We start from the raw sequence: 288,358 nt of genomic DNA, 5'->3' as shown, positions 1-288,358 counted from the left end.
AATAATTTTTATGTTGTCATTGATGTCAAAACCTTGTTAATGAGATAGTTTTATATTTGATCTGAGTGTCATATCTATATGATTTATGAAGAGGATTTAAGAAGTTGGTCATAACGAAAGCACCTAGAGGAAAGGTTGATTTGTGAAGAAGAATCTACAATGGACACTTGATTAGTCAGACTTTGAAAAGGTAGAGTGATTGTTTAATCATCTTACATGTAAAGAAGATAGTTTTACTAAATCCTTCAAGAAGAAATGAAATATTGACCAAGTTCATAGGCTTGACTGAGAAACAAAGAAGAGGATTAAGGAACTTGAAGTATATGTTGAGTGATGCTAGTTTCAACCATGCCACAATATGTTCTAAGAAGAAATAGCATTGACCAAGCATCAATACTGATCGAGTGACAATATATATGCCAAACCAAAAATTAGTAGCGATTTAGTAATTGAGTGATGATTGAGCATTAGAACACAATGTTGGCCAAGGGACAACATTTTAACAATTTATAAGAAATCATGACTTCAAGCCGACGGAGTTGATTTATTGGAATATGTAAAACATGTTAAAGATACATATGGATGACTTGGAACATTTAAATTCAAGGGAAACTATGTTTGCATATTTCTATGCAAGGATTCAAGGAGAAGTTTGGAGAATTTTCTAGAACATAAAAGAAGAAATGAAATGTTGGAAGGATTTGATGAATCTAACCAAAATCCAAGATCTATGGTGGTGTTTAAGTAGAAAAAGATCAAAATCACATATTTAAAGAGGTACAAGCATTAATCTAATGATGTTGGAGCAGTTGTTTATGCTATTGACTGATGAACTTAAGAAGAATGTTGAGAAGATTTAAGAAGAGGTGAAGTGTGATTTCTTGAAGGATTGCTAAGAAAATCAGAGATTGGGATGACAATGAAGGCCAGTCAATGGATTGACATTTGAGTTGAACTAAGATTTGTATTTACAAAGTGAATTGTATTTTCTAGATCAAAACCTATTGTTACTTTCTAACCATTGTATTAGTTTAAAATTCTTTAATTAAGGTTGACCTAATAGTTAGATATAAATCCTTTAATTAAGGTGGCATTCTAATGGAATTTTCTAAAGTCTTCTAACAAGGCCACTCCTAAATGGTGATTAAATCCTTTAATAAGGTCACATTTAACAATGTGTTTTTGTAACCTTTAACAAGGTTGGCTCCTAACAGAGCTCACTTCAAAAGATTGAAAATATATTTTACTAGTGGTTTTTTCCAAATTGGGTTTCCACATTAAATCCTAGTGTCAAACTTGTGTTGATGTTATTTGTGATGATTTATTATTAATGTTTACATTCTACAAGTTTTCTATGTTTAGGACAATGGAATACTAGTTGATGTTACTTAAGTTTACTATAGAGACTGAGGTAACAAAATGTTAAGATATGAATTTGTTTAAGTATTTGTTCATTAAATTGGTACATATGGACCTTGGATAATTGATTCATCTCCCTCTCAATTATTCTAATTTTTTAACAATTGGTATCAGAGCATTGGTTCTTGTAGAAAAATTTTTGAAGGTACTTGAAGCTAAAGTTCAGGATGTACAAAATGGAGATGTCAAGGTTGAACAAAGAAAACTTCTCTATGTGGAAAAGTTTGATGAGGCTACATATAGAAGGAATTGGTGATGTTGCAATATACTTTGTGGACAATGCATATATAGAGATAACAACATTCCCTCCGAAAACTCAAAAACTAAAAGAGAAGCAAGAACACAACCAAGCTATGTTGGAGATTTCATCATCCCTAAGATATGTTGAGTTTGATGACATAAAAGATTGCAAGACTGCCAAAAAATTGTGGGATACATTGAAGAACATCTATGGAGGAGACAAGAATGTCTTGAGAAAAAATTTAGAAAGTTTGAGAGGTAAGTTTGATGAAATGAGAACAAAAGGTGAGAATATATTCTAGTATTGTTCAAGAATGAAAGAGGCTGTTAGTTATATAAGAGGAAAAAATGGAAAGATTGATGATGAAAATGTGATCAAAAAGGTATTGAGAACTCTACTTCCCATTTATGCTATCAGAGTTTCTACAATACAAGAACAAAGATTTACTCCAGGTAATGACCTAACTCTAGAAGGTGTGATTGGTAGACTTACTACTTTTGAGATGTCAAATTTTGATAATATCATTCCTACCATTGTTGAATCTTCTTTTAAATCACCACTAGTTCTTAGCAAGAAAGGAAAAGGAAAATATGTGAAAAGTGATAGTGATACTTCTTATTAGTAAATAGACTTGTCCTTCTACAATGATGAAATAAAGTCTCTTAAATGCCTAGAATGAAGAACAAGAATGAGTTATCATTGGTTGAAAATTATCTTCTAAATTGAGAGGTACAACTCATTAAAATAATTAAAATGAATTGATTAATAGGATGTATATTTAACCTAGAGATACTAAGGTTTTTTTACATTCATTAATAGAGATGAAATGAATGTGATTGCTAGATTTATAAATTGAATGAAAGAAGAAAGATGAATAAGAAACCACAAGACTACCTAGCCAATCTTTTCTATTATAGAGAAAATAAAAGGAAGTATTTCTTTGTTTTATGGATAATGAATAACAATGAAAAAATTGCATTTAAAATGTGACATAAGTGACTACATAATTAAGATTAGCCCAAGAAATTCGTACTAGACTTCAAAATATGAAATATTAAATTCCTACATTTTAAGTACATAACAGGGTGACCAAAAGATTATCCTATCTTTGCAAATCTAATCAAAGTAAATAAAAACAAAATAAATTTCCCCTTTTCCTTATTACAAATAACATAAGAGATAGTATCCCCCTTTCCCTTGGCAGCCTCAAGAATGTCCATAGTAAAAGAACCCCCGTTTCATTAAAACTTATACCTTTAATAACTCTTTATTTTTTAAATTCTCGATTCCCTGATGAGCATTTTCAGTTATAATAATTAATTAATTATTTACTCTTTATAACTATCCCACTTAATCACTTTATGGGGTTTCAATGATTAATTAACATAATATTAAAAATATTTTTCAGGTTCAAGTCTATGCACTTTTGAATAGGTGGAATTCTAATCCTTATCAAGAACTCCAATTCACGAACTGAATTTGTTGATAAAATTGGCTTGAGAAATGAATTCCTCCATGCACATTGAGGCTACAAATGAGTCTATCTCCAAGCATATCCTTTCAACTTTAAGATTCAAAATGCTTCTATGTCCCTTGGTCCATTTAATTTATAATGGATCATCTCATGTGATGCTAGGTATCATTTCTAAAGATAGTGTTTATAACCAGCTCTAATGGATAAAATAGTTAGCCATGCAACTATCACCCAATTATCTCCCTCAAGCTTGAAACATGAACACTTCATGGTCTTTTTTCCTTCTAATTGTGTCTATTGGGACAAATATTAATTGGAAAGGGGCTCACGTATTTCAAGCCATTAGATGTAAGATCCCCAATGGGATGCACAACCCAACTGTGTATATGGGCTGGCATCTTACTTTACAGTTGGACTGTTTGATACTAAATATTCCAACTCATGCCCATACCAAACATTATGCCTCTAGATATTCAGGAATGTCTTCAAGCATTTTGTCAAACATTTGGTTCACACTTCCTCATGCTCATCGGGGGTGTGAAATTCAAATGGTGAATGTGGATTCCCAACTCTTCATACTTCCATTAGAGCTTGTATCACCACATTTCTATTGATGTCTTTCCCTCTTCCATTTGACTCAACCATTCACAGAAATGGGTTCATTGTGATGTTAGTGCTAGAGGGTACCAATCAATCTATTACCTTCATTGTATCCAAGGTGAATCTGTGTTTGAATGTTCTACTCCAATTGTTGTGGGCATTTTGTCAAATATTTTACACAGACACAGACACAGACACAAACACAGACACAGACACAGACACAGACACAGACACAGACACACACACACACACACACACACACACACACACACACACACACACACACACACACACACACACACACACACACACACACACACATAGAGTGTTTGTAGATGTTGGAGGTTTGTCTTAGATCTTGTTGCTGCAAAAGCATCTTTGATATTTTCATGGTGCACTTGGTTATCTTCATGGTGTGTGAAGATAGTGAGATCTTGAGGACTCATGGGGTTCTTGGTTATCTTCATGGTGTGTGGAGATGGTTCTTTATGGTATGTGGAGATGGTTTTCTTCATGGTGTGTGGAGATGATTGGCATGGATTGATTGTTTACAGGTGCTCATGGATACTTAGAGATGGTGGTGATGCTTATTTCTCTTGGATTAGAGATTTATTTGTTGGGATGGTTGATGGTTTCAACAGGAAGTCTGAGGGACACTCACTTGATATGGACTTGAGAGGAGATTTTTCTTAGATGATTCTTGGTTGGAGACTTAGACATCTTGATGATCATTCTCATTCTCCACTCTTGGTCTACTAGACAGTTTGCTACTTGATAGGTATAGCCCATTATTTCTCTCAGGTGCATTATGTTTATGCTTATCTTTCATTGATATGGATCTTGAGCTACGATATATGAATTAGTTCTAGAGGGTTCATTTGAGAGATGGTTTAGCATTGGTTATCTCCATTTTCATATGTTGTTATGCTAGTTGAGTTTAGGAGATGGTTTTATATTGGGTGTATTCTTTGGATTAGGAATGGTTTATGAGTTTGATCTTTTTGTGAGAGGTTTGCATTCATGTCTAGTTATATGGTATGGTTTTTGGTATTTTTGTGGCTTCTTGGTTGGGGTTTTATGAAGGAGATCATATTTGCATATTTTACATCTAGAGGTGTGTAGAAGGACATGATACAAGTTATGATTTGCATGGCTTCTCTTTGGTCTTGGTTATCTTTTTGGATGTTTGATTTTTCTTACATTGGATTTCATATTTGTTAGAGATTATGATCACTGGTTTGTGCTCATGCATGTCATGTGAGAGATGACATGGTTATTTATTTATCTCTTTTCTCTGTTGGTTGTGGAGAACTTGAGGAGCATTGGAGATTTTTTATGGGATTTTTTTCTTGTAGGTTATTGGTTTATGTGTTGTGGATGTCATTGAGACTACATGGACTCACTTCTTTGAGATGTTGTGAGTGAATTGGTTATATATTTGACATTATCTTTTGTAGTGAGAGCTTTTTGGTATATATTTGGCAGGTATTACTTTTGAGGCTGGTGATTGCAAGTTACAGATTGGATATGTTGATGATGTGAGACTCACTTGGTATACTTTTGGAGGGAAGGATAGTTGGATGGGTTTGGCACTTGCTATGTGTGATATTTTAGCTATGGATATTTTGACAACTACAAATAGATGTGTTACCTTTGGATTAGGTTTGTGTTCTTGATATTTTAGTTGGTACATGATTTTATGATCTTTTAATATGACAGGTTGGGTGGCTTTCTCTTTGGATGGCTTTTATGTATGTTTTGTGGTAGTGACATAATAGGAGGTGAGATCATTCATGTTTGAGATGCTAGATACTTTGATTTTGTTGCAGGTACTAAGATGGTGGATGATCTAGGAGGGATTGTTCCCTTGTTCGTTTATGTGGCTAAAAATTGACCCTATGCAATGTATACAATAAGTGGGAGATTATTGAGATAATGGGTGTTGCACACATTGCACTAGTACATTTGAGACCATTTTTTGACCATTATTGGTCGAAATTTTGACCCAATTTTCGACCAAACTTTGACCAAATTTGACCAAACCATTGGTCAAAATTTTTTCGGTCGAAATTTTGACCAACCTTCTGGTTGGTCAAAATTTTGACCAATACGTTGGTCGAAAAACCTCCATAGCCATGGTGCAAGTTCTGTCAGGAATTGGTCGAAATTTTGACCAATGAAGGTAGAAAATTTTGACCAATAAAGGTAGAAATTTTGACCAATGAAGGAAAAAAATTTCGACCAATAAAGGTAGAAATTTTGACCAATGAAAGTCAAAAATTTTGACCAATAAAGGTAGAAATTTCGACCAATGAAGGTGAAAAATTTTGACCAATGAAGGTAGAAATTTTGACCAATGAAGGTAAAAAATTTTGACCAATGAAGGTAGAAATTTCGACCAATGAAGGTCAAAAATTTTGACCAATGAAGGTAGAAATTTTGACCAATGAAGGTAGAAATTTCTACCAACAAGTAGGTGTAAATTTTTTTTCCAGGCATTCTATAAAATAGTCACATGCCTTGCGTATGATATGACATTTTGCATGCATCTTGCACTCTCATCCGGCTGATGATGGATTATGGAGAGTGATCTAAAACCATGATGCTAAAAAACACACAATCAAATCCAAAACAAACTTGCATTACAAATGGATTGTGGAAATCTGATATTGTTAATTTTGCATGCATGTCTACCAAGACAAATATATGTTTAAGTTGTGATTGTCTTGGTAGACATGCATGCAATTTTACCAATATCAGATTTCCACAATCCATTTGTAGTGCAAGTTCATTTTGGATTTGACTGTGTGTTTTTTAGCATCATGGTTTCAGATCACTCTACGTAATCCATCATTAGCTAGATGAGAGAGAGTGCAGGATGCATGCAAAATGTCATATCATACGTAAGGCATGTGAACTGTTTTATAGAATGCCTGAAAAACACTAACAGTAACTAATATGAAAAATATATAATTAGTTATATGATTGAGACAAATCATGTACCAGTGAGTTGGTCAAAATTTTGACCAAAAAAATTTTGACCAATGGGTTGGTCAAATTTGGTCAAAAATTTGATCAATGAAGGTCGAAAAATGAACCCAAATGCACTAGTGCAAGTATGCTCGCCAAGTTGACTCTTTGAGTTCGATCATCAAGTCACCCCACCAAAGTGCCTCATCAAGGTCAGTCTTTAGGTCCACTCATCGAGCTTGCTCACCAAGTCAGCTCGCCATCTCACATCTCTAAGTGGCCTCACTAAGTCGGCTTGCCAACATGCCCCACCAAGTTTCCACTTTAAGCCCACTCACCATGTTAGATCGCCAGGCCGACTCCCCAAGTTAGCTCGCCAAGCTGAAAATTGAAGTATGCTCACCAAATTGACTCTCTAAGTTCGCTCGCCAAGTCTGCCCCCTAGGCCAACTCTCCAGGTCAGCTCACCAAGTCACCCCCACCCAGTCACCTCAACAAGTTGACTCATTAAGTCAACTCATGAAGTTGACTCACCTAGTGGTTTTACCACCTTGCCCCAACAAGTGGGCTCACTCAGTGTGCTTACAAATTTTCCCCATAGAGTTGCTTCTCTAAGCTCACTCACCATGTAAACTCACTTGGTCGGCACGCCAAGTTGACACTTTAAGTTTTCTCATCAAGTCACCCATCCAAAGCGCCTCATCAAGGTTAGTATTTAAGTACACATAGTAGGTCAGCTCACCAAGGTTCTTCGCGAAGTCGCCTCACCAAGTGGCCTCGATAAGTTAGCTCACCAACTTGCACCACCAAGTTGCCACTTTAAGTCGACTCGCCATATCAGCTTGCCAGGCTGACTCCCATAGCCAGCTCGCCAAGCTGAAAATTCAAGTATGCTCACCAAGTCAACTCTTTAAGTTCGCTCACCAAGTCTACCCCTAGGTCAACTCTCCAGGTCAGCCCACCAAGTCACCCCCACCGATTCACCTCAATGAGTTAACTCTTTAAGTCAGCTCACCAAGTCTACTGTTCAAGTACACATGCCAGGTCGGCTCGCCAAGCCCACCAAGTCATGTCACCAAGTCAATTGTTTGAGTACACTCACAAAGTTGACTCTTTAAGGTCAGCTCGCCAAGCTAGCCCACCAATTCATGTCACCAAGTCACCTCACCAAGTCGGCTCGCCCACATGTCCCACCAAGTCCTCAAGTTTGCTCACCAAGCCGACAATTCAAGTGCGCTCACCAAGTCGACTCTAAGTTTTCTCACCAAGCCCATCCCCTAGGTCAACTCTCTAGGTCAGCTCGCCAAGTCACTCCCACCTAGTCACCTCAATGAGTTGACTCTTTTAGTTAGCTCACCAAGTCTACTGTTCAAGTACGCATGCTAGGTCGGCTCACCAAGCCAGCCCACCAAGTCATGTCACCAAATCAATTGTTCGAGTACGCTCACAAAGTTGACTCTTTAAGTTCGCTCATCAAGTCACCCTACCAAAGCACCTCATCAAGGTTAGTCTTTAAGTCTGCTCACCAAGTCAGCTCGCTAAGTCGCTGCACCAAGTTGACTCACCTCTTGCCTCACCAAGTGGACTCACTAAGTCAGCTCGCCAACTTGCCCCACCAAGTCGACTGTTCAAGTATGCTCGCCAAGTTGACTCTTTGAGTTCGGTCATCAAGTCACCCCACCAAAGTGCCTCATCAAGGTCAGTCTTTAGGTCCTCTCATCGAGATTTCTCACCAAGTCAGCTCGCTATGTCATGTCTCTAAGTGGCCTCGCTAAGTCGGCTCACCAACTTGCCCCACAAAGTTGCCACTTTAAGCCCACTCACCATGTTAGATTGCCAGGCCGGCTCCCCAAGTCAGCTCGCCAAGCTGACAATTGAAGTATGCTCACCAAGTCGACTCTCTAAGTTCACTCACCAAGTCCGCCCCCTAGGCCAACTCTCCAGGTCAGCTCACCAAGTCACCCCCACTTGTCCCACCAACTCACCACTTTAAGTCGACTCGCCATGTTAGCTCGCTAGGCTGACCGCCAGGTCGACTCCCCTAGTCAGCTCGCCAAGCCAATAATTCAAGTATGCTCACCAACTGGACTCTTTATGTTCCCTCACCAAGTCCACCCCCTAGGTCAGCTCACCAAGTCACCCCCACCCAGTGCTTATTGTGAACAAACCAATCTGTATCATAAGAGAAGTGATTATAGATTATTATGAAAGGGTGCGACTAAAAAGAGAGATAACTCACGTCATTTACGACATGACTAATCATTTCTAATGAAAGCTATAAAAAGGTAGTTCTATCATTCAACTCAGGATGATTGGAAGAACTTATTATATTTTGTATCTCACGATGATCGCTCTGTAAGAGAGCATATTGCCTTTGGCACCCATTCAGTGCAGGCATATAAAGTCTACCATCAGAAACGGCATCATCTTTGAGTATATTTATATTGTCATATCAGACAACTTATCACATTATTTAGAGCATAAATATAAAGTTATATCAGAGACGGCCTGCATATTTGCAAATTCTTACTTGTATATCAGACACAACGAACAGTACAAGGTACTGAGAATTTCCTCAGTCATTGCATGTAATTTCCTGTATATCAGAAATAGAAAATATATATCATCTTGATTGTTATGCAATCATAATTATTTTGATCTGAACCATACTGTATATGCATTTGGAATTAAGAATCATTCAAATATTACTTTAATACAAGAAGCTATTTCTATATTCATTGAATTGTGAAGAATTCAAGTAGTATCTCATAATCAGAAACATAAGGAAATTACAACCACCAAATTATGTGACTGAGAAGTGAGTCTGCAGAGTCTACAGTTGCTCATTTTACTATAGACAACATTTTCCTAAGAAGCTTTACCCCAGTCAGGAATTGATACTCCAATGACACATACTCACAACCACTAGTTTTCTGTCCACCAGGGTCCCTGCCAATATTTGAAGGTTGCATATGATGCATGACTTCTACTAGGATTTTCTCCACAAAAAGAAATTCATGTTTTCATAAAAGCTATTTTCAAGTAACATCCTGGCAAATATCATGCCTCTAAATTTCTAATGATGTCTGTATATGTCGGATCCCAATTGTGACAGTCGCAAATAAAACATTACATATCTTCCTAGAATGTTCTTGATAGGAAGAGATCCCTTGTTTTAAAATAAGACAAATCAGAGTCAGTCCATTTAAAAGTCAGATATACAAATATAGGTGGCACACAGTCTATTAGAAACTTAAGCTTCCACTCTACTTACCAAACATGAGAGTCACAGTTGTTGTTCCGGTTATTGCCCATCACAAAAACATAGCCATGAGGCACATGCTGCAAATGGATATAACATGAAATGTAGAGATTTTAGTTAACTTTATTGATCGTGTAATCAATGAATAGCAAAAGGATATGTGATGTGTGAAACCTCTATCTTTATGGATATTGTAACTTTAATTCCCATATGAGTATTGTTTCCAGTGTATCAAATTATGTTAATTTATCAGGATTCAACTGCGAGGAGGGTTTGAGTCAAAACTTATACATTTAGCATATTTTGCAGCGGGACCATTGTCTTCTACACCCAATACAAGATGTCAACAAGCTCTACACTATATGCAACAAGAACATAAAAATATAATTCTTGGATTCAATCAACACTAAAGAAAAATTGCATATTTAATTGAAACTACTTTGAAGCCTCTATGATAAACTTGTAAATCTTTAAATGGAACTACAATTTATTACTGAGAGACTTGGTCCAGAAAGATAAGATGGATGACTAAATAGATTTTCCCCAACTAACAATTTTCTTTTCTAAGACTTCAGGAAATGCTATCAAGATCCTTTACAAATCAAAATTGGGGAAATTATATTATTTGATGAGAACCTGACTTTGCCCTCAATAATTAGACATTTTTCCCTTCACAAACTCTTTACATTCTCAATTTTGACTCCTTAAACATAGACATAGCTCTGATTTTCATTGTTTACCACATCAAGGTAACATCAATGGCCATAAGCAGTGATGTTCAAATTAAATTTAAAAAGGACCAATAATTATGGCAAGGTAGTTAACTAAGTCCAACCCCAAGCCTTCCTCCAACAAAACCTAATATGACATCCATAACTTGATTTTGGAGTAAAAATAATGACTATTACAGCACTATATATTTCTTTCACAAAAAAATACCAACAAGATAGGTATCAAATGATAGTGGTCATGAATCAATTTGTCAAGATGCCAAATGCATCTAGTCACCATATACTCTAAAAGCTTAATTTCCCTGAGACAAGATTCGTGGGCAGGAAAATAGCTAGTATACAAATTGAGAAGAACTGAAATATTAGGCAAAATCTGCAAAATAACATATCTGAGTACCCCATGAAAAGTAAACTAGATTTCAAAAAGTTTGCTATCAATATGTATGGAATGTACCATATAGCAAGCAACGTAGCAGCATCCCCAACACAAGTGGTAATTTTGTGGGAAGGAACACTGATATCAAATATAAAATTTGATAAGAAAGAGACAAAACTCATTTTGATATTTGTTATGAAGGCTTGACCATGAAATCGTAATAGGGGAACCCATATCAATTGGACCATCAAATTGTGAGAATACTTGCTCAAATACCCAGCAAATCACAAACTTTCCAACAAACTCAAACTCTTTGCAAAAATAAGGTTGGGGACTTATCTAGGCATGTGTGCAATTGTGTTAACTAATCAAATATTGTTATACAAGAATACATTGCAATTTTGGCTTGTAGAAGAATATTAAATGGGTTGGTGGTAAGAAACTCTTTCAAGTTACTCCTGATTACATGTATGCTTGACTACCCTCTGCAGATTGGTGCAATTAATTGAACCTCCTATGAGGTCTTCATGATTCTAGGAATGTTTGGGCTAAGAGACAAGAATTTGGTCTAATTATCTACCTAAAAAGTTCTATCCAGATGGGGACTCCTATTCTTTATACTAAGTGTCAGAGAAGTCTTTCAAAAGGTGCAAGTAAATGTTAGAGGTATTATCTTTGAGACAAACTCTATTCAAACAATTTGATGCACCTTAGGCATATAGCTTGTGCCAGCCCTTGCAAATAAATGGTTATTTAAAAATTTTGAGCCAATGATACTATTGTAGGCTTAGAAAGTATATGTTGGTTTTCTTAGATCATATCTGTACAGAATATTCCTTTGCTTCAACTATTTTTAGTTGTAGAATGTAGCTAGGAGTAGAGAAAAATGACATCACTAACAAACAAAATAATCTCAATATATTTTTCTCTACATGGATGTTTCCTCAAATGTGATGATCCCTCTCAATATCTGCTATAATTTATCTTATCGTTTTGGTTTTGAGTTATTGTGATTGAATATTCATTAAAAACATATATTAAAATGCAAGTGCAATTCTGTTTGACAACAAAAATGAACATCATATATCTTCATAATAAAATACTATTATAAAGAACATTAAGAAAATATGAAGCTTCTAAATATAATGGAGGTTACAGATCTACTGTAACAATTCTCCCTTTATATGAAGCTGTATATAGATATAAACATTATAAGAAATTAAATATATTATTCAATTACTATGAAAAAAAACATTTCACTTAACAAAAACTAATATATCAAGTACCTCCATTTGAAGAAAAATTATCACTTGTTGCTCGAACATCATGGATACTTAATTGATGAGTAAGTCTTGACAATAAAGATGCCTATTTTTTGAATCTCTCACGTTTCCTTTTTGCATTCTGATCTTCTTGGAGAAGTTCTTCAATCCTTGCTATACTCTGAGAGCTGTTTGAAGTAGAATTGAAAAATAATATATGAGGAACATAGAAAAAAAATATAACTAGTACCATGGCCATATTAGCCACATGTAATTAACCTTCACCTGACAGAGCTATAAAGTTGAGTCAGCATTTCCTCTTTGGCTTTCTCAACTTGGCAGAGCACTACAACCTGTCAATCATTGAAGGACAAGTTAATACTCATGAGAACCATACAGAAGAATGCCTATTTCTGTAATGCTTTAATGCAAGGATGTTCTAAGGTTCTTACTTTGGGTACATTTGTAGCAAGACTATTCAGAACAACTTCCACATAACCACATACTTCCTGAGACATCAACCTCAACTCCTCCTCTGGATCAACTAGTCACCTGGCCATTGTATCCTAATTACAAAGAACATGGATAAATTGAACATTAGCTTTGCCTCAGTATTTAATTTGTGTCTTGTTAGATAAATTAAGATGCATCATGATCAATCAACCTTACAGAAGGAAAAAACCATTCGTAGCATTTTCATTAAATAATTAATAGAAAACCAGCACAAATGTTTTTTACCACATTACATAAGTTTGTTTTAAGAATGCAGACTGTAAAGCGTAGAGCTACTACAATTTTATTGTAAAGCAACTATGAGAAATAAATTGGCACATTGTTGAAAAGTCATCTGAGCTCCATATGAATGGATATTCCTAATAGTACATGAGTCTGTGTCTCATCTCACATTCAAACTTAGTGACCTTCATTACCTAAGTTGAATTCCTTCTAAAAGGTAGCAGCTAAGAGATAAAAAGATTTGTATGGTTGATAATTGACAATAGTTCCATAGGGCAGACTAAAGGGGAATCTGTTTGTCCATCTCACATTCAAACTAAGGTTTTTCATATCATCTCCACAGTTTTTGTTTATCACTTCAGCTAAGATATATTATAATATTAATTAAGTTGCACAGACCATAGTCAAGGTACCTGGTCCATTAAGAAATTTATCAAATTAAGTAAAACATTTACAAGGTAGTTATCTTGAACTAAGATACATGGCATGTACATAGGCAGAGATTTTTAATTTTTTACATTAAGCTTCTTAACTATAAAGGTCAAAACTCTGCATGGGCATCCTATACTGTATTTCAATATAGTTATGCTTATATTGAGCTATCTTATTATTTTAGTTAGATACCTAAGTTACTTGCGGCAAAAAAATGTCTTCCAGTTGATGTCAAAAGCATTGACAAAATATGCAAGCTCATCATCCTTTATCTGCAAGAGTCATTCGATGAAAATGTCTCAAGCTACCAACTAGTAGCTTGTATAATATTTCTGCACTTCGATTCTCATTCAGCCACCTCAAGCTACAAGAGCCTCTTCTCATATAAAAAGAATGTTGCCTTTAAAAAATTAAGTTATGCCTCTCAGAGCTTGATTCTATTCCAGGCTATGGCAGCCTCATGATCACATACCTGTATGCCATAGAGATGTGTTAAAGAGACATCATACTAAGACAGCTTTGTAGTCTACTACTCAAACCACAATAAGGTCTCACAAACAAAAGATTAGACTTTACTATTAGAGACTAAAATTTTACAGTAAAAAATCTGACAATTATACTTACAATTTAATAATAGGATGAGCCATGGCCACCTAAGTATCCACCACCCATGCCACAACTTGAATACAAAGATGAGTAAGAACCTCCACCAATCTGAATACAACAAGAACTAGTTAATATTGTTACAAAATTAAACAAATCAAAACAAAAAGATATCAAGTTACATACATTAGCACCGCTAGATGAAAAATAGTCAAACACATCACAACCTTTGTTTTCACGCTGAGAAGATGCAGCATAGGAGATGACAAAATAAAGGAATTAAGTCAGTATTTATCTTCATCAAGAAATATGCATACACATGATAGTTTCTAAACTGTAAATTGTGTTGTCTTCAATCAGAGGTTGATGTGGATTTTGTTTATGGATTCATAAAACTCATTACAACAACCAACAAGAGGAAAGGAGGAGCTCAAGTAGTTCATATATAGGCTTTCATTAGCATCAAACACTTTATGTTGTATGGGGAAACCATTCAAAGGGACAGTCAGCATGACATCTTCAAACTAGTCATCATGTAAATTGTAAAGCAATGACCATCACAAGATTATCCATGATCAAATGGTGAAGGATCCTCAACGTGACATCTAGTATTGAGCAATCATTCCTAGATGAAGGAAAGTACTCATATTAGAGAATCACAACTATGGATAAATCGTCATTTAGAACTATTTTCACTAGTAGCTAAGATATCAATTTGCATCATACATGGAAGAAGTTGAAGAGTAGTCAATACACATCAACATCATGAGAAGACGTGATTTGGTTAATGAACCAATTACTAAATCAATATGGAGTGATACATAATAGAAAATGAGGAATCCATAATGGGTATTCCAGTTCCCAAGTGCTGATAAGTATGATAGCTACTATGAAGACCAAAAACCAAGTGATAATTGATCAATGATCATATGTATATCCAATGATGGTCCATGATTACTATGTAACAGGATGATACACAAATCAGGAGAAGTTGTATCAATAAATATAAATAATCAAGATGACATCAATCAACATATGACTGAGCAATAATAAGCATGCAACACTCATAACCAATACCAATATGGAGGAACAATAATTATGTTATGATAATTATTAAGTGAAAAAATGACAAACTTTGAGATCTATTGAACCAATGAACCATATTATTATACTAGCTCATAGGAATTTCTAAGGCAATGCTCACTCTTCTCTTTTCTCCATGACTGATTCCTCTTAGGTGCCAAATTCCTATGGGAGTGTTGGCACATTCCTAAAGACCCATATAATATCAACCAATCAGAAAGCCCTTTGTAATGAAACACGTGGGCCTTATATGACCAAATCAAGCTTAAACTAGATATAATGATGCCTATAATTAGGCCTACGATGAAACATGAAGCTCAAAACTCGAGATTGGAGCCTAAAAATTATTTAAACAGCCTTTGGGTCTAATGAATGGACCTGATCTAATTAGACAAGTCCATAATTCAATGTAGAATGGGCTTGATTAGGCCCCAATAGCTGACATACAAGCCTAATTAGGCCTAGATCCAAGTGGCTAGGGCTTTAGCATATAGGGTGTGAATTTGGGAACATATACCAGGCTAAGTTTGAGACAGATCTAACCTCAAAAGGGTAACATGTGGGCCTCAGCCTAGAACATGAAACATATAGGCCTTAGCCACATGAAATAAGACCCAAATTTGGGCACAAAACTCGTAAACAAGGACCTAAACTAGATCCAATCCAAACATGTCACCTCAAATCTACAAGGCGGATCCTAATCGGCAAGGTGATGGAAAACTAAAAGTTTACCAAAAAAAAGAACATTTTTAAATAGAAGAGAGACAAGGGATGGAAAACTAAAAGTTTACCAAATTATGGTTCACTAACGTTTACAGCCATTGTCTTTTACCATTACTATGTCTCTGTTGTATAGAGTTGTGAGAAAAACTAGTTGAGTCATTGTCTTTACCTTCAAAATTCCCCTCACCCATGGACTTACTTGGAGTAATGTGCACGTTTTTTAGGCTGGAAATCCTACTTCCAATGCAAGAGGACTTCTCTGAAGGTAAGTTTAGCATTTTGGACATGGGCATTAGAGTTGAGATACTATGTTCCCAGCTTGACTTTTGACTGTATGAAATGATTCCTGAGACAATTTGGCTCAGAATCAGAGAGAAAATTGGGACTTGAATTAGAGTTGATAGTCTTGTTTCTGGCATGGGCATCCTTGAACCTGAGGAGGAGCATCTTGGCAGTCTCTTTGCCCCTCAAAAGGCAGGCTACTTCATCCTTTGTAGTGTCAAAGGTGCCCAACAAACTGATCTTTTGAATGTTGTCTTCTATCTCTGCAACCCATCTCCTTGATGGCCTTTGTCTAATAGTAAGACCATTAGTTCTGATAGACGAACCATTTCCTATAAGAAATATGTGTTGACACCAATAATATCATATCTGATTCTCATCACGCTGAATATACATGGTTTAATCTTCAAAACATTTGCGGAGTTCAAGGATTGCTTCTTCTGTCAGTTTACTATTTCCTTGTTTAGCTTCTTCTTAATCAGAATACCAGCAATCTGTTGAAGTCAGTTTCTTAGTGAGATATTAGATGATACACATTTTATTATCCTTTTCTTTTTGGCCCACTACCAAGAAATCTCTCTTCCAATTGTGCTAAAACTTCGTACATCCCGGGCAGGCTTGACAAAGCAAGGTTTCATAGACCAAAAAGCATGTAGAAGCCCAAAAACAATTCCATAAAGGAAAAAGCATTCTAGCCTAGCATGTATAGAAGATATAAAATATTAATTGTGAGCTATATTATTTGTTGAATTTCTAGAGGCCTGTATGATTTACTCTATGTTCTTCAGATTCGTATATTTGCACTTGTTTTTCTCATCAAACTCATTCTTTGAATATCGTGAATAACCTTCTTTTCTTTGCACTTAGTTAGAGCAGCATCTTATTGTTGGATTAATTGTCAACATTTTCTTTTGAAATTTGTGAGATGGCTTAACTCTTTAAGTTCGCTCACCAAGTCCGCTCGCCATGTCGGCTCGCCGAGTCAGCTCACCAAGTCACCCCTCCAAGTCGCTTGAAGCAAAGAAAAATTTGGTGTATTGTGCAAGTCTAAATAATGCTATCATTTTATATTTATAAAAACACTTAATTGGAAACATAACGAAGTGTTCTCCCCTTAGATTACTTCCCATTTAACAAACCAAGGAAAATGCAATAGATATATTTATCAACAAAGAAATAACATCAATGAGAGTAACCATGCCATCTACAACAACTACAAGATGATAGATGTCCTGCCATTCTCATGGCCCAAGGGGCCATATGACTTGGACACTCATTATGTGCCCTTGAGTTTAATTGAGGAGGATAGTCTCAACTCTCCCAGCATCCTATCAAGATTTTCCACCGAATTCCTAATATGGTCAGCTATTAGAAGTATGCAGTGAAATGGATACAAGTGAATTTAGGGTGTTCTTTTTTCAATATCATTTGTATAATGATCATAAATCCTTGATACAATTTTCTCTAAATTGAATTGCAATTACGTATTTTATATATAGAATACTATTTATAAATAACTTGTGTTGTGGGACTTGTTATTTTTGGGCAAAATCCAATATATCCCATAAAGAGATCATTATGCTGCTTGTGTAGGAGCCCCATCATTCTGAAGAATCATACCATTTTTGGTAGGTACCTAAAAGGCAATTTCCATAAGGAGTTGATGCCTTCCATTGGTTAAGATAAAAACTTAAAATAGATCCTTGAGGAGTGACTACAGAAGATACTTGAGCAATCGTAACACAATTATTGTTGTTTTCTAGAAAGCCTTAAAGCATCTACAAATGTAGCAAACTGAGGCAGGCAATCACATTTTAATATGCAATAACAAACAATTCATACACTCTCTCAGGTTACCATACTCAAGGCCCTAGAGCCACTGAGCTCTAAAATGACAAATAAAACTTCAAAATAAGAACATGCAGCATGAAATTAATTACTAACTAATGTCATTATGCCAACATCACTGCTGCACTGCATCCTGGAATAGTTTAACAATATACACTACTTCCAAATGGCATTTAAAGTATGCGAGATAGAAATCAAATCTAGGTAACAAAAATGAGGGTCAATCTCAAGGTCAATGTTTTACCCTGCCATTTGGCAGAGTCAGTCAAATATATTCAACTTGCCCTTGAAAAACATGAGATTTTTTGAACATCCTTAAGATTCATTTTATTTTTTTCCTTACCTGCAACTCGTGGTATGCAGAATAATATTGTGGATATCTTCCATTTGACCCCCCAAAAGCTTCCTGCCATGTATCTAGCAGGACCAAGATCTTTTCTCTAAAATTTAAATCAGGCTACAAAATAAAATACAAATAAAACCCACATAAAGGACTGCTGAAAATATGCACTAGGAGCACAAATCGAAAATTGTTTAAGCTACAACCCAGAAAAACATGTGCAAGTTACACAAAAGCTTTTTTTACAGACCTTTTTCTTTACTATCTTGACCATTTCATGTAGCACATCTCTCTCGGCAACTTGCAAGTGAATAGTATCACCACAATTTTTTGTAAGTGTCTCTAATAGCTGCAAAAATAACCAAGCAAATATTAAATCAAAGTTATCCATCAAAGTCAATCATAAATGAATTCTTACTATAGTAAATTTTTTGCACTCAGAATTCAACCAAATATCTCAGTAATGATAACTTAAAATAAATCAAAATGTATATAGAAATTTATAATATTATTCAATACTAACCGTCAGAGAAAGAATTTGGATCTTAGGATTCTTATTGGCAATGTGTTTCTTAATTGTTTTGATTACTTCCTTTGCTTGTCTGTTCCAACACAATCATATTGACCAATATAGACCCTTCATTACTATCACCATATCCAAATGTCCATTTATAAGAAAGAACTTAGAAGACAGAGCTGTTAACCTGGTTTATAAAAACCATACCAACATCTCTTATGCGAACTCTATTCATATGACAAAGATGGGATTACATTCTCCGAACATGGACTACCATTAATGCATAATACAGAGCAACTACCAATCAAATAATCTCAAATTGGATTTACAAAAGAGGATAACAGTGCATCAATATTTGCAAAGCACAATCAAGAAATCTGAACCTAAGGTGGATTAAAGCAATTTAGCATGATTCTATGCCTTGTAACTCAGAGATGAAGGTATTTCCAAATATTTTGTATAACTTCTCATGTTAGACAAAAGATTATACAGACACATCTTATAAATATAGCCAAGATAGAATATATGACAAAAGGAGTAAGATTTCTTTGTGCCATTCAAGGTTCTTGGATAGGCAGCATGAATAAAATGAAATGCTTTCATTTCCTTAAAAATTCTTGAAATCCATGTTTGATTGTGACTACCATACATGTTGATCTAAGCATGCCTGGCTCCCAGTTACTGCTATGATATAGTTTAAGATTACTGCTGTAACTGATAAGTGGTGATGTAGATGAGCAAATTTGGATAACAGTTTCTATATGTTAGGTGTCAAGAAGCTTCACTTTACAATTTAAAAAATGGTTCTACCATACATGCTGTTTTATTTTGTGTCATCTTGGAAAACATTGGATCATTCATGTAAACAAACCTAACAAGCTCTCTTGTGTGTTTATACTTAAGTTCTAACGTTTCTTTTCCAACCTGCACTAGAAGACTCTTCTGAAAAGTAATTCAACATTATAACATAATTATGAGCCGCGGAAGCATCAACTGTACCAAATCCTTACATAGCTGAAAACTATATAACCCATCACTGAAAAGTGATCAATATTACTCAAAAGATGCATTTGTTAAAACCATTGATTGATCAAAAGATGCACATCTTGTTTCTAGCTCGTACTGTTTCCATTTCTTAATCTATTAATTCTCTGAGCTTGATTGTTCTAACACCGTGCATAATGCTTTTATTGTTCCTTCCTAAATAGGCTCTTAAAGGTATCAGAGAGAAGGTGCATATTGTAACTAAGTTTGGATTGGCTTGGAGTAATGGAGAATTTGGTGTGAAGGGAGATCCTGCATATGTCATGGCTGCCTGTGAAGCAAGCCTCAAGAGGCTTGATATAGACTACATTGATCTTTATTACCAGCACAGGGTGGATATTACTGTACCCATAGAAGCTACTATAAGTCTTCAGATTCCAAACCCTTAACCTTGCACCAAAATACTATTTTGTCATGCTGCTGTAAGTTTTAAGATTCAAAATCTGTACTACTGGACAGGTTTTTTATTTTAATCTTATTTATAAAATTTTGGGCAATGGTTTTTCTCCAAAAACTACATATTTGAATCTTGAATTTGATTTGATGTGAGAAATATATTTTACATATCAATTCTTGAGATTGATAAGTATGAAATATTTTCTACAGCAAGTCAAATTGTGATTTTACTACAAGGATTCAACTATGTGGTTTTCTAGTGAAACGCATTGACACAAGTTATTTTAATAGTGGTTCACAAGAACTCATTTTTCATAATAATGAATGGAACATGTAGTACTCATTACATTTAGATGATGCTCATAAGGTGAAGCATTAAGCCTTTCCAGAAGGTCACTAAGTGCAATACTACTCCAACTTATTGTCATGAGAGATGAGTTCTTATGAAGCTAATGTAACATGAGTCAATGAATTTGTCTCAGAAACAAAAAAATCAAAATTTCAAACCTCTAATTTCACTAGAAAATATGTGTCTAATAATCAAGTTTGTATGGCTTTGGAGGGAAAGATTGTATCCCTCTGGCTCTTTACCGACGCGTAGCAAAACATAAGAAATCTAATAACAAGCAAATCAGTTTTCCTTTTATACAGATGGGTGAACTGAAGAAGTTGGTAGAAGAGGGAAATATAAAATATGTGGGTCTGTTTGAAGCCTTTGCTTCAACAATCCGTAGGGCCCATGCAATGCATCCAATCACTGTTGTGCAGCTTGAATGGTCTCTCTGGAGTAGGGATTCTGAGGCCCAAATTATTCCCACCTCTAGGTAAATGTTGTGATGATATAATACCTCAACAGTCAGTGATTCAATGTTTACTTTATAGATTGCAGAGAACTGAGAATAAATATTTGTGAATTGGGTTCACAGTATATACCAAAAGTTGAAGTTTTTAATAAGATTTTTTTTGAACTTTGTTCCATTTGAACTTAGATAAAGAATACAATCTTACTTATATTTATTTTATTTCATTTTATTCCATTCATAGGGAGTTGGGGATTGGGATTGTTCCATACAGTCCTTTAGGCATGGGTTTCTTCAGCACAAGAGGAAAACTTCTTCAAAGTGTGACAGATAATGACTTCGTAAGGTAAAGGATAGGATTTTTTTTTTCCATTTAATAATTGTACCATTTTAAAGATGATCTGATGTTGAGTTCAAACATTGAGACTGAACAACAAAGTAAAATCTAAACAAAAATCTACATGACAAGACTAACAATAAAGGTGAAAATTAATTTGATTTGATTTTGTCATTGTTGATTGTTTCATATCATAATAATTGATCTGTTAAACAGGGGAATCCAAGGTTTTAAGGTGAGAATCTTGAGCGGAACCAAGATCTATCACTAAAGCTAAGTAAGATTAGTTTAAGAAAAGGGTGCAGCCCAAGCCAGGTTGCTCTTGCATGCGTTCAAGACCAGGGAAATGATGTTGTGCCCATTCCTGGAACCACCAAGATGAAGAAACTGGATGATAATATCTTCTCTCTCGGTAAAATTGACAACAGATGACATGAATGAAATCAAAGCCATCTTTCTTGTAGATGCTGCAGCTGGAGATCGACACAGAGCTGTTGATTTGCAATTAACCTGAATAAATTCAAAAACGCTCCCATACAACACTCTTCATTGAATTAAAGCACATAAATGTTTGTGTTGCAGAGCAGAACATTTGCAATTGAGCTAGATGAATAAAGGGCTTTGAAGAGTTAGCAGCGTTTAAAAAAAAAAGAATCTAAATAAATGGATTTTTTAGCCTTGTACTATATTAGTTATAAATGCTTATTATTGAAAATGTAGTATTTTTAAAGTCTATTAATAGAGTATTTTCAGAGCCTATTAATAGAGAGCTTTTGGTAAATGACTCTATAAAGAGTTTTATAAACCCGGTGGAAATATATTTCGTTAATAGTAATGATACTGGCATTTTAACATTTATGCATGACAATATTTATGGACTAGTGATAAAACCAAACCCTTCCACATGGATCTTAAGTAGGAGTTAGTAATAAAGATCCAATAAATGAGTTGTAATGTCTCCAAGGTTCTCTCAGAGACTTCGATATTCAACCATTGTTACTCCACATAACTTGTGGGCTTGGACATCAGGATAACAATATGCCATTTATTATCAGTGCATGCCAAGGATACATTAGAGGTTTTCACCCCATATGTCAACAAATTCACGTTTCAAAGTAGATAATCTAGAATGTCCATCCGGTGCCAATTACATGTTTTATTATCAAGACAAAGCACAAGGACCTGTAGCTACAAATAAATCCAAATTTCCTTGAAACAATATGAAACACACTCAGAGAAGTGGTATAACATTGAATAAGACCCATATTACATTACAAAAACCATATAAAAATCTCAAAGTCTTTCTAATACAAATTTCAAACTCGTTTATGATCATATTAATTTAAACAAAAATAAGTATATAATGGTAAGAAGTTGCATGCAAAAATTATTTATAATATTGCATTCAAATTCATTGATATGCACAGAAGTAGTGCCATGTAGAGTGCAGGAAGGGTCTACGTTGTATGGGTATGTCTCTCTTGATACAAAGGTGTGACACCTGAGAAAGAAATGGTAGCCCTCGTTCACTATGTTGTGTACACAGATGTCACTTTTCTTGATACTTTAGAGTCTTAGACACTAATAAAATTATTGTAGGGAAAGTCAGTCAACTTACTAAATCTATTATTACACCTCCATTCTAAACGACATTATCATATTAGACTTTGTGATCCAACGTATTGAAGAAATTACCTTAATATTGAAGAATTAATACAAGTGATGTTGCAGGTGTAGTGGGATTGCTTCCAAATTCTGACTCTTCCACAATACCACTCTAAATATATAGTCCATGTCTAGTTCCTTTGTGCTCATTCCATTAGGAAGACTCCAGTCGAAGGAGTGAACCAGCGAAGCCAAAATTAAATGAAGCATCTTATCAGCCAAAGGAAGCCCTAGGCATATTCTTCTCCCTACTCCAAATGGTATAAGATCAATATCTTGTCCCTTAAAGTCCACAGTAGCTCCCTCTCCCTCCAAAAACCTCTCTCACATAAATTTGGAAGGCTCCTTCCAACACAACAGGATCCCTCGCAATCGCAAACCCCCTATTTCACAAGATCTTGATGCTTTATGAGGGATCAAAAGAGGACCAGGAGGATACAATCGAAGCACTTCTTTCACCATTGCATGAAGGTAAGGTAGATGATCAATATTAGATTCCTCCACTCTTCTACTATGACCTACAACCTCCTCTAACTCCCCTTGGACTTTTTCCATTTTATCTAGATTATGAATGAGTTTTACCATTGCCCATTCTATTGTTGCACTAGTGATGTCGAAACCAACAATTAACAGATCCTGCATTATCAAAACACCCCATCCTCATTAACCAACGCCGCCACTCTCATCTTCAGCCCTAACTTGGCCTCCTCATTAACAGACAACAACATTGATTGCAAGGATTTCATTAACACCGCCACTGCCACACCCATCTCCACGCACCCCCTATACATAGATGCCCCTTTCTCAAAAACCTTCGCCTTTGCCTCCTCCAGCCTGTGAAACCCTTCCTCCATTTTTGTCCTCAGCAACAATGAGTTTTTCCCACTTTAAAAAAAATTTTAACATATGAAGCCCGTGTTGGTCAAAAATTCGACCAACACGGGCATGGATTTTTTTTAAAAAGATATTTTTCCTTGCATATTTCGACCAATCTAAAACATTTTAATAGATGGTCGAAAATTTTGGTCGAAAATTGGGGTCAAATGTACTAGTGAATTGCATAATATTGTTTATATTGTATTATTTTATTTTATTATGTAACATCGTACCTAGATGGATGTGCAACATGTAAAGATTTCCATGGGATATGCTTGATGAGTTCTATTGTAACATTGTAATAATATTTCATATAATTATTTAGTATTTGGGAAAAGAATTAAAATTTCAATATTAAATATGGGGTCAATGGGTTAGGTAGCACATGGTTTTAGCACATGATTTATGTAATACCACTTGGTGGTTTTGTGGGACTTGCTACTATATAAGCAGCTACAAAGGTAGTTGTTGTGTGACAAGACTGAAGGCAAAAAGGGAAAGAGTCGAGTGGGACAAAGCTTGATAGGTTAACAAAGGGAGCATTTGTGAAGGTTGGAATCATGGCATAGAATGTGTGGATTCATGCTTGTTCACATGGATTTCTTAGTTATGGCTATGGATTTTAAGGCTTCCATAGTTGTATTGCAATGGCATTTTTACTAAATAATACATGGTGATGGATGCTTTTTGAGGCTAGATTTTTACCTCATTGAGGGTTTCCCAAGGTATATCTTGTGTCACATTTTTGTGGGTATGTTATATATTATCTTGCATGTGGATTTCAATTGCATATTTAATTTAGATCTATTATGGGTTATGTGGAAATGGTTGTATTCTTTGTTGCAAGTTTTCTTACATTTCTTATAGTTTTTTGTTGCTAACTATGTCTTTGTAAGGTTTGTTCTATGTAGAGGTGGCATCCTAATATTGTGTTGAACTCAAACTTGAACAACATGTTTCACGTTCAAGTTCAAGTTAAAAGGTTCACATGGTTTAGGATTCAAGCTTCAAGTTTGGAGTTCCACCTTGCCAGGTTTTGAAGTACGGGTTTAGATGTAAATCCACTAGTTCATAAGAATGCAAATTCTGAAGATCAATGGCTCAAAAGGAAAAAAATAAGTTCAGATTTAAGCATTGAGCTCAAAAGACTCAATCATCAATACAATTTGGGGTTTTTATTTTACCAAATTCCAAGGTTCAAGTTCACCTTTCAAGTTGTAGGTTTGTAAAAATTTAGATGCAAATCCATGATTCCAAGATTTAATTACAGAGAGGCTCATTTGATATCAAAGGTCTGTAGATTATAGAATCCAATATAGATGTCATTTTGGCTTATATAAATTCTCTTGAGCATTCCCTCTCATAAATTGCTAGCAAGCATACTTCTTAAAATGTGTCTTGAAAATAAGAAAGTGGAAGGCTTGTTTCTAAAAGTCCCAAGCCAAGGATCTAAAAAATTAACAATGTTGCAGCCCCAACATGCTAATAGATTTCATAAGCATCACAAATGATAATCCTTGGAGGTACCTTATGGGTATTGTGTTTGTCTACCATGTCAGTTTGAAATAATGGTTATAGATGGTTCCCATTGTAGTACTGTATTGGCAAGATTTAGGTATCTCAAAATTAATTAACAAAGCATGAGGTGTCAACTCCAAATGCTTAATGGAATACATGTGGTATGGATGGGTTTGCATTCATTTCCATGATATAATGGCCCAAGTATGCATTTTCTTCAAAGAAGACATGCTCACGATTAGATCTCAAGTCGCCATGTGTGACTACTTAGACAAAGTATATTTCACCTCTACTTCACCAGGTATCGAGTGGAGTTGTCTGACCATATCAATTGGCATAGACATCGAATTCAAGTAAAATGTAGAAGCATAAAAAGGAGCATACAAACTATTTGTCAAAATTCTCGAATAGACCATGATATTATATAATAGATGAAGGCTACAAACCAACACATTGCAATGACATCATGGCATAAAATCCATATGAAAATTAGACGTGATGAATTGTGGCTTTGATGGTCTTGAGAATGGGGATATTTCACAACTTGGTGCCATGTATTCCCGACATAAGTTTCTAAGTAAAGGATCTTGTGACACTTTGTGATTAGATAGCAACTAAAAAAGGATTTCCTCTCACCTTAATTGGAGTCTATGCTTGGAGTCTTTAGTAATCATTGAGCCAGATTGAAAGTGAGTGTCGTCACCTATATCTTTCCTTAAGTGGATTTAAAATGTCAAATATGGAAGAGAAACAACCATGAGATCAAGTTGGGTCACACATATGACATGGCTAAAAATCTACATTTACCACATCCAAATAGCAAGAAAAGCCAAAAAAATACAAAATTGTCTTCATCTGTCATATCCAAAAATGGAGATAGGTATTGGTTGCAAAGAATATGAAGACTATGATGCCAATATATATATATATATATATCAATGCCAAAAAAATCCCACTCAATTGTGGTACCAAGTCACCTATGGCATCATAAAGTTCCCTCTCCTACATGAAAATCATCCAAGTATACACTTACACAACCAAAGTGTCAATACCAAGTGAATCCAAGATCTCCAAACCCAAGAAGATATAAACCAAACTAGGAACTAATCATGGACTATCACATCATCACTATCATAAGCTCCCACTAAACTATGTATCTAAGCTATCCATGACATCATGATGAAAAACTATCCTCTAATCATGCAAATCAACTAAGGCATTGAACCATCAAAGAAATCAAAGTGCACATCATTAGCTCTTCAAAAAATCCAAATAACCATGATCCTCAACCAAAAAGATATACCACCATAACTAGATTAAGAATCCAAACCAATCAGCATCAAGGATGTACCTATATATCCAATCATGTCATGCCAAAATCCATGACACCATGATCACATCCATGAAGCAAGCACCTAACTCTCAATATGTCCAACTTGTCAGCATAAAATAGTCAACCACAATCCTCTACCATTACTGTACTTGGTAACAACATCTCATCCCTTCTACATGAAGAAAAATTAGAAAATTATTTGACTTGGGGCATAGACAACCCAAATCCAAGCCACCAATATAAATATGAATCAATAAGGAAAGATCAATGGGCAAAGATAACCCATAACCAAGCTACAAATACAACTCACAAGTATAGACTACTTACAACACTACACAACTTGTAGACCCAACATGTCATCATACATATCCAAACCAAACACTTATAACCATATCATCATGAGACTAATCTAAAATATAAATTAAGTATACAATGACATCAAATCTGATGGAGACACAACCCAAGAATAGAATGGACACAATAGAAAGGGAAATTGTATTAACTGAAAAAATAAGCTAGTACAAATAGTACAGAGAAAATAAACTTCAAAACATACCCTAAGGGCTTACAATAGCATAAATCTGGAGATAATTTCTCCTTTCAGTACCTCCTCTCAAACTCCACTCCGAACTGCCTTTTACAATGCCAAAAATCTCCTTAAATAGACCCCGGAGGGTTAAGGACTAGGAGTACATTCTATAAAGTGCTAGTAGGCATCCACCAACCAAATAGAAGGTTCCAGAAGCTGTGTTAGAAGTCAGTGCAAATCTAGAAGAATTCAAAAACGGTAACCGAACTTCTAGGAGGCATAACTTTTGAATCGTAGCTCCGATTGACGAACCATTTACATTTTCGAAAAGCTCTCGAAGTGCTCTATAGCCCTATGGACAAGATTCACTCATCCCCCATTTTTTGGCCCTTTTTGAGGTCATTTAATGCCCCTAACCTAACTTTGAAGCATTCTTAAGAGGTCTCCAAAACCCAAAAAACTGCAATAACTTTCAAACTATGGGGCCTTTTGACTTGATTCTTTTTCTGGAATGCTCTAAATCACAATTACATTCATCTGCCCAATTCAAACCTTCTAGTTCACCAAAATGATGGCCAAATTGCATGCTCCTATTTTTTCAGGATTTTCTAGCACACTGATAGTTGAATTGTGAGAGTTGGAACCTTTATTTGACCCAAATGGGTAACCAAAAATGAAAAGACATGAAACATAAACTAAGTCTAATTACATTTTTTTGGGTGACACAGGATTGCCCTTATACCTCTGGATGCTCCTGCATCAAAATCTTAAATCTCCAAAATATACAATGTCATTAAATCTCCAAAATTACCATAGTCAATATATATCATAAATTGTTGAGATTAATATATCACCAAATAAACCATGCCAAACCTGCACCAAATCTAAACCAATGTGTAGAGCTCTTCAGGAGTTTTTCATTGACTATTCAAAGTCTAAAATCTGATTCTGTATGCCAAAGTTATGCCCTAATTTGTGCTCAAAATAAATAACATTTGACTTTTAGGTTCTTAAACCATGATTAAATGTCAAAATCACAAAACCAAAGCTACACCAAATTGTAGTGCTATGAATTATCTTTTTAACACCTATAAGAAGTCTAATATCTGATATTCTAAGAGAAAGTTATGACCATTTTACTAAGACAATCTTTTTACCATTTTCACTACAATTTTTTTAATTTTTCATGACGAAAATTCTGACGGGATTAAATTTGATGACCATCATAGGTTGAAACTAAAAAACTCTTTCATTTCCTTTGAACATAGCCAAACTAGGGCATATTATATATCAAAATTTATGGAAACATCAACCTAGATCCAATGGCGAGGTCTATTTTTATCCAAGAGGTCATTTCTACAAGCTCCCCCTAAAACCCCCATTTAAATGAAACATCCAAAAAAAAATTGACCAATAATTTCACATGCCTAAAATCTACCAACATTTCATCATAAAAGAAAATCCAAAACCCTCTGCAATAAATAACTCATATATCTTGCCCTTTCTTTTATCCTCATGCATTCCCATGGATTCAATCTAGGGTTATAATAATACAACCATAGCTCTATATCACCTGTAAGGAAACTTGCAACAACAAATATAACTATTTTCACATAACCCATAATAGAGCTGAAATAAACATGCAAGAAAATAGATAACATACCCACAAAAATGTGACACACAATATACCTTGGGAAACTCTCATTGAGGGAAAAACCTAGCCTCTAAAAGCATCCATCACCATGTATTATTCTATAAAAATACTATTGCAATACAAGCATGGAAGCTTTCAAAGCCATAGCCACAACCAAGAAATCTATGTGAACAAGTATGAATTCACACATCCCATGTCATGCTTCCAACCTTCACAAATGCTCCCTTGACTAACCTGTCAAGCCTTGTTCCACTCAACTCTTTCCCTTTTTGTCTTCTCTCTTGTTACACAACAACTACCCTTGTGGCTACTTATATAGTAGCAAGTCCCAAAAAACTACCAAGTGGTAATAATAACCCATGTGCTACCTAACCTATTGATCTCACATTTAATACTAAAATTTTAATTCTTTTTTCAAATATTAAATAATTACATGAAATATTATCACAATGCTACAATAGAACTCATCAAGTATATCCCATGAGAATCTTTACATATTGCACGTCCATTTAGGCACAACACTACATAATAAAATAAAATAATACAATATAGATAATATTATGCAATGTGTGCAACACCCATTATCTCAACAAGAAATGGAGACAATTTCCCCATAGGATGAATTTACAAAGTTTAAAAACTCAAGTACGAAAGCATGTTAACACTTCTAATGATAAACTTGATGAGCTTGAAGCACTGATGGCTAGAAGGCTTATAAGAGGCAAAGAGAAATAAAAGGGTAAACTTCCTATAATCTATTTTTTATGCAACAAAGTTGGTCATATTGCTACAAGATGTCCTAATAGAGAAGATAAAGATAAAAGAAAGGAAAACAAGTACAAAGGAAGAAGAGATGACCAAGACAATGGGAGAAGCAAGGACTACAAAAACAAAGGCAAGAAATCTTATTATATTGTTGAAGAAGAAATTGTTAATGATTTTGAAAGAAATGAAGAAGAAGTCGTCTCTGTCGCTATGAAAGAAGATTTTGATGAAGATGAGAAAACTACATTAATCTCTTATGTGAACAAAAGTGATAGATGGATAATTGATAGTGGTTTTTCAAATCACATGAATGATGATAGAAGTAAGTTTGAGAACATTGGACCATACAAGGGTAGTTATGTTAAGTTTGGTAATGATGTACCATGTCTTGTGAAAGGTAAAGAATCAATATAATTAACTGTTAAGATCAAGTGTGATAATGTTTATTGGGTTGAAGGACTTAACTATAATTTATCGAGTGTTTCATAATTGAACAAATGAGGTTACGAAGTTGAATTTCATCATAGAAAGGCCAAGATATTTGATGATGATGGTGAACTAATTTGAAGTGGTGATAAAAAAAGAGGTAAATTATTCTATCTAGATTTATCTGATGAGACAGGTTTGTTTGCACAATATGAAGATATTTGGTTACAACACAAGAGGTTGTCATGTAAATTTTGACAAATTGGTTAGCATTAGTAAGATGAAAAAAGTAAGAGGATTGTCCAAACTAAAGAAGCTTGACAATGCTATGTGTAAACAATGTCAATTGAGAAAAATGACAAAGTCTAGTTTCAAGAGAAATACATCTTCATCTAATGATATTGGTTCATACTAACCTTTGTGGACCTATTGGTATTCAAACCTATTGTGTAGACAAATATTTCATTCTATTTGTTGATGACTATTTTAGAATGATAACTTTGATGTTTCTTAAAAAAAATTATGATTTTTTTGGTTATTTAAGTGGTATTTGGCCAGAGTTGAAAAGGAGATGAGAAATAGCTTGAAGTGTTTGAGATCTAATAGAGGTGGAGAATTCATTTCCAATGAATTCAATATATTCTACAATGAAAGAGGAATCAAAGGACATATTTCAGCAATTTGGACCCCTCCTCAAAATGGAATAGTTGAAAGGAGAAAAAGATCAATCATGGATTGTGCTCAAACACTAATGATGGAGAAGAATTTGTCATGAAAATATTGGAGAGAAGTTCTAAGTACAACTATTTATACTTTGAACATAGTGAAAGTTAATAAAGTTACACATGTTACACATTTTGAACTTTGGTATGGGTATGCACCTAATGTAAAGTATTTAAAATTTTTTGGAAGCAAATGTTATATACTAAAGGATAATATAAATGGAAAATTTGATGCTAAAAGTGATGAAGGCATATTCCTAAGTTATTCTGCTAAGAGTAAAGCTTATAAGTGTTTGAAATCTAACACTAACAAAATTGTGGAAAGTGCAAATATGAAAGGTGATGAATATGCAAAAAAGAATGAAGTTGAATGCAATATAGAACCTGAAGACTATAGTACATTTGTATATGTAAATAAAGGTGCTCCTAGCATCCCACCTAAACAAGAGAATAAAGCTTCAAATTAACAATAAATTGGGAATGCCAAGTTGCAAAAATAAGTTTCCAAGAAACATATTGTGGGTGCCAAGCAAAAAAGAAAAGAAAAGATGTCGAGTCACAAACATAAGGTGTCAAACATTAGGAAGACATTTTTGAGCAAGCATAACATGAACTAGAACTTGAACCTGAGAGGTAAAATGAGATTGAAATCATTTTTCAAGATGAAATTATAGAAGAAGAGAGAAGAAAAGAACCTGTACTAGCAAAATATGTGAGAAGACATCATGCACCTGAGAAAATAATTGGAGATAAATAATTTAGTCTTATGAAAAGTAAGAGACTTAGAATTGAGACCTTTTTACTTTGAGAGCTTGAGCCCAAATTAGTAAAAAAATAATTGGATAATGAGGATTGGATTTAGGAAATGAATGAAGAAATTGAGCATGAGATAGAAAAGAACAAAACATGAACATTGGTACATAGACCTAAGGACACAAATGTTATTGGAACAAAGTGGGTATTCAGGAACAAGCTAAATGCAAAGATGAAGTCACAAGGAACAAGGATAGATTGGTCTACAAAGGATATGTACAAGAAGAAGGAATTGACTATGGGGAAACATTTTCCCCTATTGCAAGATTATGAGTTACAACACTACTTACATATTATACTTATAAAGGATTTAAGGTAAACCAAATGGATATGAAATCTACATTTCTGAATGAGATACTTGAAGAAGTGTAGATAGACCAACTAGAAGGATTTGTTGACCTCAACAAGAAGAATATGGTATGCAAGCTAATAAGGATTTATATGGTTTGAAACAAGCCCTTAGAACATGGTATGAAATATTGCATTATTATTTGGTGAAGATTGATTTTAAAAGAACTAATGATAACAATAATCTATAGTTGAAGACCAGGAGTAACAATGAGGTATTGTTATTTGAATGCAATCATTTGTTGATGAGATGAAGAAGGAATTTGAAATGTCTATGTTTGGTGAGATCAAATTCTTTGTTGGTTTACAAGCATATCAAATGAAGCAAGGTATATTCATCAGCTAATCCAAATACATCAAGGAGATATTGAAAATATTTAGAATGGAAGATTCAAGACTAGTTAGTACACCCATGGACACATGACATAATTTATAAAAGAATGATGATTCTAATGATGTGAACCATAGATTTTATAGATCAATGATAAAAAAATTACAATATGTTGTTCACATTAGACCTAATATTGCATTAGCAATTAAAATAGTTGCAAGATTTTCTACAAGTCCTAAGGAGAATCATATGATTATGGTAAAAATGATATTGAGATATCTAAAAGGAACATACAACTATGGATTGTATTACAAGAAGAATGATAAATTTAAGTTGAAGGTGTTCACTAATTTTGATTCGAAAAAAATATCGATGATAGAAAGAGCACAAGTGGAGGTGCATTCTTTCCAAGAGAGACTAATTTCATGGCCAAGTAAGAAACAAAACTACATTTCTCAATCAACAATTGAATTTGAATAGGTGGTAGCAGCAGTGAATTGTTCAAATATCATATGGATACTAAAATTATTGAAAGGTATGAAGGAAGAGATTATCGATCCTGTTGCTATCTATACTAGTGCTATTAACATATCCAAGAATCTTGCAATGCACACAAAGATTAAGCATATTTCTGTGAAGTATCATTACTCAAGAGACTAGTTCAAGACAAAGAAGTGAGATTGGGGTATGTAAACTAAGGAGAAAATGATTGATATATTCACTAAATATTTACCTAAGGACTCATGAATATGTAAGAGTTAACTTAGGGGTGATTCCCCTAAACAAGGCTACTCAAGATGAAAATAGTGCTTTGCATCAAATGGATTGCTCTAAATATCTTACAAGTTGATGTAGAAAGTTCTAATTTAGGAGTTTCCTAAAGTAGTAGTGGAGGAAGAAGGAAAACATGTTGTATCAGTCATAAATAAATGATAAAGTATAAATTCAAAACTAACATAAAGATATATACATGAGATAAGTAAAATATATTTTGCATTGTTGTCAAAGAGGGAGAGATTGCCATGAAGAGAGAGATATTGTGAAGAAGTCACCATAAGATAGACAGAGAAAATGAAAGGGATAGATACAATAAGAAAGAGGGAGAACATGTAATTAGTAAGAGGGAGAGATTGAATAAGAAAGGAATTAATAGTACTAAAAGATTTGCATGGATGAGAATTTGAATGAAACTAAGGAAATTAATGAAGATGTGATACTGTACATAGAGAAATTTTTCTCTATGCAATACAAGTTTTGGATTTCATGGTAACTAGAGGTGTTTCCATAAATGCAAAAAAGGGAGATTGTTGGAAACTACAATTGGAAAAATTGTTATGTTTTCATTGGTGTCAAAACCTTATTGGTGAGATTGATGCAAGAGCATCCTGGGTGTAAGGGCAATCTTGCATCACCCAAAAATATTTTATTTTTAGTCTTTTCTATTTTAATAAGGACTAGCAAATAGGGTGGTTACTATTTCTAGGAGCTTTCTATTTTAAGTAAGTTTATCATATGAGAATAGAATGTTCTTATTTTCTACAAAAGGTTCATTTTAGAGTTCTAAGCCTATCATAAAAATCTCATTGCTCAAGTATAAGTATCAGAGAAGTTATTATGGATTTTCAGTGGAAAAATTTGCAGAAAAATCTTCAGACTCATCATTGGAGGCCTTAGAGTACCCAGATGAGGCCCAAAAAGTTGATGGAAGGATGCTAGCACAATTTAAAGCTTGTAGATTAGGAGATGGTATTTTCAAAAAGTGGTTATAATAGACAATTAGAGCAATGATTTGTGAGTTATGGCCTTTTGAAGTTGGGCTATCTGAAATTTCTAAAATAATTATCAAAGATGTATTTGGCTGATTCTATATGTTTTGTTAGGTCTTTTAGCCCTTCGTATTAAGTTTCATTGTCTAGAACCTTCTCGAGTGACATAAAATTGCCTATTTAAGAAAGGCTCGAACATTTTCTAGGACAACTCCGGGTGATAGCTTGCAACTTGTCTTACAAATTATTATACTAAAGGTGCCCGTGGGGGTTAGAATATTGTACTTGTGAATTCTGCAATACCACATTTGCAGTGCAAATAAGAAGTCCATATTTTATTCTCACATTTGTTGTTGTTTCTTTGTTTCTATTGTGAGTTTATAGTATTAAGAGGAGCATCCTTCATCGAGTGGTATCAGAGTAGGAGTTCTTGAGTGTGTGGATGGATCACTGATTGTGAGGCAGTTTGCACCAGGACCATGGTTTGGACTGAGTGTGTAGATAGATCACCAGTTGTGAGGCAGTTTGCACTAGGACCATGGTTTGGATTGAGTGTGTAGATAGATCACCAGTTGTGAGGCAGTTTGCACTAGGGTTTCAGCAAAAGTGCAAAAATGCCTTCACAAAGAGAGCATGGTGGAAGAGATGTAGGTGTTACACTTGAGGGTTTTTGAGCCCTCCAAAGGAAAATGCAAGCATTGGAAGAACAAATGAAAAGAGAATTAAATCTTCCTATAAGAGATGAAAGTGAGGATGAGGATGAAGTAAAAGAAAATGCTAGAGCAAAGGTAGTTCTAAACCAAGAGGAAGAGAGGCTTTTTAGTGCCATCTCCAAGATTGGAAAAAGAGCTAAGTTTGAAGTTCTAACATTTTCAAAAAATATTAATCCAGAGGAGTTGATTGATTGGATCAATTAACTAGAGGAGTACTTTGAATATGAAGATATTGAAGATCTTGATAGGGTCAAGTTTGCAAAGGAAAAATTGAAGGGACATGCAAAGACCTGGTGATAGGAGGTTCAGTTGGAGTGAAATAGAAAGAGAAAGGAAAAAATCATCAGATGGGAACAGATGGTAGCTAAATTGAAGGAAAAAATCATCAGATGGGAATAGATGGTAGCTAAATTGAAGTGAATATTCATTCCTATAGATTATGAGCTTAATCTATTGAAGAAAATGCAATGGTTGAAGCAAGCAGGAAAATCCATTCAAAAGTATACCAAAGAGTTCTACCGAGTTCTCATTAGAACCAACCATGCAAAAGATAATAAGGAGAAAGTTACCTATTATCTTAATGGGTTAAGGCCAAGCATTCAGGATGAGCTGAGTCTGGTTTGAATGAATAGTATTGAGGAGGCATACCAATTTTCCCTAAGAGTTGAGGAGAAACTGAGAACAAAGTTTGACAATAAGAATAGTGGAAGAGGTCATAGTGGAAGATCTGGTGGATGATCTTATGGTGGTCGTAATGATGATCAAAAGAATAAAGATGAAGTTGGAATTAGTAGTCAGACTAGAGGGGAAATAATTCCAATCATTTTCATGATCAAAACAATAGAGATTAGAGAGGAAGTGGTGAAGGACAAGAATCTAGAAGAGGAGGCTTCCATGGGAAATGGTTTCACTATGGAGAAGAAGGGCATAGAGAATTTGAATGTACCCAACACCAAGGAAGGACAGATCAAATAATAGAAGGCTAGGAAAGAGTTGCACATGTTGATGAAGATGTTAGATCCTCACATTCTAAAGATTCTGAAAGAGGAGAAGTCCTAGTTAATTGAAGAGTCTTGTTGAGTGGTGAGAATGAACATGAGCAAAGAAGGAGCTTGTTTTGCACAAAGTGCAAATGTGAAGATAAGTGTTATGATGTGATCATTGATGGTGGAAGTACTAAAAATCTAGTGTTAGAAATGATGGTCACCAATTTGAAACTAAAGAGGCAGAAACACCCACATCCATACCATATTGCTTGGGTGTAAGATGACCACAAGGTCATGGTTAATGAGCAATGCTCAGTGAAGTTCAAGATTGGAAGCTACCAGGATGAGATACTATGTGATATCATACCTATTGACATATGTCATATGTTGTTGGGTAGGCCATGGTAGTTTGATAGGTATGCTATACACGATAGGTGAGAAAATACCTACAATCTAACTAAGGATGGAGTAAAACATAAGTTGAAGCCATTGAAGGATAAAGAAGAAAAGGTATGTAGTGCTGCCAAAATATGTTTTGTTGATGGAAAATAGTTTCTCAAAGGTATGAAGCATGAGCATATGTGTTTTGCTATAATTCCTAAAGATAGTAAAGAATAAGAAAAGGAGGTACATGCAAAAGTTGCAGATATGTTGGGAGAGTTTTTTGATATTGTATCATATAATGTACCTAATGGATTTCCCCCAATGAGGAAGATCGGTCACTAGATGGATTTGGTTTCAGGAGCCAATTTTTCAAACAAGGTAGCACGTAGAATGACATAGTAGAAAGTGAAGATTTGAATAGGAAAGTTCATGAGTTGTTGCAGAAGAAGTTGATTCGAGAGAGTCTAAGTCCATGTGCTATACTAGCGATGTTAGCACCAAAGATTCTCACACTATCAACAAGATCACAATCAAGTGTATATTTCCTTTGCCAAGGATGGATGATGTTATGGATTGTTTGAGAAAAGTTGAGTATTTCATAAAGATAGATTTGAAGAGTGGGTACCATCAGATTCATATCAGAGAAGGTGATGAGTGGAGGACTACTTTTAAGACAAGGGAAGGACTATATGAGTGGTTAGTCATGCCTTTTGGGCTAACCAATGCATCGAGACTTTCCCGAGGCTCATGAATGAGGTACTGAAAGAGTTTTAAGGTAAGTCTATCATTGTTTACCTAGATGATATATTGATCTTTAGTAAGAAATTGGAGGAGCATTTGATTCATATTTGCAAGGTGTTTGATAAGTTGAGGGAAGAAAAGTTGTTGATAAACTTGAAGAAGTGTAGTTTTGTAAAGGAGTTGGTGTACATAGGAGTTGTAGTCTCAGTAGAAGGTCTGAAAATGGACCTAAAAAAAGTGAAGGCTATCCTTGGATGCCCTACTGCTAAGAAGTGCAACAGAGGTAAAGATCTTTTCATGGACTGGCTACATTTTACAAAAAGTTCATAAGAGGTTTTAGCAGTATTTGTGGACCCTTGACTAAAACAATGAGAGGGGATAGGAAAGAGTAAGTGGACTATAGGAGCAAATAAAATTTTTAATCTATTGAAACAAAATGTTACCGAGCAACCTGTTTTACACAATAGGTGCTGTTTTGATCCAAGATGGTAGAAATGTGGCTTATTTTAGTGAGAAGTTGAATGATGCAAAAAGAAAATATTCTATTTATAATCATAAATTTTATGCTATAGTTCAAGCATTGAAGAAGTGGAGACACTATCTTCTTCCTAAGGATTTTATTTTGTATACTAATCATTAGGCTTTGTAGTATTTGAATAGTCAAGGAAAATTGAACCAAAGGCATTTAAAGTGGGTTGGGTTTTTGCAGAGCTACAAATTTGTTTTGAAACACAAGACTAGGAAGTCTAACAAAGTTATAAATGCTCTTAGTAGAAGACAACTTTTATTGAAAAAAATGTAGGTAGAGGTGGTTGGGTTCAAGAAACTCAGTATGTTGTATCCAGATGATCCTGATTTTGGTGAAGCATGGAAGACTTGTACAGAACCTATTACACTTGATAGGACAAAGTAGTTGGATTTCATGGTCCAAGATAATATGTTGTTCAAAGGAAGCCAGTTGTGCATTCCCAAAATTTGAATAAGAGAGAATCTCATCAAGGAGAAGCATAGTGGATGATTGGCTAGACATTTTGGTAGAGATAAGACTATAGCTTTGGTTGCTAAAAATTATTACTGGCCACAATTGTAGCAAGATATGATGAAGTTTGTACAAAGTTGCCTTGTATGTTAGATGGCAAAAGGAGTGAAGCAAAATATAGGGTTGTATTAGCCATTACCTATACCGAAGAAGTCATGGGAGCATATTAGCATGGAATTTGTTCTTGGATTATGAAGGACACAACACAGGTATGATTCTTTTTTTGTGGTGGTTGACAAGTTTTCAAAGATGACATATTTTATTCCTTGCAAGAAGACTAGTGATTTTGTTCATGTAGAAGAGTTATTTTTCAGAGAAGTTGTGAGACTACATGGTTTGCCAAAGAGTATAGTTTCAGATTGAGATACCAAATTTTTTGGGTATTCTGGCATACATTGTTGAAGAAGTTGAAGATAGATTTGAAGTTTAGTTCATCACATCATCCACAGATTGATTGATAGACAGAAGCTGTGAATACAATTTGGGAAACTTGCTAAGATACTTGGTTGGAGATAAACCAAAAGGATGGGATATGATTTTTCCATAGGCAGAATTTTCATATAATAATTTTATCAACAAGAGTACTGGTAAATCATCATTCTGGATTGTATATGGGTGTAGTCCCAGAAATGGTTCTGAATTGAGGCAGTTGGATAAATGAGAGATAAGTAGTGTTGAAGCAAAAGATTTTACTGAACATTTGAAGAACATCCATGAGGAGTTTAGAAAGCACATCATAAAGATGAATACATAGTATAAGGCTAAGACAAATGTGAAAAGGAGATATAAGGAATTTCATATTGGAGATGAAGTCATGGTTCATTTGAGAAAGGAGCATTTTCCAGTGGATACATGTAATAAGCTAAAGATGAAGAAGTTTGGACCATGCAAGATAGTGAAAAGGCATGATTCTAGAAGTGCATATGAAGTGGAGTTGCCTGCTGAATTGAATATTTCACCAATATTTAATATTTCAAATTTGACAGAGTATTATGAAGGAGGTGATGGAGATGAAGTTGCAGAAGTGTAGTGGAATATTCTAGTAGCTAGTTCATCTATAAAGGAGATTGAGGAGATATTGGATAGTCAAGTTGGTAAAAGTACATGGAACAAAACTTATGCAGAATACCTAGTCAAATGGAAAGGGAGACTAGTAGAGGATTCATCATGGCTAGCAAGGGAGGAGGTTAGCCATCTTGGTTTTTCTTTGAACACCTGAGATGAGATAGGGTCACTTTTCAAATTACCTTGGGTGTCTAATGCAGGAGCATCCTAGGTGTAAGGGCAATCTTGCATCACCCAAAAATATTTTATTTTCAGTCTTTTTTATTTTAATAAGGACTACTAGATAGAGTGGTTACTATTTTTGAGATCTTGCTATTTTTATAAAGTTTTTCATATGAGCTTGGAATGTTCTCATTTTCTATAGGAAGGTTCATTTTAGAGTTGTAAGTGAACCATAAAAATCTCATTGCTCAAGCATAAGTATCAAGGAAGTTATTTCAGATTTTCGGTGGAAATATTTGTAGAAAAATATTTAGACTCATCGTTGGAGGCCTTAGAGTGCTCAAATGAGGCTCAAAACTTGACAAAAGGGCACTAATACAATTTTGAACTTATAGCTCAGGAGTTGACATTTCTGAAAAGTGGTTATAATGGCCAATCAGAGCAAGGGTTTGTGAGTTATGAACTTCCAAAGTTGGGCTACCAAAAATTTGTAAAATAATTGTCAAAGATGTATTTGGATGACTCTATATGTTTTGTTAGGGTTTGTCAACCCTACATTGTCTAGAACCTTCCCAAGTGGCATAAAATTGCCTATTCAAGAAAGGCCCAAACATTGTCGAGGATAGGTCTGGGTGATAGTTCGTAGCTTGTCGTGCAAATTATTGTACTAAAGGTGCCTATGTGTGTTATAATATTGTACTTGTGAATTATGTAGTACCAGATTTGTGGCACAAATAAGAAGCCCATATTTTGTTCTTGTATTTGCTATTGTTTCTTTGTTTTTGTTATGAGTTTATAGTATTAAGGGGAGCATCCTTCATGAGAGATAGTTTTTTATCTAATTTGAGTGTCATATCTATACGATTGATGAAGAAGATTTAAGAAGTTGCTCATAACAAAAGAACCTAAAGGAAAGGTTGATTTGTGAAGAAAAACTACAATGGACACTCTATTTGTTAGACTTTGACAAGATATAATGATTGTTGAATCATGTTACAAGTGAAGAAGATAGTTGTACTAAAGCCTTGAAGAAGCAATCAAGGATTGACCAAAAGCATATGCTTGACCAAAGAACAAAGAAGAAAATTAAGGAACTTGAAGTATATGTTGAGTGATGCTAGTGTCAACCATACCAAAATATGTGCTGAGAAGAAATAGTGTTGTCTAAGCATCAATATTCATCGAGTGACAGTATATGTACCAAACAAAAAATTATTAGCAATTGAGTAATCTAGTGATGACCAAGTGTTAGAACACAATGTTGGTCAAGGGACAACATTCTAAAATTTTATGAAAAATTATGATTTTGAATTGACCGAGTTGATTTCTAATTAGAATATGTGAAACATGTTAAAGATAAGAATGTATGAACTAGAACATTTAAATCAAGGGAAATTGTGTTTGCATGTTTCTATGCAAGGATTCAAGAAGAAATTAGGAGAATTTTCTAGAATAAAAAAGAAGAAATTAAATGTTGGAAGGATTTAATGAATTTGACAAAAAACCAAGATCTATGGTGGTGCTTAAGAGGAAAAAGATCAGAATCACCTATTTAAAAGGTACAAACATTAGCCTAATGAGGTTGGAGCATTTGTTGATGCTATTGATTGGGAACATTAAGTAGAAGGATGAGAAGAGTTAAGAAGAGGTGAAGTGTGATTTCTTAAACAATTTCCAAGCGAATCAAAGATTGGGATGACAATCAAGGGTAGTCGATGGATTAACATTTGAGTCGAATTGAGATCTGTATTTGCAAAGTGAGTTGTATTTGCCAGATCAAAACTTGTTGTTACTTTATAACAATTGTATCAGTTTGAAATCCTTTACTCAAGGTTGACCTAACACTCATATTCAAATCCTTTAATCAAGGTGGAATCATAATGGAACATTCTAAAGTCCTCTAATAAGGCCACTCCTAATAGGGTGATTACATTATTTAACAAGGTCACATTTAATAGTGTGTTTTTGTAACCTTTAATAGGGTTGACTCCTAAGAAAGTGCACTTCAGAAGAGTGAAAAGATTGGTGACATGTTACTAGTGATTTTTTCCAAATTGAGTTTCCACAGTAAATACTAGTATCAAGCTTGTGTAGATGTTATTTTTGATGATTTACTGTTAATGTTTACATTTTGCAATTCTATTATGTTTAGGATAGTGGACTACTAATTGATGTTATTGAAATTTTACTATAGAAGTAGAGCTAACAAATGTTAAGATCTAAAGTTGTTTAAGTGTTTATTTCTTCAATTTGGTACATTTGGACCTTGGATAACTTATTCATCCCCCTCTCAGTTATTCTAAATATTCTAACACATCATAGGTCATGGGTTTCTATCCTACTATATAAATATGTTTTAGATGTAGACCTAGTCAACCTTTTTAGATGTAGAAATCTCCTGTCTAGTTCAGGATTCAGAACTTTATTTTAGCTTGTAGAGAAATTATTAATAATAAACTCTCTTGATGTATTGGAGATAGGAGGGAAGCCCTATTTTGGGAAGAATCTATTGGAAATTTGGCTAGGTGATGTATCAAGGTTGTCATTTATGGAAACATATTGCCTAATTTAAGATGACATAACTTTTGGTGAAGTTGAAAGGAATAATATTTAGAAAATTGTTTAAGTACATATCAACAAAACAATGTACAGTTAACTTACTTTGTTTAGTGTAGTTCACTAGAGGCACATGGGAATGTGTGCAATTACTAGAAGGTAGTAAGGAATCTATACATCATGTTGTTAAAAGTACTTAATATTTATTTATGTATAGAAGGAGTTATTGTAGATTTACTAAGTAGGACTTATTGAGACAAAACAAAATTAAAGGAAGAATACTAATATTTTGATTAACGAATTATTTTGGTTTGCCAAAAAATTAATTAAAAATATCGAGATGACATCCTAAATATTAATCCAAATGTGTTAAAAGGTAATTCAAAATATTTAGGGTGAGGCTGCAATAATGGTTCCCACTTTCCATCATGAAGAAATTAGATGGAAAGTGCAGATTCTATTTTTGAGAGGCTTCAAATAAAGCATAACTTTCAAATGAAGGTCCTTAAATCAAAGTATCAAGCAACAAGGATGACATAACAAATTTTTGAGTGTAAAGGAAGACCATTATGTTTAGTAAAGTGTGGCATTGTACTGATATAATGTTTGAATGCAAACTTTATGAGATTAGTGTAGATAGAAAATTGATGCTAGTACAATGAAGTAAAATTGTATGATTAGTTTTGCAGAAGGGACTAAAAGGACATATTAGATATGAAGATATCAACACTGTATAAAGCTTTGTATTTACCTCTATTGATATCATTGTACAATTGTATATGCATATTTGATAAGTGTAATCATCTTGCACTCATTTGTATTGTAATACCAACTCCTAATATGATTGAGGTTTCTAATAAGGCCTAGTCCTCTAACAAGAACACTACACTATATAAATGTAATAGAATCCTAATAGGATCAATATCTTTCATAAGATACTTTTGATTAGTGGATCATTTTGTGGGTACCATGCCCACGAAGGTTTTCCCTTGGCTAGATTTTCTCTAGTTAATAATTAATGGTGTTATGAGTTGCATTGTGTTATGCTTATATTTACTTTTTATGTTGATCATATATGCAAGTTTAAAGATAGTATGGAAGTGCGAGCCTTGCACTAGTAAACCATTGGAAGAAAAAAATGTCATAAGAAATGCAGTTATGTGTTATAAATTCAACAATTTTGGGCATATTGCTAGAGATTAAAAACTACAAACTAATCAATTTGGACCTAGATATGGAAACATAGTTACAAAATGTCATATTTGCAACAGTTTGGGACATACAACAAGATTTTGTAGAATTAATAGTATGAGACCACCTAACATGAGGTCACATAATATGAATCCTAGAAAAGACATGATCAACAATGTAAGAAGGAATAAAAGTGTGAAAGAAAAATAAGTTGAAAGTCTTAATAAAATATTTTCTAGGGAAGGAACACCTTGGAGCACTAAGGTATGAGTAGAAAGACAAAAGACACATCAGAGAAGAAGATGAAATTAGTAATTGCAGTTGAGAACCCCTTATCAACTTAAGTTATCACTTTGCAAGACTGAAACAAGGATAATATACTAGATATTCATCAGGCCCCTTATTAGTAGAACTAATGTTGACACAATTACTAGTAGCTTGGAATCAATATGAGAATGTTATTTTTAAGAGTGCATAAAAAGGTTATGAAGATTTATAAGGTCATAGAAGATTTGAAGGTCTATTGGATTTAGTGACATCTTTTTGATTGTGTGTACTTGTACAATTAATGCAAATATAATTTTGTATGGATTTAAGGGTTGAAATCACTTAATTTGGACATCATTTGATCTATTGGAGCTTAGGGAAACTTGGAAAAGATATTGAAAGGATATTTGAAAGATTTTGGAACTAAATTTAGAAAACTTCTGTGAAGTCCCTAATTTTTGATTTCAAAGGTATTTATGTGTCTATAAGATCATTTCTTGAAGCAAATTTGAAGAAAATTGTGAAGAATGGAATATGGGAAAGTGTACCATGGAACTAATTACACATTGGTTTAGAAAGTATCCAATAGAGAAGATGAATGATATAATCACTTTGATGATGAGGTTACTTAAAACTGAGATGAGACAAATAATAAGGATTCAGAAGTCAGTTGCGGATAAATACAAAGATGAAATTTGTTTTATGGTAGAAGCTGACAATACTTGCATGGAGGCTAAAAAGAATAGGCTAATTTTTTTTTATCCACTTGGATATAAAGTAAAAAAGGATGAGAAGAGTTAGAGATGTGGCACCTACAAAGAAACATTGAGTAAAGCTCAACAAAAGATCACTAGAAAGGCGGCTAGAAAGAAAGTTGATAATTTGATGAAGAATATCATGAAGGATTCAAATATGACTAAAGAATATTTTTTTGAGTTAGTGTAGACAACCTTAGAAATTAAGGCTAGTGGACAAAGTAATACTCTGTTGGTTAAATGATTGGTTTTTGAAGCAACTCCTAGTACCCCTACATTAAAAAATGCACCTAAAAATCCTCCACCTTTGTACCAACATCTACACCTTCTACCCCTCCAACAAAAAGTACTCAAACTATAATAATTGATGATGTTCCAACTACACAAGTGCATACTACACCAACAATGACTACAAAAAGATCAACAAGAACTTCTCTATCTGGTGTGCAAGCAACACCAACACAGGTCAAAGAAGAAGAAACTCCTAAGAAAGAAAAAAGAGTAAAAGAAATGGTAGCAAGCCCTAGACCCAATGAGAAGCCTAAGATAGACACTATATAATTGGGAAGGAAGAAATTAGATGATTCCAAGAATGAGCCAGTCGAAAAAAGTATTAGAGGGTGCATTCCCTCAGCTATAGATCAATCTAAAGAAAATCAACTAGAACCAAGTAGTGGCAAGAAGAAGAAGAATTGGAAGATTGAGATTGGGAAAATGAGTGAAATGATAATGATAGATGGAAACTTGGAGAAATTGTATAAATTCTATGATAAGTATGATCCTAGTTAGAAAAGAAAATTTCAAATTCTAGTTAACAAATAAATAATAAAATTTAGAAGGTTGTTGATTAGTCTACATGGAACATTAGTTGAAAAAATATATGAAAGGTTAAATCAATCAAGGCATAGATCTTGACAAGAATAATTGGAAATGAGTGAACAAACAAATTTCAAGTGTTGTGTCATTGAGAGTGAAGAGCAGTTAGAGAAGATAAAGAAAAAGTTACACCCACTTTTGAGAGAAAATATGAGATCGATAAGGATTCTAGGAGGCTTATATGATGAAGTGAAAGATGAAACAAAACAACTAGTTTATTAAGTGTTAAGTGAACCAAGTATATTGGATACCATACCTAAAGTTACAATAGAAACAATAGAGGAACAATCACAATATGATACTCAAATGGATATAGCGGAAATTTATCTTGATGCACCTAAGAAAAATGATGATGGGACTATTGGAGGAATAAAGATCATTGTTGATACTTTAGAGGACCAATTTAAGGATCAATCTATTTTTTATGTCAGCAATTGGATGACAAAAAATGAAGAAACCAATGAAGAGGAGAAAAAGAACAATAGAGTGCTAACAAAATTGGTTTTCATAGTGAGGAATCATCATAGCCTATTATTTTGACTTGGTCACATGATAGTGCATAAGTTCTAGTGCTTAGCATAGATAACATAGATTCCAGTCTACAAAGAAAATGGGAAAAAATAGTTCACTAGATTACCATGGTGAAAGATACATTAGTGCAGACTAAGGCACAAGATGAATATAAAGAAGAGAAGAAGAAAATATATAAGACAAAGGTCATACCAAAGAACAAAGATCAACCATCACTACATTCACATGATAAGAAGAAAATAGAGAAAACTAGTGAAGACACTCAAATGCAAATGATAACTTCTACCAAAGGGGTTGGTCAGCCTAGTTCTACCACCTCTTAATAACCATTTGAGAGTTTATTAGCTATCATGAAGACATAAGAGGACATGAACATTGATAAATTATGTCAAGTTGTAGCATATTCCATGAGAGAAATTGTAGTGAAAACAAATAAGTTAAGAAAGAGTGTACAAGACACCTTAGAAAAGGTAACAAATAATCTCCAAACCCCCCTACCTAGACATATCACTGAAAAAGATTTGGAGAAAGCTGAGAAATAGTGGAAGTATTTGACAATTTTTTTTCTTACTTAGGATGAAACCTCAAACAATACATGATGCAAACCTGTTTAGTACAATCTGTGGAAATATTAGAAATGATCTAACAATGTTCAATGTTTACATTAAGAAGTTAAGGAGTTTTATATGTGAAGGAAAATACTTGTATGGAAAATTTTCCTTGGCACATAAATTTACTCAATAGATCTCCACATAAATAATTAATAAGTTGTTAGATAATTGGGGGTGGGGGGGTGTTAAGTTAGTTATAACCAGTTATCCTACATGCCTTAAAAAAACTTTTGTACCAATTTAGACTTCTTAAATTTTCAAATAAATAACTTAGTAACCACATCAAACATCATAATTCAAACCAATTTCATCTTTGCATCAAACTTGCTAACTTACAATTCCTTAATATACCGAGTATCAAATTAATTATCTAGCTTATAGTGAGTTACAACAATAAATAGTTAACATGAAATAAACGTGTAAAATAATAAAAATTCACACATTTGACACATGTATTTAACATGGAAATTGTGTAAAGAGAGAAACTACCTGGGAATTGAAAACCTAAATATTTTTTTCTCTTTTGAAGTGAGCTATGTTAGTAGCCAACCTTCTTAAAGGTTACATACACATTTTAGTGTAACCTAGTTAGAGAGTTTTTACCAAAGACCATCCAAACCTTATAACTCCTCAATATTTCTAAAGAGCGTTCTACTCTAAAGGACTTACAAAACATTCAAAATAATGTTACCATATAGGATTTCAAATACTTATTTTAAGTTCATAGTTTTTTTTCTTCTACAATGGTAAGAAAGTAATAGTGAAAAGATCTGTTAGGTTTTACAACTACCTTGCTTGTTAAGATCTTTGCTTCTCTCTATCTCTTCCTTTTGATCTTTTTGTAGCTGATTCACACACTCACACTTCAACTTAACACTTCCTTTACTTGATATTCATAGTATTATTCTACTCAGTTCACCTTTTGACTTCTTCTTCTTCAAGAACTTGATAAACACCTTCAACATTATAAACAAGAAACATCTTATTCATCCCTTTAAGTATAATTTTTTCTCCATTCTAGAAAATTGTAGATTTTTCACTTAATCATGATCATCAGATCTTCATCAATTTCAGATTCAATGAATCTAGTCACTTAGGAAATATAACTCTACCTTGAACTTTGTGATCCATTCAAATTGCTTACAATCCTTCATCAGATCTTCTTTGAATTTTTCCAACCATTGGTATCATAACTAACTTCATCCTTACCCTTGCAACTTCTTGAACATTCTTAATTTTCATCAAATGTTGGCCTCAGATTAAATATTCTCTTAACTTGTTCCTCATGTTCATGCTTGGTGAACACTAAAACTTTCTTAGTCAATACTTGACTCGGTTAACACTAAACTTCAACAATTATTTTCTAGGTTCTCACTGACAAGTGCAGTAGGTCGGTTAATATTACATTTCTTCATTCACAATGTAAATTATCTTGTATATGTTGGAAACTACAATTGGAATAATTGTTATGTTTTCATTGATGTCACACCTTACTAGGAAGACATTTGTTAACAATGAAGAGTTCCATATTATTTGATTGATTAAGAGGATTTAAAAAGAAAAAGATGAACTAGTAGAGTGTTAAGTAAAGAGGAGTAAGTATGATGGAACTAAAAAGGGCACTTGATCAGTTAGTATTTGACAAGATAATATGTTGTTTGATCATTTTATTAAGTGAAGAAGAAATATGAGTTGAAGTGTAGAAGAGATGATTGATAGAAGTCAAGAAGTTGAGTAAAACATGAGTTTGACTGATGACAAGTTACTAGGTCAATGAAGAAGTTTACCATTACTGAGAAGAAGATTAAGAAACTTAAGTATCATTCAAGAAAAATAGTATTAGCCAAGTGATGGTAATGACCAAAAAAGATGAAGGAAAATTGAAGTAATGACTGAGCACAATATTAGCTAAGCAAGCTAATGAAAGTCAAGTGAGACAAATCAATAGTGATTGAGCTACAAAGTGATGACTGAGATGAAGAACATAGTGATGACCAAGTGTCAGTGAATTAATAATTTTAGAAAGAATCAAGATTTGAGTATGATACAATTGAATTTATGGATTGGTCAAAACACATAAAGTATAACGATTGATGAGTTGAAGTATTTAATGCATGAATTGAGTTTGTTAAGTGATCTAAGACAAAGATTCAATGATAATTTTCTGGAATTTTCAAGAGAAGAAGATGAAGAAGAAGAAGAAGGACAAAATGATGAATAGATTCAATGAATTGATCAAATCCTAAGATCTATAATTAAGTTTTAGTGACAAGAGACTAAACCTATCTATTAATGAGACATAAGAGATGATTTTTAAGGTTTTTAGACTAGCAAATTTGTGAAGAACAAAGTTATAGAGGAAAATTCATAATTTAGTGAAAGATTAATTGCTTGAAGAGTTGCCAAGATGATTAGAGATTAGAGATGGAGGATGTGATGAAGTCTAGTCAATGAACCAGGAATGAGTTGAATGGAGATCTGAACATGCAAAGTGAGTTGTATTTTATTAGATCATCCTAGTTGTTACTTTCTAACCATTATCATAGTATAATCCTTTAATAAAGGTTGACATAATAGTCATATTGTAGATTCTTTAATCAAGGTGAAATTATGATGGAATATTCTAAAGACCTCTAACAAGACCACTCCTAACGGGGTGATTAAATCATTTAACATGGACACACCTAACAATATTTGTAACTTTTAACAGTGTTGGTTCTTAACAGAGATCACTTTAGAATAGTGAAAAAGTGGTAGCATTTTACTTGGTGGTTTTTCCAAAATTGCGTTGCCACAAATCCTGGTGGCATAATGTGTGAATGTTGTTTTTGTCTTTCATGTTATTTACTATTATATATTTTTATTATTCAACATATACTAAAAAAAAAGCTAAGTTATAATATAATAAGATGGATAACTAATGAATTGTTATTTTGGCTGAGTGGATTTATGAGTTTGACTAAGTTGTTTGAAGTTGTTAAAAGTTGAATTGGTACATTTGGACCTGAGGATAATTGATTCATCCCCCTTCTCAGTTATTATAATAATTCTAACAATTGGTATCAAAGCTATTAGTACTTGTAAGGAAAGTTTGAAGGGACTTAAGCTAAAAGATCAAGATGTATAAGAGAGAGGTACCCAAGCTGAACAGAGAGGACTTCGCATCATGGAAATGACTAATGAAATTGTATCTATCTGGAGTTGGATATTCTGCACTATACTACTTGGACAATGAATACATAGAAGTTCCTAGGACCATGGGAATTGAGCAAATAAAAGAGAAGTTGTATTGATGATAAATCTAGCATCTTCCCTAAGTCATGCTAAATTTGATGATGTAAAGGATTGCACTACTAGAAAGAAAATGTGGGATAAGCTAGCACAAATTCATGGATGATAGAAAAAAGTGTTAAGGGCTAAAGCTAAAAGTTTGAGAGGCAAGTTTGATGACATGATAAAAATAGAAAGAGAAACTATTGCACATTAGTATGGCCAAATCAAATAAGTGGTGAATACAATTAGAGGTGTTGGAGAAGACATATCTGAAGAGACTATGATAAGGAAGGTGTTAAGAACTCTACTTCCTATTTATTCTATTAGAGTACCTACATACAAGAACTAAGATGTACACCTAGTAATGATCTAACCTTGGATAGACTAATTGGTAGACTCATTGCATTTGGATTGTCAAATTTTGCTAATTACACACCTTCTAGAGTTGAATGTTCTTTCATGTCTCAACTAACCCTTGATGGATCTAAAAGAAATAAAAGTTCAAAAATTAAGCTTGTGGAAAATGATAGTAAATCATATGATGGACTTGGTGATTTAGAAGCATTATTAGCAAGAAGGATACCAAGAGGAAAAGGTAAATATAAAGGTAAACTTTCTATAATCTATTTTACATGCAATAAAGTGGGCTATATTTCTATAGGATGTCCTAACAGAGATGAAAATGAGGAAAGGAAAGACAACTGATACTCAGGAAGGAAAGACAATAGAGACAATCAAGGTAACAAAGACTATAAGGGAAAATGTAAGAAATCTTGTTACATTGTTAAAGAAGATGGTTTTGAAATTGATTCTGATAAACATGATAAAGAAGTTGTTTATGTTACAATAAAAGATGAATCTAATGAAGATAAAAAGTTTAAGAAAACTGCCCTTATTTCACATGTGAGTAAGAATGATAAATGGATAACTGATATTTCTAAAATCATATGAATGGTGATACAAGTAAGTTTGAAAATCTAGAACACCATAATGGAAGTTGCATTAAGCTTGGAAATGATGACCATCTTATGTGAAAATTAAAGGATATATTATATTGAATGACAAGATCAGGGGTAACAATGCATATTGGGTTGATTCCAGATTAAAATATAATCTATTGAGTGTGACACAATTGAATAGTTCAAGTTATCGATTTGAATTTTAAAACAAGAAGGCAAAGATCTATGATTCTACTAGTGAATTGATTGAAAGTGGAAAGAAAACAAAAGGTAATTTGTTCTATCTAGACATATATGAAAATACATGTTTATTTGCATAATTTGAAGATGTTTGGTTAAGGCATAAGAGGCTCTATCATGTGAACGTCAATAATTTGGTAAGCATTACTAAGATAGAAAGAGTAAGATGATTATCAAGATTGAGAAAACTTGATAAAGTGATGTGCAAATAATGTCAAATGGGAAAAATGAGAAAGTCTAGTGTCAAGAGAAAGACATATTCTTCTGATGATATTTTAGAGCCAGATCATACTGATTTATGTGGAGCTATTGGAGTGAAAACTTATTATGGTGACAAGTACTTTACCCTATTTGTCCATGATTTGTCTAGAATGATGAATGTTATATTTTTCAAAGAACAATTTGATGCTTTTGGAATGTTTAAGTGGTATTTGGATAGAGTTTAAAATGGAACAAGTAAAAGTATGAAATGTTGGCAATCAGATAGAAGAGGTGAATTCATATACGATGAGTTCAATACATTATGCAATGACAAAGGAATCAAAAGATAAATGTCAGCATTGAGTAATCCATCACAAAATGGGATAGCTTAAAGAAGAAACAAATCAATCATAAGTATTGCTCTTTATACACTAAATCGAGTTCAAGTCAAGAAAGGTACAAATAAAACCCCTTTTGAACTGTGTTATGACTATGCACCTAATGCCAATTATTTTAAAGTTTTTGGAAGAAAGTGTTATATATTCAAAGAGTCAAGGAAAGGAAAACTTGATGCAAAGAGTGATGAAGGTATATTCTTAGGATATTCCACTAAAAGAAAGGCATACACGTGTTTGAACACTAAAACTAACAAAATTGTGGAAAGTGCAAATGTTAGAGTTGAAAATTTTATAGAAAAGAATGAAGAAGAATGCAAGAATGAGCCTAGAGATAATAGAAACTTTGTCACTAGTTCATTTGGGGGTCATTTTTGACAGCAAGCCAATTTGGCTTGTCAAATTCATTATTAAAAAAAGGATCCTGATAATGCCAAAATTTCAACGACAGTTAAGTTTAGCATCAAAATTTTGACATTGTCAGGGATATAAACAAAAAATAAAAATAAAACAATTAACACTTCATTTTTTCATGTGGAAAAGTGTGGGCACATAGGAGGGAGGCTTGATAAACAATTTTACAATGCTATTGAAGGTAAGTCTTTTTTGAACAACTTGAGATAACCAATTTGTTGTGCATTCTCCTTAATCAGGGCTCTAAATTTATCATGCTATGATTTTTTTTTATTAGCAAATGTTGGTCAAGAGTTGCATCTTGTTGCTTTTCACAAATAGTGATGGTGTGTAGTCTATTATTGAACAATAAGTAGCTCACTCTACTCACTGTGTGCCCACCTAAAAATCAAATATTGTAACAAACAAAATCAATGTTAATTCCTATTGATAAGATAAAGGATAAAAAATATATACATGTTTACTTGAAAGGGCCATCAGATCTGTGAATGTTAAGTTTTTGAGAGACAAGATGCTCATAAGCCTAGTTGAGTTCAAACTAGGCACAGGTAAATTGTCAAGAATAGTTCTTAAATTTGTGAAGTTATGATGCAGGAGCATCCAGAGGTATAAGGGCAATCCTGTGTCACCCAAAAAAAAAAAGTACTTAGACTTAGTTTCTGTTTCATTTCTTTTCATTTTTGGATACCCATTTGGGTCAAATAAAGGTTCCAACTCTCACAGTTCAACTATCAGTGTGCTAGAAAATTCTAAAAAAATAGGAGCATGCAATTTGGCCATCATTTTGGTGACCTAGAAAGTGTGAATTGGCCAAATGAATGTAATTTTGATTTAGAGCATTCCAAGAAAAGAATCAGGTCAAAAGGCCCTATGGTTTGAAAGTTATTGCAATTTTTTGGGTTTTGGAGACCTCCTAAGAATGCTTCAAAGTCAAGTTAGGGGGATTAAATGACCTCAAAAAGGGTCAAAAAATGGGGGATGAATGAATTTTGTCCATAGGGCTATAGAGAGCTTCGAGAGCTTTCCGAAAATGTAAACGGTTCGTCAATCGGAGCTACGGTTCAAAAGTTATGCCTCCCGGAAGTTCAGTTACCGTTTCTGGATTCTTCTAGATTTGCACCGACTTCTAACACAGCTTTTGGAACCTTCTATTTGGTTGGTGGATGCCTACTAGCACTTTCTAGAATGTACTCCTAGTCCTTAACCCTCCGGGATCTATTTAAGGAGAGTTTTGGCATTGTAAAAGGCAGTTCGGAGTGGAGTTTGAGAGGAGGTACTGAAAGGAGAAATTATCTCCAGATTTATGCTATTGTAAGCCCTTAGGGCATGTTTTGAAGTTTATTTTCTTTGTACTGTTTGTACTAGATTACTTTCTCAATTAATAAAATTTCCCTTTTCTGTTGTGTCCATTCTGTTCTTGGGTTGTATCCCCGTCAAGTGGTATCAGAGCCGATTTTCCTGAGTGTGTAGATAGAACGCCGACTGTGAGGCAGTTTGCACCAGGACTGTGTGGTTGTGGGTTTGAGTTAAGAAGATGCCTCCATGAAGAGAGTGTGGTGGAATGGGTAGAGCTATTAATCCTGAGGAGGTTAGAGCCCTCCAAAGGCAGGTGCAGGCATTGCAAGAAGAGCTTCGTAGAGGAGCAAATGTTGTCGCGGGTGACAATAGTGAGGATGACAATGAAGAAGAAGTAATGGGACCAAAAGAGGAATTTGATGGGGAAGTTCTGAATCATGTAGAGGAAATGATTTTTAGTGCCATTACTAAGTTTGGGAAAAGACCCACAATTGAAGTGGGTGTATTTTCAGGAAATCTGAAACCAGATGAGTTGATCGATTGGATCAATGAACTGGAAGAATACTTTGAGTATGAGGATATCAGGGACCCAGATAGGGTTAAGTTTGCAAAGGCCATGCCAAAATCTGGTGGCAAGAGGTCCAATTAGAAAGAAACAGAAGAGGAAAGGAGAAGATCACAAGATGGGATCGCATGGTGGACAAATTGAAGAAACAATTCATTCCTGTGGACTATGAGCTTGATATGTTTAAGAAGATGCATGGGTTAAAGCAAGCAGGAAGATCAGTCCAAGAATATACAGAGGAATTTTACCGACTCTTGACTAGAGCTAGGCATGCAGAAGCAAATAAGGAGAAGGTTGCACGTTATATCAGTGGGTTGCGACCTAGCATCCAAGAGGAATTAAGTTTGGTAAGAATGACTAGCGTTGAAGAGGCATACCAGTTTGCCCTACGAGTTGAAGAGAAGCTGAATAAAAGGTTTGAAGGAAGACAAAGAGGGTGCGGTCAAGGAGGAAGGGGAAGCAGTAGATCATCTAGAGGCCGCAATGAAACCCAAAAGAAAAATGAAGATGTGGGTACTAGCAGGAACCAGAGGAATGAGGGTTTCAACCACTCCCATGATCAAGACTTTAGAAATTAGAGAGGAAGAGGTAGAGGATGTGGACAAGGAAGAGGAGGCTTCTGTGGTACCTATTTCCATTGTAATGAAGAAGGTCATCGTGCCTTTGAATGCCCTCAATGAAAAGGAAGGACAGATAGGAGAGCTGAGGGCCAAGCTAGGGTTGCTCATGTGGATGAGGATGCACAATCATCACATTTAGAGGATGCAGAAAGAGGAGAGACTTTGGTAAATGAAAGAGTCCTACTAAGTGGTGAGATTGAACCAAGACAATGGAGGAGTTTGTTCCGTACCAGATGCAAGTGTGAGGATAAATGTGTTGATGTGATCATTGATGGTGGTAGCACTGATAACTTGGTATCAGAAGAGATGGTCTCTAAGTTGAAGCTCAAGAGGGAGAAACATCCCCAGCCCTATCGGATTGCTTGGGTGAAAGATGATCATAAGGTCCTAGTAAGTGAACAATGTTTAGTAAAATTCAAAATTGGGAGTTACCATGATGAAGTTCTCTGTGATGTTATTTCGATGGATGTTTGCCATCTATTATTGGGTAGACCATGGCAGTTTGATAGACATGCAATGCATGATGGACATGCAAACACATACTCTCTGACAAAGGATGGAGTTTGCCACAAATTGAAGCCCATGAAAAAGGAAGGTAAAAAGGTATGTATCAGTGCTAGGATTTTCCTTGTTGATGGAAGGAAGTTTTTAGATGGCATGAAACATCAGCATATGTGCTATGCTTTGATTCCTAGGAAAGATAAAGAAGGTAGTAGTGAAATACCACTTGAAGTTTCAAATTTACTAGGGGAGTTTGGAGATATTATCTCTGATAATGTTCCAGATGGATTGCCACCAATAAGGCAAATCAGTCATCAGATAGATCTGATTCCAGGAGCTAGTTTTCCAAACAAGGCTACTCATAGGATGACCCCTACTGAAACAGAGGAGCTAAATAGACAGGTTCAAGAGCTATTGAGGAAGGGCTTGATTCGAGAGAGCCTGAGTCCATGTGCAGTACCTGCAGTACTTGCACCAAAGAAGGAAGGAGAGTGGAGGATGTGTACAGATTCTCGAGCTATAAATAGGATAACCATCAAGTACCGGTTTCCTTTTCCAAGGATGGATGACCTTATGGACTGCTTGAGTGGAGCTTAGTACTTCACAAAGATAGATCTGAAGAGTGGTTATCATTAGATACGGATTTGAGAAGGAGATGAGTGGAAAATAGCCTTCAAGACCAAGGAGGGTCTTTATGAGTGGTTAGTCATGCCCTTTGGATTGACGAATGCCCCAAGCACCTTCATGCGGCTCATGAATGAGGTACTTAAGAAGTTCTTGGGAAAATTTGTTATTGTCTATTTTGGATGATATTTTAATTTTCAATAAGATTTTGGAAGAACATTTACTGCATATTCATAGTGTCCTTGAAAGGCTAAGGGAAGAGAAACTGTTAATTAATTTGAAGAAGTGTATCTTTGCAAAAAGGGAGTTAGTCTATTTGGGGTTTGTTATATCACCCGAAGGTCTCAAAATGGATCCAGAGAAGGTAAAAGCCATCTTGGAATGGCCTACTCCAAGGTCTACTACTGAGGTAAGATCATTTCATGGTCTGGTTAGTTTTTACAGGAAGTTTATTAAGAATTTCAGTGGCATATGTGCACCCCTAATTGATACAATAAGAGGGGATAGAAAAGAGTTCAAATGGACTGTAGCAGCTGCAAGAAGTTTTGAATTGCTGAAGAAGAAGGTAACATAACAGCCTGTGTTGGCACTTCCAAATTTTAGAAAGGTTTTCTAGGTGGATTGTGATGCTAGTGGTAGCGCTATTGGGGCTGTATTAAGCCAAGAAGGTAAGCCTATTGCATATTTTAGTGAAAAATTGAATGATGCAAAGAAGAAGTATTCTGTTTATGATCAAGAATTCTATGCAATAGTTCAGGCCTTAAAGAAATGGAGGCATTATTTATTGCCAAAGGAATTTGTTTTGTATATTGATCATCAGGCATTACAGTACCTAAATAGCCAAGGTAAATTGAATTAGAGGCATATGAAGTGGGTAGAGTTCTTGTAGAGTTATACATTTGTGTTGAAGCATAGAAGTGGAAAATCTAACAGGGTTGCAGATGCACTAAGTAGGAGACAGTCATTGCTTACAGAAATGCAGGTTGAAGTAGTTGGGTTTGATGAACTCAAGAATTTGTACCTTGAGGATCCTGATTTTGCTGAAGCATGGAAAGCTTGTAAAGAACCTACTGCTATAGATAGAACCAAGTGGTTAGACTATTTGATTTAGGATGGCATGTTGTTCAAGGGTAGTCAATTGTGCATTCCAAGAAGTTCCATGAGAGAAAATCTGATTAAGGAGAAACACAGTGGAGGGATGGCAGGACATTTTGGTCGAGATAAGACCATTTCCATTCTTAAAGAACATTATTTTTGGCCTCAAATTTCACAGGATGTGAAGAAGTTTGTACAAAGTTGCCAGGTTTTTCAAGTTGCCAAGGGGTTTAGTCACAATACTGGCCTATATCAGCCATTGCCTATTCCATCAAGGCCATGGGAGGACATAAGTATGGATTTTGTTCTTGGATTGCCAAGGACACAAAGGGGTAATGACTCATTATTCATGGTGGTTGATAGGTTCTCGAAAATGGCACATTTCATTCCATGCCACAAAACTCATGATGTTGTCCATATTGCAGACTTGTTTTTCAAAGAGGTGGTAAGACTACATGGTCTTCCAAGGAGCATAGTTTCTGACAGAGATACTAAATTTGTGGGGTATTTCTGGAGGACATTGTGGAAAAAGTTAAGAACTGACTTGAAATTCAGTTCCACACATCACCCACAGACTGATGGCCAAACAGAAGTGGTAAACAGAAGTCTGGGCAATTTGCTGAGATGTTTAGTTGGGGATAAGCCCAAGGGATGGGATTTGATTCTACCACAGGTAGAGTTTGCTTATAATAACTCTATAAATAGGAGTACTAGAAAATCACCATTCCAAATTATATATGGGAGTAGCCCAAGGACTGCACCAGAGCTGAGGAAGATAGAGCAAGGGGAGAGGACAAGTGCTGAAGCGAAAGAATTTGCTGAACATATCAAGCGTCTACATGAGGAGGTTCAGGCACACATTACCAAGATGAATCAAGAGTATAAAGCTAGGGTTGATCAAAGGAGAAGACATAAGGAATTCCAAGTAGGGGATCTCGTCATGGTACACTTATGAAAAGAAAGATTTCCAGCCGGTACTTACAACAAGCTAAAAATGAAGAAATTTAGCCCCTGCAAAGTTTTGAAGAAACATGACTCAGGAAATGCATATGAGGTGGAGCTGTCAGATGGTATTCACATTTCTCCCATTTTCAACATTGCAGATTTAATAGAGTATCATGATGATGGTGCAAATGAGGTGTTAGAGCCATGTCTAATTCCTGCTTCTAAGAAGGAGGAGATAGAAGACATTCTAGATCATCGTGTGGGTAGTAGTACCAAAAACAGGCAGTATGAAGAGTATTTGGTCAAATGCAAAAGACGATCGATCGAGGACTCAACTTGGATTTTAGTAGCTGAGGTTTCCCATTTGGGATTTCCTCTACCATTCATAAAGTGACAGGGTCACTTTTCAATCTACCCTGGGTGTCTAATGCAGGAGCATCCAGAGGTATAAGGGCAATCCTGTGTCACCCAAAAAAAAAAAATGTACTTAGACTTAGTTTCTGTTTCATGTCTTTTCATTTTTGGATACCCATTTGGGTCAAATAAAGGTTCCAACTCTCACAGTTCAACTATCAGTGTGCTAGAAAATCCCAAAAAAATAGGAGCATGCAATTTGGCCATCATTTTGGTGACCTAGAAAGTGTGAATTGGCTAGATGAATGTAATTGTGATTTAGAGCAATCTAGAAAAAGAATCAGGTCAAAAGGCCCTATGGTTTGAAAGTTATTGCATTTTTTTGGGTTTTGGAGACCTCCTAAGAATGCTTCAAAGTCAAGTTAGGGGTATTAAATGACCTCAAAAAGGGTCAAAAAATGGGGGATGAGCGAAGCTTGTCCATAGGGCTATAGAGCGCTTCGAGAGCTTTCCAAAAATGTAAACGGTTCGTCAATCGGAGCTACGGTTCAAAAGTTATGCCTCCCGGAAGTTCGATTACCGTTTCTGGATTCTTCTAGATTTGCACTGACTTCTAACGTAGCTTTTGGAACCTTCTATTTGGTCGGTGGATGCCTACTAGAACTTTCTAGAATGTACTCCTAGTCCTTAACCCTCTGGGATCTATTTAAGGAGAGTTCTGGCATTGTAAAAGGTAGTTCGGAGTGGAGTTTGAGAGGAGGTACTGAAAGGAGAAATTATCTCCAGATTTATGCTATTGTAAGCCCTTAGGGCATGTTTTCAAGTTTATTTTCTCTGTACTGTTTGTACTAGCTTACTTTCTTAGTTAATACAATTTCCCTTTTCTGTTGTGTCCATTTTGTTCTTGGGTTGTATCCCCATCAAGTTAAGGATGTCTCTCCTTACCAGCGGTGATGGATAGAATGTTCCTCCAGCCTTCAAATAAAATAAACCTTAAAATTTTGGATAAAATAAACCTTAGCAGCGATGGATAAAATAAACCCTAAAATTATGTTACAAAAAAAACCTTCAAAAATCTAGAAAATTTAATCAATAAGATGAAAAATGTGGTTGGAATTAAAACTTTCAAGACGTTGTTGATAGAGTCATGAGCAGCTAAAGCCAAGATGTCTATGTAGGACACGATTCCACTACAAGCTGCTTCCACTCTTGCTTTTATGTCATTAAATATTGTGAGTGCCTTCATTCATAGTGATACATTTAGTAGAGTCACCCACTTATTTGATGTACCATTCAACAACACTGATACATCACATCCCTATCAAATTCATACCCAAAAAATTTGATTAACACACGAAATACCTAAAATATATTTTTATTGAGAACACATAGGTGCTCCTTTAGAATACTAAAAAATTCCTAAACATCTTGACAACTAGCATGAAAATTTAAGGTTCAGGGAAAAGAATTTTGAGTTCTTCCCCATGCTCCCTTTTTATCTCAATTCAACCAATTCCATGCTCTTTGTGTTTATAGTTTTGCAATGCAATGGGGCTATAAATTTCCATTAGAATAAACCACTAGATCCCATACACAATGACACACGATACATGAGTCACTTGTGCTTTTTTCTAGATGCTTTGCCTACAATCAATTTATTTTATCTCAACTACCACGTGTATCAGGTGAATGTGAATGAGAAGTTTGCCATTTTAAGATATATATTTTGGAATTTAAATATTTTTTTAGAATAGTTGGTTTTTACTATTCATAATTGAAAAGTAGAATAATAATATGATTGTTTTGAATTTATAGAGCTAATTCTTTATACAAAAGTGTGAATTTAAAATCCAATAAGATGAGCTTTACTAGAGATGATTGATAATTGTTAAAAATTCTATGTTTTTTCTTATTGTATTTCCTTTGATTATGTATGCCGTAAAAATGAATATTGACAGTCGGTTTACAAAAAATAAAAGTATAAATGAGAATTAAAGATTGCACAAAAAATAAATTTTAAATTTTCATTTCTCAAAGTCAACATTCAATAGCTAATGTTATGGCAAGCTATTGGGAATAGATGCCTATTTTGTGCAAAAATTAACATAAGTATGAGAGATAATTAATCTTCATTTTGTTAGCTTTATGAAAAAAAAAGATATTATTAAAGTAATAATAGAAATATTAAAAAATGAAAAACTTACGCTAATGATTAGTCTTCGTTAAGAAATAATACCAATTTATAGATGTATAACATATGAGAAAGATTCATTTCATACATTTTTCAAGATGGAGGAAAAATAATTATTTAGATTTTTTAATAGATCTAAAACTATTTTATATAGTTAGTTGAATTGATTAAAATAATTTATTTAATTGTGAAAAATATATTTAAAGTGAAAAATAATTAGATTATATTTAAGTAAGATGGAGTTGGATGCATCACATCACATCCAAGAGGGAAACAAAGTTTGTTAAAAGTAGTGAGAGTTTGAGTCATTATCATTTAATTTCTACACACATTTTTGAGAGATTTTTTGTGTTAAAGTTATTTTTAATTATCTTAATTATCTTAATTATTAGCTATGTCACTAGGATGTTGCATGGCATGTTTGGATATGTTAATCTAGATTATTGTTAGTTCTAAGCTAGACAATAGTAGATTCCTACACTCAATTTACTTGTCTAGATCAATAATGTCATCAAGAGGGATATACCTGCCAAGGTTGATTGTAATTGTCCCTTGAAACCTATTCGTATTAGGATGCACTATTTTCTGCACTAAGTAGACTAAAATAGTGAACCTGAATTGCAATGAATTTACTTCTCTTTAATTCAACATTCAAGGTGGCATGGAAACTTTATACTCATGAAATGTCTCTTGCATGTATGATGTTGAAAAAGATGTTTTTTCAATGTGTGTGATGCAAGTAGGAGGTGTTAACTATGTTTCACTGATCCAATTCTAATTACTAGGCTTCTTCCAAGCCTACCCAGAATATCAATGCCATCCCTTAGGATTCTCCAAGGTTAGAGACTAGGTGATTGACCTATTCATTATGTCACCTCATCTATTCCAAATGTCTCTACCTAACCCTTCACAAACTCAACTAACTACCTATTACAATACCCAAAACCTCCAACACCTTACACTGTCTAGGATCTTTATCAACACCATATTCCAATAATCTTCAAAATAACTTAACTCTTTTTCAACTAAGTGATTTCAAACATTCACAAGGTTCTATACACCTTGGTGGGCTTCAAATACCAATTTCCATAAACAGACCTAATGGAGGCTCTCCCTAATAGCCCTTTCTTGGGATTTAAAGCAAGAAACTAAAATCTTTCAAACATCTACCAAAACTAAATGCAGATTTAGACACCCATTATTGAGCTTGACTAAATTCCAAAATTATAGATTCCCAACTATTCAATAAGGTATATAACCCAGAGGCCCTACTCTAGGTTAATAGGCCTAAAGAACATACTCAAACTATATCTCTTCGGAACCCTCAAGAACTTGAACAAACACCATTCAATATACCATTACCTTGTCAAAAACTTTCCAATTGCTGAATTTCAGGCTCCTAGTCATTGAGGAGATCATCAAACCTTCAAACCCTTACCTAGTGAGAGTTTCATGGATATCTCAAGAAACTAACCACCAAATTCCATTATCTCATTTTCCAACTATTCTCATGGATCTTCTAGCATTCCAAAAGTGAATTCAAACCTTCCTTCTTGTGTTTAGACTCCAAAAAACCATTAACACACTCCTTGACTGCTACTTTGTTGCATAACAAATGCAACAATAGATGCCATATATAACCTTGATCAACTCTCCATAAGAAGTAGCTTTATAGTGTGAATCAATAGAATGGAATTATGAAACTCATAGAAACTCTTTCATCCTCCCTAACTTCTCATAATGAAATATGCAACCAAAAGAAATGGTACTGTACTCTGATAGTATACAACATTTACTATCTAAACAAGGAGCATGGTATTTTGTAAACAATCTAGTGATACTATGTGCATCAACATTCATCCTATATTTCATTCAATCATAAAAGAAACTTAATAGTCATCATAAACTTGATACAAAGGAGACGACAATCAGACTGTGATCCAAATACTATTTTATCAACAATATTACATAAATTGAATGATTTGTTCTACAAACTCATACACAAAACTCTTCATTTCTCTTCTCCACATATCCTCTTCTCTCCAAGTTTACATGAGAATTTCAGTTTTATATAATGACATGACCTTTTAACTCCCCTAATGGTTTGTTCAAGGTGGATGACTTCTCACCTTCCACAAAACTTGTCATTTTGCAAAAATTGTTGATAGCAACTTTTTGTTAATTTTACATTATTTTTTGCATATTTTACATTTTATGCTCTAATATACTTTCCTAGGCACCATAAATAGTTCCAACACCACATCGTGACATATTAACACTACATTATATTCCATTTATGCCCTTGCATGCGATTTTCCCAGATTTGACTCACTTTGACCCATAAAGCTTAAAACAAGAACTTGGTCAACATGACCTTAATTAAACATCTAAAAACACGAATTGAAACATTTAATTTCCTAATCTATCAAGACTCACAAACATAGTAACTTTGACTCAAAATTTCATGGGTATGGTCAAGGTGCTCCTACACCAGTGTGTATCACCTATTCAATTTAGGCTCTTTCAATTAGAAGTCATAGTGAGATAAATAGTATTCACCACATTTAATTATAACCTAATCTAAATGAACATTTATATTAGCATCATATGCATAATGTACATTTAGAATGACTAGGACATCAAGGAGGGAACACAGTGACTGTTAAGAATAGTGTACAAAATGATGATCCCTCCTCATTTTGCAAACAATTCCATTCTATCTTTGCCCATCATAATCCTCAAGTTTGAAGTGTTCCCTTCACCCATGGCATGTTTCAATTTTTTCTTAATTTCCATTTTGGGCTTGATATGCTTAACAATGCATCACCTAAAGGTATTTTCCTGTTGTTATGTTTTCATTTGATCAAATTAAATATGTTTTTGTTGAGCAGTTTCTAGGGACATAATTAGGTGATGTTTCTGGGCATTCTTCATTATCAACCTCCTATTGCTTTTTAGACTAAGTACATTATTTTCACATTCTTGTAGATTTGTTTAGATGCCATCATTACTAAAGAGATAGTAATATTTTATTATTTTATTATTATCAATTATATACAATATATTACTAATAATTGTGTGCTTATATTTGATATAATTTTATAGCTTGAATATTTGGTTGTGAAGAAAGTCCATGCCTAACAATATGAATCTAGAATAAAATAAGGCAACAATTGCTAGATTGTGGTCTCAATTCAAAAGAAATGGTGATGGAAAATTTTATGTTCCTTTCAAAAATGTAAGAGTTTAAAGAATTGAATAATTCTAATCACATCAACTCAGAGACATTGTAAGCAACATGATCACATTGAAGGGGGAAAGGATTTTCGTCCTTTGGTGAATGTGGATTTCAAACTGGTGGAACATGGAGGTCTGAATATTGAAGAAGAAGTTAATACTCCCATGGAAGAAGATGATCCAAAGGTAGAGAAAACAATTGAAGATGTTGGTATAGGTGCAACTGATAATGTGTCAAAGAACAGGGTTGAAGAACATTTTACTGGTGCAACTAATGAAGATGATGAAGACGATGATAGTTGTGCATCTAATGATGATGATGAAGAGAACCTTGATATATCTATAATTTAAAAGGCATATGAGCCCTTGTACCAAGGCTCCCAAACAAGACTTTTCTCCGTTGTATTGTTGTTGGTAAACTTCAAGGTTATGAATTGTATATCCAATGTAGCAATCTCACATATGCTAAGGTATAGTGTTATTTTTGTCATCTTCTATGTTAGTGTACCATTAATGTTCTTTATATTACTAAAAATATTTTTCCATAGGTTGATAGGTGAGTGTTTGATACTACAATCAAACATTCTACCTCGCTCTTACTAAGAATTATCGACCATTATGAAAGATATTGGAATGGAGTATCAAACAATACATGCATGTCCCAATTATCATATTATATATCATAAACAACATGAATTCACAACATAATACCTTGATTATCAAATTAGTAGATATTTATTAGATCAATTAATGAAAAAGGTGTCTCACAAGGTTCTTTGGTACATTCCCATTATTCCATGGTTGCAATGATTATTCAGGTGTACTAGCTTGGCACAATTTATGGATTACCATGCATGCAATAGAAATCAAGATGAAATTATGTGAATGCCTATGGATGGTTTTTCATTTAAGGACATAGAATATAGGTGACTAGTATTTAAAGAAGAACCTCATAATCTGAAGATTTCTTTGGTAGCAGATGGTGTCAATTCATTTGGAGAGATGAGATATATTTACTCAGTCTGGCCTATTTTTATTATTAACAATAACATTCCTCCTTGGATGTTCATAAAGAGGGAGCACATAATATTTGCAATGATTCTACTAAGTACTTTTCCATTTAATAATCATCTAAATTAATTTATAAACAATAATTTTAAAGATATGAATAATTACATCAAAATGACAATGATTGTATCAAAATAGCCGTAATAATTATGTTTTGTTTATGTTCATTCAATTAGGTAAGTACCAAGTGAAAGATATTTGTTGGAGTTATGGAATACGGTCACTAATGTATGGCATATCTAGACCAATTAGTGAAAGGAAATTTCAATTCTTTGTAAGCTCGTATGGAAAATACATGATGCCCCTCAACTAACATATTTTTATGGTATGTAAAACTATTAACGCATATTTTTCCTTGTATGTTTAAGTTGCATGTGATAATTTTAAATATGAATCTTATAGTACATGTCATCCAATTATACATGATCTTGTATGTCTTTAGACAAAGGGAAAATTTGCATGTCCAATTTGTGGTCCAAAGATGAAATCTTACCATTCAAAAAGTTTAGGAAAATAGGTGGTCAATGAGCATTAACACTTTCTCCACAAAAATAATAAGTATCAAATTGTTGAAAAACATCTTTTCAATGGGAAAGAAGAGACAACGTCGGATCCATGAAGAATGACACCTCACATGTGGAAGTTGGAATACAATAGAATGAATCATCAAGGAAATGTCATTCTATCTAATGCAGATTTTTGTATGAAATTTAAATTTGGATATTGTCTTTTGTTTATTAATGATATAATTGATGTTTGTGAAGGTCATCAAGGCATTGATGAGAAACTTCCAAAAGGACAGCTATCCTAGACAATTTAGTAGGTTGTCATACTACAAGCACCTCCCAATCACACATTTGTTTGATGTTATGCATATTGGAAAGAATGTAATAGAGACACAATGAAAAATATTGAATGGAAGGTGTGACAAAGAAAAAATGGTTAAATTTTAACATTGATGAATCCAATCATGCATTGAAGTTTTTTGTTGAATCATATAGCAATGGAAACTAGATTAATATGAGCGACATTCCTTGGTTATTAATGCAACAATAAATTGGTGCCATATATAAAGCCATAAAAGAAACTAAATTTTCCACAGGATTTGTTGCATACCAAAGATAACTTTAGTGGCTAATATTTTCCAATTGGCTAATCCCACTCATCGGGGACCCCGGATTTGGCTTCTTTTTTTGCACTTTTGGGGTATCCATGTTGCCTACACTTTACCAAAATTAGGTCCCATGGTTAGGCTAATCACCAATAATAATACATAAGTATTTATATTTTAGTGATGACTTCACCAATGGAATTTAAATTTTCTATGTAGTAATTTAAATAGATTTGCCTAAATTTTCAAGGCTTTTCTTAATTAATGGTTGTATTCACTAATATTTGGTAAAAAAATTAAGTTACAATACATATTAAGTATGTATATTTGACATGTGTCTCTTTTCTAAAGACCTTTCATGAAACTTTTCATCCTTTCTCACTTTGTTGTGAAATAGATTTGATTGGGGACACATGTCTTTACTTTGAGAACTTTCTTTGAAACTTGGTATCCTTCTAAAAGTTTGTCTTGAAATAAGATTTAGGCCATTGATTTAGGATCATCCAACGGTTAAAAATAATAGGGGTGCATCTCTCAAACCACCATTCAATAATTTGGAGGGAAATTGTAATGATAAAAGTGGGCTAAATTTAACCTAAAAGTTTGATAATTAATTAGGCTAAATATAATGAAAATTCATTGTTTCTAGGTATGTGTACTTTTTTCCACAATTTCAATCAATTTTCATATGATTGGAAAATAATCACCAATAAAATTAAAAATTTTCCTACTTAAAAATAAAAATTCACCAATAAAAATTAAAATTTTCCCCTTGAACTAATGTTCAATTCACCAATTTTTTTTCTAAAGGGGGTTTCTTAAAGTTATCAATGTTGCAAACATAAGTAGTCTCATACCAAAGAAAGGTGATTTTGGGTCAGGTTGAAAATGCATGATTGGCATACCTTCGTCAAGGTAAGTCTTGTTCTTCTCTATTTACAATAAATTTGTAAAACATTATGTAATTTTAATTATTTTATTTTATAATATTTTGAAAATATCATTTTATTATTACTGCAGTACGTTCTACCTCTATCTCTCCCACACAACTTTAATAACATGAGTGTCAATTACATTGTATATAATCTTGGGAAATACATGAGGTTAGAAGTGCTATTTGTTAGATTTTTTGTATAGAAGTGTTATTAATCTCATTAATATATTGTTGCATGATGAATATCTTCTAGGTGGTTGTCATCTAAAGAAATTAATAAAAAAGACATAAAGAAATGGAAGAGAAGAATTCCTTAGCTTTTTTGTGAGATGCAAAAGTGTCTACCTTCAACTTTTTTTAATGCACGAGAACACTACCTCATACATCTAGTTGAGGAGATCAAATTGTGTGGACCTATACCAATTAGGTCAATGTGGATGGTTGAGAGGCATTTGAAATTTTTGAAGGGTTTAGTTCGATAGAGAGCATGTCTTGAGGATTTCATGATCGAGGGATATATGGTCTACCAGACCATGGTTTACATTCATGAATATCTTCCCAAGTTTTTATCAAAGATCCATGTAAATCGCATTTGGGATCCCAACTCCATTAACATATTTGAGGGGAGTCCTTAATGGAGAAAGGTAGATTGAGGAAAGTGAGAGGTCATTATAAGATGTTATTGTAGTTAATTAATTTTCATCCATCGTCAATATAAGTTGTTTCTAACTGGTCTATTTATTTTATACAGTTTCTCATGAGTGGGATGCACTTCATTTGTATATTTCAAACAACCTTTGATTGGATGATGGTAAGGATTGAACAATCTCAAAAAAATAGTCACTCATTAACATGGGAAGGTGTTGCTTCATTGGTTAAAGAAGTTCATCGTAATGGAGATCCCAATGTTACACCAATGGTAATAGATCTAGCAAATGGTTTAAGAGGTGGAAAGGTACGTATAAGTTAATCTATCATGATCCATTTATTTAATATCAATTCAAGGATGGATGCATAATTTTGACACATTTGAAAAATAATAGGTCAAGCACCACAAAGCTATGTACTACAATGACCAAAAATTTTGCATAAAAAAGGTGGATGAGACTAAGAGAGCTTGTGATTCTGAGATAACTATAGTGTTCGAGGTCACCAATATTTCATCTAGAAACAACATGAATCCTCAATAATTTGAAAATAAATACTATGGTGTTTTGGATGATATAATCGAGTGCAAATTTAATTCCTTCAAACAAGTTCTATTCGGTGTACGATGGTATAGGCTATGAATGAATCAAAATGATCCTGATAGAAATATTATTGAACATGATAATGGATTTAAAATGATTAATACAAGGTCATTTGAGCCACTTGGAAATGATTCCTATGTTCTTCCAAGCCAATTCGAGCAAGTGTTTTACTTTGGTGTTCCATATAAACTGGGTTGGTCATTTATCGTTAGACACAATCCAAGAGGAAGACCAGTAAAGTATAATGTGATTGAAGAAGAAGATACCGAAGAAGTGGAAGACAAAGTAGATGATGGTGATGGTGAAGATGAAGGAGGAGATGATGATGTTGATGATGGTGAAGATAAAGGAGATGATGATGGCAAAGATGTTCATCATGATAATGATGATGACGACAACAATGATGATGGTGGTGGTGGCGGCGATGATGATGATGATGGTGATGATGATGACAATGACGACGATGCTAGTCATAGTGACAATCATGATGTTGACAATAGTATTTTTGACGATTTGGATGATGATGGCAATAATGATGATGTTCATAATGATGAGGTGGAAGAAGAAGATGATCAATGACATGATCAATGGAAATGTATTAGGTGTTGATTACTTATAATATTCTTTTTTGTAGAGTAACCAATTAAAAAATATACAATTTTATGTTTTTTGCGATGTATGCATGTTGTTCATGTTATGTTCTATGCATAATTTGTAGCATAATATCATGTAATTTGTAACTAACTTAAAATAAATGATTTACATATGTAGGAAAATATACCCCTTTAACGAGGATCATACAAAGTGACACAGACTAGGAGTATAAGTTTATTACATGCTTTCTTTCTTTTTACCTTTGACATTAACTTTAGGCAAAATTCATCAATATTAGCCTCATTTTATAGAAAAATATTTCACTCCTTCAACTATATCTCTCATTTGATGGGCTCTAGGTACCACCAAATAGGTATATGTCAGATTTCTCTTCCTCAAGTGAGGGAAATGCAAGAATAGAAGAGGACGGTGAGACATGTAGTAGGTCTACAAAAGAGAGACAAACTAGAGGGAAAAAGATTAGAAGAAAATTCAATAAACACATGCAATTTTTCCTTGCTCAAAAGGGGTCATGTTCTTATGACAATGAGACAAAAGATAACATCAATATTCTCTTGAGGTGCACACCTCTTGAGAAAGAATGGGTACCCAAGGAATTACCTCCTTTTAATACTAATTTTTGTGTTAACAAGAGGATATATCACATAGCTCCATCATCATTTCATGGTTTGGTCCTATTTCCCAAGGATAGCATAAAGGTCAATTATAAAAAAGTTTTTGAATTGATGGAGTATGTAGGAGCTTGTTACAATTACAAAACTTGGATGCAGATAGTTCAATATAGAAAAAGTATCTATAGGTATGCACTATCAACAAATTATCTACAATGGAAAGAAAATGATCAAAGTAAAAGACGATGTATACATTGATGGAAGGCCAAAAGCAACAGGGAACATTATAGGTTTTATAAATAGTATGCATCCTGGGTCAACTAATAAGTGACCTAATTGTATTTTTGAGGCACATTAAGTTTAGGGGAAGAGTTGCTAATAGATTACAATTTGAATCACGTAGATACAAAGAAAGTTACAATCATGGGACTTGTAAGTACTATATATGTAAAATTTAAACTAATTACTTCCAAATAGAACTCTAATATGCAATATACCATTTTAACAATAAGTTGTTTTGCTATGTGGACTATTCCATTGATTATGCTAATGTTTTTATATATATTCTTTGTCACAAGGTGACATGGTCGATCCATCAAATGATAGAGGCAGGGATGTTGCTCCCACCCCTTCTCTAATGCAGGTAAACCTTCTATATAAAATAAATACAATTGTAATTTTACAAAATGTCAGATTATTATGTTACTTTCATGAAGGTTTTGGACTTTTTTTGATTGTTTTACTAATATTTTTTGTCACAATTTGGTTCATAGGGAAAGGGAAAGAAACATATTGCACAACAACGATTACTTTTTGATATGGCGGCCACAGTATTATGCGATGATGATATTGTATATAGAAATGACCTTGTTAGCCTATGTAAAAATACCCTCAAGACTATCAATCCACAAACTCTTGGGCTTGTAATGGATCCACATCCAACATAAGAGAAAGAAGCCACAAGAAATGAATTGCATTGTAGAGCATGTTGTCTGGAAGTAAGTAACAATGAACCTTTTGCTAGAATAATAGTTCAATAAAGCTTTACGATTTATAATAATTTATGGATCATGAACCACAATATGTATGTTTTGTTATAGAATTTTTTGAGACCACACCAAGTTCTTCCACCTGACGAGGGTATTAGAGTATGTCCTACAGGTATGTAATTTTAATTTTCAATCATCAGAAGGGACATTATTTTCTTCATGATTATTATTAATAGTTTTATATTATTGTTGTCATGTTCACTCTTCTCATGTACTTAACCACTTGTATTTATTCTTTGATACTTAAAATTGATACAATCCATTATTCACACTATATAATTGATACTCATTCCTAATATGTTATCTTAGCTATATGTGAAAACTCATATATATTTTCTAATTATAATCATTGAACCTTTATGATGATATAGTCTTAAATGTATATCCTCTTGACCAATTCCATGTCCATGAGCTTGTGATGATATGATTTTGATATCTATGTTGTACATAACAGTCAGTCTGAAATTTTCTATTGTTGCCTTTGATATGATTCCATTATCATTGTCATAAAAGCTTACAAATCCATATAAATTCATTACAAATGTTCTTTTCATTACAAGATCCTCATTGATAATACCCTTGATGTAATGTCTCCTTTTATTAAAATGTGGGAATAGGTACAAATAACTTACAAAACTCAATTGCAGGAGACTTATTTCCTTAAAGTCTCAAATAATACTTAAAACTGATAATGATTGTTGTAATAAAAATAGTCTGCCATACCACTTTCAAATGATTGTTCTTATGTTATACAATTGATATGATATATGAGAACAATGCCACTGCTATCTCTAATACAACAATTAGGAACATGTAAGATGATTTTGGTCTATATATCTGCACTTAGTATAGTGCAACAATGTTAAGGTTATCTCTATTGTTTCTGATATGACTGATATTAATTATGCAAGGATGATCTTTAATTTGAATTGTGCAACTAATGAGATTGGTAGCTGTCTATGATATGATAGTGTAAGTAAGCTACAATCTATTCCTACTCTCACTATAATTATTATTGCTCATAGTGATGCATTTTCTATTCTTCTTTTTGTTGATGAAAACTTGCAAACGTTCTCAATGATGCTATCGCTATGTTTTATTTTATTCCTTAAACATATGTAATTATCTTTCAAATATTGCTTATTATGACATGATGATCTATTGCTCCTAATATATTGCTATAGGACTACTTCCAATTATAGTGGTATGATTCTTACCCTTGACTTGCTAATATTTATTTGGAATGACTCATGGGTGGAGAGTTTCTCTTGATAGCGATGCCATTGTTATTTATTAGTTATTATTAAATTCTATTAGGGGAAAATAGGGGACATGAAAAATACATTGTATATATTTATGATTTTTTTTAGGTGTTGATGATTTTCACATACCTACTTCCATGAGGCCTGCCAGCACTTTGAGATTGTTGACTACAGGATCGACAACAAGGAGCATGCAAACATCCACACCTGCTACAACTAGAGATGGTAAATTCTTGTTTTGCTACATTTTTTTATGTGTCAAATATGATAATATTTGTACTTTCTTGTTCATTTGAGTATATTATGAGATTGATTAATTTTTTGTAGGGATAGGTAAACCTTCTCATGGTGATAGAACTAATACTAGTACTACTGATAATTTATTAGTCTTTCCTAGAGCAACTCATGTTAATTCTACTGGATCGTTGGAGGCATCATCATTGATGCCCAAGACATATATGATTCCCTTAAAATTTCCTAAGCTTCCAGGTACTTTAAAATTGTAATTATTTAGATTGTAATTGTACTTATTAATAACTCATTTTTGACTAATGATGTTAATTCTATTGGATCGTTGGAGGCATCATCATTGATACCCAAGAAAGATATTATTCCCTTAAAATTGCCTAAGCTTCCAGGTACTTTAAAATTGTAATTATTTAGAGTTTAATTGTAGTTTACTTATTCATAACTCATTTTTGACTAATGATGTTATGATAATTTTGCAGGAAACAATTTTTTTTATGAAACTTTTTATGATTTAACATTGAGGATATTTGGGCCCACATAATGTAAAAGGTACGTAGCTTGATATAATTGGTTGCTACATTTTTTTGTTCATCCATTTGTTGTAATATATTCAATGTACATAGCTTGAATTAAATGTTTAATCTAAAAATTTGGTTTTTTGTCAAAAGCTAGACTAAACAAGCGCCTAAATTAAAAGGTCATCTCATAAACGCAATGGAGGAGTTTTTTGGTCAAAATATTTTGAACAAAGCTCAAGTTCTTAAAAAAGCTTGCAAACATCTAAAGACTATGAGAGACCAATATTGAAGGGCTCTAAAGCTCAAACCAAAGTATGAGCATCCTCCTATGGTGCCACAATTGGAGTGGAACAAAATAATTGAAGATGCAAAAGAGAAGAGACTAAGGGAAAAAGGTATTAACCCACCGCCCAAAAAAATAGGTATGTGTCTCATAAACTTCAATCTCTCATGTATTCCATCCTTCCAAGAGAATCTTCAACATCTAATGAATGCATACCAACCTTCAAGCACACATGCACACCATAACCAAGCCTCAATCATATTTTTTTTTCAAGAATGTTGGTTCACTATTTTGCTTGCAACAACAGTTAACATGTTGATTCATGGTCAAATCTTCACAAGGAGAAATGGTTATGATTCAAACCCATAAGATAACTATCAAGACAACCAAGAAATAATTAACACCTTCCCTAATACCCATATAATGAGAATCATACAATCAATGCATTCTTCATTCTTAATTTGCACAGTATTTATTGTCCAACAATGAGCAATGAGGCCTTTTGTCATAACCCAAAGATGCTATGAACACTTATAATATCAACAATAGCTCTAGATATTCATGTCTGCATATAAGAAACTTAATAATCACCATAACCTCGAGACAAAGGTGGAGATAATAAGATTGCAATCAAAATACCAATATATCAACAATATTTCACAAAAATGACTAATTTATTATACAAACTCTTACACCTTGCTCTTCATCTTTCTAACTCCACATCTCTTCTCCTCTCTTCTATATGAGATTACATTGTTTTATACAAAAAACATGACATTTCATCTCCTGTAAGAGCTCATCTGGGATGGATGACTTTCCATCTTCTGAAGTCATTTTTGCAAAAAAATGTTGACAACAACATTTTTTTTCACAATTTACATGTTTAATTCATTTGTGGATTTATATAATCTAACATATTTCTAGAAGTGTGATTGTGGATTTATATAATTTTACGTATTCCTAACATATTTCAAAGTTTACATATATAGGCTACATGACACATTGAAGGTGACACAAGCTAGGAAAGAGAAGGTTGGTCAATACCATCTTGGCTCTGGTGGATATATGAAAATTCACTCATGCCTTGTAAGTAGCAGTAAATGAAATTTCATATCAATTCTTTTATATAAAATTAAAAATAAGAAATACATTAATTATTGATGATATTATGCAAAAAAATGTAGGACATTGAATTTAATCTAGTGCACACAGAAGAGGACAAACAAATTGGCTTCAAGCAAGGCTATAAAGTAGTGGTTTCCCGCCATTGCACAGATTCTAGTGGCCAAATAGGTGTCTAGAATATTTTGGTGCAACAATTGACATAGGTAAATAGGCAAAATGAGTAATAATAGTAATTGAGAACTTCATGACAAATAATCTATTTGATGTCAATTTTTAACAATGATAACATTGTGGCAATGAAATTTCACTACAGCCTACTACTCTAGGCACAAATCTTATTCATGATGACGAAGGCATGAATCCTACACATGACAAAGACCTTAATGTGCATCACAATGATACAGACACATATTCAATTTCTATTGAAAATTAATCATGTAATTATTAATAAAATTTAACATCTTAAATTGCAATTGGTGTAACATTTATGTGATAATTTTTTAGTATAAAGAGCATGATGTTAGTGTTGAGCATGTTGAGGTTGGGGCTGAACAAAATGTGACAGTAGATGATGTGGCACTATCAGGTAGAGAACAATCCCTATTATGTTCTTTATATTAATGAAATACTTATAACATTAAAAAAAATTTAGAATTAAACCCATTTATTTCCTATTGTAGGGGTGCATTAGTCTTGTCCTTGACAAAAGAAGAGGAAGCCTCATGTTGTAAGATCAGAACCACAAGAGCCACAGGATGCCAAAGATAGTCACGATGTTCCTATTAGCCTTTATCTTCAAAAAAAGAAAAAAAGAAGAAGAAATGAATGTTAAAAACCTTGTTTGATGATGAATGTGTTGATGAATTTTTATGTTGTTTATTAATAGACTTTTACAAATGTTTCTTATTGATGGATTTTTATTAATGTTGATGAATTTTATGTCATGTTATTGAATATTGTTATGTGATTATAATGATTGATGTTTTCATGAATTATTGATGAATGTTTATAGAGATTAATGAATTATATGTCGTGTTAATGAATGTTATGTGAATATAATGATTGATGTGTTCACAAATTATTGATGAATGTTTATATGTATTAATTAATTGTATGTATGTTATGTGATTATAATGATTCAATGATATACTTCTAAAATGAATGAATGAAATATTTACTTAGTTGTTAATGAGGAATTTAGAGTGATTATGGGGGGGAGGCCAAATGAGCTTCCAACTTCATGTGGTTGGCCTTGTTAAGTAGAGAATATGAAAGGATTCTCAAAACCAAGTGAAGCTCAAAGTAAACTCATTAAAAGCATTTTAGTTACAACTTATTTTTGTATCATGTCATTATTGTCTTTCATGTGCATTATTGTCATTATTGTAGATGGGGATGCTCGAACTTTGAAGTCTCCAACATGCTACATACTTTTACTGGGTGAACATAACAAGTTCCAGGGGAATGCCTTAAAATGGCCTTAACATAAGCACTATGAATTGCAACATGTTTCTTTCTCTATAAGTTGTATGCAGATTATGATTTATTGTTGATTACCAATTGATTCTTTGGTAGAAATGGAGAAAATGTTGCTTTCTCTATATAAGTTTTATGCAGAAATGGAGCTACTCTTGCAAGAGATTATGTATCACACTTGTCCACCAAGGAGGAGAAAGTATTTGATTGCCAATATACATATATCATGAGAAGCTTTGTTTGACATTATTACTTTCTAGTTGTGTACAACAAGAGTTATGCAATCATACATTGAAGTTATATACGAAAGTTTGAACTATACACATTGAGAAGTAAGCCACATTCTATTTTATTCTATTTTTTATAGTATTTTATCAGACTATTTGGGGTTTCTTACTCTTTATTTCCAAGTATAGAATATTTAATTTATGCTTTTGTTGACTTGGATCAATACAACCTAGTTCGTGGTTCAATACCTCTTGAAGTATGCAAGCATGCCTTCTTTTCCCTTTAACGTTAATCAATGTTAATATATTCACATTGAATTTATTATAAGCAAAAGAATCCACTTTTAGTAGCTCTTGCACCATTTCTACATGTTCGTCTTCCCTAGATATTGCCTAGTACAATGGAGTGCTCCCAAGTTTGTTTGATAATTTAACTAATTTTGGTAGGTCTTGTAGAAACTAAGCTACTACATTTGCAAGGAATTAAAATACTATAAAACATGAAGGAGATCGAAGTTAAAATTTATATTAAGAGCCTTAGAATGCAGAAGCATGGAAAATGTTGAGAACTCTGATTGATTTGATATAGAGTTACTATGCATAAAAGAGTCCATATTCTGGAGAATATGTGCTAAAAAGGTATATTAATCTTCTAAGTTTATTGGCTTTAGGTTTCTTATACTATATTTGTTACTTGCAATATCTTATGAGACTCTCTACAAGTATGAGCTATGAGTCTATACAAGTCAAATGAAGGTGAATGAATGTAGTTCGTAGGATGAAAGATGACTCTGAGATTGGAGGGGTATGAGAGCATTAGACACCATAGACCATAGAGTTTATTTAGTTGATACCAAGAGTTTCTTCCAAGTTTTAATTTATTATCATCCTTATTTTGCCAACAATAAAAAAGAAACCTTGAGATCCCTATTCTCTCTAAGCTCCTTAAAGTCTATCATAGAAAAAGTTAAGTCTATACTGAGAGAAAAAAGATCAAGAATTCTACAGGTTGCAAAGGCAACAACATGCCTTTGTTAGTATGCAAAAGGTTTGCATCATTACTTTATTGTAGTTATTGTCATAACCAATGGCAATGATAAATAATTATGTTTATTTTTTGTTTTCCACAATGGTGTTGCATGTCATGAAAACATTTGATTATTTGTCATGGAATGAGCCTATGAAGTAAATTGCCACCATCATTTTTTTAAAGTGCTCTCATATTAAAATCCCTCCTTGATATGCTTTGACATAAATGGACTTATATTTTTGTAGGTCTCTAATTCAATATTTTTTATTTCTAGCATGTGCATTATTCACATATATTGATGATTGACATGCTACATTGAAAATGTGTTCAAAACTTGTCACTATTGGACTTGGAAAATGCAGTCATAAAATTGGCCCTTGAGCACAAAAGTATGACTTTGGTTTCTCATTCAAAGATATGACCAGGACAGTGTTTCAAGCACAAAATAAGTATCACAATAAATAGTTTAATATGGCTAACATAAGACAAAATATTTTTTAGAAAGATTGATAGGAAAATGTTGAGAACTCCCATTGATCTGGTATAGAGTTACTATGCATAAAAGAGTCCATATTTTGTAGAATATATGGTAAAAAGGTATATTGGGGGCTAGAAGTGATAGAAGTGAAGATGGAAGCATCTTCCAAACTAAAGATCACTGATGCAAATCAAAGGGTAAGATTTTTTTTTTTTTTAAAACTCTATGGGATAAGATTATTTTTTACACTACAAGATAAGATTGTGTGTCCTCTCAGCATCAATGAGGAGTATGAAAATTGATGCCAACTCCAATGTCACTATTTCACCACATTGATAACTCCAACACTTCACTGCTAATTCTCCAACTTATTTTAGTTTTAATAAAATGTGATTGTTATATGCAATAAGCTTTGTAGAATAATGAGTTTAAGACTTAGTTCCCCCATAACTTGAGCAGATATTAAAATTGGCTAAATTTCTATTCAAATAGTGTTCTTTTGTTCACTCTCACCATAGGTTGTTTTAGTTGTAGTTTCATCTGTGATCTTCAAGTTCCTTCAGTGTAGGTTATTCATTTACAACCTTTGACATGTGTTCAATCTGATGTCTATGATTGAAGTAGGTAGACTCAATAAAAGGCATGTATTTTGTTAAGTATCATATTAGTTGTTAATAAAAGAGCCTCCTTTGTTCATAATAGAGTTTTATTTGTTGTGCCTTCTATGCATTATTTATTATAATCCAATTTCTTTTTTGGTTGTTGCTTTTCTTTTCTTTTCAATTTTGTACAATAGTGTTGTCTATAATGTTATAAACCCCATATAAAACTTGTTATTGTTATAATTCCAATATATGAAAGTCTTCAAACAATATTAAAGTCAAAATATATCACCATTTACAAATAAATTCTTACCATATATGATTGTTTAATTACTTGAGAGCTACCATAAATTTTTAGTATTAGTTGGACTGCCCATACACACATAAGAAATAGTTAAAGATCGAGAGTAGAAAATTCTATAGGAAAATCCTTGAGCCTCAATGGCCTATCAATGACAATCAATTCGATTAGTGTTAAATAGTAAGATTATTATTAATTTTAAATCTCTGACTAGTGTCGATATTTTGATGCTCACTGTCATTGATGGTATAAGCAACCCACCGAATCATCTCTATGAGTCAACGCTATTTTGATGCATTTTTCCATCAAGAGTATGGCAGAGCCATCAAACCATCTCTTGTGGTCATTGATATTTTGACGCATCCTGTCATTGATGGTGTGCAATACCTGTCGAATCATCTCTCGTGATTGTTGATATTTTGACATTCTGAACTAGTTCTTTGACACCACCATGTGACAATGATGGAAATAAATTTTGATAGATATTACCATCGATACATCGATAGCCATCTTGTGCATCAAAATTGTGACTCCAATTTAGCAATAGTCATTTTCAACATTTTTGAGTAGCAATTTCAATAGACATGGGTCAAAAATAGGTCCAACTTTACTAGTGTGTATACATATATGAAGGAGAACTACTTACCTTACCTAAACAAGAGAAGGACACTATTGAGAATCAATAGAAAAACACTATCAACCAACAAAAGAGAAGCTATACTGAGTGTTAGCAAGCTTCTAAGCATCAGGCTATAAGAGACAAGTCATAGAGAGAGGAGATTAAACACCAAAAAAAGGAATACGAGTTACAAAAAGAAACACTTGGAGTAGATGAGCATGCTGGACCAAGTGAACTACAACAAGGAGAAAGAAGATTTAAACTCTTTTTAGCAAAATATGTGAGAAGACACCACACACTAGATCAAATCATTGAAGACAAAGATTTAGGATTCATGATAAGAAACAAATTGAATAGTGATACATGTTCACTATGTGATTTTGAGCCAATAATAGTTAAAGATGCACTAGAGAATGAAGATTGGGTTAGAGAAATGAATAAGGAGATTGATCAAAATGAGAAGAACAAAATATGGACATTGGTGCCAAGGCCAAAGGATAAGAATGTTCTTGGAACCAAGTGAATATTAAGAATCAAACTAAATGAGATAGGTGAAGTCACAAAGGAAAAAGGAAGATTGGTTTGTAATGGATATACACAAGAGGAAGGAATTGACTATAGAAGGACATTTTCCCCAATTGCAAGGTTGGAAGGAGTAATAAAATTACTTGCATATACTATTTACAAAGGTTTCAAGGTATATCAAATGGATGTCAAATCTACATTTTTGAAATGAATCTTGGAGGAAGAAGTCTACATTCAACAACCTAAGGCATTTGTTGAAACTAGCAAGAAGAACATGGTATGTAAGTTGCACAAAGCATTCTATGGTTTGAAACAAGCTCCTAGAGAATGATATAAAATGTTACAAAATATTTGGTAGAAATTGGTCTTGCAAGAACTAATGATAATAACAATATATACATGAAGAGTGAATTTGAGGATAGGATATTGTTAGTTGAAGTATTTTGTAATGCCCCACCAAGGGATCCAAAAGACTTAGCAATAAAACTTGGAATGCTTAATCATCCACTGTACATGTCATAGGGTATGAAAGGCTAAAAGAATATACATTTATAAACATAGATTACATCATCCCTTTTGGATCCATGAAACAAAGTACAATACAATAAGTGAAATCATCCATCATAAGGATATAACCATCCATCATAATACACAAAGATAGAATGAAAGGAAATGCAAACAAGAAACTCCAACTACGACATCAACAGACAGATCTCAAAGGTAAGAGTAAAAAGCACTACCACCCAACCATGTAGTAGCCCAAAAAGGTCTACTCCCACTGTGCTAAGGAGATAGTCTCAAGTCCCAAATAGGATATCAATCCCAAAATCAAAAGTAATATCTAAGTCAAGGAAACCCTAAAGGTAATCTAACTCAAAGGTTCCAAGATAAATTGACATCTAGATCCAAAGGCACACAAAGACACATAGGGAGTCTATTATGTAAGAAGGCAAGTGTCATCGCATGAATCAATGCTAGAGTTACCTTGACAATTTAGCTTGACCCTAACCCCCTAGTGACTCTATGCTACACTAGTATCCTCTCATACTAACAAGACATACTAACGATGCATGATCACAACCAAACATTCTCTCTACTCCCATCCTAGTCCATACTAGCACTCGAGACATGGGCGAGAACATACAAAGACTCTTATTAGGTTCATTTTACTCTGATTTAGTGTAGTGTTTTCACTTGTTAAACAACTTACAATGGGTTACCCTGGCAACCACTTTGGGCTTCAACCTCCATTGCAAGCCACTTTCTGACATTACATATAGATAACCTACCCTAAGCTCATAAAATCACAAATCAAAGAATCATAGTATTTCCCTTAGTCCTATACAAGTGACTAGAAAGAATCAAAAGATTAATCATAATAACCGATCAGTTCTTTACAAGAAACTAGAAAGTATTCCAAGAATACTGATTGAAGACTCAAAAAGGTTAAGTCAAGTATGTCATAACATTCATTCAATTATCCCACAAGAACACTTGATAACAATAACAAACAATATAGTCCAACTTATCATAGAGCATACCAAACACATTACCATGGTTGAGTTTAAAAGATTGAGATCAAATCATCATAATAACATAAACACAAAACTCCTAAGCCTCTAGTAGACGTCCTAAACTGGTCAACACTCTAGTCAACCCAAACCCAAAGCATAGACAACATACAGATAGCAGTGTAGGTTTCATAGTTTGGTTTGATTTTGAAAACACATAATTGAGTTAACAGTAAGGTTTCAGTTTCCGTTTTAATGTATGTTTCATGTAGAAGAGATTCACAGTTTACCCTTACAATATAACCCACTTCTTATATTTGAATAAAATGCACAATTACCCTTATTCAATTTTTTTAAGGTCAATTATTCCATAATAATTTAAGGGTAATAATTTATTTAAATTATTAAAATAATAATTATTAATTTTTAAATAAAATAAATACAATTTTATTAAAAAAGAAATATCATTAATTAATAACTAGCTTATATACATATTTTATATGTATAAAATAAGTCAAGAGATATCCTTTGAATATATATAAGCTAGTAGCACTCTCGATGCAATGTGTTTAGCACAATAGATTCATTTGACATTAAAACAATTTGTATCTTGTATATAGGATAAGTAATTTAGAAATATCATGCAATGGAAAAATTTAGAAATATCTTATTTTCCTATAAGATTTTTTAGATCTTCTATAAAAATTTTAAAAATAAGATATTGAAAAATAATAAGTTGCTTATTAGAATACATAAAGATAGTGACTTGTTACATCTCTTCCAACTTCATGATCTAATTTATGGTCTCTGCGATTTTGGCATGTGGTTATCATCTCAGTTTGTTAGTTGGGATTTTCCTTCGATTGCATGTGTTTCACTTTCTAGATAATTTTTTTTGCCACGTATAATTTTTTGACATCTTTCCTTTGTTTATTCGTATTGACTTTTGCAGAGTGGAATGCACTTATAATTATGGATTATTCGTGTTTGTTCTCATGATCATTCGATAATCTAGTTATAATTTACTCTCTAAATCTCGTGATCTTAAGATTATCAACTATATGATGGATTTTGCTTGCTTCGGATTCTGTGAAACACTAACACAAATTATTATATTAAATCATGGTTTACTAACTTTTAACACCACTTGTTTACTTTGTGATGTCTTATAAGAGATCAAGACTTTCTTTATGCAACATCCAGAGCCCAGATGGTTTAAAGATCAATTTTTAGCATACTATAATGTAATCACCTTGCCATAATGTCTGACTTTTATAAATTGAGGTATGCCCCTTTTATTGATGTATAATATAGGACTTCGATCTCGGGCTAGACTGGAGGTTTCCTTACTCCGTTCTTTCCTACTAGTGCATGTCAGAATGGAGAAACCCTTGTATTTCTTTAAATTTATTAATATAATACATTAGAAGGCTACGGCCATTTACCGATCAAAAAAGAAAAAAGTTGTTATGCATTTTTTATTTACGTATTTACTAAAAGATTTTTTTGCTAATATTTGCTTTAGAAAAAGAGAAATTTTTTCACTACTTTAGAAACATCTTCAATTTCAATTTAAAAAGTAAGAAGTTCCTTTATCTGTGTCTCTTTCTTTATTAGTTCTAGCAAGTGGCTCTTCAATATTTACAGTTACACAATTAAATGCAAGCAAACATCCTTCTTTATAGTTGTATGAACAGATGGACAGACTATAAGTTATTACTAATACTTAAAATATAAATATGTGTGATCTATCAACTCATCATTCTACCAACTCACCATTTTATAAAACATTCAAGTAATTGTAAAATTTTATTGAAATAACCAAATGTTTACATTGATGAATGATGAATGCTTTCACTGTAGAAAGCCTCTCGGCTTAATAAAATTAATTCAACACTTCATTAAATAATTTCCACTATTGTTTAAACTTAATTAAATACATTTAATTAAATTAATTAATAATTACATAAATTAACTATATTAATAATTTATTAGTTATTTATTAAATTTATAAATATTAATAAAATTAATAATAATAATTAATAAAAACTAACAATTTAAAATTTAAAATTATTAATTATTAATAAAACAACTTTTTAAAAAATTGCATAATACATAATGTGTTTATATTTAAAAGACCCGTTGGTCTTTGACCTGTGGCAATAGGTTTGACTGTTGCTTAGGCAATATTTATTGTTGCTGTGGTCGGTAGTCCGGCCTGTTGCCATGATTTTATATATCAAGCGAGTACTAGGGGGTGTGGGGATTTCCCCACCCCCTCCCAATAATAATTTTTTTATAAACAAAAACCCTCTTATATATATATGTATACATACATACATACATACATACATACATACATATATATATATATATATATATATATATATATATACACACACACATATATACATACATACATACATACATACATACATTATATATATATATATATATATATATAAGTTCTAACAATTTCCCTGATAGGGAAAATACGGCTAACTAGTCAAATTTTTAATTTTCAATTTATTTTTCAATTCAAAACCCTTTCTAGTTCAAATTCTTTTTTTTTAAAAAATTACTGAATGAGGGTTCTATGATATTTTAATCTTCACGCATATAGAAGAATCCCACAAGCATACTAGTAATTCCAAAATACAATAATTAAGAATTTTCCATAATGAATCTCAGGTAAACAATTCACAGTCACGACGAAGACATAGATATTTAAATAACGTAATTACTGAGTGAACAAAACACAAGATCTACCTAGTTCTAATGCTACAATTCACAAACACTCAAAAGATTGTGAGAGAAATCTTTTCTCTCAAAACCTTTTGTGTGAAAAAATCCTTCTCCAAAATTCTCAGTCCCCCAAAAATGAACCCTCAATTTCACATAAGGAGTTCACTCCTATATTCGGGGCACTAATTATGTGATCACTTGAGAGGACTCCTTGCTCACAACTTTTTATCTTTCTATTATCTTTTCTTTTATATTTTCATGCATGCTTATTGCAATATAAAATATCTTTACTTAAATTTACTTGTCTTCTCTTTTTAATTAATTTATTATATTTTAATTTCATGCATACTTTTTGCAATTTTCAAACTCTTTAATAAATTAATATCTTTTTCACTCTTTAATTTATTTTCGAAGCTTTTAATTGTTAAAATATTTATCAACCCAAGTAATAATAATATTTAGCATTTATTTAAAAATGATCTCCTAAATATATTATTACTAAATTAAATAAATATTATTACACTCTAAAATCAAACTATAATTTTATCCTTAAATTTAATTTTTTTTATTAAATTAAATTTTCAATTAATTAAATATAATTAAATATTAAAAATATCATAATAGTTTTCTATTAAATTAAATCATTAATTTAATATTTTAAGTTGATTTAATTAATAGAAAAATACCAAAGACCCATAAGACGAAATATGAAAAGCCATCATAAAATACCATATACAAGATCAAACTAAAGGGTTATAATCACAAATTTAAGTCATATGACGCATTCAGAAGGTAATCATCTCAAATACTTGTCTTAATTTTCTAGGACAAATAGGTTTAAAGGTTAGAATTTGGACTCAAGAATTTATCTCCCGTCTCTTACCAATGAGATAATGCGATAGGGTACGCTTATCTTGGCAATTCAAAGAAGTTGATACCTCGTATCTGTAATTTGTATAAAATCCACGCATGTACAAATACATATATTCTAAACTAAATAGGTAATGATAGGAAGTGGTGCATCGTGTAGATCTCAACTAGCAGGTGACTATGACTCCCTTCTTTAACCACATTAGAAATGTCATACATAAAGAAAATATACACACACACCATACACATGCAGCATGGGTTAAGTATCCATAAGAAAATACATATAATAATCGATCTAACTAAGCATCATCAAATAACTGAAATTGTTGTAATAATCATCATCAAGGTATAATCATGCATACAAGAAGTGAATAGTACCAAGTAGTCTCATCATAAAATCAACCAAGTGTGAAACAATATCTGATAATTTGAAAGATAATGCTAATAATAATCAAGCATAAACTAGTCTAAAAGAGTTTGGCAATGATAACAAAATGTAAACTAGGGGTAGGCACTACATATTTGTTGATGATATCATATTTGGAGGACATGATTTATCGTGCAAATCATTTGCTAATGAGATGAAGAAAGAATTTGAGATGTTAATGTTTGGAGAGATAAAATTCTTTATTGGTTTGGAAGTCTATCAAATGAAATGAGGTATACATATTACGCAATCAAAGTATATGAAGGAGATATTGAAAATTTTTGGAATAGAAGACTTAAGAATAGTTGGAACACCTATGGATATTGGACATAAACTTTCAAATAATGATGATTCCACCGAAGTAAATCAGACATTATATAGGTCAATGATTGGAAAAATTGTAATATGTTGTTCATAGCATACTCGACATTCTATTAGTTGTTAGTATTGTTGCAATATTTTCTACTAATCCTATGGAGAATCACTTGATGTCTATGAAAAGGATATTGAGATATATGAAAGAAGCATAAGACATATTGTTTGTGGTACAAGAAGAATGATAAGTTTGAGTTGAAAGTATACACAAATGCTAATTAGGCTGGAAACATTGATAATAGAAGTGTCATGTACCATTTTCAAATAATTAAAAAATAATAATCTTTGCTAAGGCAGGCCAGGCCCAAGAAAGTGAAGTTTCGGAAAAAGGGAGTTAATCTTTGGAAACCGTTGGACTAATAAATGAAAATTATTATTAAAATATGTTTCATTAACCTCTCTTGGACGTGAGTTACATTTATGCCCTCTTTTAAGGGGGTTTGGAGGCATTTTGGGCACACTCCAGAACTTGATTTTGCTCATTCTTTGTTATTCTTCAGAGGCTGCCAAACCTGTGGAGAAGGAGACCCAAGAACGGGAGTTTGCAGGTTTCCAGGGAGACCCAAGAACGGGAGTTTGCAGGTTTCCAGGAAGGCTAAGGATGGGAGTTTGAAGCCATTCCATGTGCATGCTCATGCAGAGTTTGCCTTTGTGCTAAACAGTGTAGATTTGTGAGTTTTCGGGTGTATTTTTTGTAAGAGTTTGGTGTTTCCGGTTGAGTATTTCATATCAGTTTGGGTTGCTGCTGTATATCAAACTCTTAAATGTTAAAATAGAGCTGAAAATGTGTATTTGGATATGATTATATTTCTGTGATAGATTATTAATTTTTTGTGGTGATTCCGGGCTATTTTGTGCTATTTTCTGGAGCCCGATGAGCATTGTTTTTGTCCTCCGTTTGGGAGCTATTGTGTGCATGTTATACAGATCTGGAAATGTCATTTTATAGGATGTTATGCTGCTCAAATTTCTGTAAAAATGTCTACTTTCAGATTTATTACTAACAGGTGAAGCTGTGAAGCTTTTTGGCACTATTTTCGGCATACCCGATTTGGGGTTTCTTGAGAAATTTGGTGGATCTTTGTGATATCAGTTGTTTGATTTTGAAAATCTGATTAGAGGCGTGAAATACCATATAAAATCAAAAAAGGGGACATTTCAGTGGTATCAGAGCCATGATCTTGCCAGCCTGAGGGTTTTAGAAGCTTGCATGTCAGTTTTGACAACTACCCAGATCTTGCATGTCATAATTTATGATTGCATGTTGCTTCTAATCAGCTGCATGTCAAAATTTATGGTTGCATGCTACTTCTAATCATTTTCATGTTAGTTCTTGGTGAATTTGGTGGTTGTAGAAGTTTGCATTTCAGTTTTGACAAGTACCCAGATCTTGCATGTCAGTTTTGACAACTACCCAGATCTTGCATGTCATAATTTGGTGGTTGCATGTTGCTTCTAATTAGTTTCATGTCAAAATATATGGTTTCATGCTACTTCTAATCATTTGCATGTTAGTTCTTGGTGAATTTGGTGGTTGTAGAAGTTTGCATATCAGTTTTGACAACTACCCAGATCTTGCATGTCAGTTTTGACAACTACCCAGATCTTGCATGTCATAATTTGGTGGTTGCATGTTGCTTCTAATCAGTTGCATGTCCAAATCTATGGTTGCATGCTACTTCTAATCATTTTCATGTTAGTTCTTGGTGTTTGAAGAAGTTATATCCTATTGGGGTTACACTCTACTTTATCCAGAATGGACAGGTATAGTACAGAGTCTCAGAGGAAACGATCTTGGACAATTGATAGCCAGAGTCAAAACAGTAGAAAGGATGGTTATTTAGACATTCGAGATAAACTTATGAAAATAAGCCATGACATGTCTAAACAGTTGGTTGAGCACCACCGTATAATGAATGACATGTTATCTGACCCAGCTAAGGTAGATAAGTTGACTGGATTTCTATTTCGCAAATTTTCTCACAGGACAGATGACACAATTCCCAAGAACTTGCATGAGGAGTTTGAGAAACTAGTTGATAGCCAGGTAGAGGTCTCAGATTCTACTCTACCACAGGAGGTGGTGGGAAAGGATATTACACAGAGTGATAGTAATGGTCAACTTGATACTCAAATTGAGACAATTGTTTACAGGTCATCAAAGGGTGATGCCACAGATATTCAGGATGGTATAGTTACAACAGGCAGTGACTACAGTGTAGTGGGTTCAGATGATGATTATGAGGATGTTGTTGTGCAGGATGGTGAGATACTTGGTAGAGATGAGCAGACATTGAGCATTCATGATTTTGCTGAGAAAGAGTACCAGGCACAGTTAGATGCTTCACCACATGAGGTTGAGGTTGGTAGTACTTCACATGACTTGTCCATCCAGCTGAAGGTGAACAAAGATAGTATTGTGACTTCATTATCTCATCATGACAGGTATGTGGAGTTAGTTGGTATTGGTCATATTACTCAGGTGAGGAGTTTGCTTGAGTTACCAGTTGATTCTAGTTTACAGATATGGACTCGAGATTGTTATATTGGCATTTGGGATTCAGTTGACTGGAGATCTTTAAAACTTTTTGGTAGCAGTGTTTGTTTGGGTGCTATCATGGATTTGATTAGCAGATTACATGGTGTTGTCTTTTCTTGTGCCAGTATCTTGTCTGATGTTGGTATTAGTTTTTATACACTGATGTTGGGCTTTGTTCATATATCCAGTCGACCATACTTGCTGGAATGTGTTGATGATCTTTCATATTTGGCAGTGTGTACAGATGAGTCCCAAGATCATATTGGCATTGATGACATCCAGGAGGATGTAGTGGGCAGTTTTGAAAACTTAGTTTCCTTGGGTTTAGAGGAGTTGGACAGCAGTGCTAATGTTTTTGATACTTCGTATGTTGATATGAGCTTTAGATTTGATTCACATGATATGGATTGTAATACTCTAGAGACTAGTGACTTTGATTATACTCCTTTAGACAGTGCATCAGAGGAGGTTTGTAGGAGACAGTCAAGCCAGTGCCATCATGTGTCTAATCAGTTGAGAGTTAGTGACCGAGACATTGCTATCACTTGCCAACATTTTGATGCTGCTCGTCAGTTGTTAGCAGTTTATGGATGGGGTTCTCCTACTAGTGATGAGCAGGAAGGAAGTTATCTTTCCTTGACAGAGATCCACTCTTTATGGGAGGCTATTCGGATTTTGAGACAGAATTATATGCAGTTGGTAGCCGATAGAGATTATCTTATGGAGTGGGGCAGTACAACATATGATGCATTGTTGGCCAAGGAAGATGAGGTGAGTGAGCTTACTGAGCAGCTTGAGGTGACTTCTGAGATTCTTGAGAGTACACAGTTGGCTCTCAAGGAGTCACAGTTTCATTTGGCTAAGGTGACCATGGAGTTAGAGTGACTACAGTCTTTACCTGATTCTATACAGTCACAAGCTATGATGTTTTGTGATCCGAGGATGTCCATGGCCGAGATTGTTAGAGACAGTAGAGATGGGGATGCATCCATCCTTGATACTAACATTGGCATATCAGGTTCATTCCCACTAGAGTCAGGTTTAGTTGAGTTGGGTGTTGTAGCAGATTGTTGTATGCCTGACAAGGTGGTGGCCTCTAGTATTGAAGGCATAGAGACTAGAGATGTATCAAAGATTGTGTGTGATGTTGGTGAGTCGACAGTTGGCATGGTTCCTGCTAGTAATACTACTCCCTTGGTGATATCTTTGGAGGTAGTAGTCAGTTCCAACATGATTAATGATCAATTGCAGTTAGTTTCATCTGGATTACAGTCTGAGCCACTGACTGAGATTGGCGCATTCTATCGGCATTACACTATGAGGTACGCTCATCAATTTACCTTTGATGACCATGTTGATGAGATTATGATACAGAGATGTACTTTGGTTCCTAGTGCTTATCATCAGTCATGGAATAGTTTGATGCCTCGGGATGAGAGTTGTGATTGTCATGACATGGCGATAGGTCCTGCAGTTGATAGCTTGATAATACATGACTTAGAGCAGGAGTTTTGGAGTGATGCTTCAGCAGGTGTTTTTATTGATTCTACTCCTTTGGCTATGACATCTCCTGACTTAGCTAGTGATCAGTCACAGTGGGTTATATCACTTGTTCATGGTGAACTGTTGAATGAGGTTGGTTTTTTCTAATAAACATTATATTGCAGGGTATGTACATCAGTTAGCAATTGATCCTTGTGTTGAGGAGTTGATGGTGGGAAAATTTGGTTTGGGTTCCATTTCTTGTTGTTTATCTTGTGATGGCTTTTCACCATCAGGGGTGCATGGGAGTTATGGTTATGAGATAGTGGCTGATGATCTACAGAGTTGTGTTGACTGCAGGAGTTGTACAGTGTGTGGATTCTCCATACTTGGTATAGTTTCATTTGAGAGCATTCACCATTGTTGCAGAGTTGGATTGTACATTCCGTATAGGCCAGTGGAATGCGTTGATGGTATTTACTGTGTTGGTAGTCCACTTTACTTGGGTTTTGATGTTCTAAGAGTTTGTGTCTTGTGGGTTTCTAACTGTGGAAGTTGTGATTTTGGAGTTTGGTTGAGCTATAATTGTCAGTTTGATTATGGATTCCTCTTGGTCATGTTGCAGAGGATATTGCAAGAGCCTGTGTTAATTGGTAGTAGTATAGTTCATGACTACATTTGGGATCTAGGTGGATTGATTGGTTTATTATTCAGCCATTGCTTGAGGACAAGCAATGTTTGGGAGGGGAGGACTTGTCATGTCCCCTTTTCAAATAATTAAAAAATAATAATCTTTGCTAAGGCAGGCCAGGCCCAAGAAAGTGAAGTTTCAGAAAAAGGGAGTTAATCTTTGGAAACCGTTGGACTAATAAATGAAAATTATTATTAAAATATGTTTCATTAACCTCTCTTGGACGTGAGTTACATTTATGCCCTCTTTTAAGGGGGTTTGGAGGCATTTTGGGCACACTCCAAAACTTGATTTTGCTCATTCTTTGTTATTCTTCAGAGGCTGCCAAACCTGTGGAGAAGGAGACCCAAGAACAGGAGTTTGCAAGTTTCTAGGGAGACCCAAGAACGGGAGTTTGCAGGTTTCCAGGAAGGCTAAGGACGGGAGTTTGAAGCCATTCCATGTGCATGCTCATGCAGAGTTTGCCTTTGTGCTAAACAGTGCAGATTTGTGAGTTTTCGAGTGTATTTTTTGTAAGAGTTTGGTGTTTCCGGTTGAGTATTTCATATCAGTTTGGGTTGCTGTTGTATATCAGACTCTTAAATGTTAAAATAGAGCTGAAAATATGTATTTGGATATGATTATATTTCTGTGATAGATTATTAATTTTTTGTGGTGATTCCGGGCTATTTTGTGCTATTTTCTGAAGCCCGATGAGCATTGTTTTTGTCCTCCGTTTGGGAGCTATTGTGTGCATGTTATACAGATCTGGAAATGTCATTTTATAGGATGTTATGCTGCTCAAATTTCTGTAAAAGTATCTACTTTCAAATTTATTACTAACAGGTGAAGCTGTGAAGCTTTTTGGCACTATTTTCGGCATACCCGATTTGGGGTTTCTTGAGAAATTTGGTGGATCTTTGTGATATCAGTTGTTTGATTTTGAAAATCTGATTAGAGGCGTGAAATACCATATCAAATCAGAAAAGGGGCCATTTCAAGAAGAAGTTCAAGTGGAGGCACTTTCTTTCTAGGCAAGAGATTGATTTCATGGACAAGTAAGAAGCAAAATTGTATTTCACAATCCATAGTATAAGTTGAATATGTTGCACTAGTAGTTAATTGCTCAAACATAGTGTACATCAAGCAATTTTTGGAAGGTATGAAGGAAGAAATTATTGAACCTATGGTGATATATTGTGATAACACAAGTGCTATAAACATATCTAATAATATTGTGATGCACACAAAGACCAAGCACATTGAAATTAAGTATCATTACTTAAGGGAATTAGTGTAAGAAAAAGTAAGACTGGAATATGTAAATACAAAGGAACAAATAGTTGATATATTCACTAAGGCATTACCCAAGGATTCATTTATGTATTGAAGGGGTAAGTTAGGGGTAATTCTCATATATGAAGAAACCTAAGAATAGATGTAGAATTACATCAATTGTTATGATTAGAATATCTTATTGATTGATGTAGGAGATCACACTTTAGGAGCTGCCTAAAGTTGTGAAAAGAATGACAAAAGTATGAGTTGATGAAGTTGCAAGAAGACACATGTTCGTACAATCAAAGGTAAACAAAGAAGAAAGAGGAAGAAATAATTTAAAGATCATTAAGTACATAAAGAGATAAAGAGGAAATGTGTACAAAGGATGTTGTCTTTGGCATTGTTGTCAAAAAAGGAGAAGATGAATGTCAAGTTACCATCTAATATAAAAGATGGAGCCAATGTAGTTGGTATCACAAAGAGGAGTGTAAAGAAGAAAAGAGGCAGTATATTTGAGATTGCAAATCAGAATGAAACGAAGGATATCAATGAAGATCTAATACATAACATAGAGGGAGTTGATAGTGAAAATTAAGTGAACACTTTTGGCATTGCATGGTAACTCAAGGTGTTGTCATCAATGCCAAAGAGGGAGATTGTTGGAAACTAAAATTGGAACAATTGTTATTTTGTCATTGAAACTTTACTATTAAGACATTTTCTAATAGTGTAGAGCGATATATTATTTGATTGATGAAGAGGATTTGAAAAGAGAAAGATGAAATAGTAAAGTATTGAATAAAGAGGAGTAAGTATGATTGAACTACAAAGTGCACTTGATCTTTTATTATTTTACAAGATAATATTTTGTTTGATCATTGTATTAAGTGAAGAAGAAAGATGAATTGAAGTGTAGAAGAGATGATTGATGGAAGTCAAGAAGTTGAGTAAAACATGAGTTTGATTGAGTGCCAGGTCACTAGGCCAATGAAGAAGTTTAACATTATGGAGCGGAAGATTAAGGAACTTAAGTTTCAACCGAGAAAAATAGTATCAACCGAGTGATGGTAATGATCAAGAAAGATGAAGGAAAATTGAAGTAATGACCAAGCATATTATTAGTCAGGCAAGCCAGTGTAAGTTGAGTGAGACAGATCAATAGTGACCGAGCTACCCAGTGATGACTAAGCTAAAGAACATAGTAATGACTGAGTGTCAACAAGTTAATAGTTTAAGAAATAATCAAGATTTCAGGTCGACATAGTTGAATTTATGGATTGGTCAAAATGCATAAAATATTGGCATTAATGAGCTAGAGTATTTAATGCACGAATTGAGTTTATTAAGTGATCTAAAGAGAATATTCAATGAGAAGTTTCTAGAAGTTTCAAGAGAAGAAGAAGAAGGAAAAAATGATGAACAAATTCAATAAATTTGATCAAACCCTAAAATCTATAATTATGTTTAAGTGACAAGAGCTTAAACTTGTCTATTTAAGGAGACATAAGAGATAATTTTAAGGTTGTTGGACTAGCCAATTTGTGAAGAAAAAAGTTACAAAGGAAAAGTGAGAAGTTGGTGAAAGAGTGATTACTTGAAGAGTTGAAAACAAAATTAGAGATCAAAGATGGAGAATGTGATGAAGTCCAGTCAATGAACCAAGATTGAGATGAATGGAGCTCTGAACATACAAAGTGAGTTGTATTTTATCAAATCAACCTAGTTGTTACTTTCTAACCATTGTGATAGTAAAATCCTTTAATCAAGGTTGACCTAACAATCACATTGTAAATCCTTTAATCAAGGTGACATTTTGATGGAATGTTCTAAATGCCTCTAACAAGGACACTCCTAACTAGGTGGTTATATCATTTGACAAAGTCACACCTAACAATGTGTTTTGTAACCTTTAACAAGGTTGGCTCTTAACTGAACTCACTTTAGAAGAGTGAAAAAGTGGTAGCATGTTACTTTGTGGTTTTTTCTCAAATTGGGTGCCCGTTTTAAATCCTATTGTCATACATGTGTGAATGTTATGTTCATGTTTCATTATATTTACTATTGTATGTTTCTGTTATTTGACATATAATAAATATAGAGTGAAGTGATAATATAATAAGTTGGACAACTAATGAATTGCTATTTTGGCCAAGTGGATTTATGAGTTTGATTAAGTTGTTTAAAGTTGTTAAAATTTGAAATGGTATATTTGGACTTGGAGATAATTGATTCATCCCCCCCTCTTAGTTATTCTAATCATTCTAACAGTATATACATCTTTCTAAAGATCATGTAAAGCAGTCAAACCAAAATTATATTGTTATAGTCTAACTCATTCAAGTGCCCCTTGAATACAATGCACTTATCAACAATCTTACTCATCATACTTTCTTCAAATCTTCTTCATCAATCAAATGATATAACACTCCTCTTAATTAGCACAATGTCTAACAAATTAAGACTTGACACCAATGAAAAAATAACATATGATATGACTCTTTCACATACATTAAGAACATTATCAGTTGAGGATAACATAAGTAAGATGAATTGGAGAACATGGTAAATGAGTTGAAGAATCCAAAGGCCAAAATTATAGAAATTGAGCAAAAAATCAATATAATTTATGATGATTTGAGGGATCTTGAGCTAACCAGAGAAATATTCTTAAAGAAATTCCCATTACGAAGAGAGAGACCTAAATTTGAAGATTAATATCATTCAAAGGAAATTCGACACATGTTTAGAGGAAAAGGAATCATATAAAGATTTTTCCTATTTTGATATCAATGCAGTAAAAGTTGCAGCCTATGGGTTATGTGCCTTAACTAGTGTGACAAATGCAGTAAAAGAATCTTGGGACAAAGAGTTTGGCAACCCGAGGAAACATTTTGATGACTACATGACACTCCTTAACATCCATCTATCTTGATGAAACAAAAGGTAGAACATCAATTTTGACTTGTATATACTTTTTTTTTCTCACAATTGTTATTGATGGCGAAGGGGGAGAGTAATAGTGTGAAAAAATATATAATTCCATATATATTGTAAAGGGAGATATAAGTTAGGGGGAGTACAATATATATACAAAGAAGATTATATGTAGAAGATGGTAAAGTAAATAGAGATGATCCACGAATTTTTAATTTTGATGGCCATGTGAAATACTTCATAAATTTTGAAGTTTTGTAATTTTGGACACAAGGCCATTTTTTCCCATATGTTTCCATCAATGCCAAAGGGGGAGATTGTTGGAAATTTGGCTAAGGTGATGTATCATGGTTTTTATTTATGGAAACATATAATCTACTTCAAGATATCTTAACTTTTGGTAAAGTTCAAAGACATAAATTCATAAATTGTCTGAGTACATACTAGTAAAACAATGCACAATCAACTTATTTTGTTTAGCATAGTTCACTAGAGGCACTTGGGAATGTGTGTACTTGCTGGAAGATAGTACAAACTCTATATAGCATGTGGGTAAAAGCTCTTAATATTTTTTAATGTATGGAAGGAGTTATTGCAGATTTACCGAGTATGGGATACCAGGACATAACATAATTAAAGAAAGAATAATAACATTTTGGTTAAGGAATTATTTTGATTTGCCAAAACAATTACTTGACAATGTTGGGATGACATCCTAGATGTTAACACATGTGGAAAAAGACAATTCAAAATATTTAGCAAAGTATTAAGAAACAAGGCTGACATAATATTTTTTTGGTATAAAGGTAGAACATTTTATTTAGCAAATTGTGACATTGTATTGTAATAATATAATGGTTGAATGCACACTTCATGAGATTAGCATAGATGTGAAATTGAATCCAGTAGACAGGTGTAGAACTATATGATCAGTTTTGAGGAAGGAACTAAAAGGACAAATCAAATATTGAAGATATCAACACTATATGAGGTTGTATATCTATCTCTATTGATAGAATTGTAGAGTTCTATATGCATGTTTGAGAAGTGGGCTCATCTTGCACTCTTTTGTATTGTAATACCAAATCTAACATGATTGAGACTTCCAACAAGGACAAATATATTATACATATGGAATAGACTCCTAACAGGGTCAGTATCTTTCACAACATACTTTTGATTAGTGGATCATTTTATGAGTACCATCCCCACTGGGGTTTTCCCTTGGCCAAGGTTTTCCTAGTTAATAAATAATGGTGTTATGTGTTGCATAATATAGTTGGGCAAAAGTTTGTGGACTCCCCACGCCCCCCCTTCCCAAACCCCCTGCCCCCCATTTCTAAGAGACTCATGGAGAGGATAAACCCCTCTAAATTTAACAAGGTTGACTCTTATGTTTAGAACACTTTAAAACTAGTTTGGGGCAATAAATTAAGAAACTACATTGTAATGAATGACAAATCTCCAACTTTGGGATGGAAGCAAAGAACATTAGGTGGCATAAAGCTTTCAAATGAACAAAATAAAAGCTACTGTGAGTCTCTAAAAAATAGAACCTTCACCTTAAAACGAAAAAAAAAAAGATAAAATTATTTGGTGTGGTTGTAACTATGATAAATATAAGGTAAAAGATTAATATAATCAAGCTATCGGTCAGGTCAATCAACATAATTTTGAATACCTGCTATAATTATGCGAGCACAAATCATGTCTACATAAAGCAAGAAACTTCTTATGAGTAGCTTTCCAAGAGCATATACTAACTCCATAGTGGTTTCAAAAAATGGGGTTCAAAGATCCATCTAGATGTGTATCATGTAAACAAGATTTAGAAATAGCCAATCACATTCCCCTTAATTCTCCCTATGTTGTCATGTGTTGGGAAAACATTTGTAACAAACTAAAATGGTCCATATTATTTCCTACTAACCTGAAAAAAATTCACAACAATGGCCTTCTAGAATGCCTAATAGTCTAGGTACAAGGATATTTTGGCAATTTCCCCATTGATAAATATGGGAATTATGGAAAGAGACGAATAGAAGGTTATTCCAAGATAAATTGATGACTGTAGAATCCCTTGGGAACAAAATAGAAGTTATTATGGTTGAAATATTGAACAATAGATTGAGGAACACAAACCATGTCGAAGGAATTTTTTTCAATTTGGGATGGATTCATTCGTCAAAATTGGACAAGACTATTAATACCCCACCCCCAGTTTGGTAAAGGGGGGAATAGTAGAAATTAGGCTAGACAAAATTGCAATTGGGAACTCCCAAGAATAGGATGGTAGAAACATTTTTTTTGATAGGGCATCAAGAGGCAACCTTGGAGCAACATTTGTAGGTTGCATTATTCACAATAGTAAAGGCCAAAATATAGGTAAACTAGAAAAACCACTTAGCGACACCACTAATAATATGACGGAGATACAAAAATATGAGAGAGACTCCAACTTAATAAAGAGTTAGGTATCAAATAGTTAATAGTAGAAGGCGATTCAAAAATAATTATCAATGCAGTTAGGATAGGTCATATGAAAAAATAGAAATTGAATTCAACACTAGAACACGCTCTATAATTGCTAAAGTACTTTACAATGATAGAATTCAAACATATATACATGGATGGTAACAAACACGTAGATGAATCAACTATTCAAGGAACCAATGACCTATAAATTAGATAATCTTTCATTAAATTAATAAGAAATGAATAATTTAAAAGGATCTCTTCTCTGCCTTACAACCCTAATATATTAAAGAGATAACATAGTAATTAAATAGCGTCACATTCTTAATATGTTCTAATTCCTCTTCTATACCTCTATTGACCTTCTATCTAGATCAAGGTAGCCCTATAGTTATCCTTCACTTGATTTTACTATCAAGCTCTTCTTTCAACAAGTCTAATGGAATTATTATGATCTCCAACTTATGTCCTTTCTTTATTAGCTGTCTTTGTTAGAATCTGATAAGATTAATAACCCAGAAAACTATTGAAAATAATAAATATCTAAACTATGAATGCAAATGATACAAAATCAAAATAGCATCATAGAATTAGTCTCCAAGAGAGTAATGCAAATGCTGGAAGCAAAATAGCATTAAGAGGATGCGAAAACAAGATATGCAAATACAAACCAGGTAGCATGCTTATATAGGCTAGGAAGAGAGAGGAGGTGGCAACAACAACCAATATGGAGCAACCATCTATCGGACTAAAGATAGCAAAGTACCTTCCCAAAATAGCTAATGGATGCTCACATGTAGGAAGGTGACACCTCACAACCATTCACCTAATAAGACATGCTTTATTAACCTAAGCGAGATTATTAAAAGTGTAGGAAAAACCTAGCAAAATAGGAAAAATGAAAAACTACACTAACAGTCTTAATCCTAGAAATTTAAAGTTTTCCTTTATTGTCCCTCAGCGTTTAATTTTAATGATTATAGAAACTAAAATTCACATATTAGGATTTTATGAGTGACAACTCTAATCTCTCCATTTTAGATGGGAGAAAGTGTGCGTTGTTCGAGTAAGTTCGGTCTCATCATAGCAAAGATTTGTATCTCACTTTCACGAGATGTAGTGATTCGGAGGTAAGAACAACACCTTTACAATTATAAATTTGAAGCTATCACTTCTTAATCTCATGCATAAATGACTCAATTGGTCACATTTTTATACAAGTGGGATTGATTATAATGATTTAGGTAGTTATTCATGCTTATTGTAGCAATAACCGCAAGCAAAATCTAGGCACTAAGTGGTGGAATGCCCTACTTTACTCTAGGAGACTCTCAAACTTTCTAGATCTCCCCTAAAGCTCCTCGTTTATATAATATTTTTCAAATTAAATGTAATTGGTGCTAGCTTCTTGAACCAGGTCTTTGTCTATTATCTGCTATTGCAATGTGCCATATATCCTCTTCTAGATTACCCTTTATACCCACCATGGATATTGCAATCATCCCATTTCACTCATCTGAAGAATGACCAATGTACTTCCGAAGGTCTGTTAAAATAGAATGTTGGAGTAGAGTACTTAAAGAGTGCGGATAATATGACCTTGGTGGATGTTAGGAGAGAAGAATTTCAACTATAGTTTTACCTAGAGATCGAACAATGAAGTGATAGGTTGTTTTATAGCTTTCCATTTGCATGCAAAGATTAACCAATGCAACACGGTGCGATTGTGTGAAGCCAGCTTTGATCAAACATGGTTGAAAGGGCTCTACAACACAGTCACATGTTAGAAATCCCATTTCATGGAGATTATATGACTTGGCCAGTCAGTAGTCTCAAGCATGCAAAACTTCCTAAACGCTCGATCCTCTCAATTAGGAATGTTCATGTATTTGAGCAAGTTTGGCCGGAGATAGAAGCAAATATCCACTTTACAATATTATTGAAGAATATAACATTCATTGGATTGATTCCTATCTTAAATTGCTAAACTAAATATCTCGCCAACCCTAGATCTCTAAGATTCTCCCCTGAAAGAAGATTTAGCGGATGAACTTATCATTGTCAGCCGCTTGGTAGTATAAGTTTTGCACAATTTTTGGTGTATGCAGATCAGATTGTAGTACTTATGTACAGTATCATGGATATGTCTAATCTTTAGTCGGTCTTTTTGTATGATGGCTAAATATGTTGAATTTCTTTTTTTTTTAAGGAAAAAAGTATATGCTCTTAATGTACATAAAGATACTACAAGTAGTATTCATACTCCTTTCAGCATTGTTCAAAAGAAATCTGGATAAATCATTGTACAAAGTTCCTGAATTGTAATATAAATATATAGTTATGATGTTTACAGATTCTTTTACATTGGTTACTTTATCTCTAAATATTTTGTAATGATTTTTCATGTCTCTTATGTTTATCCTGGGATGATAATAGTGACTTTGTTATTAAAATCATTCTAAAATATTAACTTGCTTACATTGGTCTAAAATGCTTTGCAGTTTTTACATTATTTGTTTAAATAGGAAATTCAATAAAATCACATCAATTTAATTTATCCTCATAAAGTTAAGTATATCAATCAATAGTTAATGCGATCAATCCTATTCATAACTAGTTTCTAGACCTGCTTGGAATTACAAACACATTTCAGTTTGATATATGGATGCCTAGGTAAACAATTTTCCTTTAGGATCTACAAAGACCTGAAGAATTTAGTAATACATGTGGTTAAAAATAGAATAATATCTAGATAACAACACAAATATTTCAAGGCCTTAAACGAAGACCTTCAAGCATTACGATTATGGTTCCTTAAGCCAAATGATTATCTAGTTCAAAGCATAAATGAATGAAGTGACAGAAAGAGGTAAGTTATAAAACAACAACAAACGATAAAAAGGATTCACAAAAAGAAAAAAGGGATAGGACTTATTACCATAATTGTGAGAGTACAAACACAAGTGGTCAAATCATAAGCTAAAACCCAAATTCAATCTTTAATTTTTCAAATTAAAAAAAGGATCTTAACTTTTAACGAACCTAACTCTTGCCAAACCATAGCTAATTCACAATTCATTTTCTGAAATAGAGACTGAACCATTAAAATAAATGTAGTACCATATAGTTAGCATATACTTTGAATGACAAAATGAACATTCATAATCAACCCACACTAACACATATATAATCATAAAGTATGCTTCAACTGTGAGACACCCTTAAAAGATGTTAGGCTACTGACTAGAGCATTCATCTGCATCTAAAAATCTAGCCATTTAGTAATTAGAATTTTGTTTAAGAAGCCCAGAGTGATGCTATAAAGTAAAATTTTGACTTTGAATATCAAAGTGTTAAGTAAAGCTTGACATGGAACTACTTTGGTATGTTATATTCAAATGGACTCTAAATTGAAGTGGAAATAGATTGATAATATTTAATAAAGTATCAATGTTTAATAATAACACACCTAAATAGAAGATGTTTGTACACTTGGTTTAGCAAGAACTTTAATAAAGCAAAAACCACTACGACAAACCTAACCTTTAGAAGTAAAATTGGAGCTCCCACTAATATTAACTCAAGCAATTGTGGCTAACCATGTATCTTAACTAGGTTGTTAGTATTTTAACAACTATTGAAGAGTTATGCCTGTCCCGGACAACATATGCTCCCATCCTGGTGGAGATGGATACCTCCAAGGGGCTTCCAGAAATGTTGAAGTTGGCTTCTACAACTGGTTCTTGGATTCAGTTGCTTGATTATGAGGGTATTCCTTTCAGATGTAGGAAATACCATAAGACCGGCCATCTTGCTGCGAGTTGCTCCTTTGACAAGGCTAGATGGAAGAAATCACCTTCTTGGTGGTCAAAGGTTTCAGATGATCACCATATGATTCATAAGGTTTCTACGAAGGTGGACGGTTTGGATAGCTCTTCGCATATTGATCTCTCTTTGGCCAAGGATTCTGTTGTTGTTTCTGGTGATACGAAGGTTGTGTCTATGATGGTTTTGAATCATAATGTTGTTGTTGACTCGTTGCTTGCTGTTGTCTCTATGATGGTTTTGAATCAGAATATTGTTTCTGATTCATCGCCTACTGTTGTCTCTTTTGATTCGACTACTGTCCCTTTGATGGCTTTGGATCATAATGTTGTTGTTGTCCCTTTTTCTGTTGTTGACTCTATCGATGAGGGGTTTTTGGGGGCCAGTTGGGGACTGACAGAAGGCTATTGGGAAGGTAGACGAGGGTTGGACATCAGTGAAAAGAAAAGAAAAAGCAAATCTTTCATTCCTTCTTTTGATATGTCTTTACGTTCTCAAAACACTGGAACAAAATGTAAATCTTGATGGTCTATTACTTCTTGGGTTGTTTGCCCTCTTGTTGGGAACATGGGTGTGTCCCTCTGTTTTGTCAGGTGGTTTCCCACAGCTATATTTTGATCCTCATTGTTATATCTTTCTTGCCCTTTGTTAAAAAGTTTCGGGTCCTTTCAAAACCTATTTTACTTAAATCAAAACTATCGAAGAGTTATGTATTCTTGTTACTACTAATAATCATTATATTATAATAAATATGAAATACGCTATCTTTTTCCAATTTTTTTTACTTTAGGACTTTATATATCTTAAGAAGGACTGACAATGATCTTAGCCATAAGGTAATTCCAAGATTTAAAATGTCAACATCAAAGTCGATTGAAGAAAAATAAAACACTATGGCCTCAAAGCTGATTCTGAGTATATAGAGGGAAAATGACACTCTCTTACAAAAAAAAATGGATAACTTTGATAAAACTTTCATTTACTGCAAGGGATGAAATGTATTCCCAATTTTATGAGGTAACTGATGATAGCGTCCGAAGCTATATAGGCAATAGCATTTTACCAATAATTATTTTCTTTTTACTTCATATTAAATGAAATTTATAACATTGAAATGAAAAGATTAAAAAGTGATCATCATATTAATTAATATAATACAATACTAATATGTATTTAATATAATATAAATACTAATGTATTAATTTTAATGTCATATTTATTATAAATATAATACCGAGTTACTAAATATCATTAAAAAAAATCAGATATTTAATTGGGTTTACTCAAATCCAAAAATAAAATATTATTCTCTTGGTCCCTAAATTCGAGAACCACACTTTTTGTATAGAATTTAAATTGTATACAAAATAATTTTCTCATTTGGGTATTCCTTAGAAGAAACATATATACCAAATGATTTTGGAAAAATACCTACAAATCCTCTTGAAAATACCTTGCACAAGATTTATCTCTAGACTCCTTGTAATGTCAGTGATCTGACTATATAAGTAGATTTTATTGGATTTCCCCTCTATTGAATAGAATCACTTTTTTTTTTTTAACTCTCCCAAACAAATCTGAAAGGGACGTAGAATCGTTGTACAATATTCATCTATCCCAAGAAGTGATAGTAACAAAGATTGATGTAAGCACATTTAAGGTACTACACTTTTTTTTAATATAAATATTGATCTAATAACAATAAGGTGTAAATTTAATCTTCCATCAATGAAGAATACTTTCCTAAACCTTATTAATTTGTAATATTTTAAAAATTCAAATGATTAATTTAGTATTAAAATTTATAATATTGTGTGCCCAAGAAAAAGCCCATATATGAACACCATGTATCCAAATTCTTATTTAAGGCCTGACTACTCAAATTCCTATTTATGTGCACACCGAAGTATATATGAGATAAAACAAAGGAAAAACTTAATTTCACATCATTCTCTATAGCAGACACCATCTTTAGCTGAATATGATCACTAGATAGGTTTGTATGTCTACTGCTTTTAAGGTGGGTTGTTTGTTTTCCTGTATTATAAAGTTGGGTGATAATTTCATTAGACATTTACCCTTTAGCTTCAAATGAAAAATGTCGAGTATTTGTCATTTTCTTGACTTCTAAACCCTCTTTTACAAAAACAATGCTTGTATAGAATTTTAAATATAAGTTGAGGTGGAATTGCTACTAAGGGATTCAAATGGACAATTGTTAATGTGTCATGGCTTACCCCTACACTGTATCTCTAGACAAACAATGCAGATTTAAAAAGGAAGACTTAAAATGACTATAAAATAAACCTAGGAATATAGAAATGATGTTTAGGTCTTCCAAGTAAGTATATTTTTTCTTCTTCATAAAATCTAGGTCATATTAGTCTGAAGAACAAGAGGTGGAGGGAGCACACAAGATAGTAATTGTAAGGGAATATTTTTGTTAACAAACCTAGTTGAATTAATATCATTTTATTTTAGATTTGTGTGTGAATTATTCCTTCCCATGTTGATAATAAGGGAAGCCTCTATGCAATCAAATATTTGCACTTGAATGGACCATTTTTCAATCATTCATTAACAACCATTTCAAGTGCAGATATTTGGTTGTTTGTTGCATTTACTCACAACTATCAAATTTTAGATGATAATTGGATATTTGATAACTGAATTAGTAATAAGTTTGGATATGAGTAGTAAAGATAACTTAAATCGAATAAGATGGAAAACAAACTCTATCCGGGAATATTACAATCCAAACCCTAATTGAGAAATATAAGAAAAATTAAATAAGGTCCCAACATGAAACATTACATGAGGTATCAAAGCTATGATTTTTCCATCCTACAAGGTAAATAGAAATAAATAAACCATTCTAATTGATTAAAAAAAAATGTGTTTTATTTGTGTATGTTGTCTTCATGCATTAAAGTGTTTGCTTTGTGTCTACTTCATGTCTTCATATATTAATGCTTGTACTTCACACTTTTAAATGTATAATCTTAATTTTGATTGATCTTAAATAATTTAGAGAAACACTTGTTATCTTGCAAGTGATAAGTTTTACAACATTGTGAATAGTTTAAATAGATCATAATTTACTTTCTATCTAAAGAAAAAATTATGATAAATGCATATGATAATAATTGCTTGAGAACAAGCAATTTTGGGAGGGACGGTGTATATACATATAAGGCCACACACACACACACACATATTCTTATTTAAGAATGTAAATAATACACCACTCAGCATTAAATTAAATAATTGACTTGAACATGTTTTAATCAGGTAAATAAATAATATGTGAGCATATTTGAAAATGAATAATATATATTAATTAATAACCGTAAATAAGATACTCATTTAACAAATACATAAATAAGAGGTTGTTTCTGTAGATGTGTGTAACCCTATCCACATGGATCTTGGTCCTGAACTTTTTGATGAGATATCCACTTATGTGGATGACTACTCCACGACTGCTATCTTCCAGTTCAAGGGTTTATGGCCCTCTTTGGCGGACCTGCATGCCTGGATCCCCTGTGAATGGGAGCCACTTCTTTCTGATGAGGCCCAGATCTACCTTGTAGCTCAGGGTTTTTTCATTTTGAAGTTCGGCTCTACTGATGATAGAAATGCCATATTGCATCATGGTTTCTCATGGGGGGAGAAGTTCCCCTTAATGTCCAAACCTTGGTTTATGGACTTTGACCCATTGACTGAGTCCTTCAATAAATTCCCGTTGTGGGTTAGGCTTTTGAATCTTCCCCTTCACCTTTGGTTGGATTCTATCCTAGAGGCGGTGGGGATGGCCCTTGGGGAATTCTTACTGGTTGATACAGCATCATCCAATTTGTTTCGTTCGACGTATGCTCGCATTCTTGTGGAGATTGACATCTCCAAAGGACTCCCCGAAAAGATTTAGCCGGTTACCTCTCTTGGCTCTTGGATTCAAAAGCTTGATTACAAGGGCATCCCCTTCCGATGCCGGAAATGCCACAAAATTGGACACCTTGCAGCTCGTTGTTCAATTCTATCCAGACCGAAGAAGTCTCCCTCTTGGTGGAAAGGGGTTTCTAATGATCACTACACGGTTGAGAAGCCCCCCCCTGTTGGGGATGTTTACTCGCCTCTGACGACAGACCCAACTAGTGTTGTTGCTGCCCCTTCAGTGGTGCCTCCTGCCCCCCCTTCGGCAGCAAAGACCTCTCCTTCGGTTCCTGCCCCTGTTGTTGCCTCTTCTCCTATGATTCCTTTTGCTACTATTGTTTCTGCCCCGTTTCAGGGTCCTCGGGTTGCAAGGGTTTTGGGGGATGGTTGCGTTCGTGACGTCTTTGCTTGACAGAAGGTTGTTGGTTTGGTGGAGGATGGTTGGACAATTGTCAAGAAGAAAAAGGTCAAGTTCTCCACCCCAGCTTTTGATATGTCTTTGCGTTCTCAAAAGGTGGGTCCGATTGGGAAATCTTAAGCCCCTGTCAACTTTTGTTCTCCTGGCTCTTTTGGCCTGATGTCCGTTGTTGTGGTTCATGGTTAGGGTCTTAATGCTTATCTTTTTAACCATGGGGTTCCTGGTGCCCGTTCAAAACCTATTGTTGTGATTGAGTTGTATTGTGGTATCTTTGTTGTCACCATGGTCACCTTTTACAGGTTGGTGACCTGTTTCTCCTTTGGATTGTTGTTCTATTGTACTTTGGTTTCAGGGCCCTTTAAATCTTGTTTTCCTTAATAAAAAACAAATACATAAATAAAGAAGATGATACTGAAACTAAACTATTTACTAAGTAGTCTAAAGAAAATAAACTCCTAAATATTTATATGGGGTTGTTTTAATGATGAAATTCACATTAAGGAACTAAACTATGTCACTTAGACCAACATGATTGGTAAAATCTAATAATGACGCCCATCGTTGATGATTAAACAATAGGTAAATAATAACAACCATCGACATACAAGAAAATGTGATAACGATAGGATAGAGATGAATGTTCTTTGGGACTAATCATAGGAAAGAAGTTGAGACTAGTATTTAAATGTTTGGTTACAAGAAGCAACAAGGAACAATATCAACTAAGACAAAATACATCATGTATGATATTAAATATTAAATATTAAATATTAGATGACAATATGGATTATTGATGATCTATAAGGAGAGATATTGAATCAAAACTAACTTAGAATAAAATAATCAAGGTTATACCAACCTCTTAGTTTGGGTTATAAAAGAGTTGTGTCAATTTAAGTCATGTAGATGAGACTTAACTTATATGAAGAGATGTGTATTTTAAGTGCCAAAAGGTCACCATTGAATCATATAAAATATAGTATGAAACGAATCCTATAATCAACAACTAGGTTAATTTTACCTATGTTACCTATAAGGCAAGAAATGTATGTTCCTAGTTTCTCGTAGTCATTAATTCTAGGAAATGAAAAAGTCTAAGACCGTAAAGTTTGGGGGTCTATATATATATATATATATCTATTGCAAAAATTCCAATTTTTTTATTTTACATGGATAATTTTTCTGAGGTTTGGGCATTTTAATAAATGAAGCTAAAAAGGAAAAAAAAAGGGGAAATGAACAACCAAATATATAGACAAATTAAATGCATTTAGTACCAAGGATAGAGAAGGGATAAGTTACATACATTTACTATTTGTTCATAGGAACATGTCATGGTAACTTCATATGGTGCCTACGACAAAAGGTTGCGGCAGATTATATACTCTATTATGTGTTAGCAAACTCCGAGGAATGTCATTGAGAGACTTGAGAGGCATGTAGTTCAGTCTCTTTAGTGTGAGTGTCATGCCAATAGTATTATCCATGCCCATGAGAAGCTTATGGACATGACCCATTCGGTGGTTGAAAAATTCTTGATGGGTTTGCAGAGAATTGAGGGATTCGAGGGTTTAGGAGGCATTTCCATTATTTGAGCATTGAAGTATTGTCTTACCAACTTGACCTTCCCTCGACTTCCTTTAGGAAGGCAAAATGGGAAATAATAGTTGTTGATTTGATTCATTCAAAGATTGAGGTGCATATAAAATGAAAGGTTTTTAATGACGTCCATGAGACCAAGAACCTAAGGGACCACCATAAGACCCCTTAATCCCCCTGTTGAGATTTCTCCAGGCTGCCCCTTTTCTTGTGGATCTAGGTAAGTAAGATGGCTCCATTGAGAAGTCTTGGCCCTTCGAAAAGCTCTTTTATTTTGTTCACCTTTACAGTGTCAATGTGTTGGTTGTGCATATCCTCATATGCAGTGCAATATTTCACATATTGCCACTCTGTTTCCACCACTCCCTCGATGCAAAACCTACAAATTCTATCCTCCCACTCTTCCTTAGGGACCTTCCATCTGTCATTTTCACATCTCAAACAGTGTGATCCAGACCTCAATTGGGTGATTAAGATTTTTACCTTCCCTTTGATCTCGACTCCTAAATACTATGTCGCCATGCTTGCATGTGGGGTTAAATTCTTTGACATAGTATGTTTTTTTCTACCTAAATGATTTGTCCACATTGCAGATTTGATTTTTTCTACCACCCATTTTTTATTTCAAAGTTGTTTTCTAAGCACTCTTGGTAATCAATGTTCCATTTGTTGAACTACTTATCATTTTGTTTCTTCCATGTTCTCTTTTGACGTTCAAGCTCTCCGTCAACCATCATACTAGGTCAGCAATGTGCATCCATTTCACCCACCTTTTTTAGATAGCTCAATAATCAAACAGCCTCCACTGAGAACATGTCTGCCTCCGCCAAAATAATCTCGTAAGGAATTGTTGATTTGATTTTGAGATAAGTTGTAATGAAGTGCTTTTGAATTCTCTCAATTTGTCGCCATTTGTGGTTTGATACGCTACTCCCCCATACCTCGCTACCATATAGAATAACCAGAATCACCAACATCCCAAAGAGGATTTTCCTAGTCTTCCAATCTCATACTCTACTATCCTACACATGTTTTGAAGAAGATAAGATGCCTTCCATCCCCCCATATCCTTTTTTATATGCATGTCTCCCAAATTAGCCGATAATGGAAATCGATCTCTAGATACTTGTATTCTTCAACAATCTTTAAAGCTTTGCCCTTAAATATGAAAGCAAGTTGTTTTCTTTTGCTCAAGGAAGGAAAAGACCATGATCTTGGTCTCAGTCATGTTGACCTCCATCTCTACCTCTATGTAAAAGGTTTCTAAGTTACTCAAATGTTCCTTTAGCCCATTTGTTTAATTAGCAATGAGAATAAGATCATTAGCATAAAGAAGTAATTTAATCACATAACCATCCAACTAAATTCCCTCTCCATTGGCATTGTTTAGCCATTCCTCTAGCTTGTCAGTATAGAGGCCAAACAAGGTAGGAGATAACAAGCACCCATGTTTGACCCCTACGTTGCTGCCAAAACATTTTGACATACCCTATTTGGTTTTGATTTTCATTTTAACATGTTCATAAAGCTTATAAACAACAACCTTGTCCTCTATTGGGACCTCCAATTCTTCCATTATATTCCTAGTTTATCCCTAGGGACATTGTTGAAAGCTTTCTTAAAGTCAACAAAGCAGCAAAAAGACTCTTCTCCCTGTGTCTCCCACAATTTCTCAATGAGATATCTTAGGGTAATGCAGTGATCAATGGTGGAGTGCTTTGGTCTAAAACTCGCCTAACCTATGGCTCTTTTTCCTGCTTTCCCTATCCATTCGTTGATTCTACACTCTACCATACTCCCGTAGAGCTTGCCTAATAGGGAGTTCACCATGATGGTGCAGTAGTTGGATGGATTGTTGAAATCTCCGCTTTTATGAAGAGGGATAACCACGTTGGTGGTCCATTTGTGCGGAGCCAACAAACCTATCCCCCATTTTAGAAAGTCAACCTAGAGCCCATCAATGTCCTGAGCTTTTCTGCTAGTTCAACTAAGCTCCTAATTATGGGAAGTGAAACTTCGCCCTCCGATCTCTCATAGAGAATTTTTGCACATTTTAGCCATTGGGAATTTGTAATTTTATTTTCAACATGTTTTCTAGCTTGTTGTAACTTCTTCCAAAATCCTTTAGGATTATGCTTTCCTAACATAATTAACTTCTTTCTTCGATTAATCACATATTATTCTTTTTTGGATTTGATCAGTTGTTTCTATTCTCTTATGATTGTTTTGTCCTTTTTTCTCCCCTTAAAGTTTCTTTTTGTTGCCTTGCATTCTTCATCATACCATGTGTTAGCCGGAATGGTGTTTGAGATGCTCTTCTTTATTCTTGTTCTCTTACAACCCTTTAATGCTCTCTGAATTAGTGGGATCAATGAGTTGTTGCTGATGTGGTCTTTCTTATCATTGTTTACATTGATATTCATGATGTCATGGTGCATTTGGATATGTTGTTCAAGAGCGGTGCAAAATACCTCTTTATTTTCCTTGTTTATAAGAATCTTGCCCTCTTTATGTCCTTTTCTACTATCATCTTGGACCTAATCACTTTTCAGCCTTTTGACTTTCATTTTGTATTTAATATAGAGGGGCATATGGTCTGAATTTAGCTCCATAAGACATCATTCAATTCTGAAATCATCTACCTTGGTGATGGTTGAGTGAGAACATATCATATAGTCCACCAGGCTTTGTCCGTTATATGTTGTACAAGTGATTTTGCTTGATTTTGGCCACATCTTCATGCCATTGCACACAACAAACCCATGGAGGCTACAAAGCCCTAAAAGTTCAACCCAAAAGTGAGACACACCACCTTTTTCGTCCTGTAAAGTCCTTTTATTGATATTATCATCTTCTTCTTTTAGCCACAAAGGGTTGGTGTCCTCTGTTAAGTCATTACCTAGATGAATAGATTGGTTACTCGCAGTCCTAGCATTAAAATCTCCTATAGGAACCTGTTTTCATGTTCACAATTGATAACCTTTGCTCTGCTCGAGTACATTCACACTAGTTTTCCCATGGCCCTACTATTGTAAGGGCCCAACGACTCTATTCTCTCAATTAAGAGGCTAAGCCAAGCAAATTGAACCCATTGTTTCACCATTAAAATATCTACCTAGATCTTCTCTACAACATGGATTGAAATTTTCAGGATGCCCCATCTTATTTCATGTTACTTCTTAAAGTTTAAAAGGTTTCCCTCTCCAAAATTTTCCATTAGAAAACAAGATGTCGCGTTCATCATTTCCTTGCAAGAATTGATTTCATGTGATTTTGTGGTAATATGCTCCAAATATACTCTTCATTTCATTGAAGAAGCACAGGAAAGGAATGATAGGCAGTGCCATGCATCTTCTCAAGGTGTGCTCAATCTGATAACGATCCGCCTACAATAGAATGCTAGGAGACTTTCTCAAGTAGACCTGGTCTAGAAGAATTAGGAGTGTAGTTTCCTGTGCAATTTGCTTTGCGATCAAACTGAGTTTGATTTCTAAACACAAATTGACAGATACCATGGACGACATTGCAAAGGAGATATCTTTCTAGGCATTCGAGGATGACTGTCGTTTGCTTAAAACTCTCCAATGACATTCTCCAACAAAATCCAAGTTTTAGGGTATTTGATGTTTGTTATTTATTGAACAATGATGCTCTGGCTCCATAATTTTGTCAATTATTTGCCAAAATTTTATGGGAAATTTAGAGAAAAAGGGATGTTGATGTGTTTTTTTACTTTTCTTGGAAATATAAGTAGCTAAAATACCATTGAACAGATTCTGGAGTCTGGAGGTACGCAATATGTTTGGGGAACCAAGTGATACAGATCATTATCCTATTTTGTCTAGAAAAATTTAAAATTCTAAGGATTGATTTCAATTTTAATTTACAAGAAAAAAAATTGAGGGGTGACATTTGTTTCAAGGAATTGTGTCAAACAACTTTGGTGCCTGGTATGTTTCACATCTCTATCGCTGCTCAGCTTGAATTTTCATTAGCCAATTGTATTTGCTTGAATGACCAAAAGGGCTTCTCAATAAACTCAGTCAAGTGCTTATCCTGCAATCGTATAATACTACACAATGCGAATAATATTACATACATACATCTGACTAAGCATATCTGACCAGTAAATATCTTTAAATCTGATCATGGTTATTTGAATGCAAAATATGTCTAGTTTCCAGAACAGCGACAGGCCTGCAAACTGATAGGTGGAGGTTAATAAAAAAAAATGTACATGGTTGCCTGGGAGCCCGATAGCTATGGATAATATTTGTTTTTCGGCAAAATAATGAAATCACATTGTCTTCCTTATTTATGGTGCTTATAAAGAACAGAATCGTTTGTCGGAAAAGTCAGGTGTCTGCTTGCATGGGAGCCCATTATGGGCTGCGTATGATATCAATAATTTTTGTTATGAAAACCAATTGGCCAACTTTGTTTCTGTACAGGTGTCATTGATTTGGAAAATGGAAGAGCAATAGAAATTAAATCATCAGTATTCTTAGCACCGCGATTCATCATAGTGTCTATGTCCGTCGGGTTGTAATTTGGTTATTCCACCACCATAAGTACTGATTCAGCGTTACAAATCGGTTTGAATTCAGTTTGACTGTTTTGTGATTAACAGTTATTTTGGAGGACACGACATCAACAGAGTTCATGTGAATAGTTTGTTCATGTTCATGAGAACCAAATCAACAGTCGTCAGCATTTCTAAACAAATATTATATCATTCAGTCTGTGATTCCCACAAAACCAAAATTAAAACTGGAAAAGTTGCATAAGTTAGCAGTTGAAAGGACATGTTAGGAATGGTGGCAGTTGTAACCAACCACAACTGCTCAGTCTTCGTTTAAGCAAACTTTGGAGCTTTATAAGTATCTATCCTTTCATTTGACCAAGTAATGATTATGCATGCTGAGAAGTAGTAAATGACAAAAAGGTTTTGTGTGCACAGTGAAAAGAAAGTTATAAAAAATAAGATGTTGTTATAGATTTGTGCTGCTGTCCTATTGTCTGAGTGCTGAAGACTTTGTATTGTTGTTGAATGGAGTGGAAGGTTTTGAACATCTTAGTCATTGGGATTTGATCTACATGTATGTGTGATACAAAGGAAAGTTCAGGTATACAATTCTGGTGATCAGCATTATGATTTTATGTTATTTGAGCCTTGTATTAACAAAAGGAACATGCAGTTAATTTGCTAATACTCTAGATTTGTTTCAGAGTTTACTGGTATAAGAGAATTGTTAAAAGGCATACTTACAGATATAATCTACATGATAACACACATATAATAGAAGAGACTGGTTTTATCTTTCAGATTGAATATAATATTGCAGCAGTTATTCAGGGTTTTGTTAACTGATCTATTTGCAGCATTGAGTATATTTCAGAGACCTGGTCAATATTGTATTGGTATCAGAATCTCAGATCATTTTATTTGGACATAGTTTGTAAGAAATTTTTTTAATGTGAATTGAGACATAATCTAATTCTTAAATATATTGTAATGTAACTGAGTTGATGCTCAGATTGTAATGTGGTTGGTGCTCAAATACAGATTGTTAAGTTGCTTTGGGTTGGTGCTCAGATAAGGTTGAGGAGTTAATGCTAAGTTTGTGTAAGTGGTGGCTTACATTGTGAAAGAGTTGATGCTGTTAAGAGGAGAGCGTCTTGATGATTCCTTAGGGTTGAAACCCTTAAAGCTGTATTGGTTTCAGATTTGTGAGGCTGGATTAGGACGGTAGATCCTAGCAGCATTACTCACTGTGGTTTTTCCTGTTGAATTTCCATGTCAAATCCTTGTGTACTGTTTCTTGATTGTATGGTGCTGTTCTTAAATCTTTCATTTAATGCTCTAGCCACACAATACAATCAAAGGTAACTATATAAAGTTTAAATATGGAAGAAATCTTTTTGAGTTATATTTACTACTAATTCACTCCCCCACCCACCACCCCCTCTGCCCACCTTAGTAGTAAATCTGTGTTCTACAGCTCCAACCTTTAAAACCATAAATTTTGCAAACTAGTACTGCTGCTAATGCAATAAGCTATGCCACGAACCGATGAATGTTTCTTTTTTCATCGTATGTGTTGAATGGAAGATAATAATTAATTAACAATAGATATAATTTATAACTCCAAAAGACCATCTAAATATTACACGACCTTGCCTTCTATAAAACATAGCCATAGACCAAATCTTATATTTACAAACTTGACATGAAAAATAATTGCCATTTAATTTAGTTCTCAGCATCTTTACACACATCTCCTCAGCTCCAATACCTGAAACTTGTTTTGGTATGATTTTTTTTTCATATGCTCAGGCACGTGTTAGGATACCTTTTGAGCTGCAAAAATAGAAAAATACAATCTTTAAGATGATAAAGCCATAATCTTAGGTCCATCAAATGCTATAAAACAAATCCTAACATGTTAATATGTTTGAAGAATACACAGATATAATGGAATTCCAACAAGATTTTAGTTAGAAACTGATATTGCAGACAGTATCAAGTTGACAAAATACAAACTTTGACTAGAAAAGCTCCACTAGTGTGTAAAAATAAATGGCTAATCACTATGTTTCTAACATGATATTTTAAGTTGTTCTTTTGACAAATGGTTGTATTAATAATTAACCACCGATATTAAAGACAATTGTTGTGGGCATCTTCTCACTGTTTCAAGATAGGAATACTTTGTGAGGTAGTCTAAAAATCATGGACAAGCATTGGAAAAGTAAATAAGATTTTGAGTTGCTACAAAAATATCTGTATATCTATATTTAAATATTCAAGGAAAAACAGCTATCATTTTCAAGGGTGCAAGAGTTCATCGAAGTTAAAATCAAATACGTCCACCACAGTCCTGTCACATGGATATCTGACAAATCCACACCTTGCATTATGTGAGATGTCCCTTTTTCAATCCACAGCTATTTAGTGAATGGATTGTTAGTGTGGGATTAACAATTATATAAGTTTTAAGAATTATATAAGCTGGTAGTTATTGTTGTTTCATTTAGAAATAAATGTTACAATTAAGAATAAGGTAGGTGAGATATCAATTCCTATCAGTCAACCTTGCTAATAGAAGGGTAGACCGACCTCTTAACTGCCACCAAATTAGGAGCAACTCCCAATGATTTTGGATTGATAGTTTTAAGGGATCGTTGTTCAGGTAGCTGCCGACATTTGAGAGAATACATAGTCAGTTAAATGGCATTGTTTGTGGACTAATGTCCCATGATTGAAGATGATGAAGGGTACTCCCCTTACCCAAACAAACACAACACAAGGAAAAAAAAATACTTCCTTTGTATTACCTTCAATGAAATGACATTACAATATTCAAAAAGATAAACATGCTATAGCCACATGGACATTTTCATTACAATAATCTGCAAGACAAAGTCACAAACCACCCTTCTATAACTGAGCTTGAAACCCACCTTCATCTCTGTATATGTAGCAGCAATAACTACCTTAGAGTATTCTCGAAAGTGAAGCTTTCCCATTATGGCACCCAGGGTTCAATTTCCCACCTAGTGATTTTTCTCTCTTCCTTTTTGTATTGGAACTTGAGACTGTTAATTCTATGCAACTATGATAACATACGAATCTGAACAGCAGATTAGACAAGATTAGGGAAAGCATGGATATCCTTATGTAGGATTTGCCTCTTTATAATCCTATATAAATAACCTTATCGGCGTCTCATTTAGGAGCATTTAAATAATGTTTAGTTTGCATAGTTGTTAGGTATGTTTACTATCTAATTATACTTTCTAAATAGACGCCGATCTTGGAAGATTAAAATCTATATTATAAAATGGATAAAGATAATAAGTAATTTTCATACTCTGTTGATTTATTACTAATAACAGGTGATGATCATCTTATAAATCAATGCAAGAAAGATCTAATCAGAGAATTTGAAATGAAAAATTTAGGACTCCTTCATTACTTCCTAGGATTGGAAGTATGGTAGAATTCTGACAGCATCATACTTAATCAAAGAAACTATATATTAGACATCTTGAAGAGATTTGGAATGTGGAACTACAAACCTATGTCTTCTCTAATGGAGACTAATCTACACAAACTTAACGAAGCAGCTACAGAATCACACTCCATCGATTCTACTCTTTACAGATAAATGATTGGGTCTCTTATGTACTTGGTAAATACAAGGCCTGAAATTTGTTACGCTATTAATGCCTTAAGTCAGTTTATGTGTGAGCCAAAGGAGATTTACCTAATTGCAATCAAACACATCATGAGATACTTACAAGGCACTCTTAATCTTGGGCTCAAGTATGAGAAAGTTGACTTGGACTTACATGGGTACATAGACTCGGATTGGGTTAGAAGTGTTACTAATAGGAAAAGCACTTCAAGATGTTGTTTCAGCTTAGGCTCAACAATGATTTCTTGGATATGTAGAAAACAAGCATCAGTAGCATAGAGTTCCACATAAGTTGAATACATTGTCGCAACAATGGCCTCTTGGGAATCGGTTTGGCTTATAAAGTTACTTGTGGGATTATTTGATCAACTCATGAATCCTACTATTACTCATTGTGATAATCAGAGTTCCATTAAGCTTTCCGTGAATCCAGTTTTTCATGACAGGTCCAAGCATATTAAAATTCCTTACCATTATGTAAGAGATATAGTAGACAGGAATACTACAAAATTAAAATACATTTGCACTGTAGATCAAATAGCAGATATTCTTACGAAACCTCTCTCTTGAGTGAAAATAGATCACTTCAGGAAAAGACTTGGTATGGTTGAATTATAATACATTTGTATTCTTAATATTATTAATAAAATATTTTTTGTCAGGCTATTGATTGTTATGGGCTTCACCATTTGTATTCATTATCTAAGAGGTGACGATCTCTAAGATAATGAATACTTGTATAAAAGGCATTATGAGAGATGACAATCTCTTAGATAATTTGTTGAACAACAAAGAACTATTGTCAAATTTAGATGAGTTCAAGATCATATTGTGATGTAGACATTTCTATGCCTATGAGTCACAACTTGGATAAAGGAAGAATTTAATCATTCTCCGAATTTTATCCTACGTTCTGGTAGATCTTAACTTAGGATCATGTTGTGATATAAGACTGCCAGTACCTATGAGTCACAACTTGGATAAATGAAGAATTTAATTATTCTTCAGATTTTATCCTGTATGTTGCATTCCATGCAATACTGTTATCACTAGTATAAGTCATATCACAGGATAGTAATACGACATAGTAGCATGTGTTCTATGATACAACATACTTAGAAGATTCAAATAGATATAGAGTATCAATCTATGCTTATTTATCATAATTGATGATGCTAGATATGTTATCTCTCAGTATGATTATCAAGTTAAGAGGGAGCGTTAATTCTATGTAACTACGATAACATACTGATCTGAACAGGAGATCGTACAAGATCAGGTAAAGCATAGATATCCTTATGTAGGATTTGCCTCTTTATAACCCTATATAAATAACCTTATCGGCATCTCATTTAGGAGCATTTAAATAATGTTAAGTTTGCATAGTTTTTAAGTATGTTAACTATCTAATTATACTTTCTAAATAGATGCCGATCTTGGAGGATGTAATGTCCCCTCTAGGATATCTCAAGAATTTGGAAATAATTTATTCCAATTCTTTACTTTGCTATGAATTTTAATATATGATGCTTCTCTTCTTATGTAGCTAATATCAATGGTGGTGCTATTCTTCATTGGCCAATTAGAAATATGCTAAGTGCATTGATCTTCTGTATTTACACTTAGTGTTGCAAAATTCAGTTGTGTTTGATATGATTGTTTGAATGTATAATACAGTCTCGATACTGTCCTCTGATTTGACAATTAGACATGTGTGACAATATTATTTTATAATCACTTATAGCTACTGGATTGTTATCCTTAATGACAAACTTCTCAATTACAAAAATACTTTCTACAGCAATACTTCTCATGCCTATATGTCAGCCTGCTTCTCAAATCTCGAATAAGATGCCAAATATAATATGATAGATTACTCCCTACAGCTGTCATTGATTTTCTTTAATATGTATGCAACCAATTAATAACTGATGCGAATACTCCATGAACAGGTTTTAAATAAAATAAAGAGAAAAGGTAAATAATCCTCCTATCTCTGTTGTCTACTGAAAATGCAAAGAATAGATATAGAAGAGTCGATAACTTATTTTCCTTTCAATAATACCCCGTATTTGTTGTACTGCTGTTTGAATGTCGTTCCTATTGCTTCTGTTGAATGCTGCATTTGATGTCTTGAACCTGATATCATGGGTGTTACCATGGCAAGGATATTTCCGCTATGATGTTTGTCTTGGTATGATGTATAATGTGGAACTGGACTGTTCATCGACTGTTGGAGCTCTTACAGTCTTGGTCTAATGAGTTCACGAATATGCTCTGGGAATTTTATTGGATTCCATATCTGAATCGTCTTCTTGGATGTCACTATTTTTGTCTGTATCTCCAATATATATCTGCGATAGGAGTGAATTTGAAGGGACACGACTTATCGAAACCTACCAAATGCTTTGAATAGTTCAATCATTGCTTTCCCAAGCAATAGACGGCAGGGAGAAGATGTGGGCATGTCCTCCTTGAATTTATGATTGAGAATCTTCATTATTTTCTTTGAGTGGTCTCTGACGTGAAGATTCAACTAGGAAGCGATGTCAGTATTCACATTTCTTGATCGATGTCTAGAGTTATAATGTTTCAATATGTGATAATCCTTTAGATATGGTAATCTTAGGTTTTCCTTTTATTAATTTTTTATTCTATTATTAATGATTTTAGTATAAGTATTTATTCATCTATAATGTATATAATGAATTAATGCTAGACATTATCATTGTTATATGCTAATTTTCTCTTAGCAACATATTAATAGTTGGTCACAAAAAAATATATTTTATTTGTTATTTAGTTATTAAGATATAAATATTATTGTTACACTAATAATATATTATTATATTATATTATATCATATTATTACTATTTATTAATCATTCAGATATTATATTTATTCTTTAAATATTGTGTCATTTAATTAATTTGACCTTTGAGATTGGGGATATCATAGTCCATCCCACCCAAAATTGTTTGTCCTTAAAATTTAAAAAAAAACTCTCAATACATAGTTTTGAATCTTGATATTCAATCCTGTGATCCTGAAACAAAAAATTCCATCTTGAAGTTAGAACAACAATATAAATTGAAAATCGTAATATTTCATTGAAAATATCAAGAATAAAGAAACAACTTATCTTAGCATTCCCATGCTCCTTGTTATGTGTTTCCTTGTATCAATTGTTTTTAAGTGTGCATTTCATTTCTTTTTTTCCTTAAGGAAGACTTTATCTAGCCCTTAGGCCTCAATGGGTATCCCTTTAGGATTACCCCTCTTTATAATACTTAGGTGAGACTTTGTCTCATCCCAAGATCTCTATAATAATTTCTTTATAGTGGGGTGCCCTAGCAATTCTCCCATAATCACAATGTAGTAGGGTGCCCTGCTAGCAATTCTCCCTTTACTATCACTATGATAGAGTGCTCTCAGTGGTTCTCCCTCAACTAATTCTACAATAGGGTGCTCTAACGGTTCTCCCTTAATTACAGAGCAATAGGGTCTCCTTGGCACAGTTCTCCCTAACATACTACTACAATAGGGTGCCCTAGCTATTCTCCCTTAATTGCACTCTTAGGAAGGTGCTAACAACAGGGTGTCATTAGTAGTTCTCCTTTAATTGTCACTCTTTCCCTTTTATTTAAATTGAATGTTAAAGTTCTATTATTAATCATAAAATATGTACATATATGTATTATTTGATATTTACATTTCCTGATTAGAGTATGACTAAATTTGAACTTCCTTGAAGCTTCAATGATTCTCTATTCCCATATCCTCTCTTGATCACCATTTGCACTCCTGTTTGAAGTCTCTTCATTATTTATTTCATGTGTTGCTTCTATTTTATGGAATTGACTTTTGTTATCACACTTATGTCCAGGTTCCCAAGGGCTTCTGCATCTGAAACATATGCCCTTCTTCAATGTATCATCTTTTTGCTTTTGGGCTTCCTTGCTATGGCATTGGTGCCCTCTACTCCATTTCCCTTTGCAGAAAAACCTTTCTTTCTGTCTCTGGTCTTTGTGCGAGTCTTCATTTCTATGCCTTGTCTTTGTCAAAAAATTCTTAAATCTTTCTTTTGATGAATTTGATTCTACCATTTTTTCTTTTCTAATGGCCTCTTCCAAGTTTTGTGGTTCATGCAGTTTAACAAAGTGCCTGGTGGAGTCTTTTAATCCTTCTATAAATATATGAATGAGTCTCGTTTTGGAAAGGTCTGGAACCATAACTGACAACAGTTGAAATTTTAAGATCTACCAGAATACAGGATAAACTCGAAGAATACTAAGATTCTTCCTTTATCCAATCTGCGACCCATGAACATAGTAATGTCAACATCACAATATGATCTTGAACTCATCTAGATCTTATAGTAGAAATCTATTGTTTAGCACATTGTCTAAGAGATCGTCACCTCTCATAATGTTTTATACAAGTGTTCACTATTTTTCGAGATCGTCACCTCTTAAATAATGAATACAAATGGTGGAGCCCATAATAGTCAATAGCCTCACAAAATAAAATTATTTTATTAATAATCAAGAGAGTACAAATGGATTACAACTCAACCATACCAAGTCTCCTCTTGAAGTATTCTATCTTCACTCTAGATAGAGGTTTGGTGAGTATATATGTTGTCTGATCTGCAGTGCAAATGTATTCAAATTTTAAAGAATTCCTGTCTACCATATCTCTTACATAATGGTAAGGAATTTCAATATGCTTGGACCTGTCATGGAAAACTGGATTCACTGAGAGCTTGATGGAACTCTGATTATCACAATGAATAATCATGGGATTCATAGCTTGCCCAAATAATCCCACAAGTAACTTCCTTAGCCATACTATTTCTCAAAAGGCCATCACTCCTGCAATGTATTCGGCTTCTGTGAAACTCTGTGCTTCTGAAGACTGCTTTCTACATATCCAAGATATCATTGCTGATCCCAAACTGAAACAACAACCTGAAGTACTTTTCTTCCACCCCAATCTGAATCAATGAATCCATGTAAGTTTATGCAACTTTCTCATATTTGAGTTCGGGATTAAGAGTGCCTTGTAAATATCTCATACTGTGTTTAACTGTGACTAGGTGAATCTCCTTTGGTTCACACATAAACTAACTTAAGGCATTAACTGCATAGCAAATATCTGGTTTTGTATTTACTAAGTACATAAGAGACCCAATCATCTGTCTAGAGAGAGTAGAATCTATGGATAGTGATTTTGCAGCTGCTTCCTTAAGTTTATGTAGATTAGTCTCCATTGGAAAAGACATAGGTTTGCAATTCCACATTCCAAATTTCTTTAAAATATCTTATGTATACTTCCCTTGATTTAGTATGATATTGTCAGAATTCTGCCGTACTTCTAGTCCTAGGAAGTAATGAAGGAGTCCCAAATCTTTCATCTCAAATTCTCTAGTTAGATCTATCTTGCACTAATCTATGAGATGATCATCACCTGTTATTAGTAGATCATCAACATACAGTATCAAAATTACCACATCATCTTTATCTCTTTTATAATATAAATTTGGATCAGCTTCATTCTTGGAGAATCCTAAGCTAGTGAGATACTTATACACTCTTTCGTACCAAAACCTGGGAGCCTATTTAAGCCCATAGAGAGATTTCTTCAGCCTGCAAACAAAAGTGTTAGGGTCATGAGTTTCAAATCCTTCAAGTTGCTCTAGATGTACTTCTTCTGAAATTTTTCCATTTAGGAATGTTGTTTTCACATCCATTTGATGTACCTTTCATCCCTTTGATGCGACAATTGCTAAGACTGCTCTTACAGAGGTATATCTGGCAACAGGAGCAAAGATTTCTTCATAACCAATCCCTTCTTTCTAAGAAAATTCTCTAGCTACAAACCTGGCTTTATACTTCTCAATACTATCGTCAGCAGCATGCTTTATTTTAAATATCCACTTGGAAAAAACAACAGATTTTCCTTTAGGTCTTGGAACAATTTCTCAAACATCATTTTTCATGATAGATTGGTATTCTTCTATCATAGCTTCTTTCCAAGCTGTATGTTTAATAGCATCAAAGGGATTGGTTGGCTCTGTTTTGGATAAATCACTTATGTTAGCTATATAACCAGAGAATCTTTTAGGTCTTTTGCTTTCTTTGACTGTTCCAGAAGGTGCAACAAAGTCTTTAGCTGCTTCAACTGTTTTAATGGCCCAAAGTGGTCTTTTCTTTGAATTTTTTTCAAGGTTCATATTTTGAATTTCATCTTTGATTTCTTCTAAGTTCTCCCTCTGGGACCCAGATTCACTATTTCTTTCAGATCTAGATAAAGGAGAAGGTTCATCAAAACTTATGGCTCTTTTAAATGCAAGATCTTCTTCAAAGATTACATCTCTGCTAAGTTCACTAGTTTTCTGTCCAGGTATGAAAATCCTATATGCTTTAGAAGTTTCACTATACCCTACAAAAATACCTTTCCTCCCAGAGGGTTTTAACTTGGTTCTCTTTTCTTTTGGTACATGGATATATACAAGACATCCAAAAATTCTAAGATGACTTATATTGGGTTTTACTTTAGTAAATACTTCTTCAAGTCTTTTATCTTTAAGATAGGAGTGAGGACTTATGTTTTGAATATATACAGTAGTACAAGAGGCTTCTGTCCAAAGATAATATTTTAGATTTTGGTCAAAAATCATAGCCCTAGCAGCTTTTATAATTGTCCTATTCTTTCTTTCTACTACCCCGTTTTGCTCTGGGTTATAAGGAATAGTGTACTTCCTCTTAATCCCTGATTCTTTACAAAACCTTTTAAATAAGTCTGAGGTATATTCTCCTCCGTTATCAGTTCTAAGGGCTTTAATTTTATGTCCTGAAAAATTTTCAGTTAATGCTTTGAATTCTTTAAATCTTTGTAAGATTTCTTCTGATTCCTTGCAATTTAAAAAGTAAATCCATGTTTTCCTAGAGAAGTCATCTATGAACAAGATATAATACCAGAATCCTCCAAGAGAAGGAACAAACATAGGTCCACAAAAATCTGAATTAATTAATTCTAGTACATTATTTGTTTTCCTAGTACTCTCATGAAAGGGACTTTTGGTGCTTTTACCCAGAGCACACCCTTTGCAAATACTAGGGTGGTCTTTATTTAATTTGTTTAATCTAGTAACCATCTTTTCCATAGTTGATAAAGTTTTAAAATTTAGATACCCTAATCTTTTGCGCCATATTTCATTTGAATCTTCAGCTTCGTGGACTAGGGCTTGAATAGATCAACTAGATTCTGTATTCAATTCATACAAATATCCCTTTCTTTGACCAATTATCTTTGTTTTCTTGATGAAAGAGTTCTTAGCCCAAGTTAATACTTTGCCATCCACAAATGCAACATTGTCTCCATCCTCTTCAAGTGTTGTAATTGAGATTAGGTTTCTTTTAATCCCTGGTACATAGAGTACACCTTTAAGAAGAGTATTTCCTGATTTTAGTTTCAAAGTACAATTTCCAATTCCTTCAATGGAGTGTGCTGAGTTATCACCAATGGTAACTTCACCGTTAACCTTCTCTGATAAAGAATCCAGAGTTTCTTTGTATCCCGTTATATGTCTAGAAGATCCACTATCAATTACCCATGCTTTATTTGAAATTTCATTTGATAGAAAGGAATACAAAACACGGTACTCAAGATCATAAGTATCTTCTTCTCTAATGACATTTGTATAATTTTCCTGTTGTTTGGAATTTCCAGGACAATTAGACCTATAGTGTCCAAATTTTGCACATTTGAAACACTTTATTTTAGATAGATCTTTCTTGGGCTTTCCATTCTTTTGATTTCCCTTTTTCTTTTTGAAATGCTTCTTCCTGCTTTTATAGGAATTTGTATTAAGAACATTAAGTTCTTCATCCTCTACTTTTGGTTTCCCTCCTTTCTTTAGTTTTTTGGATTCCTCTTGAAGACAATCATTCTTGAATCTATTAAAGTCCAGGAGCTGATCTCTGGCACTTATTCCTTGTGCGAATGTCTCCCATGAATCTGGCAATCCATCTATAGCCATAAGTGTTAATTCTATGTCACTAATAATGGTACCTATGCTTGATAGTTCATCTCTAATGCCGGCAACTCTTAAGAAGTAAGAACTTATCGATTCTCCTTTCTTTATCTGAATGTGATTCAGTTATCTTTTTAGTGCAAGAACCCTGGTTGCATTGTTTACTTCATAGACATTTCGTAATGCATTCATCATATCAAAGGCAGTTTGATGTTTTGTAAGCATAGGTACAATATCATTTTTAACTCCATCCAAGATGATTTGAATAGCTTTTCTATTTCCTCTGCTACAGATAGATTTGTGAGGTTCAACTAAGGGTTGTTTGGATGCTCCATCAATGAATTGTTTTACATTGTTCTCTTTAAGAATCATCATGATTCTAAACTTCCAGGCTTCAAAGTGCTCTTTCCCATCAAACCTGTCTTCGTGTCTGATTGTGTAAGCCATGGAAGATAGAAGATTGTTGCTTGATGTGTACAAAGTCTAATTACCGAAATTTAGCAGAGCCTAGGTTCAATTACCAGAGCTCTAATACCATGTAAAGTTTATGCTAAATCCTTATCTCTTAATCAGACTTTTAATCCAGTCTTATATGCTAAGAATGATCTTCTAAGTAGTATGAATATTGATGAAATTAGTGCTTATTACAATGCAGATACAATACTGAATATTTAACCTTTTATTGTGATAGAGAATTGCAAGATATAAAATGCTTATAAGAGCAGACTGCTATAACTGTGTGTCCTATAATTTGCATTTACAACCTACTTATATATCCTTTCTAAAGGGTATGTCCCTCAAGGGACATAACCCTTCCTAACTTGGCACCTATAGGAGAGATATAAAAATCATTAAATGCCAACATTAGAGATAAATTTCTATTAAGAGGAAGTATGGTCTGTACTGTCAGACCTGTAGGTTTATCTTGGTTAATATTCTTAACAATGCCCAAGGCAATGTACGACCTGCTTGTATAATGAATGCACTAGCAGCTCTATCAAAAATGCCACTATATACTAGTGAACATATGCACATAAACCCAAAATGGGAAGTATTGATTGCAAATAAGAAGCAACAAATGAACTTAGACATAGAAACAAACAAAAAAACAGCTAACGACATCACTGAAACTGACAAAGAACCAACACTTGAATCACTTATACATTGGTTTAATGACTCCCACTTAATCAAAGACTTGGAGACAAGTGTAATTGAAATTGCACCTTCTGAGGGGATAAGGCCTCTTGGTATTTTCCAACACAAATACGCAGAAGAGATGAACTTCCCTACACTATTCTTTGGTTTACCACGTCCAACTGAAATTACAAAAAAACTATCATATCAAAAAATTGCTAAATGTGAGCTAATGCATTAGGACAATGACTTTGCAACACATATCACAGATATATTTTTCAAAGCCATTAAGGTTATAATACAACAAATATCATCGCTTGCTTGGGTATGCATAAGAAACAGTGAATTGAAAGGTAGAAAACTTGTAGCAAAGGATGTGCGCAGCACAACAAAGTTGGACAAGATATTAAGATCACCCTGGGATTTAGCTCATTCAAAAGCATACGCACATCTCCTGATTACTTGATCAACACAAGGAAAAATATATTTGCAATGATAAGGCAACTGGGACCTCCTTCCTTTTTTGTCACGTTGACTAGTGCTGAACATTATTGATAACCATTATGCAAAGCTTTAGAACATGTATCTCCTATAGAAGAGACTAAACACAATGAAACAATTGAAGACAGAGATTTAGATTTCAAAACTAAGAAAAATCTAGTTCTTTGCAGCCGATATTTCTATCATAGAGTGAATGCATTCCGCAAAATGATGATGAAAAATGACAGGCTATTTGACAAAGTCCAAGACTACTATTTCGTAACAGAATTTTAAAACCTTGGAAATGAACACGTTCACTTTATGCTATGGATAAAAGATGCTCCAATATATGGAACTTGCACAAATAGCAAGATAGAAGAATTCGTTGACAAGTATATCTCATCTGACTCATCATTGCTTGATGAAAACTTGATAAAGATGCAAACACACCGCCACACAAGAACCTACAAGAAATATCGAACATCAAGTTGTCGATTCAACTTCCCACTCCCTCCAGTGAGGAGAACAACAATCCTAGAGCCCGTTACAATAGTTGACAATGCAATTAAAGACAAAGCAAAGATCTTCTTCAAAGAACTAGAGAATAAGCACTTTGCAAAGGAAACTACATTTGACAACTTCCTAGATGAATTCAATTTTAATGAACATGATTACATTGCAATGTTGCAATCTGCACTAACAAAGAAAGCGCTATTGTTAAAAAGGCAACCAATTGACATTTGGACAAATGCATTTGCAAAAGATGTTCCAGCATTATGGTATGCAAACACAGACACATAATTTATATTGGACGCATATGCCGCTGCCTCTTACTGTTGCTCATACATGACAATGCAAGACAAAACAATGTCCACAACATTTTCTTGACAGGGAAAAGAATCTACATATGCTTATGATGACAAAGTCCAATTTATACGGAAACTAGGAAATGCACTGCTCAACTACCAACAAATGTCAAGTCGACAAGTTGTCCATATCACCCTACCATTGCCCCTGTGCAAATCATCAAGGAAAACTATCTTCATTAACACTACACTATTCGAGAGTAGAGTTTTCATGTTAAACAGCCCAAAGTTACTAGCAAAAGAAGACAACTCAAAAAACATAATGTGTATCTGTAATAGACAAATACAAAAAGCGACCAAAAGCATTAGAAAACCTATCCTTGGCAGAGTATTCTGCATTCTACTATTTCAAAGGAACAAAGCTCCAAAAAAGACAGACCACAGATCATACGCTACGTGAGGTACAATCCACATGTTGATCAAGAGAACTCTTGTAGAGAAAAGATGATGTTGTACCTACCTTTCAGGATAAATGAAGGAGCACTTCTAGCTGGTCACAGCTCATGGAGTGAAGCATTCAATGCACATAAAATAGAATTAGACAACATAGAGAAAATGTTCACTGCACAAGTTGACTACAGGTAGGGAAACATAGACAGAGTTGCTACAGAAGTAGAAACTCATAACCAGCCACAAACAATCTTTGACCATGAACCCACCGAGGTTGAACAACAAGCTCATTACAAAAACTATGACATTGTAAATGATATCATGCAAGCAAAGAGGCAAAAATGCATAGACATTACTCCAAAGCCACCTTACTCAAAAGTAGCACATCCATTTCTGCTTAATAGCAATGAATACTTCAACTTGCGACAACAATTGAACAAAGAACAAGAAGTGATAGTAAAAGATATGGTTATGAGCAAGAGACTTGCACCACATACACCTCTACTTATTCTTGACATGTGGAGCTAGTACGGGAAAGACATTTGCAGCAAAAGTTCTCTACCAAGCCATGATTCGTCTATATGACAAACAACTAAATAATGACCCACTTAAACCCAAAGGTATCATAGTCGCCTCAACAAGAAAAGTTGCATTTAACATAGGAGGTAGTACTGCACACTTGGTTTTCCATCTACCTTGCAATTCTTCTAAATTGTCACCCCTTGACTCAAACACACTCGATAGCTTAAGTAAAAAGTTCGAACAGGTACAAATCCTACTCATTGATGAAATCTCCCTACTGGGTTCCACAATGTTATATAACATTGACCAACAACTGCGCCAAATAAAGTCCACACCAACAAAAACACTCGGAAATGTGGACATCATATTCTGTGGTGACTTCTACCAAGCGCAACCTATTTGTGACAATTGGATATTTGAATCACAACCAATAAATAATGATCACATTGCATACACATTTTGGACTGAATCAATCAAATACTTTGCGCTTCAAGCAATTGTAAGACAAACAAATCAACACTTTATCTCAATACTTAACTAAGCTAGAATCTCTGCACAAACAGATGAAGACAATTCGTACATGAATACAATGTGCCACAAGAACCCTCCCAATGATCCAAGCTTGCCACATTTGTTTCAAAGAAACTCATCTGTTCACCAACACAACCAAACAATGTTGAACTTTTTACATACCATACTATATGTCCTACAAGCAATTGACAAAAAAGACATGCTACTTGAATTCAACAAATACCAAAATGAAAAGACATCACTTCCTGCCACAATCTTTGCCAAACTAGATACAAAAGATGGTCTTGTAAATGGTGTTGATGGCATCTTCCAGACATACACAACTGCCAAACAAGACATTGTTTGGATACAATATAACGGTCCTACAATAGGCAAATTCCATCGACAACAAATGCAAACCCTATACAATGACTCTATTCCCCTCAACTGAACACCAATATTAAGAATTGCCAAAAGAGTCAAAACAATTACAAGAGTAGTAACACGGTCAGAGTTTCTTATATAGCTAGCATGTGCAAGAACCATACACTGAGCACAAGGACTCATGATGGATGTAGTTGCCTACGACCCAAGTAGAGTGTACCAACATGGACTTGCATATACAGCGCTCTCATGTGTTTGCCAAATTGAATCACTGTACCTAATACAAAAAATACATCACACCAACTTCAAAGTCTCAGAAAAAGTAAGAACTGAAATGCACTGCCTTCAAACAACAGCCCAATGGACATTACAATACACCCTTCTGACTATGCTACCAGGTCAACACACTATATGCTCCTTGAATACATGCAGCTTACTGTCACATCAATAAGATATAGGTCATGACCATGCATTATCTGCCGCCACTGTACTCTGCCTTCAAGAAACAAGGACTGGAAACATTGACAACATCAAATTCCTAATCAAGAACTTTAACTGCCACCCTTTCTTTCATGTCCATGGTCTGCGTCATCGGTAAACATTTGTAAATCAGCCAACGGGTAAATTAGCATGAATTAATTGTTATGTAGCCAACATGTAGCTGATGGGCCCCTTCGAGAACCTTTGGGAAGGCCCTTCAGGAGGTATATGTACACCATCCGAGATGGATTGTAATCATCATTGGAAGCATTATGTAATCTCTTCAGCATATATGTGAATAATAAAAGAAGTATTGTTGTTCTTGTCTATTGTCTGTGTGCATTAATTCATTTACCACATGTAGTAAACAGTCTGCTTACATGTTGGGCAAAAGATATCGCACTGAATAAATTAGAAACCTTTGCAACAAACCACCTGGAATCAATGGCAATCGACATCATGCATTTCCAAACCACCTTGCGGATCACAAATCTCTATATGAGACTGAATGCACCTATTTTGTACAACTATTCAAGCTTGTTGAAAACATTAGCGGTTCACTACCACAAAATTCAAAACTCGTTATTACAGGAGACTTCAACATTGACATGCTCAACTCAACAAAACGGAAAACAATGCTCACTCACTTTATGCAACAACACAACCTCCACTTCCTTGTCAATATGCCAACAACACACACGTCAACCATGCTTGACCACTTTTGGATAGGCAACGTTGACAATGCAAGCCCTGTATTCATTCCACTCGATACTTATTGGATAGACCATTTTGCAATAGCACTATGCATTTAGCTATAAAAAACAAATATGCAATATGCCATTGAATCTTACAATCTTCCAAAACTTGATTTTTGACTACTCTACACATCTCTCGCGCAAACTGTCCCCTAGCCACAAATTCATTTACACGACAATCCCTCAAATGAATATGCCTTCACAAACTCCAACTAACAATATTGCCTTCAACTTATTCCTCTCCCCAAATAATGTTACCGCTTTATTTTACCCACTTCCATTTTCAGAAATGGCTGCTACAAATGCCAATATAGAAGACAAAGTGCATGCCGAGGACAGCACCTCAATAAACAATGAACATGCTCCAAAAAGGTATTGTACACTTGACAACTCAATTGCTATTATCACTACTTACAATACAACACATTTATGAAATTTTCTCTAAACTAAGTCACTTGCATTCATTGCAGACCAAAGATCAAAACACCTCAGCCATCCACCATAATGGCGATTTTAAAAACACAGTCAGCAGATGCTTTTGAAGGTGAAGTTCTAGTGACATATGGACCAGCATGCAAGAACAACTCGACCACTGATCAAAAAAATTCAATTGCACACGTTGACCTCATGGATAGCCAAGGGAAGATGACCATAACAGCAAATATAACAAATACACTAATAGAAAAACTACTACCATTGCTCCAACCTGGCACAAGTGTTCGCTTGGAAAAAATCAGAATTAGGAAGAAAGGCCAATTTGAGAGGGGCGATGCTAAATGCTACTTGCAGCTGACATCGGAAACAAAAATCCAAACAATTACAACAGTTTGCAAACAACAAAGGCTAACTCTTGATACAAGAATATCACAGCTGCTCAACTCACAAAACACATATCCAATCAGAAGCTTGGGTGTTCTTGTAGCATCCCACAGTCAACAGGCATCTGAATTTCGACTACAGATTAGAGATGGACTAACTCTGCTCAAACACAAACACAAATTGTTTTAACCTTACAACAAACAATCTTAAAATGCATAGTACTTCTAACATGCATATTCTTGCTTCCTACAGCTCATAGTTGTAAAGGCACATACTGGTCCCTACAACACTCTCCAGAAAATCTTTGCAACCTCCACACTCCCTGACCCATTGCTACTATTGCTGAAGAATGTCATCCACCAAGGTCCAAAGGGATCAATAATAATTCAATCAGCCTTATCTACTTTCATTGACATTTTGCACGACAAGTCAACAGCAAAATCACTACATGCATTGTACTCAACGAATCTGCAGGTAACAAAATCATAGACTTCTCTAACTAGTACTACAATCAATACTATTAAAAATCTTCTCAAACTAACTTACATTTGTATTATGTTTCCAACAAAAGGTGATAGGAATACTAAGGGCAAAAAATGTACACCTCTCACCATATCAAGCCATATGCAACATCTGCCAACAAACTATTTCTCCAACACATGCTACGAACAAAAATAGCAGTCACTGCACCAAATGTGGACAGACCACAATGTTCACTTACAAACCTTACTTCCAATGCATACTTGAAACAGAAGACAAGCTACTTGAATGCAATATCTATGGAACACTTCTACAGCAATACTTTCCAGAGCTTGCAGCAATACCATTTGAAGATTATACACACGACATGTCATGCACAATCTATCTCATGCGACAGTTTGAGCTCCAAGGAACCTTCATCATCAACATGAACAATGCATTGTGTCTGTCATATACGAGCCCACCACTGTAAGCTACGACAACTTGCATTTTTCCAATTGTAATTTGACTAAGTCTCATTATCAAAACCTACTACTAATACCAAACTACCTGTTGCATTGACACTACAGAGCACATAAAAAAAACCATATTCTATGCCACAGTTTTGTACCACTCGACATTACTTCCAAAGGTAGAATCTTTTTTGTCTTTTACTTCTCTTTCTATACTTCTTTTCATCCATTCCACTTAACAGAAATCATTAATTCGAAATTTCTCTGATTTTGCAGGCTTCACATACTACAGATTACAATAATTTTGCACTCGCAGCAACACAATCAGGAAACAAGACAATAACCTTTCACTCAAAATATCGAAACTGCTGTTTATTTTTGACATCTCAGAATTCACAAACACCTCTTTCTATGCCACAGTTTTGTACCACTTGACATTACTTCCAAAGGTACAATTTTTTTTCCTCTTTTCTTTCTCTTTCTATACTTCTTTTCATCCATTGCACTTAACACAAATCACTAATTTCAAATTTCTCTGATTTTGCAAGCTTCACATACTACAGATTAAGATAATTTTGCACTGGCAGCAATATCATCAGCAAAGAAGACAATAATCTTTCACTGAAGATATCCAAATTGCTGTTTATTTTTGACATTTCAGAATTTACAGACTCAAAAAATATGTCGGCAGAGAAAACATGGAACTTCTATGTATTTATGTTAGACTTTATTTGCAGTCTGAACCTAGTATTCAAAACATTAACATATTCAAAACCTGTAACAAGATAAGGTATTTTCATGATTGTTCTTCGTCTCTCTCAATTAAGATCTAGCTCTTTTACTTTGATACAAAAAATCTGTGTTTTTAATTTACTCATATATTTTGGTTAAGAAAACACGGAGTTGGTCTCCTCCCAGGTCTTTCATATTGCTAATATGTGAGCCCATTACCCTTTAAATTGTAGGCTTGTAGTGTAACATGATCTGAATGTTCTTATTTGCATATGATGAAGTTAAACAGGGCCCTCTACAATGGCCCATACGGCCCATACATAGTAGGCAACATTTAGAAATTTAAAATTCTTTAAAATCTGAAAACTTTATTATTGTTACCAAATTTCAAACTGCAAATATCGTCTATATAATATTCCATCTATTGATTGAATAGAAAATCAAAAAAATCTGCACACTTCAATGTGGTATTTACTAGCTCATTGGAGAGGAATACATATATTCATTGTTTCAAAACTAGATGTTGGTCATTAACAATACCATGTCCATTTCATGACAACTGTATCATTAAGGAACTACAATTTTTAGAAAGAAAATAATAAACTCGTCTAATCAAATACTCCTATGTGGCACACTGAGCAAAAATTTTATTGGTCATGGATTAAATAATTGTTCATGTCAATTGTACAACTGTAATGCTAAAAAGAACTTAAAATATAAGCACATGATTTAATGCTTCTTACGATCCCGAATCTGATAAATAATTTAAAAAATAAAAATAAAAATGTATCTGTTAATGTAGATTTCTTTTTATAAAAATAAAGAAAACTTATTTATGGTAAGAGCATAGATTATGGTATATTTATTCAGTTGCAGATAAAATAATGCTCAACAAACTGGGATCTACATTAACCACATTATGCATGTGCTTCAGCACATACATACTCAAAAACTTCGACATCAATCTCCGACAAGCAAAAGGCAGGGACTCTTGCTCCTTTGGAGCTCGTCTTTTATTAAGTTTTTCAATTAGGTAGATAGCATGTCTTAGCTTTTATATATATATATATATATATGGTGCTTCTTGTCTTTATTGCGTTATTTTATATTGTGGGCGATTAGTATCTTTAGTATTTTTTAGGATTCCTTTGTATATCTATTTGTAGATATTAATTTTTATTGTGTTTTTGTTTTTACTCATTTTATTGGCAACTAGGTCCTTTTAATTTCTTTGTTTTCCTTTTTAGTATATATATATATATATAAAATTTCCACGTTCACTTCCTTTCAGTTACTGGTTGTCCTTTCTACATTTATACACGTATGTATTTATTTATACACACACACACACACACATATATATATATTTATATATACATACATATGGTTTGTATTATTGGTATCTATTTATATATGTTGCATTATACATTGCTTTGTATCAATTTTTTAAATCCCTTTGCTTCTCTCTCTCCTTCTGTGTCTTCTTAAGTTTCCTCCATCTCTGCAACCTGCGTACTTCTCATCTCCTTACTGCTCTCCTGCCCTGATGATGGTTCACAGAGTGTAACCCAAAACGTTGGCTCAACAAGATTCACACAATTAAAATTCAGAAGCACAAAATTATTACTATGATGGATTGCGAAAATGCATTTAGAATTAGTTACGTATCTTTTATTTATATTTAATTGTTTACTTAGAGAGGGGAAAAATAACTTGTTACACCAAGAGGCATGGTAGGGGAAGGGTAATTGAAGTATGGTATTTTGAACCGAACTGAACAGACAATCTGCAATTTCAGTGGCTGCTTTGCAATTATTATGTATTCCTTTTAGTATTTTAATAAAATTACTCATTACCGATCAAAAAAAAAATTTAAGTCATTAGGATAGACTTTCGAAATCTTCTTTTTTTCTTTTAGTTAAGTTCTTATCTGCTGCTTTTTTTAGTTGTTGATCGCATCCCTTACGATTAATTTGTTTTCCACTATTATAATTCAGTAAAATCCAAGGACGCGCACTCCCCAAACCATAAAGCCCCCGATGCCCAACTTCCCCCACCTCTGCCATTCCGCAACCTAACGATCATCAAGATGCATCCAAAACACAAGGATGCCTAGAATGTTCTATTTACTGATAATTTGAATTTTGGATTTTGAATGTTACTATTGGGTATTTGATATGTTATTATGTTGAATGTTCAATTGTTTTGGTTCATGTTGCAATCTTTCTATGAGCAAGTATTTCAATTCGGCAGGTTATATTCAAGTATCATTTCATAACTAGCATTTCAAGTTCTATATGTATAGCATAGAGGAAACCCACCCCCATTCCCGCCACCATCCTGAAATTGAGACTCTTTGTTCCCCCGTCCTGGAAACTCATGCCGACATCCCCCAGTGCTGATAATAGTATAATACACTGCTATTATTTAAGGAGACTTCCTCTCCTTTACTAATATTGAATGTCTTGGTAATCATTCTCCATCATTTCTTTCTATAACATTTATTCCTAATTTTCTATCTTGTTAATCATTTTCTGTGTCATCAATTTCCATAATATTTCCTCCTATTGGCTCTTTCATTGTTTCAATTGTTTTTAGAATAAAGTAGTGTTTTGGGGGCTTGTGTTTTCACTTAGTAAACTATGTCAGTTAGCACATTTTGCGTATGCATCTCAGGACAAGTTAACAGCCACTTTACAGAACATGATATTTTGATTCCTCTGGAGCTTGTGAATCAGAGGTCTGGATGATGCAACAAAACTAATTGCACAACACATGAAATAAACAGAATACACACAAAAACACAAATGTATAGTTGTGCGTGTATAGCTGTTGGTACATGCAGAGCAGCTGTTGAATCAAAAAACATCTCCACATAGGAAAGAAAAGCATAGTCCTTCCAAAGAATTCAATGTGTTGTATTATGAACAAATGTGTTCAATGAAAATGAAACTTGCAATGCTCCTAAACTCAATGCATATAAACTTAATAGATAATTCAAAATTTTAACAAAATAACAGCTACAAGTGTAACTTCTTAATCAAGTATTTCAGACTAGATCACAAACCTTGGAATACTTCCACTTCGACGACTATCATATTCAGTTGCCTGTCGAAGAGCCCTTGCAAATGCTTTGAAAGTTGCCTCAATTATATGGTGGGAGTTCTTTCCTGCAAGCTGATTGAATCAAATGAATCAGAATAATTTTTTATTTTACTTTATATCTGTCCAGATCCTTGAGAAAATTCAACGAGTCCATTATCTATATATCAAACAAGCTACAAGAGAAACCAAAACAGAAGAAGAAAGCATGGTCATGAAGATACAATATGAATGCTTGTTCTATTTCTCTAATTGATACTAGAAACTTTATTCTGAACATTAGCACCCAACAACAACAAATCCCAAGGTGCCAAAGAATTATTTTGAAATATGGAAATTTCTTCATTCATGGCTGTGAGAGGCTACCCCAGAACTAACACAAAAAATTTGTCCCTTTTCTGGACTAACTAATAAGCAATTTTATCTGAAAATCTGTTCACTCTTTCTGTGGCAGTGTTCTCAGTCTTCCAAATGATTGATTTCTTTAATGTGTAACAGATAATATGGGAACAAGAAAATGAGAAAAACAATGATTACAGACAGTAATGTTATACAGTTGCAATGCGATTTCTAAGAAGTAATGTGTCTCCGTTCCCCACTAGGGTTGGCAAGACTAGGCAATAATTTCCAGACTCATACTGAACATATAGTGACATGGACTAAATCCATAATGATTGCATTATATTCAGGATTGAAATTACAAAGAAAGAGCATTAACAACAGTCTAGCCTCTTAAGTTGTAACTTGTAGGAGAAAACAATGCATTACAATATGCTCCAACGACAATACTGCTCAGGTCATCACGTACGCATGCCCAGCATAGTATGATGTTGAAGATGAATGCTCTAAACTTCCGGCAAAATGAACCAAACTCCTCCAGTAACCTGTTGTTTGTGGAAACAAATTCGAACAGAAACTTTTTCTAATATTATATAACTTCTCACTAGTGTTCAAAATCAACTCTGCCTAATGTTCATGGATGCTAAACATATATCTCTGCCCATGATGGTCGTTTCTTAATTGTCTTTGTATTTCCTTTGCTGTCTCTGCCAAGAACTCGCACCGACTTTTCAGAAGTGATTTCTATTACAAGTTCCAAGGTGTCCTGTTTTTTCCCTCCTCCCGGCACACAAACTTAGCAAAAATTATTTGTAGAGACAAAACCGTTGGTAAAAATAAAGTTCAATTACTCAGAATAACATTTCAAAACTGGAACATCTCAGTTCCTGTGTCATTCTCAAAAAGAGAATGAATCTCATACCTCGTACACAGTTCAGTTCTAGATTAGACAGATTTTACTAAGAAAACTCCCCTTTTAGCAACTGTAAGTCAAAACAACCCAGTCAGTTCTAAAAACAGCATGAATCCATTATGGTGTGACTCAAGCTAATTCTCTTTAGACACATAACAGTTCACATGGCTCAATCGATGGTTCCAATGACACAAAATCACCACTGACTCTATATGTTTCATCAACTTGTTTTGCAACACAAATTCATTCCATGGCATCAAAGGTTGGTTCCAGATTTCAAACTCCAATTTCCTGTTGTATTAAATTACCCTAAAGTTGTTTTTCAAACTCGAAGAGAATGCTCTCCTAAAAAATGAATGTTCTTCAGAAGCTAAGGAATTCTCTACACTCTGCAAAAAGCCTGTCTGAAGAGTTCTCAAAATTTTCCCACTTCAGTTTGAGCAATTCCTTTTCTTTTACCTTTACAGTGTAACTGCCCAATCATTTCTTTATTTTTTTTATTATTTGAAAATTCCCTCACATAGGACAAAGAAATAATATTTCACCTTTAATGGCTTTTCTAATTCTATCAATATTAGTGAAATATTAATTAATCTAATTAAATACTAATGAGGGCCTCAGCATTTAATTAGAGTTCATATTCTAATTTCATGAACTTGGAGGAAACACTACAATCCTCTCTCCTCAAAATTGCCTGTCTTCAAGCAATTTCAGTTCCAGATTTAAGAATATCTAGTCATTTTTGCAAGTTGAGTCTTCTACCGATAAGTCCTTCAGCTTCAGTAGGTATTCTTTGATCACGCGCTTCCTAAGATTATGTTGCCCAGTATCAATGATGACTTCCAGAATTAAAATCAACTTCCCCTCTTCATCGTATGGCTGCAACACAGTTGAGGGAGTAACAATTTGGGAAGTGCCATAAAATCTCAGCTTGAGCTTTTCTAAACCACTCCTAAGTGAGGACTGTTTGTAGGGATGCAGTCTCAAATAAACCAAATTGCCAACCTCAAAATGTCTTTCAATCCTAGGGTGGTATACATATTGCTTCTGATGTTTGGGCTTGTTGGAGAATTTCATTCGATTTCATTATGTCTTGACTTTGCGGCAACAAATCCTAAGCTTTAGGTACCCTACTATCCCCAAACAATAAATCCATGAAACTTAAGAGGTTCACACCCATAGAGAGCCATAAATGGAGACTTTTGATCAACACATGGTACGTGGACTCATACTAATTCTCTGTCAAATGTAACCATTTCACCCATGCAATCTGCTGCCCTCAAATGTAGTTCCTCAAATAGCTTGTTAACTATTTTTGTTTGACCATAAGTTTATGGATGGTAAGCGGTGCTAGGAGTTATCTCTGTTACACTCAACCTAAACAATTCCTACCAAATCAAGCTTAAAAACTTACTATCCCTACAACCAATGTAATTGGAAACTTCCTTGAAGAATAAATCTGCCTCTTCTGTTGCTGTAAACACTTGTGAAATATCAAAGAAATGGGCAAATTTAGTTAACCTGTCAACTACAGCATAAATGCTATGCTTCCCTTGAATACTGGGAAGCCCAGTAATAAAATCCATCAAAATACTTTCTCATTTTTTTTGGGACTTTGCAGGGGCTGCAATAGACTAAAAGTGTATTTGTTCTCATGTTTATATTGTTAACATGCTGGAGACTCCTGAACAAACTTCTAAACTTCATTTTTAAGCCGTTTCCAACTAAACCTCTCCTTGACTTGATTGTAAGTTTTGAAAAAAAACTAGGATGTCCAGTAATAGGAGTGTCACAAAAAGATTTTATGACTACCAATTTAAACTTGGAAGCAGGTACTAAAATTATTTTACTTTTATAGAAGATGAACTCATTCTGAACTGTGTACCTGTTATCATGCATAGCACCCTCCAAAATGCTTGAAGCAGATGAATCTTTTGAAAATTTAGCTGTTATTGTTTCCTTCCAATCTGCTGTGATTTCAACTAGAGAACATGCATGCTCTGATATTATGCTTCTGGTCAAGAGTTCCTGGATTGTGGAAATTTGCTATCTTTAACGTAAATGTGATTTTATAGAGACTGCATCAGCCACTACATTCTTTTTCCCTTCAACATAAACTATGTCAAAATCGTAAGTTTGCAACTTGTTTACCCACTTATGTTTTCTTTCACTCAAACCTTGCTGATTCATAAAATATTTGAGACTGCTATGATCAGTTTTAATTGTGACCTACCTCCCACAGGATAAAGTCTAAATTTGATTAATTTGTGCATATATGCAATATTTTTTTGTCATTAATTTAATAACTTTTTTCCACCCCTCTCAATTTCCTGCTTTCATAAGCAATAGGATGTTAGTTTTGCATGAAAACAATGCCAACTTCTTCACTAGATGCAACACACTCAAGCTCAAAAGGCTTAGAAAAATTAGGAATCAAGGTCACCAGAAGACGGGGAGACTTTGAGGTCTCGGGTACTGGTACTGGTACTGGTACAAGAATTTTTCAAAAATAGGAGACCGGGGACTGGAAGACTGCAATTTTTTTTAATAGTTTAAAGAGTCTAATACTAACTACAAAATAGTAATACTGTAAAACTAAAAAACTAAAGTAGATAATAATAGTAATGTCACATTAATAAAGAGTCACATATTTCAAAACTCATATTATCACATTATTGTATCTCATAGTCATACTTGTTCTCCGAATTTTGCATATGATCATCATGATATCAGATTGATAATTGCTGAGATTACCATTACATATACAAATTTTAAACTCAAAAAAGGTATAGTTTGATGCTAAATTCCCAATATGCAAACAAAAATGAACAAACTTAGTACAGTAAACAAAAACCAAAAATCTATCTAGTACTAGTATCTTGATGGTACTATCATCTACTCCACAAGGTTGTGATCATCCATCTCAAGGTCTTCAGCTATAATGCTCTCCAAAAAATTGTAATAACCCCAACCGGTTATAACTTCAACAAACACCAAATTCTTTTATAATTCAGTTGTTTTACATTTCACACTTTGCAAGCAAGCTTTGATACCAATGTAAAAAACCCAACCTGACTATAACCTCAACAACCCCAAATTCTGGATCAATTCAGCAGTTCCGTATTTTGACAAACACTTTGCAAGCCACTTCAAATTGTGAGACATTTCTTGTAATTGTATTCAGAATACCCATATATGAAACTCTAAACATTTTGAAGACAAAAGGTCATAACTCATATTGCAACCAACTATAGCAAGCTTCAATGCTGAAGTCTAACTTTATTGAATTCAAAAGTTTTGTAATATATATCTCTTATTATGATTAGATTGTTTCAATCAAATACTGAATACACCCAATTCAAATAGCCAAATCAAACGCTTTATTTCTTTTGAGTGCTTACGCAAAGAAATCTACAGAGAATTAATTAGAACCTGATATGTAATGGACCAATACTCCAGCTGGCTGCTAAATGTGCATAGAATTCCTTCACCAGGAATTACAATGCTGCCACCTTATGCATTTATAATGAACCAACGTTGAAAAAACAGATCTGAATTGTATTTGGCTGTCCACCAAAAACGCCCAGCTTTCTACCAACACAACACACTCAGGATCAGACACGAGCCTTAGGAGTTTGGCCACTGGTCACTAACACAAATCACAGGGCTGGGAATCATCAAACGCTGGCCTCAAAGATACATCTGCCGGCCCCTATGCTGAAAGCTGCTCATTAAAAATGAATCGCAAGTCCTGCAGCAAGATGTCCAATCTCCAAATAAAAGTCTCAGCAAATGGATTAGTTGCAGGTATCTAATCTATAGTCTCCAGTTAGGAAATCGGATTCCAAACTAAATTCAATTCCCTCCACTTTCGATACCACAGGAAATTGAAATTAATTTCACAATGATTTCCCCTCAACAATCAGCTAGTGACAACCAATTTCGAATCTCCTTGACACAGTAAGAAACAATAGGAGAATCTGCAATCTACTATACTTTAGCGGTAAAAAAACACTTCTCAGCAACAATGATGAACAGTAAAGAAGTTAGGCAATTGTAGGTATACCTCAGCAGCTAAATTGCAAGTGCAACTCTCAGAATTTCCAACCCTTATACAACAGAAAGGGCATACAATTAAGAACCCAGCAAAAAGTCACAAAGGCACAACAAGCAAATATATTTTCAAGCGTGTTTTTTCCCGATGAAAAGACCTCTCATTTATAAGCTTTTCGTTGGCAAAAGTTTCCATAAAATTCCACTTCAGAAAATGTGGAAGTTTCCCAAAAGAGCTCAACACTAGAAACTTTCCAACTTGCTTTTCAGAAATATCTCTTTAAGTCATTATTATAATAATGCAACTCAATGAATAAATAAATAAGAGCTCATGTAATTATTAACCTGCTCAACTATAGGTGACAACCAACTGCCAAGCCATCCACTGCATTGCTAAAAATAGTAATTGCCCATAATAGACTTACTAAAAATAGTAAGTAATCAACTGAGACCCTCAAAACACCTTGTCAGCTCACAAGGGTTGCTATAATGAGCTAACTCAATCAACTACACAAACTACCCAAAAACGGGGACATTAAAAAAATTATCTCTCCAACTCAGGTTCCTCTGATGGTAGTACAACTGGGGGCAATTCATTAAAGCCATTTTGGTGTAACTACTTCTTTCACCATGGTTGTAACATCTCCATCATGTGCGATTTGATAAGGAGACTTCGGGGAGACTTCACTTTTTGGATTAGGAGACTGGGAGACTTCACGAGACTTTGCCATGAAATCTTCAACCTTTTTTTAGGTCTCTAGAGATGCAAAAAGTCTCCAAGCCGCATCTTCGTCTCTGAGACGTGTCTTTTGGGGGGGAGATGGGTCTCCTCGTAACCATGTCAAGAATTGCTAACACATAGTGTGCTCATTAATTGCTTAAACTGATCAAAACCATGGTTACCTGGAGACCCGTCTCCCCCCTAAAAGACACATCTCAGAGACTTTTTGCGTCTCTAGAGACCTCAAAAAAGGTTGGAGACTTCATGACAAAGTCTCCTAAAGTCTCCTAGTCTCCTAATCCAACAAGTGAAGTCTCCTTGAAGTCTACTGATAAAAAAAAAACTGCAAAATATGATATTAAATTATTTTATGTATTTAGCCCTCATTTTAATGTTTTTTAATGCAAAAATTAAAACCAATGACAATTCAAATGATTTTGAGAGCATGATAGCTAAAGACCTTGAGATGGATGATCACAACCTTGTGGAGTACATGATAGTACCATCAACATACTAGTACTAGATAGATTTCTGGTTTATTTACTATACTAAGTTTGTTCATTTTTGTTTGCATATCAGCAAATTAGTATCAAACTATACTTTTTTCAATTTAAAATTTGAATATGTAATGATAATCTCAGTGATTATCAATTTGATATGATGATGATCATATGCAATATTCAGAAAACAAGTATCACTATGAGATATAGTAATGTGATTATGTGAGTTTAGAAATGTTTGACTCTATATTAATGTGACATTACTATTATTATTTACTTTAGTCTTTTGGTTTTACAGTATTGCTATTTTGTATTTAGTATTAGACTCTTAAAACTATTAAAAAAATATTTGCCGTCTCCAAGTACCCTCGTCTCCTTTTTTTTTAAATGGCCATACCGGAGACCTCCAAGTCTCCCCGTCTCTCGTTGACCTTGATCAAAACATGTTTGCACTTTTTTAAACCATACAAAAGCTCCATTTTTGGTTAAATCAGTCAATGGGGCAGCAAACTATGAAAATCCTTTTATAAATCTCCTATAGAATCCACACAACCCAAAGAAACCCTTAAGCTGTAATAAATTTGTAGGTGGAGGCCAATCAATGATTACTTTGATTTTTTCAGGATCAACACAAACACCATTAGAGCTGGTTATATGACCAAGATATAGAAGTTTTGTTAATCCAAGTTTACTTTTGATTCTTTTGCAAATAGAGATTCCCCCTCAAGAATAATAGGTACTTCTTCCAAAGGCTTCAAATGCTCATCCCATGTCCTACTATAATTCAAAATGTCATCAATAAATATAAGCACAAACTTACAAAGCTACTTGTTGAAAACTGTGTTCCTACAAGAAAAAAAATGACCTTGAACATTAGTCAACCCAAATGGCATCACTAAAAACTCATAATGTCCAAAATAGCACATAAAAGTTGTTATGGTAAATTGATGTTTTTGTAGTTGTATTAAATAGAGAAGAAAACTCCTTATATAGATTTACAAAGACGATGTTTCTAAAAGAAACAATCGTGAACTAAAGATGAAAATAGAAACTACCTAATAAACTAAAGACTAATTAAGATGGCTATTAAAAAAAGATTATAATATTCTAATAACCTCCCTTAATGGTCATCCTCTAATTGTTGTCTTCTGGTCACAAATTCTGCAAAACATTTTGCTACTAGGACCTCCTTGGATCTGCAAAGTGTTAATGACCAAGAAGCCAAAATCCATCCAGAAAAGAACAAAGAAGAGTGCCCCCTTCTCAGAAAATTTTGCCAAAAAAGACAAGAGCCTGCCACTAAGACCTATCTGCCACTAACCCTCCCAAAATCAGCAAAACATCTAACTAGAAACCATCACAAAACATCCAACTTGATGTTGGATAACAGAGTTGCTCTTCTGTGGAGACAAAGACAAACACTAAGAACAAACTAGCACAATTTTGAGGAAAAATCGACAAACCCTCCAAACTTTACAAATGAGTGTGATGCCCCAAAAACAACCATAATTTTTACAGAGAAATGTTGGAAAAACCAAACATGATTTTCAAGGTGAAAAATCAATAAAAACCAGAGAATAGAATCTGAGACATTGATCAAAAAATACAAAGTTTTGTTTATGAGGAAAAAAAGTAAAACCCGACATATAATTTCTTAGGAAAAAATTATAAACGTACTAGATAATTTTTGAGGAAAAAAGAACAAACCCTTAAAGGAATCCCACGCAACATTATGAACTATAGAACCAAAAAACAATTATAAACCTACCAGATAATTTTTGAGAAAAAGATTACAAACCCTCAAAGGAATCCCACGCAACTTTGCGAACTACAAAACCAAATTTTTTTAGAGAGAAATATGAAAACCCATCAGATAAATTTTTCAAGGGAATAATTGATGAAAACCTATAAGAGAAACCTTCATGTGGAAAAACATAAGACCTTGTGAGGTAAAACAACACATGCAAGGACATGCAACCTTCGAAAATCAGAGATATTTGACCAAACCAAGAAATCATGCAATCAAAACATTGTCTAGGCTCGCAATTTTCAACAAAAATCTTTGATGACGAACTACAATATTTTCAAAAAATACCTATGACAAATTTTGTTTCAAACAATCAACAAACAAATAACTGGAGAAAATTCTAAATCAAAAGAGGCTCAAATTTTTCCAAAAAAATTGCCAACTTTTATGAAATCCCATCAACCAACTTTGATATTATGTTATGGTAAATCGACATAATAGTTGTATTAAATAGAGGGGATGAAAACTCCTTGTATAGATCTACAACGACAATGTTTCTAAGACAAACAATCGTGAACTAAAAAGGGAAATAGAGACTACTTAATAAACTAAAGACTGACTCGGCAATTGCGAAACTAAAGACAGAAATAGAAACTACCTAATAGACTAAAGACTAACTAAGATGACCATTAAAAAAACATTATAATACTCTGATAAAAGCATTCTTCTCAACATTTTCTCTCGAACTCTAATCTGATGATAGTGTGATCTTGGATTAGGCTTTGAAAAATAACAGGCACCATGAGGTTCTGACGCAGTGCAAGGCAGGAGAATCCCCAAAGGAGATGTCCTAGCCCCCAACAAATAAACCGCACAGCAGAAACACAATAACAATGCAAGATCTAGTATGAATCCACAACTCTTTATTCACAAAATAATTGTTTACATGCAATGTGTCGGGTTGTAAGGCCTTCTCCGTTACTACCAAATACAATAGCAATTACAAAAATAGTTCTACAAGATCCCTCAAGATCTAGTCTAGTCCAAATCCACACTCTGGAAACCTCCAAGGAAGATCTAAACTTGTGCTCGCAAGCCCACCAAGCAATCTCCCTGTTTCCCAAGCCGCAACTACTAACTCCTCTCAAACTTCACTCCCCTTCCACATTCTCTTCTCCAAGTTGGCTGATTATGACTTAAGACTCCACAAGACCCCTTACTTATATGCAACTAAGCCACAAGTCGGCCTAGCAAGCTACAAATTAAATTAACCCTTACATTAAATGCCACAAATCGGCCTCCAATAGATATTAAATACCAAATGCCTTAAAAGGCTTACAACACTCATTAGTACACATAGAACAAATAACCAAAATAGACCAAAATAGGTCTACACAAACTCCCACAATCACTTCACATCACGATCCCACGCAACATGCATTAAATGCTCCAACGTGATTGAGAAAATCTGCAAGAACTCCATCACATAAGTCACACTGTCGAGCATCAGCAACCACCATAAGCATTGTTGAGCTCCTACAAGCATTGTTGAGCAACAGTATATGGCGAGCACCTTCAATGACCAAGCACCCTGGCCAACACCACACCCAATAATGACCAAGCACCACTCCTTTGGTCACTAAGTCCACAACTCAAAGCCAAAATCCATTCAACATACAGGATTGCCAACTACCCTAGGATGGGTCCTGCATAAGGTTCATCCATCAATTCATCAATGTGTGGAATTGCGTATCTATTTTAAATGGTCTTCTTATTTAAAGCCATAAAATTAATTGCATCGTCCCATCTTTCTTCTTAACCAAAACAACTAAAGAGGCAAAAACACTCTTACCTGGCCATATGTGTCCCATCTCCAACAATTCTTTAAAAGCCTTTTCAATTTCATACTTGTGTCTCTTAGATTGTCTATAGGGACTAGTATGACTGGTTTACCACCTTCCTCAAATTCTATAATATACTCAATACCCCTGTTTGGTGGAACTCCATGTAGAATGTCACTAAACACCTTGTACCTTTTATCAACACCTCAACATTTGGATGATAAGTTCTCATTTGCTATCCTGAATAATTAGGCACCATAGTACAATCCATTGTGCACTGTACCTAGTCAAGTCTAATCAATCTTTCCATCATTTTGAAGGATACCACCCTTGCTACACCATTTGTCATGCCTCTAAAATGAATTTTCTTACCATGAGCACTAAGCGAACAACCACTCATGAGCACCACCTTCCAAAGGCAATGTTGCATATTTAATGGGTTCATCTTCATCCATGGCGTTAAGCTGAAAAGAAGTATATAGATTTTGGACCAAGGTTCTAGCTATGACTTTCCCTAAACCATCAAAATATATGGTCTAGTTACCTTACCAACCTTCTTGTGCAACTTGTGATTTTGAAACCTATCACCACCTCTGTGTGTTCTATTTCTTTATTTGAAAGTTATATACTCTGAAAAAGGCATTTCCTGTTGAAAGTCATTACCTAAGCCTTGCCAAGCAGTCCAAACTTGTCTATGAAACTCTTGTTCAGTTAATTCATTTTCAGCTGGTGTATTGTTTGCTTGGATAGATGTTGGCATTAATGGTTCAGAATTAACTATAAAACCAGGAACTCTTGGTTTTTCATTCCCATTGTTTGTTGAACCCTGCTCATGATTCCCATTATTTCCATTGTTAATATTTTTTCCCACATTACCACGATTGCCATCATGTTGCACCGAGTAATCATCTGTGTCTTTTTCTGGTGGAACTGAGTCATTACATTCAAAATTTCTCTTTGAGCTCTAGCCAATTCTCCTAACATGTTTTCAATGCCACTGGTATCAGTTCTTTTTTCACCACAACCAAACCGTTCTCTGCTGTTATGTGCATCTCTGTACCCCACTGTTCCTGCAGAATTTTCAATCTCTTCAAGCACTGGTTTTTGTTCAAAAATTGGAATCGAGCTGTTTCTCTGGAGATAATAATGATAGGTAATTGGATGCATAACTTATCCAAACAGGCTGCAAGAAACAAATATGTGCTCTAATACCATTGTAAGAGGCTACCCCAGAGCTGACCCAAACTTTTTGCTCCTTTTGTAGATGAACTAATAAGCAATTTTATCTGACAATTTGCTCACTATTTTTGTGATAATGTTTGCAGACTTTCAGATGATTGATTTGTTTAATGTATAGCACGCGTATGGCAACAAGTAAACAAGAGAAAGAACAATTGAAAGAGAGTTATATCATACAGTTGCAATGCAATGTCTAAAACGTTATGTCTTAGATCCCCACTGGGGTTGGCGATTCTAAGCAATAGCTTCAAAACTCATACTGAACAAATAGTGACAAGGACAAATACCAAAATGATTGCATTATATTAAGATCGAGATTACAAAAAAAGAGTGCTGACAGCAGTCTAACCTCTTAATGTTGTAGCATAAGTCAATCTATTAGAAAATATTCCAATGACAATCCTGCTCAGGTCATCACATACAAATGCCCAGCAACTGCATAATATTGAAGATGAACACCCTAAACTTCCTAAAAAACAGACCAAACTCCTCCAGTAACCTGTCATTTCTGCAAACAGAATCGAACAGAAATTTTTTCTAACATTAAATAACTTTTGATGAGTGTGATATGTTCAAAATCAACTCTGTCTGATGTTCATGGATGCTAGACCTTCATCTTTTGACGTAGTTGCCAAAGGACTTAACGGAATTTTCAGAAGTGACTTCTGTTAGTAGTTCCAAGGTGTCGTGTTTTTTACCTCCTCACAGCAAACAAACTTAGCAAAAACCGATTGTAAAGACAGCACCGTTGGTAAAAATAGAGTTCATCTCCACATAATTAATGTTTCAAAACTACAAATACCCAGCTCCAGTGCTATCCTCAAAAAGAAAATGGATTCCATACCTTGTACACAGCTCAGTTCTAGATTAAAGACATTTTTTACTAAGTAAACTCCTGTTTTTGAAACTGTCTGCCAAAAAAACCTGGTCAGTTCTAAAAACTACATGAATCTGTTCTTATGTGAATTAAGTTACTTCTCTTCAGTCGCATAGCAGTTCATGCACTCAATCAATGGTTCCAATGACACATCATTGCTGAATCTATATGTTTTGTCAACTCTTTCTGCAACTCAAATTCATTCCATGACATCAAAGGTTGGTTTCAGATTTCAAACCCTAATTTCCTGTCTTATCTAATTGCGTTGGACCTGTCTATCAAACTCAAAGACAATACTCTCCTGAAAAAAGAATGTTCTTCAAAGGCTAAGAAACTCTCTGCATTCTGCAGAAGGCCTGTCTAAAACATTCTCAAAATTTCCACCCTTTAGTCTGAGCAATTCTTTTTCATTTTACCTTCTCCTTAGCATTGTTGCCTACTCATTTATTGATTTATTTTATCATTATTTTAAAGATTCCTTCACACAAGACAACGGCATAATATTCCACCTTTTATGGCTTTTTAATTCTATTAATATTGGTGAAATTAAAAATATTAATTAATCTAAATAAATACCAATGAGTGCCTTAGAACTTAATTAGAGTTAATAATGTAATTTCGTGAACTTGGAGGGCACATTACAATGGGAATTTGCACCCAAGCAAAGGAAGAGAAGAATAAATGTTAAATTCTTCCCAAGTACTTCATTTGCCCCCATAGAGAAATTATGAGAAGTGATTTTCTTTTGGATAAATGTTAAAATCCTTCTTAGTGTCAAATGTGCACTCATAGTCAAGATTAAGTTAAACAATTAATATTGAAAAGTTCAAGATTAAATTGTGTGGAAATATTTTAATCACCTAAGTATTAAAATTCCAAACTCTTTCTAATGTGCTTATGAGATGAGTGTGAGTGTTGACAAAGACAAATACCCAAAATGTAATCTTTTGAAGAGAAAAGAAAAACATGAGATATGTCAATAAGTATATGGGACTTGATGGCAACTAGGAAACGATAGAAGCGAATCTATCCCAAAATGGGAAAATGCAACGAATTTAAGGAGGCAATTATTTCAATTTCCCAAATAAACTTGATACCTGTTGGGTAGATATTTTTGAGTAAATTTTGTGGGGTTGATCCTTAATTTAACTAAAACAAATTGAATGACAACAACCGGCTCTAACTCCGGAATGTCTCTTGTCCGTCCTTGGAAACAACGAGAGATGTCAAATCTAATTCTATAAGTGCCTTTTTCCATTCCATTGGACTAGAGAGTCCAGCAAAAAAAAATGACAAAAAGAGACCGGGGATGATGTGATTGACTAAAATCAAGACTTGGCAAAACAAAACTTAAAATTGTGAAAATGCACTTACTAAGAAGGGAAGACTAACCTAACCTAGATTATCCAACAATGGAAATCTTCTCAAATGAAACCAATCACTAGCTTACCAAAATAGCTGCCCTTCTTCAACAACTTAAGATGCTTGACGTGATCCTCAACAACATAACCAAGTACAGATGTAGCACGAACAATTGGGCCATGACTTGATGCACAAACTCATTTACCTCTTCAAATGAAACATATGTACTATTATTCCAAAGTGGATCAACAAATTCGAACTGCCCTTGCTCAATTGCAAACGAAACTTTGGGTTCATTCTCGAGTCCTTGACTATCTTCTCATGCTCAAAAACAAGTGGAATTTCTATGTTCCCATTGGCTTCCAGCCCAGCAAGATGTCATATTAGACATCCTCTTGACAAGACAATCTGATCAAAATGGGCTAACCCATATAATTCAAGTAAAAACACGACAATGCTTGCTTCTGCCTCATGTTGTTTACAAACTTCAAATTTGAAAGAATAATCACTAAGACTTGAACAAAATTCCTCTACGATGTGTGTGAAATGGTCATCATCAATTTCTGGGTTAGTTCTCTCATGAGTGATATGTTCATGTGCTTGACCTTGAAACATAAATGCATTTTTTCAGCATGACTTGTACCTTTCTGCATGTCCATTGCTTCACAACTGAAAACAAGATTGTCTTCATTAACCAACATCTTGGCAAGTTGATATTTTTTACCTAAGGATTTACTCCCCATGGAATCTTGCAACAAGTCTTTCATAACGTATTGACCAAATATGAGATTTCCCAACTATGTCTACTTCCTTTTCCTTAAAGACTATACCAATATCACTTTCTTCAGATTCAGAATCTTCCATTGTTCAATTCACTGATGGTGCCTCCAGAGAAAGCTTTTTCACAGGTGAAAGAAGCTTTCTCTAATTGCCTACAATAGGACTATGAGAAGCATTTGGCTCTAGCCTCCAAGAACCCAATTACAGGGGATTCAAGAACTTGGGATTAAGTAATATCCACTTCATAGGGAAAGCCTCAAATAATGCTCAATGCCCCAGTCCCAACAATATGGTTGATGACCACATTCAAAGGGAAACGACTATGGCATACAAAAGTCTCGCTCCAGGAGGTCATGGACAAGCTTACTCCTTTGCACAAGGCCAAGAAAGAAAAATCATTGTTCACCACCAACAAGAACACCCAAGGCAACACGATGGAAGTTGCCATTTCACCTTCTAACAATGACCAAGTAGAGGTAACCCCCAGCAATTACAGGTCTACAAAAATAGCTTCAAGAAAATGGACTAAGTGCGGTGAACTCAATAACCTTGACAATACCACTAGTATGTTATGTGAGAGGGTCAAGAAAGAATATAAAATAGAATAGGAGCTACGAGCTAAGCTAGACCAGTATGACGGATTTTTCCAAGAGTTTGTAGCTCTCGTCTCCTTGCACAACCCCAACACATCTGCCCTGGCATTTATATCGGGAGGAGATAATTTTTTTGCAAACAATGACGAGAAAAGTCGTCATCATGGATAAATGGATCTCTAAGATAGTGGAGGTTTCGAGCTTCCACTCAGAGTCTAGTACATTATTTTGAGGCAACAAGATCCAAGGTGACATTTGTGAAGATGCAAGTTTGTGGAATGCCATTGTAGAGAAATATCGAGTACAGATAGAAGGCGTAAAGCTAGCATCAACCTCAATAAGGATGAACTAATTGTCGTTGATGCACTCAAAGACAAGGATCAAGATTTTGTGGATACCAATTGTCGAAAGCTCAAATTCAAAGTCTTAATGTTATGGAGCTTGTCTGTAAGACCAACATAAAGAACCCTTCATTGGCGTAGAGATAGGTCGCAGTATTCAAATTGTTTACAAAAACTGTGACAGATTCCAACCCAAATATAGTAGAGTGAAGTAAATCATTGGATTCTTTATTAGAAGGTTCTGACGAGTAGATGGAGGAACTATTTGTTCCTTCCCGCAAATTTGACAAAAATGTTATGGATGATTGTTTGGACTTGATTTTCTCCATATACCAAGCCCAAAACTTTACTACAAAGATGAAAAGTCACACAGATCAAGCCATACAGGCGTTGTGAGAGGCAACTCTAGAACCCTAGGTTACTCTAGATTCTAGCACTTTTTCAAAGAGTTCCAGATGTCATATTGGGGTGAACCTACCATTGAAGACATCATCCCATCACCCAAATTAAAACATTCCTCTGCCACAAGGTATATCGCCATTGCAAGGTGAAACGATAGGTAACAAGGACATTCTACAAGTTTCATTATGGGACCTTGTTTGTACATTAAAGATGATTTACAATTATCAGACATGATCAATGGATCAATTAATCATCTAGCATTGGAGGTGCAGATATGAAACCCAGGAAAGGTTCAAGATACAGAAGAAGATTTGCACACCAACATCCTCCTCGGGATCCCGACTTTTGAGTTCCCTCTCTCACCTTCTATTTTTTCTCCTCGAGATTTGTATTGTAAGGGATAAGTGCCCTATAAATGTAACATTTTGGGCTTTTCTTATGGTCCACAAAGTTGATGATCTCGAGGCACCATAAGCATAGTAGAATATTTTCCTTAAGCTCTTGTTTATTTTCTTAGTGTTAACTTGTGTTTTTCACTCTCTTGGAGCTATATGTGATGAACTAGTGATTGTTGGAAAAGTTATAACTTATTGATGATCAATGCAAGAACACAACTAATTTTCTATTATGAGTGTGATTGTTGATTCATGCATGTTATCTTCTACATTTCATATTGTCCTTTACCCAAGACTGTTATAAGTTCTTTGTGTTCGAAGTGTAGTTCATAAATGTAATGCGGAATGACCCTCTTTTCCTTGATAGATAGTGATTGATGACCATGTATGTTAATAATAATCATATTGCCTTATTCTTGGGTTTACTTGATGATTTATTGTAGTGCAAAGCTTATAGTATAATTTTGGTTGTTTTCTAACTTTGAACTATCTTTTGGTGTTTATTTTGATCTGTTGTAAGTCTTGCTCTTAGGATTCACAAAATCAGACCTTGCTACCAGAAAGCCCCTTGAACAAATACTCGTGTGTACAGCTTAGCTATCCTAAACCATTATAATCCAACATCCAAGTGCTTGGGAGGTTAGGAACCCTAGTTCCTCCCCTCTTTTAGGTGAAGTTGGTTGGTAACACCCAACTCATCTCCCTGTTGGCCTATACATAAAAGCCTTATCAATGCTACCCTTTATAGCACTTGCACAATATTGCTAAATCAAGAGGATCTACTGATATATTTTCGATGTATATTGTGTGGAGTCTTTGAGGAAATATGCATGTTGAGATATCTTTAAACGCTAAGAAGCTGATAGAAGAGCATGACTCCTAGTTATCTAGTTATTGAGATTCACCTACATCAAGCTTCAAGGATTTGCTGGCTACCCATCCAAGATTCCCGAATACCCAATGGATAAAATAGTAATGCTAGAGATGACAAGGAAAATGACAGCCTTTGATAAGATTCAGAAAAAGAAGAAAGGTGAACTTGACTTCCCAATTCTCATAGGAGACTTTGATGAAATGTGTTTGTCCCTACCATGGCAGAGAAGTCAACAACTAAATCACAGTTCTACCATCTCCCCTCTTCTGCACCGAGGATGGATTATGATCCTTACAACATAAGAGTGGTAGCTGGTACAAGATTTAATCACAAGATGCATCGAGAGGGCTACTAGGTAAATGTTGTAGATGAATTTGGGGTAAGAAAATGAATGTATTCCAGGCAAGGTTACCAGGAGACTTCCCACCTGGAGGTCTTTGAGCCTAGTACCGGTACGGCTGTCTTTTAAAAATAGATGACGTGAGAGTTTGGAGACAGCAATTGTTTTTAATAGTTTAAAGAGACTAATGCTAAGTACAATATAGTAAAAATGTAAAACTAAAAGACTAAAGTAAATACTAATAGTAATGCCACATTAATATAGAGTCAAATAGTTCAAAACTCACATAATCACATTATAGTATCTGATAGTCATATCTGATTTATGAATATCGCATATGATCATTCATCATATCAGATTGATAATCGCTGAGATTACCATTAGATATTCAAATTTTAAATTCAAAAAAATATAGTTTGATGCTAAATTGTTGATTTGCAAACAAAATGAAAAAGTTTAATAATGTATACAGAAATTAGAGATCTATCTAGTATCTAGTATGATGATGATACTATCATCTACTCCACAAGGTTGTGAATCCATCTCAAGGTCTTCAGCTATTATGCTCTCCAAGAAAATCATCACTCTCCATGTTGGATTCGATGTTATTAGCTAAAGAAATGTTTAAATATTTCTAATTATTGCTGGTCGGGTTAGATTCTGAAAAAAAGAAATGAAAATTAAAAGTGTTTCCAATGTTTTTTGAGTTATTATTAAAAAGCATTAAAATGATTAAAATGATTACATCATTTAAATTGTCATTGGTTTTAAATTTTGCATTAAAAAATATTAAAGGAGGGCCAAAATATATAAAATAATTTACTCTTATATTTTGTATTTTTTTTTTATCAAGACTCCAGGGAGACTTCACTTTTTGGATTTGGCGACTCCGCAAGACTTTGTCATGAACTCTCCAATCTATTTTGAGGTCTCTGAAAACACAAAAAAAGTCTCTAACATGCATCTCCTGGGGGGGAGATGAGTCTCCTCATAACACTAATTCTAGGTTTCCATTTAATATGATCCAAGCCACGAAAATCCATCCTATGCAGATCAGGTGAAAGACAATACAAATATTATTCATATTGACAATAAGAAGATAAGGAGTAAGCCTATCCAAAAGCCCAACTGGTTGGGAATAGAGATAGTGGATCTAGATGTGCTCTATCAAGCCAGTTATAAAATTCACCAAGTGGTGGATCGAGCACTATGTCAGCAAATTGAGAGATGCCAAAATCCTCTTGATCCATAGTTTGATGTGCATTCAGGAAGTTCGTAACAATGCAACTCATGGATCACAAAGATTGAAGTGTCTGAGAAAGCGGGAAATCTACAAAAAGACAAAAAAGAAAAGAAATTTGGTAAGGAACTAGAGCCGCAGTTAAGGAAAAGACCAGATATCACATTGGAACAACCGCTACTAAAGAAGCAAAGGAAGGAAGCATCATCAACAAGTTTGGAATAAGTTAGTGACTTTGCTAAAGAAAGGATTGAATCGAATGGGAGAGTCACTACAAAGTGAACATATCACTTCAAAAACCCAAGATAGGCAAAGTACTATTACCTTCGAAGAGGTAGTCCAGCAAAGAAATGAAGAGCCTCTCGACACTAATCTAAGTGCCAAGGAAGCCCTTGACACAATATTGAGTAATGAACTTGAAAATCCATAAGTCACACTCTTGATACGGAAGTCCACGAGAAAGATGTGTAATGTCTCCATTTTTAGTAGGGTCCTACAATTGGCTTGGCCAGTTCACCATTGCGATCCTCATGAGCTAAAAGTGGGATTTGAGGGTCTCAGTTGTGGGGTTATAGGCTTTTCAGCAACCTATGGTGTGTTTTGCTCCATTTGAGGGACAACTATTTATAATAAGTCAAGTTGTTGGTTCCAATGAACTCAATTGAGTTAGAGGAGTTGAGTGATGCTCTCAGTTTTTATTTTGGACTTTCGGTTTGGGCTCCAAGATTTTTGGAGGAAGTGTTTATTTATAGTAAGTCACCCCGTAAGGCTCATTCATCATCTTTCCTCATCTAGGTCACTCTGGTGTTGTCACATTTCAATTCCAATACTTCTTCAATTGTTTTTGCAAGACGGGTGAACTATTATTATTATTCATCTAAATATGTTGAGGTTGTTACTTTTATTGGTGTTGTATGTTGATCACCTTAGTATTATAGCTCGTTAGAACCGGGATGAAAACTTTCAAATCATGGGCACAAGAAACAATGGTCTTTCCTGTCAGAATAATATGTTATGGTGGAAAATGTCATATTTGTAGCCAAAAGCAATTATTAAATTATATTATAATGGCACTTTATTATATTTTAATGTTGTGTGGAGGAAGCTTCTTACGTAAAGTTCATTTGTGAAACTTGTGCCATTTTGAGATTATAAATATGAGGCCATTTGATGGGAAAGGCATTTGATTATTATTTATCGTATTTGCTCTTGTTTTCTTTGTGACATTTTCTGAATTTAATGATTGTTGTGCCCTTGCTGAGGTAAAAGGGTTTGAGTTTGAGGAGTGTATTAAATCTACTGCTGAGGTATAGTAGATCAGCGTGAGTTTTGACAATCTAAATTTTATTGTCTTCCCTCTATTCTTGCTGTGGCTAGGAAGACAATTATTGAAGTTGGGAAATTAATTGCAATTCTTTCTTGCAATCTGTGGAATTCAAATCTGTATTGAAGTGATCTGAATTTGGGATTTGTGTGGATACTGGACATCTGATTCAATTGTAAATCTGGAGCGATTTATTTCATGCATGTTGGAGTAATTCAGTGACTATAAGTAGCACCTAATTTCCCCACTGCTAGGCATCTATTATTTCTGCATATTGGTGGACTGTGTGGTTGCTTCAAGATGTGGTTCAGCCTGCAAAACCTAAGCGCATTTCTCGTTGACATGGCCACTCATGGACAACATTCCATACATCATATATGTTGCTTCTGGGCACACAGCAGTCCACATAGAGTCTGCTAGGAAAATTCTGGGCAACGTCATTAATCTTGTAACAAATACATTGGTCTGGTGTAGAGCAAAATCATTAGCCAACGTGGGATATCTATTGGCAGCAAAAACTACTGCAGGCCTGCAATTAAATTGAAGAAAGATATTGGAACTTTCAGCATATACCAGGTGCATCAAATTCTATTGCAATAAATTATATATGCAAGCCAATTTTAATTACAGATCAGTCAGTGTTTTCCATTTTGTTGTAGATATTTTCTTTGCATTTAATATTCATATATCTGTTCAAGAAAAGATACTATAAGTCAAAAGATACAAAGAAGATGAAAACACCAAACAGAAAATCACCACCATCAATTGAAATTGAGCAAAGTGGGTAAGTTGAATTTGTTATAGTTGAATCTCCAGCTCGCTTGCAAAGTGTTTGAAGAAATGTCAAACAAATGAATTGTGAAGGTATTTGATGTCTATTAAGCTATAACCGGTCAGGGTTATTACAGTGGTATGTGCCTTCCTGTGGGGTAGGAAATTATTTCTTACTTCAGATTTGTTGTTGTTTTGGGAGTGACCAGCACTGTGGCTTTTTCCAGCTTCATCAGCAGCAAAGATTGGCTGAAAGACTATCAGATCCAAAGACGGTTGATGGGGCAGTGAGGTATATGGTTTCTGTTTTTAGGAGACCAACCCCTAGGATACAGAGAAGAAGGCTTGAGTTCTCCCCGGTTGGCATCCAGAAGGCAAATGTCCTTGTGTTCAGTACGGCACCCACTAGTCCTATTTGTAATTCTGATGATGGACTTTCCACACAAAGACATCTGGATGTGCCAATGCCATTGGTGGATAGCAACACTGAGCTTCAGCGGGTTGATGATTTCAGAGTTGTTGTTGTGGATAATGCAAGTGCTATTGAGGCAGTAGTTATTGTTGATTGTTTAGACTCTCTCGAGGAGGGAATTGTTATTGGAGATTTATATGTCAATAGCAGTAGTTATTGTTGATTGTTTAGACTCTCTCGAGGAGAGAATTGATATTGGAGATTTATATGTCAATTGTCGTAGTGTTGCTCCAATGCAGGAGGCAGCTGCTTCCTCAAGCGAGACCGATGCATGTATGGAGTCACCCAACTATGATGTTGGTGGTTTGGGTTCATACTCTATCATTATTAATTCACAGCCTGACGTTGAGTCATGTATGCAGAGTCGGTTAATGACAGTTGAGCATTTGTTAGGAGATGTGGATACAAAGAGTATGAAAACCTCTGATGATTTGTTGGATGATGCTATGAGCTGCACCGAGTATGACATTCCTTGTCAGATAGTGGGTGATGACTCCGAGAAGGTTTTGGAGGGGTCTCAGGATTAGGATTTATAGGGACTTTCTGTTGAGGAGGAAGTAGTCATGCGAGGAGATTGATATAGATAGAGCTTCCACTTCTTTAGATGAGGAGTTGGATGAGGTATTGAGTAGTTGTACCTCGGTTGCAAATGTGTGCAAGGACGATAGCACACATGTGAGCAATCATGTAGTGAGTAGCTCTGATTCAATTTTTTATCACAGTGCATTTAGTGACATAGAGAACTTGCATAGGAGTCAAGGGTTACAGAGGCATCATGTGGCTAGTCAGTTGAAGGTGAGTAATAGTGACATTTCTTCACCTCTTGAGCATTATGATGCTATCTGTCACATGGTAGCTACATCTGGTTGGGGTGTTCCTATGTTAGATGAGCAAGGCGAAAGTAGACTTTTTGTAGCAAAGGTTCATGCACTTCAAGAGGTTGTTAATATCTTGAAGCAAAGTTACTCTCAGTTAGTTGCTGACAGGGATTACCTCCTAGAGCGGGGTAGCACATGTTATGAGAAGTTGTTAGGGAAAGAGGAGCTAGCTAAGCTCACCCAGGAGCTTCAAATGATTGTGGACTCTCTTCATTGTACTCAATTGGCTCTTTAGGAGTTGCAATCACAATTGGATGAGGTTACGATGGAGTTAGAGCCAATTAACACCAGCCCCAAACCCTATTCAGTTGCATATTGTGGTAGGTGGCGAGTTTGCTTCTACTGTTGGGGATGATGGACGTGATGATGTGGTTGACGCATTCGTCCAGGATATGGGTGCAGTAGGTAAGAAGGAAGTGAAAGTATCAGTGGAGACGAGCTCTCATGATGATTTGCTTCCTTTTGCTAGAAGCAATTCTATATCTTCATCTCATACAGCTGGTATCCAAATCTATCATACAGCTGGTAGCATCGGACAGTTGGCAGTGTCGCAGTTTCAGAGGCTAAATTGTGGGTTGCGGGGGAGCAGGTTGATGCTTCCACATATAATTTCTACTACATTGAGTCATTTATGGAGTATCTTTTGGAGAATCTGGATGTGCAGGATGAGTCATATAGAGTGTTCAAGGGTACTTTCATCCGAGGCTCTCGTGCTATTTGGGAACTGGTGGAAAAGATTGTAGAGACGCTATCTACCATGCTTCCCATAGGGATTTTGTGGTTGGGTTTGCTGAGAGGATTGACCAAGATCCTGCCCGACTAGTACTTTGGAGTCAGAGATTAGAGTTGACTCCTGATTCCTAGTTTGATATTATTGAGCCCTTTATAGAGATTGGGGCTTTCTACTGGCATTATATAGTGGGGTGTGCTCATCATTTTGCTTTGGACCCATAGGTAGAGGATTTGGTTTCATGTATATAATGGACACCCCTAAAATCTGCTTACAAGTATTCACAACTATATGGTAAATTTTATCAAACACTTCGCTTGCAGTCTCCGTTATATGCTACAATCCTTATGGCTCTAAAAGGTTGTTTGTGTCGTGTTGTGTTTGGCATGTAACATAAATATACGAATTGACAAAGCATATCATATATTGCAGAAATAACCAGCACACACTATATTTATATTGATTTCCAAAATTTAATAACAAGTGCAAAGTTGACTCACTGAATACTCCAACAATAAATCGAAACAAACATTGTTTACATCAAATAGTTGAGGGCGTGGCCCTTGCATTGACCTGCTGCAAACAATATGCAACTGCTATAGTAACTTGCTACAGTAACTCGGCTGCAACAATGAAACTGCTACAGTAACTCAATTGCTACAATGACGCGGCTGCTACAGTGGCGCACTACTATAGTGACGTGGCTGCTATAGTGATACGGCTGCTACATTAACTCAACAGCTATAGTAACTTGCTACAGGAACTTGGTTGTAGCTGGAAATGCACCCAATCTGCCAGATATAAAGCTGATAACAATGAATTCCAAAGGCCAAACCCCAAGGGAATGATGTCTAGAATGTCACACGAGAGGATAGACGTCCTCTAATGCCAAGAACCGATCTGCAACTCACATCCATTTTCTTCTCATATTCAACCTGCCAAACAAGGGCCACAAGCTCTCCTTTTTATTTCTACTTCATAGGGTTGACCCGCTTTTCACAAGCAATGTGGGATAGTGTTCTAAAATAAAATAAAATAACACCTTATGTCTCCCTTGGGTTTCACTTTTCCAACACACAACCCATCATGAATAATATTAAAGTAACACTTTATTATTTTCATATTTAATTTAAATGTTACTTTAATAAACTTTAAGTATTAAAATAAAATAGTAATTGGACTCGGAATAATATGAGTGATAGGTCGTCGGAAAGCTCTCGTCAAGTAGCATCAAACCCAATCACTAATTTTGACATTGCCCATGCCCTGCTGACTTACTAAACATAGTAAGTTTATCCTACACCATGTAAATCAACTCCATTTTGGCGTGAACTGGAAATGACTATGCCAAAACATCTCAGGATCCCACTGACCTCTTCGTTAGCCTTTGGGACCACGTAGAAATAGGCTAACGGTCACACAATTGGACAACTGCTAAGGTGGGGACATTACAATGTCAATGTTGGTTGGCTCCAGTTTCATACCATCCACTATGGGATGGGTTACCACCATCTTTTGCAGATGGGATCAGCAGCTACAAGTTAGACCACTTGCAGTTTCTACATACCCAGAAAAGTTTATCATAGGTTGGAGTTGGTGGTTGTGATTCAGGTGCTTATGGTTATTATCATCTCCATAGTGAAGTTACCATCCACTATGGGATGGGTTACAATGTCAATGTGGGTTGGCTCCAGTTTCATACCATCCATTATGGGATGGGTTACCACCATCTTTTGCAGATAGGATCAGCAGCTACAAGTTAGACCACTTGCAGTTTCTACATACCTAGAAAAGTTTATCATAGGTTGGAGTTGGTGGTTGTGATTCAGGTGCTTATGGTTATTATCATCTCCATAGTGAAGTTGGGTGTAAGTGTCAATTTGATAGGGACTCAGATGTGACAAAGTTGGTATTTCTGTTGGATTGAGTTCCGATATATTGTTGCCTTCATCAGTGCCTAGAGTCAGTTTTTAGATGATTTTGATGTTGATGTCCATTATTTGGGTGTTGGTGCTACAAGAGTTGCTTGTACACAATAAGGATAGTACGTAGTTCTACCTTTGGGATCCAGGTGAACTGTGATGTTCATTTTGCTTCAAGATTGTTTGGAAAAAAACATCTTAGGGAAGGAGGATTATAATGTCCCCATTTTTAGCAGGATCCTATAGTTGGCTTGGTCAGTTCACCGTTGCCTCGTGAGTTGACAGTGGGATTTGAGGGTCTCATTTGTGGGGTTACAAGTTTTTCAGCAGCCTATGCTGTGTTTTGGCTCCATTTGAGTCAAGTTGTTGGTTTCGATAAACTCAGTTTAGTTAGAGGACTTGAGATGCTCTCAATTTTTCTTTTGGGCCACCAATTTGGGCTCCAAGATTCTTGGAGGAAGCGTTTACTTATAGTAAGCCACCCTGTCAGCTTCATCCATCCCATTTCTTCATCAAGATCACTCTGGTGTTTTCAGATTTTGATTATGAGGATTCTTCGGCTGTTTTCGCAAAACAAGTGAAATACTATTATTATTCATCTAAATATGTTGAGGTTGTTATTTCCGTTGGTGTTGTATGTTGCTCACCCCAGTATCATAGCTTGTTGGAATTGGGACTAAAGTATTAAATTGTGGGCACAAAAAACAATGGCCCTCTATGTCAAAATAATATGTTATGGTGCAAAAGATCATTTTTTGAGCCAAAAGCAATTAATAAATTATTTAATAATGACACTTTATTATATTTTAATGTTGTGTGGAGGAAGCTTCTTAAGTGAAATTCATTTGGGAAACTTGTGCCGTTTGGAGATTATAAATATGAGGCCATTTGATGGGAAAGGCATCCAATTATTATTTATCCAATTTGCTCTTGTTGTCTTTGTAACATTTTCTTAGTTTGATGATTTTTGTGCCCTTGCTAAGGTATAAGGGTTTGAGTCTGAGGAGTGCATTAAATCTACTGCTGAGCTATACTAGATCAGCTTGGGTTTTGGCAATCTGAATTTTATTGTCTTCCCTCTGTTCTTGCTGTGGCTAGGAAGACAATTATTGGAGTTGGGAAATTGCAATTCTTTCTTGCAATCTGTGGAATTCAAATTTGTATTGAACTGATCTGAATTTGGCGTCTGTGTGTGTACTGGACATCTTATTCAATTGTAAATCTGGAGTGATTTATTTCATGCATATTGGAGTAATTCAGTGACTGTAAGTAGCACCTAATTTCCCTGCTGCTAGGCATCTATTTTCTGCATATTGGTGAACAGTATGGTTGCTTCAAGACGTGGTTCAGCCTGCAAAACCTAAGAGCCTTTCTGCTTGTCATGGCCACTGTTGGACAACATTTCATCCATCATATATGCTGCTTCTGGGTACATAGTTGTCCACGTGGAGTCTGCTAGGAAAACTCGAACGAGGCTATCCTTCCTACAAATTGCACCATTGACTAAATTTTAAAAAAAAACACAATGAGATTTTTTGAAATTTTCACCATTTGATCTTCATGATCTATATATATTGTGATCGAAAAGAACAAATTTTTTGAGAAAATTTCGTTGTGTTTTCTTAAATTTGGAAAAGAATCATGTTTGACTTTTCTTTTCTTTTTTGTCTTTGGTGCATTTTCTATGGAGATTAGTTGTTTACCGTATAAGGTAAAAGAATATATATCGCATGTAGTACAGTAGGATATAACATAGAACAAATACTTTATTCATATACACAATATGGTCATTACAATGATTATGATTGATTACAATTATTCTAAAGTCCCTTCCGAACGGTGTACATATACTTTCCCAAAGGGGTGACTCAACCGTCACATGCCCTTTCGAATACTATTCTACCCGTCGGCTACAATATAGATTTTACCGACAACATCATCCCCCCAAAAAGTAAAGTCGTCTCTGGGTGACAATTACAAAATTACTGAGACAGATTAACAAAATGGAATACATTAACTAACTAGCTATAAAAAGATAGATCTATTTCGGTCACATCACTTTCACATTCCTCCCGTGCCTGCACCAAACTAGTCTCCAAAAACACATTGCATTTGTAGCCTCTGCTAACACAATACTGTCACCTTAGCCAATCTGACCTTAATAACCACCTTTGACACATTCTCTGCTTCCAATTCCTGGGTACACTGAGCCAAGTGTCGCTCTACTACCTCCAACTAGATGATCAGCTCCTCCTAATCTCTCTATGAATCCACCAAGATAGCCGCACGTCCAACACCTTACTCCGAGTGCCTCAAAGCATATCAACCCTCTCAAAAGGCTCGCTACAGTACTCTCTACACCTCTGGCACACAAACACTCCATTCCTATAGCAGCTCCAAGTCTCATCAATTGGTCACACTTCCCATGACTGATAACTGAACTGATTGGGGGTCTAGAAGGCAACGCCCCCAGCGGGATCCAAGACCAAATTAGCACCCTCAAACCCACACAAAAGTCCATGGAACACACTATTTTTGTGATTTTCTTCCAATCCCATGCTCTTTCTACCAACCACTTATGTTTTACTCCCTGTTTATGTCTTTCCCATCCCTTCAGTATCATATGTTATTCATTGTAAAGTGTTTTGATTTTTCGTCCCTTTTTTTTTTTTTACCCTCTTATCACCCTTCTTCTGTGTTCGTACGGTGATCTATTCCATCTACTTTCCTTGCTTGCATTCGATTTCTCCTAGACCGTAGGATGGTGTTTTATAGCTATCTATACTCCCAAGCCGTACGGTGATCTCTTTTTTTTTATGCTTTCATGTTACTGTACAGTGCTTTTCTTTGTGACCTTCCTGGTGTTGTCCATACGGCTGACGATGCTTGAAGGGTCTCTTCTGCGTATGACTTTGTCCTCCAAATACTAGCGTACGATGTCCTTTGTACCAGCCGTATGGTTTCCCCCCCTTCTACTTGGTTGTACGGTGGATCATCTATGATCTCCTAGTGGCCTCATACAAGGCCGTACAGTCCACTATATTCCCTTTTGCACTCCTCAAGTCCATACATTTGTACGGCACATATGCATGTGTTTTCCTTGTCCATATGATTGTATGGTCTGCTTTTGTAATGCCTTTTTATACCGTACAATTCTCTCCTTTCACCATTGCCATACACTGGTCATTCGTAGTTGCCTCCCTTTGTCAAGTGCTTTCTTAATGCTTTCTTTCTTCCATATGGTTGTATGGTCGTACGGCTTCGCATGTTGCACATTTGCCTTCCATCAGTACGGTGCACAATTTTTTTCGTTCTAGCTAGTGATCGTACCGTACGGTGTGCTTATTCATGCCTTCTCCGTACAGTATCTCTCCTTTTCTTTTGCTTTTTATAATGCTTCCTCTGTGTCATACGGCTATATGGTTGACTATGTCTTCCTATTGCCATACAATGAACTCCTCCTTTCTACTGAATGATTGTATGCTGAGTTCTCTTTTCCACGTTCTCAACTAGCCATACAATACTTCTTCACAATCTCAGTTGATCGCACGGTGAGCTTATATGCCTTCTTTGCTTCCTTGTAGCCGTACGGTATTCCACTTGAAATGTTCTCACGTTTCCTATCCAAGACCATACGCTTTGAATGCATACTTTGTTTTGGTTTTTTAATATTGTATGGTATGCTTGTCCTACTACCATATTTCCTTATTACACATATTAGTATTTACCTCATTTCTTCAGCTTACTCTAAAAATTTTAATATTTGATTTTACACATTTTTACATATATATTACTATTTATTATTTATACTGTCTCTCAGTTACTCGTCCACGCAGGTGCGTTATTTCTTTCACGGAAGATTTTCAGTTTCAATCCATTCACTGCCTCGGCTACTCCCTTCTTGTCAAACTCCATAATTTTATTGCTCTATTATTGCCCACTTCACGGATTTTATATGGCCCAACCCAATTTATTTTAAATTTGCCTAGTCTGATCTCGTTGCACCCATTATACTTCAGCACTAGTTGTCCCGATTGAAATATGTTCAACTTCAAGTGCTTGTTGTGTCATGCCTTATGCCTGTTCTATATAACCTTCATGACACATTGTGCCTGCAATTGTCGCTCATCAAGTTTATTTAAATTATACCATCCCTCCCTTAGACTTTCCATATCTCCAAGCTTGTTTTCGGTCGCAATCCTCAAACTTGGTACCATGAATTTCGTCAGCTGCCACTCCTTGCCGTCAATAACTGTATTCTTGATTTTAGAACCTTCACTCCATACTGTTGAATTTTTTATTAAGCCCTTCCTCTTTGTTTCCTATGCAAACCGTATGATGTGTTTTCCTTGCTGTCGGCACCTTTCTACTATATCTGTGGTGTGGCGTAACATTTTCTTTCTACACAGTCCGTTCACCATGTACCCTACGGTGGAATCTTTCCTTTTTTTGGGTTAGTACGGTATGTTCTTCCCTTCAGCTTCAGCCATAACCGCCTTTCCTTCTTCTCCTTCTTTGTATTCCTTCGGACATCCATTTTCCTCTCTTTTCTCACCTTTATCGACCCTTAACATATTACAGCTCGAAAAGAATTCCTAATCCTCCATCTGCTAGTGGAGTAGTCCATTCACAGAGTCTAGGTCGTCATCATTCAACCCTCCTAATCTCAATACTCCTTCATCTGGTTCCATTCTCTTCTTTCCTTCATCGTCACTCTTGCCTTCACCTTTTGAGTTTGACGACGCTGCCTCCTTACCTACCATTTGTGTGTGTAGGTCAATTATGAATCTTCTGCTTCCACATTTCATGGATAGGGTATTTCGTTTCCAGTCATGTTTCACTTTTACTTGTACCAGCCAACCCCGTCCAAGGATAGCGTCATACCCTTTTCTTTTCAATGGAATGACCACAAAATCTAATAAAAATGATTGCGTTCGAACAGTTACTAGTTGTGTCATCAAGGTTCACAACGATTTAATTCCGTGTTGATCCGCAATAACTGAAATGTAGGTGACCATAATGTAGGTTGTCCCAACTTATCCATATATCCTCTGGTAACACGTTTACGCCTGACCCTCCGTCCACAATTGTGTCTATAAGTAAAACTCTCAGAATGCCCATCTCAACTACTATCGGATGTCTTCCCATCATGAGTGCCAGTACCATTAGGTTTGTTGTCATTGTTCCACTAGCGTCCTTTCCTGTTTCCTTCGTCGCTTTCAGAAGCGGTGTCATATTTAGAATGATCGTCCGTAACTGGAGCATTGTAAGGTCATTTAATTTTATAGGAACTGCTATTTGCATTACTTGCCTTATCACGTTTTGTTCAACTAGGTTTTGCTTCAAGGTGTCGGTAGTTTGCAACTTTATTGTTTCCATCTGTTTTTCCAACTCCATTCGTGCTTACTGTAACCTCTTCTTTTCTTCCTCTGCATCAGGGTATTTTGCCTTCTTAGCTTAGTCACATGTAATAGCTAGTATCTTCTCATCACATGCTTCGATGCTTAACAAATTTACCCCTTGCTTTGAACATTTTGAATCTTCGTGGTCTGCTGGACCACACCATCTACATAACAATTGCAGTGTCTCCTTTGTGGTACAATCTCTGGCGAAGTGTCCCAGAGATTGCATGCACGACACTGTATCATTGGTCATCCATTCACGTCATATTGTATCTGACTCTAGCCTCCATTGCTATTATTGTTATTATTGTTACCACCCCTTCCACGTTGGTTATAGTTGCGATATCTTCTTGAGGTTACATCGTTGTTTGTGATTGCTCCAGCGGACACTTCCTGGGTCAATAATACTTGTTGGTGTCCTTTTGACTTCATATTAAATAGGCACTCCTTTGTGGAATGTTTGGCAACTTGGCAAATATCACAGAATTGCTTTTTCGAGCACGAGCCCTTTGTGTGGCCTTCCTCCTTACAGTCCATACACCACAATTCTCCCTTCACCAAGTCAAGATTCTTTTTCAAATTTTTAAATTCATTCATCATCCATAGCATATCCTTATGTAACACTCGAACTTTCTTGCTTGATTCTTCATCACAGCTACTACTTTCGAACGATGAATCATCTGAATCCAACGATTTGTGCTTCTTCTTACTTGTTTTTTGTTCGCTTTCCAGATCCATCGCTCTATTATACACATTTGCGTACATTGCTAGAGGCACAATCTTCATTTTTTTTTTCAAAGATGGTCGTAGCAACTCAAAAACCATCATTTCTTTAATCCGTCAACCGTTGGGCTCTCCATCTTCCCCACCAACTCTTTTAGCCTTCTTGCATAGACACGAATCATTTCATTCTTTCCTTGCTTGGTACTGTATATTTCTGCTACAATTTCATTATTGTCCCTTAGTAGCCAGAACTCTGCTATGAACTCCTTCCTAACATCCGCCCATGTAGTTAATTGCTAAGGATCAACATCCACAACCAATCAATTGCTACACCCTGTAGGATCGTTGGAAACTGCAGGACCCAATCATCCTCGTCTGTTACACCATTTGTCGTCCATATTGTTTCACACATCTTGCAATGTCTGATTGGATCTGTTGTTCCGTCATCATTAAACTTCGACAATTTCTCCTTTGGTCCTGCCATTGCTACTTTCTTTTGATTTTGTGGTACATGTGTACCCGCGTTGTTCTGAGCACCCACATTGTTCTTGTAAAGTTTCAGCAAATTCTTCTTTAATCAGACTGATATAATGTCTTTCTATGTGCTTAAGAGAGTCTTGTATATACAGACCTGTATATGGAAGTAATACTTATAGTATAATATCTATTCTGAAATGTTCTTACCCTTCTACAGAAAATCGTACAAGGCAGTAATATAGAGAAGAAGACTTTAATATATCTTGTGTGTTCTCTATCCTCACACTTACCTTATGCTTATACTGCATCCAAGAGGCATGTCCTTACAAAGGACACGACTCTTCTAGGTTGGCCCTTAATTGCTCTCTTATAATCAGCGTCTAATCAAGGAGACATATGTTAATATCTAAACTAACCAAAAATGATTAGTTAGCCTTTAAACTATGTTGCCCAAAGGAGACGCCGATAACTCCAAAGGAGAAGACAATTATTTATAGGCCTTATTTCTAAGGGATTTCATGTATCCTCAGATCTATATAATCTGTAGAATCAAATAAGAATGATTTCATAGTTATAGAATTAACACTCCCTCATAACTTGATAATCATATTGAGAGATAACATCTCTAGCATCATCAATTAAGATGAATAAGCATAGATTGATACTCTATATCTATTTGAATCTTCTAAGCATGTGGTATCGTTGAACACATGAGACTATGTCATATTAGTATACCTGTGATATGACTTATCACTTATACTTGTGGTAACAGTATTGCATGGAATGCAATATACAGGATAAAATCTGGATAATGACTAAATTCTTCCTTCATCCAAGTTGTGACTTATAGGTATTGGCAAGCTTATATCACAACATGATCCTGAGTTAAGATCTACCAAAACACAGGATAAGATCCGGAGAATGATTAAATTCTTCATTTATCCAAGTTGTAACTCATAGACATAGAAATGTCTACATCACAATATGATCTTAAACACATCTAGATCTAACAGTAGTTCTCTACTGTTCACCACATTATCTAAGAGATCGTCATCTCTCATAATGTCTTTTATACAAGTGTTCATTATCTCGGAAATTGTCACCTCTTAACTAATGAATACAAATGGTGAAGACCATAATAGTCAATAGCTTGACAATTATTAATTTAATTCAAAATTATTAATAATTAAATAATACAAATGTATTACAATTCAACCATACCAAGTCTTTTCCTGAAGTGATCTATCTTCACTCAAGAGAGAGGTTTGGTAAGAATATCTGATCTCTAATTTGTAGTACAAATGTATTTTAATTTTACAGTATTCCTATCTACCATATCTCTTACATAATAGGAAGGAATTTCAATATGCTTCGAACTGTCATGTAAAACTGGATTCACAGAAAGCTTGATGGAACTCTGATTATAACAATGAATAATAGTAGGATTCATGAGTTAACCAAATAATCCCACAAGTAACTTTCTGAGCCAAAATTCTTCCCATTGCGGCAATGTATTCAGCTTCTATGGAACTTTGTGCTACTGATGTCTGCTTTCTACATATCCACGACATCATTGCTGAGTCTAAACTAAAACAACATCCTAAAGTGCTTTTCCTATCAGTAACACTTCCAGCCCAATCTGAGTATGTGTACCCATGTAAGTCCAAGTCAACTTTCTCATACTCGAGCAAAAGATTAAGAGTGCCTTGTAAGTATCTCATGATGTATTTTGACTGCAACTAGGTGAATTTCCTTTGGCTCACACATAACCTGACTTAAGGCATTAACAACATAGCAAAAATCAGGTCTTGTATTTACCAAGTACATAAGAGACCCAATCATCTGTCTGTAAAGAGTAGAAACTATGGAGGGCAATTCAAATGTTGCTTCCTTAACTTTGTCTAGATTAGTCTCCATTGGATAAGACATAGGTCTATAGTTCCACATTCCAAATCTCTTCAAGATGTCTAATGTATACTTTCTTTAATTATGTATGTTGCTATCAGAATTCAACCATACTTCCAGTCCTAAGAAGTAATAAAAGAGTCCTAAATCTTTCATTACAAATTCTTTGATTAGATCTTTCTTACATTGATCTATAAGATGATCATCACCTGTTATTAGTAAATCATTAACATATAATATCAAAATTATCATATCATCTTTATCCTTTTTATAAAAGAGATTTGGATCAGCTTCATTCTTGGAGAATCTTAAACTGGAAAGATACTTATCAATTCTTTCATACCATGCCCTTGGAGCCTGTTTAATCTCGTAGAGAGCTTTCTTTAGCCTGCAAACAAAGACTTCAGGGTTATGAGTTTCAAATCCTTCAAGTTGTTCCAAATATACCTCTTTTGTAATCTTTCCATTCAGAAATGTTGTTTTTACATCCATCTGATGTACTTTCCATCCATTCGATGTTGCAATAGCTAAGACTGCTCTTACAAAGGTGTATCTGGCAACGGAAACAAAGGTCTCTTCATAATCAATTCCCTCCTTCTGAGAGAAACCTCTGGCTATATAATTTTCAATGCTATTGTCAGCAGCATGCTTAATTTTAAATATCTACTTAGAAGAAACAATTGATTTTCCTTCAAGCCTTGGAACAATTTCTCAAACATCATTCTTAATAATGGATTGGTATTCTTCCGTCATAGCATCCTTTCAAGTTATATGTTTAATAGCCTCTGAAATGTTGGTTGGTTCTGATTTAAATAAATCACTCATGTTTGTTACATAACTAGAAAATCTTTTGGGTATTTTTCTTTCTCTGAAGGTTACAAAATGGTGCAGCGAAGTCTTGTGCTTCCTCTACAGTCTTAATGGCCCAAAGTGGTCTTTTCTTTGGATTTTGAGTTTCCTCAAGATTAAGATTTTGAATTTCATCTTCAATTTCTTCAATGTTCTCCCTCTAAAAATCAAATTTATTATTTTCTTCAAAACTAGGTAAGAAAGGGATCTTCAAAACTTAGGGCTCTTTTAAATGCTAAATCTTCTTCAAATATTACATCCCTACTAAGTTCAATGCTCTCTTGACCAGGTATGAAAATCCTATATGCTTTAGATGTTTCACTATACCCGACAAAAATACCTTTCCTTTCGGAGAGTTCTAATTTAGTTCTCTTTCCTTTTGGGACATGTATATATACTAGGCACCCAAATATCCTAAGATGGCTTATATTAGGTTTAACCTTAGTAAAGACTTCTTTAGAAGTTTTATCTCTAAGGTGCGAGTGAGGACTTTTGTTTTGAATATAGACAGTAGTGCAAGAGGCTTCTGACCAAAGATAATATTCTAAATTTTGATCAAATATCATAGCTCTTGTTGCTTCTATAATTGTTCTATTCTTCCTCTCTGCTACCCCGTTTTGTTGTGGGTTATAAGGAACAGTACACTCCCTCTTAATTCCTGTGTCTTTACAAAACTCTTTAAACAAATCTAAAGTATATTCCCCTCCATTATTAGTCCTAAGAGTTCTAATTTTGTGTCTTGATAAGTTTTCAGTTAAGGTTTTGAATTCTTTAAATTTCTTAAGGATTTTCTCTGGTTCTTTACATTTTAAAAAAGAGATCCAAGTTTTCTTAGAGAAGTTATCTATAAAAATTATATAGTACCAGAATCCTCCAAGAGAAGGAATAGACATAGGTCCACATAAATCTAAGTGGACTAATTCCAAAACATTGTTAGTTTTTCTAGTGCTATCATGAAATGGACTTTTGGTGTTATTACCCAGAGCACATCCTTTGCACAAGCTTGAATGATCTTTATTCAACTTAGGTAAACCAGTAACAATCTTCTCCATAGTCGATAAGGTTTTGAAATTTAGATGTCCTAACCTTCTGTGCCATTTTTCGTTTATATCAGCAGCTTCATGAATTAAGGCTTGAATAGGTAGTCTAAGTTCTATATTTAATTCATACAAGAATCCCTTTCTTTGACCAATCAACTTTGATTTCTTAAATGAAGAGTTCTTAGACCGGGTCATTACTTTACCATCCATGAATGCAACATTATGTCCATCATCTTCAAGTGTTGTAACAGAGATTATATTCCTCTTTATTCCTGGTACATAGAGTATTCTTTTGAGATGTAGAGAAATACCTAACTTCAGTTTCAAGGTGCAATTCCCAATTCCTTTCACTCAATGAGAGGAATTATAATCACCGATAGTAACTTTGCCATCAACTTCTTCTGATATTGAATCTAATACTTCTTTGTATCATGTAATGTGTCGAGATGATCCACTATCAATTACCCATGCTTTGCTTGATACTTCATTTGATAACGCAGAATACAATACACGATTCTCAGGATCATAGTTTTCTTCTTTCTTGGTAACATTTGTATAGTTTACTTGTTAGTTTGTATTCTCAAGGCAATTAGATCTATAGTGTCCAAATTTTTCACATTTGAGGCATTTTATTTTGGATAAATCTTTCTTAAGTTTGTCATTTCTTTGATTTCCCTTCTTCTTGAAGTGCTTCTTCTTACCTTTATAGAAATTTGTGTTAACAACATGAAGTTCTTCATCTTCAATTCTCAATTTTCCTCCTTTCTTAAGTTTCTTAGATTCTTCTTGCAGGCAATCTCCTATAAGTCTATTAAAGTCTAGAAGATTGTCTTTAGCACTTACTCCTTGTGAGAATGTTTCTCATGCATCTAGTAACCCATCTATAACCATAAGTGTTAGTTCCTTGTCTTCAATTATGGTCCCTATACTTGTAAGTTCGTCTCTCAGACTAGCCATCTTTAGGAATAAGAGTTCATAGATTCTCCCTTCTTTATCTATATATGATTTAGTTGCATTTTTAGTGCAAGGGTTCTAGTTGCATTGTTAGCCTCATATGCATTTAATAATACATTCATCATACTAAATGTTGTTTGATGTTTCATTAGCATAGGTACTATTTCATTTTTCACTCCATCTAATATAATTCGCATGGCTTTTCTGTTTACTCCAGATAGTTTTATAAGGTTCAACATCAGGTTGCTTGGATGCTTTATCAACAAATTGTTTCACATCATTGTGTTCAAAAATCATCATAGTTCTAAACTTCCAAGCAACAAAGTGTTCCTTTCCATCAAACCTATCTTCGGGTCTGATTGTGCTAGCCATTGAATGTAGAAGGATGTTTGCTAGATATTTAAATCTGATTGTCAATTTACAGAGCCTAGGTCTGACTACCAGAGCTCTGATACCATGTAAAGTTTCAGCAAATTCTTCTTTAATCAGACTAATATAATGCCTTTCTCTATGCTTAAGAGAGTCTTGTATATACGGACCTACATATGGAAGTAATATTTATAATATAATATCTATTCTGAAATGTTCTTACCCCTCTACAGAAAATCGTACGAGGCAGTAATAAAGAGAAGAAGACTTTAATGTATCTTGTGTATTCTCTATCCTCACACTTACCCTATGCTTATACTGCACCCAAGAGGCATGTCCTTACAAAGGACATGACTCTTCTAGGTCGGCCCTTAATTGCTCTCTTATAATCAGCGTCTCATCAAGGAGACATGTTAATATCTAAACTAACCAAAAATGATTAGTTAGCCTTTAAACTATGTTGCCCAAAGGAGAAGACAATTATTTATAGGCCTTATTTCTAAGGGATTTCATGCATTCTCAGATCTGCATGATCTGTAGAATCAGATCAGAATGATTTCATAGTTACAAAATTAACAATTTTGAGCACCTGCCCTGTTCTGTACAACCGCGCTACTTCGGACAACCACCCTACTTCCAACAACCGCATTACCCGTTGAAAGAAGATCTTCCTCAAGCAAAGTTGTTTGATTCTCTGCCTGTATCCGTTTGTGGGGTGTACTAGGAATGAAGAGTTCACTCTCATGCTCCTTCGGCACTTCAAGCCGTGCGAGTTACTTCCCTTCTATTCAGATGCTCTACCCTCAGCGTATACAAGTTAAGGAACCCCTCATTTCTTCCACCAAATTCAATCATTGTCGAGTCTCTTCTAGTAATTTCTCAACACTCCTCGGCCTACTAGGTGAATGCACTCCTCAGTCTGTGCCCCTTCACACCCTCAATGTTTGTCGACAATCTGTTGAAGCTTGTTGTCGGTAAAGTTATAGAATAGCCAATGGGTAGATTAGCATGTTGTTGGTAATTATTATGTAGCCAACGAATAGAATTATCTATATCCAAATGGGCGCGATAGTTGAGTCACCCCTTCGGGTTAGTATATGTACACCGTCTGAAATGGACTTTAATCATGATTGGAAGCACTATGTAATCTCTTTAGCATATATGCGAATAATAAAAAGAGTACTGCTTGTTAAATGTTCTTGTCTATTGTCGGTATGCATTAAACTATTTACCCTATATGGTAAACATTTGGCGCCATTGCCCCATGGACCTGGAACGAAAGCAAAGGAATGAAGAGTAATGCCGAATCAGCTGAACAAAAATAAGAATAAGCTAAAGGAAAAAGATGAAATACGCACCGCACAAGGGAATTTAAATTTGGCACAACAGGTCGAACGCAGACGAAGGTTTCAGCAGATTGCCAACGGACACCAAAGCACCGAGAAATTGTTGGAAAAGACTCGACATCGATTAGATTTGGTGGAAGAAACAAGGGAGGAATTTTTTAACCTGTATACGCCGAGGGAAGAGAATCCAGACAGAAGGGAATTAACTTGCATGGCTCGGAGTGCCGAGGGAGCATAAGCGCGAAGTGAACTCTTCGTCCGCAATACACTTCCAGAATGGACAACTTCGCTTAACGAAGACCCTTCTTCACCAAATAACATGGTTGTGAGAAATAAAACGACTGTTTGAAATAGCACAGGTGTTCAGAACAGCGCAGGTGTTCAGAACAACACAGGTGTGCAGAACAACGCGGGAGTGCAAAATAGTGCGGGTACACAACAAGTACCTCATACTTGAATATTAATGGCTGGACCAAAGGGAAAATAGCCAAAGTTTGATGGTGATGGAACAGCCAATCCAATCAGACACTGTAAGACATGCGAAACAATTTAGACGGCGAATGGCGTAACCGACACAGATGAATGGGTCCGACAATTTTCAGCAACCCTAAGAGGTGTAGTAATTGATTGGTTTGCCGACATCGATCCCCAAAAATTAACTTATTGGGCAGCAGTTAAAAAGGAGTTTATCACCGAGTTTCAATTGCTGCGAAATGACAATGAGATTGTAGCAGAAATATACACCACAAAGCAAGGGAAAAATGAAATACTCTATGTATATGCCAGAAAACTAAAAGAATTAATTAAAAAAATTGAAAGTAAGCCAGTAGATAGGCTAAAAAAGCGATGATTCGTTGAAGGACTATGCCCAGAGTTAAGGAAGAAAATAAAAATTGTGCCACCATCATCATACACCGAAATGTACAATCGGGCAATGGACTTAGAGAGTGAACAAAAAACAAAAAAGAAGAAGAAAAGTACCTCATCCGACTCAAATGACTCATCTTCGGAAGGAGATAGCAGTGGTGACGAAAAGGACAGTAAAAAGGTCTAAGTGCTCCAAAAGGATATGATCAAAATGATGAAAGAATTTAAGAATATGCAAAAAGAGACAAAGGGAAACGAGCTATGGTGCACAGAATGCAAAACAAAAGGTCCACGAAGGAATCCTACCCGAAAAACCAATTCTGTGATATCTATCAAATTATGGGACATTCCACAAAAGAATGCCCCTTCAATATGAAAACAAGAGGGCATCAACAAGTGCTTCTAACACAAGAGGTTTCCACGTCAGGAAGGAGTGGAAACACAAGCAATGATGGTGCCACTTCGGGTGGGTACAGAAATAATAGAAGAGGGCAAAACAACAATACCAACAATAATAATGGGGGTCGCAGCCGAATTCAATACGATGCGAACGGCCGCCCGATGGTTCAATGCCGAGCATGCAATTTGTGGGGCCACTTTGCATGGAACTGTACATCATCAAACACGCCAAAGTTGTTATGCAGATGATGCGGTCCTAGAGATCATAAAGATGCCCAGTGCCCGAAAACAAGTGCTCCTAACACAGGAGGTTTCCGCGTCAGGAGGGAGTGAAAACACAAGCAATGATGGTGCCACTTCGGGTGGGTACAGAAATAATAGAAGAGGGCAAAACAACAATACCAACAATAATAATGGGGGTCGCAGCCGAATTCAGTACGATGCGAACGGCCACCCGATGGTTCAATGCCGAGCATGCAATTTGTGGGGCCACTTTGCATGGAACTGTACATCAACAAACACACCAAAGTTGTTATGCAGATGGTGCGGTCCGAGAGATCATAAAGATGCCCAGTGCCTGAAATCAAAATCTAGAGTAAATCTGATCAGCATCAGCACGCATGAAGAAGTCTTAGCAATCACCCGTAAACAAGCAAAATTGTACCCCGACCCAACGGAAGAAAAGAAGAGATTGAAAGAAGCGTGGGCAAAAATTGAGAAATCAACGCAGGCAGAGAAATCACAATTGAAGGACACTATCGGTACCTCAACGAGGAACTGCACAAAACAAAACATCATAAGACAGATATTACAAACTGAAATACCAGTCAAGTTAAATGATCTGATCCTCACAATGCCTCAACTATGAACAGCACTCACGAACATAGCCCCGACTGCTAAACTACCAGGAGAACATGGAAGGGAAAAGGAAAGCAGAGCAAGTGCAGCGGACCCAATGCTGCTAGCCCTCACATCCGAACGACATCCAGCGGTCGTAGAGATGGGTATATTAGGAACGGTCCTTTCAGACACAATTGTGGACGAAGGTTCAAGAGTAAACGTCCTACCAAAAGATACCTGGAAGAAGTTGGGACAACCGACATTGTGGCCACCTACGTTCCAATTACTAACAGCAACAAGGCATTAAACCTCTCGGGGTCCTAATGGCACAACCAGTGACTATTGGAACACAGTCGTTCCTACTCGATTTCGTCGTCATCCCGCTGAAGAGGAGAGGATATGACGCCATTCTAGACCGAGGATGGCTCGTACAAGCAAAAGTTAAGCATGAGTGGAAGAAGAATACACTAATAATGCAAAGCAAAGGACAAAAATTCATTATTGATTTACACACAAATGATGGGCGAAGAAGCTCTATCCTCTAATTTCAAAGAAGAGGATGAAGGAAAGCAGCAAATGGAACCGGATGAGGAAGGAGTCCTATGGTTGGAAGGCGGATCGACGAATAATGATTTGGATTCGATGAATGGATTATTTCACTGGCAAATGGAGGATTATGAGCTATTCCACAACTGCAACATACTAACGATAGAGGAAGGGCACAACAAAGACAGATTTCCAAAAGAATTCAGGGAAATAAAAGAAAGGGACGCACTGCTGGATGAAACACCTATACATGTATTCGATGAGGGAAAGCCGATAAAATATGACAAAGCCAATGTACAAACCATGAATTTGGGAGATGAGGCCAAACCAAAAAACATACTGGTGGGGGATAATTGGAATCCAATACTAAAAGCAACGGCATTTAAAATATTTCTAGAATATAAAGATGTATTTGCTTGGACATACAAGGATTTGAAAGGAGTACTACCGGATCTATGCGTTCACCGCATTCCGTTGGTCAAAGGTGTAGTGCCTGTACGGAAACGACCTTACAAGATGAATGAAAATTACACGGCACTAATTACAGAAGAAATTAACCGAATGTTGGAGGCCGGTATTATTTTTAAGGTTCAAACAAGTGAATGGGTGTCACTCATAATAATATCCCTGAAGAAGGATACCACCCAAATCAGGATGACGGGTTCTCAAGATATAATCAAATTTGCATAGCAAAAGAGGATAAACTTAAAACAACATTTGTGGTAGCAGGGGTATATGCGTACAACCGAATGTCATGCGGCCTGTGCAATGCACCGGCTATATTCCAAAGAATCATATTGCACATATTCGACAAAATATATGTCAGAAATTTCAAAGCATTCTTGGATGATTGGTTTGTATTCAGCACCAAAGACAAACCTCTAGCGACGTTGGGCGAATGCATGGAAAGATGTCAAAGGGCGCGACTCACCTTAAATCCAAAGAAATGCAAATTCATGGTTTCTCAGGCAAAATTACTCGAACATATAGTCTGTAAGGAGGGATTGAAAACAGATTCAGACAAACTCAGAGTAATAATGGAAATGCAACCATCTACAAATGTAACGGAGGTGAAGTCATTCATAGGACACATAAGATATTATAGAAGATTCATCAAGAACTTCGCCAAAGTATCATCCCTGTTGGACAAATTGACATGCAATGGGGAACCGTTCAAATGGGAGAAAGAACAGGATCAGTCATTTGAAGGGTTGAAGGTACAATTGGCCACAGCACCTATATTGGCGTACCCAGATTGGAACAAGGAATTTCATGTTCACGTCAATGCATCCAATTATGCAATAGGAGCAACTTTGGCACAGACAGGTAACCACGGATTAGATCACCCGATGTATTTTGCCAGCCAACTACTGTCAAAAGCAGAACAAAATTATAGTACAACAGAACAGGAAGCCTTAGGAATGGTCTACGCAGTGCAGAAGTTCTGACATTACTTGCTGGCAACACTGTTCGTATTTTATGTAGACCATCACGCTCTGTTGTACCTGGTGAATAAACCTATCATCCAAGGAAAAATCAGCCGGTGGCTACTTTTGTTGCAGGAATTCACCTTCAAGGTCATTGTACGGCCCGAGAAGAATCATGTCAGCGCAAAACATCTGTTGTGAATTAAAACAGGTGAACCGGCGGACGGAGTGAATGATGATTTTCCTGATGCACAGTTATTTCAAATTGCAATACTACCAAAATGGTACATGAGTATTGGGGAGTACCTTTCCACAGGACAGCCACCAAAGGAGATGCCACAAAATGAAAGGTGGAAATTAGTAATAAGTATCCGTACATTTCAATTGATTAATGGATTACTGTACAAAATGGCGCCTAATCACATCCTGCGACGGTGTGTGTTGAGGAGGAAATACCTAGAGTATTAAGAGAAGCACATGAGGGTCCAGCAGGAGGACATATGAGACCTAATACCACGGTGAAAAAAATATTCCTAGCAGGACTGTGGTGGCCAACGGTGTACAACGACGCACAGGAATGGTTTGTCGGGTGTGACAATTGCCAATGGGCTGGAAAGCCACTCAAGAGAGACTTTATGCCGCTTAACCCCTCGCATGCACAGGAATTATTCGAACAATGGGGATTGGATTTCGTGGGACCCCTGAAAGTAAGCCGAATGCACCGCTGTCGATACAGTCGTAGCCACGGAGTACTTAACGAAGTGGGTAGAAGCACGAGCACTACCAAATAACTCAGCAATTAGTACAGCGAAATTCATATATGAACAAATAATCACCCGATATGGGATTCCACTTCAGATAACAAGTGATCATGGAGGGCATTTTATCAATCACATCATTAAACTGTTAACCACGAAATTCAAAATATATCACTCTTTATCAAGCCCATACTACCCAAGAGCAAACGGACAAGCTGAGGCTACAAACAAGATCTTGGTAGCAATCATTTACAAGTCCTATGCGATCGAAGGCGAAGACTAGGAGGAAAAACTACTGTTTGCCCTCTGGGCATACCACACAGCATACAAGGTGACAACAGGACACACACCGTTCCAATTGATGTTTGAACAAGAGGCAGTGGTACCAGCAAAATTTATGATACCGAGTCTAAGGATCACGTTGGAAATTAAGTTAGGCGACATGAAGAGCCTGAGGGAAAGATTGCATAATCTAAACAAACTCGAGGAAAAGTGACTATTGGCACAATGGGCCACAGAGGTGACACAGAATAGGTGCAAAGCGTGGCATCATAAACACCTAAAACTAAACAAATTCCAACCAGGACAGTTCTTAAAGTATGGCAGACAGAATGAAATCAGACCGACGACTAAACACATCCTTTAATCTCTGAACCTTGTTAAATGTATTCAAGAAATGAACAAGAGCGACTCCGTTTTGTCACCAAAAATGTAAAATCTACACACCTCGCCCACGAGTGATAACATGGACCCCCCTTTGCACCTGCAAAGACCCAAAACCAAAACGCCCTCTAAGGGAAGCTAAAAGATCTCAAGTTAATGACTCGATGCAAATCAAACTCGAGCTTCCTTAGAACACCTAAACTAAACAACGGAAAGAAAACTACCCTAACCAAAACTAAACAACTAAAAGAAAACTACTCTAACCCACTAAAAGGGAAACCTTAATCTACCCAACTGAAAGGAAACTAAACTACTCTCTTGAACCAAATGGTCCAAGACAAACCTACCCTAACTATGTACAAGGCTCTAAAGGGACAACACTAACCAATCTAATATATACACGAGATCTAACATGGTTTCTCAAGATGTTCAAAAGTAACAAGGTTTGGGTGATAGTTCTCAATCTTGCAAACTCATCCTTATACTCTGAAAAAAAATTGGTCACCTCAAACTCAAACTCTAGAAAATTATCATGCAAGACTAACAACTGAGGCAACTCGTCGGGTCCATGATTAATCCAAATACAAGTTGTTTCTCTAGAATTTCCATAATCAAAAGTTTCAAACCTTTCATCTTTAAGAGCAGGGAAAGAAACAACCTGGCATGACTCAAATTCGAATGGAACCTGAAAATTCTCCACAGCCTTAGGAGGTCGAAGTTGGTGGTGAACTATCCCAATAGCATCTGCATCGAACTCATTGGTAGTCCAGGTAGGATCAATCTTGGAATCAGGCTCATGAAATATCGCCTTTGGGGGGCTTGTCCCTATGAACAATGAACCATGAATCCTTGCGAATCTCTTCAAGTGTATCCTCAAAAATCGAGGATTCCTTGATATTCTCCCCATCAAACACCTCTCCAAGTTACTCAAGCACAATATCCAACTGTAGCATCAACCCAAACTGTTCTTTATTTTCCTTTTCCATGGGAGCTACTTGATCACCACTCAACAATCCTTGCATATCCTCGTCAATAGGAGCTTTATCATCTAGCATGTAATTTCCCTTTGAACTCTCTTTAGGAACATCTTGCCATTCTTTATGTAGACTCTCACCAAACATAGCACCTTTAAGACTGATAGGAGAACCATCATACATCTTTGTGAATTGTTCATCAACTTCCATTTCAAGTGGCAAAAGTTCTGGAGGTCGAAGTTGATGGTGAATCATGCCACTTGCAACAACTTGATCACCTTGAAAGGCTTTGGTCAATGACTCCTTTTGTATTTCTTTAGTAGGATCTTCAAGCATCCCCCCAAAGAATGTAGTGGAGATAGCATCGTGTATTGGTTTATCAATATTTTCCTCATATTTGAACTCTCTTGCAATATTTTGTATTTCACTATTCAACTCGTCCACTTGATTATCTTCCTCTCTAAGGATATTTGAAACTTTTCATCCTCATGAGTCACCTCTTGAATTATACATGAAGGCTCACCAAAGATTTCCTCTTCGTCCACCTTTTGATGTTCCATTTGTAGTTCTTCGTGTGTCTTTACTTGTTGATTTTTTGCTTCATCAACTTGTTGAATCTCAACCTTATGTCTGCCATGTTGATCTTCTCGTTTTAGAGCCCTTGGGATTTTCTTTTCTACTTGTTCTAAGGCCACTGTACACAAGGAGCAAGATAACTCCGAGTGGAATGCGTTGTGAATTCTGCACCAATTGGGTAATAATAAGTTCTCTACTGATATTCAGTTACCCGACTTCATTCCTTGCTATACAGTTCTAGTCACAAAGTTCTTGAAGCTCTCAAACATGCCTTCACCCTTGCCAGATGAAGCATCTAGATCTGACTCAATCAGGATCTCGATGGAATCTTTTCCTTTGCTTACCGTCTCTTCTCTCTCTTGGATGAATTCAATTGTTTCCTCAATTTTCTTGTCAACGTCTCCACCTCGTGATATAATGTGTGAAGGTTCATCCACTTGGTTATCTTGAATATTAGAATCAACCACATCATCTTGATATATCTCACCCTCTTCATTCTTTGGTGTCCAACTTGGAAGCTGAAAGAAATTCTTACCACCTCCAACTGATATTTCCTCATACCAACCCAATTGAAACTTGACCAAGTCAATGGTGTCTTGGCAAGATGGGCAAGTAGGCTCTGAATGAGAGTAACCGTGTATCACGCACCAAGATCTTCTTCCATATGTGTTTTTTGGTTCCCTATTGATATTTTCTTTGAAAACAAGAAAATCTTCCTCTAAATTGACAAAGACCGCAGGCTCATGTATTTGTGAAAAGGAAAATTTTCCTCTTAATGCCAAGTCCACTCTCAAGAGAAACACAAAACAATCCAACTCCTCATGATCTGTAGTACCATGTATCCTACACCTCCCTGATGCTACAAGTTGAGACAAATTCCATGGATGTAACCTTTTGTTCAAATCAAACCAAATGGGCAGAATGTCCACTTGCCTATCCATTGAGAAGCCTTTCTTATTCCCTTTTGAATTTTTTGATTTTTATTTTTATTTTTTATTTTTTTCAATTTAAAAGAGATCTCTCATCTCAAATCTAACTTTGAAAGCTCAATCCTCAATCTCTACTTCAATTCAACCTTCCAATGAACTTCGATCAGGCCCTCCTTCTAGCGCCAGATAATGTTGATGCGAGTTTTGTATCACTTACATAACATATTAGGATTTGAATATTCAATATGGGATATCAAACACACAACTCCTCTCTTGAAAAGTTATTACTCATGAAGACATAAGCAATAGCTCCAATGTTCCTTACACCGTTGGATACTCGCTCAGTTTTGTCGATGTGATTTGTTGGTTATCACGTAGGCGGCCTTTCGCTATTCATTCGAGGATGACTTGGACTTTGGTGGAATGATGGAGATGATGATGGGTTTGTGAAATATGTGAGTGGCAGATAATGTTGATGGTGGTGGTGATGAAGGATGTGTCTGCCAGGGATGATGTTGATGGGAAAGCAATGGTTATGGGAGCTGAATGGATGTGCTCTAATACTTAACTTACTCTTCTAACTTGCTTCTCTAAGCTTCGACTACCCAGCTACTTACTATTCTACTCCTACTCCTATGAATGGAAGGTTAGCAAATGGACAGGGATCGAACCTAATGAGAGCTGACCAACGGCCTCACTTCCACAGGTGCAATGATTCAAAGAAATAATAAACTAGTTTACCACACAAAGCTTCCCAACCAGCCGCTAGGATGCTAGTGATCTAGTATTGATCCCTATCAAACATTTACCAATGCTACCATACAACTATTCATCTACTTCACTCATACTTAGCAACTTGAAATGAAACCAACTTTAACAACTTGAAAGGAAATCTAACTAAGTGGGAGTAGAAAACATGCAATAACACCCAATGTTCTTAATCAACATGCAAATCGCAACAATGAAAAAGAGAGCAATTTTGATATTATCTTTGCAACAATTTCTCCAACCCTTTACAAATGAGAGCAAATGGCCATTTATAAGGGCCAGAAATATAATGGACGGTGGAGATCAAAACAAGATCAACGATCCAGATTGGATCCTAAAAACCCTAATTAGGGTTGCCACCCCATCGGCCAATGAAAAGCTGCCACTTCATCAATGGACCAATGAAAAAAGTGCAAAAAGTGGCAACCAATGAGAAGGCACCAAAATGGTGGCTAATTAAAAATAGACACTTGTCCTATTCTAGAAGAAAGGGAAATTGCCACTTGGGCTTACATCAAATGATCTTCTAATATAAATCTTCCATTTTCTTTCATCTTCTTAGCTAAGGCAATGAACTTAGCTAGCCTTTCGTTAACTTCTTCCATAGGAGGACAAGGTGTGTGCTTCGCCCTAAGTTCTGCTGACTTCGCCACGTTGCTTGTTGCTCGTAGTATCTTTTCATGATCCTTCTCATATTCTTTCTCAAATCCAATAAAAGCATTGAGAGAGAAAAAGGGTGCCCAAATGCTTCTTCTTGATAGCAACCTTCCCCAACTCATCCAACCTCGATCCAAAATCTGTTTCATTGACATCCTCTTCTCTGATATCCTCAAAATCAAGTGCCACCTCAACGTTGCTCATCATGGTTGAAATAGAAGTGTTGACGCTTAGGCCATGATGTGCAACTGCCTTTTGTATATCCTTTTATGGTACCGCCATTGGTATTGGTTATTCGCCTCATTTTTGAGGAGGGAGTTTTGGGCATCATATCCTCTTTGTCTTTCTCAGTGTTTGCCCGCTTGGGATTCTTACTTGCACTATCATCCTCCATGCTCGTCACCCTATTACAAGATGGTAGAGTGGTGGACCAAAAGGCAAGAAGAACCAAGCGGAGCAATCCCTAGACTAGAAGGAAAGATGGATGTCAGCTTAAGCACTCTTGCAACTCTAGAGGATGAAAATTCACCTTAACCAATAAACTTACAGCGACTTTTCGGAACCTAGGATATGACTTTCAAGAATTTCAATTCCCTTGCAAATCAGAAATTTACCATGCAATTCACCTCCAAATAAAATTACCCAACCTAGGGCAAAAATCACAGCCTCTTCAAAAAATTAGAATTTTATCTTCCACAAATTTCGGCCCCACAAATTTCGCCTTCCACAAATTTCGCAAAGCAAGAAGAGTGCAGATCTGCTCTTGCAAAATCACCAACACCTTGAGAAGGAGAAGTGAGAAGTGAGGAAGAAATGGGAGAGAGGCCTCCTCTTATACCCAACTTTCTTCTTGGACCCTGGGAGAAAGAAAAACAAATAATTAATGCAAAATTATGGCCCAGAATTTAATACTTAACCAAAATTAATTTTGCCATGATAAAAATTAACTTTCTAAATTGCCAATTAGTTCTAAATTGCAAAAAGAAATTAAATAATGCCTTGAGGGTGTTAAATATTTCCATTTAATGGGGGTTTAGTAATTAATACGTCATTAAATTTGGATTTTGGCTAACCAAAAGCCATTTTTTCAATATTAAATTACCAATTTCATTAAAGGCAAAAAGTTTTCAAGGCAACTTTAATCTATTAAAACCAATTTTTTTGCAATTTCTCTCCAAATCGATTTAGCTAAGCAATTTTAGCTTCTTCTTTTTTGACAAAAATAAAATAAAATTTCTTCTAGAGCCAAAATCGATTTTGCAATTTTATTTCACCATCACAAAAATTAATTTTCTTCACCAAAAAAAAAAAAATTAAGATTTTCCAACAGACCAAATTTAACAAAAATTTCATTTTTTGAAAATTATCCAAATTTATACAATTATATCCAAATTTTCAAAAGAAGATGTCTAAGAACAAAATTTACAATTTTATCCCGCCAAGTTGGAATTAACTTTGAAATTTGTTCAGCCTAAGGATAGAATTGGTGGCTCTGGAAAATCAAGTTAAGAAAACCGGGTGAAAATAAGCTAAGTCTCCCCCATTGGCCTGAAAGGTGTCCAAGGCGTGAAATCTTCAAATTTGAAACCTCTGGACCCAAAAATTACTAAGGCAATCGAAAAAAAAAGGGGGGTCTCCAAAATTTTGGGGCGATGGTGTGAAAACCTCACAACAACTTGGAGGTAGTGGGTTCAGATGCAGTAGTTTCAGTGGATTCAACACTCTTAGCATCACCTGAGCGAGATAGGGAGTGTCGAACTCAGAGGCTGAGTACCTACTTAAGTACATGGTTCCACCGTACTCTAGTACCTCGGGTGGCCCACATGCAGTCACCTACGCGAGACGAAATTCCGGAAGAAAACACTTTGCAGGCACAAGTAGCGGAGCCAATACAGGATGTGGGAGGATTCAGCACTCTTAGCATCTCCTAAGCGAGATAGGGAGAGTCGAACTCAGAGGTTGAGTACCTACTTAAGTACGTGGTTCCACCATACTCCAGTACCTCAAGTGGCCCACATGCAAACACCTGCACAGGACGAAATTCCGGAGGAAAACACCCTGCAGGCACAGGTAGTGGAGCCAGTATAGGATGTGGGACCGTCACATAGCGCTATTGAGCATATGGCGGAACTAGTAGAAAAGGTTGTGGGGGTACAACAGGAACACCCAATGGCATCAAAAGCAGTGGAAACATTCTTTGCTAATATAGCCGCTCTAGCAACTCGAGCTCAACAGGTGGCGGCATCTGCGGAGGTGCAGGCTTTAGACTCAGTGGTGAAGGAGCTAGAGGGAGTGGTATCTTTTATGAGATCAGGGTGCCCAGCTGCCTTTACAATTTGCTTTGAGGAAAGAGGTTGGCCAAGCGTGGAAACTATAGAAATGCGTCAAGATTGGACCACCACGAGTGGTCCGGGCTTGGAAAGCCGAATAGAGACATTGACTCAGAAGATTGTGCAGATATACACAAAGGCATATTACACCCTTCGAAGGAGCCAGGCAAATCAGGCAGCAGTTGAGAGGGCTTAGGAGGAGTTAGTTGCCAGGTTAGTCGCGGAAAGGGCAGCCTTGCTAGAAAAACAGAGTCAGTTATAGCAATTGGCAGCAGAGAAAGAGAAGCTAGCAGACGAGAAAGAAAAGAAATTGGGAGAGATTGTTGGGATGATGCAATCAACTCTAGAGCTTCAGATGGAAGCAGAAGCCGAATTGAAAGTTCGAAAGGAGCAAGTCTACAAGCTACAGGCTGAGCTGAGTGAACTGAGAACACGAACAACTACCACGCCAGGGACCCATCCCCTTGCCTAGTATCTGTATATTGTTTAGCTGTGCAATTTTCAAATTTGAGTTTTGTTACATTGTCGTCCGGAGATGACTTTTTCTTTTTGGGGGGGATGATGTTGTCGGTAAAGTTATAGAATAGTCGATGGGTAGATTAACATGTTGTCGGTAATTATTATGTAGCCAACGAATAGAATTTGATCATATCCGAATGGGAGCAACGGTTGAGTCACCCCTTTGAGTAGGTATATGTACACCATCCGAAATGGACTTTAATCATGATTGGAAGCACTATGTAATCTCTTCAGTATATATGCGAATAATAAAAAGAGTACTATTGTGTTACATGTTCTTGTCTATTGTCTGTATGCATTAAATTATTTACCCCATACGGTAAACAAAGTTTTTGTCTACGCTCCGCCTGTTGTGCTAAAATTAAAACTTCTTGTGCTATACGTATTTCATCCTTATCTTTTATCTTATTCCTATCCTTGTTCAGTAAATTCGGCATTAATCTTCATAACATTTCCTTCGTTCCAGGTTCGACTGGCAACGGCACTAAATGTTTACCGTACAGGGTAAAAGGATACTTATCGCATGTAGTCCAATAGGATATAACACAATTCAGATACTGTATTCATATATGCAATATGCTCATTACAATGATTCTGATTGATTACAATTATTCTAGAGTCCCTTCCGGATGGTGTACATATACTTTCCCGAAGGGGTGACTCACGCCCTTTCGGATACAATTCTACCGGTCAGCTACAATATAGATTTTACCGACAACATTAGCCAGTGCCAGAAAACTCTGATAAACGTCAATAATCTTGCAGCAAATACATTGGTCTGGTGTGGAGCAAAGACATCAGTCAACATGGCATATCTACTGGCAGCAAAAACTACTGCAGGCCTGTGATTTAATTAAAGGAATATATTGTAACTTTCAGCATATACCAGGTGCATCAAATTCTATTGTAATAAATGATATATGCAAGCCGATTTTAATTACAGTTCATTCAGTGTTTGCCATTTTGTTGTAGATATTTTCTTTGCATTTGATATCAATATATATGTTCAAGAAAAAATACTACAAGTCAAAAGATACAAAGAAGATGAAAACACCAAACAGAAAATCACTACTATCAATTGAATTTGAACAAAGAGAGCCCAATCAGATTTGGTACAGTTGAATCTCCAGCTTGCTTGCAAAGTGTTTGATGAAATGTCCAACAACTGAATTGTGAAGGTATTTGATGTCTATTAAGCTATAACCGGTTAGGGTTATTAAAATATACATGAACAAGAGCAGTCACATTAGGACTAGGCACAATGACTAGTGCACAAAGAAAGAAAAGAAGAATAGGAGCAGCTACATGTACATGATCAACATACAACTGCTCCAGCATGGCTAAGGAGAGAAATGGAGAAGAAACTGATTCGGCTATGGAATTACCAGATTTCTTGAGACAAATAAGAAAGTCAACAAAGGACAAAAGAGCAAAGAAATTCTCCAAGATCACAAAAGATGAGGTTAGTGTCTCGAACATTGCATTTCACAGCACCCAAGACTAACACAGCTAAAGATATAATCACTCCAAAGGAATACAATGTGACAGCATTTCACCTGGACGTGCAAGTAGGAAACAAGTTATAGAAGGATTTGATGATTATGTCCAAGCATTGGAGGAGCAATTCAAGAAAGTGAAAGGTAAGTATTAAGAATAGGAAACTGAAAAGTGAGAACAGAGCCTTGCACGAATACCTACAATTCTTAAAGGTATCCAGTTAGGGACAAAGACCGTTTGCTCCTCCCATAGCTCTTCCAAAAGATGAAGTAGAAGGCTTAGAAAAAAGGGAAAAAAACCATCCCAAGGCACTAAAGAACAGGTGAACAATGTCAGTATTGTTGCATGTGAGTTTGTTGAAGATTTGGTCCAGATGTATGAAAGAACTGTCTTACCTTGGTAAAATTCGGAGTACAGATCAGCTTGGGATGATGCTCATATCTATCAGAACAAACCGTTTGACAACTGAGGAAGCTAATGGTGATTCCAAAGCAAACCTTGATAAATGATAAAATTGTAATAGAAAATGAACCATATGACTTCCATCGATGGTTCTGTGTTGTAAGACGGGAAAAAGTTATTTGAGAAATCAAATGAGGACTTTGCTTGACTAAGGAGAGCAATCAAGGTTATTCGAGAAAGTATCTTTAACACAACAGAGGCTTTGTCTTCAGAAAGGACAACAGAAGAAATGGTAGTTGAATATTTGAAGCGCATTGTGGAAGAACTATTTTCCGCAGTCTTTTTTAGCACTGGGTCTGGAGATTATTTCATTGTTCCCAAATTTCATGGTCAAAGTATGGGAAGTGGTACCAGAATCGGAAAAGAAGTTCTCCATATGTGAACAGGACATAGCAATCATGGAGTTCAGATAGGAGAATGTGTCAAGTGTCTCCCTAAATGAAATTGAGATAGTCTTTTCCTAGTTCACTACATTCAATGAGGGGAATCCTTGACTAACCATTTTGGGGGGTGACGGGATTTAATGCATAATGGGCATTCACCCCTCCTGTGAAGTGGATTTACATAGTGAGCATTTACTACCACACCTTACTGGACATGTGCATCTCTGTTGATCTAAGTGGACCTGCTGATTTATGAGATTCTCCCCCCATACCCTAACCCTAATTAGAGCTAAGGAGCCCACATCCAAGCTATTGGTTTTGTTTCAATCCTAGCCAACCATTGTAATCTGAGGCCTATAAAAAGGAGTCACTTCTCATTTGTAACAGATGGAGTGTTAGAGATTGTTGCTTAAGAGCTACCAAGCTAATCACAGTATCATTGAAGTTTGGTGATTTCTTGAACTATTTTGGTGCTTGCATGTTCTCTTGTTCCTTCACTTTGAATAGATTTACTTTCAAGTAGCTAGTAATTGAATGAGATTGATTGTATTGTTGTAGTGAAATCAATTTGCTCACATCTTTTGCTAGTAGATGATTTCTCTGTGCAGTGTAAGGTTGGTCTCAAACTCTTATGCGGATGCTTAACATCTATCACTAAATTTGCATTCTTCCATGATGGAGCCTATTACTGATATGAAAATTGTTTGCACAGGCCTTGAAGATTGCACCCTTTGTGGAGTTGTTGAATTTGAAAAAGAAGAGTGGTAGATTTTACTTTGACAACCATTGTCTTTCAAATTCCTAGGACTAGAATAGAATTCCTAAGCCCTTATCCTATTTGCTTTCTGCATATTTCATGAAAATCCCCAAAAAAGTAGTTTCATTGCCATATCATTTGAAAGCTTCCACAAACCAATATTGGTCAAAGTCGACTTGAGGAAATAACATAAGTCCCCTTGTGATACCAGCATATCACATTCACCATTGTGCTTATCCACACCAAAAAGGAACCTTGGAAATTGCTTGTGTGATCTTACTTCAATCTTACCGTACACAGAATTTTGATCAAGAGAGGATAAGATACCTTGGGATTTTATTTTGTGTTGGTGTTGTCATTAAACACCCATCAACAATACCCATGTGTGCCCAAAAAACCTTGATTTTCCAGCCATGCAAAATACTATGTGATTTGATTTATTTTTCAAATTTGACATAAATTTTCCCAAATTTAATTTTAAAAAACTTCATTCATGCATTTTTTTTTGGGGGTATTGTAAAATGTTAATTTAACTTCTAATTATTTATGTAGCATTTATGCATTTATATTGCTTTTGAAGTAATTAAAATATTATCTAGAAATAAGAAAATTGTGTCAAATATGTGGGTATGTGTTTACAACTTCTGTATCCCAACAATATCCATGTTGGGGGTCTTCAAAAATGGCTGTATCCATGTCCATGCAACTTTGCCTTGTCACGGTCTTCCATGGATTTTTTAGCACTGTTCCATATAGAATTGAGGACACTTTCAGCTTGGAACCCTACAACTTTAACCTCTTGTAGGTAAAGGTCTATGAAGATTTGATTCTGCGATAGGCTCTACCCATATAGTTTCTTTCTATGGACTTTAAAACCCCAACATTACAGCTACAGATTTCAAATTCGTCGCAGTTAAGAGGAAGATTCTCGTAGATCTTATACATGCTGTCAAAATAATTCAGAATTCTGTCTTCCTTCCATTTTTTAGTCATTTTTCTCTCTGAGCTAGAGTCATAGGTTTTAGTCTTGTCATTAAGTTTTCTCCTTTTCAGTATCCTCTTTCACCAATTTAGGCTTCTACAAGGGGGTAGATGTGTCAAGATTTGTAACAAGATAACACCGATGTTTACCGTACAAGGTAAATGGATACTTATCGCATTCAGTAGACTAAGATGTAACACCAAACATAGACTTTATTCATATATGCAATATGCAACTCCAAGTACAATGCTTACAATGATAATGATGATCCAATAGTCCCTTCAGACAGTGTACATATACTTTCTTGAAGGGGTGACTCAACCGTCACATGCACTTTCGGATACAATTCTACCCATCGGCTAACTATAGATTTTACTGACAACATCATCCCCCCCAAAAGTAAAGTCATCTCTGGACGACAAAATAGAGAAAAAAAAACATGACAACAACTTAATCCCTTAATTACATCAAAGTTCACAACTAGGAAGAAGACGCGTCCCTACTGTACTCGATGTTCATGCTCTAAGCTCGTCCAGCTCTGCTCATAGCTCTCCCACTTCAGCCTCCATCTGAATCTCCAAGGCTGATTGTATCATTTCAGCAATCTCTCCAAGCTCCCTCTCCTTCTCTGTTGCTACCTGCTCCTTCTCTGCTGCCACCCACTGTAGCTAACTCTGCTGGGCCAAAATTGTTGTCCTCTTAGGATGCTCTCTCCGACTCCCAAACTACCTTCTTTGCAGCCAGTTCTGCCTTAATCGTTGCTACCCTAGCAGCTGACTCCTCCCGAGCCCTCTCTGTGGCTATCTGGTTTGCCTGGATCCTCCCAAGGATATAATAAGCCAACCTATGTATCTGAACTATCTCTTTAGTTAGAGCCTCTATGCGACTCTCCATGCCCGTCCCTCTCGTAGTGGCCCAATCCTGGCACATCTCCATAGTCTCTACATTCAGCCATCCGCACTCCTCAAAACAAATTGTAAAGGCTGCTGGACATGCTACCCTCATGAAGGATACGACGTGCTCCAACTCCTTTACCATTGAATCTAAGGCAATTGTCTGTGCAGAGGCCACTACTTGGCAAGCCCGAGGCGCTACATCGGTGAGGAATGTCTCCATGACCTCTCCCATCGTTGCCTCCAACCCTACTATAGGCTACTGTCGGGCACCCATGGTTGTCTCCACTGCTTCCGACATCCGCTCAACGGTGCCAGGTGGTAACTCATCGGTCTGTATCGGGTGACTCTCCTCCACCTGAGTCTGCGTGCCTACAGGATCTTCTTCCAGGGCTAATACTCGCACAGGTGTGATAATGTCTGTGCCTCGTGGTGTTGGGATATGGTTAAACCTCATACTCAAGTACGTGATCAACTTTTGAGCTCTACTCTCTCTCTCTGACTCCTCAGGCGCTACTAGCAATGCTACATCTACCATAACCACTGCATCTAGGCCCACTACATCCAAATGAACACCAGGCATCCTCAAACCATCGCCTACCAGTATCTCCATCACTCCCTCCTGAGTGTACATCTCCTCATCCGGTATAGTTATCTCAACCCCTACCTCTAGTACAGCTGGCAAAGTCTCTCAGACAACCCCTTCAAGTGACCCCATGGCTACCTCAAGTACAGGTGTATCAGCTACTACTATATTGACTGAAAGCTTGATACTCCCTAAAGATGCTAATATTGTTGGTCGTGCTACTTGTCTAGCTGCTATAGTGACCGACATCATGACAACAAGTTGCCTAAATTGTCTAAAACCAAGAATCTGCACACCTGCAGGAATTAAATGCGAGTGGAGGGTAACTATGAGGGTCCTCGGAAATAGTAATGGCGGTGTTGTAATAACTTCAACCTCCTCATCATCCTCGACCTCTACTTCCTCTTCTGAGTCATCAGTGTCCTCGAAAGATGTGTCTTGTCTCCCACTATCTGTGTTCCTGTGCTCAAAACTTTCTACCTCCTATCACATCCTTTTATGTCTAATGGCCTTTTGCCCTCCGAGAGTATCAAGATGCCTCCACTGCATAATTGGTGGCTCCCCTAATTCTGTCAGACCTGGCTTGATTTCCAAAATATCATTTGGTATCATTCGTGCGATGGCATCAAGAAATAGGTTGATGGCATAGTGTGGCATGTAAATGGTTTTGTGTTGCAGTGACATGAACTCCTGCATGCGCTCAACAAGCAAGGATGCTCAATCATAAACTATGGCATTCATGATACCGTTCACCATGGTCCCCTACAAAAATGAAATGTCCGATGCCCTACTAGAACCGATGAGTCTACTCTTTACTAAATCCATCAAATAGCGCCAATGTCCTTCCAACACATCAAACTTCTTTAGTACTCTTGCCTTCGAAGAATCCATCAATGCTTTGCTTTCTGCCTCCGGTCGTTTGCCACATACTAATTCTACCAACTCCTCCTTGGTTTTCCGGTTGAGTTTCTTTGGTTTATTATTGATTTTCCTTCCTCCCTATGCATGACCTGGTATGTCGAATACCATGGTGAAGTTTGCAGCACTAAAAGATATCACCAAATTCTGTCCCAGGTAAGGAGATGAGCATGTTCATGAGAACCTACCATACGATTCTAGCATTGTGCAAAGAAACCCCTTGAAGTCACAAATGCAAAATACTAGCATCCGCAACGCCCATTCCACCTATGCCCTCTATATGTTGTCCTTTGCAAAGTGATCATTTGGAGCCTCCTACCACCATTTTCTACACTCCAATCCTTTCAAACCCTCAAATGCCACATTCTGAGGTGTGAGATGTGTTGTTACAGCCGGTTGTGCCCTTGCTTTCTTTTTGCCTGTATTGCCTGCAATACGTACACCTAATGGTAAAGACTGCACATTCTTGTTCATGGCTATAGTTGTTGTTGTATCTTCCTCCAACTTCTTTTTCCAAGCCCTCTTCCCGGTTGAATGCATAACTCTCACCTCTTTTGTCCTTTTGCAAAGGGAGCAAAGACAGTTAGGTTAGTTACTGGATACCTCCATACAACTTATCTCGAGCGTTCTTTTGTTGTCGAAGTTTACTGTTGTCGTGCTATGTACGACCTTTCTTGCTATTTTCTTGCTTCTACTTTGTATATTGTCTCCAGCACAAGGATTGCTTTCTCCTTATGATTCCATCATACAGCTTCCTTTTATGCTTTTTCAGGCTGCACAGATTAGTTGTTGCTTGTCGTACAAAGTACAACCTCCACACTATTCCCAGACTTCCTATCCATCTCCTAACCGTACAGTATAGCTTTCTTTCTTTTTTACTATGTGCTTTTCTAGTGTCGTACGGTCGTACGGTAATCTCTTTTCATTCCCTTTCAACCATGTCTAATCTTTTGGTTGCTCGTCCAGTGCCTTCTCCCTGTTGTGTATGATGTCCTCCAAGACCGTACAATAACCTTTGATTTTGTTCAAAAACTTCGTTGGTCGTACAGTATTTTCTTTTGTTCCCTGCAGGTTGTACTATATGATGGTATATTGGTTGATGGCACGAAGTGTCTAGCATGCAACCTTTTACCACTCTCCTTAATGTACGGATCGTACGGTCAATGTCATTTGCCCTTGTTTTGCCTTGTCGTGTGGTGCCTTGTTTTTTGCTGATGGCCAATAGCCCTATGGTACTTACTCTTCACTTAATGTCAATTTATGGTCGTACGGTGTTTTAAGACTAATGCCCTTCATGTCGTATGAAATCTTATGTCTGACTACCCTTCAAACCGTACGGTATTCTATGCTTACTATCCTTCAGCCCGTATGGTACCAGTATCTATGATTACTATACTCCTAGTCGTACGGTATCAATATCTATGTTTGCTATTCTCCACATAGTACAGGTATGTTAATATATAACCTACCTATATAATCGTATGGTATATGGTACATAACATATATATTATGGACTTCTCTCTTCTTCACTATAAAATTCTATGTGGTGTAAGGTCATACGGTATCCCATTTTGGCTTGTTTCTAAATGACTGTACGACACATGGAAATTTTACTGCTTTACTTATGCATTCTTCCTTATTATTTACATTTATTTATTTACATATATACATTTCTTATTATTATTTTTATACTCTCTAAGTTGTTCGCCCACAGAGGCCCGTTATTTCTTTCATGGTAGACTTTCAATTTCGACCCATTCACTACATCCAACACTTCCTTCCCATCGAGCATCCATAGTTTTATTGCTCCATTGTCGCCAACTTCACGGATCTTGTATGGTCCTATCTATTTCACCTTGAATTTTCCTAGTTTGATCTCGTTATGCCCATTATACTTCAAAATTAATTGGCTCCGTTGAAACTTGTTCAAGTGCTTGTCATGCCATGCCTTACGCCTATTCTGTGTAACTTCCGTGGCCCATTGTGCCTACTATTGTCGCTCGTCAAGTTTATTTAAATTATATAATCTTTCCCTCAGGCTTTCCATATCTCCTAGTTTGTTTTCAATCACAATTCTTAAACTTGGTACCATGAATTCCGTCAATACCATTGCCTCCTATCCATACATCAACTGAAACGGAGTGTGTCCCGCGGTTACCTTGGATGAAGTACAGAATGCCCATAACGCTAATGGTAGCCTTTCTTCCCAATCTTCTCCTTCGACTATGCATGATTTATAAATTACTCCAACTAAGATTTTATTCATAGCTTCTACTTGTCTATTGGCTCTCAGATAGTACGGGCTCGATAGGGAGTGGTATACCTTGAACTCTATTATGAGTAGTCAGATGACATGATTGATGAAGTGTCCCCATGGTCGCCTAGCAACTGTAGCAAGATGTTGTACCTTGTGATGATTTGCTTGTAAATAAATTTTGTCATGCTTACCAGAGTTGTTTAGAAGGGCCCGCGCTTCCACCCACTTGGTAGGTATTCTATCGCCACCACAATGTACTTGCATCTTCTAGTTTTACTTACCACGAGGGGTCCGACAAAGTCCAACCCCCATCTTTTAAATAACTCCAGTGCATGTGAAGGATTCAAAGGCATGAAGTCCCTCTTCAGTGATTTTCCAGCTCTGACATGTATCACATGCAACAACCCACTCCCTAGCGTCAACACCGTTGGCCAACATAACCCTGCCAGAAGTATCTTCCGCCCAGTTGTATCTATCCCCATGTGTCTTCCTACAGGTCCTTCGTGTGCTTCCTTCAACACCTTTGGTTTTTCCTCTTCTAGAATGCACCGTTTTAAAATCTGGTCGGGTCCCATCTTATATAGCAATCAGTTGATCAACTGAAATGTCTAATTCCTCAGCACCAATTTCCTCCTTTCATTCGATGGCATTTCCCTAGGAAATCGTCCCGTCGAAAGATATTCAACAATGTGTGTACCAGGATGGCAGTATGACAATCTGAAATAGCTGCGCATCAGGAAAATCACCGTTCACCCCCTCTGGTGGCTCTCCTAACTTTATCCTTGATAAGTGATGTATGCTTACATGACTCCTTCCCGGCCATACCACGATCTTGGATCTTGCAACAATAAGTCATCTGCTTATCCTTCCTTGAATGATCGGCTTATTTACAAGATATAACAATGCTTGATGATCTACAAAAAATACAAATGGCGTCGCCAGTAGATAATGTCTAAATTTTTGTACTGTGTACACCATTTCGAGTGTCTCTCACTCTATTGTACTGTAATTTTCCTCTGCTTTAAATAACAGTCTACTTTCAAAGTATATTAGATGATCCCGTTCTTGATCACCTGTTTGTGCCAATGTTGCTCCAATCACGTAGTTTGATGCATCAACATGACAATGAAACTCCTTATCCCAGTTCGGATAAGCCATGATAGGCATTGTAGCTAGTCTTGTTTTCAGTCCTTCAAAGGCTTCATTTTGCTCTGTATCTCATTTGTACGGTTCTCCTTTGCAGGTTAGCTTGTCCAGTGGGTAGGATATTTTCGCAAAGCCTTTAATGAACCTTCAGTAATATCCAATATGTCTGAGGAACAATTTTACCTCTGTTACATCTGTCGACAATGGCATTTCCAAGATTACCAAAACTTTGTCAAGATTCATCTTTAATCCTACTTTGCATACTATGTGCCCTAATAGCTTCCCTTGCGGAACCATGAATCTGCACTTCTTTGGATTCAATGCCAATCTCACACATCTACATCTTTCCATTCATTCTCTGAGTGCAGTTATATGCTTGTCCTTCGCGTTAAAAATTGACCAATCGTCCAGAAATGCCTTAAAATTCTCAACTGACATTTTATCAAATATGTGCAAGGTAATTCTCTGGAATATTGTTGAACCATTACACAGTCTAAACAGCATGCTATTGTAGGCATATACTCCATCTTCAACGATGAACATTGTTTTAAGCCTATCTTCTTCAGCAATGGATATATGGTTGTATCCAGAGAATCCATCCATAAATGCATAGATTGTGTGCCCCGCAACTTCTTCCAAAATGCTATCGATGAATGTTATCAAGAACGGATCTTTAATCATTACTGCATTTAGGCATCGAAAGTCCATGCATATTCTTATCTGAGTGGTGTCCTTCTTCAGAGATATCACAATCAATGTTACCCACTCTCTTGTCTGAACCCTAAAAATAATTCCTACTTCCAACATTTGGTCGATATCATTAGTGACCCACGCGGCAAAATTTTTGTTCATCTGGTACGACTGCTTCGTACAAGTACTGCACCTTCTATCAGTGGCATCCGATGAACACATAACTCCGACAGTACCCCTTTCAAATCCTTATACGTCCACACGAATTCGTCCTTATATTCCATGAATATTTTGAACGGTGTTGCCTTCAAGACTGGATTCCAATCATCTCCAACAAATATATTTTTCAAATTCACTTCATCTCCTATGTTCATTGTTTTTACCGTAGGCTCTTCGTACTTAATAGGTTTGTCTTCACTAAATGTATGTGCACACATTTCATCTATATGTGCTTCTCCCTCCTTCACTTCTTTGTACTCCTTCGGGAATTCATTCTCTTCTTTTTCATTTTCAACCCCTAAAATGTTACAGCTCGGGAAGAGCTCGTAGTCCTCCATCTGCCAATGGAGTAAGCCATTCACCGAGTCCAAGTCATCATCATTAGACCCTCATTGCAATCTCAATATTCCCTCTTCGTCAAGTGCCATTCTTTTATTCCCCTCGTCATCACCTTTTCCTCGGCCTTCCGAATTCGACGATGTTGCCTCCTCTCCTACCATCCGTGTGTGTAGGTCGATCACAAATCTCCAGCCTCCACCTTCCATGAACAGAGTATTTCGTTTCCAATCATGTTTTGCCTTTGCCTGTACAAGCCTGTAATATCCTCCCCTAATTTGAACTTTGACTTGTAGAAATTTAACTTAAGGAATATTGTCAAACACTTTGTATGCAAACTCATAAAGCTGATTTCCTCAATAAATTGCTTTCCAATGAGTAGATTTACGAACAACTATGAAGTGACATTAAAATGCATAATACACATCATAACATTTTCACAAACACTTGGCACACATTCAACAGTATATGAAAAATCTGGAAACTCTTTCAATCTGCTGATAAAGGATGATTTTTAAATGTAGATGTGCACTTACAGCTGCCTTAAAGGCTGCAACAACTATTCAAACTTGTATTCAACAATTATTATGCAAAGTATCAAAATTTGACAGAAGAAACCTGGAATTAGTTGCCATAGTATTTTGCAGATGTAGTCGGCAGCCCTCCAAACTTCTAATCAGCCGGAAAAACAAGTAAACTTGATACCAACACTGTTCACGCCGTACTGTAGCAAAATACTATTCATGCGGCACTATAGCAATAACTAACTTCAGATCTGCATCTCAAACCCTTGTAAATTTCTTTATGCGAACGCCCCAAATGAAACCCAGTGTGTTTCCTGAAGTGAAAACACCCTTGATCCTCCTGACTGTGTCTTCCAACAGCGAAGAGAATGCTAGCAAAGAGGGATTCTGTCCTCCAAGCCCGATAATCAGATATCCAACAACATAACATTAATCTTCATCCAAGCATACAAAAAAAAAGCTCTTCCATTTCTTTTATAGTGTTCTCACAAGAGCTCAATCCTTCGTTTTCTCAATGTGGGATAAAACATAACTCCCTTTATGTACCTTATGTCTCCAATGTGTTATAAAAATAAAGGGAACTCTTTTAATTTAAATATTTCCCACAAACTATAGTCTATGCATTAATAAAGTTAAATATTTAAATTTAACTTTATAAAATGGCTTTATCAATGCATAACAAATCTTATCAATGATAAATAAGATTTCCTGTCAATTTTAAACAATTACCATCGACATACCACTGTGACTGAATGTCCGGCCATGTCCAAGATGACTTACTATAAATAGTAAGTATGCCCAAAGTTGCCCCAGAACCCCTCAGAAAGACCTGCAACTGAAACTGTCTAGGCCAAATGGCCTCTAAGCCCCTTTAATGTCCTAGTTAGCCTACGGGACTGTGGGGAAATAGGCTAATGACAACATCATGCTATGAATGCTAGAAAGGGGACATTACAGTCTGCCCTTCCCAAAATTGCTTGTCCTCAAGCAATTTCAGCTCTGGATGCTGCAATATCTGCTCATTTTCCCAAGTAGCATCCTCGACAGGTAGGTTCCTCCACTTCACTAGATACTCCCTGATAGTCCTCCTGCGAAGCACCCTCTCCCTGGAGTCAAGTATGGCCTCGGGAACCAAGATAAGCTTTCCCTCATCATCAAGAGGTGGCAATACTACTGAAGGCACCACGTTATGAACCAATGCCTTCTTAAGGCGTGACACATGGAACACATTATGCACTTTACTGTCTGCAGGCAACTCCAACTCATAAGCTACTTCGCCCACTCTCCTGATTACTTTGAACGGTCCATAGTAGCGTGGTTTCAATTTCTCTGCTCCACTCTTCTTGAGAGAGGACTGTCTATATGGCTGTAACATGAGGTACACCATATCTCCCACCTCAAAAGACCTCTCAACCCTGTGCTGATCAGCATATTGCTTTTGCTGATTTTGTGCTTTTTGCAAATTTTCCTTCAAGGATCGCATAATGTCCTGGCACTCCTGCAAAGTATCCTTGGCCTTAGGCACCCTGCTGTCCCCAAATAACAAATTCAAAAAATTAGGAGCATCATACCCATACAGTGCCATAAAAGGGGACATTTGAATAGACATATGGAAAGAGGTATTATAGCAGTACTCCCCTAGATGTAGCCACTTCACCCAAGCCTTCTGCTCTCCTGCAATGTAGTTTCGAAGGTACCCCTCAACCCATTTGTTCACTATCTCTGTCTGCCCATCAGTTTGGGGGTGGTAGCTGGTACTCAGAGTGAGCTCTGTTCCACATAACCTGAACAACTCCTGCCAAAAGTGGCTCATAAATCTGCTGTCTTTGTCACTGACTATGCTCCGTGTTATCCCATGTAGTTTGAATACCTCTCGAAAAAATAGTTCTGTTGTTTGTGCTGCTGAATATGTAGACGAAATTGCAAAGAAATGTGCAAATTTCGTCAATCTGTCTACCACAACAAAGATACAATCCCGACCCTGTGCCTTGGGGAGGCCTGTGATAAAATCCATGGAAATGCTATCCCACTTCTTCTCTGGTATGGGTAGGGGCTGTAGTAAACCACCCGGAAAAGAATGTTCCTGTTTGTTCTGCTGACACACAGGGCATTCCCTCACAAACTGAAGCACCTCTAATTTGAGTCCTTTCCAAGTGAAGCGCTCTCTCACCTGCCGATATGTCTTAAAGAATCCGGGATGTCCTGCCATTGGTGAATCATGAAATGCCCTCAAAATCTTCTGCTTCATAGCAGACCCGGGTACTAAATAAATCCTTTCCTTGTAGATGATCAGATCATTTACGACAGTGTATCGACTATCTTGAATAGCTCCCTCAATAATGCTAGATGCCCAACTATCCTTAGCATATTCTGCCAAGATCATCTCTCTCCAATCATCCATGACTATCCCAACAGCAAGCAAATGAGGCCTTCTAGATAAGGCATCTGCAACAATATTTTTCTTCCCTTTGACATAGGCTATGTCGAAATCATAGGCCTGTAATTTACTCACCCATTTCTGTTGCCTGTCATTAAGGTCCTTCTGTCCAAGGAAATGTTTCAAGCTATTATGATATGTTTTTACTGTGAACCGGCTTCCCACTAAGTACTGCCTGAACTTAGCTAGCGCGTGCATGATTGCTAGCATCTCTTTGTCGTAGATGCTGTAGGTTCTCTCCACACCTCATAATTTTCTACTCTCATATGCGATGGGATGTTTGTCTCGCATGAGAACAGCTCCTATGCCCTCTCCCGAGGCATCACACTGCAGCTCAAAGGGCCTGGTGAAATCTGGAATGGCTAAAACAGGACATGTACTCATCAGCTTCTTAAACCTGTCAAAACAATCCTGAGCCCTCTCTGACCACTTGAAACTATCTTTACGTGTCAAATCTATAAGTGGTGCTGCTATCTGTGAAAATCCCTTCCCAAATCTGCAGTAGAACCCACAAAGCCCGAGAAATCCCTTGAGTTGTGAAGTGTTCCTCGATGGTGGCCAATTCAGAATGGCCCTGATCTTGTCTGGGTCAACCCGAACACTTCCTGCACTAATAATATGCCCTAGATAGAGCAACTCTGTCATCCCAAACTCACATTTACTCATCTTGGCATATAATGACTCCCTCTCTAGAATACTGAGCACTATATCAATATGCTTCAAATGTTCCTCCCAAGTACGGCTGTATATCAGTATATCATCAAAAAATATCAACACAAACTTCCTCAACTGATCTCTGAACACTCTATTCATACAGGACTGGAAAGTGGCAGGGGCATTTGTCAACCCAAAGGGCATGACTAAGAACTCAAAATGTCCATAGTGGCATCTAAAAGCTGTCTTCTCCACATCCACCTCTCTAACCCGTATCTGATGGTAGCCGGATCTCAAGTCAATCTTGGACAAGTAGCATGCACCATGCAATTCATCAATAAGCTCATCGATGCGCGGAATAGGGTATCGGTTCTTGATTGTCTTCTTGTTTAGCTCCCTATAATCAATGCACATCCTCATTGTACCATCCTTCTTCTTCACCAATACTACTGAAGAAGCGAAATGACTTTTGCTTGGCCGTATGTGCCCCATGTCAATCAACTCCTTAATTGCCTTTTCTATTTCATCCTTACATCTCTTCGGATGGCGGTAAGGTGTGATGATAATTGGCTTAGCCCCTTCCTCTAATTCAATAACATGCTCGATTCCCCTATCCAGGGGTCTCCCTGGAGGTATCTCACCAAACACCTTAGTATGTTTGGTTATTATTTTTTGTACATCAGGTGGATACTCTTGTTTATGCTGCTCTGTCATCTCAGGCATTACTCTAAACTCTGCTGCCCACTGCACCTGATCATGTCTAAAGAAACTCTGCATCCACTTGAGTGACACCACTCGAAGTCTCCCATCTGACAAACCTCTGAGCACTATCTTCTTACCATTTGCCTCAAACCTCATTTCCATTTTCTCAAGGTTAAATGTAAACTCTACTAGAGACTTCATCCAGTTCATCCCAAGCACCATATCCTGATCACCAATGTTGACCACAAAGAAATCTCCTGTCATGTCATAATCTCCCAAACGAAGCTGCAAGTTGGAGATTTTCTTGGTACATTCAATTTTGAAGCCATCGGCAACCATCACCTTAAATCCCCTATGCTCCTCTGTATGTAGCCCTCTGCGTGTCACAAACTTCTCATCAATGAAGTTATGTGTCGCCCCTGTATCAATGAGTGCCACAACTCTCTGTCCATCCAAGGTTCTCCTAACTCTGAAAGTGACGACCTCCTGTATACTTGACAACTGAGCTATCGTGCTATCACCGCGTGCTTCCTCCTGTGAAGAACTATCATCATCTCCATTTGATTCGGATGACTGCTCTGAATCTCCATCTACTGACTCTTTGGCTGAAAAGTACTCCATCTGCTTAGCTTTTGCTTTCAATGGACACTTATGTGACAAATCCCAAGGCTCCCTGCAATGAAAACAAAGCTTCTTCTTCCTGAGATCATTAAGTGTCTCATTGTCCAACCTCTTACTTTCCTCCTTAGCTGGCTGAACCTCTTTATGAAAAGGTTTCCTGTCCTTATCTTTCCTTGAAGGGAAACTCTTTGCCTGGAATTTATTTTTTGAAAATGAAGAGGAATCCATGTCACGAGCTTTCTTAATGGCTTCCTTCAAAGTGGGAGGGTTGAGAGCTTTAATCCACCCTCTCACGGATCAACTAACCCATCCATAAATAGAACTAGTATCCTCCGTTCAGATACATCTGTTACTAACACTGCGAGTTTCTGAAACTCTGAAATGTATGTTTCCAATGATCCCCACTGTTTAAGCTGAGCTAACTCCTTGAAATGGAGTTCTGGATCCTTCCTATCAAAACGTTCAATCAGCCTCTCTGTAAACTCCACATATGAGGTAATGTGTGCATGTCCCATAGTGACCATACCATGATGCCACCACTCGTATGCTAACCCATCCAGATGAATTGTTGCGTACTTAATAGCTTCTTCCTCGGGCATAGGGTTCAATTGAAAGTATGTGTCAAGCTTTTGAACCCAAGCTCTTGCTGTAGACTTTCCTGAGCCATCATAATATGGTAACTCAAGTCTCCCTACTTTCTTCCGTAGCTCATAGCTCTGGTTCCTGTCATGTCCACGTGGCATATGTTTCATCCGCACATCCATATACTCCCTAAAGGTAATTGCAGCAGTAAAATCTGGCCCTCCGGTTTCCCAATCTCTCCTCAACTGGTCCTGTATATCAGTAATCTGGGGCTCTGGTACGAGCTGCTCTGGAGCTCTAGGAGGAAATGTAGGAATCATGGGCCTTGAACTCACTGTCCTAGCTCGCTGGGGTGCATGACCGAAATTGTTCCCAACTTGTTCATTTCCATTATGTGTCCCATCCTGATCATTTCCATTCTGATTGTTACCATTCTGATTATTTCCTCCACCCATGTTAGCATTCAACCCCATTTGACGAGCCATCATCTGCATCATAAGATCCAATCTCTGATTCTGTTCCTATGCCCTTTGTTCTGCTACTCGCTGACCCTGTACCAAGGTCTCTAATAACTGTAAGAATCTTTCCTCTCCAAGCTCTGGACTGGCATTCCCGCCTCCACCTAATCTTGTATTCCTGTCATCTCGGTCACCCATATTGCTGTCTTGATCAAAGAATACCTCCGGTGTGTCTGTATGACTGGATTCTATACCCCCCTGTACGGATGAACTAGACTGTTTGCTTTGCAAGTCTGAACTCCTACTTTGTCTTGCTCTGGTATTGCGGAAATTATAAGGCCCCTGTCGCATGCTCAAACATAAATGCTCTGATTTTAGTGTTTTGACATTTCATCAAACACTTTCCCCTCTATCTGCCAGTTCCAAATTTCCTATGATACCTCCACAGGATGGCAGGACTTATAGCTCTGATACCACTGTAATATCCTCCCCTGATTTGAACTTTGACTTGTAGAAATTTAACTTAAGGAATACTGTCAAACACTTTGTATGCAAACTCATAAAGCTGATTTCCTCAATAAATTGCTTTCCAATGAGTAGATTTACGAACAACTATGAAGTGACATTAAAATGCATAATACACATCATAACATTTTCACAAACACTTGGCACACATTCACCAGTATATGAAAAATCTGGAAACTCTTTCAATCTGCTGATAAAGGGTGATTTTTAAATGTAGATGTGCACTTACAGCTGCCTTAAAGGCTGCAACAACTATTCAGACTTGTATTCAACAATTATTATGCAAAGTATCAAAATTTGACAGAAGAAACCTGGAATTAGTTGCCGTAGTATTTTGCAGATGTAGTCGGCAGCCCTCCAAACTTCTAATCAGCCGGAAAAACAAGTAAGCTTGATACCAACACTGTTCACGCCGCACTGTAGCAAAATATTGTTCATGCGAACTGTAGCAAAATACTGTTCATGCGGCACTATAGCAATAACTAACTTCAGATCTGCATCTCAAACCCTTGTAAATTTCTTTATGCGAACGCCCTAGATGAAACCCAGTGTGTTTCCTGAAGTGAAAACACCCTTGATCCTCCTGACTGTGTCTTCCAACAGCGAAGAGAATGCTAGCAAAGAGGGATTCCGTCCTCCAAGCCCGATAATCAGATATCCAACAACATAACATTAATCTTCATCCAAGCATACAAAAAAAAAGCTCTTCCATTTCTTTTATAGTGTTCTCACAAGAGCTCAATCCTTCGTTTTCTCAATGTGGGATAAAACATAACTCCCTTTATGTACCTTATGTCTCCAATGTGTTATAAAAATAAAGAGAACTCTTTTAATTTAAATATTTCCCACAAACTATAGTCTATGCATTAATAAAGTTAAATATTTAAATTTAACTTTATAAAATGGCTTTATCAATGCATAACAAATCTTATCAATGATAAATAAATTTTCCTGTTGATTTTAAACAATTACCATCGACATACCACTGTGACTGAATGTCCGGCCATGTCCAAGATGACTTACTATAAATAGTAAGTATGCCCAAAGTTGCCCCAGAACCCCTCAGAAAGACCTGCAACTGAAACTGTCTCGGCCAAATGGCCTCTAAGCCCTTTTAATGTCCTAGTTAGCCTACGGGACTGTGGGGAAATAGGCTAACGACAACATCATGCTATGAATGCTAGAAAGGGGACATTACAAAGCCAACCCCATCCCAAGATGGTGTCATACCCTTTTCTTTTTAAGAGTATGACCACAAAATCCAATAAGAATGGTTGGGTCCCGATGGTTACAGGTTGTGCCATCAAGGTCCCTAAGGGTTTGATCCCGTGTTGATCGGCAATGAGTAATTGAAATGTAGGTGGCCACAACATACGTTGTCCCAACTTATTTCATACATCTTCCGGTAGTACATTCACTCCTGACCCTCCATTGATGATTGTGTCCATGAGTATGCTTCCGAGGATACCCATCTCTACTACTATAGGATGTCTTCCCGTAGTGAGTGCCAGTAGCATTGGGCATGTCATAGTCGCTCCGCTGCCATCTTTTCCTATCTCTTATGTTGCTTTCGAGAGTGATGTCATGTTCAGTATCGCAATTCGTAGCTGAGGCATTGTAAAAAGGTCATTCAATTTCATAAGAACTTCCATTTGCATTACCTACCATATAATATTTTGTTCTACCAAGTTCCTCCTTGAGGTGCTGGCAATGTCTTTTGTTTCTGATTTCTCGGCTTTCATTTGTTTTCCCAATTCTACTCGTGCTTGTTGCAACCTTTTCTTTTCCTCTTCTGCATCTGGATACGTTGCATTCTTTGCTTGCTCACAAGTGATGGCTAATGTCTCCTCACGCGTTTCAATGCTTAACAAGTTCACCCCTTGCTTAGGGCATTTCGAATCCTCATGGTCTCCTGGATCACACCATCTGCACAACAGCTGTGGTGTTTCCTTTATGTTACAGTCTCTATCGAAGTGTCCCCAAAGGTTGCATGCACGGCATTGTATCATCGGTCGTCCACTCAAGTCGTACTGTATAAGCCTTCGGCCTCCATTATTGTTATTATTATTATTGTTACCGCCTCATCCACACCTGGTATTGTTACGATACCCTCCTAAGGTTGCGTCATTGATCGTGTTTGTCCCTGCTCTTGTAGTGGACACTTCCTACATCAATAACACTTGTTGACGTCCCTTCGTCTTCATATTGAACGGGCATTCCTTGGTAGAATGCCCCGCAGTTTGGCAAATATTGGAAAACTGTTTCTTCGGCCAGAAGCCCTTTGTGTGGCCTTCCTCCTTACAGTCCGTACCAGAAAGTTCCCCATCCACTAAGTCAAGATTCCTTTTCAGATTTCTGAACTTCTCCATCATCCGTAACATATCCTTCTGCAATGCTCGAACCTTCTTACTCGACTCTTTGTCATTGCTGCTGATTTCGAAAGATGAATTGTCTGAGTCTGACAATTTGTTTTTCTTCTTTTTGCTCATTTTCTGCTCAATCTCTAGATCCATCGCCCGATTATATGCATCTATGTACGATGCTGGAGGTACAATTTTTATCTTTTTCTTTAATGTCAATCGTAGCCCTTCAATAAACCATCTTTATTTTAATCCGTCAGCTGGTTGGCTTTCCATTTTCCCCACCAGCTCCTTCAGCATTCTTCCATATACACAAATTGTTTCGTTCTTTCCCTATTTCGTACTGTATATTTTCGCTACCATTTCATTATCATCCCTTAGTAGTCGAAACTCTGCTATGAATTCGTTTCTGACTTCTGTCCATGTAGTTAATTTCTACAGATCAGCATCCGAAAACCAATCAATCGCTACACCTTGTAGGGTCACCGGAAATTGTCGGACCCAATCATCCTAGTTCGTTACACTGTTTGTTGTCCAGATTGTTTCGCATGTTTTATAGTGTTTGATTGGATTGGTCGCCTCATCACCATTGAACTTCGACAATTTTTCCTTTGCACCTGCAATTGCTACTTTCTTCTGAATGTGTGGTGCTTGTTGTGTACCCACGTTGATCTGAGTACCCACGCTATTCTGAGTTACCGCATTGTTCTGCACAACTGTGCTACTTCGGACAACCGCCCTACTTTAGACAATCGCATTACCTGGTGTAAAGAGATCTTCATCAAGCGAAGTTGTTCTACACTCATGCTCCTTCAACACTTACAAGCCATGCGAATTACTTCCCATTCGTTCGGATTCTCTACCCTCGGCATATACAAGGAACTCCTTTCTTGTCTCTTCCACCAAATTCAATTGTTGTCGCATTTTTTCGAGCAATTCCTCGGCACTCCTTGGTCTGCTAGGTGAATGCAATCCCTCCATCTATGCTCCTTCACCACCTTGATGCCCGTCGAAAAGTTGTTGAAACTACTGCTTTCGCTCCACCTGTTGTGTTAGGATTAGTGCTTCCCATGTTGTACATATGTCATCTTTATCCTTTACTTTATTCCTATCTTTAATAAGAAGATTCAGCATTAATCTTAACCTCTTGTATACCAAGTTCGACTTGCAACGGCATCAAATGTTTACCATACAGGGTAAATGGATACTTATCGCATTCAATAGATTAAGATGTAACACCGAACACAAACTTTATTCATATATGCAATGTGCAACTCCAAATACAACACTTACAATGATAATGATGATCCAATAGTCCCTTCAAACGGTGTACATATACTTTCCCAAAGGGGTGACTCAACCGTCATGCAGCCTTTCGGATACAATTCTACCTGTCAGCTAAACTATAGATTTTACCAACAACAACCAATTCCTTACCAAAAATTTCATCACCCATTTTAAGATTAGAACTATTGACAAAAGCTCCATCTAACACTCCTTGGTCGAAGGAGATCGAATTTTTTCTGCTTTTTCAGAACTCTAGCATTAAGATAGGGGACCTCATTCTCAATTCACACAACATTACAAGTTTTAGAAAGTCGGGAATGAACTCAGTGACAGGAAACCATTTAACCTCCTCAGAGCACTGCACTAACCTTTCTCTAATCAATTATAACATTTTGAGATACACCTCTCTTTTTTAATATTTTATCCTAAGTTACAATGGTACCTCCCCCCCCCCCCCACCGCACCAGGAAAAGTTTGAACCGGTTTGCGGTTCTGGTCCGGTTCGGACTTGGTTCAGGCAGGGTACAATTTTTTCCCTACGAGTTCAATCATGTTCGAAACTGGGTGAACCAACACCAAAAATTTCAAACCCACAGCGAACTGGACCCACGGACAGCAAAAAAGTGTTTTTTTGGGGCAAAAATAAAATGTCTTTTGGTGTCGACAACCCTAAAAGTTGTTATAAATTGATTTTGGTGGCTTCTCATTTTCGTTTTATGTTTCCAAACAGATTATTTTGTCTTAAGGAAGAAGACAACATAAGTTTTTGAGCAAGCATCCGGTTGTGCAACGAGTTTGAATATTAATAGTTTTTCTGATTTTCATTCCATTAGTTGAACAATGAATGTGAAACAATGATACTTGAAATTGATATTGATAATGTTTTGAATCTTTGATGTTGAAGTTGATTGAACTGTATGATCATATGATCACTATGATTACAAGTTTAACTGTTTATGGTGTTTTTGTCGTTTAAATGTGTTTATGCTACTATGCTACATTCTAATTTTAACTCATGCTTCAGATATATATATATATATATATTTTTTTTTTTTTTTTTTTTTTTACATGTTTTTGTGCTAACGAACCCAAACCCCTTACCAAAATTTTGACAAACTTGTGAACCGGTTCTCTAACTTCAAACTTGGAACCAAACCCGAACTAGCAACTTAGTATTTTATTCAAATACACACATCTAAGGTCAATGGTTTGTATGTTTCCCACATGTAATGTTACTCTAATGAGAGTCAATCTACAACTCAAAAAGAGCTGCCTTGATGTATATGTAATTTTTACAAAATGCGTATTATCTTTAATTCTAGAGGAGGAAAAATATAACTCAACCCAAAAATGATTACATCCTTCTACAGTAGAACAGTCATGGTGGTGACAGAAGTGATTGTCAGATATCATCTCTTATTTGGACAATTGATTAACATAATTCATTCTAGGATAAAATCTGGTATTAAAAGCACAGCATGACACTTGGATTTCCTGTATCATTAAGAGAATGCCCAATAGGTCAATGTAAGGAGTGTTTTCTTGCTTAAAACATTTGAACTATTCAGTAGTAATCAGAAGCTGGAGTCTTCAACTTAAAGCATGATGTGGCTGCTCAAATTTCATTTCCAACAAAAAAGGAAAACTAGAAAGAGTAAAAATCGGCATGCCTTTTTATTAAAGTAGTCATAATAAAGACTAAGATGGATTGAGACATCAAACCAACCTGCCGAACATGCAGAGTCATCCCAGATGTATTGACCAAAGATTGGAAAAAGTGCTCCACTAACTGAAAAAGAAAAAACATTAATCACTGTAAAAGCATAGTCATCTTATATTTCAAGCTTTGTATGTATACCAAAGAACACACAAAAAGTTAGAATCACAGTATAAACCATGGATGCATGTCCATTTGGTGAACAATAAGCTCTAACACATTTGTCCTGCAGTTTGGAATAATAATATTAGCAACAACAACTGGTTATTCCTGCAAGATCCTTGGAAGCAATAGAAAAGCATGTGGCTTGATACATAGACCAGTGCCACAATACATATCAGACCCAATGATCTAAGTCACAGATGTTCCTAACTACAATGTAACATGACTCAGATTATTTATAGCCACACATAATCTACACCATAGCATCCATATATATAACTACATAGAATATGCAAATTGTCTTATTTTGATTCTAATTTGAATCTCTAATAAAATGATGTGATATTCTAGCAGCCCTGCTAATATACTGCATGTAGAAATTCACACACAACCTTGTAAATATGTGGCAAAGTTTTGAAGCTCAAATTTTGTTCTTATTTATGTATCATGATTTATGAGGGATGATTACATTCTAAAAAAAAAAAAAATATGCATGTTCATGTATTATACATATTAAGCCAGGTCTGATGACGAAATACAAGGAAAATAAGGTAATCTCTCGATGGCTTTGATTCACTAAACACCCTTATTTAACAGTCTTTAGGTAAACAATAACCAACAATCTTTTTCTTTTAAAATGAGAAAGAATGGAAAGTAACTGGTGAAATAATAAATGAAAGTTGTATTAAACAAAGAAGAGAATACTCCTTATATAAGCAATTACAGAAGATTTTTCTACAACAGAAATGATCAAGAACTAAAGACAAAACAGAAAGTTACTAAAAATAACTAACCAACAAAATAGTAAGTTACTAATTAAAATACTTAAATGATCATTAAAAGCTAAATAATACAATATCACGTTAATACCCTCCTGTAATGGTCATTCTACTAACTACAAAATTTGTCCCAAAATTGTACAACCAATAGATACAACCCAAGATCTCCAATGTCAACTGCAATGGTTTTCTTCTAGCCATTGAATCTCTAGATGCCTTCCAACATGATGTTGGGTAACATAGCCATCCCTCTGGTTTGCTAATTAAAATACTTAAATGATCATTATAAGTTAAATAATATAATATCACTAACATTTGTCCAAAAGTTGTACAGCCAGTCAATACAACCCAAGAAAGAATGCCAAATGCAATGTTTTTCTTCTGGTTGTTTAATCTTTAGATGCCTTCCAGCATGATGTTGGGTAATAAAGCCATCCCTGTGGTTATTCAATGACATGGAAACCGAGATAAAAACCAGCCTCTAAAAAACTTCATTTTTTGTTGCTTAAAAATCACCAAGAAAATGAAACCCAAGACTTTGTCCAAAAATCATCCAAATAAATTGAAGGAAGACAACACCACGATTTCTTGGAAAAATCCTCAAAGCCTAGATATGATGCCTAAATGACACACAATTTTGTGAAAATTTTGTCAAAATGCTTAATTATGAGTGAAAAAAATAATTTAAAAAATAACTAGTATTCACGATTTTGAGGAAAAAAATAATCAAAATCCTAGATGGTGAAAAGCCCCCACAATTCTTGTCGAACAAAGCAAAAGAAACTCATGGTTTTTTTTTTTTAAATCATGCAAGCAGCAAAACTCCTCCACAATTTTCCAAAAAGAGTGTACCAAACCATTGACAGCAGAAGGCCATGACTTCATGTGAAAAATCAGCCAAAAAGAACAAATGTAGTCGCAACAAATCCTATGCCCTCACCTAGCTGTCACATGGTACTACAAACAACAAAAACTTTCATGCAAAAGACACCATCACGTCACTGCAAAAGAAAAATGTTGTGGCACAAAAAATGAACATAGAAATGTGAACCGTCACAAGAAACATGTGCTCAGGAATAAATGAGGCTCTAAAAAACCATTGCACAAACAAACCCACAAAAATGGCTTGTTTTTCATAAAAAATAGGGGGGGAAAAATAGACTGCAGTTCTCAAAAATTTGACTTGTTGGTTCCCAAAACCACAGATTGAAAATCCAAGAGCTTTGCCAATTTCCCTAATAGGATTACTCAATCAGTTTTGGCCAACAAATGAATAACCTCCTAATTCAATTCCCCTACACTCTAGGCTTCGCTAAACCTAGGCCAGTGAACCTTCATCTTAAACCCTAATCACTTGGTTCAAATCTTTTCTATAACGAATTTAGACTTTGTGAGTTCTTAAGTTGGTAAAATCCTTTAACTCGGTCAAATAAAAGTTATATGAATGCTTTGATATGTTTACTTGTGAAATGAATATTATTTAATGAAAGCAATAGAGTTTATGAGTTATGGATATGGCGGAATATTGAACTTGAGGTCCTCAAACATCAACCCACTTCCACAAAATAAACTGCAGACCAGTCCCTTATCCAACCTTGGGTAAATAGAGTCGAACTTTCTCCATATCCTTATATACAACCCTAAGAGACAATGCTATACCATCTACTACTTTATAGACTGAAGGTTCAATTGGCAACACAACCCCTAGTCTAATTGAATTTAATTTCTTTCGGAAAACCAATTAGACAAGATTCACATAGACAACAATTTGTATGCAAATTCTGATAATCAAAGACTTGTATTGAAATCAACTTCTTCGCCGTTAGAGGAATTAATTTTAAAATTAATAATTATAGGGTACAAATCTGAAAATATTACTTTGAACTTCAATTTTCAAGATGACTAAGGGAAAATAGGGCTCTTGCATTAATTTCAAAAATGGGTACAATAAATCTGTACCTCACTTACAATATCCAGTCTACCCAAAAACTACATAAGCATCTACTCTTTCTCTCTTTAATCTATTGTGCTTTTTTTATTCGCTGCTCGTGTCTTTTTTGTTTTTGTTTGGGCAACTCTTATTTATACTCATTCAAAGGGGTTCTAAATTTTCCCCAAACAAATATGTCCCTTCATAACAAATCAGTTATATTATTTGTGAACCATATAACAGTTTGCCCACTGTTGATTATTAAGAACAAGTGATTAAAGTAGAAAGGAAATACCGCTCAAAACACTATGCCACGATAATCATTCACAAATTTTAATTGCATCTCCTTCTTCAATTATGAAGCATTTTGCTTTGGACACCATGTCTGCTAGGAAGCATATGCCACCTTTCAAAATTGAATCACTGATTTGAATCACAAGTTCATAATGTTTTGGTGCCTCCTTCCTCTATTGTGCAAATATGCTCCCATCTTACTAAAAGTAATCACAGATAATGCGTCATTCCCTCTGCGTTCCACACAACAAAGTTCTCCATCACACACGATTCATACACCCGACTATAGGTAGGCTGCTACAAGTTTGTGTGCACCAATATGAGACCCTCGATCAGATAAGTACATGGAACTTGAGCCAATCCACGGCACATCCTTTGGTATGAATGCAAATCTCTACTCCGAGCCACATTGCTATCTAAGGAAATAGGTACAAAACCAGATGATATGTTTGATGCACCATAAAGATGACAACAAATTGATTAAATTCACATTCACCAACGACAACTTGACAATCACAGAGCACATATTCAACAACACTACTTGTCGTGGCTAACAATGTCGTCCTGCTAATTCATTTTGTCCTCCATCCTGGTTTGTGTGTCTTTAGTCTTGAAAACTCCATATAGTAGCTTCAAGATCATTTTCTAGCAGCGTCAAAGCTGATAGTGATTGGGGATTAACTCCCAATAGCCCAACCCAAGCTCTCCAAATGTAAACTATTCTCGTTCATTCCTCTTTGGAAATCCTTCACACCTATACTTTCTCCAAAACAATCTTTTCTTTCTCAATCTCCCTTATTCTCCTCCTAACACTGTTGTGCATATATCACCCTTTACTTTCCTATTTCTACATCTTTTTGTGATGCTCATGGGAGAAAACAACATTCGTTTCCCAAGTGTTTATGCATTATGCTTGTGAGTTTTGAACATGACCAACACAAACTTTTGTTTTTGACGAGGATCATATGTCAGGACAATTGATCTGAAATCAAAGGGCTTCATATGTACTTCTTCCAAATACCTTTGCACCTATTGGCGATGGCCTTTAAGATCTAGAACTTTTGCCATTAACTATGCAAGTCTTTTGCTCAAAGGACAAAGCGGATTATATGCTTGAATGATAGCAAGCCATTGAATCCATATAATTTTCATTCCTTACAACCAAAAATAGATAAGAAGATCAATCTTTAAATTTTCCAATTCTTCCAAGTGCCTCAAAGCCGCATAAATTTTGTCAAGATTCCCATGGAAGTTACTAAAACTAATTGACTAAAACAATATAGGAAGTTAGTAAAACTAATTGACTAACTAACAAAATAGAAAATTACTAACTAAACTACTTACATGACCATTATAAGATAAATATTAGAATATTACTTTAATTATTGTTATCTATATTAACATTGAAGACAACCCAAAAGATACAAGGTAGAAAACTTCCTTGAGTTGGGGAAGGATTAAAATTGGAAAAAAGGGTAAATTAAAGTAGAATCCATTCAATCTATAAAAATGAAGAGAACATATATATTCGCGCATATTCATCATGAGTATTTACTTCACAATGGCTTTTCCCTAACTTTGAAAATAGCCATCACATTGAGAGAATCGATATAACAATAAAAAGAGTTCAATATCTATTTAAAGGAATATATCGAGTATATTGCATGGGTTATGCCACTGAAACAAAATCAATTGCTATTAGTTAATAAAAATCTAATAATATTGAATATCATAATATAAATCTCTCTAATAAAAAATTTGCATTATTCTCATTTAGAAGTTAATTTCTAAATTGACAATAAGTTTTATAGTTTCACAAAGTGTAATAACCTGCCTCTAGTCTGCCCTCAAAAAATGCTGATGAAAGCTCAAGAAATTTCATCAAACAATTCACATGCAAGGGACGTATGACTGATATAGTATTTCAGCTAGCTTCAAATGACTTTTTCTTCAATTTGCATCAATGAAAATCTTGTGCTAGAAGACTACAATGGACAACACAATGACCTAATATGAGTGTGCTACTAATTTTGACAATATTCAGTGCATATATATGATCTAAGCATGAGAAATGAACACCTACAACCAACTGACATTTTTACAAACAGTTGGTATGCAAACTAACTAGCTGATAAATAATGATATTAAATTGCTTAAATGGCACTAGCAACTATTATCTTCTTAATTGCAATGAAAATTACAATGCTCATGAAATATGGCCAAGACTTTGGCATTTACATGGATTACAAAATGATAATGCTGGTATAATGAACACTTACAGCTGAAAGCTTATAACACCCTAAAAAACAATACATAACAAAGAACCTGGTTGTAGATGACTGTAATAATTTTCTCCTATGCTGCCCCTTCTACTTCGATTTCTTCGAACTGCTTTTTCGGCCTGCTTTTTCAGCCCGCTTTTTTGGTTCCGCTTTTTTCGGACAGTTTTTTCGTACCCGCTTTTTTCAGCCTACTTTCTCGGTTCCACTTTTTCAGACTGCTACTATGTTGAATCTCAAGACCATATCTTTCAATGGCGTCAAGATTTGCAGCTTGAAGGGATTTCGTCCTCCAAACTATTGAGAAATAATCTCCAGCAAATTCCCCAATTTCTTTGATATTTCCAACCATGCATAAAAGAAGCTCTTCCATTTCTTTTATAGTGTTCTCACAAGAGCTCCATCCTTCGTTTTCTCAATGTGGGATAAAACATAACTCCCTTTATGTAACTTATGTCTCCAATTTGTTATAAAATAAAGGGGACTCTTCTAATTTAAATATTTCCCACAACTATAATCTATGCATTAATAAAGTTAAATATTTAAATTTAACTTTATAAAATAGCTTTATCAATGCATAACAAATCTTATCAGTGATAAACAAGTCTTCTTGTCGATTTTAAACAATTACCATCGACATATCGTTGCCACTGGATGTCTGCCCATGCCCAAGATGACTTACTATAAATAGTAAGTATGCCCAAAGTTGCCTCAAAACCCCTCAGAAAGACCTGCAACTGAAACTATCTGGGCCAAATGGCCTCTAAGTCCCTTTAATGTCCTGGTTAGCCTACGGGACCGTGGGGAAATAGGCTAACGAAAACATCATGCTATGAATGCTAAAAAAGGGGACATTACAGTCCGCCCTTTCCAAAATTGCTTGTCCCCAAGCAATGGTCGAACAACAACCCAATCAATCAACCTGGATCCCAAATGTAGTCATGAACTATACTGCTATCAGTCAACATAGGCTCCTGCAACAACCTTTGAAAATTAACCAAGAGGAATCCATAATCAAATTGGCGAATACAACTCACCCAAACTCCAAAGTCAGGAACCCATGAGAAACAAGCTCTCGAAATAATAGAACCCAAGTAGAGTAGATAACCCAAACTGCCAACATAGTAAATACCATCAACACATCCCACTAGCCTATGTGGAATGTACAATACAATTCTGCAACAACGATGAATACTCCCGCATGAAACTGCACCAAATACAGAGAATCCACACACTGCACACCTACTGCAATTATCACAACTCTGCAGATCACCGGTCATTGTCTCATAACCATAACACCCATGCACTGCTGATGGTGAATAGTCATTACACGGTAGATAGCAAAAATGAGAGCCCAGACCAAACCTGTCTGCCATCAACTCCTCAACACATGGATCAAAAGCAAACCGATGAACATATCCTACAGTATAATGCCAGTAAAAAGAACCAATCCCAATCAAAGACTCATCCTGCAGACGTGATACAACCAACTGTGACTGATCATCAGCTAAGTCAGAGGATGATATAGCCAAGAGTGCAGAATCAACAACATCACTAGTCTCTGTGCCCTCCAAGTCAAACATATCACAATGCTCAGCTGCAGCGCCCAACTCAGTTGAACCTGCCTCTAGTGGAAACGGACCAAATATGCCAATACTAGTGTCATGGACAGATATATCTTCATCTCCACTACCTCTATCAACCTCGACCATGGACATCTGCGGATCACCAGACACCACGGTCCTTGATTGTACAGAATCTGGTAAAGACTGAAGTCACTCTAACTCCATGGTCACCTTAGCCAAATGAAACTGTGACTCCTCGAAAGCCAACTGTGTACTCTCAAGAATCTCAAAAGTCACCTCGAGCTGCTGAGTAAGCTCACTCACCTCATCTTCCTTGGCCAATAATGCATCGTATGCTGTACTCCCCCACTCCATAAGATAATCTCTGTCGGCTACCAACTGCATATAATTTTGTCTCAGAATCCGGATAGCCTCCCATAAAGAGTGGATCTCTGTCAAGGAAAGATAATTTCCTCCCTGTTCATCACTAGTAGGAGAACCCCATCCATAAACTGCTAACAACTGATGAGCAGCATCAAAATGCTCACAAGCGATAGAAATGTCTCACTCGCCAACTCTCAGCTGACTAGACACATCATTGTGCCGACTGGTCGAACTCCTATACTCTATCCCTGGTACACTGTCCAAAGGAGTAACCTCGGAATAGCTATCATCTGTAATACTCAGATCCTGGGACTCTTCTGTAAACTCTGTCATATCTGAGAGATCATCAACCCATTCCAACAAGAATGGTTGACTGGATATATGAACAATGCCCAACACAGGTGTGTAAAACTAATTCCAGCATCAAACAAGCTGTTGGCATGGATGAGAACTACACCTGGCAAACTACTAATCAAGTCCATGATGGTGCAGCAGATACTACTACCAAGGAATGATAGATATCTTTGGTCAAAACGATCCCAAGTACTAAGATAAGGATCCCAACATCTAATCCATGAACGGAAACCAGCTGGCAATTCAAGTAAACTTCTCACCTGAGTAATGTGAACAATACCAACTGACTTCATGCACCTGTCTACAATCTCTGAATCCAGAGTGTGAATGCTAGACATACTCATATCATCATCATGTGACCTGACTGTAAAAGAAAACTGAGTCCCTGCTATACGCGCAACTCCCAAACTGAACTCACCTCAAGACAAAGCTCGTCCACGTGTCTCTCAGAATCTTGGAGAGCCAACAGAGTACACACCAAGGAATTTCGAGTATCCTCTAGCTCATGAAAAAGCCAGTCAACCTCCTTCTCCTCCTTCACTGCATCTTCCTTGATTTGTTGTAAGTCGTCACAAGAAGAACCTCTTGTGACTCCTTTCTGTCTCTCCTGCAGTTGAATCATCCAAATGTGATTCTCAATCAATCCATGTATCCTGTCATGATGAGATAAAGCCGTGAGAATATTCTTGTCCCTTGTCTTTAGCTGGCTTGCCAAACCAAGTAAAGAGCTACTAGCCTCTATCTCATGTGAAGAAGCATCCAACTGTGCCTGATACTCATTTTCTGCAAAGTCCTGAATGCTCACTTTCTGATCAACTGTATTATCCTCAAACATGACGGTATCCTCAACTGCTGTAACTTCATCCAACCCAACTGTACTGAAATCACTATCTATGTCAATCGCACAATCCGGTGTGCCTGTGATATCACCTTCTGGCTCAACTTGCACGTCTGTAACCCCTTCTACCTATGAAGATGATGCAGATAAACCATTACCTGAAGATGTGCTAATGTCTCCCTGTATTGAATCAGCATGTCTGTTAAACTCCTCATAGAAGTTTTTGCCTGTCATAGGGAAGGTACGATCCTTAGGCCTATCAAAACGTTCAATTAGTCTCTCCTTAAACTCCACATAGGAGGTAATATGTGCATGACCCATAGTGACCATACCATGATGCCACCACTCGTGTGCTAACCCATCCAGGTGAATTGCTGCATACTTAATAGCTTCTTCCTCAGGCATAGGGTTCATTTGAAAATATGTGTCAAGCTTTTGAACCCAAGCTCTTGCTGTAGACTTCCCCGAGCCATCATAATTTGGTAATTGAAGTTTCCCTACTTTCTTCTGTAGCTCACAGCTCTGGTTCCTGTCATGTCCACGTGGCATATGCTTCATCCACACATCTATATACTCCCTAAGGGTAATTGCAGCTATAAAATCTGGACCTCCGGCTTCCCAATCTCTCCTCAACTGGTCCTATATATCAGTGATATGGGGCTCTGGTACGGGCTACTCTGGAGCTCTAGGAGGAAATGTTGGAACCATGGGCCTCGAACTCACTGTCCTAGTTTGCTGGGGTGCATGACCGAAATTGTTCTCAATTTGTTCGCCTCCATTATGTGCCCCATCCTGATTATTAGCATTCTGATTATTACCATTCTGATTATTTCCTCCAACCACATTAGCATTCGACCCCATTTGACGAGCCATCATCTGCACCATAAGCTCAAATCTCTGACTCTGTTCCTGTGCTTTTTGCTCTGCTGATCGCTGTCCCTGTGCTAAGGTGTCTAATAACTGTAAGAATCTTTCCTTTCCCTGGTCTGGACCGGCATTCATTTTGTCAAACATTTTTCTCTCTATCTGGCTATTCCAAATTCCCTATAAGACTTCTACAGGATGGCAAGACTTATAGCTCTGATACCACTGTAATAACTCACCTCTAGTCTGCCCTCAAAAAATGTTGATGAAAGCTCAAGGAATTTCATCAAACAATTCACATGCAAGGGACATATGACTGATATAGTATTTCAGCTAGCTTCAAATGACTTTTTCTTCAATTTGCATCAATGAAAATCTTGTGCTAGAAGACTACAATGGACTACACAATGACCTAATATGAGTGTGCTACTAATTTTGACAATATTCAGTGCATATATATGATCTGAGCATGAGAAATGAACACCTACAGCCAACTGGCATTTTTACAAACAGTTGGTATGCAAACTAACTAGCTGATAAATAATGATATTAAATTGCTTAAATGGCACCAGCAACTATTATCTTCTTAATTGCAATGAAAATTACAATGCTCATGAAATATGGCCAAGACTTTGGCATTTACATGGATTACAAAATGATAATGCTGGTATAATGAACGCTTACAGCTGAAAGCTTATAACACCCTAAAAAACAATACATAACAAAGAACCTGGTTGTAGATGGCTGTAATAATTTTCTCCTATGCTGCCTCTTCTACTTCGCTTTCTTCGATTTGCTTTTTCGGCCTGCTTTTTCACACCCACTTTTTCAGCCTACTTTTTTGGTTCCGCTTTTTTCGGACAGCTTTTTCGTAACCGCTTTTTTCAGCCTGCTTTTTCGGTTCCGCTTTTTCGGACTGCTACTATGTTGAATCTCAAAACCATATCTTTCAATGGCATCAAGATTTCCAGCTTGAAGGGATTTCGTCCTCCAAACTATTGAGACATAATCTCCAGCAAATTCCCCAATTTCTTTGATATTTCCAACCATGCATAAAAGAAGCTCTTCCATTTCTTTTATAGTGTTCTCACAAGAGCTCCATCCTTCGTTTTCTCAATGTGGGATAAAACATAACTCCCTTTATGTAACTTATGTCTCCAATTTGATATAAAATAAAGGGGACTCTTCTAATTTAAATATTTCTCACAACTATAGTCTATGCATTAATAAAGTTAAATATTTAAATTTAACTTTATAAAATAGCTTTATCAATGCATAACAAATCTTATCAGTGATAAACAAGTCTTCTTGTCGATTTTAAACAATTACCATCGACATATCGTTGCCTTTGGATGTCTGCCCATGCCCAAGATGACTTACTATAAATAGTAAGTATGCCTAAAGTTGCCTCAAAACCCCTCAGAAAGACCTGCAACTGAAACTATCTAGGCCAAATGGCCTCTAAGTCCCTTTAATGTCCTGGTTAGCCTACGGGACCGTGGGGAAAGAGGCTAACAACAACATCATGCTATGAATGCTAAAAAAGGGGACATTACACAAAGCTTCCAAATGTGGGGACAGGCAGATAAGTTTCGGGGATTGGGAGACTAAGGGCCTAAGTTTGAAATTAGCAGGGGGGCAATATCGAGTAGGAGGTGGAAGGGCGTGCAAACACAGTACGTCAAAAATGTCTTATATAAAGATGTGTAAGGAATAAGAATAAGAATTGTAATTGGAACTTTGGCATACCATGTAAAGTTAAAACTTCAAGCATTAAATACTGACAATGATAGAAAGTAAATTTCAGTGTTAACAATGGGGCAAAAGTTGTGGAATTTTGGGAGAAAACTAAGAATATATATAAGAATTGAAAATGAAACATTGGCATAAGTAGTGAAGTTTAAACTAAATAAACATAAAAAACATGTTAATGATTATATTAACAATAAAAATGATGGGTGGAGATTTGGGTCAAGATCAACGCCCCTTGTAGGAGTTTGGGCAGAGCCCCAAACAACGTCAATGAGCACCATTGTGGGTGTCGAGGGGCAGTGCCCCTTGTGGGAGTTTAAAGATGTAACATCCCCTTTTTCTGGGCCGAGCTAAAAACTAACATAACATCGAAATACAGATACAACTTCACATTCATGAGAAGGCAGTTATAACAGTTATGTTCATACAAGAGAGATTAACAGTTACAATTAGTTTAACCAAAATATCACAACTAATAATTGAAGGCATCATCAATAAATCTATATAGAGGATTTAAGATTAACATACCCTAAATTCAAAAACCGAAATTTGCCTAGGGCAACATCTACAAAACCCAAGTTAGTCCACATATACTACTTAGGGCACAAACATTATAACACTATATTATAATAAACCAATATCATTTAGGGCAACAAAACCATCAAGTAAGACTATCTCATGCATGCAGTTAAATTAATTGATTTAACTCATTTCCAAATTTGTAGAAAGAAAAAATTCGATTTCTAAGCACTGAAGGAAATAATTGTTTAAACAATAACAACCATCTAACATATCTTCGACTCAAGGTTACAAATGTCACAAGAGTAAAATGCCCATTACCAGAGGATATTGACTACAGATCATTTCTTTATCTTGTGTAAGCCTTGGCGTCTAATGGAGAGGAGAAGCATTGTCGGGGGCTTAACCTCCCAACCACGGACCTTAATTTATCCATGCACAATCTCAATCGAGAAAGGCCCTCCCTACCTGAAAATATACATGGGACACCCTGTCCATCCGCTAAGCATCCTAGTATTAGAGCATCAACCCACTGCTCAACTAGACCACAAGATCTAAACATTGGACTACCATGAGCTGACTCAATTATTTAAAGTTGTTATATTTATAAGTACGTTAATGATTTCATCTTGTTTTTGCCATTGCAGGGATGTTCTCTCCTCCCACCCTATCTTAACCATTCTAGCCCTTATGGGTGCTTCCTAGGAAGTCCCTTGAGCAGAATTCAGTTCTAATATTAATTTGCAACTCTAAATCCACATCATTGCACAAAGAATTTATCATGGCTTCAAATACTGAACTCATCTCAGAGGCATGTTGCTTACACCTCTATATAAGTCAGTTTATTTTATCAACATGCACAATATGTACTTTGGTACTTTGGAACATCATATCATACAAAGAATCTTGTAAGTAACATGTGCGTAGCAGATTTTCTTGCAATAAAACATTGACAACATATGAAGATCGCATCTATGATATCATCATTTATCCTTCTATTGTAGCATAAATGAAGGAATAATATAATGCATAACCTGACAATGATCACTGCCTCCTAGCTGTGCAAATAGGTTCCTTGCACTTGCAGACTTTGAACTCCCTCAGTGGAAACTCGCTACACTTGCAAACAATAAACATGCTTATACAAACAGAGGTTCTTGCTCAATGTAAATTTATGGAATAGAGTTGCAGACGATGCAAATCAAAATGCCATCGTGGACAAAAATTGGATGCAAGAACAAAGCTATTGTGATTACAAAACGATTGCAATAACAGAGCTATCATGATTGTAAAACGATTGCAATAACAGAGTTATTGTGATTGGAAACGATTGCAATAACAGAGTTATTGTGATTGGAAACGATTGCAATAACAGAGCTATCATGATTGTAAAACGATTGCAATAACAAAGCTATCATAATTATAAAACAATTGCAATAACAGAGCTATCTAGACTGGGAAAAATGGAAAACTCGAAGCTTCAATGCTTGCTAATTACTATGGTATCGAGTGAGTGCCCGATAATGGAATCACAATATATAAATTGCTTCTTTTGCATGCTCGGTTACAAGCCAGAACAAGAAAATGGTGGTGGTGTGAGTTTTAATGGAAAACAAGGAGTCATTAGCTATTACTTGGCAACATTCTATAAAGAAACTAAAAAGGTCATCGGCACAAATATTAAAAATGGCCATCTCAAATTATAAAGCCTGATGGAAAATAATATAGAAATATGAAAGGTGGCTACACATGAAATAATATTAAACCATAGCCAAGGTGAAAGAAGTAATAATATTGTCTTAATATATAACATCATGGTATTTATAGATACCTATATATGTACGTATATATGTACATGTACATGTGTAATCCCCAAACCATATATTTCTTACACATACGCCAAATATCAAGTATGTGTATACGTCCTTATATATATGTATAAAATTGGTTTGCGTATATACACATGCATGTATGTACATGTATAGATATTTAAGTATCATGACGTTGATATGTTAGGACATGCTTATATACCAGGAGGCTCCAACCAACAACACAATTATAAAGGTAACAACTTGTTCATAACGCAATTTATGCTTACTGATTTCTTTTATTATTAAGTGATATATAATTTAATTTAATTAGTTAGCTCATGGTTGTCCAACGTATACTCTTGCTTGTCTAGCCATTTTCCCTTAGCCATAGTGGTTCACAACTCATACCTATTTACCCAATGATGGTGGTGCCCCCCCATGCCCAATTACTTTCTGGCAATGCTTCCCCCACTTCTACGTGGTTCTACAGAAAAGAAATTCTACACAATTATATCAAATTCCTCAATATGGTCACAATTATCATAATAAATTATTATTCATAACCATCATAATGATTAAGCATCATGTCATCTTCATATGGAATTATAACTATTAACCACCTTACCATCTCACATGATCATAACTAATTTTATGTATCAACTAACTTCACATGAAACATCAATAGTTATATAGACATTTTCAAATTAAGCCAAAAATTGGGATGTAACATACCCTCCCCCTTGTGTTTCATTGTCCTCGATGAACTCTGTGTTTACTTTACCGTACATGTGCCCATTCCAACATAACTTTGAATTGATCATGTTTTTAGGATATTCTATTCCATATTCCTATCATACTCGTGTAGACACAATATTTTTAGTTCAACTCTCATTCTATTATCTCATGTAAGAGAATTTTCAGTGTTCAACAATGAAGAGTGAGATACTCATTCAAAAATTTGCAACTCTTCAAATAACATGCTCTAAATCATACCTTGATCATAGAAATTAAATCACTCATACATACCATCTAGTATATGGTTCTCATTAAATGAGTACATCATCCTTGGAGGCTCACAAATCACCTGAAATGGTTAGTGGATCCATGCCCGTTTATGTAACCTAGGCCTCCATGACCATCTTATCACAATAATATTTCATTAGAATAATCATTTCATGATAGAAATATAATTCATCACTAATATAATATAAGTCTTACAAGCGATTAAACAGCTTAGTAGGTCTTGATATTTCATTATCATGTACAATCAATTCCACATGTGAATCATAAATGTATAAAAATGTAGCAAAAGTAAAATGAGAGATCAGCTTACATCCAATAAGATCATAGAGGTTATGTTTAACATGGTACCACACTATCTACATCCCAGTCTCCTAAGCCGTTGGAATACACGACCACGCACAATTCTTGAGATGGGGTGTGGCCCAGATGCTTGTATGTTCTACTCACATCATTCCAATAGTGGCTTGGATCCTGAGTTCAATCTAGCCATAAACCTTTACATTTTCATAGGACTCTATCTATAGAAATCCCCTCACTTATCCATAATCAAGTTCATAATAATACACTTCTCATAGCATCAACTCATATCATTAGCTTTGTTCAATATTGTTTGTTCCATATAGGATATTTCAATCTATGCATCCTATGTGCACACTAACTTGATTGAGACATAGTTCAAATTTTTAGATGAAAGTAAAATATTGTAAGTTCATCGTAATCTATTCAATCAAATTCCATGCTCTAAATCATTACCTTTTATGCCAAAATTTCTTGGCTCGATCCATTCTTGGGTCCTAAATTCATCATAAGTATCTGAAACAAATTTACTAGGGTTCTTGTTGTTGGTTCCCAAAACCACAGATTGGAAATCCAAGAGCCTGCCACTTCTCCGATAGGACTTCTCAATCAGTTCTGGCCAATGAACGGGAATACTTCTCAATTCCCCTGCACTTTGAGCTCCACTACACCCAAGCAGGTAAACCTTCACCTTAACACTAATTGTTTGGTTCAAGGCTTTTCTAGAGCAAATTTAAGCTTTGAAGTTCTTCGGCTGGCAAGGTCCTCAAACTCGATCAAAATGAAATTGGATGCTAGATAATAGTTGATTGTTTCGTATAAGGTTTTTTTTAAATGGATCTGATGCTTGTAGAAGGAATATATAGATTTTATGACTTCAATAATAAAAAAACCAGTGCCTCGTTAATCCAGACAATAAAGTCAACTTCAGTGAATTTTCACGTACAACTTCATAATGTTTTACACACTTTACTGCCAACAATTAAATCATCAAGATGCGACAAACCAAATATTATGCAATCTTAAATTAGTCCAAACTGAATTTTAACTCCTTTGGCAGGGAGACAAACTGGATACAAATACAGAAATGATTTAATAGTTCACAATATCTGTAATGATCAAATTCAAAATGCTAAATGATCATGTCCACTTATCCAATGTTTAAATTGTATACAAAATTCCAAAAATTAATTACAAAGGATGATTCACCTACAATTTAAATCTCCACACCATTCAAAAATAAACAAAAGACATTTTATTTTATTTTAAAAATAAAATTAATGGAATTTACATTATGAAGCCATATTTAGCCCTTATTCCTCCTCACAAAAATATATAAATATAAAAAATGCTTCTTTTGAGAGAATATAAAGTGTTCGGATATGTCTTCCTACAATATCTGCCCGCTATTTATATTTTAAATATAAGGAATGGTGACTTTTCACAATTAAAAATCATATCGTTTCTTGACCAAAGTAATTAATCCTTTGAAAATACACACTTAATTTATCAAATTTAATTATCTTCTATCGGATGACCATGTATTCAAATTTGACCTGCATAAGAAACGTCGCATGCACATCCTCGCACAATTTTATTTTTCATACTTCACAGTAATATCTTTCCTTTCCATCGCATCTCTCAGTTTAATGGCTTCTTCATATCACATATGGTTTGTTAACTATGTGAGAGTAGATTGCTATTTAATATTTTCATTGTGCGTGTACGTGCTGCATACTCATGCTCAATTTCGATATGGCAGTGAATGGAAACATTGATTGCTTTTTCTGTGTGTATACAATAGCTTACATTGCTAGGACAGAAATAGCCTCCATATACATCTGGACGGCATGCTTCCTCTGAAAGCTGGTTACTAAGACTTGAAACAGAAAGTTCGGTGCTCTTAGCAAATAGTTGATGGCGTAATATCAGTGACGTGGCAAGTTCTTTATGTGACTTTTGCAACTGTCAATGTTTTTCCATCAATTTCAGTAGTGTCTTTTGTCTGACTTTAAACTCCTTATCTCAATACACACAGATATCTACTTCTGTTGTGCTTTCCAAATCCAAGGGTGATTAAGGTGTGTTGTTGTTTATGTAAATTTCCTTTGGTTGTGCAAATTTTTCAGATTCAACTTATATAATCTGGAATTTATGCACAGGACCCGTTTCAAAAACAATTTCCAGTATCAACAGAGAAATGACATATTCTAGAAATATTTCCCACTAAAGATGGGAGGTTTGATATAGACATGACTATAGTGAATCAGAAGTTTAACATTTAAGAAGTTGGAAACACAGAAGACTTGACTAAGAGTAATCCTGGTGTGAATAGTAAAACATATTGTATGTGTGTTGTGCTTCATGAACTGTTGCTGGTTGTCTACGTGCTGTCTGAACAAATAGAGGACACTTTCATGTATTAATCAAAATCTGTGCTTGAAATTATCACAACATGATTCTGACATTGAATACACTTCTCTAATGGTTTTTGCATATATAAATGCTAAGGCTTATCCATTTTTCCTGAATAACATAATGTTGTCTATATTCTCCCGATCATGACCTTTAGTTGTTTTGAAGCATATTGGTAGCGGGTAAGATCTAAAGATTTTCCCTTTGTGATGGTGCTTGGAGCTCTAGAATTTGCCAAAATTTAGAGTCCCATCACTTGTCACCAAGGTAGATCATCTGGCGTGCTCACCAATCACCTATGAAGATTTGGAAATTCACTTTTCTCATTCATGTGACCTAGAATCTCATGCCCATCCTGTCACCATAATGTTTCAAGGAAGAACTCAAGTCAAACAAAAGTTACATCTACAAATAAGCATTAATAGTTTCAATTATGCAAGTGTGCTTACTCCATACTGGAGCACAAAATGATATATAGCCTTCTCGTCATTTAATCAACATTAGAAAAGAACAGAACTAGCAACATATATGTATTCCTAACCATTGTAAAATCAAGGAATCTCAAAATCATGGTTCACAATTTTTCAATTCAAATCCAAAAATTGATAACAAAATATTAACTACCATTTTATATAAACAGAAATGTTATTGCATAAAGTATAATGCTGAAAACATGCAACTAAAAAAATAACTAGTTACGATCAAGATTTAGATCACATTGCATCAAGAGAAGTGGAAATTGGTATGCACTATGCAAGTGTAGGCATCTTGACCTAGTGTAAGTCTCACTCCCCTCCCTACCTTGGATAAGGCACATGTACATCATTTTGCTCCTTCCATCTAAGCATCCTAGTGTTAGAGTGTTGACTAGTTAGCTGCCGAGGTTGTGGACACTTTCCAATCAACCTATCTTACAATTACTAACACTCTAACCTCTAGTGATCAGAGCAGCAATCTTGCCACTAATCCTACCCTGGCCAGGGATTTGTAATGGACACTGTGTGCCCGATCACCCACCGCTCGACTTGCCAAATATGATAATTTTCATAGCTCTGATTCATCTTCATGATTTGCAAATTTATCCATTTGTCCATTTCATATAGACCACTTATTGGCTATTCTGGATGATCTCTGGTGTGATTTTTCAGCTTAAGTTTTAAAATGTTCAGTTATGCAAAATAAGTATTCATCTTGTCTCATTCAACTTTATATTTTTGGCTTCCCTAAAAATGTGTTGGGACCAAGGTTTAGTGTCGAACCGAGAACTCTAATACCATATATAACATCCCCTTTTTCGAGGTCTAGCTAACAACTAACATAATATCGAAATAGAGATACTACTTCACATTTATGAGAAGGCAATTATAACAGTTATGTTCATACGAGAGAGCTTAACGGTTACAATCAGTTTAACCAAAATATCATAGCTAACAATTGAAGGCATCATCAATAAATCTAAATAGAGGATTCAAGTTTTCCATACCCTAAATTCTGAAACCGGAATCCACCTAGGGCAACATCTATGAAACCCAGGTTAGTCCACATATACCACTTAGGGCACAAAAATTATACCACTATATTGTAATAAACCAATATCATTTAGGGCAACAAGACCATCAAGTAAGACTATCTCATGCATGCAGTTACGTTTCATGTTCGATTGAAAATCAACTAATTTAACTGATTTCCATTTATGTAGAGAGAGGAAAATTGATTTCTAAGCATTGAAGGAAATAATTATTTAAAAGATAATAACCATCTAACATAATAACCATCTAACATATCTTCAACTCAAGGTTACAAATGTCACAAAAGTAAAATGCCCGTTACCAGAGGATATTGACTCTAGATCATATCTCTAACTTGAGCAAGCCTTGTAGCAGCACCCCTTGTGGTCAAGTAGAAGCACTCAAACAAGGTCAAGTAGCAACACCCTTTGTGGGGAACTAAGGGCTGGGCCCCCAACAAGAGTCAAGGGGCATAGCTCCCAACGAGATAAACAGCCCACTAATTGGGCAAAGGCACAGAATCCCTCAAACATTCCAGACCAAAGAACCACTAGAAAGCACATATAAGGCCTCCAAAACCTCAAAAACCTTCATTACAAATATTATCATCTTTCTTTGTTTTCAGTTGGAATTTCAACTAAACGCCACAAGAGACTCTTAGGTGTCTCTAGGACAGTCAGGGGACTCCTGTGAGTCTTCGTGATGACCCTTTGTCCCTAAGATTCCCAACTTCTCAGTGGTATCTTGACCACAGTGGCGGTGGTGGTACAGTCGGTGGGCATTTCCCAAGTGCCCACAAAAAAGCACTTGCTGTTTCATTTCTAACTAAGCCCTACACACAGGTTCCTAGATACAAAAATAGTGTCACTCACATCAGAATTCTAACTCTAGACAACAGCCCAAGAAACATAACATTGGTTAGAACAAAAAAGGATTGGAGAGAAATTACCAACATGATGTTGGTTAGATATATAGTGTGGGTACAGACAAGCCATTTCTTAGAATAAGAGCAAAGAGGTACTTGGAGATGTCAAAAAGAAGGAAAAACAAAACAAAAGAAACTATATGTAGGGAACAGTATTTGAATGGATGTCAAGCCTCATTTCATTTAACTATTAGCAAGCAGGCAGTGGTAAAAGACACTTAAAGAAAAGATAAGTTGGAAAAATACCATGATGTATGTCCACCGTGAACAAAAACTGACATTTAAAACACGAATGAGAATCCACCCCTGCATTTGCACTAATAAAATGAATATATAAAACTGAAAATTAGAGAACCAACATTTAGACTATGGACTATTGTAACCCTGTTTACAGCTTACTTCGTCACTTATAATCCTTGTTACTCAAGCTCAGACTGAAGAAATTGCTCCTTAATCTTCCTCCTCCCACATTCACAATTGTTTGGTGCATTTGTACAGTAAAATGCTGAATTCTATGGTTAAAAGTTAAAACTGTCACCAGATGCCTTTTAAAGTTTGAATTTTTTGGTGCTACATTTCAATTTTTTGTTTACTTTTGGGTGATCTGAGGAGGTACAGACAGGACAACTCCTTTCATGTGAGATGTCTCCAACATAGTTGGCATAATCGCCGAGTTTTTGGGACCGGCAAGTCTTTCCCAGATTTAATCGCGACTCAGCTAGAGAAAATATTGCCGAGTTTTTGCAAAAAATCGGCGAGTTTTTCAGAATAACTCTTTTTTTAGTATTATTACTATTTTTAAATTTATTTATTTTTGTTAAAAACAAAAAGAAAAAAGCCTATATATATTATGTAAAATAGAGAATTACAGTATGCTAGTAGAGCTGGGAAGAGGAAGATGTGATTGTAATGATGTATTTACTCTTAGCTTGACGCAATCTATTTACTATTATGCTTCCCGCCATCAGCATTCCGCATGAGAATGTGATTTTGTACCCACTATATATATATATATATATATATATATATATATATATATATATATATATATATATATATAAACTCTGCTTGTTTCTTTTGTGCTCTCTTTAATTAACTCATTAGATGCGGAATTTGCAAAAAAATGTATTTTGAATTAAATTTTAGTGGTTTTTTTAAGTTCCCGAGTTTTCCCAAGTTTTTTTTTTTTTAAATGGCCGACTTTTTTCCCAAATAAACTATGGTCTCCAGTAATGTGTTCCGATTTCAGAAATGCATCCTGGGCCAAAATATTGGGTGTGAGCATATTCATGACAATGGCCATATATCTGAAGTTTATTTTGGTCTTATTTAGAATTTCCTGCTGAATTTTAAACAAAACATGAAAACCAATGCATCTTATTATGTTGATTATTTAAGACTCAAATATTGCACAAATCTCACTTTTCTTCTATATCACACACTCACTTTAGTGTCTATCCCCCTTAGTAATGTTTAGAACTTATTTTCTTTGTTTCCAAAGTCTGTATGCCCTTAATGATTTGTTAAATAGTGTTGCCAGGACTGCTGCTACATTAGAAACCTGTTACCCTTTGTCTGAAGTGCTCTATCCACACACACACAAGTATGACCTCCATTAGTCTCCTTGCACATTGCTCCATCACAAGCTCTTGTCCAGTGCAAATCTCGAAGTAACTTGTCTTCCAAAACCCAAAGGTATTACTCAATATGTTTTTCTAATGGCAATTTGGTGGGTACTGGTATATAAAAACATATTTCAAACTTTATTGACAGATTCTCTCATGCTCTCACTCTCTCAGGTTTCCCTTGCTCTCTGTATTCAGTACTGAAATTACATATCTCACACCCCGACCACCAGACCTGCAAAATCTTCATTGCCATATCCCTCTACTGCAAACGTCTCATTTTCTCCTACAAGTTTATCTCTGGGCAAACCCTTAAGTCGCCACAACCATAATGTTCCCCCACTCACTATCACACACTACATTATATAGGATGTCCTAGGTTTCTATTCCTGCAATACATCGAACAACATAAACCATATCCACAGCAGTGAAATATATCTGATTGCTATCAGAGTATTATCATCATGTGGAAGAGCAGCATCCCAACATCACTAGGATGGATACATAGACATCAGCAGATCCAACCATCAGACATTCGCACCTCAACATACAGATATCTGATTTTGCAAGCATACTGCTATTCATATATCAGTCATAGCGATGGCTATAGTCTGCTACTCTCAACGTGGATAATAAATAGAAGATCATGGTGCAGGGTTCTTTGAACTGTATCTGAATTGTAATTGTTCTCTGATTTGTCAGTCTATCATTGCACACTTTGTCTATTTTATTTCTGTATATGTGCTTGGGATATTTCAAAGACTAGGACGTCAAGATCTCACTAAAACTTACAACTCTGGCATCCTAAAGAAAACAGGTATTAGGTCATAAAGAACCCAACACCCACAATATGAAAGGGTCTATGTCAAAATATCAACAAATTCTTACCTGATGTTGAGGAAGGAAAACACATTAGGATTCTGGTCAGACTCAGACATCTCCATACACAGAGGACTGCATCAAGCGGTTGGCAACATTATTATCCCAACGACCAATTGACAAAAGGCACGGATTTCCAATGATACTCGATAACCTTCCAACACTGATGACCAAGGAATGAACAAACAGGTTCTGAGCAAGGCTATAACCCCGTGGATAATGAACTGGAGATCAGAAAAAGGCAAGGTTGGAGAAGGTCATAGGTAAGCAACATCGATCAAGAGACAAACGACTAAGGCATAGTGAATAGGCCACAACCGAGACCATTTAGACATTTCTTGTGGAGTTCCTGGTGATGCAATAACCCGCGATAGGGTTTAGCATGAGGATCCTAGATAACTCAAAAACTCAAACAAGAGGAAGAAGTCGGAACTATCATTAGTGAGATAGTGCAAAAGAGAGTGAAAGGCTGTGAAACACGGCCATTTTCAAATTTCTGTTTTGTTCTTATTTTTAAGGAGTTGGCATTTTTTGGGCTATGTAACTGGGTACTCTGGTTAGACCCACCAAACACAACTGCATCAAATCTCATCAGAGCACGATTTTCTAACTAGGGATGAGTGTCCTCGAAAAGTTTGAGGAATGAGAGTATGTCAGATATCCTTCAACTGGAATTAAAGTTGGGTAGAAGCTGCAAGGGCATAATTCACAATGGAAGTGAGTAGAGGTAGCATAGAGATGCATCTTCCAAGGTTCCTGTTGGGTAGAGGATAACTATATAAGAGAGTGACTTTTGTTGCCAGTGCGAAAGCAGATCAATAATACTGAAAGAATTGAAATGAACCGAGTGTGTGTGTGGTGAAAATGGAAAAGAGAAAAAGCATAAGATTGGTTGTGAAAAAGGCATTAGGGAATTTAATCCTCGTCATTAGAGAGAGAGAAAGTACAAGGCTTGAATTGATGATGAGTATTCTGAAAGGTTTGAAGGAGATTAGAGCATTAGAGGCCAAGAGAAGGGAATAAAAGGAGAATATAGGTAAGGCGAAGTCCTATATTTCTTTTGATACAAGTTCATTTATAGATGGACCTGTGTGTACAAGAGATAGAGGAGTTTCGGAGGAATGTCCTTAAGCAACTCAAGAAATGGAAAATGAAGTTGCAGTTGAAGATGTGAAAGAGGTTGCAACAGAAGTAAAGGACGAGCAGAAAGATAATGTCACAAAAACAATTAAATGTCACTTAGAGGACATAAAGGTGATGAAGAGCCTAGAGATATTGGTTGTGAAGCAAGGTGAAGTAGAGTTTAAGGAGACAGAAAAGGCAGTGTAACACGGGGACGCGTCCCCCCCAAAAATCTGGGCCGTCTCGGAGACGGGGACGTCCCTGGGACGGGGGGACGGCGTCTCGGCGTTTCGGGCGGCGCCACTCAAAGCGCCACCGCCGCCAGAGACGGCGAGATGTCTCCAAGACAGGGAGACGTCTCCGAGACGGGTGCGGGGGGACGGCAAGGAGTCTCCTTCGTTGTGGGGGGACGCCTAGACGTCTCCCGTGGCAAGCAAAAAAGACACATAAAAAAACAAAAAGTTGAATGCATTTTTAAAATGTTTTAATGTTTTTTATTTATTGTATTGGATTGTGGGGCCCATCCATTCCTCCTCCTTTGTTTAAAACCCTTCTATTCTTCATTTTGATTCACATTTGCATTTCTCATTTTTTGCAACAGCAAGAAGAAGAAGAGTGAAGAGCTGAGATAAGGGTTTGTGCAAGAGTGAAGAGAGTGTTTGCAAGTGAAAAAGGAGAGCTTAGGAGCAAGAAGAAGAAGAGGAGGGTGGTTCTAGGTTCCGGTTCACCGAATCTTGTTGAAGTTTTTAAAGCAAAAGGTAGGGTTTCTAACTTTCTCAAGAATTTGTATGATTTTGAAATGCATGTTTATGAATGTTTTTGTTTGTTTAGACGACCTTTGTTATCATTGGACTCTTTGAAATATCTATTTCGGATTGTTTAAACCGACGACTTCCACTCTGTTCGAACTATATTCAAAGAATTTAAAACAAAAATTTAAAAGAATTTTAAAAATATTAAAAAAAAATAGTATAAAACGAAAATTGACTTCCAATGGTTCCGTAGGATTTGGGCTTTTCTGAGCCGATTTCAGTATGTAAGAATTAACAAAAAAAGTTAAAATTTTTTAACTTTTTTTGTTAATTCTTACATACTGAAATCGGCTCAGAAAAGCCCAAATCCTACGGAACCATTGGAAGTCAATTTTCGTTTTAAATTTTTTTTTTTTTTTTTTTTTAATAAATTTTTTCCAATATAGTTCTAAGAGAGTGGAAGTCGTCGGTTATGATTATCATTTATAAATTATAAATTTCAATAATTTAGCTTTATTAATTTTTGTTTTTTCATTTTGTGAAATGCAGTGTCACAATGAATACTCATAGTGATGATGAGATGGAATTTCATTCAAATAGTGGCAGTGAATCAGAATATGAGCCTGAGCCTGAGGTTGGGGTTGAGGATGATGATAACACTGTTGAGAGGGGTGACCATGAGAGTGACATTGCGATTCCGGTTGGGCCAAATCAGCAAGGGGCCCAAACTAGTTCCACTTCCATGGGTACTGGTTTTATACTATCTGGTACTCCATCTACTGATTGCCCCTCCCCAGCTTTGGCATAGTGGGCTAAGGGTAAGTTTGATCCAAAATCTCCTTTAAAACAATTTGCCACTAGAATAACAAGCGGACAAGGAACAGGTGGCACAAGAAAGTGGAGATGCAATATTTGTGGTGAAGATTGGTATGGTAGCATCACTAGAGTGAATGCACATTTCCTCTTTTGGACAGGTAAAGGTGTCCAACCATGTAAGTTTTTGGGTAAATCCACAAACTTGAAGATTAGAATTGAATTCAACAAGCTTTGGGGAGTTCCAGAGGACTTGGGCCTTCCAGTGCCTACTACTTTGGCTGGTAGGCAACAGATTCAGACTATACAGGAGGTGCATGAGCAACAAATACAGGGGCAACAACACCGACGCATGTCTTCTTCTAGACCACAGCATAGAGCTTCATCTACTTCATTGCCAGGGGCAGCCTCCATACCTTCCTCTACTTATAGCTCTATAGGTGTAGCAGCAGCTGAGACGAGCAAGGGGAAACGCAGGGCACAGTCTAGTGACAACAACCCTATAGCAAAATTGTTTGCAGCCCAAACGAGAGAGAAGTTAGATGCATACATTGGGAGAATGTTATTTGCCAATGGCGTTCCACTTCACATTGCTCGGTCTCCTTATTTTAAGGAGGCATTTCAGAAAGTAGCGAAGGCGGGATTACCATCATATGTGCCACCAGGTGAGCACAAATTGAGGACTAAAATCTTGGATGATGAGTATGCCAAGATTGGTGAGTCCATGGAGACCATGAGGGCTGTTTGGGAGGAATCGGGGTGTAGCGTTGTCATGGATGGGTGGACGGACATTAGACACCGTCCACTCATCAATGTCATAGTCACATGTACAAAGGCCCCATTCTTTCTTAGGGCGGTTGATTGCTCGGGGCATCGAAAAGATGCTGATTTTAAGTTTCAGATTCTTCGGGAAGCCATTGAGGAGATTGGGCCACAAAATGTGGTCCAAGTAGTGACAGATGCAGCTCATGTGTGCAGAGCTGCAGGGAGGCTTATTGAGGCCACATATCAGCATATTTGGTGGACTCCTTGTTGTGTGCATGCTATGAACAATGCTCTAAAGGACATGGGGAAGATTAGTTGGATAAAGGGAGTGGTGAGTGATGCTAGAGATGTGCAAATGTATATCTGCAACCACCACACCTCACATGCACTATTTAGGAGCTTCGCCAACAAGGAGTTCTTGAAGCCAGTTGAGACACGATATGCATCCTATTTCATTCTCTTGGAGAGAATGCTTGATTTGCAGGAGCCACTGCAACTAATGGTTATGACAAATGAATGGAATAGGTGAGATGGTTCCAGGTCAGAGCAGGGGATAAGGGTGAAGGATATAGTTAAGAGTGATGTATTTTGGAGCGATGCAAAATACATTGTTTCTATTATTAGGCCAGTCTTTGAGGTGATCAGGTATGGAGATGGGGATGCACCCACACTTGGAGAGGTGTATGAGTGCATTGATTCTATGCTTGGGCAGATGAGGGTAGTTGTGCGAGAGAAGGACCCCACATTAGCCTTCTACAATGATCACATTCGGCCTATTATTCAGCGTAGATGGGACAAACTTAACACACCCTTACACATGGCTGCATATGCATTGAATCCGAGGTGGTACATGACTAGCCCTGGTAGAGTTACACCACTTCACGATGATGAGGTGATTTATATTATTATTATTATATAACACTTTAAGACTTAGATTCTTATCATTTTATAAATTAAAATCATTTACATTACTAGTATCTTGATTCTTCTATTTGCTAATAATTTGTACTTTTTAAATTTTTTCAGGTGAAGGAAGGGTTCTTCAAGTGCATAGGCAGGATGTATGACCCTGAGACAGCAGCTAAGGTTCGCATTGAGTGGACCAAATTTGCTACTCTTAGGGGTTACAAACAAGCGGCAAAGGCGGATATCAAGACTATGGCACAAGAGGATCCCATTTTGTGGTGGTCAGCTTATGGACCAAAATCTACAACCACCACACTAGCTATTCGTTTGCTGTCCCAGGTACTTAGTTCCTCAACTTTTAACTTTTCATTGTTTATTGTTCAATGATCATTGTTCAACTTCTAATTCCCGGGTCTTACATTAGCCAATTATTTTTCATCTCAGGTTTCTAGTTCCTCAGCTTCTGAGAGGAATTGGTCTACATATAGCTTCATCCACTCTCTTAAGAGGAATAGACTTACCTCTCAAAGAGCAGAGAAGCTAGTGGCTGTACACAGTGTGTTGCGTATCAATGACCGCACCACAAGTGTGTACAAGGAAAGCCCAGCATCACGATGGGATGTAGAGCCTGAGGAGCCATCGCAGATTGATGAGGAGGATGCTTTAGATCCAACCACAGGGCTAGTTGGTGTTCCCTTTTCAGCTCTTGATCTTGGAGAGACTGATAGTTCCAATGGTGATGAGTTTCAACCTCCAGGGGATGATCATTGATCATTGATCATTGATTTGGCATTTTGATTTGGACTCTTGGAGACTTGTAGTTTTTGTTTGCATTATATACTTATTTTGATATCATGGTTCATGGTACATGATACTTAATTGTAATCATCTTTATGTCATGAGTCATGACTCATATGATCATTGATTACTATTAGATAGTAGAATCTAGATACTCATACTATTGATCTGAAGACTGATATATAGACTAATATTTATTATTTCGAATATTTTTTGATGTTCAATGTTCATTGTTTGTTTGTTATAACTTATTTGATCATTAATCATGACGTTCTAGTTGAAAACTTCAGTGCAATGTTCAATGTTTTTTACATCTATGTATCTTATATTGTATAATTGTAGTGCATCTTTTCATAACTAGCATTTTAAGTATCATATGTATAGTACATACACCCCTGCTCCCTTCGCCACCCCCCCATCCCCTGCCGCCGTCCCCTCGCCGTCCCCAAATCAAGGTCCCTCTGTCCCCCCGTCTCGGAAACTTGTCCCCCCGTCTCCTAGGGCGGTGTAACTATGAGAAAAGGTTACAGCAAATGGGAATGTCAAAGATGTTGTAGCATAGGATGGAGAGGTGCATGCACAATAAGAAGTGAGTGTAAAAGAGGATGTTGAGCACCTTTGATGGATGAGGTCAAATTTTGACCAGTTTAGTCCCACGAGAGCAAAGGAGAGAACATTACATTTGATGGCAGAGGATGGACTATGGTATGCTTGAATCCCACAAGGAGAAGAGTTGAGAGAGGTGAGATGAGGAAGAGAGTTGTGAGAAAACGTGTTTGGAGGAGGAGATTGAGATATGGTGGGCGTAAATCCACGAGAGAGAAGAGGAATGAAAATCACACTCTGTCAAGGAGGAGGATCCATGTCTCAACAAAATGCTAGAAGAAGAAAACAATGAAAGTTTTTAATGCGTCTACTTTAAGCAGCGAATTTTGTTGCAGCTGGTTTACAACCTAGAAGGGTAGTTCTACTACTCAACTTCATTTTGTGAGCTATACTCACAAATTTCCTACTCAAAAGTGTCTGATGCAAGAGCATTCAAATGCACGGCCGATCAACATCAATTAAAAAAAATCAAGTTGGGTTTTCCTATTTTAGTTTAATTTTCTCTGGTTTTGATGATGTTTGCCAGCTCTTGCTTTCAAAAGGAAATTTCATCCAGTATTAACGGCATCATTGTTTGGAAGGGATTTCATCAAAAATTATAAAGATCAAAGTCAGTTTGCAAGGCTTGATGATCATTTCAAAGATGTCTCTAAACAAAGGATTTGGCAAAACCATGTCAATCAAGCCTCAAATTTCAGGATCTCAATAAAACTTATAACCCCAACATCCTGAAGAAAATGAGCAAAAGGGCACAAAGAATCTCAATACCCCAATCTGTGAGGGTGAACATTAGGCTTTTTGCTAGACCCTTACCTCGATGATGGGGAAGAAAAATAAGGGTTTCAATCAGTCGAACCTTGACACCCCTATACACGGAGGGTTGAATTGAGCATTCAGCAATAACGTTAACCCAATGACCAATGGGAAAAAGGCATGGATTTTCAGTCTTCCCAGATAGAAAACAGCCTACTCACATGTAGATATGCTTCGATTTCCCAAGAGATGACATTGCACTGATGGCCAATGCATGTATATAAAAGGTCTGAGCAAAACCCAAACCCCTGTCAATGAACAATTGGAGATCAGATGAGGACAAAGGCTGGAGTTCCTAGCAAAATAAGCTGACTCGGAGACGAAGGACTAAAGCATAGCAAAAGAGGCCCCTGGGAAGGCCACAAACAGTGCTCTTTTGGAGTTCCTACAAATGCAAGAATCCCCAATTAAGTATTTGACACAAGGTTCCTAGAGAACCCAAAATCTCCAACAAGACAAGCAAGTTGAAACTATCATCAGTTCCTAGAACAAAACTCTCCTACAAGTTCCTACCATTGTTTGAACTTCAAATTTAAAGGGAAAAAGGCAGAAATGAAAATCACTGACATGGAGTTCCTAACCGGTTCTGATGCTATAGTAAGTGATTTGAAAGACTCCCAAAGACAATATGTGGCAGATTTTGACAAAATTGTTATAGAAACAGCTAAAACTTCTCCCAACAATTGCACTACCAATGAGAAAGTATAAAAGAAAAGACATACGTCAAGGCGATTAATCGAAAGACCACTATCCAGTTCCTAATCGATTGTTAATGGTTCAACTTCCTGTTAGAAGAAAAATGAAGTTGAAGAAGTGTCATGATGTCATTGGCCAATTGAGAAGACAATTTGGCTAACATCAAGAAGGCTTTTCGGAAGCCGAGAGGAGTTTGAGGAGTGGCATAGACAAAAAGGGGTAACTGCCTCAGGATATAATGAGGGTGGGTTAGAGATACCAGGAGAGAAAAAGGCCATAAACATATAGTCACTTGTGAATGTAAAATCTGAATATACCCGTAATTTCTAAAGCAAGTTAAAAGTGAATAAATTTCTGCTTAGTTGTTATTATTTTATGGTGTTGGCATTGTTTGGGTTGCATGGCTAGGCAGTCAAGTAAGACTTCCTAGCCACAACTCCATCACTCTTCCCTTGATTCTTGAATATACAATATACTTCATGGACTTGTGACCTTTTTATGAGGCACACTCCCACACAACTGGACTTTGTTTTAAAGATCAATCAAAATTTAGCTTCATCATTCCAGGGGAACGTTTGTTCCATTTTTGCCAATTCCCTAATGAGCTTCTTGTCTCTTATCCCATTAAAGGGAAAAAGTTTAGGGTGGAGTTAGAAAAGAGCTCAAGTGTACAAGTGGGTGGACTTGGTTCCATCAGAGAGTGATCCAAGCAGTTCATGGTGATACGTTTGAACCCTACCTTAAAGAAGATGTCCCAATGGCCATAGTGAGGTGCCTAGGAGCTAATATCATCAACTATACTCAGCACTACTATTCATGTTAGTGGAAAAATAGCTTTGATTTTAGTCACTGGTTGGCAGAAATTTGTTTGTAGAAATAAAGTGTAGTCGTATGATTAATTAAGTGGTTTACAAATATGCAATGAAATTTAAAAGCATGCATCTCCATTCTTTCTCTGGTTTGTCACACATCTTATGCTCTACAAGCTTTGCATTCATCCAACTGTATAGACTTACAATACTAGCTAGTTGGAGAAATTATTTTTCTATACCAACTTCGTCCCTTCAATGGCAAGGAATTTTACATCCAACAACAGTGTTCTAAAGAGTTTTTAACCTCCTTCGAGTTTCTACATTTTCACTCATTTGCTTCTTTTGAGAGCAACTAATTTTGATAATACTTCTAGGGAAATAAAAAATTTCATTCTCAGTTCAATAAATTAAAATTATCTTTATACATATTGACAAGACATCTATAATAAGGTTTAGAAATACTACAGAGTGTGCCTGATCTGTATAAGAAGTTTTTGGGTTAATTATATTAGGGTTTGTAGCTCTCAGCACTGTGCATCCAGCTTCCAAACCCATCTTTGGGCATGAAATATTACCTATCTTTCTTTCTAGAATTCAGCAACATAATGAGCTTCCAGAAGCATTCATTGTTAATCCATCCTTTACTGACAGTGGTTTATTTCAGTGTGCTTGACAAAGTCTATATCAGATATGTATTCATCTGTCAAGAAAAAAAAATGATGCTATTGTCTTACTTTTTTATATGTCAGCCTTAACCCTCCCATTATCAATCTACAGGCATGCTAATGCACTGCAATCTAGAGAAATAATTTACCAAAGAAAAGGCCTGTAACAAAAATAAAATTTCTCTCAAATGAAGTTTCATGGAGAATTAAAAAAAACTTTTAGGCATTGAAATACATCGTAGCAGTGTGTCTGGCTACAAATATGCTGCAAGAATATCATATATAATAAACTGAGACAACTCAACCTTTAGAAGAAAAAAACATAACATCAAATCTAAAGAGATCACCTGTGTATCATATGTGCCAACTCTTTGTCTAGGTATGCAAAGATCATAAGCCAAGAAGGGACGTCCTGATAAATCCTACATTCAGATAATGAGAAGGGCAACTCAACATTGTGTATATTGATTGACAGATACTGAATATTTATTAACAGATATCCAAGTTACTAAGGGCAAAACAAGTTAGAAACCCACAATAAGAATCTGTACATCTATGACGGCAATAAACTTCCAGCCAAATAACAATTTGACCAAATTAAAGCGGCTATTTATTTCCGCAGAACCAACTGTATTTACAATAAGACACTTCAATTGCATGACCCTTAGTGTAAGATAATTGGCAATAAGTGGCAATAAGTGGCAATTTTCTTGTTTCTTGTTTCTGTCATGAACTTTTTAGTTTAATTATTTATACAAGAAATAAAGCTGCAATCTCCTTACATCCTTCTATTATTGTATGTTACAGGTCGTAGCATCATTATCACTGTCACAATGAGCAACAACAGAACGAGTGAGGATGAGAGGGTTGAAATTGGAAGTGAAAATGACTCATCTGATGAAACCAGCAGAGAAGTGGGTGGTGAGGGAAATCAAACTGAAACAAGCTCTACTTGGAGTGGAAATTTCAGCTGCTCTTCTGAAATCCTCAAAAAATGTGCCATGGGCCTCTTTGACTCAAAATCACCATTAAGAAATTTTGCAACTAAGGTACCAGAAAAGCTTGGGACAGCTGAGGGAACTAGAAAGTAGAAGTTCAACTTGTGTAATGAAGAAAGGTTTTGCAGTATTACGAGAACTAATGCTTATTTCCTTCTTGTTTGAGGCAAAGGTGAACAAATATAAAAAGAGGTGAATAAGAAGTTGAACTACAGGGCTGAAATATTAAAATTATGGAGTTGCAATGAGGGTAAGGCGCCCATATCATGCACTTTACCACATAGAAATGGAGCTGATTGGATTTCTGCAGTTTCTTCTTCTATTTTGCAAACTCAAAGGCTACAAATACCATCCAGTTCAGGGGTAGAAGATGCTACGGGAAAATGTAAGATGGCTAGCCCATCTTCACAACCATTGGCAGATCTATTTAATGTGCAAGAAAAGGATGAGGCAGATGATGTCATTGGCAAATTCTTCTTTGCAAACGGCATTCTATTCCACGTGTCCCGCTCTCATTATTGTAAGGAATCTGTGGCAAAGATAATGGGCCGGACCTTCATATGTATCACCTAGTGGACGAGATTGAGGACAACAATCTTGGATCAAACTATTCCAAGATTAATATTTTGATGGAGAAGATGAAGAAAACCTAGGTCACAAGTGGTTGCAACATAGTCGCGGATAGGTGGACAGACATTAAGCATCGTCCACTGATCAATATCATGGTTACCTCTACAACAGGTCCTTATTTCCTTAGAGCTACTGATTGTTCAGAGCATAGCAAGGATGTTCATTTTCAGTTTCAGATCCTGAACGATGCTATAGAGGAAATCGGGCCTCAAATTGATGCAGGTAGTACTAGTAACAGATGCAGCCCATGTGTGTAGAGCAACAGAGAAGATGATTGAGGCCGTCTATAGACATATTTGGTGGACTCCTTGTTGGGTGCATGCCATGAGTAATGTAGTCATACAAAACCAGCAGCCCTCTCCTGATGCTCTTAAGTGACAAAAAGATGCAACTCAGTTTGGAGACATTTCATAGCAATAAAAGTGCCCCGGCTCATACTACGCTACCCAGAAATTCAGAACGCAATCCCCTATAATTATTAGCTGCTGTTTACAGCTGAATAGTGGCTGCCTGAACTCCCAAACTCTGACCTCTAAAGGCAGCGATCTGCACAAAAAAACACCCACTGTACTCTGCAAATTGTTTCTGAGATGAAACGCTTGTTTTGTCTTCCAATTCAAACACCATATAAGCACAATGATAACTCTGATTTAAACCACCCTCTAGCACAATTCAACAGTATAGTTTCAATCAATTCAAAGTGCACCAGATTCTGAAGAATTCATCATTCTTCCAGCCTTCAAATGCTGAAACCCTTGGCTCAACACTAAAAAATACTAATTAACCTAACAACAATGATTACAAATGATTCCTAACTTGCTTGCAAGGTCTCAATCAAAGTGAAAGGTCTCTCTAAACCCTACTTGTTTTGATATAATGAAATTGTATCCTAGCAGAAATTTTGGGTACTCATAACTTGGGGACACTACAGGCAGTTTGAGCATGTTCCTACTAGCTTGAAGGAAATTATGATGAATAAATTGCCCCAAAACAATGGTCTAGTCCTGGTTAGATTTTCTTGCCACTTGTCCCTTGGTTACTATTGACACAAAAGCTTGCACCCTAGCCTGAGGGAATACTTCTCAGGCAGCCTCGTGTAACATGGAAACAATCTCGAAAGTGTGGGACTTTGCAACTTGAGATTGAGTCTCCGGATAAGGCTGGTTTCCTTTACTATCAAGATGCACCTAACTGATTCTTGAGAGGAAAAGGGAGAAGGAATGCATGTAAGAAAAGTTACCTAATCTAATCTAGAGAGTGATGCACCAAATAGTATATGGGTCTACTTCTTTTCCAATGAATGCACTAGAACTTAAGAGATTTCTCAAAATATACTATTACCTACACCTTTTCAATCTCAATATCCTAGATAAGCCAAAAGATAACACAATCAGAGAAGGAATACAATGGATTCACTTGATCTAATTAGTCACCAAGTATGAACATGATCATATGGTATTTCAACTGTCAAAATACATTCAGCAAGTGAGGCCACAGGAGTGTACACACACTTGGCTAACAGAGAATGGATACAACTAAGAAGATCTCTATTGAGCATAGGCAAAACTACAGAAGAACTCTGAAAATCAGAAAAGAAAGAGCCCTTAAGAAGACAACAAAACTTTCTTTTGTAGTTCAAGCATAGCTCCCCGTTGCTTCACAATTTCATTCATGCATTTAAAACTGTCAAAGGGCGACCAGATGAAATCTAGATGATGGATCTGATCCAGTACACCTTCAAAGGCATGGAAATCATCAACCCTGACTGGGAGAAACCTTGATCTTGACATAAACGGTGCCATTAATGCAAAAAAATCCCTCGAAATGGATAACCAAGAGGCAGGAAGCATGTCTTTCACATTTTTTAGCATGGCCATAACTCGGGAGTTGTTGGGATCAATCGTGGAGATCAGATCGAACAGGAAAGCCATTACTTCTCCCCTAGTTGGCTCAACAAATCAGCAAGTTTGACCGCTTCATCATATAACCCTTGCCACTTTTTAAAACTTAACCGCGATGTCTCATGGAACCGTGGACTTAACTGCGACTAACCGTCAACAAGCACCACTGCTTACTCCCGGGCCCGCAAGGACACGTGTCCTCAAGGCACTTGCCCACATTGCCTAAAATCCTCGTAGCTTCAAAATGCGGAAAAGTGCCAATCGTCGATCAACAAACGATCGATGATCATGAGAGACCCTAGCTACTACTGCACTTTCCTTCAATGTTTTTGGGCCCATTGAACATTCAACATCCACCTCATTGAACATCTAGACCCTCAATGAATAGAAACCCCGCCTTACACCAACTCATCTAACATTTTGTCCACCTCGCCTGCAACTCACAATCCACGAGGTGGCAAGGCGTTTGCACGCATTCCCTAAAAGATCTACAACTTCATAATGTGAAAAAGCACATGCCATTGATCATCTTTCATCCGACAATGAAACATAATTTGGCCCACCTTACTGACTATGCCAGAACCTAAACCAATCAGAACTCGCTCGTATGCCAACTCAACCTGACAACTTGAATGACACCTTTTTACCTATAGCCCACAATGGAAACAAGTCCCACAAATACACATGGCAAGATGTCGCTTCCCTACATTGTTTAAACATTGAGCAACTCCAGAAAGCGGGGAAGCGCCAATCGTAGATCCATCTAAGATCAGAGGGTCGGGAAAGTACGGGCCCACAGAAATATAAAACACAAAACTTAATTTTGGGACTTCAGATATAATGCGTATAACCAAGGTTAAGAATAAAATATTACTTCACGTTTAAATATTTGAAAATTCAAATATCCAACCGACCGTTGGACATTTTGTCAAATATGAAATATGAATTTTGGTGGGAGGGCAAAATAGCTAATAGTTACTCCAAGAGATGGATCTAGTTCTAGTTGAACATTACTACCTCTTGTGGATTGGCTACTGCAAGAGACAAATCAAGTCCTACTTGGACACTCCTGTCTTTTGTGGGCCAAGTGAACTATGTGTACACTCTTATATATTCATGTGTATGCTTTATGTCTAGATAGATTCATGTATCCACTTTGTGCGTGTTTCGTGTCTACGTACATTCATGTGTCTACTTCATGTTTTCAAGTGTATGCTTTGTGATTGCTATATATTTCTACAATAATCTATGTTACTCGAAAACGCGTTTCCTGCCCTAAGCATTGAGTTTCGGAAACCATCCCCGTTTCGGAAACCGTCCCCGTTTCGGGGACTTGGGGATGGCCGAAAATGTTTTCAAGCCGTCCCTACCCAAGCAAAAAAATCAAAAACCCGTCCTCGAAAATTCGGAAACGGTCAACGCGTTTCCAGATGGTGTTGACCGTCCCCGGGACTCCGTAGTTGTTTCCTATCCATCCTGGGGACTACTTGAAGTTTCCAATTTTAAAATAAAATTCAACTTTAAAAAAAAACATTACTAGTGATATGCAATTTTTTATTGTTTTCCCCTGGGGTGTAATAGAGAAAATATTAGATCACACTCTACCTAGCTGTTGTTCATGATTAGTTAAATATTTAGAAACATAACAGTAATCCGAGTTTAGAAACAAACAATAATCTTAGTATCTGCCCAGAAAATTTCACTATTAAATTGTTAATATACAATACTTTTATTGTTTTCCCAAGGGTACAATAGAGAAAACATTTCACACTCTACTTTACGTAGCTATTATTCATGATTAGCTAAATATTTTATGCTAAAGTTTCATCTTTTGAAGCTGTTATAGTGTAATATCTTCAAATAGGGATGCTAGGAAAAGATAACAAATATTATAAACTAGGGCACAAACATTCTGAATATTTATTTGCATTCAAATACGTCAATTACAGCTCAAATATTATGTCAGAATCAGATCTGAGTTTATCAACTAAAGATAGTTTTTTAGATTATATTCTAAGTTTAGAAACATACAATAATCTTAATATCTGCCCTCGAAATTTCAGTCTTGAAATACAACCTTCCTTACTATTTCTGAGATAAAATAGAGATGGATATGCAGATTTTGATACTCGACTTGCCCAGAAGTCTGCTGTCCAAAAAACATAAATATAGGGTTTACACATATCAAACATGCAAAGTCGTTCTTGAAATGATGGCCAAGTTATAATGGCCCAAAATGAAGGTTTCAAATCCTAGTGCAATTAATTACAAAGGTGCTGAAACACAGCACCAAATTAAGTTGCTCAGGTCAGCTATAAAATCCGCTAGCTAAAAATGTCTTTCAACAATATATATATATATAGCCGTCCCCTGCCGTCCCCTATTTCAGCCCCAAAAAAAACCGTCCCGAAAACCCGTTTCCTCGTCCCCCCATCCCCCGTCCCGAAAACTCGGGGTAACATAGACAATAATACTCTAAATAACTTATGTTTCTCTGCAGGTTACTACCAGAATAATGAGATAAAATATTTCACAAGAATGTGGATAGTTTTGATGTTGATAAAGTTCAATTATTTGTGAATTTGAAACACAATTTTCTGAGTAGAAAAAATATAGACCGAACTCCAATTGCTTGCACTTGTTAATTTCTGTACTTGCAATTTTGATTGATCTGATTTGGAAATATATATTTGTTTGAAACGACATGTCTCTCCATTAACATGTCAATGTGCCATTCCATAATTGGCGTCCTTAAACAAACTAATATTACCCGATAATTATCGATGATATAAAACATGTAATCAGACATATATCTGATGTCTTAATCAATGCAAATCATAAATTATCATGGTCAGTAATTAATGTCTAATATCGATTAAATTGATAATCACTACATAGCAGGAATAATGATCTTCAATATCAATTTAGATGCACATCGATAGTTACAGATTTGTACTTGGAAAATAACAGTAATAATAATCGATTATCATGAATGATAATTTGATCTTTAAATAGTCATATGTATATCAATATACCTCCTGTATATTCATACACATGCATGCACAGAATCATAGATCATTTTATCATTCATGTTTATCTGACTGAAGTGATCATTATCAACACTCCCTCTTTGCTAGGGAAAATAAATTTATCCAAGTATCTAACACAATAGATCCATTTACTGCAAGAAAGAGATATCACCTTAATGTGATATCAAGGATATGGTATACACAATAATATCATGTCACGTGATATTCTCCATAACTAAAGATATCCATAATATGGTATGTGCACTGACATCAAGTCTCATGATGTCTACCATATGGATATTTAATCATGGTATATCCACGGATACAGTGCCACCATGATATTTAATCAATAAGACCAAGTTTACTAAAGGTTAACTAAATAACATCCTCAGTCTTCTCCCTCTCTTTCAAGGTTGCCTCTAATAACATGTCAAGCTCCCTCTGAATTTCAATCTACCTCTTCCTGCAATAACATTCTCAGAGGAAAAGATCAACGCACATATCTCATATAGTAAGTATAGAAATACAAAAAAGAGAGAAAGAATAGTTTTGATAAATGTCTAATTGAAATATACAAGCATCTATTCCATCTTCTATATATATAAGAAAAGTTATATAATAAACTCGTTTAACAAATATAAACAAATTTTGTATTAATAAAACAAGTCACCTTTACATAACATAACTCACTTGTTTGACCTCCTATAATTTCAGGTTTCATTTTGGTGGCCCTTCATGACTTTATATTCTGTACTTTCTCTTATTGTGAGTGACATATTAAATACTTATAAATCCATTTCAAATGTGGTGATTATATGAGTTTTGTCTTCTTTTATTATCACTCCTTTACTTTACCTTTATGGTAGACTAACTTGTACTGATTTGCTCTTATCCTTGTCACCTTCATATTCGACCAACCATAATTTATTGTGTCTCTCATTATTTTCTTATTAATTTATGCATGGGATGGGTCCTCTTTGCTCCTGTGGCACATGAGATGGCTCACCCGGAAATGTATGTTTAAAATTCTTTTGTAATATTCACATATAATGCCTAGTCATCTAATATACTAATCCATATCGTGCTTATTAGGCGGTGATAATGATAGACATAAAATACAAAGTGTCTCCCGTAAATGAACAATGATGAATGCACAATCAGTCATGAACAAAACATACGAACAGTGAGTCTTCTATCAATACAACTTCTGCAATGACAGTTTATAGACAGGGATCCCTCCCTCTTATCCCCTTGTCCACTTGTGATCAAAATACTTTTCACTACCTCCAATCACTTGATGGTATTATATCTCTCTTTTCAATATTGCTGTAGTAAGATCCTCTTACATGTTGACTCCCTTAGTTTCAAGATATCAGTAATACTTTATCTTGTTTCAAAACAACTATAACTGATGTGCAATTTGCTCTCATCCAACTGTTCTCATTATCATGTCTCTTCAAGACCAACTGGTTTGTTATTTAAGCATATATAAATCACCCATTTATCTAATTTGTATCTGTTAGCAACTAATTGCCCTCTTTATTCAATCAGTATCTAATGTTGAGACACATTTTAGAGACGCTGATCGAAGTTCCTTTACCACCATATGAGACCACTTCTGAACAGTTTGAATGATATGTTTCGCTCGTTGATTGTGCTTTACCACATGCTTAGTTGGATATGCATCCGTAAGTGATGAGATGAATGTTTTCTTCTAATACAATGATGTTTCCTATCACACAGTCACGATGACTAGGTCTGCAATACTTTTGGATGCCAACTTCCCTGTCAAGATAGCAGAGCATGTATTTCTTCATTGACCACTGGACGACCTGGACTGCTGACCAGTAAACTCCTTTCATCCTTGTGTTATATAATCGGTTTGTCTATCCAGATTCAGTGGCACCATCAATCACTAGTCTCACTTGCCAGTGAAGTTGACTCAAACTTGATGATGCCCTTCATCACTACATGTATCTTCCTCATCTATGCACTGATTATCTTCGATTTGTTCATTCTGCAACTACGTATACGTGTGGGAGCCTTTGGATTGTAAGGAATTTCAGAAATAATTATACTCGCCGGTTTTTGTCTTATTTTCTCATTAGATTCCTATTCCTTAGCGACGACATTCAGCATCAAAACATCTGGAACCTGGATTCATCACACAGACCACCATACTAGAAATTTGCAAGTAATTATATAAATGGCAGTTCATCATAAATCACGGGAGAATTCTGAGATGGACTACACTTACCCTCATTTTAATTTATACTATTCTGTATATTTCTTCCTAAATACTTGTATATATCACCAGTCCTAGGAAAGAGCACTGCTCTAATACCATGTTGAGTTTCTAGGATCGCTGCAAATGTACTAATAATGTCATTTTATTGATTGTGTTCCAAATGCAAATGAAGGCTTATAAATATGAGAGGAGAAGACATATCTCATGAAGAGACATGTCTCTACTCTCTACAGTTAAACAACACTAGTTAACATATTAATATAATAGGAATATAAATAATCATATATGTAACTCATCTTAAGCATATAAGTAATATTAATATGTTAACCATTTATTATTATATTATTATATAATAATGTATAATGTATATATATATAATATATATTATATTACATATTATATATATATATATATATATATATATATATAGAAGATATTTACCTGAAAGATGATTTACCGTCAATAAGGTATCTCATGTCAAAATCAATCTGACAAAAGCTAAAACCTTAACAGATACTGACTGAAGAATGAAAATTGTAATAATAACATAGTCGGCTTAGAATATAACATGTACTTTGTTGTCAGATAAATATCTGCCTAGAAATGTCTAACAGATTTGAGGTGATCATTGACACATGTGAACCAACAAAGTATTCAATTAAGGCATGATTTATGGGTCTTGCACGAAATCGTGTAAGGTAGACCTGGAGGCATCAGTTGATCTTTTAAAAATTGTGGGTGCCACCCGGATGCCACTCAAGGCATCCAAAGTGACTAGCATCCGGGTGACACCCACAACAATAGTTGGGAAACTCTCACTCGGCACAAAATCAAATTCTCATGCGGAATGCTGATGGTGGGAAGCAAAATAGTAAATAGTTTGTGTCAAGATAGAAGTAAATACATCATTACAATCATATCTTCCTCTTCCCAGCTCTACTATAATTCTCTATTTTATATAATAAATATAGGCTATGTGTCTTTTGTTTTTTTTTTTTTTTTTTTTTTAATTATTTATTTTTAAAGAGTTTTTTTGAAAAACTCCCTGAGTTTTTTGCAAAAACTCGACAATTTTTTTGCTTGCCAAGTTGCAAGTAAATCTGAGAAAAACTCGCCAATCCTAAAAACTCAACGATTACTTCACACTCGCCAATTTTTTGGCAATTATACCAACTATGCCCACAAGGCACCCATCTGCCTCCAAGCTTCTGTGTGCATCCACTTTGGTATCCAATCATTCAAGGCAAGTATCTGTATCTTAGATAAATATTATAAAATATGATGGAAGATATCTCAGCATGACAAATTGAAAAGCTATATTAAAACCAAAGTAACAAGAATCGGAATCGGATCGGAATCGGCAAGGCCGAATCAAATCGTGAATCGGCCATGAATCGGAATCGAATCGGCCATGAATCGGAAAATTTAAAAAACCCTTGAAATTTAGTGAGTAACTTATTTCATAAACCCTTTATCGCTGATTCGATTCACCGATTCACAAAAAATCGTTTGGCTTGAATCGAATCGCCGAATCGCGTGAATCGCATGAATCGCCGTGATTCTTGGAACTATGATTAAAACACATCCGAGTCTGATGTAAAATAATGTCCAGGTGATATAGGAAATCATGGTTTAAATGATTAATGTCAACAATTTTCTTTTGGTGTTGCTTAAGCCAAGTAACATATGTACTGAGAAAAGCAATTAGCTAGGCTAAAATGGGCAATTATCCTCATATTCAAGGCAAGAACGTGCCTAAATGAGCACATATTTTTCAAAATTGTTTTAGTTAATAAATCTCTAGCCCAATTAAGTGTGCATTTTGATGTCTTGCATTGTATCATTACTGATGCATTGTATCAATTGACATTTTTCGTCCATATTTGCATATAGTAAAAGAACCATCTTTTAACAAACCTCATGACACCAATGGTTGACAACAGGTAAAGTTTGAAGGGAACATTTATTCATTTCATTATAAACTTCAAACCATTCCTCGTGTCTAACCATTTTAATGCACAAACGTGGGTTCTTATTATGCAGTTTTAATACTGCAAGACTTAAAGTAACAAAGCATAAATAAGCATAAATTTTGTCTGTTGGAAGCATTTACCAAGGCAACATGTACAAGAGCCTCATCCAAGGGAGCTGAAAAATCTCCAAAGCGATAGATCCCTTTCCTATCTCCAAGAGCTTGCAGTAAACACTAAAAATAAGAATTGGAGTTTGTTATGTATATATGGATACTAAAGTGGAAAGCAAAACCAATTTTTGAGATCTGGCAAAGCAAGAATGAAACGTATCATTCAATTAACAAAGAACTCTTACATTTCCAAAAGCAAGAGCAACATCTTCATTGGTATGATGATCATCAATGTGGATGTCTCCACAAGCCTTTACTTCTAAATCAAAGATTCCATGTGATGCAATTTGCTGCCAAAAAAACATCATTACATTTCAAACTTAGATAGCTATAAGATAATTTACCAATAATCCATCCAATATTGTTCCTTCCTGAAGAAATGCATATTGGTGACGATTATGAAAATGTCAACTATCAGATAACTTGCATCTTCAATTTACTTCAACAAACAATGGATATTATGTGTGCTTGTGTACAGTGAATATAAGGTCTAAAAATATGCAACAAAATTTATTCCTCATAAACAGAGCATATGTTATTTTGGGACATAAAAGCAGCACATTTCACAGTAATCATTTAATTCAGTTGTATAGAATTATCCACACAAACTAGACCAGAATATTGCCTTATTTAAGTTATTTAATGGTGAGTATCAGTATGTTCAACACCTGCAGGCAACCTCACACCCCTACTGTCTTAAAGAGGTCTTAAAGACTAGAATAACTGACCATACATTGTTAGGATCAGTATAGTATATTGAGATTAGTATTTGTAGGAGCCCTTGGCTCCACATTAACAGAAGAAGATAAGGTACTATTGATCCTAAGAAAATTCAACGTTATGTTTGTCCATTCAAATGTTAATACAAATATACAGTGGGAGAATGATCAGCAATGTATCAGCCACTAAGACTTAAATGTTTAATTCCATCTGTTTCACCTCGTATAGTCTATATAATTGAATACAAGAACTGACCCCTTACCTTCACAATTTACAATACATACCACGGTATCATTACTCTGGAAAAACTCATGAGTAATTTGTTGCCCACTACATATACCATGTGATTTCTTAAGTTTTCAAAAAGTGGTTCTGTATTTTTTACTATTGAACTATCTTTTTTGTTAATACGGACCTATTATTTTGTACTTCCCTTTTACACTAAGGGCAGAAACTACACACAATATGCAGACAAAAAAAATATTTTAATGTTTTCTAAGTTGATGCTTTTATAGGCTATATAGTTATACGATAATACATCAATACTATGCAGTGATGTAAAACATTAAAAAAGCTTTAATCTGTTTTAGTTTCCTAAGTTTGGTAAGTTCTTTCCAATTTAAACATGAGAAACCGGAATTCATTTACACATTTTTCAACTCAAGTAAACAAAATGCTACTATAATATAAACACTAAGACCACAAGTGCATAATCCATAATTATATAAAAAAGCCTCAATCTGTAATCTTTGATCATTCCTCCTGAAAATAGGCCAAAAAAAAGTAACCCAAAAACATTGCTGTAATATCCCTTTTGACATTCATAGTGTGAGAGGTCCAACTGTCTAATCCACAGCTGTTTAGTAAGTGGATTCTCAGCATAGAATTATACATCATTAGAACTGTCACTACTGTCTATCAGGAAAATTGATTAATGGAATAAGGTGCTGACTTGATTCCCACCTAACAGTTATCAGTTCAGTTTGAGTTTGCCATCAATTTGAGTATAGATTTTTTAATTATATTGAATTCATTCAATATAGAAAGCATTGCGGAGGGAACAAAAGGCACTAGTCAAAAATTGAAAACAAAAATCACTTTCATTCTCAGGAATGGAACATTGTTTATAGAAGCAGAGGCATTTGGAGATGACAAGCCTTCAAGCATAGCAATCAGACAATCTTAGGCACAGAAACCCTCTACAATCATAATCCTAGACCATCATGGGGACAGAAACCCCCAAAGAGCAGGCCAATGTACTACGTGAATCTGAAACATCAGATGTATCAAACTAATTTGTTGAACCAACCTATGGAAGGTTTGAAAATGAAGTAAGTGAAATCAAATATCAATTTAGGGAACAACGGAAGTGGAAAATGTCAGATTAAATGCGGAAATTTTCAGTGTGATGAGATCTTGGAGGACAGGTGTCAACAGCTCATTGAGTTCTTCTCACAAAGCATGCAGGGTAATATGACTCAAGAACCCAACCACGCCATTGTTAAGTAACATGGATCTTTTCTGCAACTGTAATGATATGGCCATTGTAATCGATGTATTCCAAACGCAGATCCCAATCTCTTATAAATTTAAGAGTAGGAGACATGTCTCATGAAGAGACATGTCTGTATGATTAACCATTATTAGTTAATTTATATTAACAATATAGATCACAATATAACATATGTATTATATATAATATATATGTATAATATTATAAATATATATGATATATAAAATAATATATATATAATATAATATATATTTATAATATTATAATATATGTATATAGTATAATTATAATATTATATATATAAGATATATATATCAACATTGTATCTTATGATTAAATCAATCCGATTGTAGCTATAATCTTAACACTCCCTCTTAACTAGGGAGGATCTGTTATGGAACACAATATGCTCTCAAGCATATGGAGATATATAATATCAATATGATATTCCTGGAATGGCATATTTACGGATATCAACATAAATCTATCAACACACATATATATTAACATATATTACATATGGAATTTTCTTCAATTCACTATGAGGCTAAATTTCTGAACACTCCCTCTTTACCAAAGAGAGAATTAAAGCAATTATAATACAAGATTTAAACACCACCTTAAGTGTGGTCTATGATAGATTTAAGTTATGGTGTTTGGCAATATCTAGCCTGAAGAACTATAACGAATTGATTTTCATGGTGTCCGGCAAAATCCAGCTCGAAGAACCACGATGAGTTGATTATCAAGGTGTCCAGCAAAATCCAGCCCGAAGAACCATGATAAGTTGGTTATTAAGGTGTCCGGTAAAATCCATCCCGAAGAACCATGATAACACTTGCTCCAACACATTTTGATGTTAGGAGATAGATCATCTATTGATAAAGTCGTCACCTTACAATAGTTACCTTCTGGTTGATATGCTCGTTATCATGACTTCCAACACTCTAGGACAACAACTTAATGAAATCTATCATGATAACAGGTCTACCATTTATAAGATCTTCACCTTACAATGGTTACCTTCTATTTATATATGTCAATGAAAGATCGTCACCTTTCATTACATATATGTGAAATAGTAACCACCGTGAACCAAGTTAAAGGGTGGTACAAAGGCTTTCACCTCAATTCTATCTCATAGAGAAGAATACATTACAATAAATTTTACTTAGAACTTCCACTCATTGAGAAGATATCATTTACAAAGGATTGCACCTCAAAATTCTCCCTCTAAACATTGATCTTGGGAAGTCAGGTCCTCTAATTACTTCTTCAGAAACTCTCTTCACCCAAGGATGCCTATCGAACTCACTTTGAATCTGACATCAATCTTTTGATTTTCTAGTGATAAGTCATTACTTTCTCATGATGTATGCAGGGGTAGGCCCATCAAAATCATGCAGTCATATCATACTCTCTCTTAATGTAGAAGAATCTCATAATCTCAATCATCAAAAATGCTTCAAGAGCCTCACTTTATCCATCTTGATCATCAAGGTCTTTGAAGCTACTGTCATTAGATTGAATCTGCAAAATATTTGGTAGCATATGTAAAATACCAACCTTCTTTTCCTCTAAGAATATCCTCAACACAAAGGAAAAGATCAAGGCAAATAACCCTTATAGTATGTATAGAATTACAAATAAGAGAGAGACTACAAAGAGTATATAAATGCAAAAGACAAGAATACTTATCTGTACATGTAGATTCAGAAAATTTCTTCTTAGATTAGTTTAAAATGGAAAAAATCTCCCCTCTAAAGAAGGTTCAAGTCTATTGAAGATCCAAACATTCATTTAGCTTAACAGTAGGAGTGAACATGTCCTTCCATAAACTTGTCCACAATACGCCAATATCTTGATTGAGTATGATTGTGCCTCATGTATGAATTTTTATTGAAGCGTTGGTACCTCATCCAATTTGTGGGTAGATCAATATAGTACTATTGACGTATGTTGGGAACACTTGTGTTATATTCCTCACCTTAGAGTTATGTGGTAGGCAAGGGTAGGCAAGGCAGGTAATTTCATATGCCTTCCACATACTCAAAGTTCTACTTCAAAGTCTTTCCGTCTTATGATTCTAATTTGTTGATCATGAGAGCTAATTAATGATATGATTCATCATTCACGAAGGGTGTGTAACAATTACATGAGTACAAATTATTAAAATTTTAGACTAAATATATCTCCCCATTTGCTGGCCTGGTCTTACAGATTTTGTATGATGATAATTCCCTCTCTCTATTATTTCCCAGCGACATGTTTCTACAATTAGATTTTACTGAGTAGATTATATTTGTCATCGCCATCTTATAGGGACGTTTTGCTATCGAGTCCCAGTCTGTATATGGGTAGGCATTTTAATTCCAAAATTTGGCAGTAACATAATAGTTGATGTGAATACATATCTACGACATCATGCACTTAATATCTTCTCTAGAAATCATCCATATCTCTGCAATTTAACCTTTAGAGATATCCCTCTTAGTTGTTCTTGTCCATTCCTCAGTTGTAGCGATTTACTTTGATACAATCATGCTTTTTCCAAAAGTTAAAATTGGTATTAATGATCTCAACATCTTGATGAATTCTTCATAGCCATCTGCTTAAGTCTTATATATAGTGTTGACTGGATCTTCAGGTCCATGCTTTGCACGTTGATGTCTCTAGTATACTTCTCGTCCCTTTTGTATTTCTTCTAATTGGGAACATGGGTTTGACTGATGAATAAGATGAGTTGCCAATATCTCTTTTTCTTCCCATTTGAATATATTTGCCAGCTTTATTGAATAATTTGCGAATTCAATAGTCATTATCGATGGCTAATTTGTCAAAATTTCTTTCATTATTTGTCTATCAACTCTAGAGGTCACCATTATATTTCATTCCATGATAATCCACATTCCTTCATCGTTACTTGGTTCCATGTATCCTGCCAAATACCAATGGGTCTTTGAATGTATTTGTTTGTCCTTTATCGGCTGTTCATGATTGAGGATAAATATATTTGATTAATGTAAAGAGATAACTACTCTTCAAAGGACTAAATATGGGTAACGAGCAGAATACAAAAGATGACCAACGACGAGTGAAAGATCTTTGTCATATACTATGGTTGGGAATATCAAACCACAAACAAGAAATTTAATTATTTCAGAAATTGCCTTCAATCAAATCATAAAATATACTTTATCATTTGTGAATAAAGTAGTTTGGGGGAGTTCATGAGAACCTAGCAAAGAATGCATTGAATATCTTCACCTTACCATGTTGCAATCCCTGTGTTATTGGGTGGATGCATAAATAACAGGTTTGATACAGTGCAATTGTTGCAAAACTTTGCATACTGAATATGTGTAAACAGGCAGCCTAAATGCTTTATAGTCCCTCAATCCTTTTACTGTCGTTATTGCATGCATTCTGCAGTTACTAATGCTTGTCTATTGCAATTCACAACTATTATTGATGATTATCCATCTTAAATTGTCGCCATATTATATTTGCCGCAATCCATGTGATTGATGGTTTATTATAAAGATTATATAGACACGATATCTTTCAAGCCACGCCTTATATATCTCAGGAATAATTTCATTCAATAGTTGTCAATATTTTCAATTTGTACGGTTAGATCATGCTGAATAATACCTCTGAGCAAATGTTTCTGCATTTTAGTTGCTAGCGTGATCTTTACATACTCTAGTCACCATGGTAATGACAAGTATGGCTTAATCTATTCCTCGGGCATATGAGTTGATTAATGTGGCTTAGAATTGTTGTAGTTGGTCCTTCAATCGCTAAAATCACATTATATGTTGATAATAAACCAATTGAATGATGGGAATTCTCACAGTAATCATGTGCAGTATGAACTGAATTTGTATCTGAATTATAGATTTCGCTCGACTGTAATATATCCTTTTAATAATTTTATACTTGTGAACGACTAAGGAGTATGTTGATTAGATTTCTTTGTTGATGCATATATAGCTATACATCTTTTCTCTTTTCCTCACTATTGATTGCTTCTTCTCAGCCCAAACTTTTTCGATCTTCAATATAATAATAAGTCATATTCCTCTTATATCGTTCTATTTCCTTGCTCACTTTACTTTCTTCTTGATTATGATGAAATTTTTTTACATTTGCAACTAGGCTCTGATACCATGTTAAGTAGCCTGGATCTTTTCTGCAAATGTAATAATATGGCCATTGTAATTGATATGTTCCTGATGCAGATCCCAATCTCTTATCAATATAAGAGTAGGAGACATGTCTCTACGATAAATCATTAATAGTTAATATACATTAACAATATAAATCACAATATAACATACGTATGATATTTAATATATATGTATAATATATAATATATTATATATATTTATAATATTATATATATATGGAGTATAATTATAATATTATATATATATATATATATATATATATATATATATATATATATATGAGATATATATATCAACATTGTATCTTATGATTAAATCAATCCGACACTGACTGTAGCTATAATCTTTAACAGCCACTACGTCTTTGGGTAATGGTGCACAAGGCGACTCTTCATCTTCAGCAGCAAACTAAAACAGCCTAGTAAAATCATTATTTGGTACTAAACTGCAAAGATCAAGCCACGTCACAAGAAGATCGGGATGGTTAAACAAGAGAGACTTGGACACTCTTCATGAATTTATGCACATTTAAGTCCAAATGTAGAACCAAGAATGGAAGTTGTGAGAGGTGTAGTCAAACAGAAACGAAAAAGGAGAATATAGACTCCAAATGAAATCAAACTCTCACCTTCCAATTGAGCTCAATAACACTTCACATGAAAACAAAATGAATGGAATCACGAATGCTAAACTAATACAAATGATCATTGTAGATGGATTGGATGTGTTCAAGCTATTTGGGATGTTTGTTCCCAAATACTGCAGTGTCTGTTTGCTTGACTCCGGACAGTGAAATTGAAGGATAACTTCCAAAATTTCTAAGAGGAATTTGAACAATGAAGATTTTATCTCAGATTACGAGTTGCATCCAAATGTTGGATGTAATGGAACGAGACAACAACCAATTTTCCAATTAGATGGAGGTGACTAAGTCATCAACTCATTTGATGGGTGAGTTGACAATTATTTAATTCATTAGTTAATTTGGGATCTTGAGTGAGCCAAGCAGATCAGCTTTTCAATAGATTTGATTCGTGAAATTATTTAGGTAACTATTTTGATTGGATAGATACCATATAAGGTGTAATTTAGGATTTAAACTAATTTAACTGTGCATAGTTTAGAATCAAATTTAAATATTTAAACATTTGGTGGTAAATGCTTCGTCTTAAATTAGTTAAACAATAAATATGACTTAATGAATTTAATTGTAGCAAGGTGATGGTTAGGGTAAGATTAATTATTTTCATCGATGAATTAAAATATAATCATTAGATAATATTATGAAAACTACTCATATGTGATTCAATGTCTGTAGAAGTAATCCCACCCCAATAATTCTTCTAAACATTTGCAAAGCTAGGAATATCAACATTCCCTCATTTGACGTATCCAATAAAGGATTAGCCCAAGCTTGGATCCAAAAGTCAAACACTAACTTTTCAAGAGACTCTATTTATGAGGAATAAGTGATTACAGTTGTGGTGATATCATGGCCTAATCACTTCAAGCTACAGCTCCTCCATCGCCTACAAGGTGATTTGCAAGAAATTCACTGATAAATTTGAGATGGAAAACCTATATAGCACTGTAGAGATTTAGCACAGTCACACCACCATGGCTCAATGTATGCATATTACATAAAGATTGATTTCTGAATGGTAGGGCATTTGATGTGTCAAAGAGGTGTTGGACTTTCCTCTTTGCCAAAGGGTTGGATGAGATCCTCAAAGGGCTGGTTAAGGCCTTTTCTACAGATTTATTGCAAGCAACCATAGAAAGGGCCTTGATGTTGGAATTTAAAACAATCAAACTCCCTTGTCTCCCTTTTATTCAAAACAATGCACCTAGCAAATCCTTCCGAGAGCCTCCCACTAGTGTTATGAGTGTGAAAGTGTTAGAAAGTAAAGTCCACCAAGATAACTGTGAGGGGGTGGAGGGGGGGTGAATCAATTATCCAATCAAAACAATTTTTACTAACCTTGTTAGATCTAAAACATGTAATCAGCAAGTGCAATAACCATAAGAAAATAACCATACACAATAACACTTGTTTCGTTAACTAAGGAAACCCTTGATCAGAGGGAAAACCTTGGTGCGGATGGTACCCACAAAATGATGTACTAAAAGATGGACTCTATTAGGAGCCAATGAAATACATTCAGTACATATCAGTCCTTGCTAGGAGACTTTGAATCCATGTGAGGAGATTCCAACCTTGTTAGGAGTTGTGGAAGGCAAAAGGACCCTATGCCCAAACAATTTCAGGGGCAAGACCATTAAACTCACTATCCAACTGACCTCTATCTTGTTCCTTTCAAAACAATACCAAAAGATCAATAGTCCACTAGCACTTTCTGTGAAATGCAATTACTTCACTCTTTCATTGTGCCTCCATTACACCAAACACTTCTCAGATCTCAATACCAGATCTGAAAGTTCGCATCACAAAAATGCCTTAGATCGCTTACTCACATGTAATTTACACTTACAATTTGCTTTCTTTCTTTCTTTACATCACATATTACGCTTCTTACATAATCACAAGGAAAACAACTTTCCTTTATACCATGTCCTCAAATTAATTTATTGAGTTGGCCTTGAGGTTTTCTCAATGTACAATTACAATAGGACCACATTAAGATAAAACAATACACATTATATTATATCTTTTCACAATTACATAAAATTGTTGGCTCCTAGTCTTCACAAATCTTCACACGTGCAATCTCAGACTTCACACACTCAACCACATCATCAACATGATGTCTTCTACCTTTGTCTAAACTGCACTTAAACAAATTCTATCCTTGTTAAACGATATGATCCTATTACTAGAAACCACTTCTCGAGAACTCTGTCTGTATACTGTCTTCCAAAAATCTTGAATAACTGTCGCTAGTCTTCGATTTTCTATATGCGCTCTTGACCACGGCATTAGAACACTTTTTAGAACATATCCTCAACTGCGCTTGATCTCATCTTCAATCCTCGAACCACACAATCTCAAGCACTATCTGTTTCTCTGTCAGTCTTCAGTATGTTGACATCAATAACAAATATTGCCATGAATGCAACATATGATCATACACTAGCAATCTCCCAAATGCTCCAGCAATGCTAGGATACTCCACCATCATCAACATTCATGCTAACAAAAAGCACCATAGGAAAAGCAAAGGACTCTGCACAAACTTTTTCTATAGAGATTAGGGGTTGCAGCCTTTCAATCTATAGGCCATCATGAGACAACTTTAGGAGTCAACAGTTATGTGACATGGCTTATAGTGAGATGTAGAGGAAGCAATTATACTTTCGTTGTAAGAAGCCTTTGCACCCAATAAACTGGTATTTAAGGAGGCAGGTCTAATTAAGTGAGATGTACTCTACTGACAAGGGAGAACCTTCCATGCATGGAGGAGAGTATGGTATACTGATAGGTTTTTGCAATATACCCTCTTATAATGAAATCTACCATCAATTTATAATTAACATCTTTGACTAGCACAAATATATCCCTAAAATTGACCTAAATATACTTGAATAATAAATACATCACTTATTATGAAAATTCATAATTAATATTACCAATTAATTGGTATTAATATAATATTGATTTTAATTTTTTAACCAAAATAATTACTAATATTAATCTAATATCAATTTATAGTGACTAATCATTAGTATTAAGCTATACCATTAGTATTCAAATATAATATTGATTCATATAAATCTAAAGCAATAACTAAATACTATTGAAATACTAATCACTACAGTTTAATAAACTATACCATAGTCTATTTAATAAGGGTGCGACCCTTCTTCAAGTTGCACTGAATGAATCACAACATATTTGATGAGTATACTCAACGTAGGAAGAGTCATGGGCGATAAGGATAAAACAAACACATATAAGGTGAATCATACTTAGAACAAGGAACTGAACTTCTCATTGGTCGGGTCAATGGGTTACAACCAATTAAACAATCACGATGGCAAGTGTGGACCCGACATTATCACACGAGAGATATAAGGATCAAATGGAATATATAACAAAGAAACCCGCGCCCCCCACCAATCAAATCAAGATAAGCAATGTACCAAAAAACAATCTATCATAGTCATCAATACGAGGGTGACGTGATTTGAGCGTCGGGTTGAAAGGAGAGTAAGAACATGGACCTCACACTATCAAGTAAAAAGGTAGGATAGGTATTATTATTATTACAAATTGTTTTGTGTATATAAGGTATAGTGTGGCACTTTGATAAATATTAAATATGTAATATGATATTTTATCATTATAGACAATAATAAGGTATTATTATACATATGTAAGAATAATATATGCATTATTGTTACATATAATGGAATTAGTAATATAAATATAATATTTACAATTGTGATAAGAAGTTGATTTCTTGTGAAAAGAAGGGTTGATCTTAAATTCTCTTGTGTTAGTCCATAGGAATGATGCCATGGAGATTAAGGGAATCTCTACCATGAGGTATATGAGGCGTTACGGTCTCCATCTGACCACCATGACCAAGATTAATAGATAATATCCATATGCTAGAATAGTATGATGATGTAAACATATGCATATGTGATTGGCCTTGATAGAGGATGTCCCGTCCAAGAAGAACCTTAATGGGAGCCCTTCATGAGAAGACGGCAGAATAGCTAAGGGTTAGGAAACCCAATCTAGAGACGTCATTAAGGTTGAGGTTAAATTAGAGGGTAGAATATTGTAGTAAGATTTTTTATTGTTATGATTCTAACAATCGTTTTGCAGGTATTACTTGTCTCAAGATAACCCTAATAGTGGGGACATTACAGTTTTCAATCACCATAGAAAGTTCTCTGACATTTAAGATCGCCCAGTTTTGTGTTGCTTAAAGGGAAGCAAATTCAAGGTGAGAGGAATAATGATATCCCATTTTTGACATTCATGATGCAAAGGGTCCATAGTAGTCAATGAGTGGATTATCAAAATAGGACTACCAAATAGTTAGAACTGTGCCTGTTAGTAAAAAATGATAAATGGAATAAGGCAGCTGACTTGATCTCACACCTAGTGGTAATCAGTTCAATTTGAATTTTTCAAAGATTTTGGGCTGGATATGTCACTTATATTTCCTATGATTGAGAGATGAAGGTATCAGAAGCATCATTGGGGGGCAGGCGTGGGGCACGGTCAGCGGCAGAGGGTTAAGCAGAAAGCAATTCTCAAAAATTGAAAACAAAACTCAATTTTGTTCTCATGAATGTGAAGCTGCTTACAATATCTGCAGTGTTTAGAGCCGGCAACCCTTCAGGCATGAGTCAGATCACCTTAGGATGGACACCTTGAAGAAGCAAATATCATACCATCATGGGGATGGAAACCCTCAAGGACTAGACCACGATTTTCACTGTGAAACATCCAAGGTGTTCAGATTTGCAAATGTATCAAACTAGTATGTTAAGATTATGCTGTAATAGACTGACAGACTTCAAGTTGTGTGTGTTTTGAAAAAAAAGACTTACAGTATGGATTCAAAACAAGTACGATTTCAGTCTTAATGTAATCCAAACTTACATCTAGCATATGATCCAGAAAAGGTATGCCAGTATTGCAATCAGAAATTCCCGAACCATCCAAGTTAATTTTCACTTGAACATCTGTTTCTTTTGTAACTCGTACAACCTCCCCACGGCGATCTGCTGCAAAAGAAAATTCATTAATAGCCTAGAAGATATCATATGATATAATTAACTACTTTGTGATATATTCAAACATTAAATATGAAACAAAACCTCTTAATCAAAAGCTGCAAATTACCATTCCATATCTATAGTCTTGTGCCAAGTAAAAGAAAAAAGACTTCAACCATATGATGCTTTGCATATATTTTATCTAAAACATTATGCAGTATAATGGTTCTTTTTCCTATAGTACTATATCCCCTTCTTTCAAAGAGTAGACTCTCTAAAGCCTAAATCAGCCTTTTTTGAATTCAAGAAAAGAGAAATTCTAAAAGGCACATTTGCATGGCCATGTATGTGCACACATGTACAAAGAGAAGATATACAGCACACACAAATATTCTAGACGCATCAAAAACTATGTCTTAAGAAATATCGTCCAATATAAAAAGATTGTATTTTGTCAACCTTATCAAACAAAAACTTCATTTATCCACATATGATGTTCTGAATTTGAAGTGATTACCTTCTATGCATGATACTGGATGAGCATCAATTCAAACACTCAGAGTCCAGGAATGCATGGGTCACAGGCCACTGTATTAGCATGTTGAAATCCTTCAATGTGTGCCAAATCAAAAGATAAAGACAGAATGGTGTATTGACGCATATAGAAGATTGCAAGTGTGCCTCAACAAAGGGGATAAAACATTTCAAGGAATTCCCAGCAGTGTATTTGCATGTCAAAATGTTCGTGGGCACAAATATAAAGGGTAATTATCAATCATTTGTCACGTGTATTGATGTGTATCAGCACACACCAATACTAAACAAGTCTCTGAAAAATGGACAAATGTGACCAACTTGATGAAGGGGATACATTGACATGAGGAACAAGAAGCTATAGAAAACACTTGCATTGTGAAAGATGATGCATAGGCAGTGATATGTGCATGGAGGAGATTGTAGTCATGCATTGTAGGAAAGAAAAATTAAAAGCTGTCATAACAAGTGTATGGGCAATACATGCTTTAAACCAATGGCACATGCCTATACAAGGGAATTATTAAGTAAAGATTTCTTGTCTAGTATAAAGTCATGTCAAAAAGAAAAAGCGGGCATATTAAATATGGAATTTGCCAAAAAAGATTCTAGCTCAATGTAGCAGCGTACATCTAAGGATGCATCACTACAAAGCAAGGATTTCTTTTTTTTTTAACAATTCTATGTACTGGTACACAAGTTCAAAGAAATGCAGTTAAAGGGAAAGTGGTGAACCTAAGACAAGAGTGTGCAAGGGATTTCAAAAAGTGCGCAAGAACAGGGAAGGAGATGCATTTCGAAAGGAGACAATAAAGTGTTTGATAGTGCTTGTCAGAATTTTTAAGCATGCCAATAAGGTTTTAAAATAGGTTCACTGATCAACGTAATAGTGTGCAACTCATGAAAGGATGCTAATATCAATGATCAAAATGATGTGTATGATGATTCAGAGGCTCACTTCAACAAGAAATTACTAACGTTCATCTGTCTTATGATACACTTAAGTATAGCCATGTGCCAACACAAGATCAATATTTTTTTAAGTGCAATTGAATACATTTTATTCACCCTCAAACTATTGGAGAGTTCCTTAGGAAGAATATGCATCAACGCATGAAAGTTTAAATTATTTTTCTATGGGTGTGTGATAGTCAACAGACACGTGGCTATCCAAAGTATCTAAGAAAGTAGAGGGGTGTACCACAAAGACACATTGCACATTCACCTTGGAAAAACATTTCAAAAACTTTTAGACTTGTGGTGCATGCCTATCCCACGATGCATGCTGCTTGTTTATTTTGTTTTTTATTTAAAAAATAGATCCCATGTATAAGCACACACCTAATCTTCTAAATAACAATTGAAAAAAATTGAAAGTTATACTAACCGATTCGGCCTAGGCACCATTTCAGTGATGTCTCTTTTAAAAATAGCCTTTAGATAGCTATAAAAGTGACATGCTAATTCAAAATTGGAGCTCAATACAAAAAACAAAAAAAGAAACCTATTGATAGAAAAAAGGAAAAAAGCAATGGTGGATTATTTTTCCAAGACGTAATATTGCTTTCTTTCCCCAACAATAAAGTGGAAATTTATTCAACTATAGGAGTAACAGCAGAGTCTAAAAATGGAAACAACATTTTAAGAGAGGATTTTTGCAGAATTCCAGGTTCAATTTCAGAAAATTGTTTTTCCAGGCCTCTAACAGCATAAACAGTGCTTGTGAGTGAACATTATTGTAGAGAAATTAATGATTTGTGGCCTTGTTCAGGTGGGTTTCATTTGAATTTCAATACAAGCATTAGAATTTGTTTTTGCTTGTGTGAAGCACAGAGATCAAAGCTACCAATTGGCATGTGTTATGTAGTCTCATATCTAAAACATCGAGCTCGCCTTCTCCATACCTCCATATGAGAAGTCACTTGATGCAGGTCTTGAGGAGTGCTAAAACACTTGGGCCACAAACTCAAACACTTGGTGGGATGTCAAAAGTAAGTAGCCAAGCATTGGTAAAAGAAAAGAAAATAGTTTTCCAAAAAAATTTGGACAAGGCAAATTTAGATATGAGTTTGCAATCATGATTACTCTTCTCAACCAAGTACTATGTCACAAGGAAACTCACAATTTCATGATGTGGATGTTCTACCTCATAAGTACCATATGTAATGGTAGCAGGTACATTGATTGGGCTGCTGTTTTTAGTGATTGTTTGTATGAAATTGACAGAATTTGGAAAAACCTCACAAGTTTTGATTGACATCGTACCCTAGTTATTTGATGGCGGTTCACAAGGGCACATTCAAAGGATCAAACCTCATTGAATCACACCAACACACTCACATATGCAAGAACTTCACATAGTCGGAGTACTCTAAATCTCTCAAGAATAATAGGAGAGCGAATGATGCTCTTATCTTTGGTCGCCCCACTACCCCTAAGCGGCCTCTAATTCTTGATTCTTCTATTTGTAAATGTTTTTGCTTTCCCCAAGCACCATTTGGTGTTCCTACTGTTGGGCAGCCTTTCTTATTGTATTTTGACAGTCACTTTGACCCTCTTTGTGGTCTCTTGTTGGACATTAATAAATTTATCTTATCTTTATCTATTCATAATATTATAATATCTTTTTAGAATATTATCATTTAATTATTTTATATTATTATCATTTTATTAGTTTATAATATTTTAATATGATGTTATAGTTATTATTTATAATCTTAATATTTATTTTATTGTTGTATCTTTTATTATATCATTTTACCTAATATGATTTCTTATTATTATTTGTTTTATATTTTGTCTCTTAATTGTCTTCCTCTGATTTGACTTTTTTTAGTCTTTCTCATTTTGGGGTTTTTACACTTTCTTTTGGTTTCTATTTTGTTGAACTTTGTGTCCCCACTTTCTCCTCCATTCCCCTCTTCATTAATCTATCTAAGTCTACAATCTAACCTTCTCTCTTACAACTCTTACATCCTGATGAAGGATTACAAAGTGCAATCCAAAATGTTAATGGTAAAAAGCTGCACACAGTTGAATCCAGAAGCAAAAGTGAATGATTGATTATGGACTATAGAAATCTGATCTCTTTAAAGAACTTGATGCTTCGTCCACAATCTCTTGAGTCATACTGAAAAAGTTGTTCAAGACCGAGTTTAAATTGCTACAAGAATGACATCGTTGCCAAAATTTACAACAACAAACAAAGGAAATGTGACGATTTACAATCTTACAATCATAGGGTCAAGGAATTGTAAAATTTTCTGCAAATTTCTTATCTCTGATTCAGACTTTTGGTTCAGTCTTTAAATGCTGAGAATGATCTTCAGTGTTCTGAATATTTGTTGAAGTCTACACTTATCTTTATGCAGATCCAATAATGAATAATATGTCTTTGACTGAGAGGGGATATCTCTGACACAAATTATAGGATATAAATGCTTAGAGGAGCAGACTATATTGTAACTATGTGTCCTCAATCTGCATTTGATAACCTCCCTATACATCCTTCCTGAAGGGCATGTCCCTGAAAGGGTCATAACCCTTCCTAAACTTGCACTAATTAAACTCCTTCTAAATCGGCGATTAGGGAAGACATAACTAATAACACCTAACCAACCAATTGTTAGTTTAGTTAAGCGTTATACTTGTTTCTTCGTGAGAAATCGCCGGCCCCTAGAGTTATATTTAATGCTAGTTTAGAGATATATCATAATGAGAAGAGAAAGTACGGTCTATACTATCAGACCTGTAGGTGATCAGGTTAATATTCTTAACACTCCCTCTTAACTTGATAACCCTACAGAGAGATATTATATCTAGCAACATCAATACAAATGAATAAGCAAGAATTAATACTCTATATCCATCTGATTCTTCTTAGTCTGTGGTATCATAGAACACATGATACAAAGTCATATTACTAAACCTGTGATATGACAAATCACTACTACTAGTGATATTATACAGGATAAATCTGAAGAGTAACTTCTTCATTTATCCAAGTTGTGATTTCATAGAAAATGATGTTTTTATATCACAACAAGATCCTGAGTTTTAAAATTTACTAGAATACAGGATAAACCTGGAGAATAGTAAGACTCTTCCTTTACCCAATCTGTGACTTATGAACATAACAATGTCAACATCACAAAAACTCATCTAGATCTTATAGTAAAATCTATTGTTTAGTACATTATCTAAGAGATCGTCATCTCTCATAATGCCTATTATACAAGTGTTCATTAGTTTAGAGATCGTCACCTCTTTAAACAATGAATACACATGGTAGAGCCCATAACAGTCAATAGCCTGACAAAATAAAAATTATTTTATTAATAATCAAAAGAGTACAAATGGATTACAACTCAACCATACCAAGTCTCCTTCTGAAATGTTCTATCTGTACTCTAGATAGAGGTTTGCTGAGTATGTTGTTTGATCTGTAGTGCAAATGTATTCCAATTTTACAGAATTTTTGTCTACCATATCTCTTACATAATGGTAAGGAATTTCAATATGCTTGGATCTGTCATGAAAAACAGGATTCACTGAGAGCTTGACGGAACTTTGATTATCACAATGAATAATCGTGGGATTCATAGCTTGCCCAAATAATCCCACAGGTAACTTCCTTAGCTAGACTGCTTCTCGAGAGGCCATAGCTACTGCAATGTATTCGGCTTCTGTGGAACTCTATGCTACCGAAGACTGCTTTCTATGTATCCAAGATATCATAACTGATCCTAAACTCAAACAGCATCCTGAAATACTTTTCCTGTCTTTAACACTTCCACCCCAATCTAAATCAGTGAATCCATGTAAGTCTAAAGCAACTTTCTCATATTTGAGTCCATAATTAAGAGTGCCTTGTATCTCATAATGTGTTTAACTGCAACTAGGTGAATTTCCTTTGGTTCACACATAAACTGAGTTAAGGCATTAACTGCATAGCAAATATCCGGTCTTGTATTTACTAAGTACATAGGGGACCCAACATCTGTTTGTAGAGAGTAGAATCTATGGTAGGTGATTCTGCTGTTGCTTCCTTAAGTTTATGTAGATTAGTCTCCATTGGAGAAGACATAGGTTTACAATTCCACATTCTAAATCTCTTCAAAATGTCTGATGTATACTTTCCTTGATTAAGTATGATACTGTCAGAATCCTATCGTACTTCCAGTCCTAGAAAGTAACGAAGAAGTCCCAAATCTTTCATTTTGAATTCTCTAGTTAGATCCTTCTTGCACTGATCTATGAGATGATCATCACCTGCACTAGTAAGTCATCGACATACAATATCAAAATTACCATATCATTTTTATCTCTTTTATAAAATAAATTTGGATTAGCTTCATTCTTGGAGAACCCTAAACTAGTGAGATACTTATCAATTCTTTCATGCCAGGCTCTAGGAACCTATTTAAGCCCATAGAGAGCTTTCTTAAGCCTACAAACAAAAGTGTTAAAATCATGAGTTTCAAATCCTTCAGGTTCCTCCAGATATACTTCTTCTGAAATCTTTCCATTTAGGAATGTTGTTTTCACATCCATTTGATGTACCTTCCATCCCTTTGATGTGGCAATTGCTAAGATTGTTCTTACAGAGGTATGTTTGGCGACAGGAGCAAAGGTTTCTTCATAATCAATCCCTTCTTTCTAAGAAAATCCTCGGGCTACAAATCTAGCTTTATACTTCTCAATACTACCATCAGCAGCATGCTTTATTTTAAATATCCACTTTGGAAGAAACAACAGATTTTACTTTAGATCTTGGAACAATTTCCCAAACATCATTTTTCATGATAGATTGGTATTCTTCTGTCATAGCTTCTTCCCAAGTTGTATGTTTAATAGCATCAAAGGGATTGGTTGGCTCTGTTTTGGATAAGTCACTCATGTTCGCTATATAACCAGAGAATCTTTTGGGTCTTTTGCTCTCTCTGACTGTTCCGGAAGGTGCAGCAAAGTCTTGAGCTGCTTCAACTATTTTAATGGCCCAAAGTGGTCTTTTCTTTGAATTTTCTTCAAGGTTCATATTTTGAATTTCATCTTCGATTTCTTCTAAGTTCTTCCTTTGGGACTCAGATTCACTATTTCTCTCAGAACTAGATAATGTAAAAGGTTCATCAGAACTTATGACTGTTTTGAATGCAAGATCTTCTTCAAAGATTACATCTTTGCTAAGTTCAATATTTTTTTGTCCAAGTATGAAAATCCTATATGCCTTAGATGTTTCACTATACCCTACAAAAATACCTTTCCTCCCAGAGGGTTCTGACCTGGTTCTTTTTTCTTTTGGAACATGGATATATATAGGACACCCAAAAATTCTACGGTGACTTATATTGGGTTTTACTTTAGTAAATACTTCTTCAGGAGTTTTATCTTTAAGATAGGAGTGAGGCTTATGTTTTGAATATATATAGCAGTACAAGAGGCTTCTACCCAAAGATAATATTCTAGATTTTGGTCAAAATTCATAGCTCTAGCAGCTTCTATAATAGTCCTATTCTTTCTTTCTGCTAGTCCTATAAGGTACAGTATACTCCCTCTTAATCCCTGACTCTTTACAAAACCTTTTAAACAAATCTGAGGTATATTCTCCTTCGTTATCAGTTCTAAGAATTTTAATTTTATGCCCTGAAAAGTTTTCAGTTAATGTTTTGAATTCTTTAAACCTTTGTAGGATTTCTTCTAATTTCGTTCCCTTTAAAAAATAAATCCATGTTTTCCAAGAGAGGTCATCTATGAACAAGATATAATCCCAGAATCCTCCAAGAGAAGGAACAGACATGGGTCCACATAAATCTAAATGAATTAATTCTAGTACATTATTTGTTTTCCTAGTACTATCATGAAAGGGACTTCTGGTGTTCTTACCCAGAGCACACCCTTTGCAAATACTAGAGTGTTCTTTATTTAATTTGGGTAATCCAGTAACCATCTTTTCCATAGTTGATAAAGTTTTGAAATTTAGATGCCCTAATCTTCTATGCCATATTTCATTTGTATCTGCAACTTCGTAGACTAGGGCTTGAATGGATCGACTACATTTTGTATTCAATTCATAAAAATATCCTTTTCTTTGACCAATTAACTTTGCTTTCTTGATGGAGTTCTTAGCCCAAGTTAATACTTTGTCATCCACGAATGCAACATTGTGTCCATCATCTTCAAGTGTTGTAACTAAAATTAGGTTTCTTTTCATTCCTGGTACATAGAGTACACCTTTAAGAAGAAGAGTATTTCCTAATTTTAGTTTCAAAGTACAAATTCCAATTCCTTCAACAGAGTGTGCAGAGTTATCACCAATGGTAACTTCACCGTTAACCTTCTCTACTAAAGAATCTAGAGTTTCTTTGTATCTCGTTATATGTCTAGAGGATCCACTATCAATTACCCATGCTTTATTTGAAATTTCATCTGAAAGAAAGGAATACAAAACACGGTTCTCAAGATCATAAGTGTCTTCTTCTCTCATAACATTTGTACAATTTACTTGTTGTTTGGAATTTTCAGGAAAATTAGATTTATAGTGTCCAAATTTTTCACATTTGAAACACTTTATTTTAGATAGATCTTTCTTGGGTTTTCCATTCTTTTGATTTCCCTTTTTCTTTTTGAAATGCTTCTTCTTGCCCTTGCGAGTTTGTATTAAGAATGTGAAGTTCTTCATCTTTTGCTTTTGGTTTTACTCCTTTCTTTAGTTTTCTGGATTCCTCTTGAAGATAATCATTCTTGAGTCTGCTAAAGTCCGAAAGATTATCTCTAGCACTTGTTCCTTGTGCAAATGTTTCCTATGAATCTGGCAATCCATCTATAGCCATAAGTGTTAATTATGTGTCACTAATGGTAGTTCCTATGCTTGATAGTTCATCTCTAATGCCGGCAACTCTTAGGTAGTAAGAATTTATCGATTCTCCTTTCTTTATTTGAATGTGATTTAGTTGCCTTTTTAGTGCAAGAACCCTCGTTGCATTGTTTACTTCATATGAATTTCGTAATGCATTCATCATATCAAAGGCAGTTTGATGTTTTGTAAGCATAGGTAAGACATCATTTTTTACTCCATCCAGGATGATTTGAATAGCTTTTCTATTTCCTCTGCTCCAGATTGATTTGTGAGGTTCAACTGGAGGTTGTTTGGATGCTCCATCAACAAATTGTTTTACATCGTTTTCTTCAAGAATCATCATGATTCTGAATTTCCAGGCCTCAAAATGTTCCTTCCCATCAAACCTATCCTCGGGTCTAATTGTGTATGCCATAGAAGATATGAGATTGTTGCTTGATGTATACAAAGTCTGATTACTGAAATTTTTGCAGAGCCTAGGTTTAATAACCAAGCTCTGATACATTGTAAAGTTTTCTGCAAATTTCTTATTTCTGATTCAAACATTTGGTTCAGTCTTTAAATGCTGAGAATGATCTTCAATGTTCTGAATATTTGTTGAAGTTTACACTTATCTTGATGCAGATCCAATAATGAATAATATGTCTTTGACTGAGAGGGGATATCTCTGATACGAATTACAGGATATAAATGCTTAGAGGAGCAGACTATATTGTAACTGTGTGTCCTCAATCTGCATTTGATAACCTCCCTATACATCCTTCCTGAAGGTCATGTCCCTGAAAGGGTCATAACCCTTCCTAAACTTGCACTAATTAAACTCCTTCTAAATTGGTGATTAGGGAAGACATAACTAATAATGCCTAACCAACCAATTGTTAGTTTAGTTAAGCATTATACTTGTTTCTTCATGAGAAGTCGCCGACCCCTAGAGTTATATTTAATGCTAGTTTAGAGATATATCATAATGAGAAAAGAAAGTACAGTCTGTACTATCAGACCTGTAGGTGATCAGGTTAATATTCTTAACAGGAATTGCTTGTATGTCAATGCTTATGCTTAAGTGATGGACATCGAGATCGAAGATAAAACATCCTCCCAAGGAAAAAGGAAAACAAACGATGATGAGATAACCAAAGTAAGCAGCCATGACGAATCAATAATAGTCCAAGCCTTACAATGGGGTATGACAAGAATAATGAAAGAATTGAAGGTAAAGAAAGGAACCAATAAAGAAACTAAACTATGGTGTACACTGTACTAAGTGCAAAATTGTTGTACGAAGTTCATGAAAGGCATTTTGTAACATCCCCTCTAGGAATGAAATCTAAGACTAAATCATAAATCGATTAAAAGATATATAGGTAATAACTAGTTTATCAGTTAAATATTAAACACATGTGACAACCTGTGTGAAAAATCTAGAGATGTTGCAACAATATGCCCATATAGATAATTGAATAATAATAAAAATTTCTCTTGGACAAATTAAACTTGCCAAATTGACATCAATTAATTAGTTAAATATAACAGATATTAATATTAAATACATTACTCTTTCATACCGATAAAAGAGTCATAAAAGAATTAATAAAAACACATAAATCACATATTACTTTATCATATTAAATATAATCCTGAACATTAGTTTCTAAGCAAACTAAATAAACCTGTGTTACTTATGAAACTGATCGGTCACCTCAAGGGATACAACTAGCTAAGGTACTATAAGTACCATGTCAACATCATGAATAGGGAAAAAAAAGGGACGCGCAAAAAAAAACACTATAAATTTACCACAAATAACCTGCAATGTATAAGGGAGGATCAAGCAATAGTAGTAAAATAATGATTCAATGGACAAGTCACATTAGCATGGGAATGTGTTACAAGATGGTACGAGGAAGATAGATTGTTGTGGGAACCAATCAGCACATGGATCAAGTAGGGAAGGGGGATAGATACTTTTAAGGGAGAATTATTAGGAAGAGATCATAATATTTGCATGAGGAACTTATAAAAGTCACGACCATAAGAGAATGAATGAATACAAGAGATATTAGGGGAAGAAGGGATATAAGACAATGACCCTTCAAGAGGGAAGAGGTTAATAGTGATATATTCATCAGGAATGCATTTCATGGAGTATAATAAATTCATAGAAAATTTGTTATATTATATTTGCTTATTTCTTCATATTTGATTATACGATCATTAACAAAGATGGCCCCCAACGTTGGGAAAGAAATGCTTATGAATGAAACGTGATGAGTTATTTAATTAGATAATTGTCCAAGGCTACATTCCACAAATACCAAGCAAGAGATAGGTAACGACAGTAAGTTATGGATTATGTTTGGTTTTTTTATATTTATGAATTATGATTATGGATAAGTTATACATATGTATACATGTATATGTTACTATGGAATTCTAGATGAATGACACACATGGACTTAGAAGTTTAAGATCAAGAGAGTACCTTACGAGGGATTTTTAAGGCCAGAATATTCCATTGAAGGTAACATATGCATATGTGATAAGGGCCCTGGATTGAGGATATCTCTTCCAAGAAGGACCTTAGAGGGAGAGCACTCCATAGAAGACGGAGAAGTAACTAAGGATGGTACTAGAATTGATGATATGTCATTTAGGACCTAGAGATCCTCAGGAGGGTTATTCATCCTGATGTGGAGACATCTTTAAGATTGGGTTAGGAAGGAGGGTAGAATAGTAAAATCTGATTTATTATTATATAAATTCTAACGTTGGTTTTGTAGGTATTACTTGTCCCAAACTAACCCTAATAGTGGGGACATTACATATTATTCCAAGAGATATGTTTTACACGATTTCTCATCATTCAACAAAGGAGTGTTTGCATAATTCAAATAATGAGAATACACAAGCACTCTCACTAGGTAAATTCCACTTTGTCAAAGCCACATAGTACATCACCTAGCAATTATGGAAATCAATGAAGGTGAATTTAAATACATTACAACTTCCAAGGATGTCCATCATATTGTGCCAACAATGCAGCAAATGGGGACACCTTGCAAGATACCAATAGAATAAGAAACAGAACATTCAATTATTGTGCAAATGGTGTCAACTAAGAAATCATGAAGACATTAACTCTTTGAATCAAAAAGGTGTGGATATGCTCATTATGGAGGATCCGAATGAGGAAGTCTTAGCTATCACCAAGTTACATACAAAGAGGGTAGTGTACCCAAATCCCCACACAGCAAAGAAGAGAATCCAAAAAGCCAAACCGACGTGGCACAAGCAATGGCGGATGTGAAAACCTCCAAAAAAGCTATTAGTACCCCACTTTAGTCAAAGTCTAAAAATAATATAACACAATTAAAAATAGCAATCACCAATATAGTCAATGACAACACAATCAATTAGAACCAATATAGGCCATAAGAGAAGCCAAAATGAAACCACCACCTAAATTTAACCAGGCCATCTATCCCATGGTGATGGTGAGCAACAAAAGGAAGTAAGTCATCAAGATGGAAATAATGAGGAAAAAGCTAACAAACACCATCACCAACAAAGACTCAAGAATACATGTCCTACCAAAAAATACTTGAAAATGCCTCAAAAGGCCAACACTTTGGTCGCCAACCTTCCACTTAAAAGTTGCCAACCAGCACGACATTAAACCGTTCAAAACATTGTTGGCACAAAAAAAAACAATCAGGACACAACAATTCATTTTGGACATTATTTTCATTCCATTGCAGAAGGTGTGCAATGCACTACTTGGGAGAGGATTGATTATTGCCAAGGCAGATAACAACTGGAAGCAGAATACGCTCTCAAACAAGAGTAAAGGGAGGAAGAATGTCAATAATGTAAGAAACCAAGTAGCAAGTGAGGAACTCACATCATCTGAATTGGAGTCAAAAGACAGAGATTAAAGCATGGAGAAAGGAAGACACACATAGAACCAAATGATGGAGGGAAGTTGGAAGACTATTCTGAAGATGAAACAAGACCCCTAAAAAGCCACAACTCTCTATTAAGAGTACTAAATGAAAGCGTGTGAAGTTATGGACAATACATTTAATATTATTAAGATGGAAAATGGAAAAACAAGCAAAGTTAAACTCTTTCATATACAATTAAAAAGGCAACATATAAAGTTGGGCAGTAAGAAAAAAATTTAGAAGGAAGTATTAAACTGGTATGGCACTGAATAATGGTATAACACTCAATACTTACTACACAGTGTCCAAGGAGTTATATCATATGGCATCCAAGTCTGCATTTCATACAGCAAAATTTTGCAAAACCCATCCAACAATCTTGGTACAACACTTTAAGAGTTTGGCAACTACATTTTGAGTTGTGACATTTCCAAACCCTCACTGTACAACAAGTCCCTTTTCCTCCTATATGAAGTGTTGTCGTACAACACCTAGTTGCTACTTCTGTATGAATGTTCTTTATCACACACATTACTTAAACTCCATCATATTGCATTTCAGCTTCCTCATACGAATTTTACACTTCATCATAAGCTCCACACACAAGTAAAGTTTATATCATACAACATCTTCCTTGCAAGCTCACAATACAGTGGCTCCCTAAAATATTCCCTTGCATCATATGACAACTCCCGAAAAGATTCCTTCAAATTGTATGAGCACTGTAGGGATCCAGAAAAGATCCTCCAAACCGTATGAGTACATCTTCCTAGTTCATAGTTTGGAATCATATAGTTACCTAGTTTGTGACATTCCATATGACATCTTCATGAGCAATATGTAAATTGTTTGATTTGCATGGTATGGCTTCTCATTTATTCTAAATGGAAACAGAAGGTGGTCAGATTGCTACAACAATCTTATGCAAGCTCTATATGGCAACTTCTAGTATAGTCATCCATTTTGAAGTGGAAAGTAGGACTTGATCAGAAATTTGACCCCATATATTGGTCAAACACTATGAAAGCTATATTTTCTGGCTTTATCAGAAATGATTCTGGCATCTTAAAAAACCATGACAATGATTGCTCCATGGAATTTTGTGTGGTTCTAGAAGTCTTCATTTGGGCTTGGCCCTTCGACCCCATAGGGGCATCACCATCAGACCTCTATTTGATTTTTCAAGTTCACTACAGCTTTGAGTTTGCACAGTACAAGTCATTGTCTACACTTGATGTTTACTTGTCATCTAGAAGACAATCTTTTTCTTTTAGGGGATGTATTGTATTCAAAGTACCGTACCTTGTTTTATGTTCAATAACAACAAATTAATTGTTTGTATTAAACTATTTGTCACTCTTAGGTAGTTATAAGCATCAATTGGTTGACGGTTGTGTTCCTTTGGCAAACGGTTTTGTTCCTTTGGCAAGCATTGGGTCCTCTCAATATATTGTGCATCGTCAGGGAAGAGGGGATAGTGTAGTCTTGTGAACTGTAATCCTTGGTTGACCATCTCTATAAATCCCCTTGTGATGATTTCATGAGCGAATAAACACATTTTACTCCTCTATCATGTATGAACTGTCATCTAATTATTACTTCATATATGTAATTTATTAGATATAGCAGTAAATAACAATTCTTCAGCTTCATGTAGTCTTATTTGTTCCTTAATTAACTAAAAACTTACTTTAAATGATAACCATGACAGATCTTAGGTCTGTGTCTGAGTTCGACAATCTAATATTCAACCATGACAGATCTTAGATGTGTCCGAGTTTCACTATCTAATAGTTATTATGAAATATCATACAAGGTCCTTTGGTTAATTTCTGGCAAGAGGCATGCAAGGGGATGGCCTTTATAAGTTGCTTGTTGATCTAATCAAACATGGAGCCCTGATGCATGACAGTAACTGATCATGCAAGTTTTGGCACAAGCGATTTCATGACCTGAAATATGGAGCATTGCCTCTCTTTATATGCAAGGTTTAGGGATTGTCGAACTCAACCTAGAGAAGGGAGGAGAATGCAAGGGATTCACAATTGGTAAGGATGTCAAGACTACTTTCAGTAGTAGTGAGAAAAATTAAAAAGGGATTCTTGATCTAAATTTATTTAGATGTTTGTGGTTATGTTAGCACCATCATTGGTTGTTAACAATTTTTGTATTTCACTTATTGATGATTACACTAAGAACACCTATATGTATGTCAAGAAGACCAAAGATGGGGTTTTTGGCAAGTTCCAAGAAATCAGACCTCCTAAGAAAAGTCACATAAGAAGATTAAGGTTTTAAGGTATGAGAATGGAGGCGGGTATACCTCCAAGGACTTTGATGCCTTTTGCAAGGATGCAGAGATCAAGAGGTAGCTGATTGTGCCATGTAAACCTCAAAATATAGGGATGCAAAGAGGAACAATATATCCATTATAGAGACAAAAAAAGTAATAGTCGATAAATGAGATTTAAAAATATTTCTTGGTACAAAAACCTGTAGTTGTGTTTACATTTCCGAACAAGTGCCCTCATAGTGCCAAAAGACATACTCTGAAGGAAGTATTTACGAGAGAGAAACTTAATATTTCTCATTTTCAAGTGAGTCCTCTCTACATTCAAGTGCTAGAGAAGACCACAACAAAACTTAAAACCTCCAACATTAAGGGTGTGTTTGTGGAGCATAGTGAGTCGTCTAAAGTTTACGAGGTCTATGTTTTATGAAAACAGATAGTCGTGCATCAAGACATGAAATCTGATAAGGATGCTAACTCCTTTAAGTCTCAAATGCCTCATGCTGAAGTCGAGGAGGGTGAATGGATTGTTGTTCCAAGTCCTGATTAGCAAAGTACAGCAGTACCAAATGTGGTTCATTTAGGTTCCAATGCAGATGCAAACACCTCTTTGCCTTGTAGGACAACTAGGAAGTTTTTATGGCTTACTCAAACATTGCAGGAGGCACAAGAACAAGGAGCAGTGAATATTTATTTTCCGGTGAATCAGCCCCCTTAACTTTTTGAGTTATGTTGTATTCATGTCTTCCATTGTCGATGCAAATTCTTCCAATGTTGAGAAAGAAAACTCAGAATACGTGTGGGATGAGACCATGGTAAAGGAGCATCATTCCGTTACGCATAACAGTGTTTGACAAATTGTGCCTAGACAAAAAGGGAAGTATATGATTGATTCCAAGTGGTTGTAGATTTTGATGCATGTAGCAAACCAAAACATTGAGAGAACAAGACCAAATTCAATGCACAAGGGTTCTTCAAGAGAAAAGTAGTTGACTACAACAAGGCCCTTTCTCCAAATGCATATATATTTCTATTATATAGTTATGTCTCTTGCATCTTATTTCAATTGACCATTATACCAAATGGATGTAAATACAACTTTTTTGAATGGCATAATAAAGGAATAAGTACATATCAATCAGCATAGGCCCTTTGAGGTGAATGAGCAAGAGACTTACACATGCAAGCTGAAGAAGGCCCTATAAGAGCTGAAGCAAGCACCGCATGCTTGGTAATCGTGGATTGAAAAATACTTGTTGAACTTAAGATTGATCAGAATTGTTTTAGATGCTTACCTTTACTACCTATTCGATAAATCTTATCTAGTATTTTTGGTTCCGTATATCTAAAACTTATAGCTAGAAATAAGAAGAAGCCCATGGCATGGCATAATATGGAGTTGGCATCTGAGTTTGATATGGACATTTCTTACTATTGTATGGATCTTGAGATGTGGCAAGGTATAAGTAAGATCTTCAAATGGAGATATTAAAACAAAAATAAAAAAATTGATGATGGATTGTAAGCCCTTGCCTACTGTGAGGCCTCACCCTGACCCGTCATAGCATAGCTATTTTACTTGCATTTTGATACTCGGGATTTGGATATTTTGACATATATTTGAGACTTAGATGGACAATGGCTTATATTATCTATTGATTTTGGTATTTATAGTAGTGATTTCCATCTATGATATGTATTAATCACCAAATTTTGTATGGGATGATCTAACAAATACAGATGCAACTTTACACATGTTAGGATAGAAAATGGATTATGATGCGATTCAAAGTGTTAATTCGATCATGTTGATTTAAGATTAAATGTGATATGCAGATTTGGATACTTTAGATGTTTCGAATGCTTTATTTGAAATGATTAAGAAAGGAAATTTAATTGAATTATATTAATGTGGATTACGCAACATTGGAATTTGTATGCATTTATGATATATATTTTATATGACTTCTCTTTGGACTACCGATGCTCGAGTTTAGTGTGCAAGAAGTGGAACCATGGAAATTTATCGGGAAAAAAGGTCCAAACTCATATGAAACACAGTTTAGCCAAGGCGAATCTTTGGAAGATTCAAAAGCCTTGTTGTGATGTATTTTATTTTGTAAATGTAAGCTTGCATGTATGTGACAAATTTAATCCCAAGAATGCATTAGGGACATGTCATGATGATGTGTAATGTGCTTTAATGTGTCACTTGACACTTGTAGTTGTGGTGTGTTAATGACATGTCAACTAGTGTTTTGGTCACGATAGCATTTAACCTTTAAACCTATTTACCTTTCTAAAGATTAAGTAAACACACTTGATAAGGGATAGCATGAGTCACCATCAAAGGGAAATTCAAATTCAGACTTGACAGGGATTTAAAGGGTCATTATGTGGTCTCAAAGTGTCCTTTTTGTGAAAATAAGCCACCCATATGTTAGTATAACATGTTAGGGGCCTAAATTTGACCATGTGAATGCTTAGCTAGCCTAGGGGGGCCCTTAACCAATGCATTCTTCCACCAATTCGAAAACTGAGTTGTCCCATGAGTTTTTCCCCATGTTTCCCACAAAGTCAAAAATAGCAAACTTGGGAGGGACAACGTTGTAAGAGATAGTGGCTTGATGTTTTTTGCCAAAAATTGACTGTGGGAGAGCCTTTTTAGAGAGACTTGGACAAACTAGTGGAGTGTTCACCCACTCTCTAAGTTTAGAGACAATTAGGGTTTGGGAGAGGAGGCTAAGGAGAAGGGAGCTCTTCATCAACTATCATTTGCCTTTAGCTTGGACCAAGGTTGGTACCCATGCCATGATCTTCTTTTGCACTTGCATAATGGTGTTGAAATCTTGTTATTGTTGTTAGCGAAATCATGTTTTGTGTTGTGTTGTGCAAATTGTGTTGCAATTACTTTCTTTGGATTTCTTCTTTGTTCTTGTTTTTGAATGTTGATTGTTAATGGGTGTGAAGGCTTCACTCACCCTTGGAAGGGAAGAGAAGTCTTGGGTGAAAGGGTTAGTTGGGCTCAACAATGTAGTTGAGAGCCTCCTCTCTTGGAGAGAAGGGGGGAATTTCATGGAGTATGGGCTCCATTGAAGCCACTGTCTTGATATTATGATCTGGGGGTGATAAGTGGAAATTGTGAAGAGAAGCATGCATGGTGCAAGCCTTGTAGAGGCATGGTGAAATTTAATGTATGTAACTTGTATTGACATGGAAATCTCCTCTTTGAAGAGCCCACCTTCACCCACTATTTTTACGATTCCAATGGTGAATCATTGTGCAAGCCATGGGAGGGATTATGATGTGTTGTGTTGTGATGTTGCATGCATTAGAAGTTAATTGAGTGTGTCCCGTTTGGATCTTGTTTCCCTTGCTCGATGGGTGGCCTCTTTGGAGGCCTAGGATGGGAGGCGAGCCTCCATGGTTCTTGGTTTTGTGTTGTGGTTGCAGGTTTGTGAGAATGGACCCTATGAAGAAGATAGGGTATCCATATTGCATTGTTGAAGAAGAAAAATATATGTTGCCATATAATGTATATGGAAGGATGAAATCCTCCTCCATGTCTTGAGCATTGTATTTGCAAAGTGAAAATCTCCATGGTTGTATTGTGTGAAGTATTTGAAAGGAGGAATCTCCCTCCATGTCATTGAACATTGTGTTTGTAAGGACAAAGTCTTCTTTTGTTATTTTGTGTATTGTACTTTCATGAAAGAAAGAAAGTAATTCACATGAAGAACGGTTTCATGAAAGAAAGAAAGTAATTTGGATATTCCCTTTAGTATTTGTATTGTTAAATTTATTATTACACATCTAGTTGCATTGAAAAGGAGGGAACAACTTGTCATAGCAGGCACATATTAAATGTAAAGAGGTCCTCTTCAAAGGATAGTTATTGTGTTTTCAATATAGAATTGCACTCATTTGGATTCAGGAATCAATATCAGAAAATGTATTTCAAAGGATGGTTCATATTAAGGAGCTTCAAATGCATTAGTCCAATAAGAAGCATAATTTTCAAGCCTCTTAGAGATAGATAATGATAATTTAGTAATCTCATATTAGATCTTGTTCAAATTAGAATATTCATACTCAATATATTGTTATATGTAGTTTGGCTTAAACCATTACCTATGCATTGTATTGAAATGTAAGATAATTGTCAAAATAGGACTCATGGTAACCTATATATATAGACATAGTGGAATCAAACCAAGTAGCATTATGATATAAATTCACATTGAAAACACAAGCCTGTAGGTGCATAAATCACTCTCTGGAATTTGTATGGGAAGTGGGAAAATAACCCACTCCCCAAATACAAGTCAATAAAATATTCAAGAGAATCTTCCTTGGAATCTTAGGAATGGAGAACAATATAGTAAAAGTGTTGATAATAGACTAAAGCAAATAATAACTTATGAATCAAAGTAGGAGACTATCCCAAAATGGACCCTTGACTAGACTTGGTAAATGAGCCACATCAAAGTGAAAATAAAATTAATAAAACAACAAGATAAGACCCACCCATAATACTACCTTACAGTAGTAGGAAAGAAATTAATCCTATAAAAAAAAAATTTAAGAACATACTTCCATAAAACAAGCAATATACTATTGCATGTTCAAAGGAGGGGGTGGTCCCTTTTGGGTCGGCGACTACTCCACTCAATCACCCTATACTAAGCGCTAAGCCCAAGAAATCGCTCAACCCTGTCACACCCTGCACCACGTACACCCTCCCCATATCCATACTGTCGCCCAAGGCCTCCATCATGTCACCACCCCTACCTTTCACGTGAGCGCTAAGAGGAAAGGATGTGCGAAGCGTGCATAGGGATTTGAGGCATTAGGTTAGTGGGGAGATCAGTTAGGGGTTTGGGAAGTTAGGGTAGTTAGGAACTTTAGTTGCTAGTTAGTAATTAGGTTTGGGATTTTAGTAAATAGCCAAGTCGAGAGGGGGGCGAAGGAAAATATGGTTAGAGGTTGTTAGTGGTGATGAGTGTGTAATGAAGTTAGGGTAAGTATAAATTTGTTAGTAGTTAAGTTAATATTACATATTAGTAAGTAAAGGTCACTAGTTGTATGTAAGCTTAATTAGTTTCAGTATTAGTGTTATTAAATTTAAATATTCATTGATGATAAAGGGTTAGTATATTAATATATATTGAAGTAGTTTTGGGGAAAATAAATAATTAATAATTGATTCAATAATCTAGTTAGTAGTATATTAATATGGTTACAGTTTAATTAAAGGATAAAATGTAAGAGTTTGTTAAAACATGTATACCTATATAAAAATAAAATAAAATGGAATAGAATTGGCATGATAATGAAATGAATTAAGGTTACTTTATAAATGCTAAGAAAAATATATTGAAGATGATTTGTAATCAGAATATTTAGAACAAATATGCATACCTACACATTCTCGATTAATAAGTTCTTGCAACTATAATGATACAGAATTGATGCTTCACATTTATATACACAAAATCTAATTACAAGGTTAGGATGTGGAATCAAAATGATAACATCATTTAGTTCTTATGTTATAGCTTAAATTTTTTTTTTTAAATGTAAGAAATCTTATTGGTCTCCCTTGAATTATTGAAAACTAGAGTTCTAGAATGAAACAAATCCTCCTACAATGTCAACAACTAGAATTATATATCCAATCGACCACATCTCAAAATACTACCATTCTACTTGATACCTAAGACCTGGTCGTAATGATAATGCTTCTTAAATGTTGTTAAACTTTACCTTCATCTTAATGATTAAGTATGTATTACCCTAATGTACTTAGCTGGACCTCCAGTAAACATGAGTTAATATATTTCAAACACCTTGAAGTTCAATAGAGTATTCGTAACAAACATAGGTCTATATGTGTTTTTCTATAGTTCACCTTTCAAAAAAAAAATTTGTTGATTATGTTTTTGCCTTCTAAAATTTGGGCATGACACCTACTATCATACTTTCAAATGTAAAGTTGATCTTGGATTCATATTCAAATTTGGTTAATCCTATGTTTATAGGCAGTTAATATGGTCTCATGTTTTTGGTTAACACCTGACTTATTAACATTTACTTTGCTATGAATACACTAAGATAATTTAAGGATGAGCCAAGATAAATTCATTGAAATAATCAAAAAATGTGCTTCGCTACTTGAAAGGAACACTTCATTATGCGCGAAGGTTTGTTGGAGACAAAGAATTCATGTTGTATGGCTTTTGGAATCAAACTACACAGGTGTTTTCGCTTGAAATCAAGTATGATATGCTAGTTCACTAAGAAGCAAGCAAAAATGGTGCCTTTGATGTCATGGTTTTCTTTTGATTACTAGCTTACAATTGTAACATGATACAGTTATTTGATACGATCACATGGAGCATGTTAGCTCTTTGGACGGGATGCTTTAGATCATGTTGTCATGTTTATGTTCCCGATTCCGTGGTTGGAGCTCTGACATTGATCTTGGTTTAGTTTCTTGGTATTTAATACTTTGATAATTTGATTGATACTTCATGATAGTGCTATGTTGCACTGGAGTTTGGCATGGAGTGATTGATTACAGGTTCTTGTGGATACTTGGAGACTTAGGTGAGGCTAGAGTTCTCTTGATATAAGAAACATGTAGTTGAAATGTATACTCTTGATGAGATTTCAGCAGAAAGTCAGAGGAGCCTACACCTTGGTTGGACATGAAATAAAGACCTATGAAGAGATTGTTCTTAGATAAGTCACGATGACTTGCATATCTTGGAGGAGCATTCTCATTCCCGGCTCTTGGTTTCAAGCGCTTTATGTTTTCTTTCATATTCATGGATCTTAGGTTGTAGTTAGATCATTTGGGAGGATTCATTATGAGAGATGGATAGTATTATTATCTCCTTGAGGTGTAAGGTGTATTTTCATTTTTAATGATAGTAGAAGATGGTAGTGGGCTGATTTCCTGAAATGGGAAATGGAGTTGTTTGATCTTCTTTGAGAGGCTTTCATCCATGTAGATTCATGATATCATGTTATGTTTGATCTCTTGAGGTCGACTGGTTTTGGATGTTGTGATAGCTTTTCTCTTGGGGTTGTGAAGGAGATCATACTTTAAACAGCGGACATTTAGAAGTGTTTGTGGACAGACTACATTCTTATGATTTGTGGGTTCTCTCTTTGGTCTTGGTTATCTTCTTAGATGTTTGGGTTCACATAACATTGTTTTTTGAAATCTGTTGGAGCTATGGTGGACACTCTTTTGTGGCCATAAATTATCACTTATACTTCATTGTTTTTTGGTGATGACATGGTGGTTCCTTTTGTTACAAGATTCAAGAATTGGCGAATTAACAGATTTTCGGATGATTGATTGATTAACAAAGGAACAAATGTGTTCCTTATAAAGAATTACAAGGACGTTGTTTCTTTTAGAAACAACGTAGACTAAAGACGAAAATAGAAACAAAATTGAAGACAGGATAGCAAACATTCCTATCTGAACTGAAGACAAAAGAGACAGGGTAGGAAACATTCCTATCTAGACTGAAAGACGAACTACAGACAAGTAGTTGACCGTTATAGAAAGTATAAGATATTATCTTAATACCTTTATCTCTTTTCTTTGTTGGATGTAGAGAACAAGGGAGAGTTGTGGAGACTATATGAGACAGATGTTTCTTGCAGCAAGTTTGCTACATGATTTTGCATATCTTTGTGGATGGTCCTTGATACTACATGGTTACATTTTCTTTGTGTTGTTATCGGTACACTGGTTGAGTGGAAGAATGTTGGTGTCGTTTTATGAGTGAGCAACTAAGGTGAATGCTCCCTCTTTGCCTGTCTATGTGTGTGTGTGTGTGAGTGTGTGTGTGCATCGAGAATGAAGAGTGAAGGAAGCTTGTTCTCCAACACGGTTCCTCGGGGGATAGTAAACTATAAGAAGCATCAACATGAAGGATCTATGGAGGTGGTTGCCCGTGGAGTATTCGCCTCAATGGCCAAGGGGCCAAGATGGACTCGCCGCCAAGCACATCCGTCCCAGAAGAGACTCAGTATGCCTTTGAGCTTTCAAATTCAACATTAACATTGCAGTGGGAGTTCTTGTATGTGTTTGGTCTTCATCAAATGGTTTGCACATGGAGCTTGAGGTTGCAGCCAATGGGTTGGTTGTGTTGTTGGCATAAGTTTGTTGATGTTGGATACCTTTGTGGTATGGGTGATTGGATGGGTTAGCATTTGTTGTGGATGTTATTTTTGATCTCTTGTGTTTATTGGTTAGATTGGAGCAATCAGTTTGGTTGTTGTTATGGTTGATGTTTTATCTTGATTTCTGGAGAATTACTTCGTAATTGTGTTGGGCTAAGAAGTTGATGTTTTTGAAGCTTCTGTATAGCTCATGAGTGCAGTGGACTGGTGGCAGTACTTTGTAGCCTTTGTTATCAATGGGATCTTATGCTTGTGTTGTTTGGACAAGTGTCTAGTTGGAGCACGAGGGCATGTGCTAAGATTTATGCCGTTTCATGGATGGTTGTGATGATATAGTTTCATCAATTTGAATCCTATAAGATCTTCATCAAGTGGGAGAGTATTGGGATAAAATGACTCAACCTTGGGATGCTTTATTGGGTTTTTATTTATGCATTTATGGAAGATGCTAGATGAGACCAAACCTTCTACAAGGATAGATTGGAGCAAAAAATAGAAAGTCTATATTTTGAATTTTGCTCTTGGCTTTGTTTTTTATGCAAGAGTTGTGCACAAAGGAAGTTTCTAAATAAGTTGTAAATACATTGAATGTAGATGCTTTAGAAACCGTCTTTCCTTTTGCATGAAAACTCTATAAATACAATGAGTTGTTAAAGAGATGTAAGTGACAGATGAGAAGTTCTTTACATGACGTTGTTGGATTTTCTCTAGGATAGAGCAAGATGTAAATCTCCATGTGAAGGTTAACAATGTATTGTAACTTGTTGCTGAATAATTCATTAGCTTGGTGTTTTAGGGGGTGGGGTTTTTTTACCTGGAAAGGCTTTCCCCACATATATTTGTGTTTTCTATCATGTCTCATTCTTCCAATTTCATCATTATAGCATATTAAATCTGTATGTTGTAATGCTGTTGAAATTTGTTAGATTTGTAAATTGTAAACACTTTCCTTTAAGATTTTAATTGTGGGAAATCAACTATGTTTGTTTCCACTCTTATGGCATAGTAAAATATACTTGTGTATTTGCTTATTAGAAGCTATTCAAGAAATCATTGAATACAGGATGTGCATACTAATCCCAGATGCCTTTCTGGGATGCTCTCATTTCCCTTCACAGTGGTGTGAAAACCCCATAATAGTTACAAAGGAAAAAATCGATGCATATAAAGTCTCTTTTATAAAATTTCTATCTGGTGCAATGAATTCCCTTTCAGATTTAATAGAAGATAGATGTAGTCTTGAGAATCCAGATCTGTGACCATTTTCTGTTCATAATTTCGGTGGAATGAGTTTGTCAATTAGCATAACAGATTTGCTGTTTTGGTCGGGAATTTTTTGTTTTAAGCTCTCAACATTTATGAGAATTCACTATGGTCTAAAAACTAACAACTTTCTCATGAGCAGTACCAAAATGCAACACATCGATTGTCTGTCCACTTGTTTGCGTGCCCACTTGTCCTCGCCCTCTAGAAAACTGACTTAAATTAGTTATGGGAAAACCACCCCGAGTTTTCCTACATATTTGATCCAGATCACGGCCGGTAAAGATCTGAGCCATGGAGTAGCAGTTAGACGATAGAAGTAATCGTTTGTACAGACCCGGTTATTTCCATATACAAACAATGCCCTAGAACCCAGCTCCATATGATCAAGCATACAAACTATGGCCTTGAACAATTCGTATAATAAGATAAATCCCATATTCAAATAATATGACCGGATATCCTCCAAAATCGTAGTTCGAGTTGCCAAATAATATCATACTCCTAATATCATACTTTTATGCTATGATGCCCAATACAAATGAGACAAAAAACATACACCAAAATCCTGGAAAAACATAAGGCTTACCCAAGGATAGCGAGCCGAATGCTTGAGTGGACTGCACCATGGCAATTCAGCCAATATCTTGTCAGTGGATAAACTCGTCAATAAATTAAGGAGGTCCTTATGGCAAGCACAACGTCGGCAATAAAATACGTCAAATCCAAAGTACGAGACAAAATAATGCCCTTGAGCCGAAAAATCAAATTATGAAACACTGGACACAAGCCATACCATTATAAAGGGATCATAAACCGTGCAAAGAGAATGTGTTTAATCCAAATATTTCCCACAGAACATTGTGCAGATAATAAATTAATATTTCCCACAGAAAATTTGCAGATAATAAATCAACTCTTTAGTGTAGTTCTTTAATTTGATGGACTCAGTCGACACAAAAAACCATGAAGTCCAGTGCTTCTTACCTTTTATATCTGTTACATTGGGCGTTCCATTTTTGTTGTTACTGTCAACAGCGTGCAAAGTCAGTGAATGTTGCAATTTTCTAGTCGATGGCAAATTGAGATTGGTACGAGATGAATAAAGGGGACAAAAGTCGCCCACAATGGTACTGCCCTCACCGTCCTCCTTGGATACGCTTGTTTTGGAGAAGACATGTTTCCTTGATCTAGTGTTGCTGCAGCCAACGTTCGGCCATGACCGCTGTGATGTTCTGATGCCCAACTGTTTTATGGCACTTGAACCGAAAACTCCATTGACCGCTTTGCTGAATTCAGAAGAAATTGGGGTGGGTGGTTTTCCAGGTGGGACATTCAGCAACGCCATTGTTCATGCACTACTTCTAGCTGTTTCGTCACAATCCCTACTTTTAGAGTAGTGAATGGAAATGTTTTATGGTTAAATAAAATGTTCGCATGTGGAATCGCATATTTGTGTTCAAATGCCAAAAAGAGAGAGAAAAATAAAATCATGATTTGTGTATGAAGAAAGTGCCGGGCGGAGGCTGCTCGTGCTTCAATGCTTCGTACGATGGATCACTGTAGCAATCAAACATTAATGTGTAAAAGGTAAAATCTACATTAGAATTCTGCATTAGATATATTAGGGTGCCGTCTTATGAAGGCTGTAGGATGCATTTGATTAATTGGAATCGTCTTCTAAATAATAAAATTTTTAGTTTTTTAAGTGTAAATTTCAGTATGTGGAAAACGCAGGTAGGCTTTTCTTCTATCACTTGTCAATTGTATACCAATTTCTATTTTTTTATCAATAATTTTTTTAAACATTTTTTATCAATTTCTATGTTTTTTATTAATAATGTTTTCGAACATCTTTATTTATTTAGTAAGTAAATGAAATATGTTAAATAAAAATAATTCATAAGACCACCTACTTTCATAAAGAATGGAGTTTTTTTTAGGAAGCCCCCCTCCATAAGATCGCACCTTTAGGTAGGGGTTTTATGGGAGGGGCTTGGGCTCTATTTTTGTGGAGGGGTAGCTCCATAGTAGTTTTTTTGGAAGGGGCTAAAGGTTTTAATTAAAATCTTCTCTTACAGAATAGGGGCTCCAATTTTTTAGCCCTCTCAATTTGGGAAGGCGAAATGGGGTGGAAGTGGATTTAGCCCCACCAGTTTAGGGAGTTTTTTGTCACATGTCAACAAGTTATTAATTATTTTAAAAATTAATTATGATAGTAATAAAATGATAATAACATAAATTTAAATTCTTCAAATGATATTCATGGGACCACTAACTTCCTTAAAAATTAGGAGCTAAACTTTTTAAGCTCAAACAAATTTAGAAAATTCATGGGTTATGATATTGCTATTGGGATTTAAATGTGTTGTTTTTGAGTCAAACTCATTGACCCATGTTTAATGAGTAGTGATTCATACACAAATCTATCTCTCATGAGAATAAATGGAACACTCATTAGATCTAGGTGATGCTCATAGAGGTGAAGCATCAGGACTCCCTGGGAGGTCACCCTATTGGAAGCATGAATGTTGATGATACTCCTATGGGGGAGTACTGTAGAAACATGATTAGATCATTATCATGATGATATGTTACATTCATAATTGTGTTTATCATTGATGTCAAGATAGTCATTTTCTATGGTATTTGATAGAAGAATAGTGAAAAGATCAAGTTGGTACGAACAGATCGTTGAGTACTTTTACCAAGCGAGGTTAAAGGGAGATACTACCAAGTGTCTAGTATATACAATTAACCTTGGAAACATAAGATATTAAGTCTGGAAGAAGTTATGCAAGTTTCAATGAAGATTGTTCTTAGATAGAGTTTACAGAGGCATGTTCTAGTAAACTTGTTATATCTCTTAGCAGAGTTGTTATTGTGAGAATTTGAAGTTAAAGATGTGAAGAAGACATTCTCGAGATGGCATAGCTAAGCTCACTTATCATAATGTTACATGTACGAAAAGTTATTCAAGTTACAAGGTGAAAGATTAATGTTATCGCTAAGTGTAATGTGTTCTTAATGAGGCCTTATAATAATTATTTGAGGGGTAATAACCGACTTAGGGAATTGTTGTATGGATTTTGTATATAGGAAGGACATTTTCTTTTATCATGTATGGATACAAGTGAATGATTGTAAGTAGCACAAAGAGCAAAATGTGATTTAAATAAGCAGAGCAGAGCGAAGAGAAAGAAAACTTTGTTGCTGAGGTTTTATTGTGTGATCCAAAGTTTGATACTTGGATCCAAGGTTCTTGGCCTAGTCTACAAGCTCTGACAGTGATTGGTCTGGTTGACAGGACAAAGGAAGGAAGTTAAAGAATAGTAGAGACAATTATTCTACAAGGAATAGTTAAGAGATCAGTTAGACAATGAGTTCAGTGGTCTTGCCCCATAAGTTTTTTGGACAGTGTGTCCTTTTGTCTTCTACAACTAGTAATAGGATTGGAATCTTCTAACAAGGATTCAAAGTCTCCTAATAGGGACTCATATATACTAAATGTTGTAATTGACTCCTAAAAGGGTTCATCCTCTCTTTATATTAGTACATCATCCTGTGGGCATCATTCCCACCGGGGTTTTCCCTCTGATCAAGGGTTTCCCTAGTTAACATATATGGTGTAATTGTGTATGTGCATCTTGTTATGGTTGTTGTTTACTTTGGTTGAATGGTTAAGATTATTTAAGATGGATAAATGTTTTAATTATTAGATAATTGATTCACACCCCCCTCCCCCCTCCCTCCCCCTGTTATCTCGATGGACTATTGTTTCTAACACGCCTATCCCAATACTATTCCAGCTTGAGTGCACTTAACTACGAAGTTTCCTCCATGGTTAAACCCACTCTACTTGCAACCCCATTTGCAAAACCTTCACCAAGTGTTGTGACCATTCATTAGAAAGCCCCTTAAGCTCATCAAGTGATAAGTAGGAGATATTTCCATAGCAAGTCAAATTATGATATTGTTATCAGGATTTAACTTTGTAGTTTTTTATTCAAACTCATTAACCCATGTTTCATGAGTAGTGATTCATACATGAATCCATCTGTCATGAGAATAAATGGAAAACTTAGCACTCATTGGATCAAAGTGATGCTTACAGAGGTGAAGCATCGAGACTTCCCAAGAGGTTACCCATCCTAGTACTACTTAAGCTCGAGTGCACTTAACTACGAAGTTTCCTCCATGGTTAAACCCACTTTGCTTGCAACCTCATTTGCAAAACCTTCACCAAGTGTTGCACCTTATGAACCATTCATTAGAAATCCCCTTAAGCTCATCAAGTGATAATTAGGAGATATTTCCACAGCAAGTCAAATTATGATATTGCTATCAAGATTTAACTGTGTAGATTTTGAGTCAAACTCATTGGCCCATGCTTCATGAGTAGTGATTCATACACGAATCCATCTCTCATGAGAATTAATGGAAACATTTAGCACTCATTGGATATAGATGTTTCTCATAGAGGTGAACCACAAGACTTCTTGGGAGGT

General features: G+C 35.6%; 2 protein-coding genes and 1 pseudogene across 5 annotated transcripts; 2 read left to right on the top strand and 1 right to left on the bottom strand.

Moving 5' to 3' along the window:
• Nucleotides 1–14,950: 14,950 nt before the first annotated feature.
• Nucleotides 14,951–21,989, top strand: LOC149569649 (putative aldo-keto reductase 2; annotated as a pseudogene).
• Nucleotides 21,990–111,486: 89,497 nt separating this feature from the next.
• Nucleotides 111,487–285,237, bottom strand: LOC149569647 (uncharacterized). Of its 4 annotated transcripts, none has more exons than XM_089822369.1 (8): nucleotides 284,838–285,237; nucleotides 259,644–259,768; nucleotides 247,822–247,926; nucleotides 247,607–247,699; nucleotides 237,035–237,109; nucleotides 205,746–205,808; nucleotides 132,737–132,846; nucleotides 111,487–111,786 (listed from the first exon to the last, which is right to left on the bottom strand). In XM_089822369.1, exons 1-8 carry the CDS (start codon nucleotides 285,196–285,198, stop codon nucleotides 111,759–111,761), a joined length of 960 nt encoding a protein of 319 aa, XP_089678495.1. In that variant the 5' UTR covers nucleotides 285,199–285,237; the 3' UTR covers nucleotides 111,487–111,758. The 4 variants fall into 4 exon arrangements, with proteins under 4 accessions (XP_089678495.1, XP_089678496.1, XP_089678497.1 ...); XM_089822370.1 differs by having other exon boundaries at nucleotides 259,644–259,765; XM_089822371.1 differs by lacking the exon at nucleotides 205,746–205,808.
• Nucleotides 232,451–233,068, top strand: LOC149569648 (uncharacterized). The gene is made up of 2 exons (XM_089823429.1): nucleotides 232,451–232,636; nucleotides 232,742–233,068. Exons 1-2 carry the CDS (start codon nucleotides 232,451–232,453, stop codon nucleotides 233,066–233,068), a joined length of 513 nt encoding a protein of 170 aa, XP_089679555.1.
• Nucleotides 285,238–288,358: the final 3,121 nt, after the last annotated feature.

Source organism: Cupressus sempervirens, chromosome 3 (assembly GCF_028749045.1).
Source record: "Cupressus sempervirens isolate cs-2001-9-10 chromosome 3, ASM2874904v1, whole genome shotgun sequence".
Classification (NCBI taxonomy): Eukaryota; Viridiplantae; Streptophyta; class Pinopsida; order Cupressales; family Cupressaceae; genus Cupressus; species Cupressus sempervirens.
The sequence above is the reverse complement of the archived record's forward strand: the minus strand, read 5'-3'. Positions and strand labels throughout refer to the sequence as shown.

Coding starts and splice junctions, on each gene's coding strand:
- LOC149569648 (XM_089823429.1), top strand. CDS start 232,451: ATGTATGACCCTGAGACAGCAGCTAAGGTTCGCATTGAGTGGACCAAA. Junction 232,637..232,741: donor CTATTCGTTTGCTGTCCCAG/GTACTTAGTTCC, acceptor TTTTCATCTCAG/GTTTCTAGTTCCTCAGCTTC.
- LOC149569647 (XM_089822369.1), bottom strand. CDS start 285,198: ATGGCGTTGCTGAATGTCCCACCTGGAAAACCACCCACCCCAATTTCT. Junction 259,769..284,837: donor CAATGTAACAGATATAAAAG/GTAAGAAGCACT, acceptor TTTCTTTTGCAG/CAGATCGCCGTGGGGAGGTT. Junction 132,847..205,745: donor TGACTCTGCATGTTCGGCAG/GTTGGTTTGATG, acceptor TGATTCAATCAG/CTTGCAGGAAAGAACTCCCA.